At 44.1% G+C, this 288,358-nt stretch overlaps 1 protein-coding gene across 3 annotated transcripts; it reads left to right on the top strand.

The window, feature by feature from the left end:
• Nucleotides 1-71,171: 71,171 nt before the first annotated feature.
• LOC141148661 (neuronal-specific septin-3-like) lies at nucleotides 71,172-273,127 on the top strand. 3 transcript variants are annotated; one of them, XM_073636293.1, is made up of 11 exons: nucleotides 71,172-71,502; nucleotides 155,289-156,911; nucleotides 245,649-245,855; nucleotides 255,559-255,675; nucleotides 257,482-257,563; nucleotides 258,004-258,141; nucleotides 259,910-260,027; nucleotides 261,462-261,557; nucleotides 264,017-264,113; nucleotides 266,325-266,376; nucleotides 268,935-273,127. In XM_073636293.1, exons 1-11 carry the CDS (start codon nucleotides 71,448-71,450, stop codon nucleotides 269,050-269,052), a joined length of 2,703 nt encoding a protein of 900 aa, XP_073492394.1. In that variant the 5' UTR covers nucleotides 71,172-71,447; the 3' UTR covers nucleotides 269,053-273,127. The 3 variants fall into 3 exon arrangements, with proteins under 3 accessions (XP_073492394.1, XP_073492395.1, XP_073492396.1); XM_073636294.1 differs by lacking the exons at nucleotides 71,172-71,502; nucleotides 155,289-156,911 and adding an exon at nucleotides 236,813-237,067; XM_073636295.1 differs by lacking the exons at nucleotides 71,172-71,502; nucleotides 155,289-156,911 and adding an exon at nucleotides 237,510-237,639.
• Nucleotides 273,128-288,358: the final 15,231 nt, after the last annotated feature.

Raw genomic sequence — 288,358 nt, 5'->3', positions numbered from 1 at the left:
CCACTAGTGCCACCAATCAGTGCCCATTAGTGATGCCAGTCAGTGCTGACTGTCAGTGCTGCCCATCAGTACCCATCACTGCTGCCCATTAGTGCCCATCAGTGCTGCCCATAAGTGCTGCCTATCAGTGCCCACCAGTGCCACCTATCAGTGCCACCCATCAGTGCCGCCTATCAGTGCTCATCAGTGCCACCTATCGTTGCGGCATATTCGTGCCTCCTCATCAGTGCCACCTAATCAGTGCCCATAAGTGCTGCCTCATCAGTGCCCATAAGTGCCACCTCATCAGTGCCGCCTCATCAGCGCCCATCAGTGAAGGAGAAAATTTACTTATTTACAAAATTTACTGACAGAAACTAAGACAAACCTTTTTGGAAATTTTTTTTTAAAAAAACAGAAGTGATTAAATACCAACAAAAGAAAGCTCTATTTGTGTGAAGAAAATTATAAAAATTTCATATGGGTACAGTGTAGCATGACCGCGCAATTGTCATTCAGAGTGTGACAGCGCTGAAAGCTGAAAATGGCCTGGGCAGGAAGGGGGTAAAAGTGCCCAGTAATGAGGTGGTTAAATCAGGACGTTCATGGGAGGAGCAAATAGTTCAAGGTTCACGAGAAACAAGACAAAAGGCAAGGTTGTCTAAGCAATCAGGCAGGTATCTGTCAAGTATCTCAGATGGCTCAGCGAGAAGCGTTACTGCCAGACTTAGCTGAGGTCTTGGGTTCAGGTCCAGGCCCTGACGCATTGCCATGGGGAGTACTGTGATGACTATGAAAGGTAATAAATACCTGGAAATATTATACTAGCACAATACTTAGCATGCATGAAAGAAATATCTGATGTTAGGTCCACTTTTTTGCAGGAATGTCCAGCTTTCCCGAAAGGAGCAATGAGACATGGTGATGATACCTGCGACTAATAGAAGTGTTGGAAGTCAGGGTCAAGATAAGATTTTTTTACTTTATTTTGGCAGGTTATTTAAAGTTCATTTTATTTTGGGGGTGGGTGGCTTTCAGTAAGGAGGACCTTCCAGTCCACTTCATGGAAAGTCCATATGTCCTATACTACCTACTGGTGAAGTCCATCCTGATCTCCAAAGATTAGAATTTTTTGTTATCTTTATATTTTATATTAGGTACAAAAATGTTATGAAACATACTATTAATTTTGTTTCCATGGGGTCTTGTTTACACGTTTGATATGCATGCAGTGTAACTCATAAGTTCACAATAAGTTCCATGATATGAGGAATTCATAAACAGCATTGGGAAAATGGGAGCCATGTTTTTAAGCAGTTCACAACCCTGCAAGAAATATGTCAATGGCATGCAGGAAGGGTTGAATTGCTTTTAATCTCAGCCCACTCATGGATCCCAAATGTATCTGAGTCTTGTTTAAACAAAGCAGAAAAAAACAGCAATCAGAGCGCCAGTGGCATGAATTGCATTGACCTCTTCCCAGGTGTAAGACTGAAGCCAAACATCAGTGTACACCACCAAGAGCTTTTTTCCAACAAGACAAAATATTTGATTGGTTGGGCTGGGGAATCTAAGGGTCTAAAAAATAGATTTTTTTTCAGGCAATTAAAAAGCACCATCAATTTACAGTACGCTCTACCTACTTTTTTCAATCACATCAGTTCTTGCCCTCAAGGGGCTGTCAATCTAAGATCCCTATCTCACATACATGCACCCACAGACATGCTAGAACCAATTTAGACAGAAGACAATAAAAATACTAACACAAACTAATTACCCCAGAAGAACCCTTAAAATATTATTTGGTTCTCAGCAAACCCTTGCTTAAACTATTTAATTGGTGATCAGTGAGAAGAATGTTCCTTACATTGGTGATCAGTGGGAAGAATGTTCCTTACATTGGTGATCAGTGGGAAGAATGTTCCTTACATTGGTGATCAGTGAGAAGAATGTCCCTTACATTGGTGATCAGTGGGAAGAATGTTCCTTACATTGGTGATCAGTGAGAAGAATGTTCCTTACATTGGTGATCAGTGGGAAGAATGTTCCTTACATTGGTGATCAGTGAGAAGAATGTTCCTTACATTGGTGATCAGTGGGAAGAATGTTCCTTACATTGGTGATCAGTGAGAAGAATGTTCCTTACATTGGTGATCAGTGGGAAGAATGTTCCTTACATTGGTGATCAGTGAGAAGAATGTTCCTTACATTGGTGATCAGTGGGGAGAATGCCCCTTACATTGGTGATCAGTGGGAAGAATGTTCCTTACATTGGTGATCAGTGGGAAGAATGTTCCTTACATTGGTGATCAGTGGGATGAATGTTCCTTACATTGGTGATCAGTGAGAAGAATGTTCCTTACATTGGTGATCAGTGAGAAGAATGTTCCTTACATTGGTGATCAGTGGGAAGAATGTTCCTTACATTGGTGGTCAGTGGGAAGAATGTTCCTTACATTGGTGATCAGTGTGAAGAATGTTCCTTACATTGGTGATCAGTGAGAAGAATGTTCCTTACATTGGTGGTCAGTGAAAAGAATGCCCCTTACATTTGTGATCAGTGGGAAGAATGTTCCTTACATTTGTGATCAGTGAGAAGAATGTTCCTTACATTGGTGATCAGTGGGGAGAATGCCCCTTACATTGGTGATCAGTGGGAAGAATGTTCCTTACATTGGTGATCAGTGGGAAGAATGTTCCTTACATTGGTGATCAGTGGGATGAATGTTCCTTACATTGGTGATCAGTGAGAAGAATGTTCCTTACATTGGTGATCAGTGAGAAGAATGTTCCTTACATTGGTGATCAGTGGGAAGAATGTTCCTTACATTGGTGGTCAGTGGGAAGAATGTTCCTTACATTGGTGATCAGTGTGAAGAATGTTCCTTACATTGGTGATCAGTGAGAAGAATGTTCCTTACATTGGTGGTCAGTGGGAAGAATGTTCCTTACATTGGTGATCAGTGGGAAGAATGTTCCTTACATTGGTGATCAGTGAGAAGAATGTTCCTTACATTGGTGATCAGTGAGAAGAAAGTTCCTTACATTGGTGATCAGTGGGAAGAATGTTCCTTACATTGGTGATCAGTGGGAAGAATGTTCCTTACATTGGTGATCAGTGTGAAGAATGTTCCTTACATTGGTGATCAGTGGGAAGAATGTTCCTTACATTGGTGATCAGTGGGAAGAATGTTCCTTACATTGGTGGTCAGTGAGAAGAATTTCCCCTTACAGTGGTGGTCAGAATGTTACCCCTACAGTCAGATAAGAAGATCATTGGTGTCGTGCAGCTGGCTTTTCCAAGTGGGAGGTCAATCATGCACAAATCAATAAACCCCTAGCAACCTTTGAAGGAACCGTTGGGTTGCACTGAGCCCTTGCCGATAATGGCTGTACTAGCAAGTCTTTGGAGTGTGGGAGGTAACCAGTGTACCCATGAAAAACCCAAGCAAGCACAGGGAGAACATGTAAACTCCATGCACCTCCTGGTCAGGATTCAAACCCACAGTGCTGCAAGACAGAAGTGCTAACCAATAAACCACTGGTTATTGGCTAGGTGCAATAATGCAGGGCAAAGGCCAATAAATTGTGTCCAATAACCTATAGCAACAAATCAGACTTTATAAGAGGGAAGTAAATGAATGATTATTTCCAATTGGTTGCTAGAGGTTATTTCGTGTTGCACAATGTTCTTTGCCTTTATATAAAGTCCAAAAGCAATAAAGTGATTTAATTCACACATTTGCAGTCAAAAAGGGCAGATGGATCTTTGGAACTCTTTTTAAACATTGCTTAAAGGGGTTGTAAAGGTATTTTTTATTTTTTTTAAATAACAAACATGTTATACTTACCTTCACTGTGCAGCTCGTTTTGCACAGAGTGGCCCCCAACCTGGTCTTCTGGGGTCCCTCGGCGGCTGTTTCAGCTCCTCCCCACAAGGACTCAACAGCTTAATTCGAGCTCCCTCGCATGGTGGTTAGTGCTTGCGGGCGCGCTCCCGTGATACAGCCGGAGGCTATAGCCGCTCACTGTATCACTCGGCCCGACGCGCCGGGTCATTGGATGTGATTGACAGCAGCGCTGCTTTCAATACATCCACTGTAGCCAATCAGCGGCCAGGCTGAGCGGCGAAGATGATGTCGGGAGCGAGCGCGGGACTTTCGAGGGGTCAGGTAAGTAAAACGGGGGGGCTGGGGGCGGCGGTATTGTCAGAAGTTTTGCATTAAGGTGAAAAAACATTTACCTTTACAACCCCTTTAACTCTATAACTCTATACGCGGCAGAATGCTGAGATGAATCATTGCCTTGTCTATACATTGGGATTGGTGTTGCCCAATGAAGTCCAATGGGGTTGGTGCCGGCGAATCCCTTAAATCCAGCTAGTATAAGTACCTCAAACCTGTCTTTATATTATATCATTACCCTGTATGCCCAGCACTGCAACATGCAGACAGGGAGAGAAAGAAAGCGTCAGCATTGGTCAATCAGGGGTTAATGCACTGCGCAGTGATTTCTTTAATATTGATTGGACCCTGGGCAAACATTTTCTTTGCCCCTCTCATCATTACACAGGACCCCTGCCCCATACTACCCCCATCATTACACAGGACCCCCCTCCACCATACTACCCCCATCATTACACAGGACCCCCCTCCACCATACTACCCCCATCATTACACAGGACCCCCCTCCACCATACTACCCCCATCATTACACAGGACCCCTCCCCAATACTACACCGAACAACTCCCCTATACTACCCCATTATTACACAGACCTCCTCCCCCATCATTACACTAGACCCTATATTACCCCCATCATTACACAGGACCCCTCCCCAATACTACATCGAACACCTGCCCCATACTACCCCCATTATTACACAGGACCTCCTCCCCCATCATTATACTAGACCCTATATTACCCCAATCATTACACAGGACCTCCTTCCCCATCATTACACAAGACCCTATACTACCCCTATCATTACACAGGACCCCTCCCCCCTATACTACCCCCATCATTACATTACACAGGACCCCCTCCCCCATACTACCCCCATTATTAAAAAGGACCTTCTTCTCCATAATTACACAAGACACCATACTACCCTCATCATTGCACAGGACCCCCTCCCCCCTATACTACCATCATTACACAGGATCCCCTCCCTCATACTACCCCCATCATTGCACAGGACCCCCTCCCCCCTATACTACCATCATTACACAGGCCCCCCTCCCTCATACTACCCCCATCATTGCACAGGACCCCCTCCCCCCTATACTACCATCATTACACAGGACCCCCTCCCTTATACTACCCCCATCATTGCACAGGACCCCCTCCCCCTATACTACCATCATTGCACAGGACCCCCTCCCCCCTATACTTCCATCATTACACAGGACCCCCTCCCTCATACTACCCCCATCATTGCACAGTACCCCCTCCCTCATACTACCCCCATCATTGCACAAGACCTCCTCCTTCATACTACCCCCATCATTACACAGGACCCCCTCCTTCATACTACCCCCATCATTACACAGGACCCCCTCCCTCATACTACCCCCATCATTGCACAGGACCCCCCCCCCCCATACTACTCCCATCATTTCAGTACACAGGACCCCCCCCCCCATACTACTCCCATCATTTCAGTACACAGGACCCCCTCCCTCATACTTCCTCCATTATTACACAGAACCCCCTCCCCCAAACTACCCCCATCATTACACAGAATCCTCTCCTAATACTAGCCCCATGATTACAAAGGACCCCTCCTCTCCCTCCATGGACCCCTGCATTGCCCCCCTCATCCCCCCAGCGGTCCCACCTTGATAATGTCCAGAGGATGTCAGGTGAACACCAGGCACACCCCGCCAAACCCTCCAGCGAAGAAGTTCTTCGACATTCAATTTCCGTCCTCATCTCCTGAGTGATAGCCAAATCCATTCATCAAATATTTTCAGGCAGCGCAGGTTCAAGGAGCAGCTGCTTTGGGCCTCACAACAATGGCTGGGCCCGGGGCAGCTGCCCCTTCTGCCCTGCATTTGAAGACAGCCGTGGCCGCAGTGGTTTCTAGGGGCCTATGTGAATGAGCTTTGGGCTTCTGTCAATTACATCTGATCTGTATTTCAGCTGCTTCTGGTGAGTTTTGCATCCCTATATGTTTGTGTGGGAAAGCATTGTGAACATACTTCAAGCTAAATTCTGCCCCCCCCCCCCCCCTTCAGCCTTGCACAGTTGTACAGATTCCTCTCCTGGACTGAAACGGCTTATTTTCTGATTTCACTGCACACTGTGAGCTTCTCACAAGCTGCATTCGAAGCTGCAGCAAGTGACGCGGCTGGATGGAGGGATGCCCAGCATCATTTAGCGCTTTCCTCCCCAGGTTTACTGTCGCTTGTGCACCCCTTTCATTCTTTGGATTTCAGTTATTTCAATCATGGAGGCTCAGCATCACATGTGGGTGTTACCTAGGGCATCTGCTGCTTGCAATAAGCCATGTACAACACCCTGCCGGCCCCTCCCACAATGATGATCTGCCTGCATTGCAGAGAGAAGCACAGAGACCTAGTATTGACATCACTGGATCTAAAATAAAGTTTTATTTAAAAAATGTTGATGGGGGAGGGGAGGAGGAACAAGGAAAGAGAAAATATTAGCAGCTAAATATTAGCAGCAGCAAAAACAGGGATAAATACTCTTATGGAAATGCTAGGACAAAAATACGTTCATATCAGATAAAAGCTGCAGCAACCGTTTACAGCGCAACAAATGATCTTTGTGTACCGAAAACAAAAAAAATGATGTGATTTTGGAATTCTATAGATGTAAATGTGAACCCAGTCTGTGCCCCCCTGGATTGCTCCCCCATTTGTCTAAGGGGGAAGTAGCTGGGGGTTTCCTACTGCCAGCGCCCTCTGCTGGGCCGAGCTATGCACACACGTCCCTGACACCTCCTGGGATCTGATGGGACAGATGGGGACTGTCAAAACTTCATCTAGAGCCATCAATGACGGCTGCTGTTCTGTGAACCGCTCCGCTAAAAAGCTGTCAGAGATGGTCCCGCGGGAGGAGAACGCACAGTATACAGCGGCAGAGATAGGAGATGACAGAATGTTTTCTTCTGTCTCGGGGATGTTTCAGTTCTGCACCTTTAGTTTTTGTAGTCTACCCCAACATAGCATACATTTTTTTTTTTCATAGATAGGGCTTTAACTGGATAGCTTGAAAATATTTTAAATTTTTTAGTTTTTAATAACGGATAAAAAGTAAAAAAAAAAAAAAAAAATTAGAATAAAATATATTTTCTTTTTAATTCTTCCCGAAGCGTTTTTTCAGTAATTAGTGCAGCCCCAGATCTGTACCCAAAATATAAACCATCAAAGTCTGCTGATTAAAAGGATATAACATAAGGGTGATTATTATGTAACATAATGAAATGGCTCAAAGTGAGGGTTTGCATTTTACATTAGGACAGCTTTATTCCCCCCTTGGACGCCACTTTGTGACGCACACAGGAAAAAATATCAGTTTGTTTAAATTGTTAGCCTAGCGTTCAGCTAAGATCAAATCGTTTAGCAAGGACTTACATCAGCACAACAACTTTATTGTAAAGGTTTGCGATCGCTAAACTTCCGAAGGCCACTGTGTTCGCTCATGTGATAATTTAATGCTTACGCAGAGAACGCAAATGTCATCCAGATCATCAGATGTGATTGTTGGGAATTCGTAATAAATATGTTGATGGGATATTTTTAACATGCAAAAAAAAATATTTAACCAATAAAATGTATTTCTTTAAATAATTAATTTTCTTTATTTTTGTTACATTTTATACTTTTTTTCATGGATCTGGGACTGGATCTGGTTAGTGCCATCAGCCAACAGTATATAATGTACATGTGTATACGTGTGTGTGTTTATATATATATATATATATATATATATATATATATATACAGTGGGGACGGAAAGTATTCAGACCCCTTAAATTTTTCACTCTTTGTCATATTGCAGCCAGTTGCTAAAATCATTTAAGTTCATTTTTTTCCTCATTAATGTACACACAGCACCCCATATTGACAGAAAAACACAGAATTGTTGACATTTTTGCAGATTTATTAAAAAAGAAAAACTGAAATATCACATGGTCCTAAGTATTCAGACCCTTTGCTGTGACACTCATATATTTAACTCAGGTGCTGTCCATTTCTTCTGATCATCCTTGAGATGGTTCTACACCTTCATTTGAGTCTAGCTGTGTTTGATTATACTGATTGGACTTGATTAGGAAAGCCACACACCTGTCTATATAAGACCTTACAGCTCACAGTGCATGTCAGAGCAAATGAGAATCATGAGATCAAAGGAACTGCCTGAAGAGCTCAGAGACAGAATTGTGGCAAGGCACAGATCTGGCCAAGCTTACAAAAAAATTCTGCTGCACTTAAGGTTCCTAAGAGCACAGTGGCCTCCATAATCCTTAAATGGAAGACGTTTGGGACGACCAGAACCCTTCCTAGAGCTGGCCGTCCGGCCAAACTGAGCTATCTGGGGAGAAGAGCCTTGGTGAGAGAGGTAAAGAAGAACCCAAAGATCACTGCGGCTGAGCTCCAGAGATGCAGTCGGGAGATGGGAGAAAGTTGTAGAAAGTCAACCATCACTGCAGCCCTCCACCAGTCAGGGCTTTATGGCAGAGTGGCCAGACGGAAGCCTCTCTTCAGTGCAAGACACATGAAAGCCCGCATGGAGTTTGCTAAAAAACACCTGAAGGACTCCAAGATGGTGAAAAATAAGATTCTCTGGTCTGATGAGACCAAGATAGAACTTTTTGGCCTTAATTCTAAGCGGTATGTGTGGAGAAAACCAGGCACTGCTCATCACCTGTCCAATACAGTCCCAACAGTGAAGCATGGTGGTGGCAGCATCATGCTGTGGGGGTGTTTTTCAGCTGCAGGGACAGGACGACTGGTTGCAATCGAGGGAAAGATAAAAGTACAGGGATACCCTGGATGAAAACCTTCTCCAGAGTGCTCAGGACCTCAGACTGGGCCGAAGGTTTACCTTCCAACAAGACAATGACCCTAAGCACACAGCTAAAATAATAAAGGAGTGGCTTCACAACAACTCTGTGACTGTTCTTGAATGGCCCAGCCAGAGCCCTGACTTAAACCCAATTGAGTATCTCTGGAGAGACCTAAAAATGACTGTCCACCAACGTTTACCATCCCACCTGAGGGAGCTGGAGAGGATCTGCAAGGAGGAATGGTAGAGGATCCCCGAATCCAGGTGTGAAAAACTTGTTGTATCTTTCCCAAAAAGACTCATGACTGTATTAGATCAAAAGGGTGCTTCTACTAAATACTGAGCAAAGGGTCTGAATACTTAGGACCATGTGATATTTCAGTTTTTCTTTTTTAATAAATCTGCAAAAATGTCAACAATTCTGTGTTTTTCTGTCAATATGGGGTGCTGTGTGTACATTAATGAGGAAAAAAATGAACTTCAACGATTTTAGCAAATGGCTGCAATATAACAAAGAGTGAAAAATTTAAGGGGGTCTGAATACTTTCCGTCCCCACTGTATAGATATATATATACACGCAGTGGGGGTTATTTACTAAAGGAAAATCCACTTTGCACTGCAAGTGCACTTGGAAGTAAAGTCGCTGTAGATCCGAGGGGGACATGCAAGGAAAATAAAAAACAGCATTTTAGCTTGCATATGATTTGATGCTAAAATCAGCAGAGCTTCCCCTCATTTCAGATCTACCCCTTAGATTTAGAGCGACTGCACTTCCAAGTGCACTTTCAGTGCAAAGTGGATTTGCCTTTTGTAAATAACCCCCAGTATCTCACAAAAGTGGTAAGATCTTTTTTTTTTTCTATTTGACATCTCCATGAGGCACAAGCTGATCTTCCTCAGGACTAAATAAAATGCATTTCTTTAAATAATGTGTTTTCTTTATTTTTGTTCCATTTTTTTTATAATTTATTCTTTTATTAGACATTTTATAGATATACATAACACAAATAATCAAATTACCCCTTGACATTATTCATTTATATCTCTATTCACAAAAACCCATTACCCACCCACCCTCCCTACTTGATCTGTTATCCTCTTCGTTTTTCTTCCTTAGCCTATTTCAATCATTCCTTGGGAGTACTTTTCTGACGTTTTAAAGACACTCCATTTCGCCCATATTGCTCTATAATTTTCGATCCGTCCGCACTGCATAGGTACTCCATGTTACTGATATGGTAACCACTCTTTAATGCTTGGCTTCCTAGTGCATAGCCATTTTTTAGGGATAAGTCCTTTTGCTGTGTTGAGCAGAAACGGAACCAACGTTTTTCTATATTGTTTCCTTGTTTTAGTTGTTCTGTGGAACAGACAGTTCCAGGGGTGTTGTGGAATCTTTTCTCCTGTTATCATCTCCGTATATTCTAATATGCCCTGCCAATATACTTTTATCTCTGGGCATTCCCACTATATGTGCAATGTTGTTCCTAGTTGTTTACAATTCCTCCAGCACTGTGGGATCTTGTTTGGCTGAATTTTATTAATTCTTTCTGGTGTCAAATGCCAACGCACCATGCACTTAGGCCCCTTTCACACTGGTAAAGCGCTGTTATTGTTAGCAGCGCTTTACCATCGGTATTCGCCCGCTAGCGGGGCAGTTTTACCCCCCGCTAGCGGCCGAGAAAGGGTTAAAAACCACCGCAAAGCACCTCTGCAGAGGCACTTTGCTGGTGGTATAGCCGTGGTGTCCCATTGATTTCAATGGGCAGGATCGGTGAAGGAGCGGTATACACACCGCTCCAAAGATGCTGCTAGCAGGACTTTTTTTCCCGTCCTGCTAGCGCACCGCTCCAGACCTCGGGGCTTTCACACTGGAGACAAAGCAGCGGCACTTTTAGGTCGGTTTGCAGGCGCTATTTTTAGCGCAATAGCACCAATGTGAAAGGGGCCTTATAGTTTGCCTCTATCGAGGTTGTGTCCGATGCGTAGTTATGTACTGCACCTACCATTTGCATTTCATCTAATTTTATGCCCATGTCCTGTTCCCATTTTTCTATGAAGGGTAGGGTCCCATGCTCATCTAAATCTGTTATATATATTTGATATATTCCATGCTTTACAGGCATTTTTGCATTGCAGAGCTTTTCCATTGGTGTTAACTCTTTGTCTTCTGTAATTGGTTGGGAGGTTGCAAAATGTTTTATTTGTAAATACTCCCATTCATTTAAAGTGGAGGGCCACCCTGAAAAAAAAAAATTCACCAAAAATCCTAAAAAAAAAAAAAAATTTGAAAAAAATATTTAAACTTACCCAAACCCTTGTTGCTAGGCAGTCTTCCTAATCTGCCTCTTCCTATTCCGCAGTGTGTCCTGTTCCTCGGTGAGCAGCCCTGTTGTCTTCTGAGAACTGTGTGTGTTCCCTGAACACCACTTGGCCATTCACAGAGCGCCGCGCCGCTCGCGCGTGCGCAGTAGGAAACTGGCAGTGAAGCCGCAAGGGTCCACTGCCTGTTTCCCTTACCTAGGATGGCGGTGCCGGGACCCGAGAGCCAAGGGGCACCCAGGACAGGTAAGTACTTATTTAAAGTCAGCAGCTACAGTGTTTGGCCGGAATCCCGCTTTAAATAAAACCACCCATAAATCATTATTAAATCCTGTTTTGTTATGATTTCCCCGTGAGTTGTGATATCTTTTAATTCCCCATTTGTTTTCCTATCAGTGTCCCTTTCCCTGGAGTGAAAAAAAATTTGTGCCCGTTAATGAGATTAATGGAGAATTATAATTCCATTTTTCTTTTCGGTGGAGTGCATCCCATATTTAAAATGTATTTCTTTAAATAAATGTATTTTCTTTATTTTTGTTCCATTTTATATATATATATATATATACACAGTATCTTACAAAAGTGAGTACACCCCTCACATTTTTGTAAATATTTGATTATATCTTTTCATGTGACAACACTGAAGAAATGACACTTTGCTACAATGTAAAGTAGTGAGTGTACAGCTTGTATAACAGTGTAAATTTGATGTCCCCTCAAAATAACTCAACACACAGCCATTAATGTCTAAACTGCTGGCAACAAAAGTGAGTACACCCCTAAGTGAAAATGTCCAAACTGGGCCCAAAGTGTCAATATTTTGTAAACCCTTACATACCACTTTTACCTACAGGTAAGCCTATATTAAGGCTTACCTGTAGGTACTGGAAATATCTCCTAAACCTACGCGGTTTAAGAAATATTTACCATATACGCTTGCGCCGATGTCATCGGCGCATGGGCACTGAAGAAAGGGCACAGTCGTACCGTTTCTACAGGGCCCGTGCCATGACCGTCGGCTCCCATGCACATGCACGATAGTGACGTCACGCGACTCTGGCCAGTCACAGAGCCAGAGTCCCCTGCCCAGGAAGGAAGAGGGGTGAAGATAGATGCGGCCACCAGTGAGGACATCGGGGACATCGCGTGCTTTGTTTGCAGGTAAGTGGCACATAACGGGCTAGTATGCGATGCATACTAGCCCATTATGCTTTAACTTTGCAGGGTACAAAAGAGTAAGTAAAACCCATCAGGGTTTACTTCCTCTTTAACCCTCTTGGGCATGGAGTTCACCAGAGCTTCACAGGTTGCCACTGGAGTCCTCTTCCACTCCTCCATGACGACATTACAAAGCTGGTGGATGTTAGAGACCTTGCGCTCCTTCACCTTCCATTTGAGGATGTCCCACAGATGCTCAATAGGGTTTAGGTCTGGAGACATGCTTGGCCAGTCCATCACCTTTACCCTCAGCTTCTTTAGCAAGGCAGTGGTCATCTTGGAGGTGTGTTTGGGGTCGCTATGTTGGAATACTGCCCTGCGGTCCAGTCTCCGAAGAGAGGGGATCATGCTCTGCTTCAGTATGTCACAGTACATGTTGGCATATATATATTTATTTACTGTATATAACAAAATTCTGCAGATAAGGTGGCACTTATGGGTCTTCAAAGGTGAACACACAGTGATCTTTTTTTTCTTTTGACATCTCCATGAGGCACAAGCTCGTCTTCCTCAGGACTATACTAAATGTATTTCTTTAAATAATGTATTTTCTTTATTTTTGTTCTATTTTATACTATTTTATGGATTTGGGACTGGATCTGGTCAGTGCCATCGGTACAGTATATAATCTAAAATATATAAATATATAAATTTTTTTAGATTATATACTGTGCTGATGGCAGTGACCAGATCCAGTCCTAGATCTATTAAAAACGTATAAAATAGAACAAAAATAAAGAAAATAAATTATTCAAAGAAATACATTTTATTAGTCCTGAGGAAGATGAGCTTGTGAATCATGGAGAAATTAAAAAAAAAAAAAAGTATCACTGTGTGTTCACCTTTCAAGACCCCTAAGTGGCACCTTTTATCTTTTGGATTTTCTTATATAAAATCCAAAAGATAAGGTGGTACTCGCAGTTGTTGAAAGACGAACACACAGTAATAATTTCTTTTATTTCAGTGAAGCACAAACTCGTCTTCCTCAGGACTATTATTATTTATTATTATTATTATTATTAGTATTATACAGGATTTATATAGCGCCAACAGTTTGCGCAGCGCTTTACAACATGAGAGCAGACAGTACACTTACAATACAATTCAATACAGGAGGGATCAGAGGGCCCTGCTCGTTAGAGCTTACAATCTAGAAGGGAGGGTTAAGTGGAAACAAAAAGGTAATAACTGTGGGGGATGAGCTGATGGAGAAAATGAAAATACAGTTGTTAGGTGTGGGTAGGGTAGGCTTCTCTGAAGAGAAGGGTTTTCAGGGATCGTCTAAAAGCTATTAAAGTGGGAGATAAGTGGACAGATTGGGGTAAGGAGTTCCATAGGATTGGAGAGGCTTTGGAAAAGTCCTGGAGGCGAGCATGGGAGGAGGTGATGAGGGAGCTAGAGAGCAGGAGGTCTTGAGAGGAACGAAGAGAACGAGTGGGTTGGTATTTAGAGACTAGGCTAGTGATGTAGCTGGGGGCGAAATTGTGGATGGCTTTGTACGTAGTTAGTATTTTGAATTGAATTCTTTGGCCGAGCGGAAGCCAGTGGAGGGATTGACAGAGAGGGGTAACAGAGACAGAGTGATTGGTAAGGTGAATGAGTCTGGCAGCAGCATTCATGATGGATTGAAGAGGTGATAGACTATGTAGTGGTAAGCCAATAAGAAGGGAGTTGCAGTAGTCGAAGCAAGAGATGACCAGCGAGTGAATTAAGAGCTTTGTTGTGTCATTGGTTAGAAAGGGGCATATTTTGGAGATGTTGCGGAGGTTGAGGCGGCAGGATTTGGACAGTGATTGGATGTGTTGCTTGAAGGAGAGTTCAGAGTCCAGGACTACACCTAGAACCTGAGCATGTGGGGATGGGCTTATAGTTGTGCCATCAATTTTGACAGTGAGATCAGGGGAAGGGGCATATGGGGGAGGAAAAATTATAAGTTCGGTTTTGGATAGATTGAGTTTGAGGAAGTGGTGTAACATCCAGACTGATATATCTGGTATTAAATTAGTGATACGTGAGGAGACAGAGGGAGTGAGCTGAGGGGTAGAGAAATAGATTTGGGTGTCGTCAGCGTAGAGGTGGTCTTGGAAGTCATGGGAGGCTATCAGCTGACCCAGGGAGGAGGTGTAGATTGAAAATAGGAGAGGTCCAAGAACAGAACCTTGGAGGACCCCAACAGAGAAAGGAAGAGGAGAGGAGGAAGTAGAGTTGTAGGAAATGCTAAAGGTGCGGTTGGATAAGAAGAGAACCAGCGAAGAGTACAGTCACGGAGACCAAAGGCGTGGAGTTTTTTGAGGAGAAGGGGGTGGTCAACCGTATCAAAGACAGCAGAGAGGTCCAGGAGTAGGAGTACAGAATAGTGTCGATTGGTTTTGGCCCTTAGTAGATCGTTTGTTAGTTTTAGGAGAGCAGTTTCTGTGGAGTGTTGAGGACGAAATCCAGACTGAAGGGGATCAAGAAGGCTGTTATCAGCGAGGTGGGCGCTCAGTCAGTTGTAGACCAGACGTTCGAGGAGTTTGGATAAGAAGGGGAGCAAGGAGATGGGGCGTAGGTTGTTAAGATTGGATGGGTCCAGTGAGGTCTTTTAAGTATGGGTCTGACAAGTGCATGTTTTAGAGAGTTGGGGAAGATGCCAGAAGAGAGGGAGAGATCAAATGTATTTCTTTAAATAATTTATTTGCTTTGTTTTTGTTACATTTTATATTTTTTTTATGAATCTGGAATTTGATCTGGTCACTGCCATCACCCACAGTATAAACCATAAAATATATATGAAAACATTTTTTAAAAATGTGTGTGTCTATATATATATATATATATATACTGTATATGAGAGAGAGATGTGTCCCCAAACATTCCTGACCTTTAACTTACCGGTAATCATCTTACCTAACTCCCGACCAGGAGGGAGAAGAGTGATGTAGGTGAAATTGATTTTCTTACTGATTTATCCTTAAGTGGAAACTCTCAATTCCACTTATTGAGCCGTTTAGGTGAATTCACGCGTAAAAGGGGAAACGAAAGACCTTCTCTCATTCATTATATTACTTTAAAGTGTTTTTTTTTGGTTTTTTTTTAGGTGTATTTAGGGCAGTTTAGCTTATTTCATGTAATGTTATTTTTATTTGTGGTCTTCCCTATTATGTGTGTATTCTATTAGTGTTTGTTTACTATCACTCACATTTTTTTCATTTCACTTTTTTTACTGTTATTTTTTTTTTTTTTTTCTGTACAAAAAAATATAATAAAGTAATGAGGAGAATGATAAACCTTTTCTTGGCACTAGGACAGTTCCTTGATAGTTGAAAGGAGCTTCTGTAACCCTCAGGGGCCAATTAAAACATATTGCACCCTTAAAAACCACCTTCATTCCTTCCTGTTTGACTTAATTGATTTCCTTCAAAATGGCAAGATTTGGCAGAAACCTCAAGAGTCTGAGGAAATAAAAACTCCCCTCTTCACTCATCCCTACTCCTAATATTTAAATGCATTTTTTTTTTCATTTTGGATATAGTAAGGGAGCGTTATACCCCCCTGTCAGTTTTTTTTTTTTTTTTTTTGCCATCTGTGGTTACATTTCTCTAATTTCCTGTCTCATACTTTTAGCCACGCCCCCGCAGGGGTTGCTGAAAGTAGTGGTTCACCTGTCACCCTGCCCAGCCAGACATCACTCAGGCACATAGACCAATCCATACCTTTTTTTTATTGTTGTTTTTATTTGAGGGGATTAAACTTGGATGGGAATTTGTAAATTATGGGATGCCCCGGAAATTCAGTGCAACTTGCTTGGGACTTCTATATACTCTCCAAGTATATTTACGCCAGTCTTCTCTCCGGTACAACACTTGCTTAAGACCTCTTATCCTTCACTTCCTCCAGCACTTCACTTGATGCAGACTTTTACTCCACCATCACTTCCCTTGCTGCAGACTGTTACTACTCCAGACTAGCTAGCACCACATAGTTAGGTCTGACACTGTTCCAGCCAGGCCTAAATGAACTCCCTTTTGCAGGCAGGGACCCCGGGCCCCTGTGGTGTAGAAATAGTTCTGGTGCTAGCTATCCTCTATTCAACTACCACTCCCAGATAGCTCTCTTCAGGCTCTGCCAGCCAACCTGGCTCCAAAGACCTCTTTCCACTGCCCTTCACACAGTCCTCTCTCCACTGGTCCTGCACCCATCTCTCTAACTGCAATCTCCCAGTTCTCTCAGGCTTGCCTCCCAAGTCCTCCCAACTATGCTCACTCACCAGCCCTCCTGGCTGCGACCAGTAGTCCTCCCTGGAGACTCTTAAAAGTGTTCTCTCCCGCTGTCCTCTATTTGCTCTCTCATGGGCCTCTCCTTCCAGGATCTCTTCAGTCCATCTGGATGCACCTGAGCCCCAGCCCAGGGTAACACTCCCCGCCTCCAGACTGGGGAGCTCCCCGTGGGCCCCGATAGCCTCCACACTCTCTCTCTTTCCAGCTCTTCCACCCGACAACTCCCCCCCAGCTGGGCTGACCCCAGGTATTTAACCACTTGCTGCCCGCCCACCGTCAAATGACAGCAAGGTGGTGCAGCTCTCGTTCTAGGAAATGTTATATGACGGCATCCCAGAATGGCCGCTCTCGCGGGCACGTGCCGTGTTGCTAGGACACGGCACGACCCCAATCTCTGTAAAGAGCCATGGCTCTTTAACCATGCGATCGGCTGTATCCAATCACAGCCGGTCACATGTAAACACTGAGATGCAGATAATCGGCGCTTCTCGCCTCACACTGACAGAGTGTGAGAAGAGGAGAGCCGCTCAGTGGCATCTCCTCACAGAGGACATCTAGGTAATGTAATCAGGGCACTGATCATCGATGCCCTGATTACAATAAAGCCTCCACCAGTGCCAGCAATGAGTGCCCACCAGTGCCAGCAATGAGTGCCCATTAGTGCTGCCAGTCACTGCTGACCATCACTGCTGCCCATCAATGCCACCCATCAGTGCCTATCTGTGCCACCTATATATGCCCACCAGTGCCAGTACCCATCAGTGTCCACCAGTGCCACCCATCAGTGCTGCCTATCAGTGCTCATCGATGCCACCTATCAGTGCCCATAAGTGCGGCATATTCGTGCCTCCTAATCAGTGCCCATAAGTGCGGCATATTCGTGCCTCCTAATCAGTGCCCATAAGTGCCGCCTCATCAGTGCTCATCAGCGCCCATCAGTGAAGGAGAAAAAGTACTTATTTACAAAATTTACTGACAGAAACTAAGAAAAACTTTTTATTTTTTTTCTAAATTTTCGGTCCTTTTTATTTATTATTTTTGGAAAAAATAAAAAACCCAGGAGTGATTAAATACCATTAAAAGAAAGCTCTATTTGTGTGCAGAAAATGATAACAATTTCACATATTTACAGTGTAGCATGTCCGCTCAATTGTCATTCAAAGTGTGACAGCTCTGAAAGCTGAAAAATGGCCTGGGCAGGAAGGGGGTGAAAGTGCCCTGTATTGAGGCGGTTAAGGAGGTCTGCCCCCTGCCAATCCAAGTTGGGGATTGGTCAAGGCTCCTTAAGATACCCCAGACAGCTCCACCTCTCTTCCCCTCCTCTCCTTCCAGCACTTTCTAGAAGGAAGAAGGAGGTGAAAGTGAAGTGATACTATCTGTGAGTCACCAGCTGCTACTCTGAGCCACTCCCAGCCCAGAATGAAAACAAACAGGCCTAGCCACCAGCTAGGCCTGCCTAAATTTTCCTACTCTCCAGAAAAATCCTCACTCTAGCACCTACCTAGCTAGAGGGTGCTACATACTCAAAACAGGAAGTGATAAGAAATCCTTCCAAAGTAGGGGAAACCCTGGGAACTAGTGTCCTCATTGGAAGATTTGTCATCTGTTCCTGTTCTGGTGACAACCCGATAATTTGGGATTTTCTTTCACTTTTACTCTTGGTGATAACAGTAAACAGGACAAATAGAGAGGGTAAATCTCCCTAATGGGGGTCAAAGACAGCAATAAAAACCCAACAGGGGTGCTAATCCCTTTCCACTCTATCTATTGTACCCTATATTTGGTGTCATTAGTAGGATTATTCCCCATCACTGGTGTCACTGAGAAAAATTGTGCTCCATCATTGATAACATTGGACCCCATTGTTGGTGTCTTCGGGAGGAACTGTGCCCCATCATTGTGTCAATGAATGAAATAATGCCCCAAGGGCTGGATAAAAGCAAGCAAAGGGCCGCAGTTTGGAGACCACTGCTCTAAACCTAACCTAACCTAGCCCCTGGCATGCCATGCTTAATGGGCACCGTTATTTCTTGTGCTTAGATCTCATCATAGGAAACAACTGGTCCTCTAGTTACTAAATGTCGGGCATTGGAAATACATGGCACCGGGTGTCAATGTCCTAATTTTTCCAGGTCATGTTAAAGCTAGTAGTGGCTGGTCACATTCGCATAAGTGTCAGGAACATTTTAATAAGTGTCAGGAACATACCCCAGGCGTGTGCTCCTGACACTCATTAGAAGGGAAGAAGTGGTGTGGCGGAGCTACGAAATCTCTTCAATATTACATACAGTCCAATTCAATGTGACCGACTCCTACTGAGCTAGAGCACTAGGTGGCTTTAAACTTGCACATGTCGCCATCTTGTGGCCAATGTATATATTGTCATCACTTCTATACATACACTGGGAACTTTTTTTATAATAATTGCAGCTGGGCTGGAATTAAATGATTTATTTTTGGCTTTCTTCAAAACAACAGCCATTGCTGAAAATTAATCATTAGGGAGGAGCTAAACTGAGTACTTATGTACCTGACATTTTAGTGATTTTGTGTCAATAGGGACGGTGATATCAAAGTGGACATTTACCCATTTACCCCCCCCCAGATCAACTAATTTCAAATGCCACTTTATGCATTGACCTACCTCCTTAGATCCAGTCTGTCTGGACAGTATGATCACTTACTTTTTTTTTGGCTCTTTATCTTTTTTTTTTTTTTTTTTAACCACTTCAGCCCCGGAAGGATTTACCCCCTTCCTGACCAGAGCACTTTTTACAATTTGGCACTGCGTCGCTTTAACTGCTAATTGCGCGGTCATGCAATGCTGTACCCAAACCAAATTTGCGTCCTTTTCTTCCCACAAATAGAGCTTTCTTTTGATGGTATTTGATCACCTCTGCCGTTTTTATTTTTTGCGCTATACATGGAAAAAGACCGAAAATTTTGAAAAAAATTGATATTTTCTACTTTTTGTTCTAAAAAAAATCCAATAAACTCAATTTTAGTCATACATTTAGGCCAAAATGTATTCGGCCACATGTCTTTGGTAAAAAAAATGTCAATAAGTGTATATTTATTGGTTTGCGCAAAAGTTATAGCGTCTACAAACTAGGGTACATTTTCTGGAATCTACACAGCCTTTAATTTATGACTGCCTATGTCGTTTCTTGAGGTGCTAAAATGGCAGGGCAGTACAAAACCCCCACAAATGACCCCATTTTGGAAAGTAGACACCCCAAGGAAATTGCTGAGAGGCATGTTGAGCCCATTGAATATTAATTTTTTTTGTCCCAAGTGATTGAATAATGACAAAAAAAAAAAAAAAAAAATTACAAAAAGTTGTCACTAAATGATATATTGCTCACACAGGTCATGGGCATATGTGGAATTGCACCCCAAAATACATTTAGCTGCTTCTCCTGAGTATGGGGATACCACATGTGTGGGACTTTTTAGGAGCCTAGCCGCGTACGGGGCCCCGAAAACCAATCACCGCCTTCAGGATTTCTAAGGGCGTGAATTTTTGATTTCACTCTTCACTGCCTATCACACTTTCGGAGGCCATGGAATGCCCAGGTGGCACAAACCCCCCCCCAAATGACCCCATTTTGGAAAGTAGACACCCCAAGCTATTTGCTGAGAGGCATGGTGAGTATTTTGCAGCTCTCATTTGTTTTTTGAAAATAAAGAAAGACAAGAAAAAAAATTTTTTTTTTCTTTTTTCAATTTTCAAAACTTTGTGACAAAAAGTGAGGTCTGCAAAATACTCACTATACCTCTCAGCAAATAGCTTGGGGTGTCTACTTTCCAAAATGGGGTCATTTGGGGGGGGTTTGTGCCACCTGGGCTTTCCATGGCCTCCGAAACTGTGATAGGCAGTGAAGAGTGAAATCAAAAATTTACGCCCTTAGAAAGCCTGAAGGCGGCGCTTGGTTTTCGGGGTCCCGTACGCGGCTAGGCTCCCAAAAAGTCCCACACATGTGGTATCCCCGTACTCAGGAGAAGCAGCAGAATGTATTTTGGGGTGTAATTTCACATATTCCCATGGCATATTTGAGCAATATATCATTTAGTGAAAACTTTGTGCAAAAAAAAAAAAAAAAAAAATTGTCTCTTTCCCGCAACTTGTGTCACAATATAAAATATTCCATGGACTCGACATGCCTCTCAGCAAATAGCTTGGGGTGTCTACTTACCAAAATGGGGTCATTTGGGGGGGTTTTGAACTGTCCTGGCATTTTATGCACAACATTTAGAAGCTTATGTCACACATAACCCACTCTTCTAACCACTTGAATACAAAGCCCTTTCTGACACTTTTTGATTACATGAAAAAATTATTTTTTTTGCAAGAAAATTACTTTGAACCCCCACACATTATATATTTTTTTAAAGCAAATGCCCTACAGATTAAAATGGTGTGTGTTTCATTTTTTTTTTTTCACACAGTATTTGCGCAGCGATTTTTCAAACGCATTTTTGGGGGAAAAAACACACTTTTTTAAATTTTAATGCACTAAAACACACTATATTGCCCAAATGTTTGATGAAATAAAAAAGATGATCTTAGGCCGAGTACATGGATACCAAACATGACATGCTTTAAAATTGCGCACAAACGTGCAGTGGCGACAAACTAAATACATTTTTAAAAGCTTTTAAAAGCCTTTACAGGTTACCCTTTTATATTTACAGAGGAGGTCTACTGCAAAAATTACTGCCCTCGATCTGACCTTCGCGGTGATACCTCACATGCATGGTGCAATTGCTGTTTACATTTGACGCCAGACCGACGCTTGCGTTCGCCTTAGCGCGAGAGCAGGGGGGACAGGGGTGCTTTTTTTTTTTTCTTTATTATTTTTTTGCTTTTTTATGTTATTTTTAAACTGTTCCTTTCATATTTTTTTTTTTTAAATCATTTTTATTGTTATCTCAGGGAATGTAAATATCCCCTATCATAGCAATAGGTGGTGACAGGTACTCTTTTTTGAAAAAATTGGGGTCTATTAGACCCTAGATTTCTCCTCTGCCCTCAAAGCATCTGACCACACCAAGATCGGTGTGATAAAATGCTTTCCCAATTTCCCAATGGCGCTGTTTAAATCCGGCAAAATCTAAGTCATAAAATGCTCGTAGCTTCCTGTTTCTTAGGCCATAGAGATGTTTGGAGCCACTCTGGTCTCTGATCAGCTCTATGGTCAGCTGGCTGAATCACCGGCTGCATTCTCAGGTTCCCTGTTGAGACAGGAGAGCCAGAGAAAAACACGGAAGACGGGGGGGGGGGGGATTCCCTCCCACTGCTTGTAAAAGCAGTCTAGAGGCTAATTAGCCGCTAGGATTGCTTTTACATGAAAGCCGACCGCTGGCTGAAAAGAATGATACCAAGATGATACCTAAACCTGCAGGCATCATTCTGGTATAACCACTCAAAGTCGTGAATGGCGTACCTGAAGACAAAAAAATGGTTAACAATAAAGCACAGTAAACGGTAAAGGATAAAAAATTGCATACCTGAAAAACAAACATGATAAAACATAATAACAATAAAACATTGCAGAATAGAATACAGTAAAAAAGAGCAGAACAATAGAGAGAGAATAGAGAGAGAGAGAACAATAAAACGACAACTATTTTTTTTTATTTTATATTTTTGTATGTGTTTTTTTTTTTTTACACTTTTTTTGTAACTAACATTTTATAACTGTAACCGGTTCCAGGTTCAGGTCTCTCAAAATGCGATGGCATCTTGGGAGACCCTGTGAAAGTGTGCCTAGTCTGTGCAATGCTGTACCCTACGCTAATACTCAACTATTGAATGGTAGCGTTCAAAACATTCACCAATGCAAAGACCAGGATTGTCAGGACAGGAGGGACAATAATAGCGGGTGTCACGCCTATATCCGCGCTTGCTGCAGACACAACATCTTTTTTGGGGGGGTTCGTTGGGTAGGGGTACTCGGGAGGACATAAAGAAAATGCCTCTCATGCAGCCGACTGCATTTGGTTGGGGATGTGAATGGGGGAAGTACGGGCGCTGCAGAAGTGGTGGGTTCCCAATTAGGATTGGCGAATGCAGCAGGAAGGGCACTATGGGCACGACGGGCCTGTGTTTGTCTTTTTGGTGGCAGCGGGACACTACTTGTGCTTGCCACCTCACCAGCTTGAACTGCACTTATGGGACTCGCAACGTCACCAAGTGTTACTGCAGTGCTGGTTTGACTATGACCGGGGTGTACTAGGCCGCTGGTGCTTGCCAGTTCACCAAAACGCTACCAAAAAAACTGTTAGCGATCGCAGGGATCAGGCCTGACTCTGCGAAAGCTGCAGTTATGTGTTTAGTGTTTTGTAAGTGACAGTGATCGATCGATACTGCACTTGGGGGGGCTGGGCCGGGCTGGGCGGAGGGGCAAAACGCAGGTGCTAGCAGGTATCTGGGCTGATCCCGCTAACACTGCGTTTTTGGAAACCCTAAACTGCTGGGGACGCTAGTATAGATCTGATCGGATCAGGTATTGATCTGATCAGATACTATACCACTAAGGGAGGTGTACGGTGCGTGCGTGGGTGTTAGCGGTACTGGCGCTAACCTGACGCTACCTAGGGCTTGCCAGTTCACCAAAACGCTACCAAAAAAACTGTTAGCGATCGCAGGGATCAGGCCTGACTCTGCGAACGCTGCAGTTATGTGTTTTGTAAGTGACAGTGATCGATCGATACTGCACTTGGGTGGGCTGGGCTGGGCGGAGGGGCAAAACGCAGGTGCTAGCAGGTATCTGGGCTGATCCCGCTAACACTGCGTTTTTGGGAACCCTAAACCGCTGGGGACGCTAGTATAGATCTGATCGGATCAGATATTGATGCGTTCAGATTCTATACCACTAAGGGAGGATACGGTGCGTGCGTGGGTGTTAGCGCGACCGGCGCTAACCTGACGCTGCCTGGGGCTGGTGCTTGCCAGTTCACCAAAACGCTACCAAAAAAACTGTTAGCGATCGCAGGGATCAGGCCTGACTCTGCGAACGCTGCAGTTATGCGTTTAGCGTTTTGTAAGTGACAGTGATCGATCGATACTGCACTTGGGTGGGCTGGGCCGGGCGGAGGGGCAAAACGCAGGTGCTAGCGGGTATCTGGGCTGATCCCGCTAACACTGCGTTTTTGGGAACCCTAAACTGCTGGGGACGCCAGTATAGATCTGATCGGATCAAATATTGATCCGTACAGATATTATACCACTAAGGGAGGCGTATGCTGCGTGCGTGGGTGTTAGCGGTACTGGCGCTAATCCGACGCTGCCTGGGGCGACGCATATCACCGCCGGGCAATCAGGGGGCTAAACCTTTATTTGGTAATAAACGGCGGGTGCCCTGACACTATAAAAAATAAACGAACTAACCAGCGTCACCCGTAACAGTTATACGGTGATCAGTGGTGAAAGGGTTAACTAGGGGGCAATCAAGGGGTTAAAACATTTATTAGGTAGTATATGGGGGTCCCTGTCGCTATAAAATGCTGACGGCGAACCTAAATATTTACGTTCCTAACTAGCGTCACCAGTGACACTAATACAGCGATCAGAAAAATGATCGCTTAGCGACACTGGTGACAGGGGGTGATCAAGGGGTTAAAACTATATTAGGGGGGGTTAGGGGGGTACCCTAGACCTAAAGGGGGGTAACACTCACTGTCCTACCACAGTAACTGTCACTAACTGACACCCTGCAGTAATCAGAAAAAAAAAAAAAATACTGCTTGGTGTCAGTGTTACAGGGAGGGGGGGGGGATCGGGGGGCGATCGGGGGGCGATCGGGGGGTGTAAAGTATGCCTGGCATGTTCTACTGTGTGTGTGTTGGTGCACTTACATGTCTTCTCTCCTCGGCGCTAGAACGGAAACTGCCGAGCCGAGGAGAGATGACATCACATCCTCTGCCTGTGTGTACTATACACAGGCAGGGGATGTTCCTCATTGGCTGGGAGCGATCGCGAGGGGAGGGCCACGATCGGATGGTCTCCCCCTCGTCTCTCATCGCTCCTAGCCAAATGCTGACCGCCGCTGGCACCGGGGGGGGGTCCGATCGGACCCCCCGCCCGCGGGAAGGCAATCACGTATGGGTACGTGATTTTGCCTGCCCGTGCCATTCTGCTCACGTATATATGCGTGAGGCGGTCGGCAAGTGGTTAACCACCGCACACGCATACAGTTGTATGCAAAAGTTTAGGAACCCCTGACAATTTCCATGATTGTCATTTATAAATATTTGGGTGTTTGGATCAGCAATTTCATTTTGATCTATCAAATAACTGAAGGACACAGTAATATTTCAGTAGTGAAATGAGGTTTATTGAAAATGCGCAATATGCATCAAAACGAAATTAGACAGGTGCATAAATTTGGGCACCCCAACAGAAAAATCCCATCAATATTTAGTAGAGCCTTACTTTAGCAGAAATAACAGCCTCTAGACGCTTCCTATAGCCTGTAATGAGTGTCTGGATTCTGGATGAATGTATTTTGGACCATTCCTCCTTGCAAAACATCTCCAGTTCAGTTACGTTTGATGGTTGCCGAGCATGGACAACCCGCTTCAAATCACCCCACAGATGTTCAATGATATTCAGGTCTGGGGACCGGGGTGGCCATTCCAGAACATTGTACTTGTTCCTCTGCATAAATGCCTGAGTAGATTTTGAGCGGTGTTTTGGGTTGTTGTCTTGTTGAAATATCCAGCCCCGATGTAATTTCAACTTTGTGACTGATTCCTCAACATTATTCTCAAGAATCTGCTGATATTGAGTGGAATCCAGGCGACCCTCAACTTTAACCAGATTCCCAGTACCGGCACTGGCCACACAGCCCCACAGCATGATGGAACCTCCACCAAATTTTACTGTGGGTAGCAAGTGTTTTTCTTGGAATGCTGTGTTCTTTTTCCGCCATGCACCTTGTTATGACCAAATAACTCAATCTTTGTTTCATCAGTCCACAGCACCTTATTCCAAAATGAAGCTGGCTTGTCCAAATGTGCGTTTGCAGACCTCAAGTGACTCCCCTTGCGGCATGTGTGCAGAAAAGTCTTCTTTCTCATCACTCTCCCATACAGCTTCTCCCTGTGCAGAGTGTGCTGAATTGTTGAAGGAGGCACAGTGACACCGTCTGCAGCAAGTTGATGTTGTAGGTCTTTGGAGGTGGTCCGTGGGCTGTTTTCTGACCGTTCTCACCATCCTTCACCTTTGCTTCTCCAATATTTTATGTGGCCTGCCACTTCTGGCCTTAACAAGAACTGTGCCTGTGGTCTTCCATTTCCTCACTATGTTCCTCACAGTGGACACTGACAGCTTATATCTCTGCCATAACTTTTTGTAGCCTTCCCCTAAACCATAATGTAGAACAATCTTTATTTTCAGGTCATATGAGAGATGTTTTGAGGCCCCCATGTTGCCACTCTTCAGAGGAGAGTCAAAAAGAACAAATTGCAATTGGCCACCTTAAATACCTTTTCTCATGATTGGATGCACCTGTCTATGAAGTTCACCAAACCAATCGTGTGTTCTAATTATTCAGTGCTAAGTAGTTACATCAACAAAATGACAAGGGTACCCAAATTTATGCACCTGTCTAATTTCGTTTTGCTGCATATTGCGCATTTTCTGTTAATCCAATAAACCTCATTTCACTACTGAAATATTACTGTGTCCTTCAGTTATTTGATAGATCAAAATGAAATTGCTGATCCAAACACCCAAATATTTATAAATGACAATCATGGAAATTGTCAGGGGTTCCTAAACTTTTGCATACGACTGTATACGTCGGCAGAATGGCACAGGCAGGCAAATGGGCATACAGGTACGTCCCTTTAAATTTGCCGCCTTTCGGGGCCCGCGCGTCGTGGGAGCGTGCACGCGGGTCCCGGGAACTCGATGTTCGCCGGCGGCCCGCGATTGCGCTGTGGAGAGGTAGAACGGAGAGATGCCTATGTAAACAAGGAATTTCCCCGTTCTGCCTGGTGACATGACTGAGATCCACTGCTCCCTGTCATCGGGAGCTGTGATCGCTGTCATGTCAGTGGTAGCCCACCCCACCCCCCCCACAGTTAAAATCACTCCCTAGGACACATTTAACCCCTTCATCACCCCCTAGTGTTTAACCCCTTCCCTGCCAGTGTCATTCACACAGTAATCCATGCATTTTTATAGCACTGATCGCTGTATAAATGGCAATGGTCCCAAAATAGTGTCAAAAGTGTCCGATGTGTCCGCCATAATACCGCAGTCATGATAAAAATCGCAGACATTACTAGTTAAAAAAAAATTTATAATAAAAATGCCAAAAACTATCCCTTATTTTATAGACGCTATAACTTTTGTGCAAACCAATCAATATACGCTTATTGCGATTTTTTTTTTTTTTTTTACCACAAATATGTAGAATACATATCGGCCTAAACTGAGGAAAAAATAGGGGTTTTTTTATATATTTTTGGGGGATATTTATTATAGCAAACAGTAAAAAATATTGCTTTTTTTTCTAAATTGTCGCTTTTTTGTTTATAGCACACAAAAAAAAAAAAACGCAGAGGTGATCAAATACCACCAAAAGAAAGCTCTATTTGTGGGGAAAAAAAGATGTCAATTTTGTTTGGGTACAATGTCGCATGACCGCGCAATTGTCAGTTAAAACGACGCAGTGCCGAATCGCAAAAAGTGCTCTGGTCAGAAAGGGGGTAAAATCTTCCGGGGGTGAAGTGGTTAAACCTTCATCCTGTCCCCGCCCACCCACTTGCAGCCATTCTTGCATAGGAAAAATTGATATGCCCCTCCCCTGCTGTCTCAGCCTCCTGGGATCCCACATGACATATCCCAAGAGACTGCAAGCGTAGCGACGGGCAGCAACCAGTGGAAGAACATCATTGGAGACCGGCTGCCTGAGCTATGGTTATACCAACTGAATTCTAACATAACAGCCGGAGAGGGCTGCCCACGTGCCACAGCCGCGGCTATTTTATCTTGGGCTGCAGAACAGGAAAGGTGGCACTACATGTCAAATTTGCCCTTTAAGATCAATGGGGCTGCAAGCAGAACACTTGGCTTGCAATTCGGGGTGTGATCCTGCAATGGTAAATTGCTGTTTGAAAGTAAAAATAAAACAGGTTTAGGAAGTGGCAGTAGCACCTCCTGAATGCCTGTCAGCCACTGCTATACCACCTGCTGAAAAGCAATTCACAGCGAATCACTTTTCAGAGGGCAGTAACCCTGTCTGAATAAATCCCTTCTCTCCTTCTTTGCTTCTTTTACCCTTTTCCTTTCTCCTCCTATATTTATATAGCACTGACATTTTATGCAACCATTTGATACTGCATGCTGCAGAAATAGGAAGAGATACCCAGGCTGCCACACACAAAGTAGTTAGCACGTAAAAGCAGCCTCAGCTCAATTCCTCCAGGCCACGCCCCCCAACATGTTTTGCCCCGTCCAGGGGCAAACCTGTTATATATTTCTCATATTCATTTTCCTGATGGTGACAGCGATCAACCATGAAGGCATATTGTGTGTTGAAATGTCCACTGACAGGTTGTCTCTCAATTGTGCTCCTCTGTTGTCACCCTATCACATACAGTGCATCCGGAAAGTATTCACACTTTTTCCACATTTTGTTATGTTACAGCCTTATTCCAAAATGGATTTAATTCATTATTTTCCTCAAAATTCTACAAACAATACCCCATAATGACAACGTGAAAGAAGTTTGTTTGAAATCTTTGTAAATTTATCAAAAATAAAAACTAAACAAAATCCCATGTACAGAAGTATTCACAGCCTTTGCTCAATACTTTTGTTGAAGCACCTTTGGCACCAATTACAGCCTCAAGTCTTTTTGAGTATGATGCTACAAGCTTGGCACATTTTCAGATCTCGCTAGAGATGTTCAAGTCTGGGCTCTGGCTGGGCCACTCAAGGACATTCACAGAGTTGTCTAGTAGCCACTCCTTTATCTTGGGTGTGTGCTTAGGGTTGTTGTCCTGTTGGAAGATGAACCTTCTGAGGTCCAGAGCTCTCTGGAGCAGGTTTTCATCAAGGATGTCTCTGTACATTGCTGCATTCATCTTTCCCTCGATCCTGACTACTCTCCCAGTTCCTGCCGATGAAAATTATTCCCACAGCATGATGCTACCACCACCATGCTTCACTGTAGGGATGGTATTGGCCAGGTGATGAGCGGTGCCATTCAGGCCAAAGAGTTCAATCTTTGTTTCATCATACCAGAGAATTTTGTTTCTCATGGTCCAAGAGTTCTTTAGGTGCCTTTTGGCAAACTCCAGGCGGGCTGTCATGTGCCTTTTACTGAGGAGTGGCTTCCATCTGGCCAGATTGGTGGAGTGCTGCAGAGATGGTTGTTCTTCTGGAATGTTCTCCTCTCTCCACAGAGAAACCATGGAGTTCTGTCAGAGTGACCATCGGGTACTTGGTCACCTCCAGAACTAAGGCCCTCCTCCCCCGATCACTCAGTTTGGCTGGGTGGCCCACTCTAGGAAGAGTCCTGGTGGTTCCAAATGTCTTCCATTTAGACGATGATGGAGGCCACTGTGCTCATTTGGGACCTTCAATGCTGCAGAAATGTTTCTGTACCCTTCCCTAGATCTGTGCCTCCATACAATACTGTCTCAGAGGTCTACAGACAATCCCTTGGACTTCATGGCTTGGTTTGTGCTCTAACATGCACTGTTAACTGTAGGACCTTAAATAGACAGGTGTGTTCCTTTCCAAATCATGTCCAAAATCAACTGAATTTACCACAGGTGGACTCCAATTAAGTTGTAGAAACATCTCAAGGATGATCAGTGGAAACAGGGTGGACCTGAGCTCAATATTAAATGTCATGGCAAAGGCTGTGTATACTTATGTACATGGGATTTTTTTCATTTTTTATTTTTAAAAAATTTGCAAAGATTTCAAACAAACTTCTTTCACGTTGTCATTATGGGGTATTGTTTGTAGAATTTTGAGGAAAATAATGAATTTAATCCATTTTGGAAAAAGTGAAGCAAGCCCTGTGAATACTTTCCGGATGCACAGTGCTCTCCCAGCACGTGCTGGAGCAAGTGCACCTAGGCTGAAAAATGCTGGAAGAGATTAGCAACACTGAGATAAAAAAAAAAAAAAAGAAAGAAAAAAATATGAAAATATTATTTTATTAAAAAAAAAAACAATTGTTTATTGGTATGGTATTTTTTTCCATTTCCATTTTCATATGCGGGCGCGACATACCTATGCGTTCGATTCTGCGCGCGAGCTCGGCGGGACGGAGCGCTTTACTTTTTTTTATTATTATTTATTTTACTTTTTATTTAGTTTTTTTACACTGTCCTTTTAAAAAATGTAAACATCCCTTGTAATAGAAAAAAAGCATGACAGGACCTCTTAAATGTGAGATCTGGGGTCAAAAAGACCTCAGAGCAAACATTTACACTTAAATGCATTTAAAGACATTTCTTTTTTTTTTTTTTGTTTTTTTAATTGCATTTAAGTATAAATGTGAAATCTGAGGTCTTTTTTTTCTATTACAAGGGATGTTTTCCTTTTTTTTAAAGGACAGTGTAAAAAAATTAGATAAAAAGTAAAATAAATAAGAAAAAAAAAGACATTTAGTTTAAAAAAAAAAAAAATTTCCCCTTTAAGACCATTGGGCAGAAGTAACGTTTGACGTCGCTTCCGCCATCCAATGTTATGGAGCCGAGTGGGGGCCATCTTTCCCTCCCTCGGCTCCAGGCCTGTCAGGGGAAAGGACGCAATCGTCCGACGGCTCCAGTAAGCGGTGGAGACGACCAGAGCGCGGTGGGAGGGGGGGGGCCCTCTCCCGCACCCGATAAAAGTGATCTTGCGGCGAATACGCCGCAGAGACCACTTTTATCTCAAAGAGGACCGCCCACCGTTTCTGAGCATACCAGGGTTATGGCATCTCCTGCCATAACAACGGTATTTAGTGTCAAAGTACCAAAGTACAGCTACGGTGATTTGCGGCAAGTGTTTAAAAAAATAACCTTTTTCTTCTATACATTAAAAGCTTTGCGTTACTGACAGAACAGAAGCACATTTCCGCATTTCATGTGTAGAGCAGCCCATTCATGTCTGCCCTACGTCTGAGAAACACGGCATAAAAGTCTCTGACTCTTTTCCAAATACCTGCCACACCAAACGGCATGGAGCCGTGTGCGTTTGAAGGTGCGTGGGGGCGCTGTTAACAATTAATGGCACTGCTGTGCATCTGCTAAAGGGCAGCGCATCTCTTTGCATGTCAGGAAAGCACACGGTTTTGCGTGCATTGCCAGCACACATAGATGTGAACTCCAGCTAGGTTCATACCATTGCATGCCAAGACACACAAAGAAATGCATTGGCGTCTACCAGATGCCCAGCAGTGTCATTGATTGTTACTGGCATCTCCATGCAACTGCAAATTTTGCATCCCCCCCCCCCCCAACACATATAAATGCACTGCCCTTTTGCAGATGTGTGAAGGTGCCATTTACTCTTTTTATAGCACCTGTTAACATTCGTGTTTTTTTTTCTTACACGCCGTATGGTGCCAGAGCACCCTGCGGTTCATTGTAGTGCATTTTTGGAAGCGTCATGGACTTTCTGTGTTTCTCACATGTAGGGCAGCCCATTGAAATAAATGAGCTGCCCTGCACGTGACACACATACACACACACTTGGGCACGCACACGCTTGGCCTCACCTGTAGGTGTGAACCAAGCATTAGCCTAAAGCAGAGGTCTCCAAACTTTCTAAACAAAGGGCCAGTTTACTGTCCTTCAGACTTTAGGGGGGCCAGATTGTGGCTATTGGCAGTAAAAAATGCCCCAGAGTGAGAGTAAATGGAATTGGAGTAAACAGTGCCCCATTCTTGATGTCAGTGGGAGGACTAGTGCACCATCGTTAGTGTCTGTGGGAGGAATAGTACCCCATCGATGGTAACAGTTGGAGGAATAGTGCCCTATCCTTGGTGTCAGTGGGAAGAATAGTGCCTCATTGATGGTATCAGTGGGAAGAATAGTTCCATCATTGATGGTATCAGTGGGAAGAATAGTGTCCCATTGATGGTATCAGTGGGAAGAATAGTGTCCCATTGATGGTGTCAGTGGGAGGAATAGTGTCCCATTGATGGTATCAGTGGGAAGAATAGTGTCCCATTGATGGTATCAGTGGGAAGAATAGTGTCCCATTGATAGTATCAGTGGGAAGAATAGTGTCCCATTGATGGTATCAGTGGGAAGAATAGTGTCCCATTGATGGTATCAGTGGGAAGAATAGTGTCCCATTGATGGTATCAGTGGGAAGAATAGTGTCCCATTGATGGTATCAGTGGGAAGAATAGTGTCCCATTGATGGTGTCAGTGGGAGGAATAGTGTCCCATTGATGGTATCAGTGGGAAGAATAGTGTCCCATTGATGGTATCAGTGGGAAGAATAGTGTCCCATTGATAGTATCAGTGGGAAGAATAGTGTCCCATTGATGGTATCAGTGGGAAGAATAGTGTCCCATTGATGGTATCAGTGGGAAGAATAGTGTCCCATTGATGGTATCAGTGGGAAGAATAGTGTCCCATTGATGGTATCAGTGGGAAGAATAGTGTCCCATTGATGGTATCAGTGGGAAGAATAGTGTCCCATTGATGGTATCAGTGGGAAGAATAGTGTCCCATTGATGGTGTCAGTGGGAGGAATAGTGTCCCATTGATGGTGTCAGTGGAAGGAATAGTGTCCCATTGAGGGTATCAGTGGGAGGAATAGTGTCCCATCGTTGGTGTCAGTGGGAGAAATATTACCCCATCGATGGTAACAGCGGGAGGAATAGTGCCCCATCCTTGGTATCAGTGGGAGGAATAGCGCCCCATTGATGGTATCAGTAGGAGGAATAGTGCCCCATTGTTGATGGTGTCAGTGAGAGGAATAGTGCCCCATCGTTGGAGTGAGGAGGAAAAGTGCTCCAAGGGCTGGATAAAGGCAAGCAAAGGGATGCATTCAGCCAATGGGTCACAGTATGGAGACCACTGGTGTAAAGGTTCCATCTTATCACTTATACACCCCCATTTGTATGCCCTATTTTACCCCCTGTTCAGATTTGTTGTGTAGCTGTGCTGGCTGCGTGTCCTCCATGTGCATGGCCTCGTAGTGGGGGAACTTTTTCTCTTTTAACCCATTATATGACAGTTTCAATAAATCTAAAAGGGATCGAACAATCAGATTGTAAGGTGTGTGGTGAGCTTAAGATAACGTACATCTTTGGTTTCCCTTCGGGTGAGTACACTTGCCCAGACATAGAGGGAGCCATCCTTCCTCCAAGTACCATTTGTCCTCTCCATGAATGGTCCTAAGCCATTCAGCGGGAACACTCGGCGGCGTTCCTCCTCACCCCAGACAACCTTTGCCCGGGTATGATTGATAATGGGATTTAGTGATGCTGGCAGGCAGCACAGGCCCAGGATCCGCTCCGTCTGCAGGGCAGGGTGGAATTGGCAGGCCTCGAATTATGTGGCTGTTGTAGCTACCGTATGTTTGGCAGAGAGAAGAGTGCTGACAGTGAATGGGAGCGCAGAACTAGTGTATTCTATGGCAGTCATTCAATTTCCTCCCTACATGAAACATGGATCACTTTACATCAAAACTCTATTCATCCTGTGATTTATGGCTCTGGTCAGGGTCCACCCAGTCCCTTCTGTATCCTGCAAATAGGCTGAAGGAAAAAAATGAATATTCATTTGGCTTTATCGATAAAAATTCACCTACCTACGACCTTCAACCACTCCTGATTGGGTTTCTAAACACAGCTGAATGGACCACCTTTAACCACTTCAATACCGGGCACTTTCACCCCTTTCCTGCCCAGGCCAATTTTCAGCTTTTCAGCGCTGTCCCAATTTGAATGACAATTGCGCGGTCATGCAACGCTGTACCCAAAGTGAATTTTTAGCAATTTTTTTGAGACGGATAGCGCTTTCTTTTGGTGGTATTTAATCACCACTGGGGTTTTTATTTTTTTCTAAATAAATGAAAAAAGACCGAAAATTTTGAGAAAAAAAAAAGTTTTTCTTAGTTTGTGTTATAAAATGTTGTAAATAAGTAATTTTTCTCTTTCGTTAATGTGCACTGATGAGGTGGCACTGATGAGGTAGCACTGATGTGCACTGATGAGGTGGCACTGATAGGCACTGATGAGGTGGCACTGATAGGCACTGATGAGGTGGCACCAATATGCACTGATGGGCACTGATGAGGTGGCACTAATATGCACTGATGGGCACTGATATGCAGGAGATTCAAACAAGGAAGACACCGCTCCAGGTTAGCAATCACTACAGTCCGGATGTGCTGGGTGCAAGCCACAGCTGGCCACCGATGATCAATAGGAAGAAAAGGATGGCTGCACATCACAGGAACGTTCCAATGATTTTATTCCCAAAATAGCAAATGACAGCCAACAAAGACAGATTGTCTGAACCCAGGAGGTGATATGCAGCACTGGTGGGCACTGATAGGCAGCACTGATGGGCACTAAGCAGCACTGATATGCAGCACTGATGGGCACTGATAGGCAGCACTGATATACGGCACTGATGGGGGCACTGATAGGTGGAGATGATGGGCACTTATAGGCAGCACTGGTGGGTACTGGAGGGCATCGCTGATGGAGCTGCACTGATTATGAGCGCACACCCGCCCCCTGTCAAGAGATCCGCTTATCGGCTCTCCTCTACTGCCCTGTCAGCGTGAATAGATGAATGCCAATAACGGGCACTTCCTATTTACGCATCATAGGTTCTTCACCAATGTCGGAGATGCGATGTGTACAAGCCATACCTCCCAAAATTTTGAGATGGGAATGAGGGACACCTACTTGCAAACGTATGTAGGCATAGGACACGCCCCCGACACACCCTCTTAAAGGAGAATTAACCCAAAAAAGGTTAATTAAATCCACAAGGACTTTTATTTTGCCACTCCTATTCCTTTATATTGGTTTTCAAAATTTACAAATGCAGCAATTTGGAATTTAGTTGAAAAGTTTAGCACTGGGAAACACTTTCTGAAAGATAAAAAGTGCTTTTTATATACAACTATATAGATCAGACCAAAATGAGGGACAAATGAGGAGGAATGAGGGACAGAGGGACATTGCTCCAAATCAGGGACAGTCCCTCGAAATCAGCGACAGCTATGGTACAAGCAACACACCACACCACCGATTGCCACCCTGCACGCCCCCCCAGGGGTGAACATGAGCGGCATGTTGTGAAGAACGTCTTCAGGCGGGCCCTTGCATCACATAGCTAAAGGTAAATCTAATCTGTTGCCTTATCAACTGCCTGACCTAATACTTAGAACATGTGCTATCATCCAACACTATAAAGAGAACCAGTCACTTCTGGGGTTGGGTGGGTAATACAGAGATATCAGGCTTTGCATATCACAGCAGAAAACAAAAGGGTGCAAACGCCTAATGCATGATCTACAGCACTTTATTAAAAGGAAAAAGATACAAATTATACTCACAAACCAAAGTAGATTGGTAGCGAATCACAAATACAGAAACCAGAAGTATGCCCTCTAGCCTCATGGGACAAATACAGAAGGGGGGCCGGGCCCCCTGAAATGCGTCAGCTGGAATGCGTCAGCTAGAGGTATAAGGCCCTGTGGAGGTTATTTACTAAATATGGTGGAGCTCTGCATAGAAACCAATCATCTTCCAGTTTTTATTGCAAAAGCTTAATTGAACAAGCTGAATGTAGAAGCTGATTGGCTCCCATGGGCAGCTGCACCAGATTCAGAATTTTAGTAAATCTCCCCTGTGTGTCATGGAGAAGCATTAGGAACATTGAGTAATACAAAGCTTTAATATCTCAAAAAAGAATCTGTTCTTTATCCTGAAATCCAAATATGAGTGTTTATATCTATGATCTTAGTCTTCATTTAGGCTCCTAGCAGAGTGAAATGCGTTAGAGGAGTCAGAGTAGCAGATGGACCAGCCCCTGATACCAACAAATGTTTATTGGCACGTTTCTTTAGCAAAACTGGCATCCAGTTAGGGTTTACATCTACTTCAAATTACATGTTGAAAACATTCCCTGTGCAGATGTAACAAACAGAACGAAAATTAATGTATTTTGTCTATTATGTATAGTTAGTTACTATGGTGTCAGTGCCATCTAGTGGCCATAATGCATTTTTCTTTTTCTTGATTGAAGCATTTCTGGAAAAAAATGCATTACGGCCACTAGGTGGCATTGTCAATTTAGGAACTACATCTATCAGAGAAAATATGTAAATTTTCAGTCTGACTGAGTGGACCCGGACAGCGAATGTTTTATACATAGACCCGTAGATATCCTATATCGCATTATATAGGTTATAGTGTACAAAAATAATCACAAAAGTGGAATATTCCTTGAAATCATTCTGGATGACTCTGGAGTTGAGCTGAGAGCAGGGAGGCACCTTGGAGAGGTCCAATAGTTGCTGTCTTATCTACTGCCTGACCGAACACTTATGTGCTATCTTCCAGCACTAGAAAGAGGACTTAACTGGGATTGGGTGGGTAATACAGAGATATCAGGCCATGCGTATAACAGACATGATGTACTGTGTAGTACTGAGATGTATGAGGCACTGCCTATAGCAGTGATGGCGAACCTTGGCACCAGAGATGTTTTGGAACTAATTTTCTATGATGCTCTACTACACTGCAGAGTGCATGAGCCTCATAGGAAATGTAGTTCCAAAACATCTGGGATGCCAAGGTTCGCCATCACTGGCCTATAACATAGAGGGTTAAGGTTCATGTCAGGCTTTTACAATGGGGAGCTTCTTCTTTTTTTTTTTTTTTTTGTGAGGATGCTATGGCTATGAGTGGGTCATGACCACTTGAGCAAGAACCCACTGACTGGTGGAGCAGGGGGTAAACTGCCTTGAGCGGATTAACCTAATCTGTCTCTATTATGGAGGTATAGTTAATAAGGCCATTAGCCAGTGCATCCCAATGGGAAATACATTTAAAAGAGCTAATAAAAGTCCTGGGTGGCTTAACTCCAATGTAAAAATGCATATAAAAGCAAAGGAGAAGGCCTTCAAAACATACAAGGCTGAGCGATCATCATCAGCAATCCAACTTTACAGAGAATGCAATAAGAAATGTAAGGGTGCCATCAGGGCGGCTAAGATAGAACACGAAAGGCACATAGCAGAGGAGAGTAAAAAAAATCCCAAGAAATTCTTTAAGTACATAAATAGTAAGAAAGGGAGGTCAGATAATATTGGTCCTATAAAGAATGATGAAGGGAATCTGGTTACTAAGGATGGAGAGATGGCAAAGGTATTGAATTTATTCTTCTGCTCAGTCTTCACGAGGGAATCGGGGGGCTTCAGTAACCAAAACTGCAATGTTTATCCTCATGACATGTCACAGGAAGCACCCTCATGGCTAACAGAGGACAGAATTAGAAATAGACTTGAATAACTTTAACATTAATAGGTCACCGGGACCAGATGGCTTGCACCCGAGAGTCCTTAAGGAACTCAGTCAAGTAATTGCCAGACCATTGTTCCTAATTTTTTCTGACAGTCTACTGACTGGAACCAGACAATTGAAGAAAATCCAATGTAGCACCAATATTTAAAAAGGGGCCAAAATACATCCCTGGGAATTACAGACCAGTTGGCCTAACATCAATAGTATGCAAGCTCTTGGAGGGGATGATAAGGGATTATATACAAGATTTTACTAATGAGAATGGTATCATTAGCAGTAATCAACATGGATTCATGAAGAATCGTTCTTGCCAAACCTAACTATTAACCTTCTATGAGGAGGTGAGCTGCCATCTAGATAATGGAAGGCCCGTAGACGTGGTGTATCTGGATTTTGCAAAAGCATTTGACACAGTTCCCCATAAATGTTTACTGTACAAAATAAGGTCTGTTGGTATGGAGCATAGGGTGAGTACATGGATTGAAAACTGGCTACAGGGGCGAGTTCAGAGGGTGGTGATAAATGGGGAGTACTCGGAATGGTCAGGGGTGGGTAGTGGGGTCCCCCAGGGTTCTGTGCTGGGACCAATCCTATTTAATTTATTCATAAACGATCTGGAGGATGGGGTAAACAGTTCAATCTCTGTATTTGCAGACAATACTAAGCTAACCAGGGCAATAACTTTCCGCAGGATGTGGAAACTTTGCAAGAAGATCTGAACAAATTAATGAGGTGGTCAACTACGTGGCAAATGAGGTTCAATGTAGAAAAATGTAAAATAATGCATTTGGGTGGCAAAAATATGAATGCAATCTATACACCTGGGGGGAGAACCTCTGGGGGAATCTAGGATGGAAAAGGACCCGGGGGTCCTAGTAGATGATAGGCTCAGCAATGGCATGCAATGCCAAGCTGCTGCAAGCAAGGCAGGCAGAATATTGGCATGCATTAAAAAGGGGATCAACTGGAGAGATAAAACGATAATTCTCTCACTGTACAAGACTCTGGTCCGGCTGCACCTAGAATATGCTGTCCAGTTCTGGGCACCAGTCCTCAGGAAGGATGTGCTGGAATTGGAGAGAGTCCAGAGAAGGGCAACAAAACTAATAAAGGGTCTGGAGGACATCAGTTATGAGGAAAGGTTACGAGCACGGAACTTACTCTCTCTGGAGAAGAGACACTTGAGAGTGGATAGGATTTCAATGTACAAATACCGTACTGGTGACCCCACAATAGAACAATAAAAAAAAAAAACAATAAAACTTTTCCGCTAAAGGGAATATAATAAGACACACGGTCATTCACTAAAATTAGAAGAAAAGAGGTTTAACCTTAAACTGCAAAGAGAGTTCTTTACTGTAAGAGTGGGTCGGATGTGGAATTCTCTTCCACAGGCGGTGGTCTCAGCGGGGAGCTTTTTAAAAAAACTATTAGATAAGCACCTGAACGACTGCAACGTACAGGGATATACAATGTAATACTGACATATAATCACACACATGGGTTGGACTTGTGTCTTTTTTCAACCTCGCCTACTATGTAACTATGTAACATATTTTACAGAGGTATAAGTCACGTGACCCTCCCCTGCATCTCTTCTGGGATTGAAGACTAATGATATGGTACTACAGATTGGTCTCATTGCTACACCTAGTCATGATGTCATCACACTGCTGATAGAGTCTTCAGGACCACGCCGATCGACCCAATAAGAAGTGCCTTTGTCACCAGGCAGTAGCAGTGGCTCCGGCTCTGCGTAAAGAAAAAGAAAGACTCTTGACCTGAAGCATCACTTGACCCTGGATTTGGGTATGTATGTGGGGCATTTAGCTTTATTATAATTGGCGGATTTACTAGAGGGGGTGGGCAGGTAACATTTGGGGGTAATATATTGTATTCTTTTCCTTTATGCTTGTTCCAGACGTTTTAAAGTAATGTGATGCTGCAGGGTCCACTCCATCTTTGCCTCTTCTAAAGTTTAGGCAGCCCTCGATGACGCAAAGAGCGGCACTGGCATGATGCCATCAGCACTTCTCTTTGCACCAATACACAGTGAAGTAAGGTGCTCTGGCTGTACTCACAGTATTTCCTCAATCTTCCAAAATGAGTGACACTAGGTGTTTTCAACCCAGAAGATCGAGGACATCTTGTGGAGGAAAAGAGGTACTACATGGGGACAGCATCAACTTAAAGATGTGTATTGCAACAAGGGCTGCTTTTTATATGTAAACCTGCTTTAATGTTAACATTATCACATCAAAATATAGAGAGAGGCAAACTCTACTCTAAGCAGCCAAACTGTGCCTAGAGCCAAAAGTCCATGTAAAACTTAGTCTAACCTGTAAAATCAGGATATTTATCTCTGACGGTTTCAGGTGAGTCATAAAAATCCACCGATTTTTTTTTTTTTTTTTTTATGAGGGCATGCCCAAACCTCGTAATAAATCTTATATTATATGACACCACTAATAAGTCACTCAAGCGGAAATCTATTTTATGCTTCCCATCATAGGAGGCAAGCTGGGTGGGTGTTCTCGGGTGAACTTTGTAACAGAAACACACACAAAAAAAGTTTCCAAGTTGCATATAAAGAGTTTGGAAACTCAGTGGATATGTGATTTACAGAAGAGTTTTGGTTAAAAGAGGTCCCCCACCCAAATCTATTATAAAGTGCTGACAGTTTATGTAAAATATCGAGGCTTACATTCCAAGTGACTGTCTACAGGAGCCTTCCATCTGCTCTTTATTTTAAAAAATGGATCTGAGCATTTTACAAAGGAGTTTAGGGTGGAGGTAGCTTTAGGGGCTGAATTTTTGATTTTAATGTGTATTGTTTTTTTTGTGGATGGGTTAAAATTCAACCTCCAGCTATTTTTTTTACATACATTTAGGCTCGGTTTCCACTATTGCAACCCCAAAGTCACGCGGTTTTGCCGTGATTTTACCGTGATTTTTTTGCCGCGACTTGAAGCAATGCCTGTGTATTCTTGAGGTCTATGGACCTCAAGTCGCATCAAAGTGGGACCAAAGTAGTGCAGAGACTACTGTGAAGTCGCACAGATATGAATGGTACTCATTGGAAATCATGGGGTACCACTTGTCATGCGACTTTGCAGTCCCAAGTCGCAAATCGAGCCTAAGGCCCCTTTCACACTTGTACGACTTTGTCCTGCGATTTGGGACTGCAAAGTCGCATGGCAAATCGTTCCCCATGATTTCCAATGGCTACCATTCATATTAGTATGACTTCAAATCGTGCCGACTTCAAAGTGCTCCCTGCACTAATTTGGTCTGACTTTGATCCTATATCACTGAAGTTGGATCAAAGTCTTAACTGATCTGACTTTGGCATGCGACTTGTTCTCTGATGATTTTGAAGGGGAACTCCACGCCAAAGCACTCCCTGCCCCAAAGCAGCCACCCCCCCATGTGGAGGGCATGCGGCCTGGTATGGTTGGGGGGGGGGGCGCTTTTTTTCGGCATGGGGGTTCCCCTTAAAATCCATACCAGACCAAAGGGTATGCTCTTGGAGGGGGAACCCATGCCAGATTCTTTTGTACCTTGTGTGTGGAGTTCCCCCTAAAGATTCATACCGGTCATAGTGCCTGGTATTGTCGGGGATCAAAGTCAGATCCCTGTTCATTGAACTTGGACGCATTTTGGACTTCAAGTCACAGGGCAAATTCGGGTCCACAGTTATACGACTCTCGTGTCGTACCAGTGTGAAAGGGGCCTAAGGAAGAGAAAATACTTCTCTTAGGTCTTCATTGTAATCCAAGACCTCATTGGGAAGAGTTGAGCTCAATTCCTGTCCTGTCCCTGGGGGGGGTTTGGGATGCAGATAGCAGGAAAAAAAAAACTTGACATAGGTTCTAACCTTCCCCATCCTATCCAAAATTCTGGGTGGAGTTAGGCCATATCTCTTGAGGCCTAGATGCCCTGGAAAAAATTTGCAGCATCAGAATGCGTTTGTTAACATAGCAATAACTCTGACTTATTTGTGTACATACATAAATATATATTTTATATATATATATATATATATATATATATATATATATATATATATATATATATATATATATATATATATAAATAATATTAATATAAATTAATTATTAATATTAATAATTTCAATATGAATATGTATATATACTGGATAGATAGATAGATAGATAGATAGATAGATAGATAGATAGATAGATAGATAGATAGATAGATAGATAGATAGATAGATTTCCTGGACTCCTCATGTCAGCCTACTATGGGTCAGCCCCTCTGACCCCTCCAGGACCACCTCTTTCTTAGCCCATAAAGGGCGGCTGTCTGCCCACACCAGTGTTCTTTTTTCGTCCTCACTCCGGACGCCTTTTAAAGTTTATTTTTATTATTTTTATTTTATTTTTTTTCCTCCATCCACCATCCATCCTGTTCGGGTTCAGCCTCTCCTGATTTATAAGACCCCCCCATATAGGCTGTAAATCTCCTGAGGAGGTGGGTTCCCATGGTGCTGGGACAATAAGTAGGGTTGTCCCGATACCGATACTAGTATCGGTATCGGCACCGATACCGAGCATTTGCCCGAGTACTTGTACTCGGGCAAATGCTCCCGATGCTTCCACCGATACCTGGAAGTCAGCTGTGATCAGCGCGTGGGGGAGTTACAAGATTCTCCCCCAGCGGCTTTCAGCAGCTTTAGTGACATACAGCGGTGATCGCTCACCGCTGACTGTCACTGCATCCTCCTCCATGCCCCCTCCGCTTCTCTCTCCTCTTCTGTCCCCCTCCGCTGTCCCCTCCGTTCCTCTTTCATTCTCTGTGCCCCTCCGCTGTCCCCTCCGTTCCTCTTTCATTATCTGTGCCTCTTCGCTGTCCCCTCCGTTCCTCTCTCCTTTTCTGTCCCCCTCCGCTGTCCCCTCCGTTCTGCTGTGCCTCTCCGCTGTCCCCTCCGTTGTCCCCTCCGTTCCCCTCTCCTTCTCTCTCCCCCTCCGTCCCGCCGTCCCCCTCCTCCTTCCTTTGTGAATAGACAGAGTCAGCTGACTCTGTCCATTCACATAACTGAAACATTGTAATCTCTTGTGATTACAATGTGTCAGTTTATGAATGGAGAGGAGCCGCTGTCTTCTCTCCATTCATTCTCAGTGCAGCTGACGCTGCAGAGAAAGGGACTGGGGAATCTCTATCCTCTTTCTCTGTCTCAAGGGGGAGATATCAGAGGTCTGTTAAGACCCCTGATATCTCACCAGAGCCCCCCAACAGGGCTGATTAAAAAAAAAACAAAAAAAACACATATTGCAATAAAGAATAAAAAAAAATTATTGTAAAAAATAAAAATTGTAAATAAAAAAAAAACACACACACACACATACAACGTTCACCCCCCCCCCCCCAAAAAAAAAAGCACTGTTAAAAAAAAAAAAAACACTGTCACGTGACATTAAAAGAAAAGTATCAGTAATCGGTATCGGCGAGTACTTGAAAAAAAATATCGGTACTTGTACTCGGTCCTAAAAAAGCGGTAACCCTAATAATAAGGTGCCGTATAAATGACTGTGTATTACTGGCAAAGGTCACTGGCAGTATAAATGACTGTATATACCTTCGTTAGACAGGTGCTGGCACTCTCTCCTTCCATGTTTTTGTGTGTTCAGGCAGTGGTTTGGCTCGCTGGGACTTGTAGTTCACCGCCTCCACATGTATTCATTTCAGGAAGCTCAGAGTTGAGCAGGTGAGGTCAGGGGTAGCTTCCTCTTTGGGTTGCCTAGCAAACACCAGAATGCTCACTGCTGGTTGCAGCAGCCTCTGTCCTTTAGGCTGATCTCAGTCTCCAGCTGATCAATCTGCTGCTCTGCTCTGGTAAGCCTCCTTCCAGGACTCTCATTACTTAGGGCCCTTTCACACTGGGGCGGGGGCGCTGTCGGCGGTAAAACGGCGCTATTATTAGCAGCGTTTCACCGTCGGTATTCGGCCGCTAGCGGGGTGGTTTTACTCCCCGCCGGCGGCCGAGAAAGGGTTAAAAACCACCGCAAAGCGCCTCTGCAGAGGCGCTTTGCCAGTGGTATAGCCGCGCCATCCCATTGATTTCAATGGGCAGGAGCGGTGAAGGAGCGGTATACACTCCGCTCCTTCACCGCTCCGAAGATGCTGCTGGCAGGACTTTTTTTCCCGTCCTGCCAGCGCACCGGTCCAGTTTGAAAGCCCTCGGGGCTTTCACACTGAATACAAAGCAGCGGTACTTTCAGGTCGGTTTGCAGGCACTATTATTAGCGCAATAGCGCCTGCAAACCGCCCCAGTGTGAAAGGGCTCTAACTGCTGTGTTACTTGTCTGTCAGAGTGTTTTTATTATCCTGTGCCTTATAGGTCTGGAATTGCCTGCCTACCTAGCTTAATTGTATTTATTTATTTTATTTATTTATTGTTTTTTTTATTTTTTTATTTATTTATTTATTTTAAAAAGAGCGTACATCCTCTGTGTTTTACAGAGAGAAGGGCCCAGTGCGGGATAAACGCCCGCAAAGAGTTTCCAAATCAGCATTCCAGCCTCAAAGGAGTAAAAAAGGGACTAGACATGACAAATCGCAGAATCGCATGCAGCTGGATAGACTCCTGTTGGCACAGCTTTCCAGATCTCCCTCGCCTCACTTTAGTCGCTCGGACCCAAACCAAGAGAGGTCAAGACATCAGAAAGTCTTCATCGCCAGCCCAGGCAGAAGAAAGATCCTGTTGGGCCTGCTCAACTGAGGCCCTCAGAGGAAAGCGGGTATGTGCAGCTTGTTTCAAGGAGGTGGCTCAGGACAATGCTGCGCACACCAGGTTAAATCCTACAATAAACACGCAGTCAAGGAAGGGTTAAAGAGTGTTTCAAGGAATCCTGCTCATCCTGCTGTATCTTCAGCATCTGTGCGCTTTAACTCTGAAGTCGATAGCGATTCCTCTTGGGACACTACGCCTAAGGTGGATGCTTCATTACATAGATTCGCCCGCCACATTATGCTTCCGTTGGAGGGTTCGGTCTCTTTTAGGGATCCTATGGATTGCAGAATAAACGCAGACCTAAAAAGGTTGTATAGTTTGGCCGGAGCAGCCTGCAGACCGGCGGTAGCACTCACTTCTGTGGCAGCAGCAGAACAAGGCCTCCTCAGATCTTGTTCGTAGAAACTGGACTTCCTACGGATTTGGAAAGGAGGCAATGTTTGCAAGGATATATAGGGGAGCTGTTGGCAGCAAGGGCCATCCTTCCTGAATTCTTACATGAAGGTTCCACCATTCACAATGGAGTCATTGGAAACGATCATTTCTTTGTGGAGTCAGGAGACTGGATGGTTTCCATCGATCTGGCGGATGCGTATCTTCATGTTTCCGTAGACGCATCTCACTATCGCTTTCTCAGGTTTTCCATAGAAGGCTCTCATTTTCAATTTTAATGTCTCCTATTCAGTCTCTGCACGACTCCGAGAATGTTTTCAACACTACTGTCTGCTGTCGTCGCGACTCTCAGGGTCAAGGGAGTGCAAATATTCCATTATCTAGACGACATGCTACTTCTGGGTCTGTCAAATGAGCTCCTTCTAGTTCATGTGAATTTCACCTACAAAACACTAGCTTGTTGTGGTTGGTTGATCAACTTGCAGAAGAGCCAGATGCATCCGACCCAAATGTTGGAGTATTTAGGAGTACAATTTGACATGGATCGGGGTCGTGTTACTCTTCCTCAGAGGAAGGTCCAGGAGATCCAGTGTCAGACAAAAGCAGTGATGGCCAGGTCTTCTATGATGGTGAAGGAATGGGGTCAGGTGGCGCAGAAGGAGGTTTCAATGCAACTTTCTTCTTCAGTGGGATCGTCTGCCAATTCCGATAATCTGGTCCCTGGTTTGGTGGTCAGTAGCTCGCAATCTATCCCGCGGAGTTCCGTTGAAGGCCTCAGAACCAATAGTGGTGATGACCAATGCCAGTCTGGCAGGCTGCGGGGCACACTGCCTGGGACAGCAGGTTTAAGGCCAATGGAACCTTTGTGGGGTGAAGAGTTCAATTTTCCTGGGATTGGATGCTGTCAGATGCGCTCTCTTAGCGTTCCAACCTATGTTGCAAGGTCGACCTGTCAAGATCCTTTTGGACAACAAAAGCTTATTTTTTATCTTCCCTCCTTTCTTAATATTGCTTGGTACATCCCATAGTAGGCTGACATAGGGAGGTCCAGGAATAAGGAAAATTGTTATCTATACTTACCGTAATTTTCCTTTCCTGGATCCTCCCCATGTCACCCGGAGGATTCCCACCCAGTTTATCCGTCGCAAGGCGGGTATTTTTTGAACACTGGTGTGGGCAGACAGCCGCCCTTTATGGGCTAAGAAAGAGGTGGTCCTGGAGGGGTCAGAGGGGGTGGATCTGACCCATAGTAGGCTGACGTGGGGAGGATCCAGGAAAGGAAAATTACCATAAGTATGGATAACAATTATAACAATTTTCCTTTATTTATATATATATATATATATATATATATATATATATATATTTGGCATGCAGTTTTAATAAAATCAATAAAAAGGGTGATATACCACGCTAAAACATAATATAGTTTGAAATGAGGACTGCCGCGATTAACCAAGTGATATAAACCAGGTAACATACAAAAAAATATTAAAAAATTGCTCTAGTCTATAAATATAAATGACTGATACTAAATATGCTATGACACATTGAATATGTGAAACATGAAAAAGTGCAAAGTGCAAAAAAGACAAACAAAATAATGAAAACACTTTAAAGTCTAAGTATTAATGAATCCTAATATTTGATGAAAAGAGTCCAAGAGCAAGACACAAAAAAATGGATATTCCACCTCCAAGTGACTTGATGCGGAGTTTTCTGTGGCACCCCACACACAGTAGTCAGGGATCTCCGGGACCACTTATCTCTAGCTTTAATAAAACCCCTGCTCTGTTTTTTATCGTAGGTTGACAAATGAGCAAAAAAAAAAAAAAAAAAATGTTTTATTATTTTTAGTAATGACATTGTATTGAACAATTACACTACTAAATAATACAAGACACTGCACATCCTACTGAAGATCTTGTTCCACATGGTGCCTGAAGGTGGCAGTGTTCATCTACAGGCTGAAGGCCTATTTTCTTTTTGGAGCCTTTAGCTTGCATGTGATCAATATTTGATTACATGATCGGGAACCAGGCTGATTGGCTCCCGACCATTAGTTGACACCTGACATTAGTGGACACCTAACAGTCGTAATTGAGTGCCACTGGTTCCACGAAACCCTCAGTTTTGTTTTTTGAACTACAAAAAAAGGGGGTGGAGTTTTTTGGGGGTGGATTATTACAGGTACTTTACTTTATTTCATTTTTTACTCATCATGTTGTGTTTGTATTTTTTTGTGCATTTGATTATTATTCCTGTACTGTACCTTTTTTTTTTTTTTCTCACTATTTTCCTACGTTTGCAAAACATAAAGACATTAAAAAATAAAATAAAATAATGAAGGTAATGACAGGCCATTCATTTTTTTGGTAGACTGGTCCAGGATAGGTGAAAGGATTTTCATAACACCCAATAGCCAACTGCACCCTTAAAAAACCAACACCTTCATTTCACTGTTGCCATTGACTCTAATGCATTTTGCCAAAATGGTGAAAATTTTACCAATGTCTCTTGATTTTCACTAAAATAACAAAGGAACGTCCACTCTCAGTTTTGTTTATCCTTAGTGAGGAGCTTTGTAGAAAGTCTTGTAGCCATGAGGGCTAAATTCCTACCATCGTATTGTGCAATGCTGGGTAGAGTTGTCTGAGATTTGCATAGAAGGGTGACTCCTGTACACACCTTATGTAGGTAAAATAATAAAAAGTCAGTTTGATGACTGTGTGTGCCACCATACTCTTTTTGTCCATGCACTGGTTTAAAATCTTAAAGAATACATTTGCATCAGTGCTGACAATGAAGCTACTGTGCCTGACTGTTTAAGTGTAGCGCAGTGCCCACTAGGTGGCGATATAAGTCCAGAATATATGTCAGCACTATATCAAAGATAAACTCCTACTTATCATTTGCAAGAAGTTTGTGTATTAGTATTGTACATATTGGGCTCTTTAAACTATCAACAATGTGACATGAAAATAGTGCAGATTGCAACATCTTTACTAGTGCAACAAATGAACAGTAATTCACAATATATTTTCCTGTTAAATGCGACATGTGCACCGAAAATTTAGTAAAACTTCTATTTTGTGAAATGTCGCAACTATTGCTACACATAATTAAAGTGTTTGTTACCCTAAAAAAAAAAAAAAAATCCTGTTCCTTTTAAAGCATTAATTTGGCCCTCTGTATCACCTAAAATACCTGTATAATCCTACCTGGTTCTGTCCTCCCCCTGTAAACTGACCACGGTGTATTATGGCTGCTGAGCCCTGACACTGTGGTCAGTTTACGTGCCTCCATCATCCGCAGCTCTCTCCTGTCCTCTGTCCTCTCCCCGTCCTCCCTTCCTGCCTGTCAGCTCTGTGTTAAGTGCTCGCCTTTTCTTTTGTTTTATAGCTTGGTCAGAACTAAAAAAAAAAAAAAAAAATTCATGTACACGAAAATTACATATTACATTTAAAAGAAAAAAAAAAAAAGAAAAAAAAAAAAAAATATATATATATATATATATATATATATATATATATATATATATATATATATATATATATATATATATACACACACATACAGTGCCTTGCAAAAGTATTCACCCACCTTTGTCATTTTTGTGTTTTGTTGCCTCACAACCTGGAATTAACATGGATTGATTGAGGATTTGCATCATTTAATTTACAGAACATGCCCACAACTTTGAAGAAGTCAATAGCAGAAAAAGTCAATGTGCATAACCATTCACCCCCCTAAAGTCAATACTTTGTAGAGACACCTTTTGCGGCTATCACAGCTCCAAGTCACTTTGGATAAGTCTCTATGGGCTTACCACATCTTACCACTGGGATTTTTGCCCATTCCTCCTTGCAAAACTGCTCCAGCTCCTTCAAGTTGGATGGTTTGCGATTGTGAACAGCAATCTTTAAGTCTGACCACAGATTTTCTATTGGATTGAGGTCTCGGCTTTGTCTAGGCCATTTCAACACATTTACATGTTTCCCCTTAAACCATTAAAGTGTTGCTTTAGCAGTGTGTTTGGGGTCATTGTCCTGCTGGAAGGTGAACCTCCGTCCTAGCCTCAAATCACACACAGAGTGGTACAGGTTTTGCTCAAGAATATCCCTGTATTTAGCACCAACCATCTTTCCCTCAACTCTGACCAGTTTCCCAGTCCCGACTGCTGAAAAACATCCCCACAGCATGATGCTGCCACCACCATGTTTCACAGTGGGGATGGTGTTCTTTGGGTGATGTGATCTGTTGGGTTTGCGCCAGACATAGCGTTTTCTTTGATGGCCAAAAAGTTCAATTTTAGTCTCATCAGACCAGAACACCTTCCTCCGTAAATTTTGGGAGTCTCCAACATGCCTTTTCGCAAACTCAAAATGTGCCATTTTATTTTTTGCTGAAAGTAATGTCTTTCTTCTGGCCACTCTGCCATAAAGCCAACTCTATGGAGTGTACGGCTTATTGTGGTCCTATGTACAGATACTCCAGTCTCTGCTGTGGAACTCTGCAGCTCCTCCAGGGTTACCTTAGGTCTCTGTACTGCCTCTTTGATTAATGCCCTCCTTGCCCGGTCTGTGAGTTTTGGTGTGCGGCCGTCTTTTGGTAGGTTTGCTGTTCTGCCATGTTCTTTCCATTTGGTTATGATAGATTTGATGGTGCTCCTGGGGATCATCAAAGATTTGGATATTTTTTATAACCTAACCCTGACTTGTACTTCTCAACAACATTATCCCTTACTTGTTTGGAGAGTCCCTTGGTCTTCATGTCAGTGTTTGGTCAGTGGTGCCTCTTGCTTAGGTGTTGCAGCCTCTGGGGCCTTTCAAAAAGGTGTGTATATGTAATGACAGATCATGTGACACTTAGATTGCACACAGGTGGACATCATTTCACTAATTATGTGACTTCTGTATCAGTATCTCACAAAAGTGAGTACACCCCTCTCATTTTTGTAAATATTTTGTATTCTTTTCATGTGACAACACTGAAGAAATGACACTTTGCTACAATGTAAAGTAGTGAGTGTACAGCTTGTATAACAGTGTAAATTTGCTGTCACCTCAAAATAACGCAACACAGCCATTAATGTCTAAACCGCTGGCAATAAAAGTGAGTACACCCCTAAGTGAAAATCTCCAAATTGGGCCCAAATTGTCAATATTTTGTGTGACCACCATTATTTTCCAGCACTACCTTAACCCTCTTGGGCATGGAGTTCACCAGAGCTTCACAGGTTGCTACTGGAGTCCTCTTCCACTCCTCCATGATGACATCACAGAGCTGGTGGATGTTAGAGACCTTGCGCTCCTCCACCTTCCCTTTGAGAATGCCCCACAGATGCTCAATAGGGTTTAGGTCTGGAGACATGCTTGGCCAGTCCATCACCTTTACCCTCAGCTTCTTTAGCAAGGCAGTGGTCATCTTGGAGGTGTGTTTGGGGTCGTATCATGTAGGAATACCGCCCTGTGGCCCAGTCTCCGAAGGGAGGGGATCATGCTCTGCTTCAGTATGTCACAGTACATGTTGGCATTCATGGTTCCCTCAATGAACTGTAGCTCCCCAGTGCCGGCAGCACTTATGCAGCCCCAGACCATGACACTCCCACTACCATGCTTGACTGTAGGCAAGACACACTTGTCTTTGTACTCCTCACCTGGTTGCCACCACACACGCTTGACACCATCTGAACCAAATAAGTCTATCTTGGTCTCATCAGACCACAGGACATGGTTCCAGTAATCCATGTCCTTAGTCTGCTTGTCTTCAGCAAACTGTTTGTGGGATTTCTTGTGCCTCATCTTTAGAAGAGACTTCCTTCTGGGACGACAGCCATGCAGACCAATTTGATGCAGTGTGCGGCGTGTGGTCTGAGCACTGACCCCCCACCCCTTCAACCTCTGCAGCAATGCTAGCAGCACTCATACGTCTATTTCCCAAAGACAACCTCTGGATATAACGCGGAGCACGTGCACTCAACTTCTTTGGTTGACCATGGCGAGGTCTGTTCTGAGTGGAACTTGTCCTTTTAAACCACTGTATGGTCTTGGCCACTGTGCTGCTGCTCAGTTTCAGGGTCTTGGCAATCTTCCTATAGACTAGGCCATCTTTATGTAGAGCAACAATTCTTTTTTCAGATCCTCAGAGAGTTCTTTGCCATGAGGTGCCATGTTAAACTTCCAGTGACCAGTATGAGAGCGTGAGAGAGATAACACCAAAATTTAACACACCTGCTCCTCATTCACACCTGAGACCTTGTAACACTAACGAGTCACATGACACCGGGGAGGGAAAATGGCTAATTGGGCCCAATTTGGACATTTTCACTTAGGGGTGTTCTCCCTTTTGTTGCCAGCGGTTTAGACATTAATGGCTGTGTGTTGAGTTATACAAGCTGCACACTCACTACTTTTCATTGTAGCAAAGTGTCATTTCTTCAGTGTTGTCGCATGAAAAGATATAATAAAATATTTAGAAAAATGTGAGGGGTGTACTCACTTTTGTGAGATACTGTGTGTATGTGTGTGTGTATATATATATATATATATGTATACATATACACACAGTATCAGTGCCTTGACAAATTATTCATACCCCTTGAAATTTTCCACATTTTGTCATGTTACAACCAAAAACGTAAATGTATTTTATTATTATTATTATTATTATTATTATTATTATTATGATACAGGATATATGTAGCGCCAACAGTTTGCGCAGCACTTTACAACATGGGGCAGACAGTACACTTACAATACAAATCAATACAGGAGGAATCAGAAAGCCCTGCTCCTTCGAGCTTACAATCTAGAGGACGCTTGATGCTCAAAAGTTGTAACGCATTGAGACTGTTCAGAAATAGAGGCTTTGATTCCCTTTGTGTGGATTCGATTCATTTAATTGATTGTTTATGGTCGGATATGATAAAGTATTGATTGACTTTGGTCGCTAGTTCGGTTTTAATGAATATTTGTATAAATAAAATTTAAATATGCTGTTACAGTTTCATTTAATCAAAAATGTCAATTTTGTTTTGGTGGTGCCTGAAAGATCCCATTTGCTCAATACTCATTTCATGGGTGTCTGTGATGAGTGTATGGGGAGGTCGGAACCCCCCCATCAGCTTTCTTTGACCCCCTTTTGAACATTTTTCCACACTTCTTATCAGCGTTGTCACCACGACAGGAAATGAGCAAATTTTCCCAGTAAGTAGTAAAAACCAGACAGAGCTTTTGACTTTTAGCTATTTTTCAAAACTAAATTAAAAAAAAAAAAAAAAAAATCAGCTCTGCATATATCAGAGGAGTTTCAAGAACGTCGCCAAACTTTTTTTTGGCATTTTTTTAATCCGTATTTTTTTAAAAAACAAAATACTTTTCTAGGGACTGATCAGATTGAAGAGCGGACCTCTGTACCTTGGGATAGTCATTGGAAGACGGGGCCATTCAGCGGCTTATGTGACTTTGAACATGTAGGGGGGTTATGAGTGGAGTTGTCATCATTTCGTGTTTATCTTCCTCCCCTCTGAGCGGCGTTAACATGCTGGTGATAACAGACGCCGGGACAGATGCTACGTCTGAGTGCGGCCTGCACCACTAATGTGACCCTCATTGACACCTCGGTGCCAATATCTGCCCCCCCCTCCCTCTCAGGTCTGCCTGGACACAGCTGGGGGGGTTCTGACAACTGTTCCATCTACTACAACATGTCCTCACCGTGCTCTTGGTGTGAACTCCAGGCAAACCATTAATGCACAAATAAAATACATGCATGAGAGCTGTTTTGTCTGCAAAAGGATTTGTATTTTTGTCCATCCAGTACTGAGATTTACACAGCTCTGCCACACAGCATAGCCCTGCCTGACAGGGTAGCTGACATCATTTTTCTCCACTTCAGTTTCACTTCCCCTTACAGGTCTCATCAACACCAGTCTGAGCTTCACTCAGCCCACTTCCCATGAGCCCAGGTCGTGCTGGAGCCATTCCAACTTGTGACTGGACAGGGGAAGGAGAAGCGGGGCAGTGACAAGCACATCTCTCTGCTCTCTCCTTCAATCAGAATAGGTGCAGGGACTCCCCTCTCCCAAGTCACCCCTTGTCTCTGACCCCCTACTCACCTCCAAGCACTGTCCCTCGTTTCCACCCCATACCCACCTCCCAGTGCCACCTCTTTTAGCGAAAACAGAACCAAGTATCATTTTGTGCTGCTAAGTAATCTGTAAGGAATTTGGTAATTATTACAGTGGAACCTTGGTAATGAGTAACTCGGTTAACGAGCATTTTGAAAGACGAGCAACTTTTTAAAAAGAGTTCAAACTAATGGGGTGTGCAGTACCGCATTTGGCCAGAGGTGCGGGGGGGCCGCGGTTACACTCGGAGCCGTGCGGAAATACTAGGAATCACTCGGAAACACTCGGAAATACTCTGTAACCGAGTGTTTCCGAGCCTTTCAGCTGAGCTTTCCCCGAGTATTTCCGAGGTTCTCCGCCCCCCTCACCTCTTGTCACATGCAGTATTGCATGCAATAGAAGTCAATGCAGAACTAATTATCTTCGTTTCCATTGACTTTTATGGGGAAACTCGCTTTGATATGCAAGTGCTTTGGATTACAAGCATTCTCCTGGAGCAGATTATGCTCGTAATCCAAGGTACTACTGTATAAGAAAAGCAGTAAAATAGATCCTATGCAGCTTGCAACAATAGCGCCCCCCCCCCCAAAAAAGAAAAAATTTAACCCCCTGAAATAATAGACACCCACAACAATAGCAACCCACCCCCCCAAGCAAAAATAGACAGCTTGCAATAAAATACTGCCCCGCAACAACAGATCCACCCCAGGAACAATAGATCTCCCAGCAGCCAGCATTAATGGATCCTCCAGTAGCCAGCGACAATAGACCCCTCCCTCAACATCAGATTGCCTCCTGCAACATAAGACCCCCCCTAGCAACATAATACCCCTATTTCAACAATAGATCCCCCCAGCAACAACAGATCCCCCAGCAGCCAGCATTAACAGACCCCTCCCTCAACAGTAGATCCCTCCCAGCAGCATTTGACCCCCCCCCCCTCCCAGAACCAATAGATCCCCCAAAAACTGGCATCATTGGACCCTTCAGCACACCCCACTACCCCTTGCCCTTGCATACATTCAGTGCTGGAGGTGCCGGAACTAAGTTTCCCCGCATTCCCGCTGAAAAAAAAAGACCTGCCTATCAGCATGCTCCTTGCACTGCAGCACTTCTGATTGGCTCCTTTTTTCCCCTGAGGCTCCATTCACACTACGGCGTTCCGGATCGCGGGCGGAATCCGAATAGCAAAAATTCGTCCAAATTTTAATTTGGAACGAAATGAACCACACATGTCTAATTCCTATTCATGCACTTCATTCAGATGAGAGGATGCGATAAGTTAGGCCCTTTTTGTAATGTTAAAAATCACAAAAGTTGCAACAAAGTCATTTCTTTGTTTTGTCTTTGCGACTTTGGTTGCGACTTCAAAGAATTTTGTAAGTTTAATAATATGTGTCACACTGGGGTTGATTTACTAAAACTGGAGAGTGCAAAATCTGGTGCAGCTGTGCATGATAGCCAATCAGCTTCCGGGTTTAAGCCCTGGCTCACATTGACGCTACTTGAAGTAGCACGATTTCAAAGTAGCAGGTCAGTGCGATTTCAGGCGCTACTTGAAAGACATCTGTGCGGCTTCATGCGGAGATGTCTATTGAAGTCGCACCCGAAATTGGCAAAAAAACGGGCAGGAACTATTTTTGCAAATCGGTGCGGCACTGCAAAGTCGGCGTCGCACCGATTGGAACAGTGCAATTGCCGGCAATAGGCTGCGATTTCTCATGCGAGTTGACCTGTTAAATCGCATGACAAATTGCTCCAATGTGAACAAGGGCTTATTGTCAAAGCTTAATTGAACAAGCTGAAGTTAGAAGCTGATTGGCTACCATGTACAGCTGCACCAGATTTTGCCCTCTCCAGTTATAGTAAATCAACCCCACTCTGCATTGTTGTGATTGGCCAAAGTCACAAAACATCAAAGTCGCAAGTAAGTCACATCAAGCCCTTAGCAAGTCGCAATGCAAAGTCGCACCGGAAATCACACAACTTCGGGGGTCGCAGCAGTGTAAACTGAGCCTTAGCCCTGGTTCACATCGGCACGGCTTTGAAATCGTGCTACGTCAGCGCTATTTCAAAGCTTCAGATCAGTGCGATTTGCACCTCGCATTTCATTGCAGCTGGCGACTTCGATTTAACAGAAGTCAACGCAAGTCGCAATGAAATCGGTAAAACAGTAGTGCAGAAACCTTTTTCTGAGTCGCAGCCATTTTTATATTTTTTTAAATAGATAAAGAGTCGCAGCAATTTGAACGAACCGACAATGGGGCGCGACTTGTTATGCGATTTAGAACTGTCAAATCTCATGACAAATCGCACCGGTGTGAACGAGGGCTTATTGTTTTGAAGCATCTGAAACAACATAACAAATGAATCCGAATCTTCCAAAAAAACTTCCCAAAAATACGAACGGATTTGGAACAACGAAACGGATTCCGAAATTTTATTCTAACATAACGATTATGACGAAAAACAGAATGATTAACTTGACGAATTAATCAGAAAGGATTTTTCTCCGTGAACATCCCTATTGGCCAATGGAAAGATCAAATTGATGGCTACATGGCGACCGTTATGATAGTTTATGACACAGTGGCAGCTGGTGCTCAAAATTTTTAGGGGGGCACAAAAAAACTGAAAAATTCTGAAAAAAAAAAACCCATCAACTGCAGCCTCACTGTGCCATCAATCGTCAGCCACTGTGCCCATCAATTGCCACCACTGTACCATCAAATGCAGCCACTGTGTCCATCAATTGCCACCACTCTACCATCAATAGGCCACCACTCTACCATCAATAGGCCACCACTGTACCATCAATAGGCCACCACTGTACCATCAAACACAGCCACTGTGCCCATCAAACACAACCACTGTGCCATATCAAATGCTCCCACTGTGCCATCAAATGCTGCCACTGTGTCCCATCAAATACAGCCACTGTGCCCATCATATGCAGCCACTATGCCCCATCAAATGCAGCCTCTGTGCCCATGTGATCTCATGATTGCATTGACCTGGTGCTTCCTATAGTGCACTGTGTCCGGCGCCCGAACACAGTGCACTTAAAGAACGTTTTTTTCTATTTTTTTTTTTTTTTTTAAAGGGGCCTTTTTTTTGTGACTGGGGGTGGGGGGCGGCACCCGTATGCCCCCTATGGCCGGGCCGCCACTGTAATATGACATCTGATTAATTTAATGATTGCAACAACGGATCAATCATGAGAAATCCATACATACTGTACATGGCCAACGGGATACAAGCAGTCAGTTGCGATAATGATCTCCTTCCCCGATAACGATCTCCCTCCTGATAGCTGACAGCAAAAGGGGCAAGATCACTATCAGGGTTATTAGGACTCAGTAATGGCTTTATCAGTGTATACTATGCGGAAAAGACAGAGGAGGGAGAGGCACGGGTTATCTATACCCCCCTCAGGGCCCCCCACACACATTGCAATATGGCCGCTGATGCCTGATCCACATCACGCCCAGCAAGGCCTAAAAATTCCAGTTCTGCTCATATATTTAGGCACCTTCGTAAATAGAGAGTAGGATCATTTCTTTGTATAAATGAGAGCTTACTGTACCTATGAAGGGCAAAGAAACAGGTTCTCTTTAAACTAGGCCCCTTGAAGTTGCACCTACTGCCTGTGCTCCTCTTCCGTTCTCCGGATTTAAAAAGCGTATTGGTGAAGCACTGGACCCGTGATGGGTGAGAAGTCAGCTGGGTATAAAGTTCTTTTGGGCAGACTGGCTATATCAATGGAGGTCCCCAGAGTCATCAAAATACTGCATAACAGGATGAGAGAGCTCCAAGTTTGTATCAAGTCCAGTAAAAGTTTATTAATATGAGGATTAATCCAACACATTTCGGTGTCAGAACCCCACCTTCATCAGGGCTTGTGAACTTAGAGTTGTAACGGGACTGATGTATAGAGTTTTTTTATGCAGCTCTCTGTCAGATGAGGTGTCCCTAGAGGGGCCTTAGACTGATCACAATACTGTATAAAAGTTGAGGACGCTACAAGTTTGTATCAAGTGCAGTCTGAGGATATATCCAACATGTTTCGGGGGACAGAACTCCACCTTCATCAGGGCTTGTGTGTTTGGAGCTTATCCATGGACTGAAGACTCTCTTTCTGCTCTCCTGTGACAGTGCTGGGTGCTTGAGCGCCAGTCTCCAAGCACCACAGGGAGTATCCAATGCAAGAAAGGGGAGGATGCGAGTGCCACAGAGGTTTGTATTAAATTTAAGGATATATCTAACACATTTCGGGGGTCAGAACTCAACCTTCATCAGGGCTTGTGTGTTTGGAGCTTATCCAGGACTGAAGATTCTGTTTCTGTTCCAACACGTTTCGGGGGTCAGAACTCCACCTTCATCAGGGCTTGTGTGCTTGGAGCTTATCCAGGACTGAAGACTCTGCTACCCTGTGTCAGTGCTGGGTGTAAAAGTGGCAGTCACCAAGCACCACAGGGAGTATCCAATGGAAGAAAGGGGAGGATGCGAGTGCCACAGAGGTTTGTATCAAATCGAAGGATATATCCAACACGTTTCGGGGGTCAGAACTCCACCTTCATCAGGGCTAGTGTGCTTGGATTTTAGGCAGGACTGTCCCTAACCTGGTCGGTGAGCCTGACTTGTAGAGGAGGGCCTCTCGTACAGCTCCGGCTCGGGGGCCACTGATAGTGAGACAGCAGCCACAGGAGCACGGTGAGGTAAGAGTTCCTGTGATCAGTCCCGTAGTCTGCGTGGCAACAGTCAGCAGGTGAATGTGGCAGCAGACAGGCTGGTAGTAGAAGAGCCGGCATGGAACTTGGCAGGCTGTAGTAGGCAGCTGGAAGTAGGAACTAGATGAGGATTTGCAGGACTGAGACTTGTAGCAGGCTGGATGAGCAAGATGCAGGGTAGGACAAGCCGTGTTGGTAATGGTCGGGCAGATCAGACATAGATGGCAGACAGCAGGATAGTCGGGTCACAATCAAGTCGGTACCATTGGCTGACAGCTGATCACGTGGTACAGGCCCGCTGTGATTGGCCCTTTACCCCGATCTGTTATCAGAGTCCGAATGAGGGGTGTTGGATCACGGGAGGATGTCTTTGCACGCCCTCCTGCCACTGGAAACTCGGCTGTAGCCATCTTCCAGTTAAACGTTGTAAACTTCAAGTGCTGGGGTGGTATTTTAACAATTATTTTACTGAGGAATGTTTATTGTGCTCAATATGTTAAACTAAAAAACACTGAGGGAATTAATACTACTTTAAGTGACAGGAAGAAGGGGTTAAAGGGGTAAGGGTTCATTTGAAAGGTTAGGTAAAGGGTTAAACAGGAACAGCTAATGAAAAGATATAATAAAAACAGCATTTGCTAAAAAAGAATATTCACATTCAAACCAGAGATTTTCCCTGCAATACCTCTTTTCTGCCACCAGATGTCCTCATTCTGACAGCAAGCATCATTCAACCCACTTCCCCTGAGCCCAGGTTTTGTTGGGGCCGCCCCCAGCCTGTGACTGGACAGTGAAAGGTGAAGCAGCACAGTCTCTCTGTCACTCTGATCTCTCCTCCTGTCAGCACATGAACTGATTGGTTACTTGTGGTGCTTCTTTCTCTCATGCTCCAGCCCTGCTGTATAGGGAATACAAGAGGCTGATAGCAGGTCACATTCAGGTGCTGCTCGTATTTAAATAATACCTTTAATGATGTATTGATGATTACAGATCTGCATTGATTTGTGTCTTGTATATCTGCCTGGAATGGAGGATTAGACATCTGTGCCCTCCTGACCATTAATCTACAAGTGTGATCCCATTTGTGGCCGGACGTCATTCACCTGGCCTGACTTCCCCGACGCTAAAAGCATACTTAACCTTCATTAATTCCTCCATTCAGGATAATGATCCCGTTCCAGTAATTGGAGGGTCAGTGTGAAAACGCTTCTCCAGCAGAACATCGGAGAGGCCACTGTTTATTTTTACACATCAGCAAACACACCTGATTAGACACACATTAGCATGTCCTGATTGTATGCTTGTCCTCTGTAGGGGGCCAAGGCTGCCCATTGTTCCCGGTTATCAGACACTGGTAATCCCTCCCTGGATGCACTGTGCATCATCAACAGTTCCCTTCATATATTTTCTTTGTTCAATAATGTACAGTTTGTCCTCCATTTTTTCAGCATCTCAGTGCTGCTGATCTCCTTCAGCCTTTTTTTCAGCTGCTTCACGTCTACATGTACTGTACAGTGTGGGTTGCACGTCTTTTGCTCCGGTCTGGCTTCCTGATATTGATAACAGTGGGGCAATATGTGATGGTCCAGCTGCTTTAGTCTCTGCCAGGGGGGCTTGTGACAGGGTGACAGTGTAGCAGCACATGCAGGAGACAGTTGTCCAATCAAGGAGCTCCTAGAGATGATATCTGGAGCCGCAATATGCTTGAAACCCAGCATGGAAAAAAAATACCAAAACAGTAGATACAAACAAGTGCATTAAATCATATCTCTATAGAAAATAAAAGTGAAAAAATAAAAATTGAAAAAAAATTGAAAAAAAAGTGAAAGTTCTGAAGGTACGATTGATCACTCAATCCTTTAAAAAACACCCGTGCCCCGTAGAAGACGTCACGTATGACGAAACATGTAGGGTGTGGCCTCACAGTGCTTGCCATCACGTGTTTTTTGTTTGCACGGGCGTTCAGCCTCTGTTTTTTATGCCGGCTTTTTAGATCTTATGATTTTTCATTGTAAGTTTTGTATACATATCTTCGGTTTATTTTAACCAATAAATCCCGTAATACTACTACACTATTGGAGTTCTCTCCCCTTCTTTTTTCAATTATGGATCCTTCCAATCTCGAGTCTCCCTTCTAATGCTGCATCGGTCGGATCAGTCGGATCAGCTCGAAGTTGGCGGTGCACGCTAACAGGACCTGGACACCAACATTTCATCTGTCCCTGCAGAGGGTTATATCTGTAAGCCCATATGACCTCGCCATAGAGGAGGTCCAACGAATGGGGTAAGGGCACATCCATTACTCCTCTCCTGGAATCAATGGTGGTTTGGAAGCATCTTTGCATCTTTTCACTACTCTGCTTCTGATGTGATACACCGAAGGAACGTCTCCCTTTTTCTTTCTCACTTGTCTTCATGGACTGAATGGGGTGTTTTTTAAAGGATTGAGTGATCAATCGTACCTTCAGAACTTTCACTTTTTTTTCAATTTTTATTTTTTCACTTTTATTTTTTCACTTTTATTTTCTATAGAGATATGATTTAATGCACTTGTTTGTATCTACTGTTTTGGTATTTTTTTTCCATGCTGGGTTTCAAGCATATTGCGGCTCCAGATATCATCTCTAGGAGCTCCTTGATTGTACCACTTCATTATATTTTGCTAGCGCACAAATTTTAATTTATATGCTTTTTACTTTATGGATATTTGAAGTATTTTGTTGCAGCTGCACTTTGTGAATTCAGTTATTTTTTTCATTTTGTTTTGCTCATTAGCGCAAGTTTTTTCCACCATTTCTTAGGAGACAGTTGTCACCCTATAACAGGAAGTGTCTGAACATGGCAGGACCTCCAGTTATCTTATTTAACCACTTCCTGACCACGGCAAAAGACAACTACAGCGTGTCCAGCGTGTTCTAGGAGGGTTTCCGTGGATGTTCTCCAAAAACCACGCCCACTGCGGCACGCATTGGTCACCCTCTGTGACTCGATGTGTCCTTTGGATACAACTGATCACAGGAAAGAGCCAATCACAGCTGATCACATGTAAACAGACTTGGCAGTTATCAGCAGTCCTTTCCTCACACACTGTGATTGTGTGAAGAAAGGACAGCCGATACCCAGCAAGGTTGTCAGTATACATTGCATTACACTGATAATAATGGCACTGGTTATCAGTGCAGCCTCATCAATGTAGCTTATCAGTGCCCATCAGTGCAGCTTATCAGTGCAGCTTATCAGTGCCTACCAGTGCAGCCTCATCAGCGTACATCAGTGCAGCTTATCAGTGCAGCCTCATCAGTGCCTATCAGTGCAGCCTCATCAGTGCCTATCAGTGCAGCCTCATCAGCGTACATCAGTGCATCTTATCAGTGCCCATCAGTGCAGCCTCATCAGTGCCTATCAGTGCAGCCTCATCAGTGCATCTTATCAGTGCCCATCAGTGCCTATCAGTGCAGCCTCATCAGTGCATCTTATCAGTGCCCATCAGTGGAGCCTCATCAGTGCAGCTTATCAGTGCCCATCAGTGCAGCCTCATCAGTGCCTATTAGTGCAGCCTCATCAGTGCAGCTTATCAGTGCCCATCAGTGCAGCCTCATCAGTGCAGCTTATCAGTGCAGCCTCATCAGCGCACATCAGTGCAGCTTATCAGTGCCTATCAGTGCAGCCTCATCAGTGCAGCTTATCAGTGCAGCCTCATCAGTGCAGCTTATCAGTGCCCATCAGTGCAGTCTCATCAGTGCAGCCTCATCAGTGCAGCTTATCAGTGCCCATCAGTGCAGCCTCATCAGTGCAGCTTATCAGTGCAGCCTCATCAGTGCAGCCTCGTCAGCGCACATCAGTGCAGCTTATCATTGCCCATCAGTGCAGCCTCATAAGTGCAGCTTATCAGTGCCCATCATTGCAGCCTCATCAGTGCCTATCAGTGCAGCCTCATCAGTGCCACCTATCAGTGCAGTCTCATCAGTGTCCATCAGTGAAGAGCAAAAATTACTTGCTCTTCACTGCAACTAAAGTTTGCAAAATTGTATAACAGAAACTAAAAAAAAGTTTTTTGTTTTTTTTTGTTTTTTTAGCAAAAAATAAAAACCCAGTGGTGATTAAATACCACCAATAGAAATCTCTATTTGTGTAGAAAAAAGCAAAAAAATCCATATGATTACAGTGTTGGATGACCTTTGAATTGTCATTCAAAGTGTGACAGCGCTGAAAGCTGAAAATTGGCCTGGGCAGGAAAGGGGGTAAAAGTGCCCTGTAGGCAAGTGGTTAAAGTGTATCTATGGTCAAAATCTAAAATCCTATATTCATTTCCATATTGTATTTCACTCATTTCCAGCCTACTCTTGGTGAACCAACTTGAAGTAAGATTCCTCACATTTCCTTCCTTGAATTCTGTGACATGTAGTCACTATGTCCTGTGGGTAGGCACTGCTGTGGCACACAATTCACAGATCCTGTCTTCTGAACTACAGAGGTGCTGAGAGGAGGAGTTACAGGAGGCGGAGTCAGTATAAGAATCACTTCTTGTGGGCAGCAAGGTACCATGGGATATGTAGTCCTTAGAAATGGAGGAGAAGCTGCAAAGCGTGCAAGGAACCCAGGAAGTTGTTGTAAGAGACTGCCAGCAGACAGACAGTACTCACGGCATTAAAAGGAGACTTTTTAAGTAAGTTTATATTGGATTGCCATATATAACTATTGTTTGTATTATTACAGTGTTGATGATATAAAATTAAAGTGTATGCTGTGACCAGGATCTTCACTGCATCTGAGCACCAAAAAAAAAACGCTCTTTAATTCATTTTTAGTATTCAAACCAAACTCCCCCACCCATTCTTGTCTCCATGCTTTATTTTGTTGAGAAATCACTGGAAAAAAAAAACCCTAGCACTTCTGGCCATGGCCATCTTGAGTAAGGGCAAATGATTCATGTAGCATTTACAGTCTGGAATCCATCTGCCCTTAGCTCAGGCATGCATGCAGGAGAGTGTACATAGCTGTGAAAACCCCTCCTCCCCTACTGAATACTCCTGGGATGTGTGACATCATTTGCCTAGGCAAGAAACCAGGAAGTAACTGAAGAAATGTAAAAAAAAAAAAGTAACTATGATATACTGTCCTATCTATTTACTAATGCTAGCAGCATGAGGATTAGAAATAATCAAGTAAGAGAGTGAAAATTCACTTTGAAGGCTTTATTCACACTTGACTGATGCTACTGTGTCACTCGTTTTGCGCGTTTTTCTTTTAGCGCTTTGTTGGAGAGGCACTATTCATTTGCATGGGCCTCCTTTTGCTCTAAAAACATGCTAAAAAAAAAAGCTTGTACCCTAAATTTATAAAATAAATGCATGCTTTTTGTGGTGCGCTTTCGTGCGTTTTGTAGCACAGAAAATGCACAGCAAAATGTGCTACTGCTACCCGTGTTTAGGATGCAGCGTGAAGCGCGTTTCTACTGGCATTTCCGCTACTCCCAGGTGTGCATGGAGCCTAAATGACAGCTGCAAATTTACAAAAAAACTGGTACAGCGGTTTAGAGATTATAGTAAATGGTTTGGCTGCCAGCCAACCCCCCCCCCCCCCCCAATCTCAAAAAAAATTAGTTGGTAAATATAAACTGTTAGTTTATATTTAAACTAGTTAGTAAATATAATCTGCTAAATACCTTTTCTCATCAGCAGTATATAGCAGTCTTGCCACTTCTATCAGTATCTGGTTAAAGCTTGTAGGAGGAGTTTCCATTCTCCTCTGACTGTCCTATGAGGCTGCAGGACCCCTGAAAGCCGGTTCACACAGGGGCGGCACGACTTGCAGGTCGCCTCAGCGAGGCGACCTGTAAACGACTTCCGCGGCGACTTGCAAAACAACTTCTGTATAGAAGTCTATGCAAGTCGCCCCAAGTCGCCCCCGAAGTAGTACAGGAACCTTTTTCTAAGTCGGAGCGACTTGCGTCACTCCTATTAGAACGGTTCCATTGTACAGAACGGGAGGCGACTTGTCAGGCGGCTAGGTCGCCTGACAAGTCGCCCCTGTGTGAACCGGCTCTGAGCCTCTGTCTGGACACTGCTGATTGGCCCTGTGCTGATCACATGGACCCTCCCAAGAAATAAAAAAACTCTCTAGCAATGCACGCCAAACTGAGCATGTGCAGAATGTCCCCAAGGCTCTGTTCAGCATCACAAATGAATCATCAGCAGATGGATTGGGGACAGTGGATGAAGGGGAGGATCAGAGAAGACAGGAGCAAACAGCCTTTTTACACAATGCAGAGAATTAACCCTTTGGATTCCACAGTGAGTATAACAAGCATGCTATGCTGCATATACAGACTGATTTTACTGTTGTGGGTTTAGTAACACTTTAAACGTTCAGAGCAAATACTACATATTACCTACTGAGACACAACAGGAAGGAAGAAAAATCTCTCCAAAGTGTTGGGGAATCCTGTTTGAGGCAAATCTTGTAAAAATGAGGATTTCCCATCATTTTCTGACAGCGATCGCCAGGATTAATAGGGAATGAATTCCCTACTTATCATTTGGGAGATAGATCCAGTTTTAGCCAAGCTTCAGACCAGTGTGATCTCAGATATCGCATGTGATTCGCACTCACACCGCAGGTGCCGATCGCATACAACATTCAAGCAATGCGGGGTTCAGCCTTACAGTTGTATGGCTGAACTCGCATTGGATTCGCACAGAAAAAGGTGCAGGGACTTGTTTTTACTCCGCACTGAAATCGGATCGCATTGGGTGTTCTCATCTATGCGATCCGATTCCTGTACGAAGCCACAGTCCACACTGCTATCTGTGAACCGTTCTGGGGGTGTCATTAACCACTTCAGCCCCGGAAGATTTGGCTGCCCAATGACCAGGCCATTTTTTGCGATTCGGCACTGCGTCGCTTTAACTGACAATTGTGCGGTCGTGCGACGTGGCTCCCAAACAAAATTGATGTCCTTTTTTTTTTCTCACAAATAGAGCTTTCCTTTGGTGTTATTTGATCATCTCTGCGGTTTTTATTTTTTGTGCTATAAACAAAAAAGAGCAACAATTTTGAAAAAAAAACACATTTTGTACTTTTTGCTATAATAAATATCCCCATTTTTTTTTTTTTTTTTTTAAAAAGCAATTTTTTTCCTCAGTTTAGGTCGATATGTATTCTTCTACATATTTTTGGTAATAAAAATCACAATAAGCGTATATTGATTGGTTTGCGCAAAAGTTATAGCGTCTACAAAATAGGGGATAGATTTATGGCATTTTTATTATTTTTTGTTTTTTACTAGTACAGGCGGTGATCTGCGATTTTTATCAGGACTGCAACATTAAGATGGACACATCGGACACTTTTGACACATTTTTGGGACGATTGACATTTATACAGCGATCATTGCTATAAAAATGCACTGATTGCTGTATAAATGTCACTGGCAGTGAAGGGGTTAACACTAGGGGGCGATCAAGGGGTTAACTGTGTTCCCTAGTGTGTGTTCTAACTGTAGGGGGAGGAGACTGACTAGAGGAGATGACAGATCATTATTCCTAGCTATTAGGAACTCACAATCTGTCTCTCCTCACATAGTCTGAACATAGGCTAAAGCTGATATTTAATCTGTTCCCACTTTCTGCCCTCGTCTCCTTGCTGAAGAAAATTAGAAATAAACTCTTTGTGTTTTTTATTACTTACCTTATTTTACATGAAAAGGATGGGAGGAAAGGGCTAGATGATGCTGGATGTCCCCCATCCAGGCTCTATCTGCAGCTTCGAATGCACATGAGAAGCTCACAGTGTGCAGTGATATGAGAGTAAGGAATTTCAGTCCAGGAGAGGATCCGGTACAACTGTGGAAGACTCAAGGGAAGGCGGGAGGTCAGATTTAACCCCTTCAGATCCACGCTATAGCCGAATGACGGCTACAGCGCGGATCTGCTTTGCTGGGAGGGCGTCAATAGACGTCCTCCCCTTTGCTGAAGGGCACGCGCGGCGCGCGCTGTGATCACCCGAGTCAATGAGATCCCGACCCCTTATCACGTGATCAGCTGTCAACCAATGACAGATGATCACGTGATGTAAACAGAAGATCTGTAATCGTTTTTTTTTTCCTTCACACGCTGACAGCATGAGGAGAAAAAAAAGCCGATCACCGGCTTCTATTGAAGGGACATCGGTCCCAAAGAGGAAGAGGCGAAGCTGCCTTATATGTGCCCACCAGTACTGCCTGCCAGTGCCACGAATCAGTGCCCACAGTGTCCACCAATCAGTGCCCACCAGTACATAAGTAGCAGCAATCAGTGCCACGAGTGCCACCTATCAATGCCCACCAGTGGTGCCAATCAGTGCCTCATCAGTGCCACCTAGCAGTGCCGATCAGTGCCTATCACTGCCACCCATCAGTGTCCATTACTGCCACCCATCGGTGCCCATCAATGCCAGCTATCAGTGCCACCTATCAATGCCCTTCAGTGCCACCTCTCAGTGCCCACCAGTTCCACCTCATCAGTGTCCACCAGTGCCGCCTATTAGTGCTAATCAGTGCCACCTTATCAGTGCCCATCAGTGTCGCCTTATCACTGCCCATCAATGCAGCCTATCGTGCCCATCATTGTAGCCTCATCAGCGTACATCAATGAAGGAGAAAAATTACCTGTTTGCAAAATTTATTAACAAAATTTTTGTATTTAAAAAAAAAAAAAAAAATCAGTCTTTTTTAATTTTTTAACAAAAAATAAAAACACAGAGGTCATCAAATACCACCAAAAAAGCTCTATTTGTGGGAAAAAATGATAAAAAATTCATATGTGTACAGTGTTGTATGACCGCGCAATTGTCATTCAAAGAGTGACAGCGCTAAAAGCTTAAAATTGGTCTGGGCAGGAAGGGGGGTTTAGGTGCCCAGTAAGCAAGTGGTTAAGTTAATCTCAACAACCAATCAGGTGCAGGATAGAAAATCAGAGCAGGGATGTGGTTGGTTGTCATTGTAATCCCACATGTATAGAATTCCAGCTCTGCTTTGGCAACATGTCCGACGCCCACCCTACTCACCCACATTACGGAGCGCTCCCCGCACGGCGCGCCTTAAATCAATCAGCTACTATTTAATTGAAAACAAGACTTACATATGTCTTCCTGGAAGAAGCTTTGGTTTTCTTCTATAAAATAAAACATACGATCGCTGCCAAATCAAACACATCGTCTTATTACATTCACAGCTCCACTCCAGGAAAACATCTAAACACACCGATCAAATACAGAGATGGAAGTCCGAGTGTCTGCCAAAAGATTCGTAGTCCTGTCCATCCAGACCTGAGATTTACACAGCTCTGATCCACGCAGCACTGCGCTGTCTGGCAGAGCAGGAGACCTGATTGTCCTCTGCTGCAGGTCAGTAACACTTACAGGTCCTGTCCACCCCCCCCCCCCCCCCCAGCCTGTGATTGGACAATGAAAGGAAAGCAGCGCACCCATGAGCTCATCTGTCTGTCACTCTGTTCTCACCCCCTATCAGCAAGGTCTTGTGTTAACACATAAACACTGGAGCACAACTGATTGGCTCCTTGTACTGCTTCTTCCACTGCCAATCTGAGCCCTGCTGTACAGGACTAATAGAGGCCATTTATTTTGAATAACCATCCCAGCACACTAAAGCGGGGGGTTGGCAACCTGATGATCGCGATCTACCCATTGATCGCAGTCAGGTGACGGGTGGATCGCTCCTCCCACATATACAGAGTGATGCACGGAAGGAAGAACTTAGTATGCTACATTTGCTGAAAAGCAGAAGGAAGGGGAACCTGGACAGGAGGAGTGGTGGGAACCTCTCTCCATTCTCAAGGGATCCGGCGGGAGGGGGAGGAGGGGACGTCAGCAGCATTGCAAGAGGGAAGGGGGACCAGGGAGCACACAAGGGGGCCCGGGAAACAGAAAGGAGGGAAACCTGGGCAGGAGGGGCGGCAGGTGCGGAATTTACTGGAACCGATCCTCTGTAACTCCCCGCTTGCAGCAGCTGAAATCCGGCTTTTCCTCCTCTCCCTCCCTCCATCTTTCAGCTGCTGCAAGGGGGGAACTACAGATCGTTTCCAGTAAATGCCGCACCTCCTGCCCAGGTTCTCCTCCCTTCTGTTTCCCCAGACCCCCCTGTGTGCTTCCCTGGTCCCACCTTCCAACGCTGCCAACTTCCTCTCCTCTCCCTTCTGCCGGCTGCTGCGAGGATCCTTTCTGGATGGAGAGTGGGAGAAGAAAAACAGTTTTTCACTTTGCTTACTTTTGTAAATGATCAGGGAGACTGTACAGAACTTTTCCTGTTCATCCATTGTGTGCAACTGAGGCTGCAGAGATGGAGATTGAGGGCATACTCCTATGTCTCAAAAGTAAAAGATCAGGGGTCTGTTTAGATCCATGATATTTCACCAAAGCCCCCCCACCAACATCTGCTCTACTGACACCATCTTCTGCTCTACTGACACCGTCCACTGCTCTACTGACACCGTCCTCTGCTCTACTGACACCATCCTCTGCCCTGCTGACACTGTCCTCTGCCCTACTGACACCATCCTCTGCCCTACTGACACCATCCTCTGCTCTACTGACACCATCCACTGCTCTACTGACACCGCCCTCTGCTCTACTGACACCATCCACTGCTCTGCTGACACCGTCCTCTGCTCTACTGACACCAACCTCTGCTCTACTGACACCATCCACTGCCCTACTGACACCATCCACTGCTCTACTGACACCGTCCTCTGCTCTACTGACACCAACCTCTGCTCTGCTGACACCATCCACTGCTCTACTGACACCGTCCTCTGCTCTACTGACACCGTCCTCTGCTCTACTGACACCATCCACTGCCCTACTGACACCGTCCTCTGCTCTACTGACACCGTCCTCTGCTGTACTGACACCGTCCTCTGCCCTACTGACACCATCCACTGCTCTACTGGCACCATCATCTGCTCTACTGACACCATCCTCTGCTCTACTGACACCATCCTCTGCCCTATTGACACCATCCACTGCCCTACTGACACCATCCTCTGCCCTACTGACACCGTCCTCTGCTCTACTGACACCATCCTCTGCTCTACTGACACCATCATCTGCTCTACTGACACCGTCCTCTGCTCTACTGACACCATCCACTGCCCTACTGACACCGTCCTCTGCTCTACTGACACCATCCTCTGCTCTACTGACACCGTCCTCTGCTCTACTGACACCGTCCTCTGCCCTGCTGACACCATCCACTGCTCTACTGGCACCATCATCTGCTCTACTGACACCATCCTCTGCCCTATTGACACCATCCACTGCCCTACTGACACCATCCTCTGCCCTACTGACACCGTCCTCTGCTCTACTGACACCGTCCTCTGCTCTACTGACACTGTTCACTGCCCTACTGACACCGTCCTCTGCTCTACTGACACCATCCACTGCTCTACTGACACCGTCCTCTGCTCTACTGACACCGTCCTCTGCTCTACTGACACTGTCCTCTGCTCTACTGACACCATCCTATGCTCTACTGACACCATCCTCTGCTCTACTGACACCGTCCTCTGCTCTACTGACACCGTCCTCTGCCCTGCTGACACCATCCACTGCTCTACTGGCACCATCCACTGCTCTACTGGCACCATCATCTGCTCTACTGACACCATCCTCTGCTCTACTGACACCATCCTCTGCCCTATTGACACCATCCACTGCCCTACTGACACCATCCTCTGCCCTATTGACACCATCCACTGCCCTACTTACACCGTCCTCTGCTCTACTGACACCGTCCTCTGCTCTACTGACACCATCCTCTGCTCTACTGACACCGTCCTCTGCTCTACTGACACCGTCCTCTGCCCTGCTGACACCATCCACTGCTCTACTGGCACCATCCACTGCTCTACTGGCACCATCATCTGCTCTACTGACACCGTCCTCTGCTCTACTGACACCATCCACTGCCCTACTGACACCATCCACTGCTCTACTGACACCCTCTGCTCTACTGGATTCATTCCTAAAAGCACATAATATAACTGGGTACTGACATTTATAGGTAAAGTTGATCCAGGGAAAATCTGATTGCCTCTCAGGGGATCAGGAAGGAATTTTTTCCCCTGCTGTAACAAATTGGATCATGCATTTCTGGGGTTTTTCTCCTTCCCCTGGTTCAACTGTTGGTATAGGCTTGTGTATATGGGATTGTATGATATTTTTTATTTATTTATTTATTTATTTATTTTATGGTTGAACTGGATGGACTTGTGTCTTTTTTCAACCTGACTATGTAAATGACACCATCCTCTGCCTGAGGGCCATGTGAAGCAGGCAGTTTATTTGCAGTGATTTTTTTTTTAAACAGTTAAAAAAAGCCATAGATTTTTTCTATTGAATGTTCTATATAATTGCTATAGAACAGTGAATTGTAGCTCAGATGCTTAATGATCGAACAACATATCATGTCAGCAACACTCTAATGCCGCGTACACACGGTCGGATTTTCCGCCGTAAAATGTTCGATGGGAGCTTGTTGTCGGAAATTCCGACCGTGTGTAGGCTCCATCAGGCATTTTCCATTGGAATTTCCGTCACACAAAACTTGAGATCTGGATCTCAAATTTACCGACAACAAAATCCGTTGTCGTAAATTCCGATCGTGTGTACACAATTCCGACGCACAAAGTTCCACGCATGCTCGGAATCAAGCAGAAGAGCCGCACTGGCTATTGAACTTCATTTTTCTCAGCTCGTCGGCTAGTTTAACCTGTAGCAACGACTAATCACTAGCGGTTAAACTGCTATTGTCATTGTTATTATTAGCAATATTATTATTATATTATAATAATAAACTACTATTTTTATTAAGATGTATTATTATTATTATTATTATTATTATTATTATTTTATTCATTCATTATTTTATTATATTTTTTATTATTATTTAATTGTATTGCTACATTTTGTTTAAAGACCTGAAGTTATTTTATTATAAATTCCCTACTATTATTATTATTATTATTATTATAATATTAATAATACATTATTTACTCATGATTAATATTATTATTATTATTATTCCTTATTTTTGATTTCATTTATTTTATTGCTCCATTTTGTTTCAAGACCTGAGGGTACTAGGAGGAGGTTGATAAGTATAAAAACGCACTAATACACTTGGGGACAAAAAGCTTGCACTCCTGACCCAAAAGGAGCATATGTACTTTTTGGCACAACAAGCAGCAGCACATCATTGAGGTAGGAATGGGCCCCATAGAATATACTTGAAATCTTCTTTCCGAGCACTTTTGAGCTTCTGGAAATGCGCAACAAATTTGCTCAGATGTGGATGGGGGGCTTAGCTACAAATCACTAAAGGAGATCCATTTGTTAGCAGAACGCACCAACCTGTAGCAGCGACCAATCACTAGCGGTTAAACTTCTAGTTACAAATCAATGGCGTTAGCGGTTAAATGCTGCTACAACATTGCCCGTCTGACATGCAGCTAGCTTACTAATGTTTTCTTGTCCAAAGAAAATACATTTTTTTTTACCCCCAAGGAATGGAGAGGGTTAAGAAGAAAGCTTTGGATTTGGCAAAAAATACCCCCCCATCCACTCTGCTCTAACCCTCCTAACTTCCAGATGTGCACATCAAATAAGTCATAGAAAAAGGGAGAGAGAGAGAAAAAGCGAGAGAGAGAGAGAGAGAGAGAGAGAGAGAGAGAGAGAGAGAAGGGGGATTCCTAAAAGGTATTTGAGAGGAGGGGAGGCTGGATGTAACTGATCCCACTCCGGAGTAGGAGGGATCAGTCTGCCCCTGCCTCCCTCCACTTTCTCACTCTGCACTGGATTTTTAAATGTAAAGCAGTCAGGACTCGGGTGCAGTCTCCCAAGTGCTGAGGAGCAAAAAAGGAACTTTTACTGTACGCTTTTGTTATCTCGGGGAGGGGGGCTCATTCTCTTTACAGTCCCTCCGCCATCTTGCCGCCACTTTGCTCAGCCCTGCGCACAGTCCATGTGGAGGTTTTGTCTAGTTTGGCCCCAGCTCTAAATCTTGACCGCAAGAGGGGCTTTTCGTGACGGCCAAGGAAAGGGTGAAAATGACGCACTTATCCGTCAACGATCACTTGGAAGGGATCCTCTCCGATTTTGAAGGTAAGAGGGATGTCCTAGTGTTCTAAGACACTAATTGGTTTTGATTGGGTAAATTTGATGTGCAATTTGATCAGTAGGAGCCTCTGCTTGAAACGCCGTAGGTGTCAGTTTTCGTAAACCGCTAGAGATATCTATCACTACTAATTTCGGTCATCTAGATTTGGCTACGGCAGTTTGCCGGCTTTTGTGGAACCATGAATCGCACCCTGTTGGGGCTTGTAGTTCCTCCATGACAATTTAGGAGCAGTGGGCAATTTTGTATAGAGCAGATGCTGTTTGGGCTTAGGAGACCATAGAATCTGTACATGGTGGGAAATTTCTGTTTTTAATGGTCATATAACTTTGGAGGCTTGTAGTTCAACACCAGGCTTGGGTCTCTGGGCAATGTGGTGTAAATCAGACATTGAATGGGCATAGTGTTTTTTTTGTTTTTTGTTTTTAGAGGAGACACTAGAACCTGGACGTGGTGGAAACTTTTTAAATGGTTGTATGACTTTCAAGGCTTTTCGTTCCACACCAGGTTTGGATCTTTGGGCAGTTTGGTGTAGATAAGACTATGATTGGGTTTGGGGTTCATAGAGGAGACACCAGAACCTTTACATGGTGTGAAACAACTATTTTAATGGGTATATAGCTTTGGAGGCGTGTAGTTCCACACCCATTTTGGCTTTATGGGCTATTTGGTGTAGTTTGGATGGTGATAGGCCTTGGGCTGTTGCCAAAATTGTACATGGTGGAAACGGCTATTTTTGCTTGTTGGATGACTTTGGGGCTTTTAGGTCTACACTAGGTTTGAAGCTTTGGACAATGTAGTGTAGATCTGACAGTGACTGGGCTTTGGGTTTTTCTTAAGAGGAGACCCCAAAACCTGTACATGGTGGGAAGCGACCAGTTTTTAAGGGTTGGATGACTTTAGGGCTTGTAGGTTTGAAGCTATGGACAATGTGGTGTAGATCTGACAGTGACTACTGGTCTTATGTTTTCTTTTGCAAGAGGAGACCCTGAAACCTGTACATGGTGGGACGTGACTATTTTTTAAGGGTTGAATGACTTTAAGGGCTTGTAGTTCCACACCAGGTTTGGAGCTATGGACGATTTGGTGTAGATCTGACTGGGACATAGAGCTTTTTTTAAGAGGAGATCCCAAAGCCTGTACATGGTGGGAAACGACAATTTTTTACGGTTTGGATGACTTTTGGGCTTGTAGTTCTACACCAGGGTTGAAGCTATCGGCATTTTGGTGTAGATGAGGTGGGGATTGGGTTTAGGGTTGTTACAGAGGGAACACCCGAACCTGTACATAGTGGGAAACCACTGCTTAAAACTTTGTTTGACTTTGGGGGGTTATAGTTCAACACCTGGTTTGGAACTATGAACAATTTGGTGTAGACCAGATGGTGGTAGGACTTAGGGTTGTTTTGGGCACACCAGAACCTGTAAAAAGATAATTCTTTAGCCATTGTCTAATTTTTTTAAGCAATACACCCATATATTTAAGACTGACAGTTAGCCTGTGTTTCATGTTGAAAAGTGATATCCTCAGTTCTCATCCTTTAATATCCCAAAATATGATCATTTTAGCATATGGCACTATGTCATCAGACCTATCCTCATACTAGTCTGACAGTGATTTCATAAACTTTTCCAGCTGTTCTAATCAACCATTCATCCAATTACCGTGCTTTGCTTTCTACGCTGAGCACACGCACCCAGACAAACAGTTGTCCCAACTGGTCAAGTTTCTCCATATCATGCCATCGTTGATGCCAATGTATGGACAGATGTTTATAAAAGGCACCAGCAGATGGCAGGATTTGGGGTTAGAGGTCGAGCTGGGCAGCTAATGACATGATGAATAGGATATGAGACTGAGGTCATCAGCAACAGTGTGCCTATTGAGTAGATGCACGTTCTACTGCGCCAGTGGGACCAGCTGTGACCTGTAGTTCCTTAGGAATGTGAGTGAGCAGCATAGGGGCATGCTGGCTATTAAGGACACATGGCATTTGTGCACTGTGTCTGCGTTTAGGTGGCGGTTTCCTCCCACAAGTCACAAATGTAGGAATCAAATAAAAAAAGTGTTCCGAAAAGTCCTATGTACTGTGGGTTGACAGAAGGCATGGATTGGCCCAACTTGTGAGATTTATTTTTTTATTCATTACAGGTACTTATATAGCGTCATCAATTTACAGATCACTTTACATACGTATATACTGTACATTCAGATCAGTGCCTGGCGTTGAGGAGCTTACAATCTAAGGTCCCTAACTCACATACCAGGGCCAATTTAGACAGGAGCCAATCAACCTTCCTTCCATCATAACGCCTAGAAAATCAGAAAGATTTTACTTTTAAATAATTCTCGCTTCAACTTCACATAGCCACACAGAAATATAAGAGGTCTTGCAGCTTCCCCCCCTGCAGCTCCACATTAACAGATCCCTAATAATAGTGATCCTTCGCCAGGCAGCTTGCCAGGGGGGATTAAAGATGGCATCAAATGGCAAAGATCAGATCTTCGAGGGGCTCAAAATAGATGAGGAACTTTTTTTTTTTATTTACTTTTTTTTTAAACACTTAAATGTTTTAGTTTTTTCATTTTAAAATAAGTAAATGAATAAATAAATAAAATAGAAAAATAAATCAATAAATCAATAAAATTGTATGTAGTCATCCTTCCCTTTCTGTGCCCCATATTCCCGATTGACGGGGACCTTGCCAGGTTTTCAAAACCATCCTTGATTTTCTATAGGATTTTACCACTTTCATTTGCACCGTTTGCTAATGGGTGTTTTGTCACGTGTTAATGTGCATTACAATAAGTCAGCCCATTATAACCAATTGGCTTCTGACACATCAAGGCATCCCAAAAACTGGACGTGTTGGGAATTTTTTAGCGCAACACAATATGGTGCGTTACTGTGCGTTGCAGCACATTGCAACATGTGTGCATTGTCTTAGTGTGATGGGGGGGGCTATTCATAACGAATGGCATTACAACGCAGCAACTCACAACCGTTAACGCAAGTGCTCCTGCAACACATAGATGTCACTTGGCTCCTATATTATAGTGGGTTCATGCTCCAACAGGACGTTATTGTGTGCAGGTTGAATGATTGTCAATGCAGCGCATGCAATGTGCGTTGCCGAGCGTTCCAATGCTGAACAGCACCGTAACACGTCAAAGCAAGTAATGTGCATTGATGTGCATTGCAATAACACACCAGTTAATACGTGTACCGCTACAACGCATAGATATCATTCAGATGACATGTCCCCAGATGACGTCTTATATGACGAAACGCGTTGGTCGGAGCCTACGCACGCAAAGTTGCCAAGCTTCTTTAGATTTGGAATTTTTGCTGTAAATCCTGGGATTGTGATTATCTATGCACATATCTGTTTTTACCATGAGTAGATTTTGCACTTTTATTAATGCTTTTAGCCAAATTTACACTATGTGGTTTCCTTTGCTTTGATTCCATGTGGATATTCTCGCGTGTTCATTCATTTCAATGGGCTACCCTGTGAGAAACATGCAAAAGAAGTCCTTGATACGTTTTGCAAAATCACAGCACACCGAACTGCACGGTGTCATGTGTTTTGGTGTGCAAAAACACGCATATTAGCAGATGCATGGGGGTGCCTATAAGAATTATGGGCACCACCATGTGTCTGTTGAAGGGCAGCACTTTTTGGTGCATTGTGGGAAAGTGCGCAATTCTGCACGCATTCCTGTCACATTTAGAGTGTGAACGAAAAGGACGTTATTGCGTGCAGATTGAATGATTTAGATCCAGTCTGTCTCTCTGTGTCTAGCAGAATTTCCGAGGAATTATTATTATTATACAGGATTTATATAGCGCCAACAGTTTACGCAGCGCTTTACAATATAAAAAGGAGACAATGCAGTTATAATACAATAAAATACAAGAGGATTAAGAGGGCTCTGCTCAGAAGAGCTTACAATCTAAAAAGAATTCAGTGGAAATGGGGAAAAAAGGGGCACCAGTGTCACTTCACAAGTGAAGGCCCATTAGAGTGTCGCAGAATCTTACGCAACAATGTAGCAACTGCTTTTCACTTTTTAACAAACCTGCTGCTGAGTAATCAGCAGTGGAAAACCTCTGTTCATGAACAGTAATGTACAGAAAATGATGTTTGAAATCTTTGAAAATCTTGCAAAACAGAAAAGCGTTGAGTCCAAAATAATCTCTGTCTGGTAAGATTTGGGACATTTCGTGATTAAAAATAAAAGTATTGAGTATTTTTTAGCGGGAGCACCTTTATAGAGATTTATAGATCAGCCCACAAGGGGGAGATTTGTGTTTCACTGCAATCACTCAGCTTCCCTGCTTTCAACATAACCTGTCACACTGGGATCTATAGACATTCGATCGTCACCTGATCCAGGCCAGTCTGATGTGTCCATCCCAATTTCTCCATTATAAATTATATATATGTCCTTTTATATTTTTTGTCCTTTTTTTCCCCATAAATAGAGCTTTCTTTTGGTGGTATTTGAACACCTCTGCGGTTTTTATTTTTTGCCCTAGAAACAAAACAAATAAAGCGACAATTTTGAAAAAAAAAAAATTTATTTTTATTTTTGCTATAAGACAAATTTAAAAAAATAAATATAATATAAATATAATAAATATAAATATAATAAACAAATATAAAAAAAATAAAAAAAAAAAACGAATTTCTTCATCATTGCAGGCCACTATGTATTCTGCTACATATTTTTGGTAAAAAAAAAATCCCAATAGGTGTATATTGATTGGTTTGCGCAAAAGTTTTAGCGTCTACAAACTATGGGATATTTTTACGGAATTTTTATTTATTTTTAATTTATTTTTTACTAGTAATGGCGGCAATCGGTGACTTAAAGCGGGACTGCGATATTGCTGCGGACAAATCGGACACTAACTGACATTTTATAGGTTACCAGTGAAACTAATAAAGTGATCAGTGTTAAAAAAAATTTGCACTGTCACTGTACTAATGACACTGACAGGGAAGGGGTTAACATCAGGGGCGATCAAAGGGTTCAAATGTGTTCCTAGGTAGTGCTTGCTAACTGTGTGTGGGGGGGAGGTGCTTGTACTGTGGGAAGGCAGTGATTCCGTGTTCCTCATCGAGTCCGCCAGACCTGCTGATTGGCTGCCGCTGTGCTTCTGTGCGCACCCCAGACTCGGAAAGTGCGAAATCACGTACAGGTATGTGATTTTTGCACAGGAGAGCCATATATGTACTGTATGCGGTCGGCAAGCGGTCAAAGCTGAACTCCGCGATAAGTAAATATTGTCTAAGTACATTGTCCTGTGTATTCTTCTTGGATCTCGGAGTGCTTTATGTATTTATTATAGATCTGTGCAGTAATCCAGAATGAGACTACCTGTAATAAAGACCGCTCACTGCTGCCCTCTCTCCTTGTGCAGGGGGACTGGTCTTGTCTCCGCCCCCTCCTGCTGTTTCTGTGTTAATTGTCACTTGCTGGGCTCCTCCCACAGCTCAGTTCTGCACAGGCTGTATACAGCACAGTGATGATGTCACTGCTACTTTTACAAGTTTATATCTGGGTTGGCCAAGGAATTTGGTGCACACAAAGTGGAATTGTATGCTTTTATGGCTATTGAGGAATGCATTTCAATAAATGTTTTTGTGCCCGGGGTTCTGCTTAAAATATATACCACGCTGAAAGCGTTACTGTATACCCGACACTGTTTCTAAAATCTTACATAACACAACTTGTGTGCTTAGCGGCCGTTTACGAAGAAAGAAACATTTTGTAAGATCAAAGCGAATAAACCGCCGTCCGCCTTTAGTTTATTTTCTTTATTGTTTTACCACAACATTTATTATCTGATAATCGGGTGATCTTGATTTTTTAATGACCGTGCGTAGGTGGCCGTTTCCTGGCCGTGTGAACCTGTGTATGTTTTCTTATGAGAACGTCTTTTATTTCGTCTCTTTCATCCCGCTCAAATGAGATATTTTGTGGATAGATTACAGAGGGAGATTATTATCACATCTGGAACAAAGTTTGTGTAAGGCGGAACGCGGATGTTTCTCAGAGTCGGAAACATTGTTATTTTTTTTTTTTTTTTTTTATGGGGTATAGAACTTCATAAGATACACAGAAGTTGATGAAGTAATCGTTTATTTCCCGGTTATTACCATGAGGGCATGTTCATTTCAGTGCCGTCTAGAATGTTCTCAACCACCGGGCCATGGCCCATTGCCAGGCCATGGCCTCCCATCTCATGGTGCTCCAGCAAGCTGCAGAACCCTTAAACCTCCTATATTGCCTCTCAGCTCCCTTAGTGCCCCTCAACCTCCCATAGGGGCCCACAGTGCCCGCAGGCCCCCGGAGAGCCCTTGGTCTCCACAGTGCCCCCTCCAACTTCCCACAGTGCCTCCCAGCTCCTATAGTGTCCCCTAACCTCCCATGAGAGCCCTCATGTTCCATAGTGCCTCCTCAACATCCAACAGTGCCTCCCAGCTCCTATAGTGTCCCCGAACCTCCCATGAGAGCCCTCATGTTCCATAGTGCCTCCTCAACATCCAACAGTGCCTCCCAGCTCCCTTAGTGCCCCTCAACCCCCCCATGGTGGCCCCCAAGCCCCCCGGGAGCTCTAAGTCTCCACAGTGCCCCCTCCAACTTCCGACAGTGCCTCCCAGCTCCTATAGTGTTCCCTAACCTTCCATAATGGCCCACAGTGCCCCCAGGCCCAATGAGAGCCCTCAGCTTTCATAGTGCTCCCCCCAACATCCAACAGTGCCTCCCAAATAATAAAGTGTCCCTCAACCTACCATAGTGGCCCACAGTGCCCCCAGGCCCCCTGAGATCCCTCAGTCTCCACAGTGCCCCCTTAACTTCCCATAGTGCCTCCCAGCTCCTATAGTGTCCCCCTACTTCCCATAGTGGCCCGCAGTGCAATCAAGCCCCACGAGAGCCCTCAGCATTCATAGTGCCTCCCACAGAGCTGCCCAGCTCAGCATAGCGCCCCCTCCAACCTCACATAGTGGCCCACAGTGTCCCCAGGCCCAATGAGAGTCCTCAGCCTCCACCGTCCCCCTAATCTTCTGCAGAGCCTCCAGCCCTCAATAGTACCCTCAACATCCAACAATGTCCCACAAAGCCCCCCAACCTTCTACAGTGTCCCCCTCCCCCCACCCTCCTCCAAAAACCTCATCCCCTACAGGGCCACCAAGTCTACTGCAGAGTCCTCAAACCCCCTCCAGAACCTTCACCCCCCCCCCCTCTCCACAGTGCCTCTAGCCTGCTGGAGAGCCTCCAAGCCCACAATAGTGCCCCCAACCTCCAACAGTGTCCCTCAGTGCCCCACAACCTCCTACAGTGCTCCCCAGCATGCTCCCAATGATTGGGAGCCGTCAGGGCTGGCTCCCATAAATGTTACCAATATGACTGCCAATCACAGTGGTCCCATGACCGGGCAGTCCTTCCCACCCCCCAGGTGAAGAGACCCTGTTAAAGGGATGTTGTGGCTGGGCGGGAAGGGGTTCAATTTGAATGGCAACCCCAACACACAAAGTAGCTGGATGCAAAATTCACGGCTGAACAGTGCTTGCAACCAATCAGATGCAGGCACTGTTCACATGTATTCTGATAGCTATGGGGGCGGCAGTCAAGAGTACAATAGCCGACATTGCAGATTCGTCCATCCTTACACTTTAGTGTGGATGGGGGAATCAAGTGATTTTTCTCATTCAGCTGGTGGGGATTAATAAGGAAAATCTTGTCGTACATGGCCTTTCAGTTGTCATGTGACTAGGGTTACCTTTAGGAGAAATTTAAGATCTAAGGCCTTATTCACACCAGCTGGCCAATGTTGCTCAACGCAGTCCCAATATAAGGTCGAGTCAACATGAAATCCTGCAGTGTATGGCCAGCTTTAATCCCTTTTGGTTGTCATGTGACTAGAGATACCTTTAGGGGAAATTAAGGAACTAAGGGCTTGTTGCACCAGCTGTCCAATGCTGCTCAAGGCAGTAACAGCGTAAGGTCAAGTCAACTTGAAATCTTAAATTGTAAGGCCAGCTTTAAACACTTTTGGTTGTCATGTGACTAGGGATACTTTTAGAGGAAATTAAAAATCGAAGGGCTTGTTTATACCAGCTGGCCAGTTTTGCTCAACGCAGTTCCAGCGTAAGGTCAAGTCAACTTGCCCGATGCCCTATCGCTTGGGTTTGCACCAATGTGCTGTATTAGTGTGTGTTGAAAAAATTAGGACATGATGAATGAGCCCCAAAGTATGTTATAATTTGCAGCTGCACAATCGTAGCCTCGCTCTTCGAGCTTCATGTTTGTCCTTCATTGTGTTCCTCTACAAACACTGATTGTGTACAGAAATCAGAGGATTTAGGTTGCATTGGATGTCTTCTTTTGTCCACCCCTCGCTGTTTGTCTAAAGTTTGGCTCACACTTTCCCTTCCCCCTCCACACATTGGCTGTTGATAAGCACAGGCACTGAGGTTTTCTGGTGGTAAAAGACAACAAGGACCAAACATTCCCCACTTCAAATGCCATTTGTAAATACCGACATGAAAGGGGGCCAAAGTGTTGCCAGTGGCTAAGCACTGAGTGGTGATACAATGGTTTCCTGGCCTGGTGTCCACACCTAGATAATGCAGTGTGTGTGTGTTCTGGAGAATGTCAGGAAGTCAGAGGAACAATTGTCACTTCTCCTGTTAGTGTCTTCTGGATGTATAGAAACATATCTGCGGACTTCAGCTAAAGGAACATTGGCCATGCAAGATTGATGTAACCAACCAATGTCATCTTTGACAGTGGTCATCAGGACAAGAAGTGAAGGGAAGCTTCTTGGTGAGTATCCAGCTAACACAGAAACTTGACAGGGGTTCTAGAACTCTTCCCTGCTATTGGGTGGAGACCTTTTATGAGCAAACCCATCACAGGATGGAACTAATTGAACCCAACGCCTTATGCCGTGTACACACGGGCGGACTTTTCGGCATCAAAGGTCCCACGGTCTTTCCGATGGACTTTTGACGGACTTTCGAATGAACGGACTCGGCTACACACGATCACACCAAAGTCAGACGGTGCGACCGGACTAAAATAAGGAAGTTCATAGGAAGTTCATAGCCAGCAGCCAATACCTACCCTAGCGTCGGTTTTCGTCCGTTGGACTAGCATACAGACGAACGGATTTCTCGATAGGAACTGGGTCTGGTGGAGTTCCGGCGGAAAGATTTGAAACATGTTCCAAATCTAAAGTCCATCTGATTTTCGACCGAAAAAGTCAGCTGCAGGTCCGATGAAGCCCACACACGGTCGGATTGTCCGACGGATTCGTCCCGTCGGACCAGTCCGGTCGAAAAGTCCGCCCGTGTGTACACGGCATAAGAAGGAGAGAGAGAGAAGTTCAGAAGACGAGAAACCTACCTAATGGAATGGCTGGTGTTGGAAGGTGCGATGTTGGAACTTGCCTAGAGGAGGGCCATGAGTGTACATCCACTTTCCCATTTATAAGAGATAAAACCGTGCCAGGATGATAAAGCTCGCCATACACTTGTGAAATTTACCTTGAACGTTCATACAGAAATGCTCAAAAGCGTTCCTCAGCACTTGCTGACTGGCGTACATATCGAAACATCCCATCAGCAATTGGTTATTTCAAAATAATGGCTGCAGCTGCATCCATTATCTTGGTACCACACTTTTCAGCTGGTGATTGGCTGTCTTGTGAAAGTGATCCTTTTACAGCATTGTGAAGGCCGGCCCTCCTCTCCAGCCACCGCCTGCTGTGGTTCTCAGACTCTACTGTTCCTCAAATTCTGTGGAAAGCGACCTGGGATGGCTTCACACACTTCATCTGTGACAAATGAAGCCAGAAGCGATAATGATTTAATTACTTCCAGTCTTTGAGATGCCATTCCCTGGATGTTATAGTCAGTGAACAGCTAATCAAGCACAATCTTTGCTTGGTTAGCTGCTTTGGAGCACAGGGGAGACATCAGGGGTCTAATAGACTCCAGGATGTAAATGCTACATGAATTATCTGCCCTTACTCAAGACCCAGAAGTGCTAGCATGGTGTTTTTCAAAGCGGTTTCTCAGCAAAATAAAGCATAGAGACATGGATGGACAAGGGAGCTTGCTTTGAATATTGCAAATGAATTAAGTAGTGTTTTTAATTTGTGGTGCTAAGATGCAGTGTAAAAAATAAAGAAAAAAAAAATGTGAAGCACCTCCATCAACCCACACATAAATGCCATTATGTCTCTTGGTATTACATAAGCTTTGCAGTACAGCTGACTGGCTACTTGTGCTGCTTCTCTATTTCCCAGTCTGAGCTCTGCCGTACATGAATTGCAAGAAGCTGATACAAGGTCAAACTTATACTGGTTGTATTTAATATAAAATAAAATATATTATTTAATATTTTAAAAAAATATTTAATGATGTATTAATGAATACTGAGCTGTATTCATCTGTGTCTTTTATATCGGCTTTAAATGAAGAGCAGCAAAAAAGAGATAATGCTGCACCAGGCTTTCTCTAGCACTGGCCACATGTTTAAAGGCCTAGGCACATGTCACATGATCTCATTTAAAGGGGAGGGTCAGCCAGCTACCCTCTTCAGCAGAGATCACATGACCTAATGCCTAGGTCATACACCTGGGGCCAGCGCTAAAGGTAGCCTACGGCAGCATTTTCTCTAGGAAAATGTCATCCTCCAGTCATTGGCGATAACGTTGGCTGTATTGTACAACGCAGTTATCCCAACCCGTTACTTGTACAGATCGTGTTTTGTTTGGACAATATATGTAAATACATAAAATATGCCATAATCCAGTACACCAGGCATGTTTGTCCTACACAGAAATAAAAAAACGCTTTTACATTATAGAAAGGATTGACTCATGAGGGAGAATACAATGCATCTCTCAGCGCTGTGAGAGCACCATCCATCATGAAGTGATCACGCTCATTAATCTCTCTTAGGGGGAATCTCAACAGCTGCTACAGAGAAACATCAGAACTTTCCTTTATAGTCATGTTTGATAATAAGCAACACAACCAGCTACAGGGTGGGCTGTGATGTAGATGTAGCACCTTGGGGTTTAGTCCTTGAAGTTTACTTGCCGGAAATTGTCATCTTGGCTAATTGTTAGAGATCCATTGATTTCTCCATAAGTTTGACCTGGTTGCACTTTTCTCTTCTACCGCTAGCGGGCTGGGTACTTGGTGGTACTGGATATGAGAAGGGCAACGCAAGGTCAGATTTTGGGTATATGGGGCATCTCAGCCAATGGGCAGGGGTTTTCTTGAATCCCTTGGCTTGCTGGGAGAATGTATATATTTGGGTGGAGTCAGGTGATCACTGTTCTGTGCCACCTGGACTACTGTCTAGGTGGACATATGTTGTATTGCCCGGGCTGCTAGGCTGGAGATGGGGCCTATTCTGGGCACATCTGGCTGTGAGGCTGTCTGAGGGCATATCCAGAAGCAAGAGAGCAGCGCAGGGTTGGGATTGCGGCTTGCAGTCCAACCAGAAGTGACAGTTCTGCCGGCCAGAGAACCTGTCGTGGTCAGAGGTAGAGGGAAAGCTGTCGCCACTAAGGGGACCAATCACCTTAAAACCAGGGTCCACAGTCAGTAACTGAAGCAAGTACCGGAGCAGTATTCTCACCAACCGGGGACGGTGAAGAATCGGTAAACAGTGGGTATCAAGCCAGGGGCCCAGCCAGCGGAGGTGACACTTGCAGAGCAGCCTTGTGTGTCAAGCCAGGGATCGAGCAAGCCAGTGGGGTGAAGCTTGAGAGGTATCTTGAGTTCCAAGCTAGGGACCCAGCAGAGAAGTGGGGGTGACGTTTGAGGAAGATACCGCCCTGAAGATTGGAGGAACTCAAGGGATTCAGTGGCAGTGAATCATCTAGTCTAGTGAGAGAGAGACCGGGAGCTCAGTTGGCTGAAGAACTACAAGGAGCGATTGTAGTAAAAGAACTGTTATGCTTTTTATTAGGAACTGGTAAAGACTGGTGCCATGGGAGACAGCATTCCTGCATGTGCAGATATGGCATCTTGCTGAATGCCTTTCGCTGCATGGCTGTCCTATTGAAGTCTCGGAGTCCGCCAAATAATCTTGCAACTACCTAAGGATGTCCTGGCCCTAAACCTCTCTCCCCCAAAAAAGTTTGTTAAGAGAAATAAACTTTCTTTTGCATTCAAGAAGTGTCTGGCGCCCAATAACTTTAACTACTCTGCACCCACCATGCCTCACAACCCAACATAGACAGAAGGATGTCAGATGTTCTCATTAGATCAAAGGAGGCCTGGGACCTTGCTACATAAAGTATAGTTCCTTCCCCTTGAGCATATATTAGTTAGTGTTGCCGTTTTTTTTTCCAATAATATTTTATTGCAAGTGAATGAAGAGCAATACACAGCAGTGACATACAGTACACTATGTACATCAGTCTTCAATGACGAGCATATTTTAGTTCTGTTGTAAACATGGCAAGCATATAAAAATGAAACATTCATCGGTCTGAACTTCCACATAAAACCTGTAATGCCCTGTACACACGGTCGGATTTTCCAATGGAAAAAGCGCGATCGGATTGTGTTGTCGGAAATTCCGATCGTGTGTGGGCTCCATCAGATTTTTGTGTCGCTGTTACCATTAGTCAGTGTTGGAAGGGCAACGTGTCGAAGTGTATAGATGCTCCTCTGTCTCGGAGACAAGCTCGGTGGAGGTGGTCCTCCGAGTTGCATTCTGGGAAGAGGGTATTTATGGGACAGACGCCATGTTCTAGGGAGTTCGTTTTACAGCCACCTGCTGGCCCTCCTGGCCGACAGGTATGCGTTAAGGAGCTACCTTGTGGTCCTCCGATCGGGAGGCCCACGATGCTACGACGCAGGGGTGGGTCCAGAGGCTTGTCTGGGGCCTACCACCGCGGCCGAGGAATGGTCCTGAGCTGTCGGTCCTGTGTGACGAAGCTGGACGACCGGGGAGATCCAAGGGGAGGACCCGTCTTGGAGGGATCACGCAGCGTGCTGGTCTATAGAGGGGCCTGGTGACTCGGTTGCAGGACGTATCCAAAAGAAGTAATTATACAGCATAGTGTCGCCGGTTCGGCTTAAAGGTTCAGGCACTGTGACTGACTGTTCACTCCAGAAGATCTGATACATCCTGTGGCAGAGGATCTTCCAGATTTACCCCCCCCAAGTAAGTCTGTGGCAGAGACTTTAGATTCGTGCTGCGTACTGGCTGCTAGACCGGTGAGAGAGGCCTATCCAGACGAGCAAAGAGTGCATCCCATGAGGGGAACGCATTCCACATAATTATCTGAATTCTACCGAGACATTTGTCGCTAAGATCTTGTAAGAAGATATTTGAGTTTCTCCTGAAGGTTTCCTTTTCCGTCTCTTACCTGCTACTTCCTAAAGTTTGACTGTTTAATAAAGCATTGAAAATGTATTCCAGTGTAAACTCAACGGAACCCCTAGATCCGGTGCCGGTGAAACAGAGGGAAGCAAGGTGAAGGTAACAGACCAGCTTAAACCAGCAGCTCCACTGTAAGTGCTACATGTAATATAAACATTTTAAGGTATTGAATAGTACATTCATTTCTACCGACTGATACATCAACCCTAATGAAGGATGAAAGTGTGATGGAGGGATCTGTACCTGAAGGACAGACTTCTGAATGATGACATTACGGACCATACTGTGTATGATGTGGTTGCCCCATTGCACATTTAGATGATCCACTCCCAGCACTATAGATGCAAAGAATCATTTTTTATGACAAAGAATAGGGCCGTACTTCCTATAATCACCTTCGAAGAGCCCATGATTTTTTTTTTCCCATCCTCATATACAAGGCTGTGCTCTCCTGTCGGATAACAATCTGACATCTTTCCCCCTGTAGGGACAGGGATTGAAGCCATTCATTTTACAGAGGGCAAAGATGAAAAGGTGGCGATCTTTGCCAGGGGCGTGGTTCTGACAAAAGCGTGGGAGTCTTTTCATCCCGGGCCGGACAATACATGACTTGTGTTTGATGTAGAAGGGAAAATAATGTCCCACAGCACTTTTAATACATCAAGAATCCTTTTCTTTCTTTGCAAGCCTGTTTGCCATATTCCTGGCTTTATCTTTATTGTGGAGCTATTTGCTCAAAAAAAAAAAAAAAACAGTAAAGTTTGTTTACCAAGGTCACTTTTCAAAGGTAGAGAGAATGTACAGCCACCTGTATGGTGATCAGAAAGGTGAAAGTGTTGCCAAAAAGGCCATGACGTTTTATTTTAAGGGGACCAATGGATTGAGGTCAAGTGAGCCCTCTTATAATCATGGCCCCTTTGGGTCAATGAGGGCTGGTTTACATTGGTATTTGGGTTTCCCATTTTAAATGCTCTTGGAAAGAATTTAAAAATAAATGGAAAGCTGAACTGAATCTTACACAGTAATTTATATCATAGATGCTAATTGTCCTGTATTTGCCAGGACGGTCCCAGATATTGGAGTACAGTTCTGATGGTACTACCCTGTTTCCCCGAAAATAAGACCTAGCGTGATTGTTGGTGATGGCTGCAATATAAGCCCTACCCCCCAAATAAGCCCTAGTTAAAGTCCTTGTAGGTCTTATTTTCAGGGTAGGGCTTATTTTTGGAGAAACAGGGTAGGGCTTATTTGGGGGGTAGGGCTTATATTGCAGCCATCACCGACAATCACGCTAGGTTTTATTTTCGGGGAAACAGGGTATGAAACAAAGGCAGCTTTAAAGTTAATACAAACTCAATCACAAAAATATAGGCTGTAATGTACAGTATTTTAAAAAATGTAGGTACGATGGGACATAATTCCTTCCACTGACAACAAAAATGGCGTACTATTCCTCCCACTGACATCAACTATTTCTCCCCCTATTACCAAAGATCGGGCATTGTTTACTCCCACTGGGCACAGTTCGGCCCCTCCTAAAGTCTGAAGTACAGTAAACTGGCCCTTTCTTTAGAAAGTTTGGAGACCCCTGTATTACGCCTATGTTGAGCCATTGTAGCCAAGACATGGACATGACATGAAGAAAGGAAATTGGCAGAATGGAACTGACCCTCTTTTAAACACAAACTCCTCTGTCCCTCTTTCCTAGTAGTGGTGCCTACTAAACTGACTTCCAGCCTCTTAGGGGATCCCACAGGTTTGGCAAATACATCCTTGCACTGGTCCAAGCTGGAGCAATGGAATTATGGAAAAATTCCCATGCCTGGAATTCTTCTTTAACCAATCATTTTTGCACTGTATGCCAAGAGTATTTCCTTTGCCTACTTACTTTGTAATAAAAAGTGTTACTTTTGCTCCTCTCAGAAGGTTGGAAGGTACTATTTGAGGTAGCATTTCAGTTCTGGTGCCCCATACACCTGCCCGGTGATCAGCAGCTGCAGGAGCCGAATGCAAAGCCTTCCAGGAAACTGCTGCTCCCCTAAAGGTAGACAGTCCTTGCAAGTAGTGGTGCCTACTAAACTGACTTCCAGCCTCTTAGGGGATCCCACAGGTTTGGCAAATACATCCTTACATTGGTCCAAGCTGGAGCAATGGGATTATGGAAAAATTCCCATGCCTGGAATTCTTCTTTAACTAATCATTTTTGCACTGTATGACCAAGAGTATTCCCTTTGCCCACTTACTTTGTAATAAAAAGTGTTACTTTTCCTCCTCTCGGAAAGTTGGAAGGTACCATTTGTGGTAGCATTTCAGTTCTGGTGCCCCATACACCTGCCCGGTGATCAGCAGCTGCAGGAGCCGAATGCAAAGCCTTCCAGGAAACTGCTGCTCCCCTAAAGGTAGACAGTCCTTGCAACAATCGTCCCTTAAAATCCAAGGACCAATTCCTGCCACAGGAGAAGCACAGGAACTGGGGCAGCAGCTACAACAGTAGATTGAAACCTTGCACACCCAGCATGACATAACTGCAGAGAACTATCATTTCCCTTTAAAAATCTTTAAATCCCCAAATTGTTTTCCCAGAGCCCGCTATAAAAACACGGTTAAAATTGTCATTTTTTTTACACGCTTCAATTTCCTTTACAGTTTGTACATGGCGCTATCATGTAGCTGTCTTCATGGCTGCGGGCTGTACCTGTCCGCACTGGAAGTGCAGATACCAGCAGAGAAGTTGAAATATGAAGCGTAACCTGTCTGTGATGGAGAGCTCTGGGCAATCGGAGGACAGACATTGGCGGCTGTGCCCTGCTTTGTCAATCACAGCTCTGGCAGCTTACATGCACCTTGCTCAGCCCTTGTCAATCATTGCCTGTTTATAATTGCCCCATGTGATCTTTGCCTTGTAATCTGTTTTGGCCCCTTTTTGTTTTAGGGGCCCCTTGTAACCATTTTATTCTTGTAGGGACAGGAAAACCTGCAAAGAGGTGTAGTGAGTGTGGAATGTCAGAGGAGCTGAGCAAGGCTGTCACTTGGAAAGCAAGATTCTGGTGCTGGAAACCTTACTGAAACAACATTACAAATTTTGAAGTTGCATGCTAGCTTGACCCACACTCACCTCCCTATTGGCTAAATTCTGTAATGGCAGCTTAAGGGCCCATTCACACTTATGCACAACACATAGTAGCACACTTTCTCTTTGCGCACTGCATTGTGGTGCAGTATTATTCATTGTGATTGGCACCCCAATGCCTTGTACAGTAGCGTGTATAGAGCACCAAAATGCCCATACCATGCATTGTGGTGCGCTACATAGCTAAAAAAAGCATCATATGCATTTTTTTATCTATTGCAGTGTGTTGGCAATAGATTTTTTAAATAAATACATAACTTTATTAAAGATACCCCATCACCAACTTAAAAGTTGTACGTAAAAAGTACACAAAAATCAAGTATTTGAAATTTTTACATGCAGTGTTTTCTTTTCCATAAATCATTTTTAGTGTTATACCCTTTTACATTAGTGGTCAGAAGATAAGAGACTTCCTTGATTGGTGGTTAGTGTCATATCCCCTTACATTGATGGTTAGTCATGCCGCCTTGCATTGGTGGTTAGTGTTGTGTCCCCTTACTTTGGTGGTCAGTGTCATTCCCCCTTATACAGGTGGTCAGAAGATAAGAGACTTCCTTGGTTGGTGGATAGTGTCATGCCTCCTTACATTGGTAGTCAGTGTCATGCCCCTTTACATTGGTGGTTAGTGTCATGCCCCCATACATCGTTAGTCAGTGTCATGCCCCTTTACATTGGCGGTTAGTGTCATGCCCCCATACATCGTTAGTAAGTGTCATGCCCCTTTACATTGGTGGTTAATGTCATACTCCCTTATATTGGTGGTCAGTGTAGTACCCCCTTGCTTTGGTAGTTAGTGTTGTTCCCCCTTATACTGGTGGGGAGAAGAGAAGAGACTTCCTTGATTGGTGGTTAGTGTCATTCCCACTTACTTTTGTGGTTAGTGTCATGCCCTCTTACACTGGTGGTTAGTGTTATGCCCCCTTACATTGGTGGTCAGTGCCATGCCCCCTTTCTTTGGTGGTCATCGTCGTTCCCCCTTATACTGGCAGTCAGGAGAGAAATAGACCTTGGATGGTGGTCAGTGTCGTGCCCCTTTACGTTGGTAGTCAGTATAATGCTCCGTTACTTTGGTGATCAGTGTCATGCGCCCCTACTTTGGTGGTCAGTGTCATACCTCCATACGCTAGTGGTCATAAGATAAGCGCTTTCAGATATAGGAGTACAGGTGGTCAGTGGAGAAGGGCTTTCTCATATAGTGTATAAGTGGTCAGTAGAGGAGGGCCGTCTTATATACTGTAGGTGGTCAGTGGAAAGGGCCTTCTTAGACTGGTGTATAGGTGGTTAGTAGAGAAGAACTTTCTTATAAAAGTATACAGGTGGTCAGTGAAGGGCCTTCTTAGAATGATGTGATCAGTGGAGAAAGATCTTCTTATATAGGTGTATAGGAGGTCAGTGGAGAAGAGCCTTCTTATATAGGTGTATAGGTGGTCAGCCGAGAAGTTCCTTCATATATATTGAAAAAAGGGAAAGAGGTTAGGACTTTATAGGAGGCCAAATGAATGTACCTCCATCCCCGATACTTGGAAATAAATAGGAGCAAGATTTGGGACTTTATATGAAACGTGCAGCCAGGGAGCATATAAAATATAATATGTTTCATTGGATCATACCAATTTACACTATATTTTATTGTGGAGATATACAGCAACCAGTCTGGTGTTTCTATTATGCTACAATTGTGTACCATCATGTTATTATGCCATTATGCTATCATATTACATTGTATTATGTCATGGAATAAAGTTTTCCTATTTTACTATGTTGGTTATTATGTTATCATGTTAAGATATATGGTCATAATCTATGATATACTCACTAGACATTGCTATGGTATTATGCTGTGATACCTCCCTGGCTGCATGTTTCATATAAAGTCCCAAATCTTGCTCCTATTTATTTCCTTCATATATAGTTGTTTGGGTTGTCATTTTAGAAGGGTCCTCTTATATAAGTGCATAGGTAGTCAGTGGAGAAGGTCCGTCTTACATAGCTGTATACATTGTCAGTGGAGAAGGTCCTTCTTATATAAGTGTACAGATGGTCTGTGGAAAAGGGTCTTCTTTTATAGGTGTATAGGTAATCAGTGGAGAAGGGCTTTCTTATATAAGTGTATTGGTGGTCAGTGGAGAAGGTTCTCTTATCTAGGTGTAAAGGTAGTCAGTGGAGAAGGGTCATCTTATATACCGTAAGTGTATAGGTAATGACTGGAGAAGGGTCTTCTTATATGTTTATCGGTGGTCAGTGGAGAAGGATCTTCTTATGTGTGTATTAGTGGTCAGTGGAGAAGGGTCTTCTTATATAAGTGTATAGGTGGTCACTGGAGCAGGGTCCTCCTATATGTGTATTGGTCATCAGTGGAGAAGGGTTATATCACTGTATAGGTGGTCAGTAGAGAAGGTTCACTTATATAGGTGGAGAATGGTCTTCTTATATAAGTGTATAGGTGGTCAGTGGAGAAGTGTCTTCTTATATGGGTGTATAGGTGGTCAGTGAAAAAGAGTCTTCTTATATGGGTATATGGGTGCTCAGTGGAGAAGAGTCTTCTTATATGGGTATATAGGTGGTCTGTGGATAAGGGTCTTCTTATATAAGTGTACATGTGGTCAGTGGAGAAGGGCTTTCTTATATAGTTGTACAGGTTGGTAGTCAGTAGAGAAAGGACTTTTTAGACTGGTGGTCAATGGAATGAAGGCCTCTTGAGCCCCTTTAGGGAGAGAGAGCCTTGACTGATGGGGGCATTGCCAGGGGTGGGACAAGGTGGCTGAGTGGTCACCAAGGATTGGTTGTTAGGGGGATGGGGCTGGGCCTGAGCTCAGGAAAAAGTTATGCCCCAGGGAATTCTGGGTCTTTCAAGGAACGTGTTTGGAAGAGCTGCCCACCCTCCCGTCCCATTTTTCGTTGGTATGTCACAGCTTGCTGCGGTTTTTTGACCTTGCCAGCATAAAATGGCTGTAATGGGCTATGCCCTTGATGGAAATCAGAATTAGGCGGTCTGTCCAGCACTTATGGTAAGGACAGGCCCCCCTTCCTCCCTGTTGGAATTATGTGCTCACAGTACAACTGTGACTGGCACTAGTTGAAAAGTGTTCACATGTTATGTTTGGATTTAATAAAGCTGTAGCCTTGCCCTTTCCAACCTATTGGTTGTAAGTGTGTTTACTTACACAGTCCCTGCAGAGGGCAAAAATCTGCATGCCTGATAGACCCTGCCAAGGAGGGGGTCCAACACGGAGGGTAAGAGTCCACCTTTATCACTTTCTCACTTATTGGAGTCACCGTCAGTGGATTTGCACCATCCTGCACATCTCTCTCCTTTGTCAATCCACTCATAGGGGGATTAGTTGCTGCTGAGCTGTATAGTGGATGGAAGCTTTTTTTCACTGATGAACTTTTTATGTTTGAACCCAAGGACTGAGTTTGTTTGATTTTCAGATTTTCATGCTATTAATATCATTGTACTTCACATGTACACATTTTTTGTTTCTTCTTTGAGTTTTTATGTTTTGCACTTATATGTTTCTACCACTCATGGAGTCATTTACTTGCTCTCAGTAGATTGGGGTTTTTACTACCACCCACATGTATTCACATCTATGTGTGTATTTTCATATAATTAGCGCACTTTATTTATTTTTTATTTTTCATGGTATACACAGATATTGGTGTATTTTGTGTGCAGCTTTTACCTTTGACCTTTTTTGCTCTGCAGCGCAGTTTTTCTTTTTATTTTTGAACCGTGTTTATTTAATAGATTGAGGGGGCAAGGGGGGGAAGGTTTTGTCTATACATCCATGTTACAGTAATTGGACCTGGGCCCATTGCGCCTCAGCAGTCAAGAATTACCCCCACATTTGTGTCAGTGGTTACTTATTGGAGAGGCAAAAATTGCTCATTGTTCAAGCAACCCCTAGAAACCCTTGGAGGAACCTTAGGGCTCTTCAGAACCCTGGTTGAGGAAGGCTGATGTCAAATCCCATCAGTTGGTACTCTGACATTACCCAATTACATAAAACACAGGAAATACCCCATTTACTTGTGTAAAAAGGCAAAATACCAATGGGAGGGGAGTCAAGAAGAGCTAAAATTCCTCTTGAATGACATTAAACAGCAGATCTGTGAGCGCTGATGAGTGAGGCAAGTCACTGGGCACACACACCCCCTTCCAGCACAAGATCCGACTTGTCTCCCCCCCTAATAAGACCTGTTTTATGGCTGTGATAATTCTGAATTGATTAGGGCGGAGGAAGGGAAATTTTCATGCTCAATTCATTGCAGGAATGTTGGCAAAAAATAATACCAAAAAACCCACAATTTAACCAGCTCATTGCCAGTCCTTCCCAAGCAGAACTTTTGTACCGCTGTCATTGGAGGAAAAAAAACTTTTGCTGTTTCCCACCAAGCAATAGGCATAATTATTTATTTATTTTTCTTATTTCCCAGCATGTTATAGAGAATGCTAAACCAGTCACGCAAGTCCTTGCCACCGAAGAACCCATTTACAACACAACTATGGGCAGATATAAAGGCCCTTTTTTTAATTTAATCATGTGTCCATCAAAAATCCTAGGTTGTTTTTTTAGAAAGTACCTACATCTGTATTTATATTAGCTTCCTGTACAGCGGGACTAGAAGGGGAAGCACTGTAAGACAAATAGGCTTTGCTACATTGTATCCAATAAAAAGCATGATTGTTAAAAGGAAGTGAGAGCAGAATGATGACTTTGTGAGTATATTGCTTCTCCTTCAGTAACCAATTGCAGGAAAGGGCGGGTCCTTGACCAAGCTAGCTTGTTTTATCTTCAGTAGCCAACAGTGAAGTCAACAAGCTGGCTAGGCTGTCTGGCAGGATTGTGTCGCTCTTGAGACTGGCTGAACAGAATTGCAACCTTTTAGGCTGGTAGACCAGTACACGCATATGTATTTCAATGGTATATTCAGCTGCCAGTGGTGCAAGCCAGGTAATGTAACAAGGCTGTAGGAAGAAGCTTGCCAGGCAAAGAAAGAGGTTACCCTTGCTGACCTGTTTCTGAAACTGTTATGCCGCGTACACACGGTCAGACTTTTCAGCTACAAAAGTCCGACAGCCCGTCCAACAGACTTTTCCACAGACTTTCGACAGACTTTTGGCGGACTTTCAACAGACTTTCTAATGACCGGACTTGCCTACACACGATCACACCAAAGTCCGATGAATTCGTACGTGATGACGTACACCGGACTAAAATAAGGAAGTTGATAGCCAGTAACCAATAGCTGCCCTAGCGTGGGTTTTTGTCCGTCGGACTAGCATACAGACGAGCGGATTTCTGGGTCTGGTGGAGTTACGACGTGAAGATTTGAAGCATGTTCCAAATCTAAAGTCCGTCAGATTTGCGACTGGAAAAGTCAGCTGAAGGTCCGGAGAAGCCCACACACGATCGGATTGTCCACCGGATTTGGTCTGTCGGCATCCGTTGGACAAGTCCAGCCAAAAAGTCCGACCATGTGTACGCGCCATTAGATGCCTGGTTGCCTCTGTCTTTATTATTGGAAGCAAGCACACAGCTAAAGATGTCAAAGTGATGATAGGACCTCTGATCTGCATACTTTTTCCAAGGCAGGGTCTATGAAAGCATGGAAGCCAAGGAATATGCATGACAACCAAGCAACTGGCAGCTTCAAAAAGAGGAAAGCAATAACAGCCTTCTTACCATAAAGCCCGAATACCCTCAAAAGTAATATTTTAGTTATAGATGGAGACTGGTGGACCGGGCCAACCCCCTTACTTCGTATATGAGATACTCCAACACTGAAATCATCCCATCATAATTCCCATTCCTGTTCATGTCCTAATGGGAGTTTTGGGTAGTCCCCCCTACCTGTGTGTTCCAGCTTCTCCTGTTACATTCTCTATAAATTAAATAAAAATTCAGCAAGGATGGTGGGAGCCCCTCCTAATAGGCACAAGAATCCTAATGAAATGCATGAGCATGTGTAACAGCTTATTGTATTTTTGGAGGCTCTACCCTTTAAGGGGTTGGTTCTACTTTGCTGCCAACACAGTTGGACATTTTAAAGACCCCTCATGGTTTCCTAGTTTGCATCTGTTTGCATACATGTCTATGGGGTTGACGAGTCCTTTGTCTCCTGTACATTTCTGGCAGGTTAATAATTGTGTATTTAAGGGATTTGTGGTGTCTGTGGAAGTGCTAGTGGTGTTTCATGGAGGGAAATCTTCCAACTAGTTTGGCCACATTGTGTGCCTATTCACAGCCTCCTGCTAAGGAACCTCTCTGGCCAGCTGATGCAATGGGGTTTTTTTTTTTCGGAAAGCCATCTGCAGTTTCTAAGTGGCACGGTTTTTTAGACTTGGGCAGAGGGACAGAAAGAAGTGACTTAGTAGAAGTATGGGAATGCAAAAATAGGTAGTACATGCTACCCTCATACCTGCATTGCATTCTTTTCTTTCCCCAGTCCTTTAGTTTTTGCAGAATAGTCTTTTGAAGATCCCAGAATCAGCCTCTAATGGTTCTTTCTCAGTTCAGAATTTTTCAGGGGGTGGATACATCTCCACAAACCAGCCTCTCCTTCACTCCCTCCCTCTGGAGGACATGTGGGTGTGTTTAGTGAAGAGGTGCACACCCAGGCTGCTATCTAGAACGAGCACGTTCTTCACATGCCTCTGTCTCCATTGCAGCGTGTCCCCAGCTAAATCCCGGAAGCAGAGACAATGATACAAACAGTGAAATCCTCACCTTTACCTGGCTGTTATCTGCAAGCTCTCCTCTTTCCTGGGCTTTGATGTTCCTTCCTGCGTCCTCCGAATTCCCTTCCTCCCCCTCTGCCCTCACTCATTCAAAGTCTGTATCAGAGTCTCCTCCAGCTGATGGGGGGACGGGGGAGAGTCACCGCTCATGTCCAGAAATGAACACAAGTAAGATCTATTATTACCTTTTGTACCACCACCCCCTCCCTTTAGAATGTAAGCTCTACGAGCAGGGCCCTCCTGTACCTTTTGTATTGAACTGTACTGTAATTGTGTTGTCCCCCTTATACATTGTAAAGCGCTGCGTAAACTGTTGGCGCTATATAAATCTCGTATAATAATAATAATCTCTACACATAGCACTGTGTTATATCAGAAGAGGAGACATGGTGAGGAGCATAGTGACATGTGCCCTATGTCTGTTCTCTGAAATGTACACAGTGCTATGTGTAGAGAGCATACCTGTTTACAGTACATAGGAGAGGAGACTGACAACTCCCCCACATCTAAAGTGACCCCCGATATGTCCCCAAAGTCTCCTTTATTGTACATACAAATCATCCCTCTGTCACTGTACTCCTATACAGTCCCATCATCCCTATACCCGTACGGCAATGAATGGCACTGTACAACATGTAATGACACTGTACGGCATGTGATGTCTCTGTACGGCATATGATGGCACTGTATGGCATGTGATGGCACTGTACGGCAGTGGTCATTAACCCTGTCTTCAGGGCCCACTAACAGGCCAGGTTTGCAACATAACTGAAATACATGACAGGTGATATCATTTGCTGCTCAGTGATTGGAGTATTCTAGTCTGCATCTCCCCAAGGTAATACATAAAACCTGGCCTGTTAGTGGGCCCTGAGGACAGGGTTGATGACCACTGCTGTACGGTATGTGATCCTGTAATACTCTATTTACAATGAAGGGAACATTATTGCTATAGGGTACACCAATTATGGGGGAGTAAAGCTATGTCCATGTATGAGGAGCTCTGGGCTTCAGTATGAAAATACAAGTAGATGTGAATGGAAGGTTTCATTGTCTCATATAGAAATCCAGATAGTCAATAAAAGGATTCATTCACAATTTTAGCTCTGATTTTATTTCATTTTACTATACCAGTAATGCATGGAATGCCTGTGTGCGGTCACATCCATATGTGTATTCTGCTTTTCAAATATATTGTTTTCACTCTGGTAGATGTAGAGGAGATTTACATACACAAAACTATCAGTGAATTCTCCTGAACCTTAGTCACTGAAGTGCTCTTATCTCTGCTGAGTCTTCTGACCATTGAAATATGCTGCTGGGGAGAAGGGAGGAGACAGAAGGGAGAAGGGAGTAGGGAAGATGGAGCAGCTACACTCTGTGAAGTTTGGGGAGCGAGCAGAGAGAGGACATCGATCAAGCAAAATGACAGGAAAGTGGGTGGATCCAGACTCCAGAGCCAGATCATTGTCGGCATTACACTGTATGAAAATCTGTAGCCCCTCCCACGGGTATTTAGCTTGATTTTAACAGAATGGGGGCACTTCTGAGAGGGCTGTAAGGATTTATAGATATCAGCAGCTCACATAGAATAGATGTAAGCAAACAAAAATTAAACCCATACTTCTCTTTTAATGGCATTGTTAGAGAGGGTGTGCTGGGGGTACATTAGGGATGTATAGTGTATTATTATTTTTATTTATTTTTAGTGAACACATATATAACTGTATTGCTGTTAAAGCTGAACTCCAGGCTTACCTTTTTTTCCCTGCTCTTGTAGCAAGTCCTCTCCTGTGTAACTAATTACTCTCAATTCCTTGCAAACTTGCATCTCTGCAATATAGCACATTGAAGCTGCAAGAGCAATCTTGAGGTTGCCCTCATTTCATGTCTGAACAACTTAAATCATCATCAATCCCCTCTACTCCCAATCTGTAGTCTCCTTATCCCATGCCCCACAGTTATTAGCTGTTAGAATATCCCCAGCATACATTTAGATAGCAATCTCTGCTATCCACTGGGTGCTGCAGACTTTAATCTATGCAATCTGCGGATCAGTTGCTTGATTGGATGTGATCTATTAGAGTGATCAGCAGATCACACAGGAAAGACTGCAGCACCCATGGGCCAGCAGGGATGTGCTCTTTTTAAAAAAAAACACTTGAGGCAGGGTGCTGTGACCTTAGCAGGAGCCTGCTGGTCCCTAAACTAAACTCAGACTTACTAGAGCAGAGTCCAATAGACTGATTGCTTGATTACGCTCTATAATGCCGCGTACACACAAGCGGACTTTTCGACCGGACTGGTCCGAAGGACTATTCGACAGACTTTCGACGGACTTCCAACGGACTTTCTGAACGAACGGACTTGCCTACACACAATCACACCAAAGTCCGACCGATTCGTACGTGATGACGTATGACCAGACTAAAATAAGGAAGTTGATAGCCAGTAGCCAATAGCTGCCCTAGCGTAGGTTTTTGTCCGTCGGACTAGCATACAGACGAGCGGATTTTTCGATAGGAACTGGGTGCGGCGGAGTTCCGACGTAAAGATTTGAAACATGTTCCAAATCTAAAGTCCGTCAGATTTTTGACCGAAAAGTCCGCTGCAGGTCCGATGAAGCCCACACACGGTCGAATTGTCCGCCGGACCCGGTCCGTCAGACCAGTCCGGTCGAAAAGTCCGCCCGTGTCTGCTGGGCCCCTCTACCCAGAACGCATTGCCTTCCGCCAAATGTTTACAAAATGAAGTCTTGACATGGTTGCGCTCTATTTGACCCGCGTGTTATTTTCTTTACCAGTAGAAGGGAAAAAAAACAAATATTTAGTCATGACAGACCACAGCTCATACAGATCAAAGGTTGTCAGCACAAAGATTCTGTGTCTTGAGTGACGTTTTGAAGGAAGTGTCCTCCTGGGTTTCAACAATACTTTAGGATGTCAGTACCCACTTCTGAGGATCGCTGCCGCAGAGCCGCGCTGTCTTGTTGTGGAATTTTAATCCAATATTACATACATGACATCCTGCGTTATATACGAGGAGAGGTATCTTCTCTCCGCACGTGAATCATCTCAGGAATTCCTGAACTTTGAAGATGTTTGCTGCAAAGATTCCTTAAAGTAGATGTAAACCCAAACTGAATGACATATCGTTCCACTGTGCAACTGCTTACCAGTACTTGCAAAGGCTGTATGGATGAAAAGCCCTAATATTTCCTTGGGTAGAACAACATGAAGACATTACCCATAGTAATAGGTATGAGTCCAGGACCACTTTCTTGGTTCAGGTCACAAAATAAACATGTCTGCCATCTTTTCTAAATGTAGGGTCCCTGCCTTAAAGAGGAACTAAGCCTATTGATTTAACAGTTTCAAAAAACAATTAAATTCCTGGGGAATGTAACTGTCATATTGGTTGTGCTCTCAACCAAACTGTCAAATCATCAAATGGCTGGTGTCATAACTGATCACATGTGCAGTACCATAGCAGTTGAAGATCAGAGGCCAAGATGGCAGCTAACTTGCTTGAAAACTATAGGAGGGTTTAGTTCTGCTTTGAGCTGGAGTGTCCCCAGTTAAAATGTAGTATTTGCAACTAGGCTATAGCAAGCCTAAGCTTAGTTTATGTTATCTTGGATTGTTAGGTTTCTCCTAGGCCTAGGAACATTGTTTGCTTCTGCTTGCTTCTAGGGAATGTTCTCCGGTAGGTAAAATGAGAAGATATTTATACTGGCCTGGCCAATCACTGAGGTTTATGCACAGGTTTATGCCAGTGATGTAGGCTTGGAGAGGATAAATATTTGGAGAGACCATCTAGATGAGTCCTTCACACCCTGCCTTTGCCTGGAGAAGATGCCTGTGTGAAGGGTCTAGGCTTTGCCTGAAGAGGATGTCCAGAGGTCTGCTCTTTGCCTCCCAGGCCTGCTACCTGGAAGGGAATGTCCGTGTAAGGAGATCTGTTTTTTGGGGCCTGGTTTTTGTCTGGGGCTTGCACCAAGAACTAAGGAACCAAAGATGACCTGTGTTAGGGCCCAAAGAAGATGAGAGACAATAGCCTGTTGCAGCATGTTCAGAAGAATTTAGCATGCTGAATTAAGTCCAGGAGAACTTAGGGGAAGCTGGATGGCAGATGGACAGGGCACAAAGAACTCATTACTAAACTGTTTAGGATATATGTACAGTAACTGCTCACATAGGGTTTGGGACCCAGTTCCTGTTGGGCTACAGCATTATTTAGGACCACCAATAGAGGTACTTGGGGGCTGCTACTGAAGAATCTAGAATACATAGATCAAACACAAGGTCGGTGGGCCGAATCTGGCCTGCCAGGCCTTGTCATGTGGCCCTCATACCCAGTTTTGCAAACTCTGTTCTGCCACCTGCGGCTCTCACCCTCTGCTCCTGGCTGTCACTTGTAAACACAGAAGCCTTCTGTGTTTACAAGAGACAGCTTTGATCAGCAGCTCCTGGAGGTAACATATCACTGCACACACTTATGGTGGGGACAGTTCTCCAGAGAGTGAGAACGAACCCTGCCAGGCACGCAAGCTACACAAGGAGGTACTAGAGCAAAGAAGCTTTGGAGGGGGATTGAGGTTGCACATCCTGCACCCTGTACACAGCACACTCCTGAACTCTGCACTCTGTACATAATGCACTCTTGAACCCTGCCCTCTGTACATAGTGCAACCGTCAACTCTACACTCTGTACGTAGCACACCCCTGAATTACATAGCGTAATCCTGAACTCTGCATTCTGTGCATAATGCACTCCTGAACTCTACATCCTGTATATAGTGTAAACCTGAACTCTGTACATAATGAAGCTCCTGAACTCTACACCCTGTACATAGCGTAAGCCTGAACTCTGCATTCTGTACATAATGCACTCCTGAACTCTACACTCTGTACATAGCGTAATCCTGAACTCTGCACTCTGTACATAACCAAACTCTTGAATCCTGCACTCTGTACATAGTGCACCCCTGAACTCTGCACTCTGTACGTAGCACACCCCTGAATTTTGCACTTTTTTCAGAGCGTACCCCTAAACCCTGCACTCTGTACATAATGCACTCCTGAACTCTGTTCTCTGTACATAATGCACTCCTAAACTCTACACTTTGTACATAGCGTAATCCTGAACTTTGCATTCTGTGCATAATGCACTCCTGAACTCTACACTCTGTACATAGCATAAACCTGAACTCTGCACTCTGTACATAATGCACTCCTGAACTTTGCATTCTGTGCATAATGCACTCCTGAACTCTACACCCTGTACATAGCGTATTCCTGAACTCTGCATTCTGTATGTAATGCACTCCTGAACCCTGCACTCTGTACGTAGCACACCCCAGATACGACTGGCCCTTTGACGGCAGCCATACTACTGATGCGGCCCACAATGAAATTGAGTTTGACTCCCCTGATCCAGGGCCACCAATTAGTTGTCCTTGAAGGATCTACTTGTAACTGGGAGGCCGCCATTGAAACATTAGAGCCACCATCAACTTTGATATTAATGGAGGGCTACTACACAGGAAAGTAGAGCCACCAGCCATTTTTTTTGTTGCTAACATAAAAAGGCCTGATATATTTTTGCTGTTTTGGGGTTTCTTGCACCCCTAACCCTCTCTCCAGTGAGGTAGAAAGAAATCCTGGTTAGCCGCACTCTGGGATAAGGACATCTTTATTTCAATAAAATCCAACAATACAGTCAATTGCAGAGACGTACAGGGTGGTAGACTGCTAACGCGTTTCACATCATTTGGATGCTTATTCATAGCTCTAAATAAGCATCCAAATGATGTGAAATGCATTAGCAGTCTACCGCCCTGTACGTCTCTGCAATTGACTGTATTGTTGGATTTTATTGAAATAAAGATGTCCTTATGCCAGAGTGCGGCTATCCAGGATTTCTTTCTACCTCACTGCAAACCAGCAAAGCCAGCAGCTTCTTCAAGGGTCATTGCTACATGTGACTGAAAGAAATCATTTATTTTTCTCTCCGGTGTGATGGAATCCCCCTGAAAAACAGACGCTTGGTGACAGATGTCTCAAGCCGAGCATGCTGCCCCTATGGCACGGGCAATAATATTGACAACCCGGAGCAACGTATGAAACATGACTGGTGTGAATTCTTGTGGGAAGACGAAGCGTGTTTCACGTATTGTAAACAATTCATACGTTAGCCGTCAGACAGAACAGCCGCCGCCATAAACATCCAGAGAGCGCCGTGGAGTGCTCTGCGGCCTTGGAGCACGTATGAAACCTAATCTGACCATGTAATCTGTGCCAGGCCCGTTCTGCAGCTCATAGGTCGTTCCTCAGCCATTTCTCTTACCCTCTGTTAGTTTTTCGGATCCTTGCATTGTAATGGTTGTCTTTTGTTGTACATGGTAAAGCTTTTGGTCCACATCAAAGTGTTTTCAGAAATCTTCCGGAGTGCTAAGGCTCTGTTCACACTTGTGCGACTCCAAAGTCACGCAACTTTTACACTCTCTTTCGCTCAAGTTGCATCAAAGTAGTGAAGGAACCTTTTCAAAGTCGTTGCGACTTTAAGTCACGTTGATTTGAAAGGGTTCCATTAAAATCAATGGGCTGTGACTTGTCGTGTGATTTTATGTGTTCAAAGTCGCACGACAAATCGCACAAGTGTGAACGAAGCCTTAGTGATCCAATCTTAGATCTTGCAAGAAAGCTTTTGCAGCATTTTAGGAAATTGCTAGACCAAAGGAGGGAGGAGGTGATATGCTTGTCCTTACTCTGTAAATCTGACCTCGGGCCTTTCCCTTCAGCCTTGTAGTACCGGCTCCTCTCCTGGACTGAAATTGCTTACTTACAATGTGCATTAGAAGCTGCAGCAAGTCAGATGGAGCCCACCTCATTTCCTGGATAGAGGACGTCCTAGCCTGACTGTCCCTGACCTCCCCCTTTCATTCATTAGATCTCTCTTCTTTTCATCATGGAGGCATATACAAAAAGAGAGAGGATTGGTTACTTTATGCTTTGGATTGGGGGCAGGAAAAACACGTGGTTGAAATGTGTTTTTAACACCCACTCCCAGGCTGCAAAGGTAGCGGACGGGGGTGTACACATGCCATTTTCTTTGTAAAAATGATCCCCTCTGTCTCGTTTGGTGGACAGTACCTCCAGCGAATATGACCTATTCGAGCAAATGGGGCCCACGCTGTGACCGCCCTGCAACTGTGCAAGGCACATGGTCGCAGAATGGTGGCTCAGCCTTTAAGAAGTTAAAACAGGAAGTTAGGAGGCCAAAATGCCTCTGAAAAGTGATCCAAAAGCAGATGGCTTTTCAGAGGCACAGCAGTGATAGCCGAAACATAGCAGAACTGTGAATTAGTTAAAGTGGAATTCCAGGCTATTCCTAACAATGGTTAAAATGTGCTTCCACCCCCATTCTAAATTTTATTCTAACTACCCTGTTAAAGGAAGATGCTTATAATTACCTATTCTAGGGGCACTCCAGTCTGGTCGCATGATCTCCCCAGTGGCCAGCTCAAGGGGAAAAGGGGAGAGCGCCGCCAATAGCTGGAATGCTTGGGCAGTGGCGTCATCCACAGGCTTGCTATAGGGCATCTGTTGTCGGATGTCCCTCTTCTCCCCTGCATCCGGCGCTGGGAGCTGATCATGTGACTTCATCAGAGCGCACTGAGAATAGGTAAGTATAAGCATCTTCCTTCTACAGGGAAGTTAGAATAGGATTTAGAAGGGTAGTGGGGGTAGGTTTAACCACTTGCCGACCAGCCGGCGGCGGCTGGTCGGCTCGTTCCCGCAAATCGCCGTACCGGTACGTCGGCTCCTTTAAGAGCCATAGCAGGCGCAAGCACCCGCTGCATGGCGGGGGACCCGATGCATGTTGCCGACGGTCGCGATGTCTGCCGGCCACCCGCCTATCACAGGAAAGAGAGCCGGAACAGGGATCTGTCAATGTAAACACACAAATCCCTGTTCTGACAGGGGAGGAAAGAGAGATCTGCTGTTCCTAGTGATCCGGATCAGCGATCTCTCTCCTCCTCCAGTCAGTCCCCTCCCCCCACAGTTAGAACCACCTCCCAGGGAACACATTTAACCCCTTGATCTCCCCCTAGTGTTAACCCCTTCCCTGCCAGTGACATTTACACAGTAATCAGTGCATTTTTATAGCGCTGATCGCTGTATAAATGTCAGTGGTCTCAAAAATGTGTCAAAAGTGTCTGATCTGTCTGCCGCAATTTCGCAGTCCCGTTAAAAATCGCCATTACCAGTAAAAAAAATAAAAAATGCCATAAATCTATTCCCTATTTTGTAGACGCTATAACTTTTGCGTAAACCAATCAATATACGCTTATTACGATTTTTTTTGCCAAAAATATGTAGAAGAATATATATTGGCCTAAACTGATGAAGAAATTTTTTTTTTTTGGATATTTATTATAACAAAAAGTAAAAAATATTATTTTTTTTTTCAAAATTGTTGGTCTTTTTTTGTTTATAGCGCAAAAAATAAAAACCGTAGAGGTGATCAAAGACCACCAATTTTGTTTGGGTACAGCCTCGCACGACTGCACAATTGTCAGTTAATGTGACACAGTGCCATATCGCAAAAAATGGCCTGGTCAGGAAGGGGGGAAATCTTCCGGTCCTTAAGTGGTTAAAGTAACGCAGTACCGTATCGCAAAAAAATTCCTGGTCATGAAGGGGGGTAAATCTTTTGGGGCTGAAATGGTTAAACACACTGCTCGATTACTTCTGTCTTACTTTCTGGACAGACTTTAGGGCATCACACAGGAAGGAGTTGACCAGCTGAGGGTAGATAATGCAGGGTGTGTGCTAAAGAGGTCAGTTGGTCAACTCCTTCCTGTGTCATGACCTAAAGTCTGACCAGGAAGTAAGGCAGAAGTAATCAAGCAGTGTGTTTAACCACTTCAGCCCCGGAAAGGTTTTACCCCCTTCATGACCAGGCCATTTTTGGATATACGGCACTGCGTCGCTTTAACTGAAAATTACGTGGCTGTGCGACACTGTACCCAAACAAAATTGATGTCCTTTTTTTCCAGCTATGAAGACAGTGAGGTAAGTGTGTGTAGAATGAATGGAAAGCTGTTTTATTTTTGCAAAATAAGTACATTAATGCTATATTAGTACATAGGGGAGCTGGATGTAGAAAAAAAAAGGTTAACTTAGCTTTAAGCTTAGGAATAGCTTGGAATTCCAATTTAAAACTTTAAAAGGGACCCGATAGGATACAGTCAGTTCACATGACTAATGACACCAAGAATGGACCCATGAAAAATAAAAAGACAGTTGCCCCTGCGTGTTTTTTGCGTATTTACTTGTTAGGCTTAATGTACACAGGACGCTGAGGCAACCTCCTCTGAATGAATTTTTGACAGCTTGAAACCAGCGTTTAAAAATGCCCCTTTAGCCGCGTTTGCATGCCGCGTTTATAAGATAACATCATAAGACCCTCCCAAAGCACAAAAAACAGTATTATTTAACTATTTCAGCCATTCTGTGAGACCAGAATGAGTAGCAGCAGCTGAGAGAGCAGCGGTGTACTTGTATCTACCTCAATTTCGGTGCTTTTACTTTGGATCCCATAATGAGCATATGTGAGGAAATGCCCCTGACGTTGCTGTTGATGAGGCTGCAAAGATGACGGAAATTGCATGCGAGGACCAGAGTTAGTCGCTACTGGACTCATACATTGATTGCGCAGCGCACGTCTGTATGTTATTTTTACAACATGTATGTACAGCTGCGTAGTTTCCCTGATACATTTTTCATTTGAAAGAGTGTGCCACCAGAGGAACATCTTCTTCAGGGGGAAACCCTAACCCCCTAACCTTGTTCTTCAGGGGGAAACCCTAACCTTGTTCTTCAGGGGGAAACCCTAACCCTAACCTTGTTCTTCAGGGGGAAACCCTAACCTAAACCCTAACCCTAACCTTGCTCTTCAGGGGGAAACCCTAACCCCCTAACCCTAACCTTGTTCTTCAGGGAGAAAACCTAACCCTAACCCTAACCTTGTTCTTCTGGGGGAAACCCTAACCCCCTAACCCTAACCTTGTTCTTCAGGGGGAAACCCTAACCTTGTTCTTCAGGGGGAAACCCTAACCCTAAGCTTGTTCTTCAGGGGGAAACCCTAACCCTAACCTTGCTCTTCAGGGGGAAACCCTAACCCCCTAACCCTAACCTTGTTCTTCAGGGGGAAACCCTAACCCTAAACCCTAACCTTGTTCTTCAGGGGGAAACCCTAACCCCCTAACCCTAACGGGAAACTCTAACTCTAACCTTGTTCTTCAGGGGGAAACCCTAACCTAACCCTAACGGGAAACCCTAACCTTGTTCTTCAGGGGGAAACCCTAACCCCTAACACTAAATATCAACATTCTGGACCACAAAATTTACATTAACAATTTCCTAATTTTATTTCCAAAACAAATTTAGAAATAAAAAAGCCAGATATTACATTTCATGCATCTATGTTTGATCAAGTCGGGGGGTCAAGCTCAATGGTGGGGTCATCTGGTTCAAATCTAACAACATATAGGTCAAATTCCAATTCTACTTTGGCTAACAGCAATGCTAGTGGTGTATTGGATTGGATCATGGGCTCATTAGGGGTATATAAATGGTCTATTAAGCATTGCAAGCAATTACAAGTTTTTAAAATATTTTTAAGTGTTTTTTCATCATCTGCTATCATTTTTAAGTTTTGTAATGTCAAAAAAACAGAACACCTTTAAAAGCGCTTCTAAACTAAAACGCAGCTAAACGCTATTATCGCGTTTAGCCGCGTATGGCGTCTGAAACGCTGGAAAATTTGGCGTCTGGACTCATTTTTTTTGGCTTCAAAGAAAAGCCTATAAATGCAACTGCCTAAAAACGACATTAAACAAACCTGTGTACATGTACACATAAGATAACACTGGATGAGTTCAGGTGCAGCTGAAAAAAGCATCCAACTGCCTCTGAACGTCTGTTTAGCAGCAGCAGCAGTGCACATGAGGCCTTAAAATCGAAACAGATTTTAAAAATAAATAAAATATACAATTATTTGCAGTCCCATGATTTTTTTAAATTCTCTCAAGCTCTTAATCCTTGTGTTAAAGCTTTGTGAATTGAGCCTAATGAACATTCAATACACATTGATAACGACTCACAGTTGCTAGTCAGTGCCCTGCAGATTGCAGACTGCTGTGTGCACAGGGAGCGGAGGGGGGATGGGAGGGGCCGTGCAGGTACTATCCAGGTGTAATCTGACGCTGGACAAGAGAGAACATTGCAGAAAAGAATGTTCAGGTTCCTTTATAATTACCTTCCACAGTAACCCCTTCCATGCCACATGCCACCCTCAACAGACTCTCTCTGTCTTTCTTTCTAAAAAAACAGAAATCATTATTTGCGGAAAGTACAGTCCCAGGACAACTGTGCAATTCTCAAGGCCAATGTACACAAAAGGAAATCGATGCTGAAGATTGTTGTTTCAGCTGGTTATGCATGCTACGTTCAGTGATTTGTAATCTCTGTATAATTTCATTGCACGTTCATATTTCAGCCTTGCAGTAACGTGTGCGTCATCGGGCATGTTACCACAACGTCATAACGCAGGTAACAAGCGTTGCAGTGCTATTCAGTTTTGAATGGCACCACAATGCACTAAGGCCTCGCGCTTGTGTTGTAGTGCTCCACAATGCATGACAATGCACAGAAGTGCGTTGCCTTGTATTAGGTCAAAATAAAAGGGTCATGTGTCATTTTAGGCACATTAGCCCCCATTAACACTTGAGCCATACCTCCCAACTGTCCGTGATTTCGAGGGACTGTCCCTGATTTGGAGCAATGTCCCTCTGTCCCTCATTCCTCCTCATTTGTCCCTCATTTTGGTCTGATCTATATAGATGTATATAAAATGCACTTTTTATCTTTCAAAAAGTGTTTTCCAGTGCTAAACCTTTCATCTGATTTCTAAATTGCTGCATTTGTAGATTCCAAAAGCCAATATAAAGGAATAGTAGTGGTAAAAAAACACTCGTGGGTTTAGTTTTTTTTTTTTACAATTCTCCTTTAAGGGGGCGTGGCAAGGGGTGTGTCCTACGCTTGCATACTTTTGCTGATAGGTGTCCCTCATTCCCATTTCAGAAAGTTGGGAGGTATGCTTGAGCATTTTTCTGCTTATTTCCCTATGCTTATCTACACCTGACTATGCGCACTATCCAGAATCTAAGGCTGCATTCACATTTTCGCTCAGCGGGAACAAGCATTCCCTCAAATTTGTTTGACCGGTATGCACGTAATGCGCATTTGCGTAATGCGCTGCTGCTCCTTTTCAGGCAACAAGCTATTTCTTTAAAGACGTGATATGCTGCGTGATCCTGACGTGCGTCAATCGCTGCAGATTCACATCACGTTTGGGATGCCATTAAAGGATAATGGCACCAAAACACGCATCGCGCATTATGCAGCGATGCCTTACGCCCGGGGGGCCTCCAAACTTTCTAGACCAGGGGTGTCAAACTTAATTTATTTGCAGACCGTATCAATATTATGGTTGCCCTCAAAGGGCCGGTTGTATCTGTAAGACTAGATGTCCAGAGAACACCACCACCCCTGACATCAAAAGTCAAGAGTCCACCTACCATCAGAAGTCAGGAGCCCCCCCACCCTCCTTTACATCGCAGTGCAACCTCCTTACCTTGTGCTGCTCCCGGGAAGAAGCTGGGGTCAGAGCTGGGAAGCAGAAAGTGCAGGAACTAGAGGAGGACCAGAAGAGGGCTGGAGTCAACTGTCGGAGTCTGGTAAATGCTGAGACCAGGGGAAGCAGAGACAAGAGGTGCTGGAACTGCAGGAAGAGGCACAGGATCTATAGTAGGAGTTCTGTTCTCCTCTCTGCTGCCGACTACTGAGACAAGGTGGGAGCAGAGAAAAGAGAGGTCCTACAGCTGCAGGAGAGATGCGAGCGCCACATGAAATGGCCTGGTGGCTCAGATTCGGCCCACGGGCCTTGTGTTTGACACCTGTTCTAGACAAAGGGCCAGTTTACTGTCCTTCAGAATTAAGGGGGCCGGACTGTTGTCCTTGGGAGTAGAAAAGGTCCTGACGTCAGTGAGAATAAACAATGCCCCATCTTTGGTATCAGAGGATTTGCGCCCAATCATTGGTGTCAGTGGGAGGAGTTGTGCCCCATTGTTGGTGTCATAGGGAGGAATTTTGCCCCATCATTATTGTCATTGGTCCCCATTGTTGGTGTCATTGGAAGGAACTGTGCCCCATCTTTGGTGTCAGTGGGGGGAATTGTGCCCCTTTATTGGTGTCAGTGGGGGGGAATCATGTCCCATTGTTGGTATCAGTGGATGAAAATGTCAAAATGTGTAGGTGAAAGTATGAATGCTACTTCAAATAGGTGTGCCTGTAAAGGTGCATTTTTATACCTGAAAAACCTCCAGTAGATTTGCTCTCATCCCCTTGCCCATCCCAGGATACAAATTCCTGAAGCTTGATACACATAAAAACAAAAAAGCTTTTAAAACACCTTAAGAACATCTGAAAAATGCTTCAAAAACCCCTGGGAATACATTCTGCTCAGGTGTGAATGAAGGCTTAAGGTGTGTTGACAGCACATTCATCTTGAATGGGCTGCCTTGACATAACACATGTATTTATCCACCACAACGAAGTAAATGGACCCTCAGACTTGCCACAACTATATAATATTAGGGACAACAGAAACAGTTTATTCAATCTGTAGCCAATCAGGAAGGTCCCTGCACTACATAGATGTTGGTAGATCTAAAGAAAATGGTACTACCAGATTGCACTATGTATGGTCAGCCTTATGCCCCGTACACACGATCAGACTTTCCGACAACAGAACCGTGGAATTTTGTTCGAAGGTTGTTGGATCCAACTCGTTTTGCATACACACGGCCACAAAAATGTTGGACAACAATTACGAACGTAGTGACGTACAAGACATATGGCGAGCCGAGAAAAAGGAAGTTCAATAGTCATGTGATATCTCCATTACGAACGCTAGCTTTACAAGACTGAGCGCTTCCGGCTCGTACTTGATTCCGAGCATGCGTGGACTTTTGTGTGACGGACTTGTGTACACACCATCGGAAAGTCCGACAACAAAAATTTGTTTGCGGAAAATTTGAGAACCTGCTAGCCAACATTTGTTGGCGGAAAGTCCGCCAACAAATGTTCGATGGAGCATACACACAGTCGGACTTTCCGCCAACAAGCTCACATCCAACATTTGTTGTCGGAAAATCCGATCATGTGTACGCGGCATTAGAGCTTGTGTTAGGCTTGGCCTCAGTTTGAGATGCTTTTCAGATCACTGACAATTCATTGACAGGTACATTTGACCTGCAGCTGATCTGCTTCTGACCTGCAGTTGACCTGCTTCAAGCGGGTTTTGCCTTTTCATAGACTAGTATGGGAATAAACCCACTTGATACGAATAACAATCCATCAACACAGACCCTATGACAGATAATTATTCTATGCAAAGCTTGGAAAAGACATTATGCTTCTTAGGTGGTCCAGGATTGATGGATGGTGGACATGTGGCCTGCGAAGATAACAAAGATACATTAGTCACAGAGGTGGCTATCGTTTTACCTTAGTAATCACCTTGCTTATTCTGTGTGTGGGCTCACCTAACTATTATAAAGGGTCAGTCTACTCAAAAGTGATAGTTCAGCTATAGCTAGAGCCTGGTGGGCAGTATCAGCCCCTGGATTCTTTATGTCTTGGATATTTCACTAGCGAGATCTCTCTGTTATAAATCTGTCCACCGTTGTGTGTTCTAGCTCCTCCTGTTATATTTCCCATAGTTTAAAACACATTAAGATTCCAACCAGGAGAATGGGAGCTCCATATAATGGGCACAACAGGTGTGCAGGGAAGGTGGGAGACCCTCATAATGAGCACAGTAGGGGTGAAAACTTGGGAACTCAGCATGGGGATTGTGAAGACACTCATAACGAGCACACCATTGGTGCAGACCTGGGAACTCAGCACAGGGATTGTGGGAGCTCCTCATAATGAACACAGCTGGTGTATAGACCTGGGAACTTAGTGTTCCACTCATAATGGGAACAGAAGGTGTAAAGAGCTGGGAACTGAGGGCAAGGATGGTGGGATCCCTCCATAATGGGCACAGCAGGTGTGCAGACCCAGGAACTAAGCACAGGGATGGTGGGAATCTCTCATAATGGGCACAGCAGGGGTGCAGTTCTGGGATCTCCACCCAGGGTTAGTGGGAACCCCTCATAATGGGCACAGCAGGTGTACAGACCCAGGAACTCAGCACAGGGATGGTGGGGACCCATCATAATAAACACAATAGGAGTACAAACCTAGGAACTTAGTACAGAGTTCTCATCAGTAGAGACCCAGAGAGAGAAGAAACTGTCAGTTGGTTTTGAGTTAGCCTTATGCCGCGTACACACGGTCGGACTTTTCAGCTACAAAAGTCCGACAGCCTGTCCGACAGACTTTCGACAGACTTTCGACGGACTTTTGGCGGACTTTCAACAGACTTTCTAACGACCGGACTTGCCTACACACGATCACACCAAAGTCCGACGGATTCGTATGTGATGATCTACACCGGGCTAAAATAAGGAAGTTGATAGCCAGTAGCCAATAGCTGTCCTAGCGTGTGTTTTTGTCCATCAGACTAGCATACAGACGAGCGGATTTCTGGGTCCGGCGGAGTTACGACGTAAAGATTTAAGGCATGTTCCAAATCTAAAGTCCGTCAGATTTGCGACTGGTAAAGTCCGCTGAAGGTCCGGTGAAGCCCACACATGATCGGATTGTCCGAACGTGTGTACGCGGCATTAGATGCACTGAAATTATGGCCGGTTCAGCAGGGACCATCCGAATTTTGATCCATGAGCAGCTGCTTCTGCTCGACAAAAGTCAATCTAATGATTGAGCCAATGGACTGCAGCCACTGAGTAGTGTGTTTTAACAACAGAGAGTCCCTGCTGTCAGAATACAATGTCACAGCGGAGAGGATTCCTCTATCCACCTCACTTGTCTGGATGGAGAAATCCATTAGGTTTTTTAATTGAAAAAAAAAAAAGAGTAATCTTTGGCCAACTTTACTCTCCAAATATCAGTTTTGGGTGAACTGACCCTCTAATGCGGAATAAGGGCTTTTGCATGGACGGAAATATAATAAATGGCAGCGTTCAAGTTAAATTGTTTCTTAATGACTTGAAAATTTGACTTGTGGTTGGCTGCCAGCAAGTTTTAAGTACTGTTTAGTCAACATTAATCATCCATTTTTAAAAACTGTAGCTCAAGAACACCTTAAAGACCTGTCACAGATTATGATCAGCACCTGAAGCCAGGACAGTGAGGTTCGTAGGTCGGAGTGATTTTTATCCTTCTTTTGTGGTGTTGTCAGATGCAGATTATCTTCACATAGCAATACCTGAATGGCCTCTTGGACAAGCGTGCTCTGCATTTTTGCAGCTGTGTCATCGGCTGAGGATTATGGGAGCTGCAGGCCACGACTGAACCTATCTTCAGCGGGGTCAGAGACTTGTGAAAGTTGCTGCTGCGAGGCAGGATTAAGTAGAGTAGGGCTCTAGCTGGTGCCATTAACTTGACCTTAGAATTTTCCAGCTGTACAAGGCAATGGGTTTGGCCACCATCTAAGTGATATCGGTTGGAGAATGGACAAGAGTAAACAGAAGACCAGGCAGGACCATAAAATATTTTATAGCCAGATAAAGGTGCAGGAGTGGCTGTACGTTTTTTTATGTACCTTTGTTCAGCATTTTTATGTCAGCAAAAAATCTACAAATAAGATGCCAAGGAACAGTCTCCTACCATCTAAACCTCAAAGGTGGAAATGTTCATGAGTTTTCCTATCTGGGGCTCTTTGAGTGTGGTCAGGATTTTGGTATGAAGTTGACTTTGTCTGAAATTTTGGGCTTCCCAAATGCTGTATGCTGGCTTAGAAATGTCCACATGGTGACCTTTGAGATGTGTTCCAACACAATGCCACTTTCAGTGGCTATATGGTTAAGGGGGCTGGCAATTAGTGCTCTCAGCAGTGGGTAGGTGGAATTTGGGTAGTCATCCCAGAAATATCCTCAAAATATCCTGAATTTTTAAATCACATCTTGGAAGTTCTAAGGTATAATGTTGTGTGAAACTTACCTATCTCTTATGTGTTTTTGGCATTATTTTCTTATTTCTTATTGCACTCCCTTCCTTCCCTCAATCAGCTCTCTCATCTCCCTTTCCCTTGGCTTTGTATAACCTCCTCTGCTTCCCCATTCCAGCCCTTTTTCTCTCCTCTCCTCTTCTCTCCCCCCTCTCCTCCCTCTCTCCTATCCTTCTTCTTTCCTCTTATTCTTTCCTACTCTGCACTCCTTCTCTCCTATCCTTTTTCTCTCCTCTCCTCTTCTCCCCATCTTCTCTCATCTCCTCTTCGCTTCTCCGCTCTCCTCTCCTTTTTTCCTCTCCTTCTTCACTCCTCTCCACTCCTTGTCTCCTCTATTCTCCTGCCCTCTTTTTCTGTCATCTCCTCTCTTCCTTCTTTCCACTTTCTTCTCTTCTCCCCTTCTTATGTCCTCTCCTTCTTCACTCCTTTCCACTCCTTGTCTCCTATCTTCTCCTCTCCTTCTTCTGTCCTCTCCTCTCTTCCTTCTCTCCTCTTCTTCTCTCCTTTTCGCTCCTTCTTTTCTCCTTTTCTCTCCTTTATTCCTTCTCTCCTCTCCTCACTTCCTTCTCTCCCCTCTTCTCTTCTCCTCACCTCTCCTCTTCTTCTTCTCTCTGGCTCCTATCCCTTCACATTTTCTACTCTTTTTCCTTTTTTCCCCTCTCCTCTCCCTTCTCTCTCCTCCAATCACTTGCAAGAGCTCCCCTCTCCCTCGTCTTCCTTTCTGCTGGTGGTAATGTATGTTGGAGCAGAGGGTGGGAAGATGATGTTATCGGAGGGATTTAGATGAAGTTTCTCCATGGCTGGCTTCCCATGTTAAACGCAGGGATTGTCTCCCTCCTGGCTGTTCTCTCTGCCCTGCTGCAATACTGGAATGACAATGCGATAACATCTTTTAGCTGTCTCTCCAGGCTGGAGGCGTTTCTCCACCACTTTGATGGAACCATCTCTGAGCACAATTGGACGAATAATCTGGTTTCTCTTTAATTCTAATTGTTTTTCTCTGTAGTCATCTACTCTTTAATCTGAGCTCTGTGATCTCCTTTGCACCCGTTCTCTGTGATGTCTCACAATATTCCTTCTCTGACGTAGAGCACATAAAAAAGGACCTGTAGTCAAAACAAGACCCTTTGCTTCCCTAGCCTGCTATTTTCAAGTCCTAAGAAAAAAATAGCCTTGATCAAGGTACCTATGGTGGTTGGCCATGTGACCAAATGCCTTGGCATTTGGTTAAATGACTTCTACCGAAGGAGAGGATCTGCCACAATGAATGTTGTTCCTTACTATCAGTAGAGACAAAAAGAGAAAGGTCTGGTGTCACCAGTGACACACCTCCATCCCTATATATAACAGAAGCAACAAAAATTCGCCCTGGGACTTTAAGTGAGGTGAGCACAGTTTAGCCAATAAACATAACAGAGGTAAGTACAATCTGAAATGTATTCAAAAAGGAGCATACATACACAATAGCATGAATGGATGCCAAGCCGGTGGAATGATACATATAACATAGGTAATACAAATAGAATGGCAGATAAAATAACACACAGGCATCTAGTAAAGCCGACGCATTTGGGGAGGCACAGCTCGCTTCCTCAGGGGTGGATGCATGTATGATGTATCTAAAATAGAACAAAAAGAATGTATAGCACAATAGTAGTTTTATTAGCACATGGTATAAAGGGCCTTGGATAGATGAACCCCATACTCACCATTTGGCAAAACCAGAATGCTAGATGCACAATTCCCAGAGGGCGGCAGCAATTTCAGTCTCTCCTGGGAGCTGAGGGGGCAGAACCAGACAGAACCCCACCAGGGGGCAACTGGGGGGCAGACATGGCGAGGATGAAAAGTGTGTATCCCTAAGAATCTCATTATGTCCATTGTGAATATCAGCTGTAAACATAAATGTGTATGTCAAAGGTTGCTGCAGTGGCAAAGTGAGCATAAATAGTGTGATTTATATATATATATATATATATATATATATATATATATATATATATATAAATGAGACAGCCTAGTCCAATGATGATGATGGTATGGACATGGAGAACGAGGGAAAGTTTATCAAAGAGATACAAAGAGCAATAGGGGTGTCAGTGAGGGCAATCTAAAAAGAAAGGAAAAATAGGGAAAATAGATGACAAGATGTATAAAAAAAAAATCTGTGAGAGTCCAATCAATGACAGACTCAAAAATGAGTGCTCAGAATAAAAATGTAGGGGAGTAAATGAGCATACCTGAGTGAGGTCGGGGGAGTGCTAGCCCTCAATGGAGAACTTCCACGGGTGGAGTAAAACCACTGTGGAAATGGAAATTCTCACCATGTCAGACCCCCGATTTATATCCCCAGAAGAGCACATCTGGCTCCGCCCCCAACATCATGTGATGGATGGTGAACACGTGGGCTCTGCAAGCGCTCACCACCGATGGAGGTACTAATGCGCAATCAACCCCCGGGCCATCCAAGATGACACAATATGCCCAACCATAGTGACGATGGATATAATGAGATTCTTAGGGATACACTCTTTTCATCCTCACCATGTCCGCCCTCTGGTTACCCCCTTGTGGGATTCTGTCTGGTTCCCCCCCGGCTCCCGTGCGAGACTGAAATTGTATATACCTCTGTTATGTTTGTCGGCTAAACTGTGCTCACCTCACTCAAAGTCACAGCGAATTTTTGTTACTCTTATGTCCCGTACACACGAGCGGACTTTTCGACCGGACTGGTCTGATGGATCGAGTCCGGCAGACAATTCGACCACGTGTGGGCTTCATCGGACCTGCAGCGGACTTTTTTGGTCGAAAATCTGACGGACGTTAGATTTGGACATGTTTCAAATCTTTCCGACGGACTTGAGTCCGGTCGAAAAGTCCGCTCGTCTGTATGCTAGTCCGACGGACAAAAACCGACGGTAGGGCAGCTATTGGCTACTGGCTATGAACTTCCTTGTTTTAGTCCGGTCGTACGTCATCACGTACGAATCCGTCAGACTTTGGTGTGATCGTGTGTAGGCAAGTCCGTTCGTTGGGAAAGTCCGTCGGAAGTCCGCCGAAAGTCCGTCAGATAGACCGTCGGACCAGTCCGGTCGAAAAGTCCGCTCGTGTGTACGCTGCTTTACTATCAGTAGAGGTCACGTCACATGCGTGATCCGGGAACAGCAGTTTTTACGGCCCAGGTAGATATTTCAAGGCTTCTACTTCTATTTGTGACCAAGACCAGGGGCCTCCAAACTTTCCAAACAAAGAACCAATTTCCTGTTCTTTAAACTTTATGGAGGCTGGATTAGGGCTGTTGGGAGTACAAAATGTTACAGCATCAGTGGAAGTAAAACTATTTTTTTTATAGCACTTGTGGTCAATAGGAGAAAGAATAGTGCCCCATCATTGGTGTCAGTGGAAGGGAAACATGCCCCATCATTGGTATTAGTTGGAGGAATAGTGCCAAATAATTGGTATTAGTGGGAGGAATAGTGGCCCATCATTGGTAATAGTGGGAGGAATAGTGCCCCATCATTGGTATTATTGGGAGTAATAGTGCCACATCATTGATATGAGTGTGAGGAATAGCACCACATCATTGGTATTAGTGGGAGGAATAGTGCCCCATCATTGGTATTAGTGGGAGGAATAGTGCCCCATCATTGGTATCAGTGGAAAGAATAGTGCCCCATCATTGGTATCAGTGGGAGAAATAGTGCCCCATCATTGGTATCAGTGGGAAGAATAGTGCCCCATCATTGGTATCAGTGGGAGGAATAGTGCCTCATAAAAATGGGAGGAATAGTGCCCCAAGGGCCTGATAAAGGCAAGCAAAGGGCTGCATGTGGCCCACGGGCCACAGTTTGGAGACCACTGATCAAGACAAAGCTGTGTGGGAAAGGTGGCAGAAGCTCCTACTTAAACAATCTCCTCTTTGACGTGTTATACCTCCAATATTGGCAATCCATTATGTTTTCAAGGTTGCTGTGCCTAAAGGAAGATTAGACTTCCGGACACCTGAAAATTCTTTACTGCAAATTTCCAGTTCAAGTTGATGACTAAACCCAACCGCCATGTGCATTAAGGGCAGGTACTAAATATCAGTACTCTACAGGGGACACCAAAAAACATGTAGAAGCAAACCAGGCTGCCCCTCAGTAAGATGATTATAGGGGACAGTTTTTATGTGTATTTGCAACCCCCTGCACCTGTTTTCATCTGCAGCCAAATGTGACAGATTTGCACAGGTCTATACTGGAGATGGGAGTTGTCTCTGTCATGCTTTGTCTGCTCCCATGTTTCTATCCAGCCATTCGATCTCTGAGCAAAAAATCATTGTACTGTAATTGAAAAGTGGGTGCTATCCCATACAGAAGCCAACTATCGACATAGAGGCACTATGGCAAAGTGGCCTTTTTTGGACAAACATTTTTAACAGCAAGGGCACCTAAAAGTGTACCTGTCAGTAACTTTGCAAGTTAACATGAATACATTTCTGACTTGTCACAATGTATAGTAACAGTATAATTTTTCAGTAACGCTCCTGGAGTTCCAGTCCATTGACTTTGCCCGGGCTGAGGTGATGAGGTCATTAGTGTGCTGTAGGAAGGAAGAAGCATTTCCTCAGTCTCCTCTTCCTCCCGGATCAGACTACACCATTGTAACTTTCTAGCAAGCAACAAGGTAAGAGGCCGCTGCACAGGATGAGCTTTGTCAGACATTTGTGAACAGTGCACCGCCATCTCTGAGCCGGCAAGGAAGTGGATGGTGACCATGGACGATTCTTGAACATAGTTGGTGACATTTATTTGGAGAGAAAATCAGATGCAGATGACACAGGGAGTCCAGTGATCTCTGTAAGGTAATAAATACCTGTAAGTGTCAACAGAGCTCGACCTAGGGTGGTGCTGGGGTGTGCTTTGCCACCCTAGATTTCAGTGGTGCCCCCCCCCCCCCCCCAGGATCAGTGACATTGGTATAAGGAGGTAGAGGGGCTGGGGGCAGCACACAGCCTTGGCGATGCTAAGTCAGCATGGCTTTACAGTGCCCTGCCCCTATCAACTGCTCTGCATGAATTTTTCCGTGGTGCTTGGGGGCGGACAGCATCATTCATTGCTATTTGTAAAGGAGGGACTATGTTGTGAAGTGGGGGGACTCTTGGTATAGGGGAATGGGCGAGACTCTGCTGTTATTGGGGAGGCTCTGTTGTATAGACAAGACTCTCTTGTGTTGGGGGGTGGGGATACTCTGCTGTTACTGGGGGTACTCCAGTGGGAAGAGGGGGATTCTGATGGGATGGGGCCAACTCTGATTTAAAGGAAGTGATGTAATGGGGGGACTGTGTTGTAAAGGGGGCTGGCTCAGAAGTGATGAATGTAATCTGATGTATAATCTGTAATCTGATGTGAAGGGGGAACTTCCCTATGTGGTGCCAAGGATTTCAATGGGACTAATGTACTGCAACGCAAGCTTTTAAGCTTTCAGTTACGGCGCAGCCCCAACGACTTGATTGGCCGAGTTTGACAGGCGGTGCAGGCTGTACACCTAACATGCCACATTCAATTTGCTACAGCTGCAACCCAAAGCATTACAGCTGCAGCATCTGAATAGCCTCCATAGTAGAGAAGGCTTTAGGTGGGCTGTCGGCTCAGCTTCTTCTTTTTATCTCCTTCCCGGCTTTCCTAAATATTAAACTAAATATCACAGAATATTGCCAGTTACTAGGCCCACTTAAATTATTTTATTAAATTTAAACTCGGAGCCTGTAACCTTTTAAAACGCTCCCCTACATTTGGGGTTCCATTCCAGTTCTATGTTGTTGAATGTGGGACACAAAGATTTTGGGAGAACTTTGAAAAGTTTAGGTAAAGAAGAAGAAGAGCCTCTGATTAGCTGAGCCCTCTGGGAGGTAAAGCATTACAGGAGAGCCTCTGACAAAGACCTTGTTGTGTTTTGTGGAATGAGCTTTCAGAAAAAAAAAAGTTCATTTTTTTTTTTTTTTTTTTTTACTGCTGGAGGGGTTCAGCCGTGGAAGTTCCGATCATAAAAATGACATATGGAAAATGTAGACATTACTTGTCCATATAGTCAATATGACTCAGGTTAAAAACTTCAGATAGAAGCTGTCCTCTGGCTTGCAGGACAGTTGAGGTGAAACCTCAGACACACAGCTAAATGCATGGTTGAAATACATATATGCTTGGTGGTTTTCCTTCCAAAGGATTTATTGGGCTGTTGAGTTAGTCTTGTGATTTATGTACCGCCTGTATCCCACAGCATAGCCAAGTAGACTCTACTATTTCCTGTTCAGCTCAACTTCTCTTTGGACCACCGGCATTTTCTTCTCTTAGGCCCACCGGCTTTCTCTTTGGATAGACCAGAGGTGTCCATTTAAGGACAGTTGGATTGAACCTGCATGTGAAATCTGTTTGGCTATTCTTGTGGCTTACACGCCTCTAGCACACAGCATGGCCAAGGCCATTTTACTGCTCCTTGGTTTGGTTTTACTGCGTCCTGGCTCACTTCAATGGTCCTTGGGCATGCTGAAGGTATCTGTTCCTTCTTGTTTGAGGTTGCACTGCCTAGCAGATGCCCAAAGCTAGTCAGATTTTAAATGTACATATAATTCTGTTCAGCTAGTCTTGTGATTGACAGATAATAATAAGAAAGATCATTGTATTGCTTGCTGGTTCAGTTTCACAGCTTTCTAGATCACCTTTCTGGTCATTGGGTAGGCTGAAGGTGTCTGCATGCTTTAAAGGATGTTCTGGTACGTATGCTTGGTCGAGAATCATACCAGCACTTATAATTCTGTTCAGCCAGTCTTGTGACTTACACACTTTAGGCACACAGCATAGCCTGGAAGATCATTTCACTGCTCCCTGGTTCTGTTTACTGCTTCCTGACTCATTGGGCAGACTGAAAGCACATGTTCTTCTTTAAAGATGTGCTAGCTTAGATGCTTGACGTCAGTTGTATTGTACCTACCAAATACCTATCATCAGAGAAAAATGATCCAAGAGGAGGTTGGATTATCCAAGTACTTATTACTTAGGCGTGAAGAAAAAACACTTGTTTAGTAAACTCATTGGCTCCAGCTTGGCTGCTCATGTAAGAGGGATACCTTCCAATGGGTACCAAGGATTGTAATGCATTAATAGTTCTTTAGCACCATTAAAATATCCAGGAATTATTTGTATTGGATACTTATATTGGGCCAGCTTGACACAATATAAGTATGTGTTACTCTTACCGGATGGGCTGGCGAGGAAGCTGGAAATACCTGTAGTAGTTGACATTACTACAGTGGTAGCTGAAATTACCCAGGTCCTGCTCAGGTTCTATAAAATCAGCTTCCCCACTGCACACTGACGACAGGGGATCGTTCAGTTGGCACTGCCACCACTTATAGAACACCTTCAATTGTTATCTATAAATATAAGATATTCTCTGATTGGACGAAGTGGAGATCATGACATCACCACCCCTCTTCTCCACATTGTCCAATCAGAGAAAAACTTGTATTCGTTCAAAAAGATACAAGGAGTTCTACGAATGGCAACGGTGCCAAGCTGGGCCAATGTAGGTAAGACAAATATTCCTGCAATTCAGACTTAAGAAGCTCACATGGAACTAAGGATACAAAATCTTTTTTAAAGTGAACTGTAAATGTTCAAAACACTCTGAAGCTTTGCCTGTGTGCAGTATGCTGAAGAGCACAACTTCCAAAACCTCAGATTGGTCAACATTTAATACACACCTGAATTCAGATTTTGGCAATGAAAAAAGTGTCCTTGAGTCCATGTAAACAAATCAAATATTAAAGCCCTGGTAAAGTGGAAATTTGTGAACCCCAAAATGCATTGGATAAGGAACTATTAAAACACTTTTCACTTGCCACCTTTAACTTGGCCTTCCTGTTGCATTTTCATGTTGTGTTCCATGTTGTATCCTTGTGCTTTGAATTGCTTCGTTGGTACCCATTGGAAAGATCCCTGTTATTCTTGTGCTTTGAGTTGTTTTCTTGGTACCCACTGGAAGGAATCCCTGTTATTCTTGTGCTTTGAGTTGCTTTTTTGATTCCCATTGGGAGAGAGCCCTGTTGTATTATCATGCTTTCAGTTACATAGTTACATAGTAGGCCTTACGTTGTACAATAAACGTTTATGGGGAACTGTATCAAATGCTTTTGCAAAATCCAGATACACCACGTCTAAGGGCCTTCCTATATCTAGATGGCAACTCACCTCCTCATAGAAGGTTAATAGATTGGTTTGGCAAGAACGATTTTTCACGAATCCATGCTGATTACTGCTAATGATACCGTTGTCATTACTAAAATCTTGTATATAGTCCTTTAATATTCCCTCCAAGAGCTTGCATACAATTGATGTTAGGCTAACTGGTCTGTAATTCCCAGGGATGTAACTTGGCCCTTTTTTAAATATTGGTGGTGCTACATTGGATTTTCTCCAATCGACTGGTACCATCCCAGTCAGTAGACTGTTCGTAAAAATTAGGAACAATGGTCTGGCAATTACTTGACTGAGTTCCTTAAGTACCCTCGGGTGCAAGTCATCTGGTCCCAGTGACTTATAAATGTTAAGTTTGCCAAGTCTAATTCTGTCCTCTGTTAGCCATGAGGGTGCTTCCTGTGATGTGTCATGAGGATAAACACTGCAGTTTTAGTTTTAGTTTAGTTTTTTGAGATTTTCTTTACTCTCCTCCGCTATGTGCCTTTCGTGTTCTATCTTAGCCGCCCTGATTGCAACCTTAAATTTCTTGTTGCATTCTTTGTAAAGATGGAATGCTGATGATGATCACTCAGCCTTTGTATTTTTTGAAGGCCTTCTCCTTTGCTTTTATATGCATGGACTTTTATTAGCCCCTTTAAATTTATTTCCCATTGGGATGCACTGGCTAATGCCCTTATTTAATATGCTTTTCCTGACTAGCCCCCGCAGTTATACTGCGGCAGGTTGGCTCCCCTGGGCGAACCGTCGTAGCTGTAGGTCGGTTTGCTTTTTGACCACTAGGGGGCATGCCTGCGAAACCGGAGCTGATGCACGTGCTCGGCGGACACGATGACTGTCGGGCACCCGCGGTCGCTCCACACAGACAGGACAGTGATTTGTCAATGTAAACAGACAGATCTCCGTGCTGTCAGTGGTGAGGAGAGCGATCTGTTGTTCATACTAAGTATGAACAACGATCGCTCTCCTCACCCAGGCAGTCCCATCCCCCCACAGTTAGAATCACTCTCTAGGTAACACAGTTAACCCCTTGATCGCCCCCTACTGTTAAACCCTTCCCTGCCAGTGACATTTACGCAGTAATCAGTGCATTTTTATAGCACTGATCGCTGTATAAATGCCATTGGCCACAAAAATGTGTCAAAAGTGTCCAATCTGTCCGCCATAGTGCTGCAGTCCCGATAAAAATCGCTGATCACCACCATTACTAGTAAAAAAAATAATAATAATAAAAATGCCATAAATCTTTCCCCTATTTTATAGACGCTATAACTTTTGTGCAAACCAATCAATATAGGCTTATTGCAATTTTTATTACCAAAGATATGTAGAAGAATACGAATCAAGCTAAACTGAGAAAAACATTTGCTTTTTTTTAAAAAAATTGGGGATATTTATTATAACAAAAAGTTTTTTTTTTCAAAATTGACGGTCATTTTTTTGTTTATATCGCAAAAAATAAAAACCGCAGAGATGGTCAAATACCACCAAAACAAAGCTCTACTTGTGGGAAAAAAAGGACGTCAATATTGGGTACAACGTCGCGTGACCACGCAATTGTCAGTTAAAGCGACGCAGTGCCGAATCACAAAAAATGGTATGGTCATTGAGCAGCCAAATCTTCCGGGGCTATAGTGGTTAAAGCATACCCATTTTTCCGCCATGTTCTTTGTTCCTAAGATTTTATCCCAATTATTATCTTCTAGCAAGGATCGTAGTTTAGGGAAGTTGGCTCTTTTGAAATTCAGTGTCTTTTTATTCCCCTTATTTTTCCTATTTGTGTGACTTAGATACTAAATCTAATTGCATGAGTTGCTTCTTATTGGGAGGATCCCTGTTGTATTCTTGTGCTTTGGGTTGTTTTCTTGGTACCCACTGGAAGGGATCCTGGTTATTTTCATGCTTTGAGTTGCTTTCTTGATACCCATTGGGAGGATCCCTGTTGTATTCTCCTGCTTTACATTGCTTTCTTGGTACCCAGTGGAGGAGATTCCTGTTGTATTCTACATTAGTTTGTTTTCTTGGTACCCATTGGGGTGGAATCCATATTGTGTTCTACATTGAGTTGCTTTCTTGGTATTAGTTCCCATTGGGAGACCCCTGTTGTATTCTTGTGCTTTAAGTTGTTTTCTTGGTACCCACTGGGGGGGTCCCTGTTGTATTCTTGTGCTTTGGGTTGCTTTCTTGGTACCCAGTGGAGTGGATCCCTGTTGTATTTTACATTTAGTTGCTTTCTTGGTATTGGTTCCCATTGGGAGGATCCCTGTTGTATTCTTGTGCTTTGAGTTGTTTTCTTGGTACCCATTGGAAGGGATCCTGGTTATTCTCGTGCTTTGAGTTGCTTTCTTGATACACATTGGGAGGATCCCTGTTGTATTCTCGTGCTTTAAATTACTTTCTTGGTACCCAGTGGAGGAGATTCCTGTTGTATTCTACCTTAAGTTGCTTTTTTGTTACCCATTGGGGTGGAATCCCTATTGTGTTCTACATTGAGTTGCTTTTTTGGTATTAGTTCCCATTGGGAGATCCCAGTTGTATTCTTGTGCTTTGAGTTGTTTTCTTGGTACCCATTGGGGGGGGGGGGGTCCCTGTTGTATTCTTGCGCTTTGGGTTGCTTTCTTGGTACCCAGTGGAGGGGATCCCTGTTGTATTCTACATTGGGTTGATTCCTTGGTATTGGTTCCCATTGGGAGATCCCTGTTCTATTTGTGTGCTTTAAGTTGCTTTCTTAGTACCCATTGAGGGATCCCTGTTGCATTCTTGTGCTTTAAGTTGTTTTTTTTTTTTGTACCAATTGGGGGGATCGCTGCTGTTTTCTCATGCTTTGAGTTGCTGTCATGGTATCCATTGGGAGGGGACCCCAGTTGTATTTTTGTTCTTTAAATTGCTTTCTTGGCATCCATTGAGAGGGACCCCAGTTGTATTTTTGTGCTTTGAATTTTCAAATATCTACGGACATATCAACATAGCACAAGTTCTCCAGGGCAGAGCCTTGTCTGACAGCTCAGGAGTCCTGCATCCAACAATCTCTCTATCTTGTGACCTTCCCACCCCCCCCCCCCCTTTCTATCAAACTTGTCCCTCTTTCACTCTCTCCAGAGTGCATAACCTCCCTTATCTAATCTCCTCCTCCCCTTATCACAGGTTGACAGTCATCACAAAAGCCTCATCAAAGAGGACAGTGCATGGGCTTCCATCATCTGTAAACATTTTATAAACTATTAAAGCCTTAACTGGCCAACTGCAGAGTCCATACAATGGAAACACTCAGCCCCATGCGGCCTTTTGAAGTTTCGCTCAGGTATGGATGGCTTTAACAGCTGTGCAAGTATAGACAATGTATACACAGTAGGGCTGCAAACCCTTGGAAGTCTTTAGAAGTCAATGCGGTTAACTCTTTTGCTGCCTGTGGCATATCCGCTGTAAAACCGCATGATCTCTTTCAATGAGGCATGGTTTCCTTTTTTTTTTTTTTTTTTTTTTTTTTAAGGCAATGGAAAAAAAGGGTCACCTAGTTTTTTCAAAGGTATTTTATGCAGCAATAATTCAGATGTGAGGCATCTCCTTTGGGCCTTATTTACAAAGAATGATGGCAGGTTTGACAGATATGGAATGCGGTCAAAGAGTTTCTCTTGACGTGAATGTCTGCAGATGCGCTATTAAAAGTTGGGGGTAAGGCTATGTGTATTTATTTATTTTTTTAAATACGGATGAAAGATCTTTGAAGACACACTTGGAATTTTGAAAAACATAGAACTTAGGGATGTCAGATTGACAGGACAGTGCCATTCTTGTAACATATATTGAAACAAATAGTATTTGTGAAATATTTTAAATGGGAAGTAACAAGGCCCGGGACAAGGGGTGGGCAGGAGGGACAGGTGTCCTGGGCACAGTGGATCAAGAGGGCAGATAATGGACACAGGGCAGTAAACCCATTCTACAGCATGCAATAAGAGTGGGGGAGTGAGCGCAGTTCTGTATCCTTGCTCTAGGAGCTAGACGAACCTGTCCCTGTACTGGGAAGTAATAAACAAAATATAATGTTTACTTACCTCCCAACTGTCCCTGATTTCGAGGGACTGTCCCTGATTTGGAGCAATGTCCCTCATTCCTCCTCATTTGTCCCTCATTTTGATCTGATCTTTATAGTTGTATATAAAAATGCACTTTTTATCTTTCAAAAAGTGTTTCCCAGTGCTAAACCTTTCATCCAATTTCTAAATTGCTGCATTTTTACATTTTAAAAGCCAATATAAAGGAATAGTAGTGGTAAAAAAAGCACTTGTGGATTTATTTAACTTTTTGGGGGGGGTTAATTCTCCTTTAAGGGGGTGTGGCAGGGGGCGTGTCCTATGCCTACATACATTTGCTAGTAGGTGTCCCTCATTCCCATCTCAAAATGTTGGGAGGTATGTGTTTATTGGGAAAGTAATAATTACTATAGTACACCCCGACACCTAAAGCTCAACTAAATTTCCAAATTTCCATTTTTAATTAGTTAACTACATTCCAAGTGTATCAAAAAAAAAAACAATCACGTGTCTTACATTTTGCCTTTTTTTTTTTTTTTTTTTTTACAAAGCAGCCACAGCCCAAGTAGAGAAGCCTGTGTCCCGCTGGCATGCTGCAGTGAAGAGCTGTGTAGAAGTTATATTCTCTCTGCAGAGGTCCAACACGCCCCCTGCTCATTAGAACTAGAGATTTCCAATCAGCAGGGAGTATGAGCTTTGCTGATTGGAGAGCTCTAGCTTTAATTCAGCAGGAGGAGGTGTGTCAGACCTCTGCAGAGAGACCGCAGCTTCTCCACAGAATGCAAGAGTCCTTTCTCAGTAGTATGCTGGCAAAGGGATTGGCTTTTCTACTTCTTTTTTTCTTTGATGCACTTGGAAAGTACCTAACTGATTTAGACTGAAAATTCAACAAAGCTTTAGCTATCCTCTACCTGAACAGATTACGTTCAACCTAACCACTAAATAGCATCTTCACCTAACCCCTGACAATGAAACCCCAACTCCAGGCAAGCCGCTAAATAGACAAATAAAATACATATAAATAAAAAATAAATGAATCAGCTAAAGGATTTGCTATTGCAGCAAGGCATATTTGTGATTTATACACCTCTGCTGGACACCTCAGCCAGGGTGGTGACACCACTTTCTCTACAAAAGGATTAAAGTGGTTGTAAACCTCAGACATGAAATATGAACAAAGCATATCTCTCTATAGTGTGTACTTGTCTCAATTAAGAGCACTGAGCCCAGGTTCATACTGAGCTGCAGGAATGAAGCCATGCGTGTTCAGCTGAAATCGCACGATTTTACTCCCGCGCGTCCGTCCTGATTTCGGCCGCGATTTCAGAGACATCTGTGCAGGTTTCTGCACAGATCTCAATGTAAATCGCAGCCCGAAATCACAAAAAGTAGCACAGAAACTACTTTTTGAAATCAGTGCAGCGCCGCAGATGCGGCGTTGCACCAATTAGGATGGTGCCATTGGCGGCAATTGCCGCTGATTTGACATGCAATTTGACATGTAAAATCGCATGTCAAACGCTCCAGTGTGAACCAGGGGCTAATGCCGCGTACACACGCTCGGACTTTTCGAACGGACTGGTCCGACGGACCAAATCCGGCGGACACTCCGATCGTGTGTGAGCTTCAGCGCACTTTTCCAGTCGCAAATCTGACGGACTTTAGATTTGGAACATGCTTCAAATCTTTACGTCGTAACTCCGCCGGACCCAGAAATCCGCTCGTCTGTATGCTAGTCCGACGGACAAAAAACGACGCTAGGACAGCTATTGGCTACTGGCTATCAACTTCCTTATTTTAGTCTGGTCGTACGTCATCAGGTACGAATCTGTCGGACTTTTGTGTGATCGTATGTAGTTAAGTCCGTTCGTTATAAAGTCCACCGCAAGTCCGCCAAAAGTCTGTGGAAAAGTCTGTCGGACGGGCTGTCGGACTTTTGTAGCCGAAAAGTCCAACCGTGTGTATGCGGCATAAGTGTCATTTCTGTCTGCTGCTTCATTCCTCTGCTATCAGCAGGAGTCACTTCAAGAGAAAAATGGTGACAGGGGAGGGAACGATAGCTGATTGACAGCCTCAGCTCTGTTCCTGTGTGCTGTGTGTAGGGGGGGGGGGGTGTCCCTTCCCTCCAATCAGCTCTCAGAGCTCTCCTCACTGAGCTCTGCAGACTGTAACTTCAGCTCCCCCCCCCCCTTTTTTTTTATAAACTCTCAGACAAACTTTATAAATTCTGGACATTGAATGGCTGTAGAGAAGAGGACACTACAGATAAACAGGTACAACGTGTGTAGGAGGATTTGTTTACTCTCTGTGTATCACCTGAGGCCAGTCACTGGGTATATGGAAGGGTTTATACCCACTTTAAGTAATGCCGTGGTGTCACCTCTCTGCCCACAGCTGGCTGATTAGACATATTTTTGATTTCATGTTCCATTAGGGAGGATTCCCTTCACTTTCTACCTTGGAGACACAACAGGAAGTGAGGAAAAATCTCTCCAAAGTTGTCACCACAATAGGCCTTTTCATTGGAAGATTTCTCCTCATCATTTATTCTGCTGACAGCTGTAACATTTTGGATTTTAAATCACTTTGCAATGTTTACCAGGACAAAAAGAGGGGGCGAATCTCCCTAGTGGGGACACAGACAACAATAAACTCCTGACAGGGGTTCTAAAACCCTTGTTCTTAAAAAAAAGTTTTGGCTTTATATACACTTTGGGGTTTATTTACTAAAGGCAAAAATGACTGTGAAACTAGAGTTTAGTAAACGAGAAGACACTCTGCTGACTTCCATCATCCAATCATGTGCTAGCAAAAAAATGCAGTTTTTCTATTTTCCTTGCACGTGATTGGGTAATCTTTGCAAAGTGAAGCCTTATCCCATTTACTAAATGTAAATCGCAGCCTGAAATCGCAAAAAGTAGTACAGAAACTACTTTTTGAAATCGGTGCAGCGCCTTTTGCCGCCGATTTGACAAAAAATGCAGTTTTTCTATTTTCCTTGCACGTGATTGGGTAATCTTTGCAAAGTGAAGCCTTATCTCATTTACTAAGCTCTGGAGCAACTGCACTTTGCAAAGTACACAGTCTATTTGCCTTTAGTAAATCAACCCCTATGAGGGTCTGTTTAATTCTTTGCTTTGTTATGTTGCATGTTAATGTGCGTTGCGTTAAGGCAGGGCATTCAACACAACACACTCCCATACATTGCGGCACACTACACCGCGAGGGCAGTGCCTTAGTGCACCCATAACGAATGACACTGCAGTACAGTATGGGCCCGTTCACACTGTCTGCACACTGATCTGGCATGGTTTGGTGTGAACATGACTAAGGCATACCAGAGGTAGTAGTACCAAATGTGCTCCTGTAGACCTCTGTAGCCCTCTGAACCCCGCATCCAACTTATAACTTAAAAGATTAACCACCACAACATATAAACATTCCTTAAAACAGAAATAAAGAACAAAAATGACAATGACCCTCCAAGATTGCCGATCCTTGGAGACGTTACTGAACCAACACAGCGGGACCACTTAAGGGTCCTCAGCCGCAGAACACTGGCTCAAGGACAAATCCAAATTTCCCAGCTGACACCTCAATTTCCACAAATTCCCGTTAAACCCCCGTTAACTGGGACTAACCATAGGACGCCATACGATCCTTACACTGATATTACACAGAAAATTTTGGACACCTCCAAGGACCCCAACCGCCATACCACTACAACCCCCCTAACAAGTCCAACGTGCACAAGGGCCGGAGGGTGGGAAGCATCTTCTTCATCCGTTTCTTCCAAGTGCCCCTCGCTTCCTACGTTGCCCCTCCCTACCTTACATTTTTACCCAATCACTGTCTCCGCACGTTGACCCACCCCTGACAATATTCTATTAACCATCTAACTGCCAAACTACCCTGCTAGCCTAGTCCTGCCTGCCCTTCGCCTATTTTTTTTTTTTTGCTTCGGGCCTTTCTTTCTGGCTGCAGTGAGTCGGCAGTAGGGGGGTGGTGTGATGGGTATTTTATTGCATGACACAGCTACCTTTTATTTTTATTTTTTTTTTGTGAACTTTATGTGAAGTGCACAAGGTGACACTTCATTCATGTCACTGTACAGAAGCGCGGTGCATTTCACCATAGCTCCAAACTGTCCCTGATTTCGAGGGACTGTCCCTGATTTGAAGCAATGTCCCTCTGTCCCTCATTCCTCCTCATTTGTCCCTCATTTTGGTCTGATCTATATAGTTGTATATAAAATGCACTTTTTATCTATCAAAAAAGTGTTTTCCAGTGCTAAATCTTTCATCAGATTTCTAAATTGCTGCATTTGTAAATTCCAAAGGCCAATATGAAGGAATAGTAGTATAAAAAGGCACTTGTGGGTATAACCAATCTTGTTTCTTTGTACAATTCTCCTTTAAGGGGGCGTGGCAGGGGGTGTGTCCTATGCCTGCATACTTTTGCAGATGTCCCTCATTCTCATCTCAAAAAGTTGGGAGGTATGTTGCACTGCTGTCCCATGACATGCATAAATTGAATGCGTCTTTAATATTACCACACATCTGAAGTTACAGTCCCTGCCCAATAACCGTCCTGTCCTCGGCAGTGACACCTCGGGTTTCTCATAGCACTTTTCGCCCAATGTTAGGTCTTTTCCTCTACCACTGTCTCGTCCTCACCTGTGTCTTACGGCCACTGCTGTGTGTGTGATCCCCAGGAGCTGGACTGTAATTACCCGTGTCCGAGAGCCATAATTAAATGACATAATTCAGCCCCCTCTCCCTTCCGCCACTAATTTACAGCTGACGGCCCCAATTCATTTGCACCAGCTTGTTGAGGGAGGGTCCGCGTTATTTATGAAGTGGCTGCGAGGTTAAGTAGGGTAAGTTTCAAGTCTTGCAGCTGGGGCCATTATGTTCTCACCATCAGGAAAAGACAAACAGGTCAGCAATTTTTGTTTCCTATGGGAAAGCTCAGAAACATCATTGGAACAATTTGCTGAGAAAATTTACCCAATTTTCATTCACCAATTTTTACAATTTTAAAAAGTAATATTGCAATGTTGAAGTCCAATGGACAAAACTGTCTAAAAAAAATAGAAAGAAGAAAGATAAACTTCTTCCAGAGGTCCTTCTCCAAACACTAACCTTGGAACGTGATGGGTTAGGATGGACTTAAGCCTCGTACACACGATCTGATTTTGCGACGGGAACTGTGTGATGATAGGCTGTTGGCGGAAAATCCGACTGTTTGTACGCTCCATCAGACAATTGTCATATTTTCCGTGGACAAATGGTGGATGGCAGGCTTTAAAATTTTCCGCGGACAAATGTCTGTTGTCGGATTTTCCAAACGTGTGTACACAAGTCCGTCGGATAAAAGTCCAAAGTACAAACACGCATGCTCGGAAGACAAGCCAGAAGCGGTCGGTCTTGTAAACTAGCGTTCGTAATGGAGAATTAACATTCGTGACGTGGCAAATTATGAAATCTCGAAATGCAGCGCACAATTCTCTTCTTCTTTAATGGGATAATAATGAAGCTGCTTTGCTGGTGATACTGATGGAGTTATTGCAAATTAATTTTCAAAGGCTTTTTTTTCTAGTGATATCAAGAATGATATTATTATGCGTGTTATTTTTTTTTTTTGGTGCAAAATACCACAACACCATTATACCGTAGTTTTTTTTTTTTCACAAGAAATATTATCCTGTCGTTTTTAAGATCAAAGATACAACTATGTTGGTGTCCCTTGTCAATTTTACGTTGTATTTTTTAAAATGTAACTGCCTACTCCCAAACTGTCATTTTTGAAGTAAAACACATAGCCAAGTATTATTCTACACATTTTTTTATTGTGCATTTAAAAAGAAAACAAATAAAATTAGACATGCTATCTGCCAATAGAACTTAACCAAAAAGTGCATTCTATGCATCCAAAAATATAGAAAATATACCAAATCAAATCATTATTATTCAACCAAAAAAATAAAATAAAAGCCTAATGCATGTGTCCTGCTTCTTAATATAGGGGGTCAACAATGCCAAGAGTTGGTGAAAGCAGGGGTCCGTCATCAGGAGATAATTCTGAAAATCATCCGGATTAATCTCCTGGAGCTCCCGCAGCAAAGGCATATGACATAATTGGTCACGATTAATAAAGCAACCAATTTTTGGTCCAATAAATCCTCCTCCTCCTGTTCCTGGACTGGACTGGGGTCAAAGCAATAACTCCAAGGCTAATAATAAATAACACGTTATCTCCTCCGATTCCGCAACATGTCTGGCTGACGAACGGCTGTTCAGAAACAAACTGAAAAGCGTGAAATGAAAAGCGAGAAATGAAAAGCGCAAATCAACACTCACCAAACTTCTACTAACACGAAATTAGCAGAAGGAGGGTGGCGCTAAAGAGCTGAAAAACCACGTAGTACGTCATTACGTTTGTGTTTGTTGGCTGACAATTGTGTGCCGTTTGTATGCAAGACAAGTTTGGGGCCAACGCCCTTCGGACAAAAGTCTGCGGTTTTGAAAAGCCAATCGTGTGTACGAGGCTTTAGAGTGGCGAAAATTCTCTGGAAAACCTTTGGCAAAGCCTTGGGCAAACAATCTGTCAAACTACCACTCACATCCACCTCTCAAGGCATTTTGATATTTAGACAGCTTCTCCCAAGAGCCAGCCCGCTGCTTGTGTCAGGTCTGAGGAGTACTGAGGTAGGGTGCTGTGACGTGTTCGGGAAGTTAAAAGAGGTGTAAACTCTCAAGGTTTTTCACCTTAATTGCCCAGAGAGCTTTCCTGAACACTGTCTCTGTGAATAACTACCACTGATTCAAGCGGAGTTGCACCCAAAAGTGGAACTTTCGCTATTCTGCTCCCCCACCCCCCACCTCCGATGCTACATTTGGCACCTTTGGGGGTGAGCTGTGTTTGACAGGTACCTTGTCCCCACTTCCGTCGGTCCTCGCCGCGGCGGGGTACGTCAGAAGTCCGGCCCCCTCCTCCTCCCTCCTCCTTCCCCTGCTGCCGGACCAGTAAGGGAGTGCAGCGTGCTTGGCGCATGTGCGGTAGGGACTCGGTGTGAAGCCGCAAGGCTTCACTGTCAGGTTCCCTGACCGGCAATGGCGGCGGCAGCACCCGCTGGACTCCAGGACAGGTAAGTGTCCTAATATTAAAAGTCAGCAGCTATAGTATGTGTAGCTGTTGACTTTTAATTTTTGGAGGGGTGAGCGGAGGAACACCGCTTTAAGGGAACATGGAAGAAGAGGGGAGGGTTTAGATAAGACTAAACTGACTAGCACTAAACAGGAGGGGAAGACAGAGGAAGCTACCAAAATCACAGTAAACAAGTTGCAGTGGGCCAAAACCACCAGTAGATGTCAGCATACTACTGAAAAGTGATCACCCCATGCAGTTCAACACAAGCCATAAAAATGCATGAAAGTGGAGCAGAACAATGGTTCTAAAATAAGGTATGTAATGAAAATAGGAAGGTTTGATTTCTAATGCTCATTGGCGTGTTGATGAAGGGAGAAGAGAGGAACCAGGGAAATATAAACAGATTTGAATTTCAAAACTTGACCTGAAAGGCACCCGAGGTAGCAAAATGTAAATAGAGTTAAATGGTTCAGAAAGCTGAAACCCTCGCCATATATTGAATGCCTCTCGTTTTCATTATTGCACTACACTGGATTCTTACTGCCGTGCTGGTCCATACGTCAACCAGCTGACCCCCTTGGTATGTCAATGATCGATCTGCAGTTATTAAAAAAGAATCTGTACTGCATACCCGCCGGCAATATGCACTTACCTGGGACCCCCCCGCCCGCCCCACCCGCTGCAATCTTTCCCATATCTGCCCGGCACCTTAGCTTCATCCGAGGTCACCTCACCTTTGACCCTTTCCCCCTCCCTATCCTTCCGAGGTGATTATGGAGAGTCCTCTTGTGGAATGTCAGATAATAATTTAGCTGGCTGAAAGGTGTGTGAGTACCTGTGCTGACAAGTACATAGGCCTGCCTGGCCCGCAGTCCGGAGCCTTCACCGGCCCTCAGCCCGGGCCCTTTATTAACCCTCCGAACTCTGCACTTAGAGGTCCATTTACATCTTTGCATCAATGCATGCTGTTAATTCATGTTATCTCTTGCGATAATGTGCGCTATGTACGTTCAAAATCAGTGGGCTGCCAATAGACCAATATGCACTATTTCCGGCAGTGCGACGCAATGGACATTAGTGCATTGCCACATGTTGCACGGCATGTCCACCAGCAAAGTGTGTTGGGGTGCCATTTAAAATGATTGGCACTGCATTGTCCTCATGCATGTAACATTGGTGCAACACTTATGCCCCGTACACACGATAGGATTTTCAGACGGAAAATGTTCGATGGGAGCCTGTTTTCGGAAATTCCGACCGTGTGTAGGCTCCATCGGACATTTTCCATCGGAATTTCCGTCACACAAAATTTGAGAGCTGGTTCTCAACGAAATCCGTTGTCGTAAATTCCAATCGTGTGTTCACAATTCCGACGCACAAAAGTGCCAAGCATGCTCGGAATCAAGCAGAAGAGCCGCACTGGCTATTGAACTTCATTTTTCTCGGCTCGTCGTACGTGTTGTACGTCACCGCGTTCTTGACGTTCGGGATTTCCGACAAGATTTGTGTGACCATGTGTATGCAAGACAAGTTTCAACCAACATCTGTTGGAAAAAAAACATGGATTTTGTTGTCAGAAAATCCTATCGTTTGTACGGGGCATAAGAAGATGGCAGTTCAGGGGTGTCAGAAAAATTCACTGTGCGGTTGTGTTTTTAGTAAGGCCCCTTGGTCACTGCACCCTTGCAGGCCTTTTTTCATACCTGCCTCCTGGGCTGGATCTTTTGGCTGGGACCAGAGGAATTTGTAGACAGGGTGGAAGGCCAGCCATTTTCTAGCACTATAGAACCCTAAAGCAATTACGTTTTTTTAAATTTTTTGCACTTTTTGCTTGGCATGAATGCACTTTACTTACTTCTCATTTGTAGGGTGTAGGTCCTCAGGCTTGCCCTGAAATTCTTGGAGGAGAGGGCACATGGCCTTATGGTCAGGTTCTCCCCATCTCATGGGGAGCACAGGGGTGAACTGGGGTCACTAGATGCCGTAGAATGCTTTGAGTTGCTTTTTGACTGGCGCATGATGTCACTCCCACGTATGCACGTGGGAGCCGAGGGTCACGGCACGGGCCCTTTTTTTCAGTGCGCATGCGCCGATGACATTGGCGCAAGCGTATATGGTAAATATCTCCTAAACCGTGCAGGTTTAGGACATATTTCCAGTACCTACAGGTAAGCCTTATTATAGGCTTAACTGCAGGTAAAAGTGGTGTGTAAGGCGAGGTTTCCACTAGTGCGACTTTTCATGCGATTTGGGACTGAAAAGTTGCATGACAAGTTGTACCCCATGATTTCCAATGAGTACTGTTCATATCTGTGCGACTTCAAGTCGCAGCGACTTCAAAGTAGTCCCTGCACTACTTTGGTCCCACTTTGATGTGACTTGAGGTCCATAGACCTCAAGAATACACAGGCATTGCTTCAAGTCGTGGTAAAATCGCGGCAAAATTGCGCGACTTTGGGGACGCAATAGCGGAAACATAGCCTAAGGGTTTACAACCACTTTAATAACATAGAATGTTCTGGGGTGCACAGGGGCGCACTGGAGTCACTAGATGGCACAGAATACTCTGTGGTGCACTGGAATCACTAGAGGGCACGGAATACTCTGTGGTGCACTGGAATCACTAGATGGCACAGAATACTCTGTGGTGCACTGGAATCACTAGATGGCACGGAATACTCTGTGGTGCACTGGAGTCACTAGATGGCACAGAATACTCTGTGGTGCACTGGAGTCACTAGATGGCACAGAATACTCTGTGGTGCACTGGAGTCACTAGATGGCACGGAATACTCTGTGGTGCACTGGAGTCACTAGATGGCACGGAATACTCTGTGGTGCACTGGAGTCACTAGATGGCACGGAATACTCTGTGGTGCACTGGAGTCTCTAGATGGCACGGAATACTCTGTGGTGCACTGGAGTCTCTAGATGGCACAGAATACTCTGTGGTGCACTGGAGTGACTAGATGGCACGTAATACTCTGTGGTGCACTGGAGTCACTAGATGGCACGTAATACTCTGTGGTGCACTGGAGTCACTAGATGGCACGGAATACTCTGTGGTGCACTGGAGTCACTAGATGGCACAGAATACTCTGTGGTGCACTGGAGTCACTAGGTGGCACAGAATACTCTGTGGTGCACTGGAGTCACTAGATGGCACGGAATACTCTGTGGTGCACTGGAGTCACTAGATGGCACAGAATACTCTGTGGTGCACTGGAGTCACTAGATGGCACAGAATACTCTGTGGTGCACTGGAGTCACTAGATGGCACGGAATACTCTGTGGTGCACTGGAGTCACTAGATGGCACGGAATACTCTGTGGTGCACTGGAGTCACTAGATGGCACGGAATACTCTGTGGTGCACTGGAGTCATTAGATGGCACGGAATACTCTGTGGTGCACTGGAGTCACTAGATGGCACGGAATACTCTGTGGTGCACTGGAGTCACTAGATGGCACAGAATACTCTGTGGTGCACTGGAGTCACTAGATGGCACAGAATACTCTGTGGTGCACTGGAGTCACTAGATGGCACGGAATACTCTGTGGTGCACTGGAGTCACTAGATGGCACCGAATACTCTGTGGTGCACTGGATCCACCAGATGACACAGAATACTCTGTGGTGCACTCGAGTTACAGGGGTGCACTGGGGTCACAAGTTGACACAGTATGCTCTAGGATGCACTGGAGTCACAGGGCGCCCTTGGGTCACTCTATGACACAGGATGCTCTGGGGTGCACTGGAGTCTTGGGGTGCTCTGGAGTCACTAGATGATGCAAGATCCCCTGGGGTGCATTGATTTGGGGCATCGATTAGTTGAGCTGTCCCCTGATTGGCCACAGCACTGGCAATCTGGGTGAAACCTTGAAGTGCAGAGCGTTGCATCCTGGAGAAGAGACCTGGCACTGGATCCCAGGAGAGGCAGATGTGGCACAATGTAGTCAATCTACATCTGTCACTGTTTGGCTGAGAAATTTCCACCCAGCTCCTTTGATTTTTAATTCCTTCAATTCTGGTGCGGAAGGAATCAACCAAAATTGGAGCCGTGTATGGATATCATAAGTTAGAAGAGCTGACTTGCACACAGTCATTTGTGGCATTAACATGCATGCTCACACCAACCCAGCATGTCTGTAGATGCACCATTCAAATTCCTCAAAGGTTCGTCCAGTGCCCAGGTTAAGGATGCGGAACTGTGCCCCTTGTGCATGGTGAAGAACTGGTGCACTGTCCTGCGCCCATTCCTGCCCCCTTGCTCAGGCCGTCAATGGTTGGCATTGAGTGTGCATGTGGGCGGCCATTTTTTTTGCTTTCTAGCAAAGTAGTTGTGCATGCATGGTGTGTTTTTTTGTGTGTCAGCAGTGGGCATATGGGGTAGAGATTGGGCATGCTGGAGCACAGTGCCCCACCCATTACCACTGTTCTTGGGGCAGCTGCCCCTCCTGCCCACCCCTTGTCCTGGCCCTGCCCACCAGTGTCCACCTGTATTCAAAATTTCAGTTTTGGGTGGAGGGAACCTGACATGACATCTAATGACATTGACAAACTGCGATCTCACGCCTCGCTGTGGTGCGCTCCATCGCGTGCTGGAAGGACCAGGGGACATATTTTCGACTGAGCAGATGTCGTTGTTAACACTGTTATTTTTAGCATCTGTTTCTTTCATGGAGAATAAAAGTATTATTTTTAGAACGAGAGAATGCAGCGCAGCCACCGCCACAGGTGTGCGCTATAAATTATTCCTCAGAATTCATTTTTTAGCCGAGAGTGATGAAAAACACGGATTTTGTTCGTTCTTTTTTTGCATTCGCTCTCCAGTGTGACCAACCTTTATAAATGACGACCTGAGAACATTTTCCCAGCTGGTCGTTTTTAGTTTTCTGTGTATCAAACAATTGCCATCGTTATTTCATCCTTTACGCTGCTGATTTCCTGCCGTCTCTTTCCACCACTTCATCGCTGCATGCACTCTCTCCATCCTCAGCTTTACATCATTGCTCTGGACCATCCTCCTGACAGCGATTACGGTGGTCATGCCTGCGGACAGAAAAAAAGGACTTACGCTCAATGCCTCCACCAGGGGGTGCTTGTGACAGGGTGACAACACAGGAGCACAATTGGAAGACAGTTGTCACTCTGTAACAGGAAGTGCCCAAACAAGGACCTTCATGGCAGTGTCACCAGGTATTCTTTTAATGAAAGCTGCATCAGTTCACAGCACTGTTTTTGATTTGGCTTCCTGATAGCAACAATGTTGGACCATGCCTGCTCATTTTGATAGTTGTCACCCTATCACTGGAAGTGCCTGAATAAGGACCTTCATGGCAGGATCACCGGGTATTATTTCAGCAAGACCATTCATTTCAATAAAAATCTTCCCGGGAGATCATATGTGAATTTAACATATTTTATGCGTTTTATTTATCCGTAAAAGCCTCCCTTGTGTAGTCTACCAAAAATCCTGAGGCTGCTACTGGGTTCTGCCATCTTGGATGGGATGTCAGCAGCCTCAGCAGATTCAGAGCTGTCACTCATGATAGTCTGGAGTATTAACCTTCACTCCCTCCCTGGCAGCTACATTATGTAGGGAGGAGCTGGGCCAGCACAGACAGTAACTAAACAGTTCCAGATGTGGATGGGTGGGGGGCTGGACTTAGGGTTAGACTCTTTCTGGCGTAGTCAGATTTTCTAGCAAGTTTAGAGCGGAGTTCCGCCAATTTTTTTATCTTTTTAAAGTCAGCAGCTACAAATACTGCAGCTGCTGACTTTTAAAATATGGACGCTTACCTGTCCAGGGCGCCCGCGATGTCCTCACCCCGAAGCCGACCTGTCCCTCAGCGGCTTCACAGCCTGGTTCCCTATTGCACATGCGTGAGTCGCGCTGCGCGATCCTACTGGTCCCTGCTATCTTCTGGGACCTGTGTGTCTCCCAGAAGACAGCGGGGGGGGGGGGGTGATTCCGAAAAGCAGAAGTTCCATTTTTGGGTGGAACTCCGCTTTAAGGCTGGGTTCGCACTCGTGCAATCACAGACATCGCATGTGATTCGCACCGCATTGCTCTGCAGATCACATGCGATGTCTGCGCGATGCAAATTCAGCCATACAAACTGTATAGCTGAAATCGCATTACACATTCGTGTAATCTGCGAACTGATCTGGGGGTGTCATTAACTTTACATTGACACCTCCAGCAGTTCGCAGATCTCAGTGTGAACCAGCGTGCGATTCAGGTGCGATGCGGGAACTGGCACGGAATCGCAGGGTTTCCAGCATTGCACCAGTGTGAACCGGAATTTAAGGCACATTGCAAGCATTAAAAAAGCACAGAACAGAAAACCCCTTTCTTTTCTGCGTTACTTCAATTCACCCCCAGAGCCTGAAATATGAGACTGTTAGAGCTGATGAAATAATCAAAGAGACCGCAAATGGAAGTTTTATCACTTTCACTCCTCTCATTTCAGCACCCAGTATAGACATCCCCCATAGCCATTCCCCCTGCCAGCCTTGTTTGGAGTTGCAGATGGTGTGCAAAGATAAGAATTTCTTTGTTTTAGGGCAAATAGATTTCTTCATGAGCTCGAAAAAAATAATATAACTAAGTGCCACTCAGGGCCACAGCTGGATGCATTTTGCTCTCTGTGTCTGGCGCGGCTCCCTCCTACAGGCCCGGGGTCTCTTGAGGCGACACAGAGCGCTAAATTGGCTAATAGCCCGCTAATTAGTCACATCCTAAATCTCCATCCCCCCCCTCACTGCCCTTTGGAATTTGTTGTCCATCTTTGTGCTAAAGGCTTACAGATGTAAAGACTCAGAGGATACAGAACCGATATTAGAAATGCAGCACTTAAAGGGGCAATCCACCCAAACCCAACATTTTAGGGTTGAGTGGAGATTAAAACCTCTGACAGTCACTTATATTTCTTGGGGATAATAATGGAGGGTGAATCTCCTTAACGGGGACACAGACAGCAATAAGAACTGGACAGGGGTTCTTAACCCTCTCTACTCTACCAAATCTATAAAAAAAAAAACATTTTGCCTTTAGTTATACTCTATTTTTTTTTCATGTTGGATAGAGTAACTGAGTTACAGTTTTTCAGTTTTTATTTATTTTTTTTTTATTTTTTTTGCCATCTCTGTCCCATTGGGGAGATTTCTCTTCACTTTCTGTCTCACAGCCACAAGAGGAAGTGAGAGGAAATTCCTCCATAGTGAGGGAATGCCTGGTTGTCACCAGAACTAGTGTCCCCATGGGAAGATTTCCCCTCTATTCCTGTTCTTGTGACAATACAAAAATTAGGATTTTTCTTTTATTTTCCCTTTCGGTGATAAGGGTAAACAGGACAAAGAGAGAGGGTGAACCTCCTTTAGGAACAGCAAAAAAAAAAAAAAAAAACTTGACAGGAGTTCAAGTCCTTTTACACACTTTACTATCCAAAACTAAAAAATAACTCTTCACTTTCGTCATTCTTTCATTTTTCATGGCTTACATTACAGAGGCATGTTGGGGACATGTCCTTAGCCTACTAATGCGTTGAATGGTGTCCCTCTCTCCCATCTTACAAAGGACGTCAGGAAACCAAGAAACTTGTAACAGATCAAGCACATCTCTATGGTCACGTTTTCATGGTCAGAATGACCTATGGAAGCCAAAAGTGAGATAGGTGGATGCCTGTCTAGCAGCAAGGCTGCGGAGGTGGACACAACCTAACCCAGTGGTCTCCAAACTGCGTCCTGGGTGCCAGATGCAGCCGTTTGCTTGCCTTTTTTTGTCTAGCCCTTGGGGCACTATTCCTCCCACTGACTATAAAAACAATGCTGCATAATTCCTGCCATTGACATCAACAATAGGGCACTATTCCTCCCATTGACACCAATGATGGGACACTATTCCTCCCATTGACACCAATGATGGGACACTATTCCTCCCATTGACACCAATGATGGGACACTATTCCTCCCAATAGCACTAATGATGGGGCACTAATCCTCCCACTGACTCCAATAATGGAGTACCATTCCTCTTACTGACACCAACGAGGGGACACTATTCTCACGGAAACCAATGATGGGGAACTATTCCTCTCACTGATACCAATGATGGGGAACTATTCCTCTCATGAGCACCAACAATGGGGCACTATTCCTCTCACTGATACCAATGATGGGGAACTATTCCTCTCAGGAGCACCAACAATGGGGCACTATTCCTCTCACTGATACCAATGATGGGGAACTATTCCTCTCACTGATACCAATGATGGGGAACTATTCCTCTCACGAGCACCAACAATAGGGCACTATTCCTCTCACAGGCACCAACAGTGAGGCACTATTCCTCTCATGGGCGTCAACAATAAAACACTATTACCAATAATGGGACACTATTCCTCCCCCACCCCCCCTGAAAACCAATGAGGGGACACAATAGCTCTCTCTGACACTAATGATGAGGCAATATTCCTGTCATTGACACCAACGATGGGGCATTGTTCACACGCCGATGCCAGGACATTTTCTACTCCCACTGACCACAGTCTGGCCCCTCTAAAGTCAGTAAACTGTCCCTTTGTTTGGAAAGTTTGGAGACCCCTGATCTAATCAGAGACAAAGATGGCACTGGACAGCATTGGGGCTGCGAGCCGAGCACATATCTTATAGTGTTCCTTGGAAAGTTGGTATGACACAGCTGGAATGGCTGACAAGATCCTTGCAGGGACAACATTGTTTTCCTTGAGCAATGGAAAGATCCTATCTGATGCAGCGAGGAAGGGGGGCCAGGGTTTCTAGATAAACAGTAAGCTGTGAAATCACCCTCCTTCTGGCAATGTCTGATAAGATCTGAGGAGAATCAGTGAACAGATGGCGAACAAGCCATGAGATTTAACAGAGAGGGGAGTGATGTCACATGCACCAAATGTCCAGGCAACCTGTTGTTGTCCAGCCGACCAAACGACAAGAAGATTGCATTATGCTGACCACATATTCGGCCAAACCTCCAACACATGTCGCTTCATAAGGCACAAAACACTCTGCTCTCTATTTTGCTTACAATGCTCACCAGCTGGGATATCACACCTTCCAACATGAGTCCTCCATAAGGTAGAGAACATCCTGTTCCTGACCTTCTCTCTACCTTTTCACAATGCTCACTACCAGCACATCACAAACTCAGATGTGAAATCTTCATAAGGTAGAGAGCACTCATGACCATCCTATTTCACCTTACTTCTCTTCACACTCAACATCAGGATTTCACACCCTTCCTGTGAGCTCATTGTATAGGAGAAGACTCTGTACCCGACCTTCTCGCTTTCCATTCAACACTTGAATTTACCTTCTTCATTGTGAGCCAACTAAAAAGAAGAGAACATTCTGTTCCCAACCTTGTCTATTCACAGAGAACTCTAGGATTTTACCTCCTACAATGTAAGGTCCACCATAAGGAAGAGAACACTCTACTCCTGACCTTCTCTCTTCATGCTCAACACCAGGATTTTCCTTCCTCCATTGTGAGCCAACCAAAAGGAAGAGAGGAAGAGAACATTCTGTTTCCGACCTTCTGTCTTCACACTCAACTCCAGGATGTTACCTCCCTCAATGTAAGGCCTTACCATAAAGAAGACAGCACTCTATCTACTCCTGGCCTTCTCTCTTTACACGCAACTCTGGGATGTTATCTCCTTCAGTGTAAGGCCCACCATATGGAAAAGAACACTCTGCTCCTAATCTCTTCACATGCTCAACACCAGGATTTTACCTCTTCCAATGTGAGCCAATGATAAGGAAAAGATCACTTTGCTCCTGACCACCTCTCTTCATTTCTCATCACATTGACCATTGGAATATCACATCCTCCAACATGAGCCCTCTGTAAGGTATGAAATACTCTCCTCCTGGCCATCTTCTCACATACCGACAAATAAGGTAAAAAAATATGCTCCCAGGCTATTTTATTGTCCTATAAGACATCTCACCCTCTAACCTCTATAATATAGAGAATATTCCTGACCTTCTCTCTATTGTTCTTACTATACTCTAGCATGAGCACTTCATAAAGTAGAGAATACCGGGATTCTGACCCTCTCTCCTTCTTTCTGATTAACCAACATGATATCATAACCCCAACATGAGCCCCTGATAAGGTAGGAAACACCCTTTCTCACTGTACCCACCACTCAGATATTATAGTCCCAACACGAGCCCCCCCACCCCCCCAAAGGTAGGAACACTCTAAACCTGACCTCTCTACCTTTCTCACTGTACCCACCACCCAGATATTATAGTCCCAACATGAAACCCTGATATGGTAGAAAACACTCTGATCCTGACCTTCTCTCTACCTTTCCCACTGTACCCACCGCCTAGATATCACAGTCCCAACATTAAACCCCAATAAGGTAGAAAACACTCTTATCCAGTCCTTCTCTCTACCTTTCTCTTTGTACACACCACCCAGATATCATTGCCCTAACATGAGTTCCTGATAAGGTAGAAAACACTCTGATCCTGACCTTCTCTCTACCTTTCTCACTGTACTCAACACCCAGATATAATAGTCCCAACATGAGACCCCGATAAGGTAGAAAACACTCTGATCCTGACTTTCTGTCTACCTTTCTTATTGTACCCACCAGCCAGATATTATATCCCAAACATGGGTCCCCGATAAGGTAGAAAACACTCTGATCCTGACCTTCTCTCTACCTTTCTCCCTGTATCCACAACCCCCAGGTATCATTGCCCCAACATGACTTCCACCTCCCAATAAGGTGAAGAACACTCTTCTCCTGACCGCCTCCCTACCTTTCTTACTATGTTTACCTCCAAGATATCAGCCTCCCTCCCATAAGACAGAGAATACTTTCAATTTGCTCCTTATCCTTTTTACACATCTTGATGATTGTATCCATAAACAAAGGAGCTCAATATTCCTCCCTGGCCAATTGACACTGTTTGATTACAACTGAGGGTAACTGAGTCTAAATCCATGGGAAGTGAAGTTACGGGTATTCGAATGTTGTGGAATCCATTTTTTTGATCGAATCGCACATTAATCGGATATTAAAAAATCAAAGCTTGTATGACCACCACTAGAAAGATTAATTCTCTTGATTGTCCCTCATTGTTACTCGGCCTGAAAGTGAGGGAGAAACCAAAATTCTGGGGTGCGATCAAAGCAGGAATAAAGGGGGGAAACTTCCAATGAAGACACTTGTTTCAGTGACACTAAGTCCTGTTTCAGTGTCCAAGGCCTTATTCAGATGGGCACTGACACTCATAGCCTTGTTCACACATCTCTAGGCTCTAGGTGCTGTATGCAGGCAGCCCGTTCATATCTATTGGGATGCGGTGGCTGCACGGACACAGCCTGCTTTTCTCAATTTGACAGCCGTGCAGGTACAGGTGAGCATCACCGAACGCAGACAGTTTGCAGGGCCTATCACCTGTGTAACTGCAGCATCCCAATAGACATACTGTAAATGGGCTGCCTGTACCTGGAGCCTAGAGACAAGGTGCTCATTCATGGGCTATGGGTGTCAGCGCGTTTCTGAATGAGGCCTTAGAGGGGATTTCGTTCATTTTGGATACATTTTCTCCCACTTCCTGTTGAATATACAGAACAGGAAGTGAAGTGAAATCTCCTCAATCAGGCACAGATTTAAAAAAAAAAAAACCTTAAAGGGTTTTTTTACTATTACCTATTCCATCCAAAAAGAAAAGAAAAGTTTGAGCTTTAATTAAACTTTCAAGCTTTTGGCGCTAACACAGATGGGCTGCTGTTTTAATGTTTATGTTTAATGTCTTAAACCATTGTGCTGAGACTGAGAGAACAAGACGCAGTTATGGTGCCATGTACAACATGCTTATCAATACTTCATTGGTTATCAGTGCTTTCTGTCAGGAGTTCCTGTTGTGGGCCTGTCCCGCTATCTCTGACAGGAAATAAACATGGCGTCTGTCTAGCGTCTTCCCCCCTCTGTGAAGGGAGAGGGATTCACCTCAGACAGAGGGGCTGCTGAGACAAACTCCTATTACACATCCTCTCTTCACAGGCTCTAAGTGGGGCTACAAAGGTCATCCCAGGCCCGCTGCTTCCCTTTGTTGTGTTATTAAACATAGTGCATCTGGAAATGGGAGTGAGCAGCGGAAAATGGGGGGCCATGTGTCCCACTTCCTGGACGCATGGAGAGAGTCAGCTCTGTGTTTTCAAGCAAGCTTGTCGTGGGCTTTTTCCCCAATACAACAGAGAAAATTTGAGCTATGGGACAGTACTGGTAGCCATTTTGTCCAACATTTTGCATTACAGTCCACACCAGTGAGTGCTCGTTATGGTACATATAATGTGAGCATGCTGGTGTGCGTTGTGCAATGGCGTGGGAAACATTGTTACATTTAATTTATTTAAACAGTAAGTTCACCTTTACCAAAAAAAAAAAAAAAAAACTGCTTATGCAGATAAGGGGTGTCTGTAGATTAAAACAAACTGTGCAGCTCTGACTGAAGTTAAATAATATCTTTGCTATAGGTGTAGGCCATTTACATGCCTTATGAAGCCTGACTGGACGTTGCTAAGTGAGGCCTAGTAGTTACTGCTCACCTCCACACCATCACAGGATCATAGTGAGCTCTCAAATGCTGAGCTCAGAGCTACTACATCAGGGTAGAGAAAGTGTACATAAGGGGGTTTGAATCACAGAAAAAGCTTACTGCTGTGATGGTGGAGGTGAGCAGTGATGACTAGGCCTCACTTAGCAACGTCCTAGCAACATCCTAGCAGTATTCCAGGTAAATGCGCTTCTCACAATGTGCATCAGAAGCTGCAGCAAGTCAGATAGAGCCCCGCCTCATTTCCTGAATGGGGGGATGCCCAGCATCATCTAGCTCTTTCCTCCCTAGGCTGACTGTCCCTGGCCCACCCCTTTCATTAAATGAATGCCATTTCTTTCAATCACATGTGGGTGTTACCTGGGGGGGCGGTCTGTATGTAGATGTGCCTGCCTAGGAACGCCCACTGCTTCAGACGGGCATCCAGCCATCAAGGCATTTTGATATTTGCATAACTCCTCCCACTGCTTACATCAGGTTCTCGATAAGACGGGGGGGGGGCTTGGCAGGAAATGGATCACCTGCTGGTGGACACCGGTACAACACCCTTCAGATTTGGGAATCACAGTGCCACCAGCACGACCGCGCAATTGTCAGTTAAATCGATGCAGTGCCGAATCGCAAAAAGTGCTCTGGTCAGGAAGGGGGGTAAATCTTCCGGGGCTGAAGCGGTTAGAAGACACATTGAAGTGTTCCAATGACATACTTAGCAGGCTTGAACATCTGATGCTGAATGTAGCCCAGTCCATGCAAAGGGTTAAGTCTCTAGCGGTGACGTATTGCAGCTTGGCGTTAGAGACATGGCCACCATATGCTGTGTTGTTGCCCCAGGGGAAGGACATTAGTGTGGGCACAATAGTTTTAATGATGAAGTTCCTTTTTTTGAAATCCTTTTATGTCCGGAGGGAACGGAGTGTTGCAGAGTTTATTTTCCTTGCAGTTATCTGTGCCGCAATCTGATGTTCAGCTCCATTTCTACTAATCAGTCAAGTGGTTTATGCTCAAGCTCTTTTGTTGTTTAGATAAGTGCTTTGCTTTTAAGTTTTGGACTTTATAAGAGATTTTTTGCTAAGCTTGATCTCGCCCATGCTGGCCATGTACTAATAACCCAACGTGTGGGGAAAAAAAAAAAAACACTCATGCCTGGTTTAGTTAAAGATGAAGTTTAATCTGCTTATATTTTGTCTTTCCTTATTTCTCCTTCTCCTTGTCATTGAGATTTTAAAATAAAAACCTTTCTATTTTCATCATTTATTTTATTTACACCCTTTGATTCCATCGCTGGCTCCCTGTGCTTCTCTATGCAATGCAGGCAGATCATGTTTGGTGGGCAGGGCCAGCAGGGTGCTGTACATAGCTTCCTGGAATCATCACAGCACTGCCAGGAACTGGGTCACCTGCTGGTGGCACTGTGATTCCCAAATCTGAAGGGTGTTGTACCGGTGTCCACCAGCAGGTGATCCATTTCCCCTTCTCATTACTCCTCTCGAGAGCCTGATGCAAGCAGTGGGAGGAGTTATGCAAATATCAAAATGCCTTGATGGCTGGATGTCCGTCTGAAGCAGCGGGCGTTCCTAGGCAGGCACATCTACATACAGACCGCCCCCCAGGTAACACCCACATATGATTGAAAGAAATGGCATTCCTTTAATGAAAGGGGTGGGCCAGGGACAGTCAGGCTAGGGAGGAAAGTGCTAGATGATGCTGGGCGTCCCCCCATCCAGGAAATGAGGCGGGGCTCTATCTGACTTGCTGCAGCTTCTGATGCACATTGTGAGAAGCTTGCAGTGTGCAGTGAAATCAGAGTAAGCCATTTCAGTCCAGGAGAGGAGCCGGTACAACTGTGCAAGACTGAAGGGATGGCTGGAGATCAGATTTAAAGTGTTTCTCCAGTCAAATCACTTTTCAGTTTCAGGTGGAGCGGGGGGAGGGTGGGCTTTTATTGCTGTCTGTGGTCCTCACTTCCTGTTGCAGTGACAACTTTTACAACAGCCAGGAAGTGGAAGCAAAGTCATTGAGGGGGACACAGGGGACAGTGGAACCTAGCAGCGGTTCTATCGCTCCCATCCTGTGCTAAAAACATTGCTGTCTGTGTCCCGGATTTCCCTCACTTCCTGTCCTGGTGACAACATTGTCACCAAGACAGGAAGTGAGGGGAAAATCTTCCAAGATAGCTGTAAAAAGGTGACAGAGGTCATATTTGGGACAAACTTTTTAAATGATAATTATGAAAGGATCCCTGATGACCCCTGATAATTAAAACTAATAGACGGGCTAGAGTGCTATATAGACAGGATAGAGTGGTATATAGACAGGCTAGAGTAGTATATAGACAGGCTAGGGTAGTATATAGACAGGCTAGAGTGGTATATAGACAGGCTAGGATAGTATATAGACAGGTTAGGGTAGTATATAGACAGGCTAGAGTGGTATATAGACAGGCTAGGATAGTATATACACAGGCTAGGGTAGTATATAGACAGGTTAGGGTAGTATATAGACAGGTTAGGGTAGTATATAGACAGGTTAGGGTAGTATATAGACAGGCTAGGGTAGTATATAGACAAGCTAGGGTAGTATATAGACAGGCTAGGGTAGTATATAGACAGGTTAGGGTAGTATATAGACAGGTTAGGGTAGTATATAGACAAGCTAGGGTAGTATATACACAGGTTAGGGTAGTATATAGACAGGCTAGGGTAGTATATAGACAGGTTAGGGTAGTATATAGACAGGTTAGGGTAGTATATAGACAAGCTAGGGTAGTATATACACAGGTTAGGGTAGTATATAGACAGGTTAGGGTAGTATATAGACAGGCTAGGGTAGTATATAGACAAGCTAGGGTAGTATATAGACAAGCTAGGGTAGTATATACACAGGTTAGGGTAGTATATAGACAGGCTAGGGTAGTATATAGACAGGCTAGGGTAGTATATAGACAGGTTAGGGTAGTATATAGACAAGCTAGGGTAGTATATAGACAGGCTAGGGTAGTATATACACAGGCTAGGGTAATATATAGACAGGTTAGCGTAGTATATAGACAGGTTAGGGTAGTATTTAGACAGCCTAGGGCGATGTATATAGACAGGTTAGGGTAGTAGATAGCCAAGTTAGAGTAGTATATAGACAGGCTAGGGTGGTATATAGACAGGCTAGGGTAGTATATAGACAGGCTAGGGTAGTATATAGACAGGCTGGTACTGACTTCCAATGGAGACTGCAAATAGCGGTTTCAACACACATGGTACACAGCACTGTATTTGCCATTGAGAAAAATGCCTTAAAAATGCCATGTAGCCATCACTGAAGTGCATGTAGGCAAGAAATGTCTGCAAAGAGGCTGCAAGAGATCAGCAGCACCCATCTGCAACAAATTATAAAAAAAATATTTTATTGAAAAAAATATATATATGCCGATAGCTAATGTCAAACAGTAACTTAGCAAACTGAATGTCATCTAGTTAGTATTTAAGTGTACCTAAAACCAGAACGTGTTAAACATGAAAATCTCATTAAGCCCTGGTTCACATTGAGGCGATTTGGCATGCGATTTGTCAAATCGGTGGTAATTGCCGGCAATGGCACCGACCGAATTGGTGCGACGCCGCGTTTACGGCGCCGCACCGATTCCCAGAAGTAATTTCTGTACTACTTTTGGCGACTTCGGGGTGCGACTTCCATTGACATCTCTGCAGCAACCCGCACAGATGTCTCTGAAATCGCCCCCCCGAAGTCGGGAATGACATTCAGCTGAACTCGCAGGATTTCATTCCTGCTGTTAGTGTGAACCTGGGCTAAAAGATGCTGCCATTTTCCAGAGATCTCCCCCCTGCAGTACTCTTTTTCAGCCACTAGATGTCCTCAGTCTGATGGCCAGGTCATCCCGGACAAGCCTCCATCCCATGACCACACAGTGAAAAGAGAAGCAGCACATTGGTGCGCTCATCTCGCTGCTCTCTTCTCCTATCAGCAAGCTCCATGTCAGCGCTGATTGGCTCCTTGTGCTGCTTCTTCTTCTCATGCTTCAGCCCTGCTGTACAGGGACTGCAGGAGGCTGATACCAGGTCACGTTCACTGCATTTAATAAATACATTTTTAGCCTCTCAGAAAGCGGGGTCACCACACAGAATATGTTCCCACACGTATGCTGTCAAGAATAAAGACTTCAGATCCCTGAGTGACACGATGCGCAGCCTGTTGATTTAGCATGTCCCTTATGTACATACAGACTCTGGCTGTCCTCTGTAATGTCGGCAGACGCGCCTGACTCACAAGTTTGCACATGACCCCTTCCATCAGTGTCGTCAGGCCTGCGGGTAGGTAGGAGAGAATTTAGCATAGTACATGTCAGCTGTATGTCAAGTGAAGACATTTTTTTTTTTTTTTCCCTACACAAGACCTGACCCCTGGAAAGGCTGCGCCGGGTTCGTAGTCTCTACTTCCGCAACTGAGTTGAAAGCTCAGAGATTACTCAAGTAAATCCCAATGCTTGCGCAGTTCTTGGCTGTGTCCACAAATGTCTGACACAGATCAGCCCCCTGCTCAATGTGTAACCTGCTACAAAGTTCCAATGTTGCAGTGTAATCCCTGGGGCAGAGGAGACTGAGGAAATGCTTCCTCCTGCCTTGCAGCAGAATAAAGGCTTCATCTCAGCCTCAGAAACGTCACTAGACTGGAACTCCAGGATGGATTTTCATGACAAAGGGTACAAATGTTATGATGGTCGTGGCTAAAATGTGTTAGGAGAGAAAGTTTCCCCCCAGTGGTTAATTTATCGATTTTTACTTGGTCATTGAAAGGAGACGTAGAAGACTGGTGAGCTCATCTATCTGTCCCCCTGCTCTCTGCTCCTGTCAGCGTGTTCCTTGTGAGCACATGATCACTTCAGCACAACCGATTGGCTTCTTGTGCTGCTCATCCCCCCCCCCCCCCCCCCTCAGTCTGAGCTTTGCTGTAGAGGAGGATGCTGATATCAGGTCAAATTCAGGTGCTCACATTGGTTGTATTAAAAAAAATCTACAATTAACCCTTTTACTACATGCGGGGGGTGGGGGTGGGGTTACACATACAGTACTGCCGGCGGCTGCAGCGAACGGTAGACGGTAGTGTGGGTAAATCTAAAAAGCTGACTGGGCTGTCAGATGGAGGCGATCCGGCAGCTGTGCAGTCGCTGGATTGCTTTTACACCCCCCCCCATATGTGCTCCACTGCCTTCTTTCCCGGGCTCCACACACCCATCACTGGGGGGCGGGGAGGGAGATCAGCAAACGTTTATTCACTGCTCTCCCCTTCCTGTTAATAACCTGTAAGTGATGTGTAAAATGTCACTTCAGGGTCTTGGTGTCACTGTCCCCAGCCAGTATGGCCTGCAAAATAGACATGTGCGGTTCGTTTCGTTCCCGCATTAAAAATCGGACGAATTTTCGTTTTTTTTCGGAAATTCGGATGTATGGGAATTTCCGAATTAGAATAGTACCGAATTTAAACTAATCAGAAATAACGAAAAAACATTTCGGACTAAGTTCTTGAAACGGTTTTCAAATTCGAAAGCTTTTCGAAATCGAATAGTTTTCCAATTTCCAAAGGGAATAAAATAGAATAGAAAATAAAGAAATAGAGTAGAAAAACATTTAAAAATTCTATTCTATTCCTTTATTTTCTATTCTATTTTATTCGATTTCGAAAACTATTCGAAATTGATTCAAAAGCTTTCAAATTCGAATTTGAAAAATTCTAATCAATTTGAACATGAATTAACTAAACGAATTAAACTAATGAAACAAATTTAACTAAATGAATTTATGTAAATAATGAATCGAAACTAAACGAAACAAATTTATTCGAATAGTTCTCAATTTCCAAAGAGAATAAAATAGAATAGAAAATAAAGGAATAAAACAAGAAAAACAAAAATTCTATTCTATTCCTTTATTTTCTATTCTATTTTATTTGAATTAACGAAAACCTGTTTAACAAACCGAATATTCGTAAATTCGAAAAAATTCGTAAAATCGAAAAAATTTGTAAATTCGGAAAGCCGAAAACCCGAAGATTCAAAAATCTGAAATAATAATTAACTAATAATAACATAACTATTACTAACTATTAAATTATAGGTATTGGAATTTCCTTTCAAATTTGGCTGTTAGTGAACGTGACAAATACGAATTTATCCGAAGTTACGAATTATCCAAAATAACGAATGCCGCATCCAAACAAACGGAACAGAACAAATTAATAATAAATAATAATAATAAAAAGTTTTTATTATTGTTATTTATTATTATTATTAATTCGTTCCATTCCATTTGCTTACATGCGGCATTCGTTATTTCGGATAATTCGTAACTTCGGATAAATTTGTATTCGTTACATTCATCCAATTGGATACCTAGTGCTTTGGCGGAAGAAGCTGGAGGAGCAGACACCCTCCCCACCCGCCTCGGCCGCTGCCCACCCTCCAGCCCCGCCACATGAGAGGGTAAGTGCCACATGAGAGGGTAAGTGCCGGGCTGCCCGTGCGGGGGGTGGGGGTGCTGTTTCAGTGCTGTGCCGCCGGGGGGGTTGTTTGTTTTCTGCCCGCCCCACTCCAAAAGAAGAACCGCCACTGACCCCTTCCCAGCCAGTGTCATTAGTACAGTGACAGTGCATATTTGCACCCGCTGATTGGCTTCTGCTGTGACCAATCAGCAGAAACTGCGTGTCGGTGGCGCACCCCTCCGGAAGTGCAGAATCAAGTATATGTACGTGATCCTGTGCAGAACGGCCAGTATATCTGCTATGGGGTGGTCGTTAAGTGGATAATTACTATTATTATTTTTTATTAATATTTTAATTACTATTATTTTTTACTGAAATTTTTTATTTCATTGCGTTGCTTAAAACGTTGGAATGACCACTATTTTATTTTCTAGTGTGTCTGCTTTCAGAAAATATAGAATGTTTGGGGTTTTTAACGAATCTTCAGGCCTAAAATGATTGTTGTAAAAATAAAGTGCAAAAAATGCAAAAAACAGCAAAAAGGAAGAAAAGATGCGTTATTTGTGTACTTTATATCTGTGCGGAGTTATGCTTTAATTTATCATTAGATTTCTCTTATTGCGTCCATAAACATTAGAGCTCTGCATCCATTCTGGACATAAGAAGAAAAAAAAAAACGATGATCAGTTAGTAGATTTTTTTTTTTTCCTGGCTTGTGTTTCTATTTATGAAGAACGTACAACTTGTCTATATAGAGGAACGTAGAGGGACTACTACTGACAGACAAATGTCTGCCACAGCTGTGCGCTTCTGCCCACATTCCTCGTACACAGACCCCCATTGTTCGTACCTTTAATGGAGAAAGGATATTGTGGCTTTAGAAGTTTCTATGTTATTATGTAAGGTTCCTGGCTCCTTCTTCGCCCCCTTACGATAACACCTTATATGGACTGGCTGTGGACCTCTTGGAGATGGACGTGAAGTTTCGAAATAGGGATTTGCTGTTTTTATAATTAGTCGTATTGTTCCGAGTTCTCCCTGTTGAGCAAGAAACTTGGAATGCCGCTTTTAGTTTCAATGGACGTTTGTTCTGTTGGAGCTTTAAGTGTACGGCTAACCATAACTCGCATAGATTCTCCATCCATGCTACTGCTAAACATGGATGGAGGAATCTTTGATGTTGGCTAGTGTACTCAAACAGCCACGTCTGAATACCCAAATAGTAACTGTATCTGATTGGATGCAGTCACTGTTTGGCGAAATATTTTCCACCCAGCTCCTTTGATTTTTCAATCCAAGTTTGTCAAGTGGTGCCAACAGGACCACCAATTGGAGCCGTGTATGGCCAACTTAATGGAACCTCTGTCAAGGTTTTATTGCTTTCTGTGACCCCCGCTGGGAAAATTTCCCCTCACTTCCTGCCCACCCTGGAGACACAACAGGAAGTAAGTAGACATTTTTCACTCCCTGGTCATCTCTCGCCTCGATTACTGCAACTCCCTCCTCATTGGCTTACCTTTTAAAGTGGTTGTAAACCCTTACAATCCACTTTTTGACTACAGGTAAGCCTATAATAAGGCTTACCTGTAGCTACCCTGGATATCTCCTAAACTTGCACGGTTTAGGAGATATCCTCTGTATCCTCAATTACTGCAACTCTCTCCTCATTGGTTTACCTTTTAAAGTGGTTGTAAACCCTTGCAATCCTCTTTTTGCTACAGGTAAGCCTTATTATAGGCTTACCTGTAGCAAAAAGAGGATTGTAAGGTGCACGGTTTAGGAGATATCCCCTGTATCTGCATGTACCGAAGTCATCGGCGCATGCGCACTGAAGCGATGGCACGTACGTGCCGTTTGCTTCGGTGAGTGTGCCGTTACGGTGGCTCCCACGCGCATGCGCGGGAGTGACGTCATCGCGGCTCCGGCCAATCACAGCACCGGAGCGCAATACCCGGAGGTAACCCTGGGGAGGAATGACGCAGGTCAGTGCTGTGTACCGACGCTGCAGCGAGGGCTTCGATCTCAGTTGAGTATTACATAATGAGCTGGTATGCTATGCATACTAGCTCATTATGCCTTTGTCTTGCAGGTCTTTTTTTTTTTTCATGTGGGTTTACAGCCACTTTAAATAGGTTATCCCCTCTTCAGTCCATCATGAATGCTGCTGCCAGACTCATCCACCTTACAAACCGCTCAGTGTCTGCTACCCCTCTCTGCCAATCCCTCCATTGGCTGCCACTCGCCCAACAAATTAAATTCAAAATACTAACAATAACTTACAAAGCCATCCACAACTCTGCCCCCAGCTACATCACTAGCCTAGTCTCAAAATACCAACCTAATCATCCCCTTTGTTCCTCCCAAGACCTCCTGCTGTCTAGCTCCCTCATCACCCCCTCCCTTACTCTCCTCCTCCAGGACTTCTCCCGAGCTTCTCCCATCCTCTGGAATGCCCTACCCCAATCTGTCAGACTATCTCCAAATCTATCCACTTTTAGGCGATCCCTGAAAACTTTTCTCTTCGGAGAAGCCTATCCTGCCTCCACCTAACAACTGCACTTTAATTTTCTTCATTAGGTAATCCCCCCACAGTTTTTTACCCTTTTATATCACTTGACCCTCCCTCCTAGATTGTAAGCTCTAATGAGCAGGGCCCTCTGATTCCTCCTGTATTGAATTGTATTGTAATTGTACTGTCTGCCCTAACATTGTAAAGCGCTGCACAAACTGTTGGCGCTATATAAATCCTGTGAAATAATAATAAATCATTTTGCTAAAAGGATAATGTAATGTTTAGCCAGCTTAAGTCTAGATTGATACTGCTGGTGACCACCTCATTGTTGGTATTTACAGTAGTAAGGTCTCACTTTCTGGCATCATCACCATGGGGTGATTGCTGAGAGGTCTGTGCAGAGGTGAATGAAAAACATTATTAGTATATCCATCCTGTGCTTCAGCTGTTTCCTATTGTACCTAAGTGTCCTATCTTGGTGATTCCAAGCATCTGAGCGGGTCTTGTTCTTAAATTCATACTGTACATGCTCGCCCAAAGCTTTTGTGCAATTTGGACTTAAGGGTGCATTCACACACAAGAGGTGGAAAAAGTCAAGCCGGTGTTGGGAGCTATTGTGTTTTGATATACTGTATATATGCCATTCTCAACTAGGGTTCCATTCATTGTAGGGTTCCTCCAGAGGTTGATAGCCATTCATTGAGCTGTGGTTGATTGATCCCCCTTTTTGATGGCGCATGCATAATTCTAGAGACAACTCTAGTTGGCAAAACCAACATCATGACTCAATCACCATTTTAGCTGTCTGTAAGTGGTGGCATTCTGACCACCACTGTAATGCCCCGTACACACGGTCGGATTTTAAGACAGAAAATGTGTGATAGGGCCTTGTTGTCGGAAATTCTGACCGTGTGTGGGCTCCATCACACATTTTCCATCGGATTTTCCGACACACAAAGTTTGAGAGCAGGCTATAAAATTTTCCGACAACAAAATCCGTTGTCGGAATTTCCGATCGTGTGTACACAAATCCGAAGCACAACGTGCCACGCATGCTCAGAATAAATAAAGAGATGAAAGTTATTGGCTACTGCCCCGTTTATAGTCCCGACATACATGTTTTACGTCACCGCGTTCAGAATGATCGGATTTTCCGACAACTTTGTGTGACCGTGTGTATGCAAGACAAGTTTGAGCCAACATCCGTCGGAAAAAATCCATGGATTTGTTGTCGGAATGTCCGATCAATGTCCGACCGTGTGTACGGGGCATTAGGGTGGCAGTTCTTACTGGCCAACAAAGTAAAGGACATTTTCCCCATAGGTTTTAGTAAGGGTTTTCTGAGACCTGAAAACTATTTTAGGAGTTCCCTCGAGAAAAAAAGTTGAGAACGGCTGATGAATAAACTGAAGTTATGAAAATATGGTGACCTTTGCATTATATGCTATATTTTAACCAAGATTGGGGTTACATATTTTGGTGGATCTATTGTGCTGTGAGATCCGATGATCTTCTAATGCCGCGTACACACGAGCGGACTTTACGGCAGACTTTGCCAGGCGGACTGGATTTCGTCGGACAATTCGATCGTGTGTGGGCTCCAGCGGACTTTGTTTTCTCAAAAGTTGGACAGACTTAGATTTGAAACATGTTTTAAATCAATCCGTTGAAATCGAGTCCGGTCGAAAAGTCCGCTCGTCTGTATGCTAGTTCGACGGCCAAAAAGCCACGCTAGGGCAGCTATTGGCTACTGGCTATGAACTTCCTTGTTTTAGTCCGGTCGTACGTCATCACGTATGAATTCGACGGACTTTGGTGGATCGTGTGTAGGCAAGTCCGTTCATTCAGAAAGTCAGTCGAAAAGTCCGCCGGGCAAAGTCTGCCGTAAAGTCCGACCGTGTGTACGCGGCATAAGGAGCTAGAAGATTGTGAAATTATATAATCACTTGTATTCAGACAGGAGGGATCAGACCTGCCTTTGTCCCAGGTGTAAAAGTGATTTAATACTTCACTGCAAAACCGCTGAGTTGACCTTAGGTTTGTTTGATCTGCAACATTAGAAAGCAAAAGATGCTTTTTCAAGGTGTGGAAAGTCCCATTGTATGACTCAGTTCTGTTTGCTTCTGTAAGTTTATCTTGCTATAATTTTTTCTGGCATACGTAATAATTATGCCTTTTTATCTTTATTTACTTCTATTTTTTTTTTTGTTCACAGCTTTGAAAAGGTCTTTCGACATGGAGGACATTGATGACACTCCTGTGTTTTCACCAACGTCTACACATAGCTCTCCCTTCTCTCCAAGTCAAAATAGTGTAACCAGAGCAAGCAATGGGGACAGCCAAAAAACTACTGGATCTCACCAGCCACTCTATCAGTCCCGTATCCGCATCAGCTCAAGCTGTAGCCCCTCCCAGAGTCCAGTTCTCAAAAGCAGGATCACCAGCAGTTTGTCCTTCAACCGTGGTATGACGCAAATTGCCAAGACCAATGGATCAGCAGGGCAAAGCCTTACCCGAGTTTCTTCATTCCAGACTCGGCTTCATCCCAGCGGCTTTTCATCCTCTGGTCATGGCAGCGATAGCGAAAGTCTCCACAGTTCCACTTCTAGTTTAGAGTGTCCACCACCTACAAAACCTTTCCAGCCAATCCGTCCAACACAGAATTCAGTGGGCCAGCATGGGTCCAGCATCACAATCTCTAATGTGACCAGTCCAGTCCTTAAAAAATTTTCATCACATGGAAATGTGTTTCATTCAGAGATTGAGCGGCCAGGGGTCCGTCTAGTACCCGTGACTTCTAAAAACCACGGCTCTTTGCCATCTCTTGACCTTCATATTGCTGAAGACAATGTTCCTGACCTGGTTCCTTCTCCAGATGCTGGCTATCCACCATCAGAAGGATGGAGCTCTCCCACTCCAGATTACAACCGATCTTCTTCAAGGAATGCCAAATCCATTAGCAGGGAGCCTTCATTCTCCTCATCATCATCCTCTTCTTCACCTCCCACTGATTGTGCACCCATCAACTGCGACATGACGTCTTCCCCTTCTCCACCACCCATCTTTGGTCCTCTTCAACAAACCACTCTTCAGAAGTTCCCATTACCTCTTCATAGCTCTTTCGGAAAACCTAATGGATCCACCCCCGAGCAATTTAATAGGCCATTGCCTCGGACACAGCTTAGAGTTAGCCTCAATTCCACACCTGGTATATCTTCCCAAGTGAGCAAAGAGAAGACAGAAGTCACCCCAAAAAGCCAACCACAAATGGCATCTATAGGAAGATCAAGCTCTCTTAATTATAAGGCTCCAGTGTCACCTATTTCAGGTTCTCGTCTGCCACCTTCTGTCCAACACGATTCTCTTCCAGAGCCAAACCTTAATCATAACTTGAAGCCATCTGAATTTCATTCCTCAAGCGATCGACTCCGATTCATGATGCAGAGGGCAAATTCCTTTACTAAAGCTGATAATGTTCAGAATCAGTATGTTAGAGATGTTTTGGTCAATGAGAAGTCAACTGGTCACCTGACTGACCCCATCAAAACTGTTCAAGAACCTTCTTGCTATGAAAAATCATCTTTCACTGCCAGAATACAGGGGAATGGACATCCAGCATCTATGGCCTATCTTCAAGGTAACAAACAAAATCAGAGGTTCCCAGATGCAGCTTTGGATTCCAGAAATGGGGTTTCACCTATAAAGAACTGCATTCAAAGTGAGCCTCAAAATATAGCCCCACTTGATGTAACTCCTTTCAAACAACCTGAGAGCCAGCTAAGATTATCTGAAGACTTTGAGGAGGAAAAACTCAAGACCACAGATTCAGGTTTGGAAGGTAGGAAAGTTTACTGGTTGAAATGTCTTTTGACTAGATGCTTGCTCAGTGGTCTAAAAACATAGGCTTGGTTGTGACTCGGTTAAATTGATGATAGGCAACTCCTATCCTCATATTGATTAGTGGTTCCAAATTAATAATAACTACTGCAGTAGGGAACAGACACAAAAGATACGCTCAGCATCTTTCCAAATTACTGTTCTGCTTTATTATGACGCAATTGAAGGTTTTTATGCACATGATTACGTAGGTATCACATTAATATTACAATTGTACATTTATGGTAACAAGGGGCGTTACATAGGCAGGCCAATTCTAATCAGGACTCGAAAGAATGTAAATATTTACTGAAAACATTATTAGTGCTGTGTGCACAGTGAGGGCAGTGTGCAATACATACAAAATACAATACAATTATATACAGAACTTACAAATTTCCATTACAGTCTCCCCTCTTTTGATCAATATTTTGATCACTAACCATACCTGCTATCACCTTTTAACCTGGAACCTCCACACGCTTAGGTGGAGGTAGTCCTGGCCAAAGAGGCAAAAAACTCCATTGTGGAGAAAATCATAGCTGAGCAACTTTTTCATTACAAAATGACTTTTCATTGTGAAAAACAAATGATTGATAAGACATATTTACAGAGTACTGGCTGTACACTCCTGTGGCCAGAATGGCCTTCTAGCTGAATTGTTGGTATGCTGACTTATCAGCATATGTAAACACAGACAATTCTACATAAAATGGAAGACATACAAAAGACAAATATGACTTCAACATGGCTAAACTATTTTTCAAATATATATATCCCTTACAATCAAAGTAATTGAATCAAAAAGTACCCTAGACTGTGATCACAAGAGGGAAACAAATCAAACACAGAGATTTCTTTAATTTGGTCATTTTTGCAGTGTCTGGTGTGGATCTAGGTGACTTTTCCTTCAAGTTTTGCAAAAACTGTACATGAAATAGATGCTGTATTGAGTCTCCAAACATTTCTTTATATATAAATGTCTCTTAACAATCCACAAGTCACTTGGCTTTAGTTTTAGATCCTTCCAAACTTTTAGGATCTGGAATTGGGGAGAAAACACATAAATGAGTTTGTCAAAAAACCTTAAAAGATCAGCAACATTCTCTGTGAGATCCGAATGGAGGACTTCAGCTGCTGAGACAAAATATAAGCAAGTGAGTAACACACTCCCAAACCAAATCCCATAGGGAGAGAGTCCAACATCCCCCTTAGGGGCTTGATAAAATATAAGAAAACATTCAGGCAAAAGTTTTCTAGTTTCTTACTCTACTTTGTCCGCTACATTGTAGACAGTAAGGGGTGTAAAAATAAAACCTCAAAACTTCTATTAAGGACTCTCCTATAAAAAATGATTTCCTCTGTTACTTTCTGGCACTCTATATTTACAAACTACTTCTGATAACACTTTTTACTGTGGCCTTTGCAGTAGCATTTGCCACTGGACATCCAAAAAACATGTCCATACAGACAAAATGCATACTCGTAAGATCCTGACTTGGGCATCTGGATATATCTTTTTTTGTAATCTCTGGACGGGATGTTCAGCTTTTGGTAACACCTTTGGTAACAGGTAAAACAAGAAGTGGTATGTTATAAAAACAACTGTGGAGAACCCTGTCTCAATCCCACGCTCATTTACTAAGGCAGCCATAACTTCTTGTGACTGATGACATGGTCCATGTGTCAAGCTGGAGGGAAAAGAGTGGCTGGCAGACATAAATGATCACCTTTTCCAAAGTCCTGTTTCATAAGAAGTTGCCCCCTGTGGACCACTTATTCTTCTCGTTCTGGGGTCCTTAAAGTTGAATTATTAATCCCAGCTATACTGGGCCAGAACTAGGGTGGAATCTGAGTTGCACAGACCCATCAAGTGTCCGGGGCTGTAAATGCAGCATCCTTAGTAACCTGGTCTGTTTCCATATGTGAAAGTTAATATGGCTACCTCAGCAAGAAGCTGGAAGGCTGAAAACAGCCAATCAAATTAACTTGGCATGCTTTATTGGTTTACCTGCCGAAGTAAAAACAAACTTCTGGCCCTTTAAATGGAACCAAAAGCTCTCTATATCTCGACTATCTATATAAATATACACTCTTTTTATAGCTCACAGGCTTTGCTAAAACATGGAGCTCTGCTTCTTGAGCTGGGGAAAAAGGATCCAATGACTTTGAATACAGAGTATCCTTCTGGGTGATAAACTGCATACTCAAATCTACAAAAAAATGAATATCTGGGTCTTCAGGGAGTGTGTCCCGCACTGGGCTCATAGCAGCTGATTCCCACATCAATTTAACACATGTGTCTTCCTTTGTCTCCAGCCACCTCCAATAGAGGCAATAAGGTGTCTGGATTCAAATGTACGCATTTTTCATTGTTAGATGTGTACATAAACAAACTCATATTTTAAACCTTTCATTAGACAAACATTTAGTTATCTGTATATTTGCTGCGCAGAATGTCGGACCATTAAAAATTAAATGTTTGACCAAAACAATATCTAACTTTGTCTAATAGCACCTTTGCATAAAAGCTACAGCTCTGATATATCGGGGTGAACCCTTCATTATTGGGTCCAGCTTGCATAAATATATTACAATGGCTTGTTTTCTATCACGCTATTTGTGTAAGAACTCCAGTTTCATGTTTCAAAAGACAACTTCTTCCTGGCAATATTATAATAAATGATAACAATACCCTGCGGTCATGCAGAGATGCCCATAAATCCAAAATATTCTTCTGCTTATACCACTGTACTTATAAGGAAAAGGGGCACATCATTTCACAATCCACATATTCTGCTTTGGATTTCAAAAATAAAAATAAATAAAAACAAAAGGACCAATCTGTACGATGGACCAGAAAGCATCAAAAACTATAAAACAACTGGCTGCAGGTGGCATCTATCCTAACAGGGTGTGTGGACTTGATGTGATGGGTCTGTTATATTTAAATTTTATTTATTATAACTCTCACATCATGGACCGCACATCAAGTTGTTATCAAAAACCTTAAAATTTCATTTTTGTAGAAAAACTTCTTATGTATCCCATCCATCTTGGCTTTGTTAAATATTATGGCAGCTTTATTCAAAATAACAACCTCATCTTAATCTTTTTTTTTCTCTCAATAAGGGCTTATTGTATAAATGTAAAATTACAAAATTGTTATCTTAATCTAAACTAATCCCATTCATTACAAATTTCCCCAATAACCTGGATTTCATTTCCAACCAAAGGTTGTCTAAACCAGTTTCAATATATCTATATTAATAAAATTGTTAAACTCATATTAGAAATGAATACTCATTATTACTTAATTTTACTTAATTTCCCTTTCTTAAATGCACTGTTTCCACTATCAAAGGATATTCAATTTGTGTAATACACGGTTAAATGTAACCTTCATTTTACCATGTTTGGAAAACAGATTAAAAAAATAATTGTGATCACATTGTTTACCATTAGATTCGTTAACCCGGCACATTTTGTTATAAATGTTTTGTCTAAAAAACAGAAATTGGCATGTTTTCCTTGCAGCTTATCACTAACCTCTCATCCCAGCCACATTTCTTTCATGAGAGCACAAAGGAGGGGGTCACATCTGTGTACATGACACACACAAGCAATAGAACTAAAGGTCCCAGCATTCGCACACACATACACCAATATCTCTCTAAAATCGCTTACATTTTTCCCATTTGTACACAACACATGCATATCATTCTCTCACTTTCTTTTAACTCTTTAATATTTCCCTGCATAAATTCTGCATTCCTTATTTTGTTCAGATATCTTTTATATCTAGCTTCTATGATCAGATGGGCAGCCAGAGTGCTCATCCCATCTTCCCTCTCTGACAACATATAAAGTATTCTGTTTTAACTCTCATTTCTCTGTTTCTGATTCTAATAGTTGTAGTGCCTGACCCCAAATTTATCCCACAACTTAACATGAAAATGTCCCTTTCTGTCTGTGTTAATGTCACCCTTGATCCATCCTGCTCACATAGATAGCTGTTTCCCTAGCTGTTTACTCTGCATGATTCTTAGTCCCTGTGGACCTTGGTAACCCAGTTACCCATTGTGGATCCCTGTCCACTTTAACCATTAATCTAGGGGCTCAGTATAGGCGGAACCGCACCTTCGGTTCATATATAGCGCTCCTCTTGCGCTGGGCATTTTTGAGGGTCTCTTACCCTTCATTCCCTTACTTAATTCAATGCCCATAATGACTGGCCAGTCTTCTCTCTTCTCTACGTGTGCCTATACCCTCTTGCCTCTAAACTACTTTATCTAGCAGATTTACTACATATACCTGTGAACAGCACTATTCTTCCCTTTCTGATCTATAACACTCCAATGGACAATAGACAGGGACAACATAACATATAACCACCAATCAATACAGTTCGATTAAGGGGAGTAAAATAGGTACCCTTTGTCCCGAAAATGCCTTACCGATCAAGGAAGTCTGATAACTCAAATGTAAGCAAAAGGCTTACCTCAGCCGGCTGATTATCAGAAATTCCCGGATCGTCTCAAGCTCCTCGTTTCGGATACTCAGGGTCACCTGGAATCCCCTCCTGGCTGGCTCGCCATGCTGACTCGGTTAAATTGATGATAGGCAACTCCTATCCTCATATTGATTAGTGGTTCCAAATTAATAATAACTACTGCAGTAGGGAACAGACACAAAAGATACGCTCAGCATCTTTCCAAATTACTGTTCTGCTTTATTATGACGCAATTGAAGGTTTTTATGCACATGATTACGTAGGTATCACATTAATATTACAATTGTACATTTATGGTAACAAGGGGCGTTACATAGGCAGGCCAATTCTAATCAGGACTCGAAAGAATGTAAACATTTACTGAAAACATTATTAGTGCTGTGTGCACAGTGAGGGCAGTGTGCAATACATACAAAATACAATACAATTATATACAGAACTTACAAATTTCCATTACAGTTGCCACATGGCTTAACATGTTATACATTTTAAGTCATTCAGAGGATATTAAATGTGTGTACTGTAAATTTATTCATTAATTTCCACATTATTAACAAAGGCTTTCCAAGTACGGTATTTGTCAGGCTTTTTCCTTGTGAGGGTTTTGCAAATTATACTAAAATGAGCTGAGGAAGTGGGTGCCTTATCAGGTACCGCAGCTAAATATACAAGGGTCATACTAGAAGTACATGGTCCCTACTATACTGTATATGATTGATATATATATATATATATATATATATATATATATATATATATATATATATATATGTATTTAAAATTACAATAGCTGATCAAACTGGCCATTGCTCTTTTCCACTCAAATGTCATATCCATTATAAACCTCCGGCCAATGCATGAACTGCAGTGCCCATCTCACATTGTCACCTTGCAGGATTAAAGTTAGAGCTAGAGAGGTGCTTTGTGGGAGAAAAACAATTAATCAACACTCAGGCCTGATGGCCTGCAAGGGGGCTAAACTTGACCTGGCCTTAAAAAGTGCCAAAATTAAGATCAGAGCTGAAGCACGGGAACCTTGTGCTTCCTGTGAGCACATTTGTTGTTCTTCATATCAATTTCTTGGATCCAAGGCCCAGACTGTATACAGGGCCTTAATATCTCTCCTAGTTGGGATCAACCCAATGCTTTGAGATATGCACCACTCTGCCACAATGGGTAGTAGAAGCTCTGGTACTTTCACCATAGGTACTTAAAGGCACCACAGCTCTGCTGTTACTTTAACACTGCTTTGTTGTTCTGAGCACTCTCAAAGTTTTTCTTTCCTCCAGGTTCCCTTAAACCATTTCAAGTGAGTGCTTTTTTTTTCTTCCCACAATCCAAAAACATGCTGACAGTGTAAAGAGGCTCTGCCGCTGCCCACTCAGAGCACAGCGACGGAGTCTCATGAAAGCCTCTTGCCTGTCCAAGTTATACTCAACTTTGAGCCATCTCAAAATAATTGGTATAGCGGTGCATGTGACTTCATCCCAAGATGCAGTCCTCCAATGCAGTCAGCCAATTCCCAAGCCTGAACATGGTCACATGAGGGAAGAGATGATGTCATCAACCAAGATCTGACTCGTACAAAGGTGAGTATAAATAGGTCAGAAGTTGGTATTTTAGGAGTCTCTTTCAGTATGCCCTGCACATCCATCTAAATCAGGGTTTCTCAACCAGGGTTCCTCCAGAGGTTGCTAGTGTTCCTTGAGCAATGATCAATTTCTACATCTCAGATAAGCTCCCGCTGACACCATTAATCTTTTTAGCTATCTGTAAGGGGGTAATCTTTCCCCATGACCACAGGTGTAAGGAGCATTCCTTCCACTGACCATCACACTAATGTATCCTGAGTTGTAGATATAGTCATTTTTAGTAGGGGTTCCCTGAGACCAGAAGGTTATTTCAAGGGTTCCTCTGTGTTGGAAAGGTTGAGAAAGTCCGATCTAAATATTACCCCCACTGTGTGTACTGTTATGGATAACTGTGGTGGGGCAGAACTGATGTAAACGGCTCAATGTTTTCTGCAAAACATTAAAATGATAATCATAAACACTGTTTACATCATATGAAAGTAAACGCTTTGCGTACCATGGAAAATAAAGACACGAGCTGGATGAAAATCACTAATAAATGACCTCATCTAGAAGATTTTTTGCAGCTGCCAGTCCATAACTAGGGTGAGCAAGTCATGCCTCGTCCCATAGGCAACAAGGGGAGGTCTGGCAAAACCCAAGAATCTCCAAAAGGTCCCAGCAACCGTAAGAGACCATGACAGCATATTTTAACTTAAAAATCAATTTGGAAAAGTGCTTGAAAAAAGTTACGAGGGAGTTTCGTGGTGAGGGGGTGGGGGCAAGTCCAGACCTGATTATTTAAAGAACAACTGTTGGAAATCATCCCAGGCTTTGGGAGAAGAAACAAGGGGGAGGAGGGTGGGCTATTTTTTCTGTTCATCTATCTCTCCCCCCCCTCCTTGCTTGGCACCGAAAGGCATCCCCAGTTTCACCGTATCCCCTGGGCTCATCGTGAGTGGGAGGGCGGCCACAAGGAAGGAGGGAAATGCAGTGGGACGGAGGAGGGGGGTCACTTTAGGCTGAGGTACTTTCATCAAACGCCACTTACCTGACAAACAGATGTTCCCAGAGAGCCTGTGCTCTGGAATTTGTGAATTACATATGCTGTCAGCTAGACGTAGATGGAAAGCATTCATTTTCTTTCCTTGGGGAAACAGCAGGCAAGGCAGCTAAACACATCTAACATATACTGTGTGGGGAAAGGGGAGTTATTTGTAAAGATCAGGTATTATAATTACTCTTTGTTTTGCCATACTGGCCCTATTTTAATGCCAACGGGGACCTAGTAACCTTTCAACTTTGCATTACAATATGATATGCTGGAGATACTCACGTCTACCCTTTATTTAGAAAGTCCTCTGTGAGCTCCAGTCCAGTGGCTTCGCCTTTTTCTGTGGTGTGTGGTTAGCAGCACGTTCATTTCGCTTAGTGACCAGTCAGCCACCCTTGCTGCTTTAAGGATATGCTGACCGAACAGGCCAGTTTGGCCTTAACCCAGGCCTTCTAGTGAATCTCCATTCACATTGTACCACAAACCTTAGGTCTGAACCCTGAAGAAAGGGTAGCCTTTCCCCCGAAACGCGTCGACTGTATTTGATGTTTTTAATAAATATTTGAAACGAAAGAAGAAGCAAGGTGCCCCTAAACAACACACCCAAGAATAGGTTACCTGATGGATCCACAGTGATCAGGCCTCCATATTGTGCAATTTCATGACATGTCACGGAACGTCCCACACTCCGCTTGAGTGCTTCCGTCATATACCACTTCCTCCCAGTCTGTATACAGATATCCCAACCTCTCTGAGCACAAACAAGGCGACACTTGCTTGTTGCTACCAAGAACTCACTTTATTCAGAACCAGAATACAGTCTTATATACACAGGAGAAGATTACTCTAACAATACAAATGTAACCTAATTAACATGAGCTAATTATCTAATCCTTTATACAGCCTAGGTGACTGAGACATGACCTTTCGCCCAGACTTGTGGTCACCGAGCTTCACACAGTTATATCAACACAATAGGAGTCGTCCCGTCTCCTACATTGTATAGAGGACAATGTCATTAGCTCATTCAATTAACATAAACACAGGTTGATGACACCAGCATCTCCTCACAGGATGTGTCCCAACAGAATGAATCCATTGAAAATACAGGGCCCATAATCAAAAGGCAACAGGCTTGCATACAGTCCTCTCCAACAGCCTCTGTCCCGGCTAGGTCTGTGACATTTCTCCCCTTTCGGCAGGAGACTAACACAGGAGGAGACCCCAGATGGGTTGACTCCGAAGTTAGTCCATAGTTCCAGTCCTCTACTGCCTGTACCCACACAGTACCCCAAACAAATTGTTCCAGAGTATTACTCACCCAGCCAACCTCTGCCTCTCTCAGAGAACATATCTGCCGCTGGGGAGAGGCCTGGACTGGCTCTTCTCCCTGGAATCCTTTCTGCCGCTGGAGAGAAGACAGGGTGTCTGGGCTCACTCTGTCATGCTGTTGGGGATCGGGGCCCACTGCCCAGCATCCCTGGGGTATACAGGTGGAGACTGAAGTCCCATCCACCTTCACAGGAAATCCATCCTCTGTTAGTTGAGGGCAGAGTCCAGCAGTCCTCGGCCCTGTTGCCAGCCCTTCTGCTGGAAACCCCACACCATCTGCTCTGGCTACCTGTTGGGGAGGGAGGCCGACTGCCCCACCTCCCTGGAACTCTGTAGTTGTTGCAGGTGATGGCCAGAGGTTGGTAGCACTCTGCCCGGTTGCCGGTGCTTCAACTGGGGAAGTTCCCTGTAACTCCACAGATCCTGCTGTTGGTGTGGGGCAGAGCACAGTGAAGTTTGGCCCCAATAGCAGCTCTTCTGCTGGAGGCTCATCAGGTTGTTCTTCCTCAGCAGAAAAGTCCTCCTACCTCTATAACTGGTGTCTGTGGATAGAGGTTCACCATCTCCTGTCCGTGGAACTCAGAAGATGCCATCAGTGCTGAGCAGAGCGCAATGAAGTTTGGCCCTAATCCCAACTCTTCTGCTGGGGGCTCACCCGATGGTTCTTCCTCAGCAGAAAAGTCTATCAAATCCCCTGTCTCTGCAACTGGTGTCTGGGGATGGAGGTTCACCATCTCCTGTCCATGGAACCCAGAAGATGTTATCAGTGCTGGGCAGAGGTTAGCAGAGCTCTGCCCTGTTGTCAGCACTTCAGCTTTGGGGATGGCAATCTCCAGATTTTCCACTGCAGATTCTCTGGCATGCTGCTGGACAGGCACATTCCTCCATCCAAGATCATCCCATGCAGAAACAGGATCATCAAGGTCAGTCAGCACTTGCTGCATCCGCCATAAGACCTCCGCCTCCATAGCTGTGGGGGCAGGTTGGCAAAGCACACTATTGCTCTGCCACATTGCCGACTCTTCAGCCAGGATTTCAGGGTTGTCAGCTGGTATTTCCTGATAGTCCCAGGCAAAGGGAGCCCAGCCCTGGCACTGAGCAATGTCTAGCAGCCGTCTGTAGGCGATCTCCAGCTCCCATTCCTGAACGGCCAGAAACTCCAAATCTTCCTGTGCCCAGTGCACTTCTGAAATGTTCAGTAGCCCTTCTCTGAAATCCATGATTTCGTCCACCCGCCGCTCCAAATCACTCCCAAAGTTAGGGTCCCCTGTCAGCTTCACAAACAACAGTCCCAAGCCGCCGTAGCTTAAGCCTTCCGTTGGGCTGCCATCCGCTATCCAGGGACATGCTTGGGATACATGCCACCGGAGGGCTCTGTAGCTCTCATCCAACTTTATCTCTGCCCAGACCAGCCTGCTTAATTCAGCTGTCTGCTTCTTGTGTGGTTTTTCTCCCAAAAACCGCACCCGCAGTCCGTACTGCGACCAGTACCTTTCCTCGATGGAGGGGAGAACTTTTCCCTGGTGTCGCTGCTCACGGGCTAGCGCTTCCTTCCAGAGTTTGCAGCGAATAGAATCACACCATCCCAGCAGGACCTGCTCCGATACTGGTCCTCTGTGCTGTATCTGCATCTCTCGCAACCTCCTTCTGAATTCCTCATCCATGGCGGCTGGTATCTGTACCTCTCCTCTCCTGCTATCTGGACCTTGAATCCAGATGGAAGTTTGGATGTCCCAGACTGCAGGAAGCTTTCCCGCTGCTTGCCACCAATGTCACGGAACGTCCCACACTCCGCTTGAGTGCTTCCGTCATATACCACTTCCTACCAGTCTGTATACAGATATCCCAACCTCTCTGAGCACAAACAAGGCGACACTTGCTTGTTGCTACCAAGAACTCACTTTATTCAGAACCAGAATACAGTCTTATATACACAGGAGAAGATTACTCTAACAATACAAATGTAACCTAATTAACATGAGCTAATTATCTAATCCTTTATACAGCCTAGGTGACTGAGACATGACCTTTCGCCCAGACTTGTGGTCACCGAGCTTCACACAGTTATATCAACACAATAGGAGTCGTCCCGTCTCCTACATTGTATAGAGGACAATGTCATTAGCTCATTCAATTAACATAAACACAGGTTGATGACACCAGCATCTCCTCACAGGACGTGTCCCAACAGAATGAATCCATTGAAAATCCAGGGCCCATAATCAAAAGGCAACAGGCTTGCATACAGTCCTCTCCAACAGCCTCTGTCCCGGCTAGGTCTGTGACAATGTTTTTAATAAATATTTGAAACGAAAGAAGAAGCAAGGTGCCCCTAAACAACACACCCAAGAATAGGTTACCTGATGGATCCACAGTGATCAGGCCTCCATATTGTGCAATTTCATGACAGGTTAACCTCCTTAACTACCTTCTACCCTACCCGTATAGACAAATGACGGCGGGCGGCGTCCTCTCTCATTCTGGGATGACATCATATAAACGTCACCCAGTCTTGGCGCTGGGACACGGCACGACCCCGATCTTGGTAAGGACCCATGTGATCAGCTGTGTCCAATCACAGCAGATCACATGTACACAAGGAAGTGCCGGTGTTCTGCCGAGAAAGTTCCCCTCGGCGGATAAGGACCCCCCTCTACTGCGCAGTAGGAGGCGGCTGAAATAGCCGAAGCGAAATAGAGAAGAAATCAGCTGTACACGGCGCCTGTAAGAGGGCCCCTCGCGGGCTCGCTTTGCTCGCCACGCTTCGGGCACAGCCTCGCTTCACTCGGCTCTTTTTTATTCCCCTCTAGGTCCACTTGGATGGTGGGGCTTCAGCCTGGACCCAGGGCGCAGGCGCCGTGTACAGCTGATTGAAGATTTTCATCTTAGGCAGCTCCTAGTCATTCGTACTGCGCAAGCGCAGAGCTTGTGCAGTACAGGGGGGTCCTTATCCGCCGAGGGAACTTTCTCGGCAAGACACCGGCAATCGTCTTTTTAGAATGTGAGGAGAGGAGAGCCAATCAGCTGTATCTCCTCACAGGGGAGACTGTACAGATAATCAGGGGACTGATCATCAGTGCTCTTATTATCAGTGCAGCCCCAACAGTGCCCAGAAGTGATACCAATCTGTGCCCAGAAGTGATGCCAATTTGTGCCCATTAGTCGTGCCAATCTGTGCTCATTAGTGATGCAAGTCACTGCTGCCTTTCAGTGCCCATCAGTGCCTGCGCATCAGTGCCACCCATCAGTGCCGCCTATAAGTGCTGCCTATCCATGCCGCCTATTATTGCCCATAAGTGCCACCCATCAATGCCCATCAGTGCTCATCAGTCCCTCATATCAGTGCCCATCAGTGCAGCATATTAGTGCATCCTCATCAGTGTCCATCAGTGAAGGGGAAAAAAACTACTTATTTACAAAATTTAGTGACCGAAACGAAGAAAAACGTTTCTGTCTTTTTTCATTTTTTTAGTAAAAGATAAAAAACCCAGCGGTTATTAAATACCACCAAAAGAGAGAGGAAAGCAGATGAAGGAGTTGTCAGGGGGTGTACTATAGTGAGGTAATAAATACCTTAAAGTGTTACTTAGCATGCTGCCTGTTGCTGTGCTTATTTATTTATTTTTTTCCAGTTGATAAATGTTTGATGCAGAATGTTTCCATGATACAGCGTAAAAAGATACAAAGACCGAATTCTGAAGAAAAAAAAAAATGTGGGAAGGATGGAAAAATAATTACGCTGGCAGCTGTTACCGATTTGCCTGAACTCTACACACAATAATGTGTCATCATATCAGATCATTTCTAACATGTTACCACTGCCTAGAATTAGACGATGCTTGGGAAAACAGACCAACGGTGCTGGAAGTCCCAGGTTTCTTTGTGTATTTATATATTTTTATGTCATCTAGTAATATGGGGATGGTGTAGATATAGAGAATCAGAATATTGGGTTGAAGGAAACAGCAGAGGGCACAAACTAAGTGCAGTATAAAGGAAAAGACTTAAAAAATATATAAAAAAAAATAACTGGCAAGTCACAAGATGCATAAGGATAAGGCGGGGTTCACACATGTCCGGCTGCGGTTTGGGGTCCGGTGCGGTTTTGTTCACCGGTACAAGTGTGATTCAGGTGCAACGTTTTACTTGAATTCGCACCTAACTAGGACCCAGAATGGCACAGGAGCCTTTTCAGAAACAGACCGTGGCCATCCAGACATGTGTGAACCAGCTCCATTGAAAGCCAGTCCAATTCATGTTGGAGGGCATTGGGCTACTCAGGATCAGAAGTGACGTCACGCCTGGAAGGATATTGGCTTGGGGAGCATGGCTACATGTCTCGGAGCGTAACTGTTCTTTTTTCATACACCCTGAAACATTTAGCCACGCTCCCCACACTGTGGTCCTCCCAGGTTTTCCGGTTTTAATTTTGGTAACGAAAAACAGCTCCTGATGGCGGCATCCAATGCGTTTCAGGGGTTTAAACTCTCCCGCTTCATCAGCGCTTATAAATGCTGTGACTGGACTCAATACTATGTATAATGAAAAGCAAAAATGGCAGTATTAGCTGGTCCTTCACCAGAGGAAGGATTTTTTTTTTGGGGGGGGGGGGCAGTTTCTTATTCATTTATTATGTTACAATGCAACAGTGAGCTTATTTTTTTTGCTCCCCTTTGTTCCGTTAAAAATCATTAAAAGAGTTTTGTTCGGTACGTGCAAAAGAAAGAAAAGAAAGAGAAAGATACATGTGGCTTCTTGCTCATTCACAAACTGTAGAATAGAAAATACAATTTACTATGCTTCAGAGGTGAATGGAAACAGGAGTGATTGGTACCGATTGCTCACTGTGTTTATTCAGGAAAGCAAGGGGCCAGAAAAGTACATATGTACCAGCCCCTCCCCCCGCTCTCCATCCTGAAACATCCATCTGTGTGCTGGCAAGAGAGGAGAGGAGGGAAGGCGGAAGCACTGCGAGGGAGAGGGGCACACATTGGGGCCCGGACAGACAGATGGAAGAGGTGCATGTGCTAGAACCAATCCTCCTGCAAGGCAGCCGGAGGGAGAATGAGGGAGGAGGCAGAAGAGAATCTGTGTCTGCAATAAGACAGACCAGCTTGACCTCCTACTCAGCAGGTGCCGGGCCACGCTTTTGAAATGATGGGGCCCCGGGCCCAGTACAGGAGGGCTGGTTGTACTGCCCTATAAAATCTATATTTTAATAGATGTTTTGATTTTTTTTTTTTTTTTAAATCATGATGTTAAATACTCCTTATAATCCATATATACTCCTTGCAACCAGCAGGTGGCAGTCTCAAGGCACAAGATCATTGGAGGCAGACACATTAGGGTCCTTCACGCAATTGCGTTTTAGGTGCTCTTTAGTGCAGGATCACAGCGTGCTAAAAGTGTATGAAAACGACTGTAGTTACCATTATAATCTATGAAGCTCTTTACATTTGTTGCGTTTATGAAAAAGCCTGTTTGTTTCGACTTTTGCTAAAAATGCACATCAACGCATGGAATATGCACTAAAAACGTAGTGTGAGTTTTAAATAATTTATTTTTCAAGTCATGTCCTTTTTTCCTATGTGCCTGCAAAAGGGAAAATAAAACATGCCTTGTGTTACATTTTGATGCAACACATTAAAAACGCACTAACAATGCAAAAATGTTGACTAACATGAACGCATGTGCGTTTTCTAATGCAATGGTGTTCAGTATTGAGCAGGCACACTTATATTTCCCCACCAAATCACTTTTTTTTTGCAGACCTCTCCAGTGAACGGTTGTACCAGTACGCAATTGTCAGTGTATTGCAGTGACAGCTCCATCCATCAGAGCGAAGGGCCGTGTGCCTATATGCAGCCAACTGTTTATTATTGCTGAGGATTTAGAGCCCGGTTTATTTAAATAGAGAACCCAACACACCAGGCAGCTGTATAAACAACCCCTGTGCTTATTGTATGTGACATGTACACACAGTGCAGGGCTCAGGTATTGTCCTGCCGGGGAGCAAAGGACTCTGGGAAAACACCTAGCGCACTTTGAACATTAAACCTCATCAAACATCACCTCTGACCTTCTCATTCTTGCCATTCTTCCCAGATCGAGTCATGTACAACCAGTTAGAGGATATTAAAAGTGGCCGTAGGCAGGGTTCTATGGGCAACCGGCCAACTGGCTTAGTATTAATTGCAATGTGATGGCAGTACGGCCACAGAACATGATATCATTGCAGTTTTAGACGAACCAAAACTCTTCCTAGTCCAAGTTCTGGGGAGGTAAATCTGAATTTTGGCTCCTGTGTGTGGCGGAATGCCATAGCTCCAGTCCTAACCAGCATAAATAAAAGCTTTCACCATCCCATAGAAGGTTCCATTATTCTGCTCCATTGTTCAGCACACGGTACTAGAGAAGGTGAGCACAGAAATAGCTATTTGGGAAAAAAAATTCACCCAAGATTCGCACGTTTCACCCAGAATTAACACATTTTTTTCCCAATATAAGCCAATTAGAAAAATCTACGGATCTTGGGTAGAAGTTGGGTGAATCTTGAGTGAAAATATTAAAATAACAACATTTCACTCCTGGTCGCTAGAACATACTTAATCTCACCTCAGGCTTGCTCGGTAACCAGACAGTCCCACCTAATTACCAGAGTTGTCCACCCAAACCCCACCTCTGATTACGTGGGGACCACACACTTGCGGCCCCCCGGTCACCTCAATGAATGCCATGTTGAATTACTGTGCAGGTACCATAACTCAAACAAGGGTGACACTGCGATCCCGGGTCATCAACCAGAACACAGCATCACTGGGACTAAGGTCTAAGATATGGGATGGTCCCTGCAAATCCGGGACAGTTGGCATCCATGCATTCATAAATAGACCCCATAGTTTTTCAGCATTGGGCATACTGGTTTTGCACAGTTTCACTGGATTTTGGGCAGTGACACAAGGGTGACCCTGTGATCCTGGGTCATCAACCAGGACACAGCATTACTAGGACTAAGGTCCAAAGAGCGGGATGGTCCTGGCAGATCCGGGACAGTTGGCATCTACGCATTTATAAATAGGTCTCATAGTTTGTCAGGGTTCGGGATACTGGTTTTGCACATTTCCACTGGATTTCAGGCAGTGACATAAGTTACACGAGGGTGGTACTGTGATTCTGGGACATCACCCAGGACACAATATCAGTGGGACTAAAGTCTAGGATGTGGGGCGGTCCTGGCAGATCTGGGACAGTTGGCATCTACGCATTTATAAATAGGTCTCATAATTTGTCAGGGTTCGGGATACTGGTTTTGCACATTTCCACTGGATTTCAGGTAGTGACACAAGTGACGTACTGTGATTCTGGGACATCACCCAGGACACAATATCACTGGGACTAAAATCTAGGATTTGGGGCGGTCCTGGAAAGTCTGGGACAGTTGGCATCTACACATTTTTTTATTTATTTCAGGTACTTATATAGCGCTGTCAATTTTACATATATATTGTACATTCACATCAGTCCCTACCCTCAAGGAGCTTACAATCTAAGGTCCTTAACTCACATTCATACATACTAGGGACAATTTAGACAGGATCCAATTAACCTCCCAGCATGTCTTTGGAGTGTGGGAGGAAACCGGAATACCTAGAGGAAACCCACGCAGGCACAGGGAGAACATGCAAACTCCAGGCAGATAGTGTCGTGGTTGGGATTCGAACCAGCGACCTGTCTTACTGCTAGGCGAAAGTGCTATCCACGACACCACTGTGCCACCCACCTACACCACTGTGCCACCCACCTACACCACTGTGCCACTTTGTCAGTTTGTCAGGGTTCGTGATATTGGTTTTGCACATTTTCACTGGATTTTGTGTGGTGGCTAAGTGGTCATCAACACTTTGCAACAATGGGATCACGGGTTTGATAGCCAATACACACATCACCTGTAAATTCTACTTTGCTTGTAGGTTTTTTTTCAGTTGTTTTGCCTGCCTTCCAAAGTCCAAACCATGTCAATAATTTATTGGGCTTTCTTTCAAATTGCCCCTGTTGTGTATTTGACTGCAGGGTGGATTTGATTTAAATAAAGTTGATTTAAATCACTAGTAAAAAGGCTTGATTTAAATCAACTAGATTTAAATATTAATTTTTAAAGGGCAACTGTCACCTTTGACCCGCTGTTGACTCACCAACAGTCCCATTCACTTTAATAGGACGGCTGGTGATGTGGCAGTGACACAACAAGGTGAGGGACATGGCTGCAGCAGGTGAGTGGATGCCCGCTAACAGGCATTGCCATGATGGATCTGAAATGACAGGTGCTCTTTAAATGTAAGGACTTGTTCTTACATTTAAGTTTGAATCTTTAATATTTGCAAAATGAAGGTTTCCTATTTTGACTAATAAGCTGTCAGGTTAGTATAACAGCGATATCAGAACCGATTCAATTATACAGTTAGTAGTCTACATAGATTTGTAAAACAATAGGATAAAAGAATATTCCTGAACTTTGTTTTATCTCATGGTTACAGTAAAATTGTGTGAATGCATCAATGCAGTGCATGTTATCTCAGTACCTTCTGGGAATTGTGTGTGTTCCCAGAAAACCACGGGGCCATTCACAGAGCGCCGCGCCGCTCGTGCGTGTGCAGTTTCCCTTACTTAGGATGGCGGTGCCGGGACCCAAGAGCCGAGGGACAGGGTGGCCGACATCGCAGGCACCCAGGACAGGTAAGTCTACTTATTTAAAGTCAGCAGCTACAGTGTTTGTAGCTGCTGACTTTTTAAAAAAATTATCCTGGCCGGAATCTCGCTTTAAATAGGAAACCATCTTTAGATAGATTTTTGCTCCAAAAGCATTTTATTAAAATACATTTAATAAAAACCAAAAAATCTGACTTAAATAAAAAAACTCTGATTTAAATTAAAAAAATCGTTTTTTTTTTGTTTTTTTTTTCAACAAATCATTGATTTTTACCCACCCTGTTTGGCTGTGTGAGGAACATTAAATAGATGTAAACTCTACTTCAGTATTTCTCAAACAATGTTCTGTGGAACTCTAGGGTTCCTCCAGAGGTTGCCGGGGGTTCCATAATTGTAGGTTGTAGATTGATCTCCCACCTACACCCACCACCAGAATAACAGTCAGAATTTCCCATTGTCACTTCCACAGTGACAACCAATGCAAGGAGATGCTACGCTGGCCACCAATGTAAGGGGACAGATTTCCGCTGATTCCCAATTTAAGGGAGGTATCTACACTGAGCACCAAAGTAAGGACAACCTTTCCATTGATCCTCAATGTAAGGAGGGACATCTACACTGACCACCAATGTAAGGGCCCATTTTCCCACTGATCCCCAGTTTGGGGGGGCATCTACACTGACCACCAATGTAAGGGGCCACTTTTCCACTGACCCCCAATTTAAGGAAGAGGAGCACATTTAAACTGACTGCCAAAGTAAGGGCCACCTTGCCATTGATCCTCAATCTAAGGAGGACCATCTATACTGTCCACCAATGTAAGGTGACGCTTTTCTCCACTGACCACCACTGAAAGGGGGCATTTTTCTAGTGATCTTAAATGTAAGGGGACATTTTTCTAGCGAGTGTAAGAGGGCACATCTCTACTGACCATTAAGTGTACAGGAACAACTACAATTTTAATTGTCTCCACTGTGGGTGTATGTGACAAGGTGACAACACAGGAGCACAATCACCCTAGAACAGGAAGTGCCTGAACATTGAACAATAACCTGCATGGTAGGATCACCATGTATTTATTTAAGGAAAGTAGCAGATTTCAAAAGATTGAAAACATCTTTTACGCATTACATGTGTACGGCTATGCACATCTATAGTTCTTCTACCCCTGGACCCTGTCGGATTAACCATGCACGGAATAATCCTGAGCTGGAGGAATGTGGATTGGCACCTCTAGGTAAAAGCTGGTGTGCGTGTAGGAACAGGTGCACCCTTGTAGGCCGGATTCCAAGGCCTTTTATCCATCTTCCTCTGTACCGTCCTCTGACAGATCGAGGTTTGGTTAATTACTTAATTAGAGCATTCCTAAAACTCAAACCTGTCAGAGGCTCGTGACGCCTAAGCCGCGCTCCCCTCGGGGTGGTGGGTGGTGGTTTTGCGGACTGACGGCCGTACCGGCGGGTCAGACAGATGAGAGACAACGCAGGAAATGGACAGACAGGCGAAGAGAAGGTAGGATTTGGAAAGTGACAGGTCGTCATGTGGAGGGCCCAGGAGACAGATCGGGACGTTGAGTGAAGAGAGGGCCCCCGTTGCATAATATGGAGACAAGGAGAGGTCAGCGATGAGCGGCCCCCTTGCAGGAATTTTATACATGGAAAGCATGTTAGGCTTCTGTCAAGGGGGTGGAGGCGAGGAAGAGGAGTCCTGTCGGGATCCATAACACTGACAGTAAAGCATGATGGGAGATAAGATTGGCAGTGATTTACAGGGATTCGTGGACATGGAACGGTCAGGCCCAGAAGCGCTGCAGTAAATTGAAGTTGACATCTTTTACCAATTGCAAATATTTACAGCCCTTCCGTATTCTTTATTATCATGGGGCAGGAATATCATCCACGTCTACCTATATTGCACATACTGTACATAGAGGGTCTGGATTGTTAGGCCTCATTCACTCTTGAGCGTCTTTGGTGTTTTTTTGGAATTATTTTAGAATTTGTACAGATGTTTTTTTTTTTTTTTTCTTTGAGTGTTTCAGGCCTGAGCAATTTTTTTAAACTATTTTTCGCCAATGGAATGCTAGTTACTAGGATAGAAAACAATTGAAAAAGTGTTACATGTGTTTTTGCATATTTTCAGGTGCTCTAGTTAAAGTCCGTTGTGGCCAAAATGAGCCCCTAAGGAAGATCATGTACTTTTTGAGCAACAAGCTTAAAGGGGTAATGGGCATCATTGAATACAATGGAAACCCTAGTGTTGAGGCGTGAAGGGGCATCATTGAGTATAATGGAAACCCTAGTCTTGAGGTGGGAACAGGCATCATTGAATATAATGGAAACCCTAGTGTTGAGGTGGGAACAGGCATCATTGAATATAATGGAAACCCTAGTGTTGAGGTGGGAACAGGCATCATTGAATATAATGGAAACCCTAGTGTTGAGGTGTGAGCGGGCATCATTGTATACAATGGGAACCCTGATTTCGAGGTGTGAATGGGCATCATTGAATACAATGAAAACCCTAGTGTTGAGGTGTAAACGGGCTTAATTGAGTATAATGGAAACCCTAGTGTTGAGGTGTGAATGGGCATCATTCATTATAATGGAAACCCTAGTGTTGAGTTGGGAACAGGCATCATTGCATATAATGTAAAACCCAGTGTTGAGGTGTGAACAGGCATCATTGAATATAATGGAAGCCCTAGTGTTGAGGTGTGAACGGGCATCATTGAATATAATGGAAACCCTAGTGTTGAGGTGTAAACTGGCCTCATTGAATATAATAGAAACCCTAGATTTGAGGTGTGAACAGGCATCATTGAATATTATGGAAACCCTAGTGTTGAGGTGTAAACGGGCATCATTGAATATAATGGAAACCCTAGTGTTGAGTGTTGAAGCTTCAAAGCGCTCAGCTGTGAATGGGGTCAAAAGGTAAGTTTACCTTTTCCTGAAAAATTAAAGGGTGGACAAACTCCACATATCCTGGCTACCTCTATGAACCCCAATGCACAAAGTGGCCCTTTACTGCCAGCCCTGGAGTCCGTGGTGTATTTTGGTTTTGTCTGCCCTAGGAAAGAATAAAATCAGGTCCCCCCCCCCCCCGTCTAAATGTGTCCCTCCCAGCTGCGGTATATCGTTCTTGTCTCAGGGTCTGATGGGGAAGCTGCAGCCATTCACAGTGAACAGCTGGGGCTTCCTCATCAGACCCTGAGACATGATTCGTCCATGTGCCAAATATAGAATTACCACCTATGATCTGACATTTGCAGTGATACCTCACATGTGTGGGACCATCGCTGTTTGCGTGCATGTGGGACCAACACATGCGTTCGCCTTTGCGCTTGAGCACAAGAGGACGGGGGCACTTTAAATTATATATTTTTTAAAATATTAATTTATTTTATTTATTTTTTTATTTTTACACTGTTGCACTGTTGCGTCCCCTCCCGCTGCTTGTAATAGCAATCAAGCCACTCCGATTGCTATTACAAGAGAGCCGACAGCTCTAAAAAAAACAATACTAGGGTGATCATCTCGGTACAACCACTGAAAGGACGGGAAGTGGTTAAAGAGCCACCCTGCCCTTCTGCCTGTTCCGCCTCCCCCTGAAAAATGCCGCCCAAGGCAATCGCTTGTTTGCCTTGCAGTAGATATATCCCTGCTCACATCGGAAGACCAGGGGGAGAGCGCTTCCCCTATTGCTTGGCGTGGCGCTTTAATTGAGCCTTTGTACAGCCATCACGAATAATCCCTGTACCTTATCTAATATGTTTATTTCAAATGATCTTTAGCTCCATCTAGTGGCCATAATGTAAGACTTTCCTGATTGAGATATTTCAGGAAAATACTACATTATGACCACTAGATGGGACTGACAACCCAAGGAATTACACATATCAGAGACAATAGGGGGATTATTCATGGCAGCTGTGTCAGCGCTCATTACATTTCCCGTAGAAGCAGATCTGCCGGAAGTCTTGCTGGTTGCCCTTACATGGTTTAATCAAGTCTAACAATGGGTAAATTGATAGCATGGCTCTATCATTCCAGGCATGAACAGGTGACCTTTGAGGACCTCTTTTTATGATCTTTGTGTACAGGCCGTGTTTGCTGGCTCTTTGTTTCTCTGAATCCTCCTTGCAGACTCCAGGTTGAAGGTAAATACTCCAATCCATCACTGACCTTTTTTTACGGCTTCAGAGCAAATTGATTTTCACAGGTTTCCTAAACAAAGTCGGCGAGTTTATTTGCCGCTTCTCGCTGTCACATCCGTTTACTAGAGTCAATTACTCCTCATTTAAGCCTTGCTGTGAGGTCATTAGCATACGTAAAGGAATGAGTGGTAGGAGCCCTCGAGGTGGAGTCCACCATTCTCACACCGAGGGTCTAAGTGTGGTCATTACAAAAGGTTACATCGTTCCTCAAGGTGGCATGGGAACGCTAAGAGGAATTCTACATTTAAATAACTCATTAACTAATGATTGATGGGAAATCTATGGAAGGTACGGCAGTCCTGTGACTATGATGTCATAGGGTGCGCATGACCCGATGTGCTCAGGGAATGAAACATAGCTAAATGACAAATGTACCTGGAGCATAGCAAATTGGTGAAAATTGGGGGATCAGAGGAACATCCATATCCCCTTCCAACAGGAAGGAAGAGAGGGAGATATTTATGATATGCACATAGGGAATGAAAAGAAATCTGGTGTCTGAAATTACCCTAGGTACCACACCCCCAAATGAAGGAAATTACGTAGAGGTAGAAATTGGATTTTAAAGGTGCCACACACATTACTGAATGGAGTGAATCAGGAAAATACCGCATTATGGCCACTAGATGGAGCTGATGATCATGAAATTTAACACTTGATCATCAGCTCCATCTAGTGGCCTTTATCCACGGATACGTCACTGGACTTTGAGTGGTTATACCGAGATGATGCCTGCAACTGCATGGTATGCATGGTTTTTTAGCCTGCAGTTGGCTTTCTTGTAAAAAGCAATGCTAGCAGTAAAATAGGCACTGAACTGCTTTTACAAGCACCACGTTCCACGGTCATCCCAGGCTCTCCCATCTCATCAGAGACCCAAGTGTCCCCCTCCCACCACCTTCCATGGTCGTCCCAGGATCTCCCATCTCATCAGAGACCTGAGTGTCCCCCTCTCACCACCTTTCACGGTCGTCCCAGGCTCTCCCATCTCATCAGAGACCCGAGTGTCTCCCTCCCACCACCTTCCACGGTCATCCCAGGCTCTCCCATCTCATCAGAGACCCAAGTGTCCCCCTCCCACCACCTTCCACGGTAGTCCCAGGCTCTCCCATTTCATCAGAGATCTGAGTGTCCCCCTCCCACCACCTTTCACGGTCGTCCCAGGCTCCCCCATCTCATCAGAGACCGGAGTGTCCCCCTCCCACCACCTTCCACGGTCGTCCCAGGCTCTCCCATCTCATCAGAGACCCAAGTGTCTCCCTCCCACCACCTTCCACGGTCCTCCCAGGCTCTCCCATCTCATCAGAGACCCGAGTGTCCCCCTCCCACCACCTTCCACGGTCGTCCCAGGCTCTCCCAACTTATCAGAGACCCGAGTGTTCCCCTCCCACCACCTTTCACGGTCGTCCCAGGCTCTCCCATCTCATCAGAGACCCAAGTGTCCCCCCTCCCATCACCTTCCACGGTCGTCCCAGGCTCTCCCATCTCATAAGAGACCCCAGTTTCCCCCTCCCACCACCTTCCACGGTCGTCCCAGGCTCTCCCATCTCATCAGAGACCCGAGTGTCCCCCTCCCACCACCTTCCACGGTAGTCCCAGGCTCTCCCATTTCATCAGAGACCCGAGTGACCCCCTCCCACCACCTTCCATGGTCGTCCCAGGATCTCCCATCTCATCAGAGACCCGAATGCCCCCCTCCCACCACCTTCCACGGTCATCCCAGACTCTCCCATCTCATCAGAGACCCAAGTGTCCCCCTCCCACCACCTTACACGGTCGTCCCAGGCTCTCCCATCTCATCAGAGACCCGAGTTTCCCCTTCCCACCACCTTCCACGGTCGTCCCAGGCTCTCCCATCTCATCAGGGAGTTGACCATAGAGCTGATCGAGGACTGGAATGGCCCCAATCATCTCTATGGTCTAAGAAACAGAATCGACAAGTATTTAGCCACTTCTGGCTTTTCCGGATGTCAACAAACCACTGGTGGTTTGAAAAAAACCTTGGATCATACCGATCTTGGTACGATCCGAAGCTTTTAAGGGCAGAGGAGAGATCTAGGGTCTAATAGACCCCAGATGTCTTAGTAAAAAGGATTGGTCACTGCCTATTGCTGTCACAGGGGATGTTTACATTCCTTGTGATAATAATAAAAGTGCTAAAAGGAAATTAAAGGGACAGTGTAAAATGGATAATAAAACATAAGTGGTTGCATGAGCGTGCGCAGTATGAAAGCATGACATGTTTGGTATCTATTTACTTGGCGTAACATCGTCTTTTATATTTTACCAAAAAAACTGGGTATTATATTGTCTTTTGTGCATTAAAATTCTACAAAGTGTATTTTTTCAAAAAAAATTGTATTTGAAAAACTGCTGCGCAATAATAAAAAATTGCCCTCACCCACCATTTTATTCTCTAGGGCCTATGCTTAAATAAATATATAAATGTTTGCCATTTTAAAGGGGTTGTAAACCCTCGCCGTTTTTCACCTTAATGCATTCAGTAGGGCAGTGGATGGTGTCAGTAGAGCAAAGGCCGGTGTCTTGTCAAATACAGTCCCCTATCCAGAATTGTCCACCCTGTACTGCGCAGGCGCAGTACGGAGGACAAACGAGACGCCGAAAGTCTCCGAAGTTCAACAGCTGATCGTCAGCTGTACACGGCGCCTGCGCATTTATTCTTACCCTATGTCCAGGATCATTCCCTACTATCCAAGTGGACATAGAGTTAGAATAAATAGTTGCCGAGTGCAGCGAGGCCGTGCCCGAAGCGTGGCGAGCGAAGCGAGCCCGCGAGGGGCCCTCTTACACAGCCATCGCTAACAGGTGCCCGAGCGCCGTGTACAGCTGATGGTCAGCTGATCAACTTCGGACATTTTCGGCATCTCCTGCTCCTCCGTACTGCGCAGGCGCTGCGCCTGCGCAGTACGGGGCGGACACTATCTGATAGGAGGACACTATATGTCAGAACACCGGTGTCAGTAGAGCAGTGACACTGACCACTGCTCTACTGACACCATCCTCTGCTCTACTGACACCGTCCACTACTCATTAACACTGACCACTGCTCTACTAACACCAATTCATTATTATATAAATATGCATGTGTGTTTAAGCTTTGGGGTGCACACCCTATTGCAATAGGCTACACACACCTATGTGGCCTATAATTCAGACTGTGAGATCTCTCACAGAAATCACTGTACTCCCCCAGACCATGCCCGTCTTTACTTTTCTCTCCAGGAGGACAGCGCCATCTTTGTTTCAGCATCATCTAGGGACACCATCTATTTCCTGGACCGAGATGCCAGCTCAGAGATGGCGCAATGATGTGAATCCTGGTGCTCAGTTCACAAATGTCTGACACAGATCAGCCCTTACATCATCTTCTAACCTTGGGAATTGCTACAAAGGTACACCGTTGGTTGCAGTTTGATCACGGGGGGGGGGGGGTTGGAGACTGAGGAAACAGTACAGGATAAGGCCCGCCATACATGGATTGAAATGTATGCGGTTCAGGGACTCTGGTCCTACACTCCAAAGACATGCTGGTATGTTAATTGCCTCTAAATTGGCTCTAGTATGTATCTGAGATAGGGAATTAGATTGTAAGCTCCTTGAGGGCAGGGATTGATGTGCATGTACAATATGTAAAGTGCTGTGTAGATTTCTGGTCCTAAATAAATGACTGTAATAAATATTAAAGGGATATTGTCATCATGGAGCACCTTAGAAGATCACTGATCTATTCATGGCCAAGCAAGAGCACTGCTGCTTGTTCTGATAAGATGCTGCCACCTGGTGGTAAGACTAGGGAAGTTCTTTCTGTCATTCTACATATAGGGGACCCCCACTAATCCTTTGGAAAGGGGCTTAATCCAGATTATTCCTATTTAAGTAAAATACATTTCCCATGCACCCCATGGACTTTTATTTAGGTTCATCAGAAAGTTTAAAAATCCAGAGCGTTACCTAACTGCTTTCAGGAACGCGGCCAAGAGTGAGTCAGGCAGCTGCTCTAGTGGAACATCTGGAAGTCGGTGTAGGGGGCCTATCAGAACGGGGATGATAGACATTGCATGGAACGCGCCAATTACATCAGACTGACCCGCCGCCTCCCCCCCCCGTATCTGCAGATTGGAGCATCCCGTCTCACGCAGAGCACTTAATGCTGAACCGCGGGCAGATAGAAAGGACATAAATGACTCATTAATGCATCATTATATTTATTTCATAAAGAAAAGTAGTGGAAGGAGCTGAATGTGACCTGGTATCTGCCTCCTGCAGTCCTTGTACAGCAGGGCTAGAGTGTGAGAGGAAGAAGCAGCACGAGGAACCAATCAGTGACAGATAGATGAGCTCTCCAATGTGCTGCTTCTCCTATCACTGTCTGGGCATGGGTTGGGGGCTTGTCCGGGATGACCTGGCCACCGGACTGAGGACATCTAGTGGCAGAAAAAGAGTACTGCAGGGAGAAATGTCTGGACTATTGCAGCCTATCACTTCATGTGCTGACAAGAAGCGTGCTGATAGAAGGAAAGAGCAGAGCGACAGAGAGATGAGCTCATCAATGTGCTGCTTTTCCTATCACTGTCTGGCCACGGGTTGGGGGCTTGTCCGGGATGACCTGGACATCAGACTTAGGACATCTAGTGGCAGAAAAAAGAGTACTGCAGGGGGAAATCTGTGGAATATTTCAGCCAATCACTTGTGCTGATGCTGATAGGAGGAGAGAGCAGAGTGATGAGCTCATCACTGTGCTGATTCTCCTTTCTCTGTCCAATCACAGGTTGCGATGGGTCCAGGACGACCTGGGCTAGAGGACATCTAGTGTCAGAAAGAAGTGCTGCAGGGGGAAATGTCTGGATTGAAGGGGAATTTTGCAGCAAAAGCTGCTTTTGTTATTGGTTTTCTTTAATGGGATATTCCTTTTTATCTTGTTATTTTGTGATTGGAGTTCACCTTTAAGGAAACCAGTCCTGATAAAAGAGATGTCATCGCTCTGCTTTTCAAAATATTCGTTGTCTGGCTCGATCCTAAAACTTTAGTTGGTTTTTGAGACACTGACCCAGTACAGTTCTTCTGACTTCACTAGCTGCAGGCTTGCTTTTCAAAATACTCATTGCCTGGCTGTCACGTTGATTCTAAAGCTTTTGCGTTTTTTTGAATGCATATGGATAGATGTGTGCGCCCTTCCCCCGCTTATCATCATCGTTTTATCTGATCCTCATTCTCCCTCAACTTTTAGGGGAATTTCAGACATTCGTTTTTATTTTACATTTCTTTTCCTGGTTACAGTTCCTGGTCTTGCACGTCCACAGCATCTGCTATGTGCTCACTGGCCCTTTGTCTGGGAACAAACGTTCTTCTACTTGTTAGAATTCTCCGACAAAATGTTTCAAGTCATTAAATGGAGCCAAAATAACTCCCTGAACACTGTCTTTATATTCCCTGTCCAGGGTCTGGTGTCCACTGAGCTGTACAGGGAATGCCCCCATTTGTTGGACTGAGACTCCACGGCATGAAAAACGAAATTGTGTTTTCACTTACCACAGAGGCTACAATCTGATTGTACAATCTCCTTTAGAATGACCAAAACTATGTAACATGTCTGCCCTAAGAATCTGCCCCTATCCAATCAGGCAGGACCTTGTAATAGATAGGTATTGGTGGATGTAAAGGAGATTGTACAAACACATTTCTAGCGGTCTCTTGCATTGTGTGATTTTCTCCAGCAGTCTCTTGGGTTGTGTGATGTTCTCCAGCAGTCTCTTGGGTTGTGTGATGTTCTCCAGCAGTCTCTTGGGTTGTGTGATGTTCTCCAGCAGTCTCTTGGGTTGTGTGATGTTCTCCAGCAGTCTCTTGGGTTGTGTGATGTTCTCCAGCAGTCTCTTGGGTTGTGTGATGTTCTCCAGCAGTCTCTTGGGTTGTGTGATGTTCTCCAGCAGTCTCTTGGGTTGTGTGATGTTCTCCAGCAGTCTCTTGGGTTGTGTGATGTTCTCCAGCAGTCTCTTGGGTTGTGTGATGTTCTCCAGCAGTCTCTTGGGTTGTGTGATGTTCTCCAGCAGTCTCTTGGATTGTATGATGCTCTCCAGCAGTCTCTTGGGTTGTGTAATGTTCTCCAGCAGTCTCTTGGGTTGTGTGATGTTCTCCAGCAGTCTCTTGGGTTGTGTGATGTTCTCCAGCAGTCTCTTGGGTTATGTAATGTTCTCCAGCAGTCTCTTAGGTGGTATGATGTTCTCTTCCATTCCCATGGATTGTTTGATGTTCTCCAGCAGTCTCTTGGGTTGTATAATGTTCTCCAGCAGGCTTTTGGGTTGTGTGATGTTCTCTAGTAGTCTCTTGGGTTTTGTGATGCCCTCCAGCAGTCTTTTTGGTTGTGTGATGTTTTCCAGCAGTCTTTTGGGTTATGTAATGTTCTCCAGCAGACTCTTAGGTGGTATGATGTTCTCTTCCATTTCCATGGATTGTTTGATGTTCTCTAGTAGTCTCTTGGGTTTTGTGATGTTCTCCAGCAGTCTCTTGGATTATGTGATGTTCTTTAGCAGTCCCTTGGGTTGTATGATGTTCTCTACCAGTTTCTTGGGTTGTGTGTGTTCTCTGACACTCCCATGAATTGTGTGTTGTTCTCTAGCAGTCTCTTGGGTTGTATGATGTTCTCTAGCAGTTTCCTGGGTCTCCAGCAGTCTCGTGGGTTATATGATGTTCTCTAGAAGTCTCTTGGGTTGTATGTTGTTCTCTAGCAGTCTCTTGGGTTGTATGTTGTTCTCCAACAGTCTCTTAAGTCGTAAGTCGTATGATGTTCTCTAGCATTCCCATGGATTGTGTGATGTTCTCTAGTAGTCTCTTGGGTTTTGTGATGTTCTCCAGCAGTCTCTTAGATTGTATGATGTTTTCTAACATTCCCATGGATTGTGTGGTGTTCTCTAGCAGTCTCTTGGGTTGTATGATGTTCTCTAGCAGTCTCTTGGGTTGCGTGATGTTCTCTATCAGTCTCTTGGGTTTTGTGACGTTCTCCAACAGTCTCTTAAGTCGTATGATGTTCTCTAACATTCCCATGGATTGTGTGATGTTCTCTAGCAGTCTCTTGGGTTTTGTGTTGCTCTCCAGCAGTCTCCTTGGTTGTGTGACATTCTCCAACAGTCTCTTGGGTTTTGTGTTGCTCTCCAGCAATCTCTTTGATTGTGTGATGTTCTCTAGCCGTCTTTTGGGTTGTGTGTTGTCCCCTTAGCAGTCCAAAGAGCAAGCAGAATGTGGGGCCATAACACAGAGGGGTTGATTTACTAAAGGCAATTTGAAAGTGCAGTTATTCCAGCGCTTAGTAAATAAGGTATAGCTTCACTTTGCAAAATATACCCAATCACCTGCAACGAAAATAGAAAAACTGAATTTTTTCTTGCATGTGATTGGATGATTGAAGTCAGCAGAGCTTCTGCACTTCATGTGTTTTTAGTTTCCTGGCCTGTTTTTTTTTTTTTTTTAATGAACACGATAATAACATAAAACCCCAGTTCTCCAAATCAGAGCACACTTTGCCAAGCCACACCCCCTCTTGATGATCAGCGTTTCTTCCAGTGTCTGCACTGCCATCGTGTCGGAGCCCCCAACTGTGGGGAGTTGGCAGGTTACAAACGTTTATTACGCTCCACTAGATTTTGGCCATGGAATGTCACCAGGGACCCCCCGGCTGATGGATTGGAAGAGGATTTTCTGGAAAGTTTAGGAAAAAGTGATGCCGGCTCCCTGTCAGATTTTTTTTTTTATTCCTGTGTTGGGTAATGTTTTTTCCACTCTTATGTCATTAAAAAAAAAAGGAACGTTCGATGCTTTCTGGAAGAAGAATGATTTCTAAATGACTGGACTTCATCTTGAAGCCATTCCCCATGCCAAGATCAGTGATATTGTAAACCAACAGCAAACTTTCAACACAATGATTGCTCCAAAGTGAAATGCCAGGCAGACTTTTCCTTAGTTCTGGATGGAGTGCGGAAGGGTTAGAGCTCCAGTGGGGAGATTCACCCTCTCTGTTTGTCCTGGTGACCCTTATCACCATAACAGAAAGTAGTGGGATATCCAAAAATGTTACAGCTGTCACATAAGAGGAAACCATCCACGGTTTTAGAGACAACTGCCATATTGTTGACATTTCCTCTCACTTCCTGGTGTCACACTCACCTCTCCTCTGTTTCAATTCCTGGTCCTCTCTCTAGTGGTGGCCGCCAGAGCACCAGCTCCATGGCCAGTCAGGAGATAGCCCTCCTAACTGGCGCTGGCTTTGAATAGAAAGGTAACATGCCGATTGGCGTTCGAACAATCATGCACCACTACACCTAAGCTGCAGTATCCCCCGTGAGCTCCAGTAAACTCTGAGTCTCCGGAGTGGCCCCATGACCCTGGTGACTCCACTGCACCCTGAACATCCTGTGCCTTTCTGTGACCCTTGCAACTCTGGAGCACACCGATTATCCTGTGTCACCTCGTCATCCCAGAGAGCTCTGAAAATCTTTGACCAATCCATGACCTCAGTGACTGCAGAGCACTTTGATCTTCCTGTGTCACCCCTTGAGTCCAGATCACACTGAGAATGCTCCCAATTATTCCAGAGCTCCCTGATCATCTTGTGCCATCCCTTGACCCCAGTGACTCCATAGCACCCTCAGAATCCTAGATAAATCCGTAATCCCAGTTCCTTAAGACCACCCTCATCACCCTGTGTCACCCCATGATCCAGTGACTGCAGAGCACCCTGAGAATCTAGGATCAAGCCATGACCCCAGTGATTCCAGGGCTCCCTGATCATCCTGTGTCACCCCATGACCCTGGGAGTCCTTTCATTTCGTAACTCTAGAGCACCCTGAGATTCCAGAATCAGTCCATGATTCCCGAGCTCCCAGAATCATCCTGTGTCACCCCATGACACCCTGACTCCAGAGCACCCTGAGAATCTAGGATAATTCCATGACTCCAGTGATTCCAGAGCTCCCTGATCATCCTGTGTCACCCCATGACCCTGTGAGTCCAGAGCACCCTGAGAATCTTGGATCAATCCATGACCCCAGTGATTCCAGGGCTCCCTGATCATCCTGTGTCACCCCATGACGCCCTGACTCCAGAGAACCCTGAGAATCCTGGATCCATCTATAACCTCAGTGATTCCAAGGCTTCTTGATCATGCTATGTCACCCCGTGACTCCAGAGCACCCTGAGAATCCAGAATCAATCCATGACCCTGTGACTCTAGAGCACCCCGAGAATCCAAGGTCAGTCCATGACCCCAGTGATTCCAGGGCTCCCTGATCATCCTGTGTTACCCAATGACCCAGGGAGTCCTGAGCAAACTGAGAATCCTTGACAAGTCCATGACCCCAATGATTCCATTCCTGATCATCCTGTGTAGCCCCTTTATTCCGTGACTCTAGACCCTGAGATTCCAGAATCAGTCCATGATTCCAGAGCTCCCAGAATCATCCTGTGTCACCCCATGATACCCTTACTCCAGAGCACCCTGAGAATCTAGGATAAATCCATGACCCCAGTGATTCCAGAGCTCCCTGATCATCCTGTGTCACCCCATGACCCTATGAGTCCATAGCCCCTTTAGAATCCTTGACCAATCCATGACCCCAATGATTCCAGATCATCCTTTGCCGCCCCTTCATCTCGTGACTCAAGAGCACCCTGAGGCACCAGGATCAGTCTGCGACCCCAGTGACTCCAGAGCTCCCTGATCATCCCCATGTCACCCCATGATGCCCTGACTCCAGAGAACCCTGAGAATCCTGGATCCATCTATAACCTCAGTGATTCCAAGGCTTCTTGATCATGCTATGTCACCCCGTGACTCCAGAGCACCCTGAGAATCCAGAATCAGTCCATGACCCTGTGACTCCAGAGCACCCTGAGAATCCAGAGTCAGTCCATGACCCCAGTGATTCCAGAGCTCCCTGAACATCCTGTGTCACCCCGTGATTCCAGAGCACCAGGATCAATCTGTGATCCCAGTGATTTGAAATCATCTTGATGATCCTGTGTCACCCCGTGACCCCAATAACTTCAGAGGACCTAGAGAATCCTGAGTCAGTCTGTGACACCAGAGCCCCCCATCATCCTGTGTCACCCCACGGCATCAGTGACTCCAGAGCATTCTGTGTCATCCAGTCAATCTAGGACCTCCCCAACACCTCCATGACATCTCAGCCATGATCCTATATGTCTTGGTCTATCTCTCTCAGTGGATACAGGCCCCTGTCCGTGACACCTATTGGTTCTCAGGATGTGAAGGGAAATATAAATATCCCAAATTTTTTTTTCTTTTTTTTTTTACAAAACTGTTTACAACCATGATTGTCCTGCAGAAGGATAAAACTGCTGATCCATCCTGGCTGCCGGCTCTGCATTCTTCTCTATAATTCCTTCTTACTGTAAGCATGGATCTGGCCAGAGAGTGAAATCAGCTAATAAACCTCCATGTTTTCCAACAGTCCCATGTTCCTGGGGCTGTCCCCATCCACCCTCCTATAGTGTACACTCAGCTGTACGGAAAATTTGTTTTGTTTTTTTAACTAATTTCGACAAAGAAAACCCGTTTAAAGAATTTTTCCGAATATTCGTAAATTTGAATATTGGAAAATTTGGAAATAATAACTAACTATTAAATTATAGGCATTGGAATTTCCTTTCAAATTTGGCTGTTAGTGAATGTAACGAATACATCCAAAGTTACGAATGATCCGAAAATAACGAATGCTGTATCTAAACGAATGGAATGTAACGCATTAATAATAATAATAATAAATAACAATAATAATAAAACTTTTTTATTATTTATTATTAATTCGTTACGTTCCATTTGTTTAGATGCGGCATTTGTTATTTCGGATAATTCGTAACTTCGGATAAATTCGTATTCATTACGTTCACTAACAGCCAAATTTGAAAGGAAACTCCCAATACCTATAATTTAATAGTTAGTTATTATTAGTTAGTTAGTTAGTTGTTATTTAGAATTCTCGGATTTTGTTCTTTCAAATTTTTAGATTTTCTTTCTTATTTATTTATAATATTCGGATTTTCGAATTTACGGTTTTTCAAATTTACGAAATTACGAATTTTCTAATTAACAGATTTTCTAATGTACAAATTTTCAAATTTACGAATTTATGAATTGCGACCATAACTAATGACCCTAAAAACAAAAAAACAAACAAAAAACAAATGAAATGAAAATGAACAAATTTTTCAGCAGTGCACATGTCTAGCACAGAGAACTCCTGGCTCCTTATTTCAGGGGAGACACATTTCAACACATGTGATTCTGTGCAACAGGTGAGAGCGATCGTTGAGCTATAAGTCCAGGTTTACAGTTTGTGAATGTCAATGATGTGTGCAAAATAACACACTTTAATGACACAAACAAACGCGATGCCATTGATTTTGCACCATGCAATTCGGTGTGGTGCAGTTTTGCAAGAGAATTGTTTTGCACATTTCTTGTGCTTAGGGCAGCCCTTTGAAATAAATGGGCTGCCCTACACGTAACTCACAGAAGCCCATACTCTACTTTGCACCTGCATGGTGTTAAAGGAGCCCTAATACTGTCCTGGAAACACTGCAAAGTTCCCTTTGTTTAACTCAATCTGTATTGCACTGCAGGCAGTTTACAGAGACCACTGCACATGGTCAGTGGGAGTGTACTTCCTGAAATCTGTACCATGCAGCTTCCTCTTTTTTTGCTCCCTGACAAATCCAGCTTTCAAGACGTGACTGAATCTGGTTGGTGGCTAAGAGAAAGTAACTTTTATTGACATTTGGGTGTGCCACCCTACCTCCCTACCAGTCAGGGCTCCCTTTCTGTTTAAACAATGAAGTCCAAAACTGCATCTCAAGGAAGCTTCTTAAAATCCTATGCAGCCAATGATAGCACTGTCCTGAGTTATTGTAGGGATGGAGCAGCCGTTGGGGCCAGTGTCACCTAGTGCCACAGGAGGGAGTGCCGTCCTGTTCTTTTGGCCGCATCTGCGCAGTGTGTGCAGAGCAGTGGGAGGAACCCAGCAGGCTCCACCCACTACAATCTGCCTGCAGAAAACGGCAGGAAGGGGCGGAGACAAGACCAGTCATCCTGCACAAGGAGAGAGAGCAGCAGTGACTGGTCTTTAAAACAGGAAGTTCCTGCACAGAGGATTACTGCACAGATCTGGAAGAAATGCACAAAGCACACCAAGATTCATGGAAGAATACACATGACTTTTGTATTTAGACAATATTTGCTAATCCTGAAGTTCAGCTTTAAACAAGGCTGACAATCTCATGAACTTGCATGAAGTAAGCACAGTATTTCTTGCATGCGTATTGTAATTACACCCTCTAAAAGACTTCCACCTGGATGCTGTAAGAATAGAGTCAAGGTCAAAGGAGTGAAGCGTCCCAGCAGAGCGAGCGGTGGTTAGAGTGAAAACAGATGGTGGAGTCCTCAATAATTGTCTATAGGAAGCCGCCGTGTTTATACAGCCTGTAATTTTCTCGAGCTGCGCTTCAGACCGGTGCAGGTAATTGTCTAATAAAGTTGTGAGAACGTTGAGCAATACTAAAACCGCCAATGACAGGCCAATCAACAGCCTGGAAACCCAATACTGTAGTTGGAGCAAGTTTAGATCACCAGTGTACTAAAATAAAGAATGAAGCTGCCTTCCAGATCAGGAGAAACCAGTGATGAGCAATTATCTATAGACTTAGGGGTGTATTTACAGTATAAAAAAAAAAATCACAGAGCTATTTGTCCTGTAAAACTGCATGTACATTCATTTTCTGTGAATGGGGGCAAAATCTGATGTGATCAGGCTATTTTCTCTCCAAGTCGAATGTTATTCTACTATACAAAAAAGGGTGAATAAGGAAAATACTGCATTACGGCCACTAGTTATTATTAATTTCCTTTAATCATTAGCTCCATCTAGTGGCCATAATGCAGTATTTTCCTGATTCATGTTATTTTGCATGAATGAAGCAGAATATTAACCTGGCAAAAGACAAGATCAAATGTAAAGCAATGGTGGAAACAAGGTTCCAGGTTTGAAGTTCGCCAAAATTGCAAGCGACCATGGTAATGGTCATCGTAAATTGATAACAACAAACGCATTCATTTTTATATTTAACAGACCAAAAGAGACCAAATAGGAGAAGTTCCCTGTTTTTCATACCCTTTGAGGCCCTCTCTTCTTTGTATTGGTAAATGGCAGAGTGGTGGCCCATGCAGAGCGCCCCCCAAATTTATTAGCTATAAACTCGGGGTACTTACAAGCACCTTCTGGGAAGGTTCACTTTAATTTAGTACAGCTGGCCATGTCATACACACATGCCCTTTAAATCCATTTCTTTGGATAGTAGTATGGCAGGGTGGTGGCAAAGCCCATGCGCAGCATCCCCCAAATCAGTTGGCTGAGAATTCCAGTTACTTACAAGCACGTTCCAGGAAATGTCACGTTAAAGGATTTATTTAGTATAGGTGGCCATGACATACAGACATACCCTTTAAGTCCCTCTCTTTGGATAGTAGTACTGTAGGGCGGTGTCCCCTTGCAGCGTGCCCCCCAAATCAATTGGTTGAGAATTCCAGCTACTTACAAGTACCTTCTGGGAAGGGTTACTTCAAAGGGTTTATTTAGTACAGCTGGCCATGGCCTACCTACCTACCCTTTATGTCCTTCTCTTTGGATAGTAGTAGGGCAGGGTGGTGGTAAAGCCCATGCGCAGTGTCCCCCAAATCTTTTGGTTGAGAATTCCAGCTACTTACATGCACCTTCGGGGAAAAGTCACTTTTAAAGGGTTTATTTAGTACAGCTGTCCATGACATATATACATACCTTTTAAGTCCCTTTCTTGTAGTATGGCAGGGTGGTGCCCTATGCGGAGTACCCCCCCAAATTGATTGGCTGAGAACTCAAGGTACTCACAAGCACCTTCTGGGTGGGTTCACTTTAAAGGGTAATGTAGTACAGCTGGCCATGACATACATGCATACCCTTAAAGACCCTCTCTTTGGATAGTAGTATGGCATGGTGGTGGCCCGTGTGGAGAGCCCCCCCAAATGAATTGGCTGAGAACTCCAGCTACTTATTAGCATCTTCTGGGAAGGTTCACTTTAAGGGGTTTAAAGATGTAAAAGGTTAATTGAGTACAACTGGCCGTAATGAAAACTGGGGACAATTTCAAGGATGTATCTTCAACACCCAGGTCCATGCCTGGAAGTCACGGATGCACAACAGCCAAAAGTAGCCTCATATCACCGAAATACAGCTGTGATTACACCTCCAGACACAGGAAGAGTACAAGGATTACTCCACACAAATCTCTGTCTTCTATCCCCGAAAGGATCCACTTCTGAAAGCCATCAAAGACCGAAGACTGCTGTGAGAATTGGCGGACAGGGGTTGGGGGTCACACAAGGTTTGAGGACCCATTTCCTGGACAGCTTAATGGTTGTAAATGGAGCAGTTAGACAGAGATTGGGAAAAGTACACATAGAGAGCGGCATAAAGAAGGAGGGATTTTAAAGATTGTAGTGCAGTGTTTTTGTAGTACAGCAGCCTTTCTCTACCTCTCGAGGAAAAAGCTCATCTACAGCTCCAGGTATATTATGTGATCCTTAAGTTGAAGAACGTTTAAAGAAAAAAAAAAATAGTATGTACAAGAATTTGACTCCCACATAATAATGAACTGAAAATAAACACAAATCATTGTGTTTCCTTATACTTAGTTCCTAAGTAGCCAGTGAAGGACTGGTCCCCAGCATTAGTGGACAATCTAGAAGTACCCTGTTACACTGGTAGCCAGAGGAGAAATGCCTCTTACATTAGATATCAGTGAGAAATGCTCTATTTCATTGGTGGCCAGTGGAGATATGCCCTCTTTCATTGGTGGTCAGAGGAGAAATACCCCTTAACATTGGTGACCAGTGGATAAATGCCCTCTTACATTTGTGTTCAATAGAGAAATGCCCCTTTACATTGGTGTTCAATGGAGAACGCCTTCTTACATTGGTGATCAGTGGAAAAATGCCCCCTTACATTGGTGTTCAGTGGAGAAATGCCCTCTTTCATTGGTGGCCAGTGGAGAAATGCCCTCTTTCATTGGTGGTCATTGGAGACATACCACTTTGCGTTGGTGACCAGTAGAGAAATGCCCTCTTACATTGGTGACCAGTAGAGAAATGCCCTCTTACATTGGTGGTCATTGGAGAAATACCCCCTTACATTGGTGTTCAGAGAAGAAATGCCCTCTTTCTTTGGTGGTCAGTTGAGAAATACCCCCTTTATATTGGTGTTCAGAGGCTAAATGCCCTCTTACATGGGTGGGTAGTAGAGAAATGCCCCTTACATTGGTGTTCAGAGGAGAAATGTCCTCAGTCATTGGTGGCTAGTGGGAAAATGCCCTCATTCTATGGTGGTCAGTGGAGAAATATCCCTTTACATTGGTGGCGAGTGTAGAAATGCCCTCTTACATTAGGGTGCAGAAGAGAAATATCCTCAGTTTTTGATGGCTAGTGGAAAAATGCCCTCTTTCTTTGGTGGTCACTGGAGAAATACCCCCCTGACAATGGTGGTCAGTAGAGAAATACCTCTTTACATTGGTGGCCAGTGAAAAAATACCTTCTTACATTGGTGGTCAGTAGAGAAATACCCCTTTAGATTGGTGGCTAGTGGAGAAATACAGCCCCCTCCCCATTACAATGATGGTCAGTAGAGAAATGCCCCATTGCATTGGTGTTCAAAAGAGAAATACCCTGTTACATTGGTGGCATGTTGAGAAATGCCCTCTTACATTGTTGTCCAGTGAGGAAATCCCCCCTTATACTGGTGGTCCTTGGAGAAACCCCCCCCCCTTACATTGGTGGTCAGTGCAGAAATCCCCTCTTACATTGGTGTTCAGTGTAGAAATGTCCTCTTACAATATTGGTCAGTGAAGAAATGCCCTCTTGCATTGGTGGTCAGTGGAGATTGCCTCATTACAGTGATGGTTTGTGGAGAAAAGTCCTTTTACATTGGTGGTCACGGAGAAGTTTTATATCGGTGGTTGAGGCGAAAAGTGTCCATTTGCAGTGCCGGTCAGTGAAAAAGTGACCCCTTACACTGGATCAATCTGCCACTGCTCAAGAAACCCCTAGCAACCCGTGGAGGAACCACGTAACCCTGGTTAAGACAGGCTCTAGTACAGTCATTGTAGCATTCACCCAACAGCAGATTTTGAGAAGCCTTCACATAATTAGTCTTGCTTGCTGCCCCATATTTTCCATACAGCCACCCAGAGAGAGATTGTAATACACCAATGGGTTTAGGAAAGCGCTCATTCTGGTATTTGAAGGGTTAAGCAGCAAGTTTTCCATATGTTGACCCCTCTCCTCGCCTCACCCAGCCCTAAAGAAAAGTGAAGTGTTTTGAAGTGTAGGCTTCTGGGTAATATCAATGAAATAAAGCCAAAAAAGCTTTTGTTATGGGAGGATTCCCCATGGATGGGAAGGGCTTGTCCCACGTAGTCTGGAAATGTGGAAGGAAAATAAAACAAGGGTCGGTCAGTAAAGATTGGTGATGGCCCAATTTTAATTCTGGGTTTGCCTGTTTTTTCCTTTTTTATAAGGTGATGTTGAAGAGTTAGTGTCATGGTAAGAGTTGAAAGGTTGAAGAAAATGGCAAAGGTGGTGAAAATGAACAGATGTTCAACGATGGTTTGTAGGGGCCCCTATACCCTAAATTTTCTGTGAGTAAGCCTAAACATCAGACATTGCCCTTTTTAACTCTCACCTATCCCTATAACTAAGAGCTTTATTATTAACAAAATTAATGGACGAAGGTGAGAAGCATTTGCCTATCCATGACAAATTCTGACCATATTTTGCTTAATACATTGATGTGCTAAAATTGTCAGTGCCATCTAGGGACCATAATGCAGTATGTTTCCTAAAATACCTTAATCAGAAAAAAATCCTGTATTAGCCACTAGATGGAGCTGACAGTCATAAAGTATCACTATATAAAGCAAAATACTGTAAAAAAAATTTACCTTTGGCCAACATTTTTTTTTAGAAATAGCACCCCTAAATGTGTCAACACCTTGCATTTTTGAGCACTAAGTGGTGTCAGCCCTGCTCTGTTGTCTTTTGCTAAAGTACTCAAACACTCCCACTGCCAATTATAGTGTATATATAAAATATTAGATAGATAGATCTAATTATATATATATATATATATATATATATATATATATATATATATATATATATATATATATATACAGTAATAAATAATATCCATTAAATATATATATATATATATATATATATATATATATAAAATAAAAAAAATTAAAAAAAAAAAAAAAATATATATATATATATATATATATATTGTTTTTTTTTTATTTTATATATATATATATATAATTTATTTATTACTGTATATAATACATATATTTTATATTATATATATATAAGTGACGCTCTATGTTTTGGATTATAATATATTATATATATATATATATATATATATATATATATATATACTAAACTTGCTGCTTAACCCTATATACACACATCTATGTATATATACATATCTATAGATAAAGATATCTATATCTATAGATAGATATTTTCTAATCCAAAACATAGGGCGTCACTTATGGGTCTTGAAAGGTGCACACACAGCGATGAATTCTTATTGAAATAAAATTTCATCACAGTGCATTCACCTTTCAAGATCTGTGAGTGCCATTCTATCCTTTGGATTACCTGTACTTAGTGCTTTGCTGTGCACCCTGGCCCATTTTCTCTAGGATATGTGTGCTGTGGAATCTGTTGGAATTATATTTATACGTATTTAGTGAATAAGTATTTCCTTCCAATGATCATCAGCTCCATCTAGTGGCCATAATGTGGCATGTTTCTGGTTCCTGCTATTTCCGTCTAAATAATATTGGACCCGATTGGGAAATAGACTAATACCATTCCTTTTTGCCCCCAAAATGAATGTTCATGCAGTTTCAGACGACGAATAACTCTAATTTTTTTTTTAAATACACACCTAAGTTTTTTATAGTTCCAGATAAGAACTGGGAGACTCCTTGGCTTGACTACAGAGAATGCATCTAGCGCCTTGAGGCGATTCAGTTCGCATTTGCAGCGCTTTACAAATCATTCATTCATTCATTCATTCATTCATAAATACAGGAGGTGTGCACAGGACAGCTTTGGCATGGTTAACAGGTTTCCTTTTTTCTTTTTTTTTTTGCACTTATTGAACAGATAGAACAAAATACTTCCAATGGTAAGCTAATTGTAATTGTGATTTTTGAAATGACATTATTATAAGAGCGGACCTGATAATGTAGTGATTGGGATCTACTTTAGGAATCCACAGGACCCGCCCACAGCGCCATATTGGCGGCGGGACTGCGGACGAAGCGATGGTGACTTGACGTGTCTGGACAAAGTAAATATATGAGCAGACAGGCCCGAGCTTTTGTATAGGAGAGCTGTGTTTGCTCAGGGCTGTGGGAACGGAGACTCACAAGTGTCTTATATAAAGAGGCCTTGTCTCCCCCCCCACCACCACCCTCACCCACCCCACCATTGTATATTATTCTGACAGACGCTTTTAAACATGGCTGTCATCTGGCTTTTGCATGGAATACTGTAGAAACAGTAAAATAAAACAAAAAAAAATAGTTGTTCATGCACAATGTAATGTGTCCAGACCTGTGCCAATAGCTGCCCGCCAAATGCCCCGATATATGGGGGGGGTGAATCCAAATACATGGAGGGAAAAGGAGGGGGGGGGGGGCCTTATCATCAACATTGTAATGTAACATTAATAGATCCACCAAAGGAGAAGAACTAAGAGGGTTAAAGTGCAGCTGAAGCCTCATCCTTTTTTTTTTGTGGTGTTAAATCTGATCTCCGGCCTTCCCTTCAGTCTTGCACAGTTGTACCGGCTCCTCTCCTGGACTGAAAAGGCTTATTCTGATTTCACCGCACACTGTGAGCTTCTCAGCTCTTTGCTGCTTCTAAGCTGCAGCAAGTCAGATAGAGCCCTCCTCATTTCAAGGCTGGAGGATGCCGGCATCATCTACCCCTTTCCTTCCCAGCCTGACTGTCCTGGGCCTGAACCTTTTATTCATTGGGTTCCAATTCTTTCAACCAGCTGCAGAAGCTGGGCTGGTGGTCCTAATGTTTAGGACTGTCTGCATCCCCATTACATTCCACTCTGCACTCCCTATTACATTCCACTCTGCATCCCCTATTACATTCCACTCTGCATCCCCTATTACATTCCACTCTGCACTCCCTATTACATTCCACTCTGCACTCCCTATTACATTCCACTCTGCATCCCCATTACATTCCACTCTGCATCCCCATTACATTCTACTCTGCATCCCCATTACATTCCACTCTGCATCCCCATTACATTCCACTCTGCATCCCCATTACATTCTACTCTGCATCCCCATTACATTCCACTCTGCATCCCCATTACATTCTACTCTGCATCCCCATTACATTCCACTCTGCATCCCCATTACATTCCACTCTGCATCCCCATTACATTCCACTCTGCATCCCCATTACATTCCACTCTGCATCCCCATTACATTCTACTCTGCATCCCCATTACATTCCACTCTGCATCCCCATTACATTCCACTCTGCACCCCCTATTACACCTCACTGTGCACTCTCTGCAACTTCCAGTGTGATTTACTCTGCACCCCCTGCATCCCTCATTACACTTCACACGGCATTCCCCATTACCCTGCTTAATTCTGCACCCCCTATTACATTCCACTCTGCACTCCCTATTACATTCCACTCTGCATCCCCATTACATTCCACTCTGCATCTCCTATTACATTCCACTCTGCATCCCCTATTACATTCCACTCTGCACTCCCTATTACATTCCACTCTGCACTCCTTATTACATTCCACTCTGCATCCCCTATTACATTCCACTCTGCATCCCCTATTACATTCCACTCTGCATCCCCATTACATTCCACTCTGCATCCCCTATTACATTCCACTCTGCACTCCCTATTACATTCCACTCTGCACTCCCTATTACATTCCACTCTGCATCCCCTATTACATTCCACTCTGCATCCCCTATTACATTCCACTCTGCACTCCCTATTACATTCCACTCTGCATCCCCTATTACATTCCACTCTGCATCCCCTATTACATTCCACTCTGCATCCCCTATTACATTCCACTCTGCACTCCCTATTACATTCCACTCTGCACTCCCTATTACATTCCACTCTGCATCCCCTATTACATTCCACTCTGCATCCCCTATTACATTCCACTCTGCATCCCCTATTACATTCCACTCTGCACTCCCTATTACATTCCACTCTGCACCCCCTATTACATTCCACTCTGCATCCCCATTACATTCCACTCTGCTTCCCCTATTACATTCCACTCTGCTCCCCCTATTACACCTCACTGTGCACTCTCTGCAACTTCCAGTGTGATTTACTCTGCACCCCCTGCATCCCTCATTACACTTCACACGGCATCCCCCGTTACCCTGCTTAATTCTGCACTCCCTATTACATTCCACTCTGCACTCCCTATTACATTCCACTCTGCATCCCCTATTACACCTGACTGTGCACTCTCTGCATCTTCCAGTGTGAATTACTCTGCACACCCTGCATCCCTCATTACACTTTACACTGCATCCCCACATTACCCTGCTTTCTGCACCCCCTGCATCCCCCATTACACCCCGCTATGCATCTCCCACTGTGCACTCTATGCATCTTCCGTGCGATTTACTCTGCATCCCCCATTACCCTACTTTCCGCACCCCCTGGATTTCCTATTACCCTGTGCTTTCTGCACCCCTTGCATTCCCCATTACACACCACACTGCATCCCCCATTAACCTGTGCTTTCTAAACCCCCTGCATCCCCCATTACACTTCAAGCTGCATCCCCCATTACACCCCATTCTGCACTCTGTGTGATTTACGCTGTATCCCCCATTACCCTGTGCTTTCGTCACCCCCTGTATCCCCCATTACCCTGTGCTTTCGTCATCCCCGGCCTGCACCGCCCTTTACCCTGTGCACAGGCACACCCTAATCACCCTGTGCAGCACAGATTCCCCCTACTGCCCTGGCTCCCCCCTCCTTCCCTCTGCAGCACTGCCGGCTTTCCTCCTCTCCTGCCAGCTGTTGCTGCGGAGATGTTTTAGGATGAGTGAGGGAAGCAGCTGGTAAATATGTATTTATCAGCCCCTTCTCTTTCTGAATGAACATTGTGCGTGATCGGTAGTGTATGTTTGAGCTTTGGGGTGCACACCCTAATGCAATAGGCTGCGCACACCTATGACCCTGTGCTTTCTGCACCCCCCATTACCATGTGCTTTCAGCACCCCCCATTACCCTGTGCTTTCTGCACCCCCTATTATCCTGTGCTTTCTGCACCCCCTATTATCCTGTGCTTTCTGCACCCCCTGCATCCCCCATTACCATGTGCATTCTGCACCCCCATTACCCTGATCTCTCTGCATCCTCCAATATGATTCACTCTACATCCCCCAACACTCCCTGTCATTTTTTTCTTGGGCTCCTCCTGTCTAAGGGATATAAAGGGAAACTTCATCTTGAGGGGGATTGTCCGCTGGCCCTCAGGGCCCCTTCTGTAGCGTTGTCATTGCATCCTTTCCACGTATCTCAGAAGATCCCCCATCAATGCCTGGCCACACTCCCTCCTCCACGCCAAGCATGGGGGATTCTGGGTGTTGTGGTCAGGGATGAGGAGCGGAGAAATGGCGGTACCCAGGTTTAGGAATTTGGTGGACTCTTGAGATGCCCAGAGGCAGCCCCTGCCAGCCCCCCCTGCTGCCCTAATGGGACCCAGGCCCTGTACAGGAGGGCTTCCTGTTACCCCCCTGCCTGCGGCCGTCACCCAGGCACGAATGCCAGGAAGGATAGCAGCCTGCGCTTCTGGTTTTTATCCCTGCCCGTATACTTCCATAAACGTTAGTACCACTCGATGCACCGCCCAGCCGCAGTATCTTTCAGTGTGTCAAAGAGGCGGTGGGGTCTGTGTCTTCCACCCACACCTGAACGCTGAGGTCTTATGCATTGAGGCTAAATGCTCAGTGTGTACAAGGCCTTAGATAGCGCAATTAGTTCTAAAAACCTGGGGAGAAAATGGCCAGGGACCAATGCTAAAAATACAAAACTGTCTATTTTGTAAAGTAGTAGACTAAAGCTGGCATTACATGGCTCAAATTTAGGCTGATTGTGCTAAAATTCGAGCTGGGGTGGCCCCAGGGGCGTAGATAAGGTGGGGGATACGGGGGTCTAAACTTTCCGAGAGTGTCCTGGCTGGTGGCCAGGCGTTAGAGTCGCACAGCCCAGGCCTTCTCCAGAAAGGACAGTGTGGCAGGGAGAGGAGAACTTTGATTGGCTGTATAAGCAGCTGGAGTTCAGCCCCACCCATCTGCAAAGAAGATGTGCCTGGGACGGTGTGGGACACTGGAGGTGATCAATCGGGGGGGGGGACCTGTTGGGATACCACCAAGAAAGAACAGCCCATGGATGAATCACGCAGTCCACTTGGTGCTGCTGACCTCCTGTGTGTTTTTACTGCTCATATAAACTATCGCACTCATTTCCCTCTAGGGGGGGCAAAGTTGATCCCCCTCACAGGTGAAAAAAACAAATATCTATGGCCTTGGGGTGGCCCATACGGCAACATCTATCTCAACACACTTTGAAAATTTTGAAGGACCTAGGTGGAAATTTGTCAGATGAACAGTGACCGCATCCATCACTTTTCAGGTATTCAGACAGCCGTGGACGTTGTGGCTATCTGATTACAATAGCCATCAGGGCTGAAAAAATCATGGATGGGAGAATCTGTTAGAGATCTGCATTTTAGCCAGCGGGTTCCATGAGAGAAGTCTATGCGTGTTTGGCCAGCAATACATTTGGAATTGCTCCAGGTGAATTATGAGGACTTGTACCATGGCCCAGTCTCCCCTCCTCCAGGCGGTAAAGAGCTCCGGCCATCCATACAGAATCACTTATCTCAAAAATGTCTTATCTAAATCTGCCGAGATAAGTCTCTCTGAACCGGGCAGATAGCGCTAAGTGAGAAGGATTACCTGGAATACGAATTATATTTTTATATTCATTCTTCAGGAATGTATTATGTTATCTATTAGTAGGCACTGCACTATAGATAAAAAATATATATCTTTTATGTGTACCGGTGCCGTATGAACTCCTAATGTTCAGGCTTATTTAAAGAGAACCTGTCTGGACACCCGTTACAGTTTATAGCCAAGGGACCGATCCAGTGCTGGAAGTGGTGCTAGTTCCAGGACTGGACCCTGTGTGATGCTACAGGGAGGTCCCCTGCTCTGGATCTAACTCTCAAGGCACTAGAAGGGTGACAGATGTCACAAATGGTCCCCATAATGTATCTAATATGTGCAAATGTCAGCTCCATCTAGTGGCCAAAATGCAGTATTTTGTTTCTGAAATACCTCAATAATAATAATAATAATAATAATAATTTAAAAAGACTTTTCTTTGTAAATTTTTAATAAAGTAAAAAAACCTAAAAAAAATACCATATTGCAGCCACTAGATGGTGCTGATGGCCATAGTAATGTGTCTAATATATATATTTCCTGTGATCGTCAACGCCATCTAGTGGCCAAAATGCATTATTTTTCTTTCCTGAAATATCTCAATAATAAAAAAATAATAATAATACCACATTGTAGCCACTAGATGGTGCTGATGGTCATAGTAATATGTCTAATATATATATATATATATTTCCTGTGATCGTCATCACCATCTAGTGGCCAAAATGCAGTATTTTTCTTTTCTGAAATGTCTCAATTAAATTTTAAAAAATTACCGCATTGCGGCAACTAGATGGTGCTGATGGTCATAGTAATGTGTCTAATATATATATTTCCTGTGATCGTCAGGGCCATCTAGTGGCCAAAATTCAGTATTTTTCTTTTCTGAAATGTCTAAAAAAAAAAGAAAAAAAGAAATAATAATACCACATTGTAGCCACTAGATGGTGCTGATGATCATAGTAATGTGTCTAATATGTGTATTTCCTGTGATCGTCAGCTCCATCTAGTGACCTTAATGTAGTATTATCCTGATTGAGGTATTTCAGGAAAATACCACATTATGGCCACTAGATGGAACAATCACAGGAAATGCCTCAATAATAATAATAATATTAGAAAAAAATATATACCACATTGCAGCCACTAGATGGTGCTGGTGGTCATAGTAATGTGTCTAATATATATATTCCCTGTGATTGTCAGCTCCATCTAGTGGTCAAAATGCAGTATTTTTCTTTTCTGAAATGTCTCAATAAAAAAAAAAAAAAATAATACCACATTGTGGTCACTAGATGGTGCTGATGATCATAGTAATGTGTCTAATATGTGTATTTCCTGTGATCGTCAGCTCCGTCTAGTGGCCATAATGTAGAATTATCCTGATTGAGGTATTTCAGGAAAATAACACATTATGGCCACTAGATGGAACAGGCGGTCACAGGAAATACACATATAAGTCCAAAATCTGGACCAGACAATAATAGGAGCATGGAAAATTTGATGTTTTGTGTCTCACTTAAGCTTGGCGGTCTCAGCATTTACACACCTATCACAACTACGCCCCATAATGTGTTTAATATGTGTATTTCCTATGATTGTCAGCTGCATCTAGTGACCAAAATGCATTATTTTTTTTCTGAAATGCTTCAAATAAAAAAAAAAAACAAAACCATTGCAGCCAATAGTTGGTGCTGATGATCATAGTAATGTGTCTAATGTCTGTGTATTTCCTATGATTGTCAGCTCCATCTAGTGGACATAATGTAGTATTTTTTTTTTTTTTTTTATGAAATGCCTCAATAAAAATAAAAAAAATACCACATCGTAGCCACCAGATGGTGCTAATGATCATATTATTGTGTCTAATAATTATTTCCTGTGATTGTTAGCTCCATCTAGTGGCCATAATGTAGTATTATCCTGATTGAGGTATTTCAGGAAAATACCACATTATGGCCACTAGCTGATGCAGGCGATCACAGGAAATACACCACTCCAAAATCTGGACCAGACAGTGCTAGGAGCATGGAAAATTTGATGCTAATGGTCCCATCATGAGTTTTGTGTCTCACTTCAGTTTGGCAATCTCACCATATACACAGCTATCACATATAAGCCCCATAATGTGTCTAATATGTGTATATTATCTATGATTGTCAGCTCCATCTAGTGGCCAAAGTGCAATGTTTTTTTTTTTCTGAATTGCCTCAATCCAATCAAACAAGAAAAATGCTGCATTATGGCCACTAGATGAGGTGCTGATGATCATAGTAATGTGTCCCTAATGTTTCTAATATGTGTATTTCCTTTGATCGGCAGCGCCATCTAGTGGCCATAATGCTGTATTTTCCTGATTTCTGTGTTACAGGAAATGCTGCATTATGGCTGCTAGATGGAGCTGATGATTATAGCAATGTGTCCGTAATGTGTTTAATTTGTGTATTTCCTGTGATTGTCAGCTCCATCTGGTGGCCATAATGCTGTATTGTCCTGATTGAAGTATTTCAGGAAAAAAAACAGCATTATGGTCACTAGATGGAACGGACACTCGTAGTAAATACACATATTTGACACATTACGGGAATATTCGCGATGGATGTGCGAATGCTGAGGCTGCCGAAGTTAAGTGAGACACAAAGCTCCCGATGGAACCATCGCACTTTCCATGCTCCTTACATTGTCCGTTCTCCAGATTTCAGACCTTTGATCCATCTCAGTCCTGAAGGAATGGATCTCACAACCCCCAAAATGCTTCGGATTTCTCCTTGGCGATTATTAAATAAAATACAAATTTGGGACATAAAGGGGCACTTTTATTCCCTATCTTATAGTCTGACCATCTACGGAAGTCCCAGGACAGACCACCTCCCATAGACCTTATCATTATTACCAATACAAACTGGGGTCTAGTTCTAAAACATTTGTTAGACATATTTCACAAGCTTTTCCCTAATATTGTTTTCTATTATGGTTAGCGCCATCTAGTGGCCAAAATGCAATATCATTTTTTTTTTCTGATTGAGGCCGTTTCAGAATAAATAAAAAAAATACAGCATTTTGGCCACTAGAGGGAGCTGATGATCATATGAAATAATCATGTTAGAGGAAATACAAGGAACATTTGTGCAGGCTGGGTGAATGCTTATAATGTTCCCCTGCTCCCCCCCCCCCCCACCTCTTCTCTAAGCTAACAGACTTGCTCCAGACTGCACTGTTAACTGTTTTCCTGTGACCAGAAGTTCAGGGAAGCAGCCCTGAGAGAGCAGGAGCCAGCAACACTGAAAGTTGTAACCTGCAAGCGCTGAGATAAGAATTCTAACAAATGGTTTACTGGGGAATGTTTATTGTATTGTGTTCAATGTGTTCAACTAAAAAAATGCAGAGGATTTAATACCACTTTAATTTTACCAACAGCACAGGAGCTGAATGTAGATGGTGTCTTTATTTTTGATTTTTGTAACTTCTTTATAGAGATCACTGATTTCAAACAATCTATATGTCAGACTGTTATAATAAGAGGGACATCAACTTCCTGCTGATTGCAGAAGTGAAAGAACACAACCCTGGGCACCCTTTAGACGTGCATGTTCCATGGAAGAAGTTCCAGGGAGTGCGCCGGTCCCGCTGTACGCAGCGGCGCGCGGGTGCCTGCTATCCCCAGGCTCTTAAAGGGGATGTAGAGGTACGCCCATTTGCCCACCGCTGACATTGTGCCAACGTATATCGGCGTGCGGCGGCCGGCAAGTGGTTAATGAATAATAATAAAAAGTTTTTATTAGTGTTATTTACTATTATTAATTCGTTACGTTACGTTCGTTTAGATGCGCCATTCGTTATTTCCAATAATTCGTAACTTCGGATAAATTCATATTCGTTACGTTCACTAACAGCCACATTTGAAAGGAGATTTCAATACCTATAATTTATTAGTTAAGTTATTATTAGTTAGTTTTATTATTATTATTAGTATTAGTTTTATTATTAGTATTAGTTTTATTATTAGTATTAGTATTAGTATTATTTCAGATTTTCGGAATTTCGAATTTCCAAATTTCAGAATTTTCGAATATTTGAATTTACGAATATTCGGAAAAACTCCTTAAACGTTTTTTCGTTAATTTGGGTATTTCCGCTTTAACAAATTTGTCGAAACTCGTTAAAAAAAAAAAAAAAATTGGGAGCGAAAATGAATTGCACGTGTCTACTATATATATATATATATATAGATCACTGATTTCAAACAATCTATATGCCAGACTGTTATAATAAGAGGGACATCAACTTCCTGCTGATTGCAAAAGTAAAAGAACATAACCCTGGGCACCCTTTAGACGTGTATGTTCCAGGGAAGAAGCTGCATGGTGTGGACTTTAGCTATGCAGTCGCTCGGGGTTTAATTTAACCAACAACACATAGGCTGAATGTATATGGTGTCTTTATTTTTTTTATTTCGGAACCTCATTATATAGATCACTGACTTCATACGACCTATATGCCATGCTGTTATATTAAGAGGGGCAGGGAAAGAAGCATGGAGGGGATTTGGGCCCCTTAGATGGACAGTTGGGGCCCCTATGTTTACATTAAGCCTGCATGTCATGTAGACCTCCATCATACTGTTCCAATCTGGCCAGCTCAGTGTCAGACATGTGAGAGAAAACATGAAGAAGAGGCGGCCTAATGGAGAGGCCATTAGGAAGAGCTGTCATTGTATAAATAAAGTGAGTGGAGGCGGATGGACAGCACGCGGGGTGCAGATGGAAGGCAGATAACGGTCTGTCTGTGTATTTATGGGATGTTCTGTACCTGTCATGTCATGATGTACTGCTTGTTAGGAGGTCAGAGGAATTTCGGGAGCTCCTCTCCCATGGACGATTGTTCAGTCTCTAGAGGTTACATTGACACAACGGTAACATGTAAAATAAAAAAAAGGACTTTAACGCGCAGATTTGGCATTCTCTTGCCAATCTCTTGTCCTGAAATGGCTTACTCTGATTTCACTGCACACTGTGAGCTTCTCACAACGTGCATTAGAAGCTGCAACAAGTCAGATAGAGACCCGCCTCATTTCCTGGCTGGAGAACACCCAGCATCATCTAGCTCTTCCCTCCCCAGCTTGGCTGTCCCTGGGCCGCCTCTTTCATTGATTGGATTTCAGTTCTTTCATTCATGGAGGCTCATCACATACCTCCCAACTTTTTGAGATGGGAATGAGGGACACCTATCAGCAAAAGTATGCAGGCATAGGACACACACCCCTTGCCACACCCCTTTAAAGGCGAATTGTACAAAAAACAAGATTGGTTAAACCCACAAGTTCTTTTTTTTACCACTACTATTCCTTTATATTGGCTTTTTGTAATTTACAAATGCAGCAATTTAGAAATCAGATGAAAGGTTTAGCACTGGAAAACACTTTTTGATAGATAAAAAGTGCATTTTATATACATCTATATAGATCAGACCAAAATGAGGGACAAATGAGGAGGAATGAGGGACAGAGGGACATTGCTCCAAATCAGGGACAGTCCCTCGAAATCCGGGACAGTTGGGAGCTATGACATCACCTAAGATGGTCTGTAAATACAGCCTAGGGACATCCACTCCACCAGACTGACGCCCACCCATCGAGGCATTTTGATACTGGCACAACTCCTCCCAAGAGCCAGCCCACTGCTTGCATCAGAGATGAGGACTCATGAGAGGAGTACTGGGGCAGAGGGCTGTGATGTGTTCACGAAGCCATGTATAGCCACTCCCACCAGCCATGATCTGCCTGCATTGCATAGAGAAGCAGAGAGGCGTCGGCAGTGGTGGCCCGCCAATTAGGGGCACACAAGCGCCGCCACCCCCTATCCATGCGTCCGGCCCCCTGATCTACATGCAGAGCACCGGACACATGCATGCATGCTCCAGATCAGTGGTGGAACCCCTGAAAAACAACCCCACACCATAATCCCCCCTTCACCAAATGATTTGGACCAGTGCACAAAGCAAGGTCCATAAAGACATGGATGAGTGAGTTTGGGGTGGAGGAACTTGACTGGCCTTTACAGAGTCCTGACCTCAATCCGATAGAACACCTTTGGGATGAATTAGAGCGGAGACAGCGAGCCAGGCCTTCTCATCCACATCAGTGCCTGACCTCACAAATGCAATTCTGGAAGACATTCCCATAGACACACTCCTAAACCTTGTGGACAGCCTTCCCAGAAGAGTTGAAGCTGTTATAGCTGCAATGGGTGGGCCAACTCAATATTGAACCCTACAGACTAAGACTGGGATGCCAGTAAAGTTCATGTGCGTGTGAAGGCAGGCGTCCCAATACTTTTGGTAATAAAGTCAGGGCCGGGACAAGGGGTGGGCAGGAAGGAGCGGCCGCCCTGGGCACTGTGGTGTCATATGAGGTGGGGGGTTGCCACAAAGAGATTGGGGGGGGGGGAGTATTTGTGTTGGAAGGGGGAATTTGGGGGGGGGGGGCAGCAGGGTGGAAGTATTGTTCTAGAAGGGGATAATTGATTTAGGGGGATTTATGTTGGGAGCGGGGATTTGAAGTGGGAGGGGGGGTGTACTAGGAGGGGAAATTTTAGGGGTGGAGGATTTGAGCTAGGAGGATTCATTTTTTTTGAGGGGGGGGGGCATTTGGGGGCAAATATTTGTGCTGAGAGGGGGGATTTCAGCCAGGAGGCAGATTTGTACTGGGAGGTAGACATGTGCAATTAGTTTCGTACGAACCGAAAATTCGTAGATTCAGGAGGATCTGAAATACGAATTGCTATGCTTCCGAATTTTGTATGAAATTTCGTTTACGAATTTCGGCTCCAAATTCCTAACGAACATTCGTAATTGTTACAAAAAGTTAACCTAAAGGTTAAAACCCAGGAAGTCAGCACAGCACAGGGATGGGGGGAGCCCCTCATAATTTTGGGAGCCCCTCATAATGAACACAGCACAGGGATGGGGGGAGCCCCTCATAATGAACACAGCACAGGGATGGGGGAGGGGCCCTCATAATGAGCACAGCACAGGGATGGTGGGAGCCCCTCATAATGAGCACAACACAGGGATGGTGGGAGCCCCTCATAATGAGCACAACACAGGGATGGGGGGAGCCCCTCATAATGAACACAGCACAGGGATGGGGGGAGCCCCTCATAATGAGCACAGCACAGGGATGGGGGGAGCCCCTCATAATGAACACAGCACAGGGATGGGGGGAGCCCCTCATAATGAGCACAGCACAGGGATGGGGGGAGCCCCTCATAATGAGCACAGCACAGGGATGGGGGGAGCCCCTCATAATGAGCACAGCACAGGGATGGGGGGAGCCCCTCATAATGAGCACAGCACAGGGATGGGGGGAGCCCCTCATAATGAGCACAGCACAGGGATGGGGGGAGCCCCTCATAATGAACACAGCACAGGGATGGGGGGAGCCCCTCATAATGAGCACAGCACAGGGATGGTGGGAGCCCCTCATAATGAGCACAGGACAGGGATGGGGGGAGCCCCTCATAATGAACACAGCACAGGGATGGGGGGGGCCCTCATAATGAGCACAGCACAGGGATGGTGGGAGCCCCTCATAATGAACACAGCACAGGGATGGGGGGAGCCCCTCATAATGAGCACAGGACAGGGATGGGGGGGGGGGCCCTCATAATGAACACAGCACAGGGATGGGGGGGGGCCCTCATAATGAGCACAGCACAGGGATGGGGGGGGCCCTCATAATGAACACAGCACAGGGATGGGGGGAGCCCCTCATAATGAGCACAGCACAGGGATGGGGGGGGCCCTCATAATGAACACAGCACAGGGATGGGGGGGGGCCCTCATAATGAGCACAGCACAGGGATGGGGGGGGGCCCTCATAATGAACACAGCACAGGGATGGTGGGAGCCCCTCATAATGAACACAGCACAGGGATGGGGGGAGCCCCTCATAATGAGCACAGCACAGGGATGGTGGGAGCCCCTCATAATGAACACAGCACAGGGATGGTGGGAGCCCCTCATAATGAACACAGCACAGGGATGGTGGGAGCCCCTCATAATGAGCACAGCACAGGGATGGGGGGGGGGCCCTCATAATGAACACAGCACAGGGATGGGGGGAGCCCCTCATAATGAACACAGCACAGGGATGGTGGGAGCCCCTCATAATGAGCACAGGACAGGGATGGGGGGGGCCCTCATAATGAGCACAGCACAGGGATGGTGGGAGCCCCTCATAATGAGCACAGCACAGGGATGGGGGGGGGGCCCTCATAATGAGCACAGCACAGGGATGGGGGGAGCCCCTCATAATGAGCACAGCACAGGGATGGGGGGGGGCCCTCATAATGAGCACAGCACAGGGATGGTGGGAGCCCCTCATAATGAACACAGCACAGGGATGGTGGGAGCCCCTCATAATGAACACAGCACAGGGATGGTGGGAGCCCCTCATAATGAGCACAGCACAGGGATGGTGGGAGCCCCTCATAATGAGCACAGCACAGGGATGGGGGGGGGCCCTCATAATGAACACAGCACAGGGATGGGGGGAGCCCCTCATAATGAACACAGCACAGGGATGGTGGGAGCCCCTCATAATGAGCACAGGACAGGGATGGGGGGGGCCCTCATAATGAGCACAGCACAGGGATGGTGGGAGCCCCTCATAATGAGCACAGCACAGGGATGGGGGGGGGGCCCTCATAATGAGCACAGGACAGGGATGGTGGGAGCCCCTCATAATGAGCACAGCACAGGGATGGGGGGAGCCCCTCATAATGAGCACAGCACAGGGATGGTGGGAGCCCCTCATAATGAACACAACACAGGGATGGTGGGAGCCCCTCATAATGAACACAGCACAGGGATGGGGGGAGCCCCTCATAATGAACACAGCACAGGGATGGGGGGAGCCCCTCATAATGAACACAGCACAGGGATGGGGGGAGCCCCTCATAATGAGCACAGCACAGGGATGGTGGGAGCCCCTCATAATGAACACAGCACAGGGATGGGGGGAGCCCCTCATAATGAGCACAGCACAGGGATGGGGGGAGCCCCTCATAATGAGCACAGCACAGGGATGGGGGGAGCCCCTCATAATGAACACAGCACAGGGATGGGGGGAGCCCCTCATAATGAGCACAGCACAGGGATGGTGGGAGCCCCTCATAATGAACACAGCACAGGGATGGGGGGAGCCCCTCATAATGAACACAGCACAGGGATGGGGGGGGGCCCTCATAATGAACACAGCACAGGGATGGGGGGGGGGGGGGGCCTCATAATGAGCACAGCACAGGGATGGGGGGGGGGCCCTCATAATGAACACAGCACAGGGATGGGGGGAGCCCCTCATAATGAACACAGCACAGGGATGGTGGGAGCCCCTCATAATGAACACAGCACAGGGATGGGGGGGGGGCCCTCATAATGAGCACAGCACAGGGATGGGGGGGGGGCCCTCATAATGAGCACAGCACAGGGATGGGGGGGGGGCCCTCATAATGAACACAGCACAGGGATGGGGGGAGCCCCTCATAATGAACACAGCACAGGGATGGGGGGGGGGCCCTCATAATGAACACAGCACAGGGATGGGGGGGGGGGGGCCCTCATAATGAGCACAGCACAGGGATGGGGGGGGGGGGCCCTCATAATGAACACAGCACAGGGATGGGGGGAGCCCCTCATAATGAACACAGCACAGGGATGGGGGGGGGGCCCTCATAATGAGCACAGCACAGGGATGGTGGGAGCCCCTCATAATGAACACAGCACAGGGATGGTGGGAGCCCCTCATAATGAACACAGCACAGGGATGGGGGGAGCCCCTCATAATGAGCACAGCACAGGGATGGGGGGAGCCCCTCATAATGAACACAGCACAGGGATGGGGGGAGCCCCTCATAATGAGCACAGCACAGGGATGGGCTGGAGCCCCTCATAATGAACACAGCACAGGGATGGGGGGAGCCCCTCATAATGAGCACAGCACAGGGATGGGGGGAGCCCCTCATAATGAGCACAGCACAGGGATGGGGGGAGCCCCTCATAATGAGCACAGCACAGGGATGGGGGGAGCCCCTCATAATGAACACAGCACAGGGATGGGGGGAGCCCCTCATAATGAACACAGCACAGGGATGGGGGGAGCCCCTCATAATGAGCACAGCACAGGGATGGTGGGAGCCCCTCATAATGAACACAGCACAGGGATGGGGGGGGCCCTCATAATGAACACAGCACAGGGATGGGGGGGGCCCTCATAATGAACACAGCACAGGGATGGGGGGGGGGGCCCTCATAATGAGCACAGCACAGGGATGGTGGGAGCCCCTCATAATGAGCACAGGACAGGGATGGGGGGGGGCCCTCATAATGAGCACAGCACAGGGATGGTGGGAGCCCCTCATAATGAGCACAGCACAGGGATGGTGGGAGCCCCTCATAATGAACACAGCACAGGGATGGGGGGGGGGCCCTCATAATGAGCACAGGACAGGGATGGGGGGGGGGCCCTCATAATGAACACAGCACAGGGATGGGGGGGGGGCCCTCATAATGAGCACAGCACAGGGATGGGGGGGGGGGCCCTCATAATGAACACAGCACAGGGATGGGGGGAGCCCCTCATAATGAACACAGCACAGGGATGGGGGGGGGCCCTCATAATGAGCACAGCACAGGGATGGTGGGAGCCCCTCATAATGAACACAGCACAGGGATGGGGGGAGCCCCTCATAATGAGCACAGCACAGGGATGGGGGGAGCCCCTCATAATGAACACAGCACAGGGATGGGGGGAGCCCCTCATAATGAGCACAGCACAGGGATGGTGGGAGCCCCTCATAATGAACACAGCACAGGGATGGGGGGAGCCCCTCATAATGAACACAGCACAGGGATGGGGGGAGCCCCTCATAATGAGCACAGCACAGGGATGGGGGGAGCCCCTCATAATGAGCACAGCACAGGGATGGTGGGAGCCCCTCATAATGAACACAGCACAGGGATGGGGGGAGCCCCTCATAATGAACACAGCACAGGGATGGGGGGGGCCCTCATAATGAACACAGCACAGGGATGGGGGGGGCCCTCATAATGAACACAGCACAGGGATGGGGGGGGGGGGGCCTCATAATGAGCACAGCACAGGGATGGGGGGGGGGCCCTCATAATGAGCACAGCACAGGGATGGTGGGAGCCCCTCATAATGAACACAGCACAGGGATGGTGGGAGCCCCTCATAATGAACACAGCACAGGGATGGGGGGGGGGCCCTCATAATGAACACAGGACAGGGATGGGGGGGGGCCCTCATAATGAACACAGCACAGGGATGGGGGGGGGCCCTCATAATGAGCACAGCACAGGGATGGGGGGGGGGGCCCTCATAATGAACACAGCACAGGGATGGGGGGAGCCCCTCATAATGAACACAGCACAGGGATGGGGGGAGCCCCTCATAATGAGCACAGGACAGGGATGGGGGGGGCCCTCATAATGAGCACAGCACAGGGATGGGGGGGGGGGCCCTCATAATGAGCACAGCACAGGGATGGGGGGGGGGGGCCCTCATAATGAACACAGCACAGGGATGGGGGGAGCCCCTCATAATGAACACAGCACAGGGATGGGGGGAGCCCCTCATAATGAACACAGCACAGGGATGGTGGGAGCCCCTCATAATGATAAATTCATCATAACGACCATTCGTAAGTGTTACGAAAAGTTAACGAACCTAACAAAAATTCGTATTTTGTACGAATCCGAATTGAATTTCAAACACGAATTATGAATTAATTCTAATACAAAACCAAACAAATTTATTGACAGCGCACATGTCTACTGGGAGGAGGGGGCATAAGCATGCAGATTAGTGCTCAGTGTTTTTTTTTTTTGGGGTGGGGGGTGTTTGCTGACACATGATGCTCATACATCTTGGGGGGGGGGGCACAGTTTGGCATGTTTGCCCCGGGCTCTAGATGACCTTGTCCCAGCACTGAATATAGTGTATGTGTGGCTGCGGTTTGGTGTCTTGGGTCTGGTGCGTTCCTGTTCACTGTTGCGGGTGCGATTCGTGTGCGCATTTTTGCCCGAATTCGAACCTGAACCGGACCCAAAAACACACAGGACCCTTTTTGAACCCGCCGCACACAAGTGTGAACCGGCTCCATTGAGAACCGGTCACATTCACATGTCATGCAAATTGGATGCGGTTTAAAATGCATCCAATTTGCATATATAGGTGAACCCGGCCTAAATGTACACAGAATTTTTATTTTAATTTTTTGGGGAAATTTCTTTTGTATTACTTATGTAAAAGTAACAAGACAAAACAAGGTTTTCATGTTCACAGAATTGTAAAGGAATTGGATGCAACTACTGAGTATTGAAAGTTGAGACATAAGTGTCTTTTTTTTTTTTTTCACTTTAGTGACGCTTTAAACAAAATATCCGAATCTTGAATTGCACTTTTAAAGCCTTTGCAGGTGGACTATAAATAGACGTGTTCATTTTAATGACACCAAAATAGAATCTGCTGCCTGAGGCTCTATAGAGAGGAGTCACCGAATATCTCACCTACAGAAAGCCGTGGAATTGGGATTCTGCTGGGAGAGCGATAAAAACACAAAGAGGAAGGAGAAGATGCTCGGCATAGACACAGAGATTGTCCATGGGAACATTGGATGGGGTGGTGGATTTTCACCTGCGATTACTCCGATTGAAGCGATTACTCAGCATTTGATACGACTAAAGGTGCTCTAAATATATGAGAATTGAGTCATTTATTTCAACCTATACAAGTCAACCCGGCTCTAGCGGAATGGTAATCATTTCCGATCGATCGAACAGATATCTGCTTGTGTTTCGATCATAATGGTGGTCGTAAATGGAACAGTCGGCATCGGCCACATGCGATGTCATTTTGTTAGAGCGTTTCTGACGGATTGTGTTTTTTAACCACTTCAGCCCCGGGCCATTTGGCTGGCAAAAGACCAGAGCACTTTTTTGCGATTCGGCACTGCGTCGCTTTAGCTGACAATTGTGCGGTCGTGTGACATGGCTCCCAAATAAAATTGATGTCCTTTTTTTCCCTACAAATAGAGCTTTCTTTGGGTGGTATTTGATCACCTCTGCGGTTTTTATTTTTTGTGCTATAAGCAAAAAAATAGCGTCAATTTTGAAAAAAACATATTTTTTTTTTACTTTTTGCTATAATAAATATCCCCAAAAAATATATAAAAAAAAAATTTTTTTCCTCAGTTTAAGCCGATACGTATTCTTCTACATATTTTTGGTAAAAAAAAAAAAAAAAAATTGCAATAAGCGTTTATTGATTGGTTTGCGCAAAAGTTATAGCGTCTACAAAATAGGGGATAGTTTTATGGCATTTTTATTAATATTTCTTTTTTTTTTTACTAGTAATGGCGAGTGATCAGCAATTTTTATCGTGACGGCGACATTATGACGGACAGATCGGACACTTTTGTCACTATTTTGGGACCATTCGCATTTATACAGCGATCAGTGTGATTAAAAATGCATTGATTACTGTGTAAATGTGACTGCCAGCGAAGGGGTTAACCACTAGGGGGCAGTAAAGGGATTAAGTGTGTCCTAGGGAGTGACTCTAACTGTGGGGGGGAGGGGCTACGTGTGACATGACACTGATCACCGCTCCCGATCACAGGGAGCTGTGATCAGCGTCCTGTCACTACACAGAACGGGGAAATGCTTGTTTACATCAGCATTTCCCCGTTCTTCCTCTCTGTGAGACGATCGCGGGTATCCCCGCGGACATCGAGTCCGCGGGACCCACGATCACCGAGTCCGCGGGACCCACGATCACACTCACGGAGCTCGCAGCGGGCACGTGCGTGCCCACAAACCGCTTCAAAAAGGGCAACATACAGGTACGTTAGTATGCCTGTACCTGTTCCTGATTGGCGGGTAGGAGATTTAGTGTGAAAATAGCGAATGTTCATTCGCTATTGTCAGACAACTGGGTGGGATTGGAGCGCAGTGCCCTGTGCCCCGAGCCCACCCTTTTTTTGAAGCCTTCGCTAGCCTCTGGTTTTAATTATTATATTATTATACACATTTATATAGGGCCAACAGGTTACGCAGTGCTTTACAATGTAGGGGGGGTTAGCACAATTACAGTACAATTCAATACAGAAGGGACAGGAGGGCCCTGCTTGTAGAGCTTACAATCTAAAGGGGGGGGGTGGTTTTAATCACGTGCTTCAAAGAAACCCCCCCCCCCCCCCCCATTGGAATCCATAGTCTGGCACCCTGTATGTAGATCAGGGGGCCAGACACATGGATGGGGGGTGGGCAGTGTCTGTGCACCCCTTATGGATGGGCGGCCGCTGATCGCATGTTTGTGGTCGCTCATATCCAGATCGATCTCAAATCGATATGGTTATAGCCAGAATAAGGAACTTGTCTGCACGTTATATGCATGTGCCTCTGGCATGCAATACATACACTGCGGCTCCGATCACACCATGCAGGTGCTATGCAGGGTGCATGTGTTCCTGTGCGCAGGGCTGGGGCAGGGGGTGGGCAGGAGGGACAGCTGCCCTGGGCGCAATGGTTTGTTGCAGGGATGTGGGCGCCCTGGCCCTAACCCTAAGGTTAGGGGGGGGGTGCAGTGGGGCATCTTTGCCCTGGGCGCTGGACGGCCTTGTCCCGTGCACCATGTGTTGGTGCGCCCCTTCATTTCAAGGGTGCCCTACTTGCAAGAAACGTGCAAAAGAAGTCCCTAAAGCCTTTTGCTAAGTCTTGCTGCCCCTGAACCCCGTGGTGCTCTGGCACTATGTGTTTTGCTGCATGAAGCATTAGCAGATGCGTGGGGCTGGCCGTACGTTTCTGTGCATGTTGGGTAAATGCGCGATATTGCATGCGTTGCAGACACATACAAAGTGTGGACATAGCTTTCCTCAGCTAACCCCTTCATAATCTTATCCATTTACTAACCACAACATTTCAAGGGAACATCCACTAAGGCAGTAGACAGTCCAATACGTGTGTTGCCACCATAAAGGACCTGTTGTGGTCCTCATCTACTTGTGATAATAGCGTAAGTGCAGTGTTTTAGGTCCTTCACTCTTCTGCATAGAATGGTGGACAATCATGTCCCACCCACAGAGAAATCCACTTGTTCCATGATGAGCGCTTTTGACTCCCATTGGCACTATGAAAAAGGATCTAATAGTGACAAGCGATGACAGAATTTAGAACATTGCTTGTAATTATCGGACTGTCACGAATTTAGTCATTACTTGTAATTGTTTGGGTTCTTTTCCATAGTGCCAATAGGGGTCAAAGGCACACATCATAGAACAAAGATTTTCCAGCGTGCTGGGAAATATCTCAGCAGATAGGACATGAGTGTCCACCTTTTAATGTAGAAAAGTGAAGGGCTTAAAGCACTGTACTAGCACTATTATCACCAGTGGATGAGGACCACGGCAGGTCCCTTATGGTGGCCACACACACATTGAATTGTCTTAGGTCAACTTTAGTGGATATTCCCTTTTAAATGGCACCCATTGGTGGTTAATAAAGGGATAAGGTCACAGGGGGGTGATGGGTTAGCTGAGGAAGTGTCAGCATTGCATGACAGAGGAAGATGCGTATAGAGCGCCGATTAGTCATTGGATTGTGTATTGTAATGTAAGAGGGGGGTGGGGGGCTCTCAGTAGTGCATCTGCATCTGAATAGACAGGGGGTCTCCCTCACTGTCCTTGTCACCAACATCCGTCACTTCAGGGCTCATTACTACAGAAGTGCCGACATGTAACATCAATTGGCTTTTTTTTCCAGGGACAGTCTAGAATGCTGTGAGCTACACGAAAAAAATGTTACTATATATATATATATATATATATATATATATATATATATATATATATATATATATATATATATATATATTCTACAAAAGTATTTAAATATACTATAAAAAGTGTGTGTGTGTATATATATATATATTTATATATATATATATACACACACACAAAATCAAAAGGGGGTGTATATATATATATATATATATATATATATATATATATATATATATATACAGTGGGGACGGAAAGTATTCAGACCCCCTTAAAATTGTCACTCTTTGTTATATTGCAGCCATTTGCTAAAATCATTTAAGTTCCTTTTTTTTTTTTTTTTTTTTTACAGCACCTCATATTAACAGAAAAACACAGAATTGTTGACATTTTTGCAGATTTATTAAAAAAGAAAAACTGAAATATCACATGGTCCTAAGTATTCAGACCCTTTGCTCAGTATTTAGTGGAAGCACCCTTTTGATCTAATACAGCTATGAGTCTTTTTGGGAAAGATGCAACAAGTTTTTCACACTTGGATTTGGGGATCCTCTGCCATTCCTCCTTGCAGATCCTCTCCAGTTCTGTCAGGTTGGATGATAAACGTTGGTGGACAGCCATTTTTAGGTCTCTCCAGAGATGCTCAATTGGGTTTAAGTCAGGGCTCTGGCTGGGCCATTCAAGAACAGTCACGGAGTTGTTGTGAAACCACTCCTTTGATATTTTAGCTGTGTGCTTAGGGTCATTGTCTTGTTGGAAGGTAAACCTTCGGCCCAGTCTGAGGTCCTGAGCACTCTGGAGAAGGTTTTCATCCAGGATATCCCTGTACTTGGTCGCATTCATCTTTTCCTCGATTACAACCAGTCGCCCTGTCCCTGCAGCTGAAAAACACCCCCACTGCATGATGCTGCCACCACCATGCTTCACTGTTGGGACTGTATTGGACAGGTGATGAGCAGTGCCTGGTTTTCTCCACACATACCGCTTAGAATTAAGGCCAAAAAGTTCTATCTTGGTCTCATCAGACCAGAAAATCTTATTTCTCACCATCTTGGAGTCCTTCGGGTGTTTTTTTTAGCAAACTCCATGGAGAGGCTTCCGTCGGGCCACTCTGCCAAAAAGCCCCGACTGGTAGAGGGCTGCAGTGATGGTTGACTTTCTACAACTTTCTCCCATCTTCCGACTGCATCTCTGGAGCTCAGCCACAGTGATCTTTGGGTTCTTCTTTACCTCTCTCACCAAGGCTCTTCTCCCCCGATAGCTCAGTTTGGCCGGACGGCCAGCTCTAGGAAGGGTTCTGGTCATCCCAAACGTCTTCCATTTAAGGATTAAGGAGGCCACTGTGCTCTTGGGAACCTTAAGTGCAGCAGAAATTTTTGTGTAACCTTGGCAAGATCTGTGCTTTGCCACAATTCTGTCTCTGAACTCTTCAGGCAGTTCCTTTGACCTCATGATTCTCATTTGCTCTGACATGCACTGTGAGCTGTAAGGTCTTATATAGACAGGTGTGTGGCTTTCCTAATCAAGTCCAATCATTATAATCAAACACAGCTGGACTCAAATGAAGATGTAGAACCATCTCAAGGATGATCAGAAGAAATGGACAGCACCTGAGTTAAATATATGAGTGTCACAGCAAAGGGTCTGAATACTTAGGACCATGTGATATTTCAGTTTTTCTTTTTTAACCACTTGCTTACTGGGCACTTAAACCCCCCTCCTGCCCAGACCAATTTTCAGCTTTCAGCGCTGTCACACTTTGAATGACAATTACTCAGTCATGCAACACTGTACCCAAATGAATTTTTTGTCCTTTTTTTCATACAAATAGAGCTTTCTTTTGGTGGTATTTGATCACCTCTGGGTTTTTTATTTTTTGCGCTATAAATGAAAAAAGACCGAAAATTTTGAAAAAAAACGAATTTTTCTTAGTTTCTGTGATAAAATTTTGCAAATTAGTAATTTTTCTTCATAAATTTTGGCCACAATTTATACTGCTACATATCTTTAGTAAAAATAACCCAAATTAGTGAATATTATTTGGTCTCTGTGAAAGTTAGAGAGTTTACAAGTTATGGTGCAAATCATAAAAAATTGATCACACCTGATGTACTGACGGCCTATCTCATTTCTTGCGACCCGAACAAGTCAGGTAAGTACAAATACCCCCCAAATGACCCCTTTTTTGAAAGTAGACATTCCAAGGTATTCAGTAAGATGCATTGTGAGGTTTTTGATGTTGTCATTTTTTTCCCACAATTCTTTGCAAAATGAAGATTTTTTTTTTTTTTTTTTTTTTTCCACAAAATTATCATTGTAATAGGTTATTTCTCTCACATGGCATGTGTATACCACAAATGACTCCCCAAAATACATTCTGCTGCTACTCCTGAGTATTTCGATACCAAATGTGTGAGACTTTTACACAGCCTGGCCACATACAGAGGCCCAATATTGAAATAGCACCATCAGGCGTTCTAGAAGCATAAATTACACATCTCATTTCTCAACCACCTATTACACCTTTGAAGGCCCTGGAGCACCAGGACAATGGAAACGCCCACAAAGTGACCCCATTTTGGAAAGCTAACACCCCAACGTATAATCTATGAGGCATAATAAGTCTTTTGAACGGTTCATTTTTTTCCAAAAGTTTTTGGGAAATGTGGCAAAAAAATGAAAACGCATTTTTTTTTACGCAAAGTTGTGCATTTATAAGATATTTCCAACACATAGCATGTACATAGCAAAAATGACACCCCAAAATACATTCTGCTACTCCTCCTGAGTATTTCGATACCACATGTGTGAGACTTTTATACAGCCTGGCCACATACAGAGGCCCAATATTGAAATAGCACCATCAGGCGTTCTAGGAGCATAAATTACACATCTCATTTCTCAACCACCTATTACACCTTTGAAGGCCCTGGAGCACCAGGACAATGGAAACGCCCACAAAGTGACCCCATTTTGGAAAGCTAACACCCCAACGTATAATCTATGAGGCATAGTGAGTCTTTTGAACGGTTCATTTTTTTCCAAAAGTTTTTGGAAAATGTGGAAAAAAAATGAAAACGCATTTTTTTTACGCAAAGTTGTGCATTTATAAGATATTTCCAACACATAGCATGTACATAGCAAAAATGACACCCCAAAATACATTCTGCTACTCCTCCTGAGTATTTCGATACCAAATGTGTGAGACTTTTACACAGCCTGGCCACATACAGAGGCCCAATATTGAAATAGCACCATCAGGCATTCTAGGAGCATAAATTACACATCTCATTTCTCAACCACCTATTACAATTTTGAAGGCCCTGGAGCACCAGGACAATGGAAACGCCCACAAAGTGACCCCATTTTGGAAAGCTAACACCCCAACGTATAATCTATGAGGCATAATGAGTCTTTTGAACGGTTCATTTTTTTTCCAAAAGTTTTTGGAAAATGTGGAAAAAAAATAAACGCATTTTTTTTACGCAAAGTTGTGCATTTATAAGATATTTCCAACACATAGCATGTACATAGCAAAAATGACACCCCAAAATACATTCTGCTACTCCTCCTGAGTACGGCGATACAACATGTGTGAGACTTTTACACAGCCTGGCCACATACAGAGGCCCAACATGCAAGGAACACCATCAGGTGTTCTATGGACACATAGCATTCACATACCAAGAATTACACCCCAAAATACATTATGCTGAGCAAAGAGTAAACAAAAGATTACCTGTGGTTGTAATAGCGCAGTTGTACACAGGAGGATAGCACTGGTCCAGGCAGCAGACAGGGACTTGGTCAGCAAAAGCAAACGCAATCTTCCAGGCAACAGGCAGGAATCCTGTCCATAGTCAGTACAGGCAGCAGGCAGGGATACTGTCCATATATAGTCCAGGGTCAGTGCAGGCAGAGATTGTCAGCAGTGCCAATATATTGGTCCTGGTAGTAGGCAGGTCCATGTGGTGTGGTCAGTTCATGCGACAGGCAGAGGCATGATGGCATAGGTCCTACAGGCAGCAGGGAGACGTAGGGCCTCGTTCAGGACAGAATGGGGACAGGGGTAGAGGCTTCTCCCACCCAAATCTCTTTGAAGCCTCCGAGTCTCCAGACCCTAATCTAGGAATGAGAAAACAAATGAAATTGTTTTCTTCATCCAGAAAAACAATTCTGGAGCCCCTCACATATGTGAGACCCCTGTGTTCTGAATCCCACTAGTCCACTGGCAGGGTACAAGATCAGTCCAAGAGGCAGGCAAGAGGCATGGTCAAACAGTCCAGGGTCGGTTCCAGATCAGGCAGAGGTATGTACAGAATCGGTAGGCAGAAGCGTGGTCGAATAACAGTCCAGGGTCAGTTCCAGATCAGGCAGAGATATAAACAGAATCGGTAGGCAGAAGCATGGTCGAATAACAGTCCAGGGTCAGTTCCAGATCAGGCAGAGATATAAACAGAATCGGTAGGCAGAAGCATGGTTGAATAACAAGCCAGGGTCAGTTACAGAGCAAGCAGAGGCATAAGGGGTGTGAAGGCAGGAAGTGAGTGTTATGTTTACCATACTTCACTAATAATTTAGTGAAGTATGGTAACGGCGGAAACAGTCAACTATGCAGAGGCCTGGTTGGGAAGGACATTGGGCACAATGATAAGTGGTGTCTCTTCTCACCCCTCGTTTGGAGCACACCCGGCATTTTTTTTGTCGTTTTTGGCCTGTTGGTCTGGGAGGGATTTTATCGGGAAAGTGGCGTTCAGAGAGTCTACTAATTACATCGGATCTAATGTTTTCTGGTGGGCCGTTCGGGTATATAAGGGCAGTGGTGATTTCCTCCTGGTAGCCAAGGAAGGGTTTGGGTCTGTCGGTGGAGTTGCGATAAATTACATAGGTGTTGTAAATGGCCAAATTAAATAAATAAATCGAAACTTTTTTGTACCACTGGAATGTTCTTCTGGTAGAAAGGTAGGGCTCGAGCATCTGGTCGTTGAAGTCGACACCCCCCATATACATGTTGTATTCATAGATGCACGTCGGCTTTTGAATTGGGCCATTCCTCCTGCTGATCTCAACAAATGTGTTGTTGTGGATTGAAGAAAGCATGTAGACATCCCTTCTGTCCCTCCACTTCACAGCCAGAATTTCCTCATTCCGTAAGCTCGCCGCCTCCCCTCTTCTTAACTTTTTGTTGACGAGGCTTTGAGGAAAGCCCTTCCGATTCGTCCTTACGGTGCCGCATGCTGGAGTCTTCTTGCTATGAAGGTTTCGGAACAGGGGCAGACTAGAATAAAAATTGTCCACATATAGATGGTAGCCTTTCTCCAGAAGTGGGTTTATGAGTTGCCAAACAACTTTCCCACTCGATCCGATATATTCTGGGCAATTAGGGGGATGTAGCTGGGTGTCCTTCCCTTCGTATACCATGAAGGCATAGGTATACCCTGTAGCACGATCGCACAACTTGTACATCTTCACCCCATAGCGGGCCCTTTTGGTGGGAATAAATTGTTTCAAGCCCAGCCTGCCAGAAAATTTGATAAGGGACTCATCCACACATATGTGTTGTCCTGGGGTAAACAACTGGGGGAAGATTTCTGAAAAATAATTTATTAGGGGGCGAATTTTAAAAAGCTTGTCAAAATTTGGGTGATTTCGAGGAGGGCACTGGGTATTGTCGTTATAGTGAAGGAATCTCATAATCATGAGATATCTGGTCCTGGGCATTATTGAGGAAAAGATGGGCATGTGGTAGATGGGGAGGGTAGACCAATACGAACGTATTTGATTTTTTCTGTTTAGTCCCATACAGAACGTGAGGCCCAAAAAAATTTTAAACTCCTCCACTGTTAGGGCTCTCCATTCGTAGGGACGGGCATAAGAGGACGTTGGGTTGCTTGCAATAAATTGTTGGGCATATAGGTTGCACTGGGCAACAATAGATGCAAGCATGTCCTCAGTAAAAATAAGGTGGAAAAAGTCTATCGGGGAAAAATTTTCTGTGTCCACCTGGACTCCTGGCTGGGCAGTGAAAGGGGGAACGTTAGCTTCCCCTGAATTGGGTGGCAGCCACAAGGGGTTTTGAAGGGAATAGGGAAGGCTGGCATGGGACCTAACCCTTTGGGCCTGAGGTGACACCCCACTGGTACGTGGCCTTTGCCGAGGTACTGCGGTGCTGGTGGATGGCACCGCGGTGCTGGTGGATGGCACTGCGGTGCTGGTGGATGGCACTGCCTCCTCACCAGTACGCCTTCGTCTGGCGGGCGGACTCTCATCCTCCTCTGAGGCTGTCAGTGTACCACTGGTTAGGACAGGCTCGTAGTCCACGTCAGACTCAGAGTCGGAAAATGAGGAGGAATCAGAAGCGGAGAGCTCCCCGTTGCTCTCGTCGCCCGCAAGAATACTGTACGCCTCCTCAGCTGAATATACTCTTCTAGCCATTGTTGGTGATGACAGAAGGCACTGATGATAGCTGGCACTCTTACGTGGCACTGGTGACACTGATAACAGATAGCACGTGCACTGACGGGTGGTACTGACAGATGGTATTGACAGGTAGCACTGACAGGTAGCACTGACAGGTAGCACTGACGGCAGGTGGAACTGACGGCAGGTGGAACTGACGGCAGGTGGCACTGATGGCAGGTGGCACTGACGGCAGGTGGCACTGGCAGATGGTACTGGCAGATGGCACTGGCAGATGGCACTGGCAGATCTGACTGACAGATGGGACTGACAGAGGCACTGGCAGATGGCACTGGCAGGTGGCTCAGGCAGATGGCACTGGCAGATGGCACTGGCAGATGGCACTGGCAGATGGCACAGGCAGATGGCACTGGCACTGGCAGATGGCACTGGCAGATGGCACGGGCAGATGGCACGGGCAGATGGCACGGGCAGATCTGACTGACAGATGGGACTGACAGAGGCACTGGCACTGGCAGATGGCACTGGCACTGGCAGATGGCACTGGCAGATGGCACGGGCAGATGGCACGGGCAGATGGCACAGGCAGATGGCACAGGCAGATGGCACGGGCAGATCTGACTGACAGATGGGACTGACAGATGGGACTGACAGAGGTACTGGCACTGGCAGATGGCACTGGCACTGGCAGATGGCACAGGCAGATGGCACGGGCAGATGGCACTGGCAGATGGCACTGGCAGATGGCACTGGCAGATGGCACTGGCAGATGGCACTGGCAGATGGCAGATGGCACTGGCAGATGGCACTGGCAGATATGTTGGCACAGTGTGTGTGTTTTACTCACAGTAACTCACAGTAGGCTCAGTAACAGTAACACAGATCGCTCTCCCTCCTCACACGCTGTCTCTGTGTGAGGAGGGAGAGCCGGCAATGAGAGATGATCTCAAATGTTTACATTTGAGATCATCTCTCATTGGCAGAGCGATCGCGCTGAAAACGGCCGCTATGATTGGCCGTTTTCAGCGATCTGTGACTGGCTGTGTCCAAGGGACACGGCCAGCACAAAACTTCCCCGATGCGCGCCCGCGGGAGCGCGCAACGCGGAAGTAAACAGGAGGACGTCCAGGGACGCCCTCCCGGCAGATAGCGTCCGCGCTGCAGCCGTCTTTCGGCTATAGCGCGGGCGCGAAGTGGTTAATAAATCTGCAAAAATGTCAACAATTCTGTGTTTTTCTGTCAATATGGGGTGCTGTGTGTACATTAATGAGGAAAAAAATGAACTTAAATGATTTTAGCAAATGGCTGCAATATATCAAAGAGTGAAAAATGTAATGGGGTCTGAATACTTTCCGTCCCCACTATATATATATATATATATATATATATATATATATATATATATATATATATATATAGTATATCACAAAAGTGAGTACACCCCTCACATTTTTGTAAATATTTTATTATATCTTTTCATGTGACAACACTGAAGAAACACTGCAGAATTGGGCCCAATTAGCCATTTCCCTCCCCAGTGTCATGTGACTCGTTAATGTTACAAGGTCTCAGGTGTGAATAGGGAGCAGGTGTGTTAAATTTGGTGTTATCGCTCTCACTCTCTCATACTGGTCACTTGAACTTCAACATGGCACCTCATGGCAAATAACTCTCTGAGGATCTGAAAAAAAGAATTGTTGCTCTACACAAAGATGGCCTAGGCTATAAGAAGATTGCCAAGACCCTGAAATTGAGCTGCAGGACAGTGGCCAAGACCATACAGCGGTTTAACAGGTCAGGTTCCACTCAGAACAGGCCTCACCATGGTCGACCAAAGAAGTTGAGTGCACGTGCTCAGCGTCATATCCAGAGGTTGTCTTTGGGAAATAGACGTATGAGTGCTGCCAGCATTGCTGCAGAGGTTGAAGGGGTGGAGGGTCAGCCTGTCAATGCTTAGACCATACACTGCACACTGCATCAAATTGGTCTGCATGACTGTCATCCCAGAAGGAAGCCTCTTCTAGAGATGATGCGCAAGAAAGCCCACAAACAGTTTTCTGAAGACAAGCAGACTAAGGACATAGATTACTGGAACCATGTCCTGTGGTCTGATGAGACCAAGATAAACTTATTTGGTTCAGATGGTGTCATGCGTGTGTGGCGGCAACCAGGTGAGGAGTACAAAGACAAGTGTGTCTTGTCTACAGTCAAGCATGGTGGTGGGAGTGTCATGGTCTGGGGCTGCGTGAGTGTTGCCGGCACTGGGGAGCTACAGTTCATTGAGGGAACCATGAATGCCAACATGTACTGTGACATACTGAAGCAGAGCATGATCCCCCCCCCCCCCCCGGAGACTGGGCCGTAGGGCAGTATTCCAACATGATAACGACCCCAAACACACCTCCAAGATGACCACTGCCTTGCTAAAGAAGCTGAGGGTAAAGGTGATGGACTGGCCAAGCATGTCTCCAGACCTAAACCCTATTGAGCATCTGTGGTGCATCCTCAAACAGAAGGTGGAGGAGCGCAAGGTCTCTAACATCCACCAGCTCCGTGATGTCCTCATGGAGAAGTAGAAGAGGACTCCAGGGACAACCTGTGAAGCTCTGGTGAACTCCATGCCCAAGAGGGTTAAGGCAGTGCTGGAAAATAATGGTTGCCACGCAAAATATTGACACTGTGGGCCCAATTTGGACATTTTCACTTAGGGGTGTACTCACTTTTGTTGCCAGCGGTTTAGACATTAATGGCTGTGTGTTGAGTTATTTTGAGGGGACATCAAATTTACTTTGTTATACAAGCTGTACACTCACTACTTCACATTGTAGCAAAGTGTCATTTCTTCAGTGTTGTCACATGAAAAGATATAATAAAATATTTACAAAAATGTGAGGAGTGTACTCACTTTTGTGAGATACTGTATGTGTATATATATATATATTTTAAAAGTATCTCTATAGACTATATAAAAGAATCTATCAATAGTATATAAATACTTTTATATAAATACTATATATAGATATAATTTTATATAGTCTATAGAGATACTTTTTATATGGTATGTTTAGAGATACTTTTATATTATACTATATCAAATTCTATCTATCTATCTATCTATCTATCTATCTATCTATCTATCTATCTATCTATCTATCTATCTATCTATCTATCTGTATTATAAAAGTATATATACACTATATAAAAGTATCTACAGGATATATACTATATAAAAAGTTTCTCTATATACTATATAAAAGTATCTCTATATATGATATAAAAGTATCTCTATATATGATATAAAAGTATCTCTATATATGATATAAAAGTATCTCTCTATACTATATAAAAGAATCTATATATATATATATGATATAAAAGTTTGTGATTACAGTAAGAAGTGATTGTTGGGTTAGTTCCCTTTTTTATCACTTCCTCTGTCCTTTGTCCCCCTTCCTCTGCTCTCTCCCTCCCGCTCAGATCATACCATTGTCCTGGCAGTTCATACAAAGCCTGGCCCCTGGCCCCCGGAGCCCGCTCCCTCCTTTGTGTGTGTAGGGAAGGCCGCTCCATCCTGTGAATAGGCTGGATAGTGAATGAAGGCAGGTTGCTGGGATAGGACGGGGCTGTGTATTTAAATGCGTCTTCAATCACAGCTGGTGGAAACCTCGCAGGCACAGCCAGGCAAACTTCCCCCACCCCAGTGATGGCTGCCACACCACAAGCCATCGCTCATGTCATTTAAGAAGTCTCTTCTAATTGTTTAAATCTGCAGATTTAATTCGAATAATACTCGCCATTCCTGTTATAGGGTGGCAACAGTCTGTCCCTGTCTGTCAATTGTGCTCTGCGTTGTCACATGGGATGCCCAAGTGGCTGTTTCAGCACACAATATACAGGGATGATCCACTGTTGTCAGCCTCAGGAGACCTGCCCTGGGAAATGCCATACAGACATCACTGCAGTGTATGTAGGCAGGAAGTGGCTGCAAAGAGACTGCAGGAGATGCCAGCATCTCCAAAGGCCACCAAACCTGCTGCATGGACATGGCTGGTAGGAATGCCCCCCTACCTCCCCCAGCGGTCATGGGGGGGGTCAGAGGTGGAAGGTCACCTGAAGATCGACATTGGGCAACTGTCTTACCTCCAGCTGATGCCACACAAGGGGCTCCATTCACAAAGTTATAGGGCCCATTCAGATCTATGTATGTGCCTAGAGGTGCGTCTTTTTGTAACCTTATGGCCATACACACAATAATTGATCAATTTCTTTTCCGATCAATAACTCCCGATAGGTCAATCAGTAGTTTGAAGATATGATTGTAAGTTGCCCATCGTATCTCTGTTTCCAATCGGCAACCTCATAATCCAATCTTGGCGCATCAATGCCACTTGATGCACAGCGATTATTAATTTCACACACTGGCCGATCAACTCAGTTTAATCGATTTTTTTATATAAATCACTTGGAAGGGAGGTTTCAGCTACTGATCTGTTTCTGATTCCATCATTATTATCGAATTGCGCATTGATCGGATAATGACATTGAAGCTGTGTATGGCCACCATTAGACAGGTGGGTTGTCACGTGTCAATGTGCGTTTCCTTTGTTCGTTGACATGTGTTATTAATTCCCTCACCCAACGCGTTTCACATAGAAAGGGCTTAGTCATGGACCTCTCTGTCAAATGCGTCAGATGGGGGTGTCTTGTGTACATGTTTGGAATATTAAAGTTTAACCAAAATGCTGACGCCATCAATGTGAGGCTGGTTTTTGGCAACAGAATCTTCATCAGGATTGTGGGCGAGCTTCATGTGGCCTCCACCTGTCCTTCAAGACACCACCATATGTTCGAGGCTCAGGAGCGGAGACTTCCTGTGGTCCCATCTTCAGCCTCTCTGTACTGGTGACTATGATCATGGAACAGGAAAACCATGGCAAGTCCTCCAGAGGGGAATACCTCGTCTGGTGACAACCATCTAAAGCTGGCCACACACTAGTAGGTATTCGAACAAATGTTTGTACCAAAATTCTAAGGACATTTGATGGCTTGACCTATGGCATTCAGAAATACTACAATTTTTCATTTTCTTTTAACATTCAGTTTCGGAACAAATTAACTTACCTGAAAAAAAAAAAAAATTCCATCCCGCTCCTTTAAAGATTTTCTCACTGCGGTAAAAAACGAACACCAATTTGTGAAGGGGGTGAATAGGGTTCAGGAAGTTTTTTCATTATGAAACCAAAAATCAAGAACACGGGGACATGACCTCAAACTAGCTGGAGGAAAGTTCAAAACTAATTATAGAAAGTATTATTTTCCTGAAAGGGTAGATGCTTGGAATAAACTACCAGCAGAGCTAGTGAGACAGTCAACGGTAAATTGCTTCAAACATGTTTTGGACAAACCTAGATCTATTCAGTCAACAAAGTTAATGGGGGAAAAAAAAAACAAAAAAAAAAAACAACAAATAAAGAAAAAAAATGGGCAGACTCGATGGACTACTCTGACTTTTTCTGCCATCACTTTTCTATGTTTCTATGTCCCCAAGACAGCACATGTGGAAGAATATTCCTCCAAGGGGACACTGAAAAAAATAAAATTAAATAAATAATAAATAAATACATATCTATATATATAGATATATCTATATATCTATATAGATATATCTATATATCTATATAGATATATATATCTATATAGATATATAGATATATATCTATATATATATATATATATATATATATATATATATACCAGTCAATAGGTGGGTTACCTTCTTTTCTTAATCCTCTGATTAATCTAAGCACAGTCACGGTGGACTCCCAATCTTCCACCATAAATAGATAATAAAAACAATGGGACCGATGCTTTGTTGGACTATTTCTTTACTTGAAGTTTCCAAAAGACATGAAAAGTGCAAACGTGCAAGCAGCAGTGCATGTTTGCACTTTTCATGTCTTTTGGAAACTTCAAGTAAAGAAATATTCCAACAAAGCATCGGTCCTATCGTTTTTATTATCTATATATATATATTTATTTTTGTATTTTTTTTATTTATATATTTTGTTTTATTTTTCCGGTGTCCCCTTGGAGGAATATTCTTCCCCATGTGCTGTGTATTCCTACAACGGGACACTGAGAAATATAAAAAAAAGATATAAGAAAATAGATACATTTAATTACATATAATTAATATATAGATGAATGAATACATATCATTTATATAACAAAAAAAAAAGAGTTATTAAAAAAAAAAAAAAAAAAAAAAATTACGTATTAATATATATATATTATTTCTATTTAATTATTATTAAATATAATTGTAGTCTTTTTATATAGAGAAAACATATATAAATATTTTATACATATAAACTGTACATATAGTATTTATTTTATTTATATATACATATATATACATATATATATATATATATCTATACACATATATCTATATATGTATATAGATATCTATATATATATATATATCTATATAGATATATATATCTATATATATATATGTATATATAAATAAAATAAATACTGTATGTACAGTTTATTTGTATAAAATATTTATATATGTTTTCTCTATATAAAAAGACTACAATTATATTTATTAATAATTAAATAGAAATAATATATATATTAATACGTAATATTTATTAAAAAATGTAATAACACTTTTATTTTATTATATAAATGATATGTATTAATTCATCTATATATTAATTATATGCAATTAAATGTATCTATTTTCTTATATCTTTTTCCCCCATTTGCTGTCTTGAAGACACAAAAGCTAGTTTGAAGAAAAGACCACACATATACACATATATATATATATATATATATATATATATATATATAATCGTCTATAGACAAAAATATAGATATTCCTGGTTGAACTATAGCTATGACAGTTCTCTATCTTATTACTTATTATTACCATCATGTGACCTGTAAGAAAATAAAAAAAGCACAAAGTTCATAAACTTTACGGCTCCTGTGATCTGACGCATGGTCTGCTGCCAAAGGACTGGTGGGTAAGTGTCCCCGTGGGTGGTTAGCAGATAAGTACACTTAGGGTCCTATTTATAAAGCAGTGAATGTGACTTTCACCAAGCATTCCCCGGTGAAGAATGAATCACTGGACCTGGAAGATTCCCCATGTGTGATGAATACCAGATCTATAAATGGGCCCCGTAGTCTTCTTGCAAACTCTTCAAACTTCCTGCCCTGTATTTCATTGTTGTACTTCAAAAATATCTTTTCATCTCTATAGTCCTGAGCAGTCAGCAGTGGAAAATCAGCCATATTGGTCAGCAGTGGAAAATCAGCCATATCTTGTTCATTTCTGGCGATGTAACAGACAGCTGCATGGAGTTAGGAGCTCTGTGTCCTGGAGGTTGCAGATAATTACTTGGCGTGGCTTTACCCACCATCAATGTGACAGACGGGTGGCATCATGATTGAACTGCTGCATGTGGAAAGCCTCTCTCCCGGGACCACGCTCAGATTGGAATGGAGGAATCCTGGACTTTGTGAGTCCTTATGGGGCGGAGTTGCAGGGAGTGGTAAACTGGCCGATGTGTGCGTCCTTAGAGAGAGTGTGAGCTCTGCGGGTCAGTGTTTGTGACGTTCCTCATAAGCGGTGACCTCATTTCTAAATAAATCAAATATAAAACCTGCGTCTTCTAAACTCTGCCGTCACATCCGGATTGCTATTGGGTGGAGAACGCCTCTCCTCCACAATCCTACCTACCTAAGACTGTAGATAAACATTGGATTCATAACGGATTTCTAACCCCCAAACGGGAGATCTCGTATATTTCAGATCACCAGTCCTTAGATGTGGTGCCTACATTCCTTTTCTTTTTCTTCTCACCTGGTAACACACTTCCTGTCCTAGAAGGAAGACCGTCTCTGTATTTTATCAGGGTGACCAGAAGTCCCCGGTTTCCAGGGACAGACCCCACTTTCAGGAGGCTGAAGGGTTGCCACCTTTTCTTCAAGTCAAACCCGAACACTTTAGCGGCGCACTGCAATTTTTTTATAGTATAAACTATACATAGATTTTGCAATAAATAACATTTCTGATCATATGAAGTTAATCACAAGAGTCCCCCTTTACATCAGAGTCAACAGAGTTCCCCTTTTACATCTGAATCCACAGAGTTCCCTTACATTGTAAGGGGGGACTCTGCAGACTCTGTTGTAAGGCAAGACTCTGATGTAAAGCCGGACTCTGCAGACTCTGATGTAAGGCAGGACTCTGCAGACTCTGATGTAAGAGAGAACTCTGGGGACTCTGATGTAAGGCAGGACGCTGCAGACTCTGATATAAGGCAGGACTCTGCAGACTCTGATGTAAGGCAAGACTCTGATGTAAGGCAGGACTCTGCAGACTCTGATGTAAGGGGGGGACTCTGCAGACTCTGATGTAAGGGATAATTCTGGGGACTTTAACATAAGTGATGCTCTGGGGACCCTAATCTAAGGGGGAACACTGAGAACTCTGATGTACGGAGAGGACTCCGATGTAAGGGGGAACACTGTGGCCTCTGGTGTAAAGGGGAACTCTGATGTAAGGGGTGCTCTGAGAACCCTGATTTACCTTAGTGTACTCACTCAGAGGCAGTAGAGAGAAGGGGGGAGACTTCAGTCACAAACAGGGATGGATGGTGAGCTCACTCACCCCTTGGCAGTCAGCACCTCTCATCCAGATGTATCTGAGGCTGCTGGACTTCAAATTTCCAGCCCCCGCTTTCCTTTTCTGAGGCACAGCACCGGGGAATGGAGTGTGGGCAGACACAGAGGGGTAGGGGTGGGAGGAAGAGGATCAGATCAAGCCCTCTCTCCCCTCTCCTGTCTGTATGTGGGGGGGTTGTTAGTGTTGGCTTTGGGCAGTGTGAAAGAGAGTGTAACAGACACTCTCAGCTTAGACAACTGCAGCCAGCAACCCTGCTTGGAGGCCATAGTCCAGTCTGAATAATGTGTCCGGGTTTCAAACTGTCAAACATGATTCCAAACCTGAACTGTCCGGGTGAATCCTGGACAGGTGGCAACCCTAGGAGGCTGTCCCCGGATACAAAGCATCCCTGGAAGGCAACCCCAGGACCCAGGAAGCCTGAGAAGGAGGGAGGAAGCTCTAATCATACTCACATACGGTCACACTGATTTGACTTTTTAACCGTAAGGCCAGGCAGGTTACCCTTACAGGCACTAATATTGTTTACCACTTGACGAGCACCTAACTGTAAAATGTACGTCATGACTTTACAGTTGAATACCGTGGTTATGGCAGCAGCAGATTCACCACAAGATCACTTTTATAGGCCCCTCCCTCCCGCCGCTTCTCGATGGTTTCTAAGCTTACCAGAGCTGTCGGTAAGCCCGGAACCAATGCGGTGCATCCAATGGCTAGGCAGGAAGTCGAGTGAGGGCAAGATAGCCTTCACTCTGCTCTATGCCCTTGGAGGACCAGAGCGTCGTCTGACATCACTTCCTGTTCTTGGGCAGACAGACAGGATTTTTTTTTTCTTTTAAAAGGTAAAGTAGAGATCCGAGGTCTTTTTGACCCCAGATCTCTCAATAAAGAGGTCCTGTCATGTTTTTTTCTATTACAAGGGATGTTTACATTCTTTGTAATAGGAATAAAAGTGATAAAAAAAAAAAAATTAAAGGGACAGTGTAAAAATTAAAAATAAAAAGTAAAATAAATAAGAAAAAAAATAAATAAATGAAAGCGCCCTATCCCTCTGAGCTCAGGCGCAGAAGCAAGCGCATACGTAAGTCGCGCCCACATAAGTGAACCGTGTTCAAACCACACATGTGAGGTATCGCCGCGAGCGTTAGTGCAAGAGCAATAATTCTAGAACAAGACCTCCTTTGTAACTTCAAACAGGTAACCTGTAAAAAAAAAATGTAATTTGTCGCCTATGGAGATTTTTAGGTACTGTTGTTTATCGCCATTCCACGAGCGGGCGCAATTTAAAGCATGACATGTTAGGTATCTATTTACTCGGCGTAACATCATCTTTCACAATATACAAAAAAATTGTGCAATCTTTACTTTTTTTTTTTTTTTTATTTATTAATTTATTTTAATTTATTAAAGTGTATATTTTCGAAAAAAAAATTGCGTTTGAAAGACTGTTGCGCAAATACAGTGTGACATAAAATATGGCAACAACCGCCATTTTATTCTCTAGGGTCTCTGCTACAAAAAATATATATAAGTGATTTTCTAGCAAAATATACTGATTTTTATTTTTAAACATCGAATGTCAGAAAAAGGCCTGGTCTTAAAGTGGTTAAACATTGATTAAAATTGGGGTGTGGTTAAAAGTGGGTGTGGTCAGTAGGGCGTCCCCCATTTCATTTTTCGTATTCTTTCATATTTTTCATATTTCATATTATGAGGTATCAGAGGTATCACCCTTGGACGAAAAGGCTTTTAGGACTACAGAGCACCTCCACCTCTCATTATCTTCATAACCTAAAGAGTAGCTGTTCTGTAGTTCTAAAACACTTCCTGTCCTAGGGTGACAACGTTCACTCTGCCATGTTTATGGAGGAGCAGAGTTGTCACCCTCGGTCAGGAAGTGTTTTAGGGCTATAGAACACCTCCACCTCTGATCAGCGTTCTAACCTAAAGTGCAGATGTTCTGTAGTCCTAAAACACTTCCTGTCCTGGGGTGACAACGCTCACTGTGCCAATTTTATGGAGGAGCAGAGTTGTCACCCTAGGATAGGAAGTGTTTTAGGGCTATAGAACACCTCCACCTCTGATCATTTTTATAACCTAAAGTGTAGATGTTCTGTAGTCCTAAACTACTACCTATCCTAGGGTGACAACACTGCTCCTCCATAAACATAGCACAGTGAATGTTGTCACCACAGGACAGGAAGTGCTTTAAAACTACAGAACACCCCCACCTCTGATCATCTTTAGATCTGGGCAACTTTAAATCTTTAGTATTCCTTAAAGTTATTGAAAAGGTTTGATTTTTTTTTAAAGTAACAAACATGTTATGTCTACATCCTCTGTGTAAGGGTTTTGAACAGAGCACCCCCGATCCTCCTCTTCTAGGGTGCTCCAGCGGCGCTCCTGGGTCTTCCCTTCATTGGGTGCCCCCACAGAGAGCCGCTTTCCATTGGGGCACGCTCATGAGTCCTGCTGCAGCGTCCATTGACACAGACAGCGGCTCCCGTGTCACTGGATTTGATTGACAGCAGCGGAAGCCAATGGCTCCCGCTGCTATCAATCTATCCAATGAGGACGGAGACAGCGGCTGGAGCTGCTGGGCTCATGCACATTGCTGGAACAGATGGGCTCAGGTAAGAAAAAGGGGGGCTCTGGAGCACAGAATGCATTAAAGTGAAAAACCTGGAGACTTTACATTCCCTTTTTAAAGTGACACTAAACTCTGGTTTAAAAGAAAATTCTCTTCCAGTTTTTTTATTCTTTACTCACAAAAGTTGCTTCTATTGTTCCAAATCTCTAAATTGACTTCCTGCCAGCATCTCCCAACCGTGACTTTCCAGCTGTAGAGGAACTACAATTCCCATCATTCCTCTGCCTTTAAGTGTCATGCCTGCGGTTTTCAGAGTCTTGCATGTGTCCCATGGGAGCTGGATGGCCAACTTCCTGTTAGAGGGTGGCCCACTAATAACACACTTCCTGTCCTAGGTGACAACACTCACTGAACCATGTTAATGGAGGAGTAGAGTTGTCACCCTTTTTTTTTGCTGACTCAAATTTCTGTTAGAGGGTGGCCCACTAATAACACACTTCCTGTCCTAGGGTGACAACACTCACTGAACCATGTTAATGGAGCAGCAGAGTTGTCACCCTTCTTTTTTTTTTTTGCTGACCCAACTTCCTGTTAGAGGGTGGACCACCAATACCACACTTCCTGTCCTAGGTGACAACACTCATGGTACCATGTTAATGGAGGAGCAGAAGAGATGTCACCCTTTTTTGTTTTTTTGCTGACCCAACTTCCTGTTAGAGGGTGGCCCACTAATAACACACTTCCTGTCCTAGGCTGACAACACTCACGGTACCATGTTTAGTTTTTTCACTCTAGGACAGGAAGTGTTTTTGGAGTACAGAACACCCCCACCTCTGATCATCTCCATATCCTAGAGAGGAGGAGTTCTGTAGTCCACAGGGATAGCTGGGAACAATGTAACGGGTAACAGTCGACACAGGCAGAGAGCACAGGAACATATCAGCTCGCTGTATTTCTGGCAGGATCAAGAGTCTTTTTTTTTGCACTTATTGGCCAGATATAATAAAACACTAAGAGGCCAGAGGGTCGTCTCCTTATATTGCAGTTAAATAATAACATTTTAACTCAATCATATAAATCCTGTCTGACACAGATCAGACCCTGCTACAGCCTCGCACCTGGTGACTTGCTACAAAGTTACAATGTTGTAGTCTGATCACTGCGTGGAAGGAGACTGAGGAAATGCTTCATCCTGCCTGCAGCAGACTGATGACATCATTTCAGCCTAGGCAAAGTTACCAGACTGGAGTTTTTTAATGACGAATGTGGCGCCTTTTTTTTGAAAACTACACCATTGCTTTTTTTATTCTTTACTGTTGCACCATTGTAACATTAAAGAGTAAACTAATGCAAAGTTCTACTTTTTTCGGTAAACTTTCGCGGTTTGTGCGTTCAGTTCCGTTAAAGATTTTTTTTTTTTTGTTATTTTAATTTAAAGGCCCCCTCTACCACTTGATCATTCCGGATCAAATATCTTCCACTTGAAGGAAGTCCTTCCATACCGATCATGGATTGAACGGAGGGTCCTCGACGTCCTCTTAGACCCCCTCGCCACCACCTGGCCGCCATCCCATTATCTATGATTGTAATTAATATAATTACCAAGCATTTTCTTGGTGAGTTCCTTGGAAAGTTGCTTTTCGGAGGGGGGGAGGACCCTTTTCTTCTGTCTCTTAGAATCCCCATTGGCTCCTAAAGGGTTATTATTTCCAATTCAGGTCACGTGTGCCTATAACGTAGGGACTGTCTTTGTTGTCTCCTCCCGGTGGGGGGGCTTCAATAGAGCGGGGATGAGAGAGAGAGAAAGAGAGAGAGAGACCACTTTGAATGCCACAAGGTGCACGTACCCCTCCACCCCTGCTTAGGAATCGCCTGATTTTTCTGGAGCTGGCACACCGGAGACGCGGGGGGTCCAGGGGGGGCTGGATGCCGTTGTTGAGGAGGACGGCCGTTCCCCCCTATCTGTCGGTGTGATTAGCAGGTACGTACGCGGGGAGTGAGGGAAGCACGTTGGCATGGACGCCTGAGATAAAGATGAATCGCGTTTTTTACCACCCCGCCGAGGGGGGGACGTAAGACGTTTTCAATTTATCGGGGTACGAGCGGCATCTCCGATTGACCGAGAATATTCTGAAGGGTCACTCCACTCAAGGCTGATATTTACTGGTAGATGTTCATGTTGAGGACCACTCACAGGGTCCTCAAAAGTCTTTTGGAGGCTGGCAGCCAAATTGGTCCTGTGGTGGACCTGGGAACACGGAAATTGCCATATTGGAGTCCAGGAGAAGTTGGTGGGCCAACCATCCACCATCTAAAAGATCTGGACTCCACCAAAGGAGTGGACTGATCCTTTCAAGACTTTTGCGGCTGCCTTTGTGCTTTGGCTTACCAACACGGGTCTATTTGCAGCAAGTAGAAGGTTATATTGGAGGGTCTTACCGGGCAGTCGGCGCCAGTTGGTCAGGATACGCCACGACCATTTATGAACAGTTTTGGAAGTTTCTCGTACTGGCTGGTGTTTTAACACAATCTCCGGGGACGCAGCACGCCTAAGTAAGCGCGGTACCGGGCATGAACATAGCTGTGAACCCTACCTGGATGACACTTAGGGCTCATTCAGACGTGCGGTCAGTTCTCAGGAAAAGCAGGCGGTTAAGACGTGGTTTTATCAAGACATGCAGCCACTCAGGGCTGTACAAATGTCACCGGTGGGATGTTGCGCACCCGCAACATCTGTTGCATTCACTGGGCATTACCAGTACCGAACGTGACACATGGACCCTGTCACTGCCAGAGCCATCTTTGTTTTTAGTGTTTTTGTGCATGCATGTTTTAAAACAATCGTTTTAGGCCTGGAATTTACGTAAACCCCCCAAACATTATATATTTTCTGAAAGCAGAATAAAATAGTGGTGGTTTTGATTTTTTATGTTGCACGATGTTAGCGCAACGGTTTATGAAATTTAACATTTTTGGTAAAAAAAAAAAAATGCACTAAAATTGTAGGACACACAAACACAATATATTACCCAATTTTTTTTTGTGGAATATAAAAGATGAGGTGGCACCAAGAAAATAGATACCCAACACGGTAAGGCTTAATGCGCCAGTGAAACAGTGACCAACTTTGGTACCCTGTATTTTTTTTTATAGGCAACGTTTTAAAAGCCCCTCCAGGTCATCAGTTTAGAGTTAACTGTGAATAATGGGCCTAGAATTATCGCTCTCATTCTGGCGTGCACAGCAATATGTAACACGACAATCAAATTTTTGTACATAGGTGCCCCCGACACGTATATCTACATTCATATGTGTGTGTATGTGGGGTAGGGGGGCTCAACTTTTTTTTTTTTTTTTTTTGGGGTGGGGGGGGTTGAGTGCTTGAGTGTTATTTTATTTTTTTACACTTTTTTTATTTCAGCTTAATTTTTCGTCATATTATGTGATTTCTTTTTTTTTTTTTTTTAGGTGACAGATTCTCTTTAATGAGACATCAGGGGTCTTTTAAACCCCTGATGTCTCACCTGCCCTCCAATGAAGCTAATGGAGTGCATATGGCAGCTAATGATGCCATGCCGCAACCGCCAGGTTACGGGCGGGGGTTTGGCCTTTTTAAGGTTAAAACAGGCAGTGGGGAGGTGACATATCACCTCTCAGTCACCTGTCAACCCCCCCCCCCCCCGAAAAGTGATTTACGGGTTGCCACATGTGACGAGCCCTAGTTTGCTAAAACACTGTGGGATCTGCTTATACATTTTCACAGATTCACACATTTTATAAATGGATTCCATTGGAAAAATGTGTGAAAAGGCTTATAAATAAATACTGTGCATCATTTTTTTTTTTTTTTTTTTATAAAATATGTTTTTATTTTTTTATTTTTTCATCCTTTGTTGCATCTTGGTGCCTTTTTCATCCACTTCCTTTAAACAGGTGGAAAACAACTTTTGAAATTACATTAAACAATGTTAAAGCTTATCGAAAATTAAGCCTCCCATTTACACTTAGGCAATTTGAACCGCGGGGGGGGGGGCAGATTGCCACGATTCTGCCCGTGATTCCAGAGTGTGTCAAAACCGGGGGGACGCATTTGTGATGCCATCACTTCTTAATGGCACCCCAATTGCAGTGCAATTTTGCCACGATAAATCGCGCTGCAATCGCAGCAAAATCACAACGCGCAAAGCTTGTCGCTCAGAAAGGAGCAGGAGCTTCTCTTGGGTGACAGCACCGTGTGATCTAAATTGCACTGCGATTGGGGTGCCGTGAAGAAGTAATGACATTGCAAATGCGCCCCCCCCCCCATTTTGCTGCAATTTGGAATTGTGAGCAGAAGAGTGGCGATTCCACCCTTAATTCAAATTGCCTAGGTGTGAATGGAGCCTTAGGGCCCTTTCACACTGCTCTGTAGCAAAATCGATTTTGCTGTGTTTCAGGTGCATTTCCTGTGCGTTTCTGGTGTGTTTTTTGGGTTGCCTGCACCTGTGAAAAATGGCCATGTGACTCAAAATCACAGTGCATTTTTACTGCGATTCTTTCCCCCCCCCGCGATTTTGCCGCAATTTCCATTAATTTTAATAGGAAGCTGCGTTTTTGGTGCAGTTTTCAAAACAGCACGAAGAACTTTTCTAAATGCACCGCACCCACAGTGCAGCAGTGTGAGTCCCATAGGATTTAAAGGGAAACCTTTTTTTTCTTTGCATTTTTCTTGCAAAGGTAAAACGCGGGACAAACGTATCAGTGTAAAAGGGGCCTTGGTGATTGGGTTTACATCTACTATAAGGACCACAGACGTAGTTGCCAGGTATCTCTTAACTTCCATAGATGCATACATGCCAACTGTCCTGGCAGGGGTAAGATTAACCTCTTCAATGGGTGACAACACCGCTGTGTGATTTCACTGCAGAACAAACTGCGTTGTCACCCTGGCAAGATTTCACATTTTTATTCTTGGATTTAGATACTAAAGGTTGAGTTGCCCTTTAATCTCCCAGCCACACAAATGATGACAAGGATATGCAATGGGCAGTTATCTATAGTTGCCAATCAGAATTTATCTTATTAGATTAGAGTTAGCTAACAGAAAGGGATCGGTTTATAAAACATTTGTTGCACGAATGTCAGAAGCATTCATGCAAGTTGAATGAAATGTCCTGTATTTTCTATAAGAGATTAAAGCGGAGGTCCGCTCACCGCTGCAGAAATGAAAAGCCAGCTGCACATACTGGAGCTGCTGACTTTTAATAATCGGACACTTACCTGTTTCCATTAGCTGTCGGGTGCATGCCGCCTCCATTGCAGATAAGGGTACCCAGCAATGTAGCCTTACGGCTTCACGCAGGGAACCCTGCTGCGCATGCGCAAGGCTCCGCTCCTCTCTCTTACTGGCCCAGCGGCCAGGTAAGGAGGAGGGAGCCCAGGCGGTGACATCAATACGCGCGGCTGAGGCTCCCGGAAGTGGGAACAGGATACCTGTGAAAGACAAGTATCCTGCCCCCCTGAAAGGTGCCAAATGTGGCACCAGAGGGGGGAGGAGGAGTACAACGAGCGGAAGTTCCACTTTTGGGTGGAACTCCGCTTTAAGGTCTGTATTCTCAACTCCATCTAGTGGCCAAAATGCAGTATAGCTTTGTCATTGATGTATTTAAAAAATAATAATAATACATTTTGGCCATTAGAGGGAGCTGACGATACATTCCTTCATCTCAGGAAAATTACGGGACCCTTTGCTTAAAATGGAACTTCAGTAATTGTTTCATGTTTCCATCTATTAAATCTTCTGCCCTTGTTGTTTTAACTTTGGATAGTAAAACCTGCCAGTACAGTGGAACCTTGGTTAACGAGTAACACGGTTAATGAGCATTTTGAAAGATGAGCAACTTTTTAAAAAAAATTCTGACTCGGTTTGCAAGTGTTGTGTTGCAAAACAAGCAGAATATAAGCTAATTGGGTGTGTGGTACCGCATTTGGCCAGAGGGGGCGCCGGTGACACTCGGAACGGTTCAGAGCCGTTCGGAAATATTCGGAACCACTTGGAAATACTCGGAAACACTGGGAAATGCTCCGTTCCCGAGTGTTTCCGCGCATTTCCGAGGCTTTCCGAGTTCAGCCGAGCTGTCCCTGAGTATTTCCAAGGCTCTCCAGCGCCCCACCCCCACCTCTGGCCATGCAATAGAAGTCAATGTGGAACAAATTATCTTTGTTTCCATTGACTTCTATGGGGAAACTCACTTTGATATGCGAGTGCTTTGGATTACAAGCATTCTCCTGGAACGGATTATGCTCGTAATCCAAGGTTCAACTGTAAATACCTTATACTTATACAGCCCACTTCCTGTTTCTTGTCTGGTAAAAAGCCTAGGCTCATGACATCAGCTCTCTCTCTCTTTGCCAGGAATTGGAGGGGGGATGAGTCATAAGAGGGCCAATGAGAGCTGCAGAGCTGGAGGTGTGCCTCTGTGTAAATCCAGGAAGTGAACAGGCAGCAGATTCAGCTGCCCACAGTTAAAATGGCTGCAGCAAGACTCAGTGGAGGGAGATTTCTGCAGCATATTTGCCAATACAGAATCGCAGTATTTATAAAATAATATGCAAAGTAGTTGGAGGGAAGCTTCAGAATGGCAAAAATGTTTTTATTGCAAATTATGTGAGCAGACTGCAGTTCCTATTTAACTTGCATGAATGCTTCTGACATTTGTGCAACGAATGTTTCGTAAATAGACCCCTAAATCTATGGTTGGTAAGGGTTACTGTTAGGGTTGCACTGATACCGATACCAGTATTGGTATTGGTGCTGATACTAAGCATTTGCACGAGTACTCGTACTTGTGCAGTGCTCTGATACCTAAAACCGATATCTCTGCAATGCGATTTGAGCCCATACAATGCAAATAGGCTAAAATTGAACTGCAAAAAATGGTATGTGGTTTGAACAGGAATGTGGTGAGATTCCTGATTGAATCGCATGCAGTTTTCCGCACCACTCCTGTGTGAACCCAGACTTGTCAAAGAGATTTTCACACTGATGCGGTGCGGGAAACCACATGTGATTCTTTGCGGTGCGATTTGAGCCCATTTATTTTGTATGGGCTCAAATTGCGCTGCAAAGGTATCGGTAATTTGTATCGGGCGAGTACTGGACCACTCGCCGGTACAAAACAGATACCGGTGCATCCCTAGTTTCTGTACACATCATTTTTCATCTGCATTTTATTCTTCCCCCAAGAAGGAGTTTATTACAAACACATAGAGGTCTGTTTAGAAAAAAAAATGATGTGCAAATGTCTCAAGACACTGTGGCATTTGCACAAAAATGATGTGCAAATACCACAGTGTCATAAATAGTCCCCATATTTTTGCCAAATATGTTTATTTCCTATGATCATAGGCTCCATCTAGTGGTCATATTGCAGTATTTTCCTGATTGAAGTATTTCAGGAACATAGTGCATTATGGCCACTAGATGGGGCTGACCATCCTAAGAATATATTATATTATTTTAATGAGTTATACTATTATTATTATTATTAATATATAGTTACTGTATATGTACACAGTATATATAAAATACTAATATATTAAGCTAAATGCCGGGATTATTTGCGGTGGCTGTGTGAATGCCTAAAACATTCACACAGTAATTTTTTTTTTTTAAACTAGACCTCATAATGTCACATAAGGTCAAGACTTTATGTGATATTATGCAACCTTTACTTATAAAGCAGTGAATGTGACTTTCACCAAACCTTCGCTGGTAGAGATTTTCCTTATGTTCAGAGAATGTTTGGTGAAAGCCTGTGCTTGTAATAAACTTTGGAAAGACATTTTTGGTCTGCCGGTGACTACTCGTTAGTGGCAGTTCTGCATGCGTGCCATCCATTGGGGTCACTACAAGTACTCACCAGGATCATGCCTGGTGGTGGAGCACCGTAAGGACTGCATAGCTCTAGACAAGACATTCGTCCTGTAATGTTACCCTTTGAATGTGCGGATCTTTATGACATAGGCAGTTTATATAGAGCACTGCACTCTCTGCGTGTGATATGGAACAGAGCCCTACAGGAGACAAGGGAGCCCCGTCACCTCTATGATGAGCCCCAGTAGGTTCTGGGATCTTACATTCAGTAGATGTTTTATGAACATTCTTATTTCATATATATATATATATATATATATATATATATATATATATATATATATATATATATATATATATATATATATATATACAGGGATCCTCAAACTACGGCCCTCCAGCTGTTGTGGAACTACACATGAGGCATTGTAAAACTCTGACATTCACAGACATGACTAAGCATGATGGGAATTGTAGTTCCTAAACAACTGGAGGGCCGTAGTTTGAAGACCCTTGTATATATATGTACACACACACATACATGTGTATTTGAGCTTTAAGGGTGCATACCCTAAGGACCGGTTCACACGGGGGCGACTTGTCAGGCGACCTAGCCGCCTGACAAGTCGCCTCCCGTTCTGTACAATGGAACCGTTCTAATCAGAGCGACGCAAGTCGCTCCGACTTAGAAGAAAGGTTCCTGTACTACTTTGGGGGCGACTTGCATAGACTTCTATACAGAAGTCGTCTTGCAAGTCGCCGCGGCAGTCGTGTGCAGGTCGCCTCGGTGAGGCGACCTGCAAGTCGGGTCGCTTCTAATGTGAACCGGCGCTAATGCAATAGGTTGCGCACACCTATGCTTCTACCAATTGGTAGGAACTGTTTGTAGTAGCACTCCACAAATAAGAAGAACGTTTAGTTCATGGATTCAGATGTTAATGGTAATTCTAAGTATGTGTGGGTGGTATCCAGTCAGTGGTATCTGACTTTTGGCAGTTTTTTGGGCTAGGACAGGTCACTGGGCACTAGGGATGAGCTCAGAAGTAATCAGATCCTAGTGCAAACCCACCTGAGCGATCCCGCTAGGTAGTTGTCATCTATACTGGGCCAATCGTAGGTGGCCGAGACACTCCCCACCCCGCGGACATTGAATCTGCCATTTATGATTGACCAAGGATCCAAACATGCCTAAACTCATTTCTACTGGGCACCATGCATGATACGCATGAGCAGTGGCGTCGCTAGGGGGTGGCTTTTGGGGCTATAGTCCCGAATCTGGGGCCCATAGCCCAAAGTCTCTGCAGCGGTCCCCAACAGGAGGGGAGGTTCTCTGGGGACCCTGATGTAAGTGGGGGGGCTCTCTGGGGACTCTGATTTTAAGGGGGAGCCTCTCTGGGGACCTTGATTTTTAGGGGGAGGCTCTCTGGGGACCCTAATGTAAAGGGGGCTCTCTGGGAACCCTGATGTAAGTGGGGGGCTCTCTCTGGGGACTCTGATGTAAGGAGGAGGCTCTCTGTGGACTCTGATGTAAGGAGGAGGCTCTCTGGGGACCCTGATGTAAGGGGGGCTCTCTGGGGACCCTGATGTAAAGGGGGCTCTCTGGGAACCCTGATGTAAGTGGGGGGCTCTCTGGGGATATACACACACACACACACATTTATATTACTGTATATACATGTGTATGCCCACCCAAGCGTATAACTTTCTTTACTATGCTGCTATGGGCTCTAGCCCCAGATCTTTTGTAGACCTAGCAATGCCCCTGCGCATGAGATCCTTTTTCCATAAAATGTTCTTGCCCAATTTTTGGTAGGTCACTGGGTCTTTTCTCAACCCTCCCCATTTGCAGGGGCCTGGGCCTGGTATGCAGAATGCGAGTCAATTACCAGTATGTCTTTGGAGGAAGCCAAAAACCCGGAGCAAGCCCACACAAGCACAGGGTGAACATGCCAACTCCATGCAGATAGTGTCGTGCCCAAGGTTCAATCTTTGTGATGTAGGAGCGCTGAACCTTATGGACATGCGGTACAACACAGTGGGTGGTTTAAGATCCTAGAGAGGCTGCTCCTCAGCAACTGTGGGGTCTTTGCTGGACCCCCAGAGGAGTTTATTGAAATTTTAAAAGGATGGGAGCGCCACACCAGCTTGTATGTAGAGACCTTTTGGAAGATTTTTATTTTGTAGCAGCCGTGTTTTGGTGGGCTCAGAATCCCTCCTGATCTTCATCAGGGCTAAAAAAAGATATTGTAGGCACAAGGTTCAAAGCAGGGATCTTGGTGCTGCAAGGCAGTAGTGCTAACCACGAAACCACTGTACTGCCCAATTCTAAGTATGGAACGTAACATTCATGCCGAGATAAAGGATGGACCTCTAGTGGTGGTTCCAAAATGTCTTAGATGGTGGGTAGTTCTTGGAATCAGAACTTGGAAAATTTAATTTGAAATTGAATTGGTGGCTAAGTTAATGTTTTACATTAGTTCTTAGAAATCAGCTTGCATTGGCTGAACAGACAATCAAAACCTTCCAATATCCGGTTTTGGGATTTGGTCTATAGCTTGTCTTCACGTATTGAAGAACAGTTCAGCAGTGCCAGGAACAAAGGGTTAACATTCCCTCAGCCGTTATTTCTTTTTTCACGTTTCTCCTTTTTTATTGCTGATAAGTCTCAGTGCTCCTCCAGTGACAAGGGTCTTCCTCTTTCCTGCAGATTTCGATCACAGCCCCAGACCGGAGAGCATCGGCAGCCCAATGGAAGAGGTGATCCTGGCCCCGGCAGTAGAAGACAGCATGGAGGCCAAGATATGTGATGAGCTGGGCCGGGAGCCCTTCGGGTATGTGGGGATTGACTCGGTGCTGGACCAGATGAAGCGCAAGGCCATGAAACACGGATTCGAGTTCAACATCATGGTGGTGGGTGCGTATCGATGAGCAGCATGGGCCGCAGCAGTGTTTGTTACCCCCCCCTCCCACATACCATCTGTTGTGTCTAGAAAAAATGAGGCATGCATTTTGTATCAATTGTGGTGACAGCCCATTTATAATGAATGAGCTGCCTTAACATAAAACACATGAACACATTCCATGTCACATGGGCTTCAGCTTGTAAAGGAGCAGTGTGAACAGCAAGCTTTGACATTTGCAGAGCTTTCAGCAAGCTTTGTTGAAGCTTTTAAAGTGCCAGTCAGCTCCAGTTTGTAAATTCTGAACACAGATCCTAATGGAAGTGCTGATTGCCACTTTAAACAAGCTGCTAGCAGGCTTGCAATAAGCTCCAAGACGTGCTGAAGCCTGCTAGCAGCTTGTTTAAAGTGGCAATCAGTACTCACATTAGGATCTGTGTTCAGCATTTACAAACTGGAGCTGAATGGTATATTAAAAGCTTCAAAAAAGCTGCAAATGCTTTGTCATAGCTTGCTGTTCACACTGCTCTTATACAAGCTGAAGCCCGTGTGAAACAGGCGTAAAATGATCCTTATTGGCTTGCTCCACATTATTCATTTGAAGTCCAGGTTTATTTGTAGCACCCCCTACAGGAAAAATCTGAGCCTGCAAGATGCTGCAGCCTTACCTTTCAGTATTAGCTATGTGTGCTGTTATTTGGTTGTATTCTCTCCCTGTCAGGGCAGACATAGCAACTCAGGCTGCAAAACCCTATTGAGGCTGACCCATCCTGTGTCTCTTGTTTAGCTCTGATAATTGATATTCTGTCCAGACTGCTGAAGGAGGATACAACTGTTAGTTAATCAGCAGAGTACTGTACTGTGTCAGCCATCAATTCATGTAGAAAGTATTGAGATAAAACGGTATGCTTTATTGGCTAGCTTAAAGTGGAGTTCCACCCAAAAGTGGAACTTCCACTTATCCGATTCCTCCAGTCCCATATTAGTCACCTTTCGGGGAGGGGGTGGGGGGGGTTGGGTACCCATTCCTCAAAAGTTCGGCCCCCCTCCTCCTCCTCCCCCTGCCGCCGGGCCATTCTGAAAGTGCAGCTTGCTTTGCGCATGCGCAGTAGGGACCCTGCTGTGAAGGTTCCCTTACTGGCAATAGCAGTGGCAGCACCCGACAGCCGATGAAAACATTGGCTGGGGTGCCGACATCGCTGGACTCCAGGACAGGTAAGTGTCCGATTATTAAAAGTCAGCAGCTGCAGTAAGTGTAGCCGCTGACTTTTAATTTTTTTGGGGAGGGGCTGAGCTCCGCTTTAAGTTAATAAAGATGTAAGCTTTCAGGATAACTTAGATCCATTCTTCAAGGTGTATACATTTCTATGTTATCCTGAAAGGTTGCATCTTCATTACTAAACCCTCCTATTGTTTTTAAGGAAGCTGCCATCTTGGCCTTTGTTTGATCTGCAACTGCCATGATGCCGCACATGTGATCAGTTATGACACCGGCCATTGGATGGTTTGATAGTTTGGTTGAGAGCACAACCAATGTGACAGTTCTCTTCCCAACACATCCAGGGAATGTAACTGTTTTTTGAAACTGTTAAATCGATGGGTTAGTTCCGCTTTAACCACTTGACCTGTAGAAGATTTACCCCCCTTCATGACTAGGTCATTTTTTGCGGTACGGCACTGCGTTACTTTAACTGACAATTACGCGGTCGTGCGACGTTGTACCCAAATATCCTTTTTCCCACAAATAGAGCTATCTTTTGGTGGTATTTAATCACCCGTGCATTTTTTATTATTTATACATATATATACAGTGGGGACGGAAAGTATTTACACCTCCTTAAATTTTTCACTCTTTGTTATATTGCAGCCATTTGCTAAAATCATTTCAGTTCATTTTTTTCCTCATTAATGTACACACAGCACCCCATATTGACAGAAAAACACAGAATTGTTGACATTTTTGCAGATTTATTAAAAAAGAAAAACTGAAATATCACATGGCCCTAAGTATTCAGACCCTTTGCTCAGTATTTAGTAGAAGCACCCTTTTGATCTAATACAGCCATGAGTCTTTTTGGGAAAGATACAACAAGTTTTTCACACCTGGATTTGGGGATCCTCTGCCATTCCTCCTTGCAGATCCTCTCCAGTTCTGTCAGGTTGGATGGTAAATGTTGGTGGACAGTCATTTTTAGGTCTCTCCAGAGATACTCAATTGGGTTTAAGTCAGGGCTCTGGCTGGGCCATTCAAGAACAGTCACAGAGTTGTTGTGAAGCCACTCCTTCGTTATTTTATCTGTGTGCTTAGGGTCATTGTCTTGTTGGAAGGTAAACCTTCGGCCCAGTCTGAGGTCCTGAGCACTCTGGAGAAGGTTTTCATCCAGGATATCCCTGTACTTGGCCGCATTCATCTTTCCCTCGATTGCAACCAGTTGTCCTGTCCCTGCAGCTGAAAAACACCCCCACAGCAGGATGCTGCCACCACCATGCTTCACTGTTGGGACTGTATTGGACAGGTGATGAGCAGTGCCTGGTTTTCTCCACACATACGGCTTAGAATTAAGGCCAAAAAGTTCTATCTTGGTCTCATCAGACCAAAGAATCTTATTTCTCACCATCTTGGAGTCCTTCAGGTGTTTTTTAGCAAACTCTATGCGGCCTTTCTTGTGTCTTGCACTGAGGAGAGGCTTCCGTCGGGCCACTCTGCCATAAAGCCCCGACTGGTGGAGGGCTGCAGTGATGGTTGACTTTCTACAACTTTCTCCCATCTCCCGACTGCATCTCTGGAGCTCAGCCACAGTGATCTTTGGGTTCTTCTTTACCTCTCTCACCAAGGCTCTTCTCCCCCGATAGCTCAGTTTGGCCGGACGGCCAGCTCTAGGAAGGGTTCTGGTCATCCCAAACGTCTTCCATTTAAGGATTATGGAGGCCACTGTGCTCTTAGGAACCTTAAGTGCAGCAGAAATTTTTTTGTAACCTTGGCCAGATCTGTGCCTTGCCACAATTCTGTCTCTGAGCTCTTCAGGCAGTTCCTTTGACCTCATGATTCTCATTTGCTCTGACATGCACTGTGAGCTGTAAGGTCTTATATAGACAGGTGTGTGGCTTTCCTAATCAAGTCCAATCAGTATAATCAAACACAGCTGGACTCAAATGAAGGTGTAGAACCATCTCAAGGATAATCAGAAGAAATGGACAGCACCTGAGTTAAATATATGAGTGTCACAGCAAAGGGTCTGAATATTTAGGACCATGTGATATTTCAGTTTTTCTTTTTTAATAAATCTGCAAAAATGTCAACAATTCTGTGTTTTTCTGTCAATATGGGGTGCTGTGTGTACATTAATGAGGAAAAAAATGAACTTAAATGATTTTAGCAAATGGCTGCAATATAACAAAGAGTGAAAAATTTCAGGGGGTCTGAATACTTTCTGTCCCCACTGTATATATATATATATATCTATATATATATATATCTATATATATATATATATTTTTTTTTTTTTTACTTTCTGCTATAAAACATATGCAATAAAAAAAAAAAATAAAGTCTAATTTCTTCATAAATTTAGGCCAATATGGATTCTGCTACATGTTTTTGGTAAAAAAAAAAAATTAAAAAAAAAACAATAAGCATTGATTGGTTTACACAAACGTTATAGCCTCTACAAACTGTGGGATATATTTATGGAATTTAAAAAAAATGTATTTTGTAATTCAGTAATGGCGGCGATCAGCGTCTTATAGCTGGAGTGTGATATTGCGGCAGACTATCTAACACTAACTGACACTTTGCGGTAACCAGTGACACTAATACAGTGCTCAGGTTAACATCTAGGGTGATCAAATGGTTACCTGTGTGCCTAGCCAGTGTTTATGTGTTAACTGTGTGCTGCTTTTACTCAGGGAATATAGACTCCACCCCCCCCCCCCTCAGAACAAAGATATGTCTTGTTTACATAGGCAAATAAATCTCAGTTCTCTGTGTAGTGGCGACGATCGGCGGGTGCCAGAGGACATTGAGTCCCCGGAAACCACAGATCGGCTTCTACTGTGAATTCTCACAGCAGAATCGGCCCGCCGGCAGCGCATATCGCCCCCTGCAGGCAAGGCTGGAATCATGTTTATATACGCCGCCCTGTAGCAGTAAAACTTCTATGGGGCAGACAGCAAGCGGTTAAAGCAGAACTTCAGTCATTTTTCATCTTTCCATCTATTAAATCTTCTGCCCTTGTTGTTGTTTTAACTTTGGATAGTAAAACATTTTTTTTCTCTGCCAGTAAATCCCTTATACACTTCCTGTTTCTTGTCTGGTCATTAGCCTAGACATCACGCACAGCTCTCTCTCACTCTTCTGAGAGTTTGCCAAGAAGGGGGGGGAGGGATGAGTCATAAGAGGGTCAATGTGAGCTGCAGAGCTGGAGGTGTGCCCCTTTGTGTCTGTGTAAATCCAGGAAGTGAACAGGCAGCAGCTTCAGCTGCCCACAGTTAAAATGGCTGCAGCCAGACTCAGTGGAGAAGATTTCTGCAGCATATTTGGCAAGTACAGAATCACAGTATATATAAAATAATATGCAAAGTGGTTGGAGGGAAGCTTCAGAATGGCAAAGATGTTTTTATTACAAATTATGTGAGCAGACAGCAGTTCCTCTTTAAGTTAGCAAGCCAAACTTATTGCATTAATGGATGGCTAACACAGTACAGTACTCCACCTGATTAACTGACAGTTTCATCCTCCTTCAGCAGCTTGGACAGAATACATACTGTACCTCCCAACATTTTGAGATGGGAACGAGGGACACCTACTAGCAAACGTATGTAGGCATAGGACACGCCCCCTGCCACACCCCTTTAAAGGAGAATTAACCAAAAAAAAGGTTAATTAAATTCACAAGTGCTTTTTTTTACCACTACTATTCCTTTATATTGGATTTTTATTGCAGCAATTTAGAAATTGGATGAAAGGTTTAGCAATGGGAAACACTTTTTGAAAGATAAAAAGTGCATTTTATATACTAACCAGCTATATAACTATGTAGATCAGACCAAAATGAGGGACAAATGAGGGGGAAAGAGGGACAGAGGGACACTTCTCCAAATCAGGGACAGTCCCTCGAAATCAGGGACAGTTGGGAACTATGCAGAATATCAGTTATCAGCCCTGAATGGAGACAAGTGATGGGTCAGCTCCTATAGGTGCCTTACTGCCTGACATTGAGTTGCTATATTTGTTCAGACAGGGAGAGAATACAACTAAATAACAGCACACACAGCTATTACTTATCAGTTTTTTTTAAAGCAGAGTTCCGGCGAAATTTTTAAAATTTTTTCTTAATTGATCCTAGCATTATTACTAATGAAATACAAAAACGAGTATACAATGATCATGATCGATTTAGCAAAAATATACATTTCTTACTGAATCTTTTCTGCCTCCTGTTGTGGCCGTTGCCATCATGATTGTGGGCATGTGAAGCCCAATCGAGATCTCTTCCTGGATTAGCTTTGGAGAGGTGCATGCTGGGTAACCAGAACCTCTCGATCTCGCGCATGCGCGATTCACTGGCCGTAGCGCCGATTGTTAATAAAGTTGCCATAACAACGGGCAGCGACGGAGGAAGGTCCCACCCCGTTGTTATGGCAACATCACAGTTCTGCCCACAGACTCCTGGGAAAGGATGACACATCGTTTCCCAGGAGCACAGGCGAGGGAGGAAGTGACGAGGAGCTCCACGGACCAGGAAGTGGCAGATTAGGAGGACTTCATAGCAACAGGGTGATTCTGGTAAGTCTAAAAAAAAATTTCCTCATTTCCTCCAAATGTTTTTTAATAGGTTTAGAGAAGTCTGATTCTGAAAAAAAAAATTTCAGGGTGGAACTCCGCTTTAAGCGTCTGTTCAGAATTGAGCTCAGACAAGAGATTGGAAAGCCCCTGTGGGGTCCTTACAGCTTCACATTCTGGCTCTGACAGGGAGAGAATAGAAGCAAATTTTGTAAAAGAAGCAATCCCTGAGAAATAATGCTGAGCCTCTATAAGATTTAAAGAGTGGGGATTTAGATGAATACAAATGCTCACTGATGACCAGTTCCCTTTAGGGTCAAAGTTTCTCAGTAGCACGCCATTTGACAGTAATAACAGAGCAGCAAGTGAAGAGTTAAACGCCCCATTGAGGTTTACGCGTGTTTCCCGATCCTTCTTAGCGTTTGAAATATTCAGTGACAACAGTGCCACCCTTGTGTTACAAGCTGGAGTGTTGCTTGAGAGGCTGATTTAAATGAACACCGCCATGCATTCTTGTCCCTCATCTTTATTCATGACGCCGACAATACATTCAGCATACCGCCTGCTATTTATACACATTGCTGCCGAGCGATTTTGCGTACGTAAATCCCCCCCCCGCCATGAATCGTGTCGTTGTCTCCTCAGTCGTCATCCTCATTTGACGCAGAACTCTGCTTAATGGTTTAAATGTCCAGAATGAACCCAGAGGATCCGCTCTGTACATAGATCCCCCTATTTGTTACAATGTAGAATTTCCTAGGCACGCTCTTCAGTGAATTGTATGTATATGGCACACGTTATATCTGACCTTCAGTCTTGCACAGTTGTACCGGCTCCTCTCCTGTATTGAAATGGCTTACTCTGATTTCACTGCACACTGTGAGCTTCTCGCAATGTACATTAGAAGCTGCAGCAAGTCAGATAGAGCCCCGCCCCATCTCCTGGTTGCAGGACTTCCAACATTATCTAGTCTTTTCCTCCCTAGTCCTGAATGTCCCTGCTCCACCCCTTTCATTCATTGCATTTTAGTTCTTTCAATCACAGACACTCAGCATCACATGTGAGCATCACTTAGCCTGACCACACATTATACAATTTTCTTGTACAATTTTCCTTTAGATTTGCCAAAACCATATAATATGGGGTCACACCTAAACATTTCTATTTTGTATGCAATCAGGAAGGCCCTTGCACTACATAGTTGAAAGTAAATCTAAAGGAAATTGAAAAAGAAAATTGTATAATGTATGGCCAGCTTTAGGGTGGTATGCAGTGGTGGCCTGTTCATAAGGGGCGCCCCCCCCCCCCCCCCCCCCATCCATGCGTCCGACCCCCTGATCTACATGCAGGGCGCCGAACGCATGGATTCCAATCAGGGTTTTTTTTTTGTTTTTTTTGTTTTTTAAGCACATGATTAGAGGCTCTAATAGGCTTCAAAAAAAAGGTGGGCTCAGGGCGCAGAGTACTGCGCCCAAAGCCCACCCAGTTGTGTGACAATAGCGAATGAGTATTCGCTATTGTAACACTGATTCTTCTCCCGGCCAATTAGGAAGCAGGTCCTGAGACCCCTCACCCGATTGGAAGAAAGGAGATCTGATCGGATTTGCCACCAGGAGGAGGAGGGAGGAGACACAGGGGAAGCGAGGAAGCAGCCGCCCGCAGCCTGGAGAGAAGCTGCCGACTTGTCCCACGGTCCAACGATGCGGGCGCATGGAGCCTCGCCCGTGGCGTGTCCCAGAAGATTGCAGGGAGGGAGGGGGAGAGGGCAACTTCCTTCTGGCGCCACAGCGCCAGGGAGGAAGTGGGGGCTGGGTGCCCGTAAAAACAGGGTACCCGCTCCTCCTCCCAAAAAATGACATGCCAAATGTGGCATGTCAGGGGTTCACCTACACTTAAAGCGGAAGTTCCATTTGTGGGTGGAACTCCGCTTTAAGGCTTTTAATATTTATATAACTCTTCCTCCTGCTTCCACAAGGATGAGGGCTCTAGAGAGGAGTACTGAGGCCGGGTGCAGGGAGGTTTTCAGGAAGCTCTGTACAGCACCCTGCTGACCCCTCCGACCAGCCATGATCTGCCTGCATTGCAAAGAGAGGCACTAGGGCTGTCACCTGTCCGGGATTTACCTGGACAGTCCAGGTTTTTAATCATGTGTTCAGGTTTCAGGCGGACTGAAACCCGGACACATTATTCAGATAGGAGTGTGGCTCGGGAACAGGATCTGACTGGGTGAAGGGGCACTATGTGCGCCGCATTACTTTTCTCTTTGGCGTGCCCAAAGGTGTCCCAGGTCCGTTACAATCCTATGTTGTACAGCACCAGCCTCCACTGCATCACACCGTGTCATCACTTTCTCTGCTGTCCTGTTCACACCACAATGTTGATGTCACATCAGTTTTTTTCCAGGTGGAAAACTGAATACAGGTTGCAGGTTCCTCCACAGAAAAAATCTGCACGTGATACCAGTGTTGTGGTGTGAACAGGGCACATAGAGAACAATTGTCTTCTTTGGGCCCTCTGCCCCCAGAACGCGGGCAGAAAAACGGACATCTCTGCATATGGTGTAAACGAGGCCTTAAAGTATATCTAAATCCATTTTTTGGGGGATAGAATATGGAAACAATAAAAAAAAAAAAAAAAACTCAGATTTTTATCAATATAGTCCCAGTCAGTAAATTTCTCTTTACTTCCTGTCTTGTAGATACAAGGGGAAGTGAGAGGAAAGCGAGGAAAATTTCACTATAAGTGCAATGTTTTAGAGCTATGCAGGATCACATTGTTACGTCTGTTTGAAGAAGTTCTTTGTGGCTCTAAAACATTTCACCTGCATTTGATGTGATCACTGTAATAAATTCTTGGACTATTCATACAGGGTCGTTTTTAAGGCAGGGCAAAAGGGGCAGCTGCCCGGGGCCCTGTCATTGTTGTGGGGCCCAAAGCAGCTGCCTCATACTTGCCAACTATCCTGGTTTAAATTCCCTCATCCCTTGAGGTTTTAGTCCCGTGCTGTGTCCCAATATCTCAGTGTGAAGTGCGGTTACTAACGCTGCCCAGCTCTGCCCTTTTTGTTGTGTACAGATGACTCACCTGCAGACCCTGTGTTTACATGTAAATTACCGGCATTCATATGTAAATAGTGGCGGCATGAATATGTAAATAGCGGTGGCCGGCGGCATTGATATGTATATCATGCCCCCCTGAGGTCATATCCACAGTAATCTCTAGCAGCCAATCAACAAGCAGAAATCATGTGCTGTAACCTCTAGCAACTAATCAGTGAGCCGTAATGTGTGCTGTAACCTCTAGCAACCAATCAGTGAGCGGTAATGATACACTGTAACCTCTGGCAACCAATCGCAATCGCTGCCTGATCTGATTCAGCAAACTGCATGAAAGAGGGGGCCCCAAGAAAAGTTTTGCCCAGGGTCCAATCAATATTAAAGACGGCCCTGTATTCATAGTATAGATCCATGGTGTGATGGCGACATATACTTTATTTTATGATGACACATCATTTCCCAGGAGCACAGGCGAGTCAGGAAGTGACGAGGAGCTCCGCGGATCATGAAACTATATGGACTTCCCAGGTCTTGTCCTGCTTTCAGTAGAAGTAGCTGACTTTCTGTTCCTTCGGTTTATCTGTTATTCCCCATCAAAAAAAATAGCAGTTTCAGTGTTCTCTCTTCTGCTTTTTAAATCTTTATCATGTTTAGAATGTGCTTTCTACAAATGTAGACATATAAAAAATAGTGTATGCTAAAAATAAAATAAAAAAAAAACCTTTTATTGGTTGCTTTAACATTTTGACTTTTTTTTTTTGTGTGTTTGCTGATTAATATTTTTTGTGCCTTTGCTGACTTTTTTCGTGCGTTTCCTGACTTTTTTTTTTTGTGTGCATTTGCTTTTTTCTAACCTCTGTTTTAATTATTCTTTTTCAGGTCAGAGCGGTTTGGGGAAATCCACATTGGTGAATACTCTCTTCAAATCAAAAGTGATTCGCAAGACTCCTGGTGCCGGTATCCCTAAAACGCTGGAATTAAAAGCCATCAGTCAGGGTGAGAAATGGTCCTACTAAACCAAATAGGCCAAAATGCACTCAGTGCCCAAATGTTGTAGACACTAATGCCGCGCACACACGATCGGGCTTTCCAACGGGAAATGTTGGATGTGAGTTTGTTGCCGGAAAGTCCGTCCGTGTGTATGCTCCATCGAACATTTGCTGTTGGAATTTCCGCCCACAAATGTTTGAGAGCAGGTTCTCAAATTTTCAGCCAACTTAATTTTGTTGGCGGAAAGTCCGATAGTGTGTACACAAGTCCGGCGCACAAAAGTTCATGCATGCTCTGAATCAAGCAGAAGGAGCCGCACTGGCTATTGAACTTGCTTTTTCTCGGCTCGTCGTACGTCTTGTATGTCACCACGTTCTTAGGTTCGGAATTTTGGACCAACATTCGTGTGACCGTGTGTATGCAAGACAAGTTTGAGCCAACACCCTTCGAACAAAAATGAACGGTTTTGTTGGCGGAAAGTCTTATCGTGTGTACGCGGCATTAGTCTATCATATCTACACTAAATGGCCAAAGCTATGTGAACCCCCCTCCAAATTCAGATGTCTCCACAGAATGGTACTTGTAATGCTACAGACAAAGATATTTTAGTCAATAGCATGTCTCCAACTTTGTGGTAACAGTTTGGTGAAGGCCCCTTTCTGTTTCAGCAAGACTATACCCCTGTGTACAAAACGAGCTCCATAAAAACATAGTTTGATGAGTTTGGTGTGGAGGAACTTAAGTGTCCCGCACAAAGCCCTGACCTCAACCCTCCTGAAAACCTTTGGGATAAATTGGAACGAGCCAGGTCTTCTCATCCAACATTTTCATAATGACATGGTTTGATGGTTTTGGAGTGGAGGAAGTTGAGTGTTCTGCACCAAGCCCTGACCTCAACCCTCTAGAAAAGCCCTGACCTCAACCCTACCAAATGCCAAATTCTTAGTTTAAATGTTAAGTTCACCTTTACAGAAAAAAATCTGTAAGGTGAACTTACACAGGACCCCCTCATTGACACCCCCCCCCCTGGTGACCGCAGCAATCTCCTTTTCTTAGCCCCAGTATATCCACGCCAGGAGTTCGGGGCTTAGAAATCCTCTGAGATGAATTTCCAAATGTACCTCGTCAGGAGGGATGTTTTGGAGCATTCTAATTGGTCAGCGCCATCACATGGGCTGTGCTGACCAATCAGCAGCCGCATAGCCCCTCCTGTCAGCTATAGAGAAGACGCGTGGATGCCAAGGGGATTTCTAAGCCCCAGACTCCTGACACAGAAATACCAGGGCTTAGAGCGGTAGATTGCCAGAGTCCAGGTCAGCGGGACCACGGGGGGGATGAGGAGGGGGTCCTGTGTAAGTTTACCTTACAGATTTTTCTGTAAAGGTGAACTTACCCTTTAACAAATAAGCATTTACTACATGACAAAGGATTCTCAGAGGACTACAGCCAATCTCAAATTAAAGGGAAAACAGCTCCCTTTCAGACAGGCTGTTTTTCGTTGCAACCAGGGTCTGAGCCCTCTGATAGAATGAGAATCCCATTGTTGGTGTCAGTGGGAGAAATAGTGCCCCAAGGGCCAGATAAAGGCAAGCAAAGGGCCACAGTTTGGAGATCCTTGATGTAGAAAATATGTCTAGAACTACTATATATTTGCTTTGAAGTAAATCTGTCATGATTGCTGACCTCCTTCTGAAAATGCTAGTGATCTGGCTAGAGAACAGACATGGGCATCTGTTTAAAAGGAAGGGTGGATGGTTATGACCAACAGATAAGTGTACAGTGAATAGACTTGACTCTGTCTGCTCTCTGCAGTGATCGAGGAACGAGGAGTGGAGATGAGACTCACCGTCATTGACACGCCAGGATTTGGGGATCAGATCAACAACCAGAATTGGTATGAAGAATGTGTTTCATCCCTACAGTTCCTGATTTTATAGTTTTTCTCAGGCTTTCCAGACAAGCACAAAATGAGCTGATTGTGGTAGTAAGCCATTGCCAACCTTTTTTTGAAGGCCTCGTTTCTCAACCTTCATCCTTTTCCATCCTTCACTACTTTGTGAGCCATTGCCTTAGAACATGTGTGAGTGTATGGAGTGTCTGAACATCTCATATACACATACTTGTTCCAGGCTGGTCTTAATGGGTCAGAATTAGTGGCTTCCATGTTGGTTCCATGTGGCTTCCATGTTTCTTTTTCTGACAGGAATTAGTTGATTATATAGGCCCAGGGGTATCCTCTTAAGTGGGATCCTTGAAGCCCATTTTCTCTTCCCCCTTCCCCTGGATTGTAGACATATACTCTGTATCAACTCTCCATTTGCCCTTATATTTTAGCTGGGACCCAATTATCAAATACATCCATGAACAGTATGAGAAGTACCTGAGAGAGGAGATTCTGGTGAACCGGAAACGTCGTATTCCTGACTCCCGGATCCACAGCTGTATCTACTTCATCCCCTCAACGGGCCACTGGTGAGTGTGCAGCTACAGGGATAGCCAAATTTGCGTAGCTACACTAGAAACCCGAGGCCAGACTATATATAGTAAAGTAAATGTGTTGATAGTAAAACAAAAGACATCATACACCAGCAAACAGGAAACACAGCAAACATGAAGATACAAGTGAACCACAACCATATAACCAAAATGCTTAACTAGCAACCTAAGCAACAGGAAGCCTAACTAACAAACCAACTATAAAAAAAATATGTACAAAATTGGGGAACACAAATAAACAGGGAAAACTGGAGCTGCAAGGAACAGATGGCAAGGGGGAACCAAGACTGGGATCAGGCACAAGGGGAGCAGAAAATAGGCAGCAGGGTTCATGACAAGTGTATTCCAGATGTACCCACTTATTTTCTCTTACTGCTATACCATTTTACCAACCCCCTTTTCTTATTTAAATTAACGAGACCACACCAATCTATTGGAGTTTTAAAATGGCCATAACAGCCTATTTATTAAACAAACTGAATAAATAACTCCAATAACCTTAAATATATAAATAACATATAACTTTAGTGCAAACAACATGTTATTAACTGCAATCTGTTGGTCAATGACGGAGCTCCACCCTTTTTCCACATATCAAAACTTACACGCGGGAACCATTCCAACTTGATAGGCCTCCAGCTGTACCGCTCGGAGACAACCCCTTGCCCGCAGTGTAACCGTACCGGTATTCCATTTCGGGAATACACCGGAGGGGCCATACTATCGATGACCCCCCACCCCTTTTTACCACATTTTGTTTACCGCTACCGTCACCGACCAACAGCAAAAACACAGCCAGACCACAGCTGTCATGACGACCACTTCCTCCGAATCTGAAAAATAAACACACACATTAACCACACTAACAACAAGCCTAATAGGGAGGGAGGGTGGGAAAATCTGCCTCCTCGTGTCTCTTCCTTCTCCACTGACTCCGTCCCAGCTCCGCCCCTCCTCTTATATGACCCCACCTCTAAAGTTTCCTGCTGGCTCCACCCCACCACAACCTGGCCAACTTAACCCTGTGTGTGTCACTAGACACACTGTCATGCCCGGCCCTGCACTATTCGCTTCTTCTTTCCTTTTCGTTCCGGGCCTCACTGGATGCAGGGCAGGAGCAAAATCAGGATCTCTACTCAGGATAAGTGGCAAGCAGTATCTTGCAGCAAAGCAAAACACTGAAGCAAAGTGTAATAGTGGAGGAGGGACTAAATACCCTCCAAGCAGCCAGCATCAGGTGGAGACAGATGGTGGAGACACCCACTGGTGGACACTGGAACTACAACCTCCCGCTCTGGGAAGCACAGTGCCACCACCAAGAGACCCAGGTTCTAACAGGAGCTCCTTCAATAAGGGAAATTTCTGGTTTATTTTTTGTGATTCGCCACTGTGTTTTGATCCAGAAGATAATGCCTACTACTCTACATTTATAGACAGCTGGGCAGCTTAGAAGACATCTCTCATTCTATACTGTTCTCCCCTTGATAAGCAGGGACAGCCAGTTTCCTCACTCCGCCACCCTTCTTCTCCATTGACATAAATGTGTACTTTTAACATGGCGGAGCATACAGGTTTATAGAGTGCTGAGAATGGTCAGGTTGTTCCAGAGTTGCCTCTAATATGTATTAAAATGATTTAAAAACTATTACCTCCCTTTATGTATTGTGACTTATTGCTGGCTGTATGTGGATTGTATTGTGAACCATTGCTTGGGTCTTCACCTTATAACTGTTCTTACCCCCAGGCTAAGACCGCTGGACCTCGAGTTCATGAAACGACTAGGTCGCATTGTAAACGTTGTTCCAGTTATTGCAAAAGCCGACACACTCACATTGGAGGAGAGAGAAGAGTTTAAGCAGAGGGTAGGTCCCAATAAAAATGTACTAAGCACGGCTATTCAGGTTCACAAATATCATAAATTAAAAAAACTCAAATGTTTTGCTGAGTCTACGAGTAGACTTGTCTGAGGAGGATCATGCAATTCACAAGTCATGGCAATCAAGATTCATGGATGATGTCTAGGATATCAGACCATTCATTGTAGATGGAAAAATTGGTGGCTAAGAACAATCCGATTCTTTCTTTTGACTATCTGACTGGCATCTTTCAGAGCAGGTTTGGATACGATTGACTACTCTCTAAGGCATAATTCAAATCCACAGAGCCTTCTACCAAACATTTATAGCACTGTGCATTTCCACAACCATACACCAAAGCAACAGGTTTGCTTAAAGCAGACCTACCTTGAATAAGTTTACCTGGCCACTAAGGTAGAAGGTTCCATAACATGTAAAGCCGGTCACTTGGTGTGCTCTCCGAAATAATCTTTATTGGCTACTTATTAAATGACACAGTACACAGACCTCTAACCCGTTTCGGCGACACAGACTTCCTCATAGCATTGAGGGAGATGCTGTAGCCGAAACGCGTTAGTAGTGTCTGCCAAGTGTCCAGCTTTACTTATGGAACTTTATGGAACCATACTTTATGGAACTATCGTATGAGGGACTAAACATCCCAGCCAGAGCATTGGTCCTCAACTGTTGAATACTGAAGAAGCAGTTGATCTGGGGTATGGTTTTTCACTATGGTAGAAGGTCTGATTTAAGCAAACCTTCTACCGTAGTGACCAGGTCACTTCCAAAAGCACTGCATAAAGTACCTGCTGGGATGGGGGTAATGGATCATAAACTTACCTTTTTTTTTCTTCCTTCCCCAGTGCTTTGAAGAATTTGACATCATCCTGCTTATGGATAGATTATAGAGAATGTTGAGTAGCCCAAATATCTAGGGAAGACAATCCTGCACCACAGTGCTGCAGCTTCTTTGAGATTTGGGCTTCTCAGTATTCCCAGGGATCCTATCGGCAGGAGGACTTTTATGCAGTATTTTAGGGAGGGGGACATCTTGAATGAGCAGATCATGTCCCTGAGGTGGAAGGCCCGCTTTAATGCCCCCTCCCCAGCAGCCCATACTCACCTTTTCTTCCACCGTTCAACTATGAAGGAGTGGAGAAAATACACAGTACTTCTTGGTATCCAGGAGCACTTGACAGCATTGGTGATTGGCCCAGCACTGCCACATAGAGGTCAATAGCACTGTGTAAGCTTTAGCTGGAGCAGCTCAGAAATTACAAAGGGTTGTCTTTCTTCACTCTTGTTGGGTGTATGTGGAGTATGTGCAGCTGAAGAGGGGGCATTGAACCCCCTTCTTTGCCCTGAATGGTTCACTTTAAATCTGAGTCCATTGCAAAAATGTTGACTTTCCTGTTCACAATGCATTGCTGTCATTTGTAGATAAGGAAGGATCTACAGGCCCACGGCATAAGTGTATACCCACAGCGGGAACTGGATGAAGACACAACAGAGGTGCTACTCAATGACAAAATTCGGGTGAGTATGAGTTCATCTATTTAACTTTTCTCTTCCTAACAATCTTAGAGTTGTTTTTACAATCTTAGTGTTTTGAGTTGTGTTTAGTAATGCGTCTTTAAAGCCTATAAAAAACATGTGTAATACCTACCTGTCCTGCTGTCCATACCTCCAGTCTTGGCTCACCTCTAAAGCTACAGTGGCTGAAGAATTCTAAAGTGGACCTAAGCAGTACCCTAAAAAAATATAGAGTTTGTCTTGGATTACATCCTACCGCTCTGAAATCAGCAAAGCTCGTGCTCCCTGATGATTGGAGAGCTCTAGCTCAGCAGGTGGCGGGTCAGGTTTCTTCAGAGAGATCTCTGCTTCCACACAGAGAGCAAGGGTCCTACTCTACAGCATGCTGGCAGGGGACAGGCTTTTCTACTTAGGCTATGGTGGCTTTTTAAACAAATCGAGCTGTAAGACAATTTTTTTTTTAAGATGGACCTGCTGCAATGCATTTAACTGATTTAACCACTTGCCGCCCAGGTGGTGTGATCCCATGACTGCTGTGTCTGCTGGACACAGCGGATCACTGTGCTTGGTACCCAGTCGCTGTGAGTGGATGGGCTATCGTGATCGCTATGTAAGCAAATAAGTCATGAATGGCTTCCATTTATGACTGCTTGCTTACTATTGTGATGCTGTGATTGGCCCACAGCTATCACATGGTACCTGGGCCAATCACATCACTCTGTACCTTGTGAATAGGTGAAACAATCACAGATCACAATAGTAAGCAAGTTGTCACGAATTAAAGCCATTAATGATAGTTAAAACTATTGCTTATAACAGTGATCATCAACAGTGTAAAAAAAAAAATCCCTGACCACCCCCCCCCCCCCCCCCCCCCGAGTAGTGCAGTGTCTACTATGGTGACACTGAACCACTCTGATGAGAGTTTGTGAAAAAAAAAAAATATTTTAAAAGTTTAATAAATTTAATAAAAAATTAAGAATTTAAGAAATTAGACAGTCAGTACATCAGGATTTATCATATATATAATATCATATTTGTTTATGTAGCAAAAAATAAAAAACCCAGTGGTGATTACTCACTTGACCTCCGGAAGATATACCCCCTTCATGACCAGGCCATTTTTTGCTTTTTGGCACTGTGCTGCTTTGACTGACAATTGTGCGGTCGTGCAACGCTGTACCCAAATCATTTATCATTTTTTTTCCCCACAAATAGAGCTTTCTTTCGGTGGTATTTGATCACCTCTGGGTTTTTTATTTTTTGTGCTATAAACGAAAAAAGATGGAAAAATTAAAAAAAAAAAAAACATTATTTTTTGCTTTCTGCTATAAAAACATATCCAATAAAAAAAATCAAAAAAATCAAATTTCTTCGGAAATTTAAGCCAATATGTATTCTGCTGCATATCTTTAGTAAACGAAAAAAATACCAATAAGAGTATATTGATTGTTTTGCGCAAAGGTTATAGCGTCTACAAACTATGGTATATATACTGGAATTTGTATTTATTTATTTTAATACTAGTAATGGCGGTGATCAGCAACTTATAGTGGAACTGTTATAGTATAGCGGGCAATCTGACACTAACTGACACTTTGTGGGAACCAGTGACACTAATACAGTGATCAGTGCTAAAAATATGCACTGTACCGTACTAATGACACTGGCTGGGAAGAGGTTAACATCTAGGGCGATCAACGGGTTAACTGTGTGCCTAACAATGCTTGGTGCATGAACTATGAGCTGCTTTAACTAAGGAAAGTGCCGTTTTTTTTCTCTGTTTTTCAAGGAAACAAAAAAACGGCCCATCCCCGCTGACAGGACGGAGCTCTGTGTTGTTTACATTCACAGAGCTCTGTTCTGTCATCCTCTTTGATGATCAGCAGCTGGCAACGGCCAATCATTGGCTGGGACCTGCTGATCGGCATGTGCTGTGACCAATCATAGCACAGCCGACGCGGCCCCTACCCGTAACTGCTTGATCACGTATCTAGTATGTGATCCAGCACAGGAGAGCCGCTTTGCCGCTGTGCTCCTACATGAGGCGGTCGGCAAGTGGGTAATTACCACCAAAAGAAAGCTCTATTTAAGTGAAATATATTGTGTGATATAAATTTGATTTGGGTACAGTGTTGCATGACTGAGCAATTGCCAGTTAAAGTAGCGCAGTGCTGAATAGCAAAAAAGGGTCTGATCATGGAGGAGGTAAAACCTTCGGAGGTCAAGTGGTTAAAATGAATGTTCAGCGGAGCGTTTGAAGTCACTGAAGAACCAGTTTTTGGATGAGGAGTTTTAACTTCACTTGCTACATGCTTGTTCTGGTTTGTTGGCTCAGTATTGCCACACAACTAGGAGGTCACCAATGGGCGCCTATTTGTTCCTCTGTGTATTTCAGATCTAAAACTAAAATAAAAGACAGTGGAATATAGAAATTTACAAGATCTTTTTATCTTTCACAGGAGAAAATCCCCTTCGCCGTGGTAGGTACTGATGAGGAACATCAGGTCAACGGCAAGAGGGTTCTGGGAAGGAAGACCAAGTGGGGCATCATCGAAGGTGAGATGTTTGGAGGAATACTTCAGATTCACAAATCAGAATATTTGTCATGTTTATGACTCCCCCGGCCATTCCACGGTTTACATTTTTAAATAATTCCCCCACGACGTGAATGTACACTAAGCCCCGGAATTAAGATTTGGCCTGCTAGTAGTCGGTATGTAACCTCAACATGGAAGCTGCTTCTCTCCTGACACCTGTGGATTAATTTTGGAGGGTATCTCATCCCCCCCCCCCTCCATAGCTTATTCATTAGCTGTAGCGCAGTATCAGGTTCCTGGGTGGAAGGAGGGAGGTAGGAGGCCTGCATCTGGTCCCCATCAGAAGGATGTGTGTGCAGGGGGGGCAAGTGATGACTGAGACCTTCCAGCTGTTGTTTGGCATGACTATGCTGTGCTGGAGAGCGATGTCTCCTGCCTTGTAATAGAGACAAGACCCCCCCCTGCCGATGGCATGTACCACCACCCGTCCAGCAGCAACCAGCTTGTGATTGTAGATCCACCATCACCAAGGTGGACCAGACCACCTACCCAAAGATGGGGGGGGGACGTTCTTCCTTTTCCATTTTTTGAGGGCTGCTTAATAAAATTCCAGCCGAAGCCTTAGATTACAATTAAGCGATAATAGTCGCTGTCTTTCAATGTTGCCGAATTTATATCAACAGTTCACAAAAGTGAGGAATGGCAGGAAAGTATCAGACAGAAGTATTGGTGGGGAAAGAAGGATTTCAGATAAAGCTCTACCAATTCCTGAATATATTGCAAGGCTTCATTTTTATGTTAATAATATTCGTCTCAATAATTAATAATTAATAATTAGAAATAGGTTTATGTTATAATTTTTTTTTCTAACTAAACTGCATTAGGCTCAATTCACAAAGCTCAAATCTGACCTCCAGCCTTCCCTTCAGTCTTGCACAGTTGGACCGGCTCCTCTCCTGAACTGAAATGGCTTACTCTGATTTTACTGCACACTGTGAGCTTCTCATAATGTGCATTAGAAGCTGCAACAAGTCAAATAGAGGACGTCCACCATCATATACCCTTTCCTCCCCAGCCTGACTGTCCCTGGCTCTCCCCTTTAATTTGTTGGATTTCAGTTCTTTCAATCACGGAGGCTCAGCATCACACGTGGGGGTTACTTAGGACTGTCTACATGCAAATCCAGCCTGCCTAGGACCACCCACTCCTCCAGAATGACACCCATCCATTAGGACATTTTGATATTTACATAACTCCTCCCAAGAGCCGTCCCACTGCTTGCATCAGGGCTAAGGGCTCCTAAGAGGAGTACTGAGACAGGGTGCTGTGATGTTTTAGAAAGCTATGTACAGCGCTCTGCTGGCTCCTCCCACCAGCCATGATCTTCCTGCATTGCATAGAGAAGCAGAAGCACATTTTTTTTTTCCTTAGCATTTTTTTTGTTGGGGGGGGGGGTATAGGGAAGCAGTACTTCTGTCTTCCCTCCGCTTTTCTCCTGCCCGCAGTTGCTGAGGGCACACAGGAGGATCAGGTTCAGGATGGAGAGCCAGGGACTGGTAAATATGTCATATCAGTACCAATCGCTTCTGTGTCCATTCATCACTAAAGCACAGTAAACTGTGTTTACTATGCTTTGGTTTGTGAATGAACAGGAAACCTCAGAAAACTTCCTATTCATTTATTTGCAGCTGAGGCTTCTGACAAAGGTACTGATGAATCTCAGTCCCTTTCTCTGTCTCAAATGTGAGACATCAGGGGTCTGTTTATACCTCTGAAATTTTACCTAAATAATGCTATAAATAAATAATAGAATTCTAAAAAAAAAATACAGTTTGGTATTTTCCGGAGGGGGGGGGGGGTACTGTCATAAACGCAAGCAGATGTTTAATTGATCTGTACTATGGCCTACAGCACACAGATATTTGTCAGAGTGATCAACAGTGATTGACAAAATTCTGCCATAGCCGATTGGCAGGGCAGGGTTTGAAGTCGATCCGCAGTTCTCCATATTGATCGAGCAGAGGGTTTCTGATTTTTATTTAATTCAATCATTGTATTTGCACTTAACGATTGATAGAATGATCATATCAATTTGTACATGGCCACCTAGAGCCTTGTGAATGGAGCCTATTCTAATCAAAATGGCCTCTTATTATATCTTATATGGAGAAATGTCTTCTTCTTCGACTTGTGTCTAGTTTGGCTCATGTCTTTTCTTTTCATCTTGCAGTTGAGAACACGTCACACTGTGAATTTGCTGATCTGAGGGATTTGCTAATCAGGTGAGATATGAAATGTAGATACACTTATCCTAGAGAGGGATTTTAATGGTGAAATCGGTGCTGCACTGCCTCCTACAGCTACCTATGGGGTACTGCAGCTTAAACAGATTTAAAGTTTATATTACAAAATTGAATCTCATGTATGTATTTGTGATTAAATGTTATGTAAGGTAAATATTACCTGTTCCTTTTTGACTGCTTCTATTCCTTCCAAATACCTGGTGGTCCTAGCAGTTACCCCTTCTTTCTTTTTTTTTTTAATTTATTCTGACCACGCCAAGCACAGAAGCAGATCAATGTTGGCTTGGTCAGCTTGCAGCTCTCTGACTCCCTCTTGTGAGATATAGGACATCATGCCAACCCACATTGTGTCTGTATCTTCTGTAGTCAGATCAGCTGCCACACCTCCCTGCCCACGCCTGCTTCTTGATTGACAGCGGCTCCCAGCAAGAGCCTGGATGTTATATAGGGTTAACTACAGTAAAAAGTGCCGCGCTATCTAGATCTTACCATGTGACCACCACATAGGGTAGTGCTACTATTTGCATCAATATACCAAACCAAATACAGTGGAACCTTGGTTATTGAGTAATGCGGTTAACAAGCGTTTTGAAAGACGAGCAACTTTTTAAAAAAAATCCTGACTCAGTTTGTGAGTGTTGTCTCGCAAAACGAGCAGAATTCAAGCTAATGTGGTGTGCAGTACCACATTTGGCCAGAGGGGGGCGCCGGTGACACTCAGAATGTTTCGGAGCCGTTCGGAAATACTCGGAATCACTCGGAAATACTCCGTTCCCGAGTGTTTCTGAGGGTCTCCGAGTTCAGCCAAGCTGTCCCCGAGTATTTCCGAGGCTCTCCAGCGCCCCCCCACCTCTGGCCACATGTGGTATTGCATGCAATAGAAGTCAATACGGAGCGAATTATCTTTGTTTCCTTTGCTTTCAGTGGGGAAACTCGCTTTGATATGCGAGTGCTTTGGATTACAAGCATTCTCCTGGAACGGATTATGCTCGTAATCTAAGGTTTCACTGTATACTATTATAATACATAATATAATTGTCGAAGATTATGCCTCGTGACAGCAAAGTGACCATGTGCAAAAATTACACATATATATATATATATATATATATATATATATATATATATATATATATATATATATATATATACAATATATATATATATATATATATATATATATATATATATATATATATATATATATAGTGCATCCACTTATGCATACAAATCGTGCTCTATAAAGTGCTTCAATAGAAAAACCAAAAATTATTCCAGTGCATTAAAGTGCTAATGTGCAAAATTCTTCATGCAATATCATGTGCTAGATAAAAAACATAAAGTCCATTCCAATTCAATCCAGTCCACTGATTCTATTGGAAATGACCGAACGTGTGATTGTGTCCACTCTTGTGCTCCCCCTTTGGTGTATGCGCTCACCTTTTAGAACAGGGATATGCAATTAGCGGACCTCCAGCTGTTGCTGAACTACAAGTCCCATAAGGCATAGCAAGACTCTGACAGCCACAAGCCTGACAACCAGAGGCAGAGGCAGAGGCATGATGGGACTTGTAGTTTTGCAACAGCTGGAGGTCCGCTAATTGCATATCCCTGTTTTAGAGTGTGTGACCTAGCAACTAAATTTAGTCAAAACACGCTTCTGAACCAACTCTGGGTTCAATGTCTGTACTTGGGGCCTGGGCTAGTTGCTTGTGCGTTTTTTCACATAAAAATATGACAGAGAAAACTTGATAATGTAATACCGTTTTATTAATTATTTATTAAGAAAGTAACGAACGCCCCCTGCAGTGCACCACTCTATACAAACGCCGAAAATCATAAAAACACTGAGCCGATATGTCCCTTCCTTGCTGAGAACACTCTGCCGTCTCTCACGCCGTCCTGTCCCCTCCCCAACGCGTGTCAATACAGGGAAATAACATATCTTCCTCAGGGGGAATATAGGGTTGCCACCTCATCCCTTTAACCCGAACACATACTAATTGCACAGGTTCTGAGGCAAATTTTGTGCAGATAAGGCACCAAGTGAGTCTAATTACCACCTTAATCAGCCACAGAACCTGTGTAATTAATATGTGTTCAGTTTTAAAGGGATGAGGTGGCAAATCTACTGTTATACCATCAGCTGCGTATAGCGTGCAGCAGCAGAGAAAGTACTTCCTCGCTGTGTGCAACAACAAAAACCCGCCGGCTTTGAAAAGTCACCATAAAGAAGGCTATGCGTTCATATGACCGCAAAATAAGGAGTTGTTTACATCGCAATCCCTGCGTTCAGTGTGCAGGTATGCCTGTAGGGTTACATGCATTTGTAATGCATTTGTGGTGTTTTTTATTTATGAACTTTTTTATTGAGCTTATTTACATGTGTTTCAAGCACATCCTGATGCATTTACATGGAAAGAAGTGCAGCATGCTGTAATCAGTCTATGGCACACATCATTAAGGAAGAATTTTTAAAGATATTTTGTAGTAATTTGCCAATGTTATGATTTTGTTCTTTGTTCATCTTCCTCTAGATCCAACCTGCAGGACCTGAAAGACATAACCCACAATATACACTACGAGACCTACCGCGTCAGCCGACTGAATGAAAAGAATGGCACAGCACAGTTGAAAGAGGTGTCCAGTTTATGAGTCATCGTTGCCGATATCTGGAGCAATGTGCCTAAACCACGAACTGAGAAATTCACTGCCAATCTATGAAACAGACTCTCTGAGTTTTTAGGGATGGTCCATCCAACAAACGTACTAAGATATTGCTTACAAAGGCATGCAACTCCTTCCCTGTCTATCTATGAGACACACCAACTACTTGCCGATCTAAGACCTATCAATTCTTTGCCTATTTAGGACAAACGTCAACTCATTGTCTGTCTGCGAGACTCACCAACCCATCACCTATTTAAAAGAAACACCAACACATTGCCTATTTATAAAGATATAAATTGTTGTCTTTCTTGCTAGTCTACATACCAGAAACTCCAGCTTGTTGCCTATTCATTTTTGAGATGCACCAACCCAGTGCCTTTCTAAGACATGCACCAACTCTGGCGTATTCATCTGTGAGATGCACCAACTGATAGACCCAACAAGTCATTGCTTCTCCATCTAAAAGAGCCAATAATTCATTGTCTAGCCATCTTAGAAGGCCCATCAAGTCACTGCTTATCGAAGAGATGCACCAGTTTTGTTTTTATGACAACTTGCCTATCGAAAAAGAGTTACCAAGCTTTTGTCTAAGAGCCCTACAAACTTGTCTATCTAGGAGAGCAACCAACTTGGCTATCCAAAGACTTGCCAACTTTGTCTATCTAACATACCCACCAACTCATTCTAGATGACACACCAACGCTTTGCTTATCTAAGAGACACACCAGTTCTTTGTTTATACGACAACTTGCCTATCGAAAAAGTGTACCAAGTCTTTGTCTATCTAAGAGCCCTACCAACTTGTCTATCAAAGAGAGCAACCAACTTGGCAATCCAAAGACTCACCAAATTTGTTTATCTAAAATACCCACCAACTCATTATAGGAGACACACCAACCCTTTGCTTATCTTGGTTTCACCCATCCTTCCCCATTCATTAATTATATAATTGGACTATTTAGAGGCTTACCAAAAAGAGCCACCACCTTGCTTATTGAAGAGACCCCCCCAATAAACCATTGTCTATCCTTTCAGGAGACAAACAGACTCATTCATACATAGGCATGATTTCCCTTTTGGCTTTCACCAGCTTTGGGTATGCAAATGTGACCTGGCCTAATTCTTAGTTCCAGTCCAGCCCTAACAGACCCTGACACTGCTTTATTATCTGATAGACACATTCCAGGCATTTACTATATGCGTAAAGAGTGCTTAAGTGATATTCACAAATCACAGACCCTTTTATGAGTGTCAGTATTATGCTGCTTAAAAGGGTTTCCATGCGGTTTGCTCCTCCTAACTTTAATAGCACAATGACAAGGCCCGCTAGCCATAATTTAGCAGATGTTTTGGCTTGCTAAATTTTCTTGGGCTTCAAACATGACTTGCAGAGTTTTTTTTTTCTTTTGTTTGTACTTTTTTATGAAATAATCTTGATTACGACAAGGCTATTATGTCCAATGCACTCATCAATTCCATATTGGACAGACAAGTCTAGTTTTGTCATTTGGTGATGTCTAACTGACAACAGTTTTCTACTGGTCTACCATCAGTCCCACACAAAGCTTCTAGTAGCTTTGGTGGAAGTTTGCTTTCAGGCAGAGATACAATTATGTATACATATTATTTTTGCCACATATACATTCTAAAACGTTTTTTCTGTGGCTTCTTACTACAATTTTAAGCCTTCTCGCCATTGGGCAGTGGTTGTCAATGCTGTTCAACCACCTGATGTTAGACAACTGTATAAAGTTGTCTCTGAATATATATTTTCTTCATCAATTTGCCTCCCAATGTAAACCATATGAAAAGTTACCTGAAGGCCAGAATGTGCAGCTCTATCCCCCTAATGTACCAATAATGGGAATTAAGGTATAACCCATTTCGGCTTGGTTTTACTGCTGCCAGAGGACCTGTTGGAGAGATTTCCATTTACGTCCTGTCCTGGTGAAGATACACCAATACAGGAAGTTAAAGAGAGTTTCATTTCTGCCTATCCAGTCCTAAGATTTACATAGCTGCTCCGCACAGTACACCCTTTCTGGAAAAAGCAGGGGACCCATTTTGTTTGTCTGCTGTAGACAAATAACAGTTACAGGTCTTGTCCTTTCTCCAGCTGTAACTGGACAGTAAAAAGAGAAGCAGCGGCTGTTGAGCTCATCTCTCTGTTACTTTGCTGTCTTCTCCAAACTATATGTCCCTTTTAAGTACATGAGCACTGCAGAGCAACTGATTGGTGCCTAGTGCTGTTTCTTTCTCCCTCTTCCATTGTGAGCTCTGCTGTACAGGGACTACAAGAGGCTGATACCAAGCCAAAGTGCAGGTACTTAAACTGCTTGCATTAAAAAAATATGTTCAATGATGTATTAATAAATGCAGAGCTGCGTTCATTTGTATCATTTATATTTTTAAAGTTCAGCTTTACCATTTTCTATACGGGTGTGTGGGGTTTTGCAAACATATTGGTGCATGTTCTTAGAAGATGTTTCATAAAATGTAATTGATTTTAAATGGATATTTCCCATGTGCACCAGTGGGTTTAATTATCTGTTGGCTACTCAGAGATCCCAATGGTGAGGCCTTTCAGCAATAATATGTCTCTGCCCTCTCCCAACATTGTTTCTATGTCACAGTTACAATTTCTAAACACTTACTATACATTCTCAATTAGGGTTCTGTGGAACCCTAGGGTGCCTACTAGGATGACTAGGGGTTCCTAGAGCTCTTGTTAATTGACTTCCCACCTGATGGCTGCATAGTTTTGGGGTCGAACGGCAGGGAACCAATGATCTTTTTAGCTATCTGTAAGGGTGACAATCTGACCACTACTGTAGGGGTTGCATTCTTTCTACTGGCCACCAATATAGGGGGCATTATTCCCGCTGACCACCAATGTAATGGGTGTTTTTCCCATTGTTTCCCAATAAATTGGTCAAAAGTTCCCCGAGACCTGAAAACTAATTTCGGTGTTCCTCTGGGATAAAAAAAGGCTGTTCTAAAGAATCCATGAAGGAAGTGTGACACCATCATTGGACTTTGCATTTGCCACAGCATTTGGATGGTGGGTTTATTTGACCACTAGAGGAATAAGAAGCCAGTGTGTGATTCAGCCTGATATTTTAGTGTTGGGTCTAGTTGATCTTTAAAGGGTCTATTGACCCCAAACAGATATTCTAGATTTTGGCAGGAGTAGATGGAACACACAATGTTGGCCAGGAACACCAAAAATCTCTCAGGAGGACAGGAACAGAGATAGGAATTATGGAAGGGGCATCTCACTCTTGGATTATTCAAGACTCAGTTCACCGGACGCCACCTGTAGTTAAAATATCGTTTCATTATATGTAATATATTGGGTGTTTTGACGGAATTCTATATTGCATACAAACCTGATGGCTCTTTTCTTTTGAGGGTGAGGAAGACTTTGAGGGAAAGAATTGAGGGGAAAGAATTGTGGTGGGCCCCAACAATTTGGGACTAAAGCTAAAGCAGTTTCACCCCTCATTTTTTGTTGTTGACATGCGCACTCATTGAAATATATCAAAGCTATAACTGCTATAATTGCTCTCCAACATAAGAGGTCCTCCCCAGCTAGATCCACAGCAATATAGAACTGAAGGAGCAAACAGAAGCACCTATCTGTCTTTTCAAACCGTCCCGTACGTTCTACTCAAATACAACATTTCTGATTTTCTACCACGATCTGCCACAAGAACCAAGATTGTATAGATGACTCCTCAGGCTGGAGAACATTGTGGGTTCTGTATACCGCCAACAACACTGGGGAGACAAGATGGATTCCTAGACTGGCTCAGCTGGAGAAGATTGTTTTATCAAGCTGTGAGACTTTATGATGAACCAGAGAGAAAAAGCATTTATATATAATGTTATGTCACAGATTTTTTTTTTTCTTCAGATATTTTTAACGATTTATTAACGACACCATTCATCTTGTTTATGTTTTCTATGTATAGCTGTTCGGGGTCCATATTTTATCTGCTTTTTTATTGTATACTTTGTGGTCTGAAGGGCTCCATAAATAAATACATTTCAGACCCAATGCCACGCCTCTCATTTTCTTTCTTGGAGAGATCAACAAAAACTCATTCGGATGGATGATAAGCCATGTTGGGCAGACAGGTAATTACCTGGCATTTCTACACACCCTCCAATGGAAACCAGCCCTGAGTGGATTTTCACCTCTTTCCAAGATAGACCATGCACATCGGTAAATCTAGAAGGGGTCACATTAAGTCTACTCAAGCTGGATTTGTATTTCCCTAACCTGGGGCATTTCTACATAGCCAACTAGATGTCAGGGCTGGCAGGAGCAGCACACGGCTATCCACACATCATGTTACTGCCAGTAATTCATTCCCATGTATAATAAAAAGGTTCTAAAGTGCCATAGTGGGGAAATTTTATGGGACAAATTGCAGGGTTTTGCAAAAAATGCAATGGCAACAAACGGGCAATACGTAGGTAACAGGTAGGCAATTGATACAATAGTCAGGCAACACCCTAGCAAGCAAACAATCATTACAATACATGAAAAAGTGGGCATCAGTCACTCAATAGATGGTCAACAAACAGCCAATCATTACAATTGATTGGCAACAAACAGCCATTTATTACAATAGATGGGCAACAAATAGACATGCATTATAATCTGGGCTGCTGTTAGAAACCACATGGGCCCCATACAGCCAACCTGACAGCACCCCCCTTCCCAAATATACACGTTATAATGCTTCAGTTATAAATGAACACAGTGAGTGATCAGAACAGATCACTCATTGTGTTCAATATGGGGGGGCTTGGGCAACAGGGGGAAAAAGGAGGGTGCATAAGGAGGGTGTTCATGGTAGGGGGGGTTAGGCAATTACTGGAACCGATCACCTGTATGGCTCTCTCTTCAGCAGCTGAAAACTGGCAGAAGGAAGACGGGAAGCTTTCAGCTACTGCAGAGAGAGCCATACAGGTGATCGGTTCCAGTAATTGCCTAACCCACCGCACCGATCACCCTCCCTGTGTACATCTGATTCACCCAGCTGCATGGCCCCCCTTGCTGGTCTGGGTCCCGTACAGGAGGAACGTTGGTACCCCCTTATCCACAGCCCTGGTTCTAAGAATAGGTATTTAAAGGAGAAGTATTGAGTTTAAAAAATAAAATATCTATGCTCACCTCCATGCTGCAGCTGTCCCACGTCGGCGCTAAGCTCAAGAACTAAGCAATCACATGACTGCTGATCACTGAGTTCTCGGTCTGCTCAGACTGGAGGGCAGTGAATGTCATTCTCCGCTCTGCCCTCCTGTGCTCCCTGGAATGCCAGGCATCAGAAGGGGTGGGCACAGTTAGCTTCGGCTCTCAGCCACATGCTGAGAGGTGGAGCCAGCCACCAATCAGGCAGCCAGGTGGATCCTGACAATGTTGTCTGGATCTTTCCAGAGCCTGGGCTGTGCCACGTCAGCTGATAGTAGGCAATAATGCGCTATTAGTTGACTTTGGGTTACAGTAGAGTAAAAGTAAGTGCACTCCTGTGACCCACAAGAGAAGTACGGCCAAAAAGGCTTTGGCTATATGTCTCTTTTTTTAACATATGGACAATTGTAATAATAGGTGGTTAACCGCTTGCTGACCGCCGCACGAACATTTAAGTCGGCAGAATGGCACGGACAGGCAAATGGGCGTAAAGGTACGTCCCTTTAAATTTGCCGCAGTGTGGTCGCCCGCGACCTCCGTGAGTGTGATCGCAGGTCCCGCGGACTCCACGGGGATACCGGCGATCGTCTCACGGAGAGGAAGAATGGGGAAATGATGATGTAAACAAGCATTTCCCCATTCTGCCTAATGACACTGACACTGATCATCGCTCCCTGTAATCGGGAGCGATGATCAGTGTCGTATCATACACAGCCCACCACCCCCTACAGTTAGAATCACTCCATAGGACACACTTAACCCCTACAGCACCCCCTCCTGGTTAACCCCTTCACTGCCAGTCACATTTACACAGTAATCAATGCATTTTTAATTGCACTGATTGCTGTATAAATGTGAATGGTCCCAAAATAGCACCAAAAGTGTCCGATCTGTCCGCCATAATGTCGCAGTCACGATAAAAATCGTTGATCGCCGCCATTACTAGTAAAAAAAAATTATTAATAAAAATGCCATAAAACTATCCCATATTTTGTAGACGCTATAACTTTTGCGCAAACCAATCAATAAACGTTTATTGTAGAAGAATATGTATCAGCCTAAACTGAGGAAAAAAAATGTTTTTTTAGGTTTTTGGGGGGGGGGGATATTATAGCAAAAAGTAAAAAATAATGCGTTTTTTTCAAAATTGCCGCTCTTTTTTTGTTTATAGCAAAAAAATAAAAACCGCAGAGGTGATCAAATATAACCAAAAGAAATTTGTGGCGAAAAAAAGGACATACATTTTATTTGGGTACAACGTCGCACGACCTCGCAGTTGTCAGTTAAAGTAACGCAGTGCCGCATCGCCAGAAATGGCCTTGTCAGGAGGGGGGGTAAATCTTCCGGAGGGCAAGTGGTAAGTGGGTGGGCAGCACAAGACAGGTTGACTATTAGGCAGTAAGTATACCCCTATCCCTGCCTGCTGCTGCCTCCCTCCTAAGGCTCGATTCACACCTATGCATGTTGCTTTTGAGCGTTTTTGGAGGGTTTTTTTTCATGCTTGCCACGTTTTTGAGCAGCGTTTTTGCGGCGTTTTTGCCGCGATTTGCGTTTTTTTTTTTACAGTTTTTTTTTTACAGTCTTAAAAAAAATTAAAAAAAAAAAAAAAACGGCAAAAACGCACCAAAAACGCATCAAAAACGCTGCAAAAACGGTGCACTTGCGTTTTTGATGCTTGTCCATTGAATTCTATTACATGCAAAACGCTGCATTTTGCATGAAAAAAGTCCCTGACCCTTTCCAAAAATGCAGAGAAACAAAAAAGCATTGATGTGAACATGTTCCATAGGAACCCATGTTAAAAAATTCCCGTGCATTTCTGCAAAATGCAAAATGCATCAAAAAACGCGCTAGTGTGAATGGAGCCTAAGACCACTTAACTGGTTATGCTTTATATTACACCTTAAGATACCGCAGCGTGCCGAGAACCAATGACTAGAAGGGTAAGCCAAACCACTGGCCAGGTCTATTAGCAGTTCTGGGTAAAAGGACTCACATTTGAGTTCCCAGTGCCTTCTTCCATTGCACTTGTAGGTAAGGGAAGCCGTCTCTAACCCTGTTATCTTACATGGTAATGTTACTTATGATCAGTGGTTTGTAGGTGTGCACTCCCAGGAAGCCCTACCACCCTTATCCATGGCCTACATTAATAATACTGCTGGTTACTCAGCACTGCAACCCAGGCCTATGCTTGCACAGCTGCCCTCATTAGTGAACTTTAAATTGAAGCCACAGTATTAGACTTGCACTGAGGAAGCACAAAGGCCCCATTGCTGATCACTACATCTGAAAATGCTACTTTACTGGCTGTGATGGTCCTCCAGTGTTGTCAGCACTTTTAGAGTCACTGAACTGATTAGAAGTTCTCATTTTACTCTAATCTGGATGCTTGTTAAAGGATCAGTGTCTCAATGTACTGAAACCAGAACTCTATAGAGCAGGGATCACCAAACTTTCTAAGCAAAGGGCCAATTTACTGTTCTTTAGGCTTTTAAGGGGGTGTGGGGGGGGGGGGTGCGGACTGTGCCTAGAGGGTGCAGAAAATGCCCTGGGATCAGTGTAGGGTTACCACCTGTTGGGGATTCACCCGGACAGTTTGGGTTTGGAATCATGCGTCCGGGTTTCAGACTGTCTGAGACCAGGTCATATTATTCAGACTGGACTAAGTCTTCCCCCTTCTCTCTCTTGCCTTTAAGTGAGTACGCTAAGGTAAACCAGGGTTCTCAGAGAACTCATGACATCGGAGTACTCTTTGTACACCAGAGCATCCCTTATGTTAGAGTACCCAGAGTTCTCCCTTACATCAGAGTCTGCAGAGTACCTCCTGTAAAGGGGAACTCTGTGGACTCTGATGTAAAAGGGGGGAACTCTGCGGACTCTGATGTAAAGGGGGACTCTTGTGATTAACTTCATATGATTAGAAATGTTATTTAATAGCAACATCTATGCGTTGTTTTTCTATGAAAAAAAATTGCTGTGCGACGCTGAAGTGTTCGGGTTTCACTTGAAGAAAAGGTGGCAACCCTAGATCAGTGCCCCAATTGTTGGCTTCAGTGGGAGAAATAGTGCTCCATTGTTGAGATCAATGAGAAGACTAGTTGCCCATTGTTGGTAACAGTAGAGCAGTGGTTCTCAACTCCGGTCCTCAGGACCCACTAACAGGTCAGGTTTGCAAGATAACTGAAATACATCACAGGTGATATCATTTGCTGCTCAGTGATTGCAGTATTCTAGTCTGCATCTCCCCCAAGGTAATACTTAAAATCTGGCCTGTTGGTGGGTCCTGAGGACTGGAGTTGAGAACCACTGCAGTAGAGGGAATGGTGCCCCATCATTGGTGTCAGTTGGTGGAATAGTGCCCCAAGGGCCACATAAAAACAAGCAAAGGGCCACATCTGGAGCTTGGAGACCACTGCTATAGAGCAATAACTTTCCAGTCTCAGGGAAGCCCTGCTAAAAATGACTGTATCTACAACTCATGATACATTAGTGAGATGGTCAGTGGGAAGAATGCTCCTCACACTTGTGGTCATAGGGAAAGATTACCCCCTTTACAGGTCGCTTAAAAGACCAATGGTGGAGGCAGAAAATGCTCATTGCTCAAGGAACCCCGGGCAACCTCTAGAGCAGTGGTTCTCAACCTCAGGCCTCAAGTGCCCCCAACAAACCATGTTTGCAGGTTTTCCTATATCTTGCACAGGCGCTTTAAATCAGAGTCAATGGCTTGGTATTTTGGACAGCTACTTTAGAGAATGTCCCAAAACATGGCCTGTTGGGGGCACTTGAGGACTGAGGTTGAGAACCACTGCTCTAGAGGAGCCTTGGTTGAGAACCCTACTATAGAATGACAGCTCTGAGTCTTCTGGGACTATGGACATCACATCCAAGATGGCAACATCCAGTAGCAGTCTCAAGGCTTTTGGATAAAAAAAAAAAAAAAAAAAAAGGGGAGACGTTTACATCTAAATGATATGCATATAACAAGGAAAGGTCTTAGACAGGATCTCTTTAAATGAACCAAAAATCCCCCACGTTTGGATTTTGAAGGCTGCGGAGAGGTCTTCTAGGGAAGGCAGTCACTTTAAGCCCCCAGAGTGAACACCGAAAATCTGGCTTCTAAATATTTATTTGCCCTTTACATATTTCCAAGGCAGCTTGTGCATTTTATCTGTCATACATCTATGTATATGTTTATTGATACAGTTCCACGTGTATACGCAGTACATTCCTCTGGAACTAACAATTATAAATACACACGGGGCGTTCTCATAAACTGAGGAACAATATGCAACAAGAATTCATGATTCAGCTGGATATAGCTGCCCCCCTTTGCTCCCAAGAGCTTGCACTTCACGGGATGGTCATGAAGAATCACAAAAAAAGTTTTCAAAAATAAACCGATTGGTTCTGTTCCAGTTTGCTGTTTTTGTTACTATAGATCAGGGGTCTCCAAACTTACTAAATAAAGGGCCAGTTTGCTGACCTTCAGACTTTAGAGGGGCCACATCATTGTCAGTATAGAGGGGCCAGCATCATTGCTAGAATAGTGCCCCATCATTGGTGTCAATAGGAGGAATAGTGCCCCATCATTGGTGTCAATAGGAGGAAAAGTGCCCCATCATTGGTGTCAGTGGGAGGAAAAGGGCCCCATCGTTGGTATCAATATGAGGAATAGTGCCCCATTATTGGTGTCAATATGAGGAATAGTGCCCCATTATTGGTGTCAGTGGGAGGAATAATGCCCATCCCTGGTGTCAGTAAGAGGAATAGTGACTCATCATTGGTGTCAGTGGGAGGAAGAGTGCAACTTTATTGGTGTCAGTGGGAGGAATAGTGCCCCATTATTGGTATCAGTAGGAGGAAGAGTACAACTTTATTGGTGTCAGTGGGGGGAATAGTGACCCATTATCAGTATAAGTGAGAGGAATAGTTCCCCATCATTGGTAACAGTGGTAGGAATAGTGCCCCATAATTGGTGTCAATATGAGGAATAGTGCCCCATCATTGGTGTCAGTGGGAGGAAAAGTGCAACTTTATTGGTGTCAGTGGGAGGAAAAGTGCCACATCATTGATGTCAGTGGGAGGAAAAGTGACCCATTATCGGTATCAGTGAGAGGAATAATGCCCTATCATTGGTAACAGTGGGAGGAATAGTGCCCCATCATTGGTGTCAATATGAGGAATAGTGCCCCACCACTGGTGTTAGTGGGAGGAATAGTGCCCCATCATTGGTGTCAGTGGGAGGAAGAGTGCAACTTTTTTGGTGTCAGTGGGAGGAATAGTGACCCATTATCGGTATCACAGAGAGGAATAGTGCCCTATCATTGGTAACAGTGGGAGAAATAGTGCCCCATCATTGGTGTCAGTGGGAGGAAATACTCACAAGCACTGAGGATAAAAGCAGCATGTCAATCCAAAATGGTAAGAAAATTTCCAACCAACAAAATGGCCGAGACCCGTGTGTGGCAACGCCACATGTACAAGCTCCACCCAGCGTTTTTTGTTATAAAAAGATATCATCGGGGGCATTTGAAAAATCATCAAAAAATGATATAACTTTACGTAGGCTTTCATGATTTTCATTGTGGTCCCATCTATTGATATACTGTAAATTTGTGGGTTGTTCACAAGAGTATATGTGCAAAGCCTAATGCCACAGATTGGAGCCTCACAGTGACCAGAACTAGTGTTATCCATTGCTCTTTATTGCTGCAAGCTGCAATTTTCTACTATTTTGGTCACTGCTGCAGGTTTCTGATTAGAACCATCCCTTTACTACCTGCTTGGCAGATATTTATCCATAGCTACATCTATTGCAGCCCAGGCCACTCAGAGAGGGTGATTTAGCGGCCTAAACCTAATCTCATGTCTTTAAGAGAAGTTTTGGGTGTAGTTCACTTTAAGTGACTCTTGTCAACAACTTCAAACCTTAAAGAAATAAACTGTGCCAACATATTCATCTCTTAAAGTAACCTACGCCAATACCTCTGACTCCTAAAGAAAATGTTCCCATTTGCTTCACATCTTAAAGGGGAAGCACCTTACATTGACTGTCTACGCACGGGCCCCAACTAAGCCGGCAGAAGCCTCAATCTTCAGACTGTCTATATACTCTGGGTCTATTAATTACTGCTGGTGTGCAGAAGGTCTAACAGATTTCCAGGCTTAAACCTAGACTCTCCTGTCTGAGGGCCTACAAGTGAGCTAGTCTAATGTTCCCTTGCTACTCTTATACGCCTCACTTGGGGAGTGATCTCTCAGTTAGAGGGCTATTGTTTATGCTTTTGGGGGCTGCAGGACATAGGTGGCCACACTTTAAAGGGTATTTGACTGTACTGTGATGTTATTGTGTTTATTCACTGTGTTTAATGGTTAATCACTAAACTGGTGCATTGCCTCACCATTCTATTTCTACTAAAACAACCGGGTTATTTGATCACAGCTGGTGTGTATCCTTCTTGTGTGACTGCCGGGAGACTCCCTGGCCATGGTTTTCTCTTGGTGTCAACTCAGCTTAGAGCCAAGGAAGAGCAGAGGACCAAAATCTATTAGTGGCCCCTTCAGGAGTAGCGCTACACATACAAGCAGCAAGAGGTAAACTATAAAAAGAATGTGGAAGCGCCCTCTTAGACGGCTGTTATCTGAACCAGCGTACCCAGTGGAAGCTTTCCTTTCACTTCCTGTTCAGCAGACATCTGTCAAAATTTGTTTTTCTCATCGCCTGCTGTCCTGGTCACCAGAACAAATACAGAGAGTTAATATATCCAGACCAGCAGGGACACAGACAACAATAAAAACCTGACAGAGTTTCTAACCTCTCACCACCCTACCCTAAACCACCAAAAAAGTAAAAAAAAAAAAAGAATGGGCTTTATATAAACTTGAAACAAGACCCTGGCTGTTTTTCAGTCCACATGGTAAGAGCTACTGGGTAGATTAGATAGATCAGATAGATAGATAGATAGATAGATTATATATATATATATATATATATATAGATAGATAGATAGATAGATAGATAGATAGATAGATAGATAGATAGATAGATAGATAGATAGATATAGATATCTCTATATATCTATAGATATAGATCTATATCTATATCTATATATATAGATATATATATATAGAGATATATATATAGATATGTATATATATATCTATATATATATATCTATATATATATGTGTGTAAGTAGAGATGCAATTTACAGTTTGGCCAGCAGGTGGCAGCAAAGGCTACAGTAACTTTCATGGTCTAAACTTTGCAGAAGTTCTGCAACTTTTCCCATTTTGGGGGAGAAATGTAAATCATTCAGGAATAATTCTTCCTCCCTTCCAACAAAACAGTATTGTTGACAATGTTGCTTTGACCCATGTTGCTATGTACTTCCTAAGGCTAGCTATGAGGTCATACTGGGCACATCCCCACCCCCTTTCCCGTACCGACCACCCCCCCCCCCCCCCCCCCATAGCCATCCAACAACACAGCTGGAAAGCCCATCTGTATTTCTCTTTTCTAAACTATTTTGTGGGGCAGCTGTGGGGTAAGGTGTCGCCCAGTCCAGCCTCATAGCTAGGAGCTCTGGTCACTTTCCGGAGAAACACAGGCCACTTTCCATTCCTCTTGCCGCCGCTTGTCTTGGGAAAGGTCTCCAGTGCTTAAAGAAGAGGCCACATTGTGGAGGGGGGGGGGGTGCCCAGGCTGACCTCATAGCTAGGAAGTAGATGGCCTCCTCTCTCACCTCCGGCGGTAAGAGGAATGCAGTAAAGCAGGAGGCTGACACTCCCTCTCTCCCTCTGCATTCCTCCTGCCCCCACTTGCCTTGGGAAAGTGCTTGGAAATGAGATAAGTGGCCATCTCCTTCTTAGTTATTATGTAGGAGGAGGTGCCAAGGTCGACTGTATAGCTAGCCATAGGAAGCACCTAGCAACATGGGACAATGTAATACAAACACTGTGCCCCACAAGGGATAGAAGAGGGAAAAGAATGTAAATGATAGTTCTTCTTCAAGCATTTTCTAGCTAGCTGTCACCTAATTGGACTAAAGAGGAGATTTTAGGTAGCTCAGACCTGCTGCTAAAATATCTGGGAGCAGCAAATTGATTGCTAGAAAAAAAACGGCTCCTGTAGTACCGTAGTAGCATTGTATTGATAAATCACACATACTATACATGGAGCATGATGTGATCAGCTGAGATTTATTGCAACTACTCATTCCCAAAAAGCATTGATGCAAGCAGTAAGAGTGGATAATTAAGTAAAAACAACAGTATAGGTGAACGAAAAGATCTGGACAGCCGCACACCGGAATGAATTATGTTCGCCGTTATTCGTAAAACAGGATCATGGGGTACACAGGGCACCACTGTGGGGTGGTACAGAACAACCACTGACGCGTTTCACACTTACATTAAGTGCTTACTCATAGCTGACTATCATGGGAATAAAAACCACATATATACTCAGAATATTTAGGTGATCAAATGATGGTGGGATGATAAAAGACAGCTGAGAATCAACCGTATGAGATCTCCGCACCTGTTGCTGAGTGATGAATTTAAAGTGGAAACACCCATGGTTATTAGGTATAGAAGCAACGGACTAAATAGAGTAGGAAAATAAATAAATAAATAAAAAATGTATAAAGGTGACTTAATCACCGTAAATGAATATCTTGTTCATATAATGAGTGTATACTGTGAAGCAAGTGAATTATATCAATAATTGTGTGTTTCTCTTTCCCCCTCCTGTTTTGCCGTTTGAGATCACGGCACTTGTTGTGATTTATTGTAATTTTTCTTTAAATCCACTACGTACATGTTTACCGTTTATTATATTAATAATTATATACATTTTAGTAAATCAGCAGTTTATTTTTACACCTCTATTACTACCATTGGACACCCCCCGTTTTGTATCCCCTTTTCCCGCATTCATGTCTTTGGACATATTGATTCACACAAACCAGTCATCCAATAATAAAATCTCTTGTGCCCGTTTTCTATATATAAACACTCATAGACACAGATACAGTCTACATCATTATACACTTGCCATTATGTACGTTCTCATTTTTTATCATTCACATTTTTCTACATTGGCAATACAGTACACTTGATGTATTTTTCACCTTGCCCTGGTTTTTCTAGGAACAAGGTATTTCTTGTTTAGTATTTAGCATACATATATTTTGTATATTTTACTACAGAAGATCATTTCTCTTGGGACTTATTGTTCCTCAGAATATTATTTCTGCATTATATTCTTCATTTTTTGTTTTTTATTCTTATATTACCTTTGTATTACCATTTACATATGTTTCATTCTTATTTTCACGTTATAATCATTTTCCTTTTTTCCTTTTTTCTGGAGTCCCATCACTTGCTTCACAGTGTACACTCATTATATGAACAAGATATTCATTTACGGTGATTAGGTCACCTTTATACTTTGTTTTTTTTTTCCTACTCCTTTTCGTCCGTTGCTTCTATAGACAAAGTCCTGTGTGACGAAACGCGTCGGGAGGACTCCACTGCCCCCATTATTTTACACACAAGCGCTTTTTTACTTCTGAAATGTAAGTGTTTCTCTTTTAATAAAATTCATGTTGTTTACGGAATTACACTATATGGCCCCTTCTTTATCCTATATGGGCTATGTTCGCGGACGTTTAAACATCTATATGGAGAAGACACTCCTGTGAAGAGGGACCTCATCCCCTGTTTGATACCGGGACTTCCCCTCCATTGCCAGTGGGCAATATAAGCTTGTCTGACCCATGCAGCATATGCTTTTTGGGTTCCAACCTTCCGGTAAGCCTCCATTCACTTGGGTGGTGGTACCTGCACAATCCTTGGTTCACATACATTGCACTCTTGAGAAGGCTTCCAAGACCATATTTTCGGCTGGTCATCAGTGTTTCTACTACTGCCGGTGGGCAATAAAAGTTTGTTTGACCCATATAGCATATATTATTTTGGGTTCAAACTTTCTGGTACGCCTTAATTCATTTTGGTGATGGTATTGTCACTAATTAGTCGTTTACACACCTGGTGACCACAATGTTTTCACAGAATGATGGACTATGATTCACTAATATTTATGATGGACATCTACAAATATTAGAATATTATTTTGTTATTCACTTTATTTTGTTATTCACTTTATGTCTTGTATCATCCCACCATCATTTGATCACATGTCCTAAATATTCTGAGTATATATGTGGTTTTTATTCCCATGATAGTCAGCTATGAGTAAGCACTTAATGTAAGTGTGAAACGCGTCAGTGTTGTTCTGTACCACCCCACAGTGGTGCCCTGTGTACAGCTATGAGTAAGCACTTAATGAAAGTGTGAAACGCGTCAGCTGTTGTTCTGTACCACCCCACAGTGGTGCCCTGTGTACCCCATGATCCTGTTTTACGAATAAAGACGAACATAATTCATTCCGGTGTGCGGCGTCCAGATCTCCTATGGTACCATACCATAGGAGACAGCAAACCTGCACGTGCAGAAGTGGCACCTTGCTGGGGCCTTTCCCTGTATGGCTGTCTTCCTATTGAAGTCTTGGAGTCTGTCTATTGAAATTGCAACCACTTAAGGGTGTCCTGGCCCTAACCCTCTTTCCCTTCCAAAATATAAAAAGGACTGGTAAAAGAAATAAAACCTCTTTTGCATCCAAGAAGTGTCTGGCGCCCAATGACTTTCACCATCGTTGCACCCACTATGCCTCACAACCCACTACATAATGAAGGATGTCAGCGGACTGTGGCCTCAAAGGTTCTCATTAGACTGGAAGAGGTTAGAGATTCTGCTACATATACATTATTAATGATGATACGTGACCAGATAATGAACAAAGTCACTTTCATTTTTTTTTTGGCTTAAAAACGTCACAACCGATTACTGATTTGTGCCCATTAACTGGACAAAAACGAACGAACTGTCCAAATGACCGAATTTCTGAAGATTTTTCGTAGTGTATGGCCAGCATTAGGGTGTTGTTTTTACAGGTTTGCAAGTTAACATACTCAGCAACTGAAATAATAAATTGAATAAACTTTTAGCACTGAGTCTATGCAAAGTGTATCTACCACCCCCGCCCCCCCCCCCCCCCCCCCCTAAAAAAGAATGTAATATATAGCAAAATAAGCAAGGCATTGTTTTTCCTTTTTCCGGTCTTTATTAATTTAGTGCAATTTGTTTTATTTAAAATGACTTTTACTTTGTCAAGCTGCTGAACCCCCCCCCCCCCCCCCCCAGAACAAAAAAATATCTACGGCCCTGATGACCACACTTATATTTTAAAGGTTATTATTATTTTTGCCTGGCTTCTCTTCAGTAACAGTGATCCCATAGACTTGCATAATATATCATTTTACTGATGGATCATTTACTTTGACTACTTTTCCGTCCGAGATGTTAAACAGTTTTTAAATGAATGTATGTTGTTTTATAGGGTGTTCCCCTTTTTAAACCGAGCTGCCTAGTGCAGGCTGTAGAGGAAGTATCTGGGCCTGGCAAAGCAATAGTTAAGAGGAATATTGACGCTTGTACAAACACTAGAGACATTGTGAAAGAGCAGAGATCAGGACACACCTTGACATATGAAGTGCTCATAGCACATAATGATTAACTAGAACGTTCACTGTACTAAGGAGTCCTGACTGATGCTTCCATTACATCACAGGCATCATCACTCACATGAGCGATAAGCTCCGTAATATACCTGGACTACTGCACAGTCTGTTCAGATAAATAAAATGGAAAGGTGGTCAACTTACAAAATACAGGGGCCTCAAGTGTGGCCAAAGGGGTGCACATAACATTCAGGAAATGTAATGCTACTGCAACTGTAGACATGCTGAAGGAGATGGCCAGAGACTACAAGCTTGTCACATGAGAAGTCTAGAGATTGCAGGCTGCAAATAAAATGATTAGAGACCAGGTATGACCAAACATGATATAGGAATGGTGGGGCACATTATTTGAATCTGCTAGAAGCCAACGGTGCCAGATTTTCTGGGATAGTCTCAAATCTTGGCCGTCGATAATGTGTCCTGGGCCATGTCCCAAGATCACATCAGTACCACTGGTCCTCCAGTATGAGTCCTGGGCAAGCAGGGGGGCCCAGATAGCAGGATGAATTGGATGTAGACAGGAGAGTGTGCAGCGGGGAGGGCAATTACTGGAACCGATCCCCTGTAAAGCTCTCTTTGCAGCAGCTGAAAGCTGGTTTCTTCTTCTCTCCCTCCCGCTGGCTTTCAGCTGCTGCAGAGAGCAGCAGGTGAATTGGATGTAGACAGGGAGGGTGATCTGTGCAGCGGGGAGGGCAATTACTCTAACCGATCCCCTGCAAGGCTCTCTTTGCAGCAGCTGAAAGCTGGTTTCTTCTTCTCTCCCTCCCGCTGGCTTTCAGCTGCTGCAGAGAGCGCCATGCAGGGGATTGGTACCAGTAATTTCTCCCCCACCACACTGATCACTCTCCCTGTGGAGCATATGCTCCCCCCTGCTTCCCAGGCCCCCTATGTATTCCCCCTTACCCTCACAGTGCTTCCCTACTCTCCTTCCTGACGGAAACTGCAAGCACACAATAGGATCCTTCATATGGAGATTGGGGGAAGGGTCCGGTAAATGTCATATTTACCAGCCCCTTCCTTTCCTGAATGAACATAGTGATTGGTACCAATCCTTCACTATGTCCATTCATAACTGAAGCATCGTAAACTGTGTAAATTTAGGTGGGGGCCCTGTCAAGTTGGCTGTATGGGGCCCAGTGTTTTCTAACAGCAGCCCTGATCACAGCATCAACCTTATTTCAATTACTGTACATATATAGTAACTCAAAAAGGCATTAATCGTAGGGACTGTGAGTGGGCAGTCTCCACATATTTGGAGGTGGAGCCTGTGTGGGAGCAACCTGAAAAAGCGTGTGCGATGCATGATCCCTACATATTTAGAGTCACTTGAGACTGCTAGTGATACTGCTATTACATAGAAGCCATCTATAGCTGATTTACAGGGACAGTCCTGCACCTCGGCCCTCTGTCCCGCCGATGATGTGTCCTGGGCTATGTCCCGGGATCACAGCAGCAACCTCATTTGACTGTACATGTATTGTCACATCTGACGTTGTCCTGGGGCCTGTTGAATGCCATTATGTGTCTTATTCACGCAAGAAAGGAAGCATGATTGAAGAGAACCAACAATATTGGAGGTAGTAGAGTGTCTGTTGAAGACAGCCTTGAGGAGAAGGTGAGTACTGCAATGAAAGCTGTATTTTTATTATTATATGGCATGGTCAGTTTTATATTGGGCAATTAACGAAAAAATTGATCTCCCAGCAGCTCTTAAAATAACTTTCCTCCTCTTCAGCAGAGAACCCAGACTCACTCACCAATCCAGCAATGCGGCACCACTCCTCTTCTGGGTTGAGTGATGCCAAGTGGACTCAGGAGAATGGTATAGTGATATACAGTTCACTGCATCTTTTAGGATCCCAAACGGCATATCTGGGAAAAAGGTACGTATACTGATTTGGGAGCAGGGGTGATCCAATGGTCGTGGAGGGGGGGGGGGGTGGAGTGTTGGAATATAAGCTAGCGTTGGGTTCACTACGAGCATGCATTATGGCTTTAAGCAAATAGGTTGGGGTTTTTTTGTTTTTTTTTGCCTGATCTTGGAGATTCAATCAAAATGCTAATGGTCAAAACACAAAAGGAAAGGATTCCACTCTAGAAAATTGTTTGTCATATAAAAGCCTACACACTAATTACATCTAGTGTAAATTGTGTACATTGGATATTTGCAAGAAAAAAGAAAAGAAGGAGGGCGCACCGACCTAGTGCATTACCGATATAAAAGTTTTAATAAAAATATATAAAAGCAATGGTACTACTCACAAACGAGCATAAGTAAAGGCTTTTCTTATCAGTCGAACTGCATCCCTTAGCACCTCCAGACAGGACCTGATGACAGGAGGTATCAGATGGTACCCCAGACGGCTGACGCGTTTCAGGGGCGTACCCTTTTCTTCAGAGCCTAGGTGGTCTGTGGCTCCTCTCTCCTGTGTGCCCCAATATAT

The sequence above is a fragment of the Aquarana catesbeiana genome, linkage group LG06, assembly GCF_042186555.1.
Source record: "Aquarana catesbeiana isolate 2022-GZ linkage group LG06, ASM4218655v1, whole genome shotgun sequence".
NCBI lineage: Eukaryota > Metazoa > Chordata > Amphibia > Anura > Ranidae > Aquarana > Aquarana catesbeiana.
The sequence above is the reverse complement of the archived record's forward strand: the minus strand, read 5'-3'. Positions and strand labels throughout refer to the sequence as shown.

Coding starts and splice junctions, on each gene's coding strand:
- LOC141148661 (XM_073636293.1), top strand. CDS start 71,448: ATGACGCACTTATCCGTCAACGATCACTTGGAAGGGATCCTCTCCGAT. Junction 255,676..257,481: donor ATTAAAAGCCATCAGTCAGG/GTGAGAAATGGT, acceptor TGCTCTCTGCAG/TGATCGAGGAACGAGGAGTG. Junction 264,114..266,324: donor CAAGTGGGGCATCATCGAAG/GTGAGATGTTTG, acceptor TTCATCTTGCAG/TTGAGAACACGTCACACTGT.